The sequence below is a fragment of the Mixophyes fleayi genome, chromosome 2 (genome assembly GCF_038048845.1).
Source record: "Mixophyes fleayi isolate aMixFle1 chromosome 2, aMixFle1.hap1, whole genome shotgun sequence".
In the NCBI taxonomy this organism is placed as follows: domain Eukaryota; kingdom Metazoa; phylum Chordata; class Amphibia; order Anura; family Limnodynastidae; genus Mixophyes; species Mixophyes fleayi.
In genome coordinates, this window is record NC_134403.1 from 168,572,229 (window position 1) to 168,794,728 (window position 222,500).

Genomic DNA, 222,500 nt, shown 5'->3' on the forward strand with positions numbered 1-222,500 from the left:
TGAATTGTATGCTACTTCATGCTCTGCGTGGGCTCAAAATAGGAGTGAGGAGCCAAGAGCGGAATGGGTAGGCGTTATCTCCTATGTAGGCTGAGAAGAAAGACAGTGACCAAACATTAGTCCAGACTTCAAACACATAAAAAAAAAACAAGAACTATGCTAACATCATATGATGCGGTGGTAGTCAGCATATCGATGCTGACTACCATGACAATACTTACCCCAATGCGGCGACCCCGAACGGCTACTTCACAACCTGGCTCCAGGACGACTGCTATGACCGCCGCCGACTGACAGGGATCACGACCAATGAAAAATTCGGCCACTCTGCATGACGTCACTGCCGATCGCGACGCTCTTCTCCTTGCTGTTAAGGTGGAAATGTAAGTATGCGGCTATAGACAATGTACTTTGCTTAGCGTTGTACATTGTCTATGGCCTCATACTTACATTTTCACCAAAATAATAGAAAACAAAACATTTTCACATCTGTACAAAATTATAACCACATTGAGTCAGTGCACTTTTTTTTATTACATTGTTTTTGGCCAATTGCTTACTTTCATTACTGAATCCAGCCTTAAGTGCAGATTTGTTTAAAAAGTTCATAACAATATTTAGGTTACTTGCACCTTTGTTTAAGCATGTGGCCTTGGAGAGGTAAAAACCTTTAAAATGTGTATAAATATTGTTATTTTGGATGTACCATGTCACAGACCATGTCAGTTTGTAATTTAGTAAACATGCTAGACTGACATGAGTCTTGTTATTTTGTAAGCAAACCAGAACAACAAACCATCTCTTGCATTGTAACATGCACTAAATGAAAGAATGGTGAGATCTAGCATCCGCGAAAAAAAATTATATTTCTGACTACAGTGTATATGAAGGTAATGAATTACAACAAAAAGTTATTAATACATAATGAGAAAATGGAATGTAAATTACCAAGCAGCCACGCATCTCCATGGGGCCTTGCACCACCTTGCCTCTCTTCTTATTTGCGCTATGTCTCTGAGTGCCTGAAAGCGAAGGAGTTATGGGTACTCACCACGCATACGGCAATCAGGTCACGAATCAGGAGGGACGGGTTACATGTAGCCTGGACATTTATCGAGTGGAAATGCTCCCTATTCAAATAGATGAAGCATTCCCACCGACGGGACCTAGGCTACAGGTGTCCCATCCATTGCCTCTATGACGTGCGGAAAGCCAGCTATGGTGGAAAACTGCCGCTTTATGCGCACAAGGGACTCCTCATCGAGTTACGAGCCACGACAGGAACACACTCAGTACAACCTCCAGTGCTTGACTGAAGGTGGCTTGGGACATCCCTGCCACCACTCCCGCTGTGGTCTGGAAAAGCCCGTGGCGCAAAAGTGCAGTACTGTTAACACTTCGGTCAACGGCGGTACAGCTGTCAGAATAATGTGCATTGTCTCTTGGTCACTCCACACAATACACAGGGTGTCCATAATGACATGAGGAGTGAGCTGATAGCGATGGACCACCTCAGTATCTAACATTCCGAAGAGGCTGACATGTGGCCTTAAGATACACTCCCTGGGTTGACACTGTTGGATCAGTTGCTGGTTTTGGAGGGATGGACTCCTCTTGACCTCCTGAGGTGCAGCCACTTCCTGCTCAAAAAGTAGTTCCTCCACCTCAAGGATTGGCTATATGTTAGAAAGTAGGACGTATGTTGAAAATATTAAAATTACCTCATACCTTCCAACCTTTGTAGTTGGCATGTAGACTAAAAGAGTAAAAACATACTTACAAAACTTCTGCCATCATAATTCTCATTCTGGAAAATGTTGGAAGGGGGGGTGAGAGAACAAAAAAAATAAGTTACCTGCCACAGTGACAAGAGACACATAAGAAGATCTTACCAACAACTGGCAGAAAGAGAACTACAAAACAGACACAAGAGTATGGAGTACAGGAAACAGCAACATACCTCGCAAAACACAAATGACGGAGGTATCCCAAAAATAGAACTGAAATCATGGACTTGTTCCCAAAAAAAACAACTAATGCAGAAAACTGAAAGATTGAGGTGAGAAAATAAAATAAATATTAAGTTACCTGCCACAGTAATAAGAGATACATAAGAAGCATCTTACCAAAAATTAATTTTAAAAAGTTTAAAAAAGAAAAAAACATCCCTCTCCCTCCTATCCTTATTACATTACAGAAAAATAGACCTCGCACTTGGATATATCATTCTGTCACAGGCAGAGCACATGATCGCAGGGGGAATGAATCCTCCACCCGTGCGATCGGATCCTGGTGCCTGGCTATCACGGTGACAGCCAGGCTGAAGACAGAATAGCGGAGACTAGCGGCGGGCCCCAGGTAAGTCTGTGCTAAGCTGTTCTACCCGGGCCCCCTGGTGAGCTCGGGCCCGGTACAACAGTACCCCCCGTACCCCCCTGATGGCGGCCCTGTGTGCATTAACTAAGTTTTCTAATGGTTTGAAATGAGAGAAGTTTATGCAGGTGTATGGTTGGCTATAACATCAGATAATGAGAATGGCAGCTGTGCCTATGCAATGCTGCCAATATTGCCGTGGACTTACACATGACCCCGAGCTGGTGAAAGTGTTACGTTGTGTATTACTTACATTGTTGCATTCAGCAGAGTAATAATCAGATGCACCCAGAGGTTAAATGCCTACTTTGAGTATGTCCCAGTGGTGTCCACCCATCAGACGCCCCTTTTATTCCCAAAGACGTAGGGGGTCATAATTGTCCTTGCGATCGTATGCGCAAGTACTTTGCTTGCTTGTGCATACGTTTCTCACTGTTTTTCGTATGTAAGTCTCTTTTCTGGCATGCGCAGTATGGTTTTGCACACGATACGCAGCAAATTTGCAGATACGCCCGCTAACGAATCAGGCCCACTATGTACAACAAACTTATTAATTCTCTCTGTCTCCCCTATGTCTCTCTTCTCTCTGTCTCTCTCCTTTCTCTCTCTCCTCTGTCTCCCCATCTCTCTCCTCTGTTTTTCTCTCCCTCTTCTTCTCTCTCTCTTCACTCTCTCAACTGAGTCACTTGAGTACAGACAACTAAGTGAAAGTGCATCTGGCAATGGGGTCAATCATTTTGTGGACTGAAACAATATTCATAAAAAGAGGGTATTTATAGCCCAGGATTTTTTAGGGACAGACAGGGGCAGGCTGGGCTGGGGGGCAGGGGGGCATCTGCCCCACGGGCCGGTGCTATAGTAGACCACCTTGGGATGGGTCACTGGGTCACTTGCATTATTTTCCATTTAAAATGTTCCTAATAGGCTGCTGAGTCAGATGATTAGTTACATTGGCGGGAAGAGAGTTGGAGTGATCCTGTAACCTCCCTGCAGCCTGCTGTAAACCTGGGTACCGCAACCGAGATTCCAACAGAGTTGCACCCAGGATTTGGCACTGGTTTCCCCAGTCCAGTTAACCCCCGATCGGTAGAGGAAATCTTTTCTCCAGATGCGCAGGAAGGAGGTGAGCACGGGCAGTGAGAAGCCCCTATGTACCCAAACTCTTGTACCAGATTATTTTGGATGCTTTGGGAAGGAGAACTCGGGCCCAGATCTTTTGGATGGAACCACTCAATGTTTTAACTTTAAACAGTGAACACTTGACTTTTGAGGGGGGAGAGCTGACTACAAGACTTTTAGGTCTGTTTACTCCTCTGCAGCCAGCTGTGACTTATTGGGTGGGAAGGGCCAGTGGAGAATGCTGTGCAGTAACCCTGTTTCGGCATATAGATTGACTGGGAGTTGCGAGTTCTGTGGACACAGACAAGTGGAGAAAGAAATGGGGCTTTTGGAGTTTGCCCCAGTGTTGCACAGTGACTGCACTGGCTGAGGCTTGTGTAGTGCCACCGGACATACTGACATCTACTGTTTCCCTTCCCACTTGTCCAATCAAGCAGGCCCTTCCATCATGGCACTTGTTTGTCCCAATTCCCTGGGACAACGGTGGGGAACTCAGAAACTATAGACTGCGGCCTACAATCCCCCCCGGACCCAGATGACATCCCAGCGAGTCAATTCAGTGGCTTAGGCCAGAGACTTTGGATTTGGGGGAGGAAGTTTGCTTAGGGCAAACCACAGCCAACTGGGAACCAGGGCTAAAAAGTGGGGAAGGAATGTGATGAAACGAGGTATTAATATCACCTCAAAAAGTCTGCGCCTCATTTCTCACGAACTGTGGATTATAAAAACATATACTTTTTCTAGCCCTCTGGTTCCCCATATTTGTCGGTCATATTTAAACTTGTATATATATTCTATTTGTAAGTAGTTAAAATGTAGGACAGCATGGTTTTCTTATTTTGCAGAATTGTCCATTGTTTCTGCCTAGGCAAAAGGATTATTGTCCACCAGTCCTGTATGAATGTACATCACACCAGGGGGTTAAGGTGTTAAGGTGGGGAAAGGGTCCACAGATACATTTGGATGTTTAATTACAGAGGACCGCATTGCGTATTTAAATGTAATATGTCTGGATTGTGACCTCACTTGTTTAAACAACTTCTACTGTATAGACACAGAACAATACCTGTCCCTAATTAAATTAAAAGTGTTTCATCTGCTATCCCATTGTCTGTATGTTTTCCTGTGAAAAGGTAAAAACAAAAAAGGAGGTTATTTTTGCCTTTAAAAACCAGCTCCAGAAACAGTAAAGAGGCATTCACTACCGAGCGATAGCTGTAGTCAGGCTGGCGTTGAGATGTAGATCTCTGACCCTGACAGAAAAGGGACAATCGGTCCATGGAGTGCTGACTTTGCCCTGATCTACTTCTCCAGATCTTGGGGACCTGTGTGTCCGCCACAAGCGAAGTGACAGTGACACGGGACCACTGCCTTACTGGTAACCTCAAAGGAGAGAGGGGGAGAAGATTGGATGGATAGACAGCAGTCCCTGAAAGTGATTAGGATACTGGTGAGGTCTTTTATACCCTGTATGTTGTCTGTGCCAGACTTTAGTGTTATTTCTTGCAAGTTATTATTTAAATATATTTATTGCTGTTTGGTGCTACCATTTTGTTAAATAAACTTATTTATTTTATTTGCCTGGGTGAATTTGAACCTTGGATAGGTACCAGGTAGGCCAGCTGTGCGACACAGAGGGTTACATTAAACCCGGTATCATCACAAATTGCAAAATTTAATTTTAATTTCAATCTACAGAAAGCTCTTTACAGATTTCAAGATCAAATAAATTTGACTTATTTATGAAACCAGCTGTCACATCTAATTACAGGTCATAAAATTATATATCGATCACACATTTGTCTTCACACTGAGGGCCTAATATAGAGACGGACACAAGGTCCGATTACAGCATAAGTGTAAATTGCATCCCATAAGTTACTTAGGATTCCAAAGCGCACGTAGATATGTATAGTTGTATGTATCTAAAGATATCTTTAGATATGTGCGAGTCTGAATAGTACGCACATTTCGTGAGATATGTTTAAAGCATATCCTACATTACTAGTGTCTGATATGCTTTAGGCATATCAATTGTAGCACCGTAAGGTAGATAAGTAAATAAAATACCAGAATGCCCCCACCCCAAAACATCTTAACCAGCCCTAGTGCTGGTACCAGCAAAATTGGGGGACAAGGTGAATGGGAACCCTCCGAATTTACTACCACGAGCACTAGGCTTTGCCAGGACAGGGCTGGTGGCACTATAGCAGGGAAACCCGCAGCATGGGGTCCTCCTGCCATAATTCCAAATCAAACTAGGCCAGTGAGCAGTCAGCATGGGGCTGGATTGCCTAGGGAGATTGGACCTGCAAAAAACAAGGACCCTGTATAGATATTACGGCCGATGCTAAAAAGCACTCGAGTGTATATTTACTAAACTGCAGGTTTGAAAAAGTGGTGATGTTGCCTATAGCAACCAATCAGATTCTAGCTATATATATATATATATATATATATATATATATATATATATATATATATAATATAAATGCCTAGTGGCGTGTGTTAGTCTGTCTGTGTGTGTGGAAAAAAAAACCAAGCTGCAGCGCCACCTGCTGGGCGAAGTTATACACTGACCTACTAAATTCTTAGTGTGTGTGGGGAAAAAAACTCAGAAAGGGCTGAAATTTGGTATACTAAGATGTTTTTAATTTGTTAATTTAATTTGTTAATTGTTAAAAGTGTTTATAAAGATTTTAAAAATATATATATATATTTCTTGAAGTAGAAGTGACAGTTGGGAGTGGTTGGTGGTTGCCGGGGGTGACAGTTGAGAGTGGTTGGTGGTTGCCAGGGGTGACAGTGGGGAGTGGTTGGTGGTTGCCGGGGGTGACAGAGCGAGAGGAGTGGGATACTCAGGACCGCTGAGAGAGATCCCTGTGTCTGGATAGACATCTGGATAGATGTGGCGATGAAAATGAAGGATGAGGTGATGGAGAAGAATGATGAGGCGGTGACATGTGGACAAAACCACGTTAAAAAAGGGCGCTTGTGTCGGGAAGTAACGCTCTTCCCCTGAGGAGGCCTGGGCTAGGCCCAAATGCATGACAAGAACCTTTTTAACACCTTAAGTAGCTTGATTTGACTAGAATGCATGAGTATCATGCACGGGTTAACATATATATATATATATATAGTGAATTGGACCATTGACTCAAAAGTTATTTCATGGACAGGAGTGGGCTATGCCTTCATTATTTCTTTCTCAATTAAGCAGATAAAAGGTCTGGAGCTGATTCCAAGAGTGGCAATTGCATTTGGAAGCTGTTGATGTGAACTCACCACTTACGGTCAAAGGAACTCTTAATGTAAGCGAAACAAGCTATCCTTAGACTGAAAAAACAAAATAAAATCCATAAGAGAGATAGTGGGAACCTTAGGAGTGGCGAAATCAACAGTTTGGTACATTCTGAGAAAAAAAGAACACACTGGTGAGCGTGGCAACTCAAAAAGGCCTGAACTTCCACGGAAGACAACAGTGGTGGATAATCGCAGGATCCTTTCCATGGTAAAGAAAAACCCCTTCACAACATCCAGCTAAGGGAAGAACACTCTCCAGGAGGAAGGCATATCATAATCCAAGTCTACCATAAAGAGAAGACTTCGCAAGAGCAAATACAAAGAGTTCACCAGAAGGGGTGCAAACCATTCATAAGCCTGAAGAATAGCAATGCCAGATTAGACTTTGTCAAATAACATCTAAAAAAAGTACCATTTCTGAAACAGTATTCTTTAGGCAGATGAATCTAAGATCAACCTCTACCAGATGGGAAGAAAAAAGTATGGAGAAAATTTGGAATAGCTTATGATCGGAAGCATAACACATCATCTGTAAAAGATGGGGGTGGCAGTGTTATGGTATGGAAGTCGTATAATTGGATGAACGAAAGTATATTGGTTTAATATTGTTTAGCCGTGCGTTTGCGATCCGTACGCCACGTAACACGTGGCGTGGTGCGATCGCACGGTAAAATACGCACGCACACACTCGCATTACAACATTTAGTTATTTATATAATTCCTATTCATATTGGTTTCGTTACACTGTAATTTATGAGCAGATAATATTTGGTTTATTAGTAGTATATATATAAATATATATATAATGATTATACGTACACTTCAGTGATATATATGGCTCAGGTTGTGGGAAATGTGGCATGTCTGGTATCATACTGAAACCCTATTCATCAGCAGCTGTCCGGTGCAGTCGGCGAAGAGACCGCACATTGCATACTTTAGTTATTGATATTAGGGAATAAACCTTTTGTATGATGCTGGCTATGAAAGGAGCAGACCCCCTGGAGAGACGACCCCCACCTTTGGATTCCTTAGATTGAATCAGCCTATGACCTGTTTACCCTGGACCCACCCAACGTCTGGACCTATAGAAACAATCTACGTCATCTCTATTGTTCACTGTGTAACACTGTACTGTATATAATCATAGCTGCACTCCCCTGGCACTCAGTCAACTCTGACACAGTATTCTAAACAGATATACTGTCCACCGGGTCCCGTGGTTTGCGCAGTGAGCGCATGCGATAGCATCGGTATGTATTTATCTTTTGGTATTGGCTGTACTGTACTGTATCATAATATAATAATATATTGATTTGTTAACTGTTTACATCTGCTAAAATAAATCACTTTGTGCTTTGGAAACACATACAATTGATTTGGCAATGCTTATTTGAAAACGATAAAATTACTTTAATAATTTTGGGGCTTGTGAGTTTAGGAGTTACGTTATCGGCAGGTATGCAACGCTCACGGTATTCGGTTCCTCAACAAAGGGTGGATTGACGAACGCGTCGCATACAGGAAAAAACGCAATGTGTTTAAGACCTGTGGTTCACTTTGTGTTGCGAAACCGAATGTCCGTTGTTGCATAGACTGAAGGAACGCTAATTTGAATCTAGGGACAAGAAAGAAAAGTGTTTCTTTTTATTGCCGTTTTGCGTTTTAAAAGGTACTGCATTGCCTAGTGTATGTGTACTTCCTGCCTTGCGTATGTGTACTTCCGGTAATATTGCCACGTGGTTAAACAATCGTTTTGATAGTTGTTATACATGCATAATATAATCAGTTGTTAACTCTGGAACATTATTACTATTGTTGGGAACTTTTTAATTTTCTGCGCAGAAAAGGTGTATGTCGTGTGATTTGTTGACTTTAAATACACTAAGGTTTTATCTATTGTAAAATAGAGTGTCAGTTGCTGTTTGACGAGGCAGGTGCCCAACTGGTGTACGGTATACAAGGCAGGTATACCGGGGGCGGAAACTGAATACGTTTTCGCGACGTGCACCCAAGGGTAATCGCATAGTTTACTGATAATCAGTATCTGTAAGCGGATATTTCTGGGACCCTATATTGTGGCAGGATATTGTTATATTCCTGGGACCCTATATGGTGGCAGAATAATGAAAGCCGTAATTGCGATTTGGGAGCAACGGGGAGGAATTACGTGGTAAGGCTGGTAATTGACTTTACCGGATGCTGCCGGGCGTAATAAACTCAACAGATTTTGTTGGAGAGTCAGGGGTAATCGAGGAGCTGATAACCCCTTAGCCCACATTGATATTTCTGTATTAGGGGTCCTTGTCTAAGACAAGAGGAAGCGAGTGGACGCGACTTGTAGCAAATACGTCCACAGGCCAGTAAAATATCTCTAGCGTAGATTGCGGGTGACAAAGTGTTGAGAGTAGTGGCAGGATATTATATTTCTGGAACCCTATTTTGTGGTAGGATATTGTGATATTTCTGGAACCCTATTTTGTGGCAGGATATTGTGATATTCCTGGAACCCTACTGTTCAACATGGGTGCTAAGCATACGCTAGAAATGGCCAATATACTGCCTAAAGAAGGCCTTATTGATTCAGCGAGATTTCTCATGTGTAAGAAATATGGTGCATACGCAACTGTGTATTGTGACACGTGGGTCAAGATGACCAAAGATTGTGATAGGCCTTTCCCAACAATAGGGAGTTTTAATGCAGAGGTACTAAATAACATAAAAGATAAAGTACAGTTGATTAAGTCAACGAAAGTGAGAAATGCACATAATGATTGTTTAAAGTCGTGGCAAATGGAAGGTAACACGTGGCAGAGCAGCGAATGCACAGCGGAAGTAAGTGTGGCGAAAAGCACGCGCACAACGGAAGTAAGCGTACCCGAAACAAGCATTCCGGAAGTGTGCGTTGCAAAGCGTGGCGAACTGAGCGCAAACACGCCCCCGATAAATTCATTCGGGGCGGGAAGTACAGCCAATACCAAAAATGTGAAAACTGTAACTAGTAACTTGTATGTTGTTTTAAGTAGTGTTAAAAGTAATGTTTCAGGACAAGGAAAGGGAACGGTTCCACCAGAAGGGGCAGTGGCTGAAAGTGGTGAGAATAATGTAAAGGTTATCACAGGGGGAGACATCCAATGTACCGCAGCAGCAATTTCAGCAACTAGTTATAGTGATTTGGTAGACTTACATCCTGTCTGCACAACAGCAGTTCCCAATGGGAAAGCGGACAGAGATGGTGATGTTCCCTTAAAACATGTAGCAACGTATGATTCATGCACTAGGTCTGAAACATTTTAAATTTTGTCTGATTTCCCTGATCCTAGGAAAGATTTGACCAAATGTCAGAAGTTTATTAGATATTATGGTAATGTGTACGAGCCAACTAATAATGATTGGCGAATATTATTGAAGACCTGTCTTCCTCTTAATACTGATATACAAACGTTCATTAAGGATTGTATGTTGGAGGAGGATGAATCCTTAACCGAGGATGATAATCAGGACAATATTAGACATATAATCACACAGTTGGCCATATATTTTCCAGTGATAGTGGACTGGAGTAAAATTTTTACTATCAAGCAAGAGGATAGTGAAAATGCAACAGACTATTTTTGCAGAGCTCTAATAGCAATGGGCAAATATACTGGGGTACCAGACATAAAAGATAATGTACACTACAGAGAGGTTGCTGTTAAAGTTCTAATGGATGGCCTCAGGAAAAACTTGAAAAGAAGGGTGCCAACTTTATTACCAAACTGGAAAGGAATCACTGTAAGTGCTCTCAGGGAGTCAGTTATAGGACATGATAAAAGTATAAATAAACAGAAAGAGACACTAAGTGATAGGGTAATGATGGTAAGTATCCCAGCACTAGAGGGACTGCACACACGACCACCAACATACAACCCACATAACAGGAAACCCAGAATAGTGAGATGTTACAATTGCAGAGAAGAAGGACACATTAGGAGAGATTGTAAAAAGGAAGAGAAACAACATGAGTTGAGGAAGTGTTTTCAATGCAATAAAATAGGACACCTAGCAAAATATTGTGCAGATATGACAGGGACGTGTTTCTACTGCCGTAAGAAGGAAGACATGAGTAGGAACTGTGTAGAGAGAAGAATGGATACCTGGGTTGGAAATCACATAGACATCCACAAAGGAGGCGTACACTTCTCTCAGAGGTTCCCCTACAATTGATTGCACACTCTGTAACAACTGATACTTTGGGGGAGAATTATAGCCAACTCTAGAGTACAGGTCAGACCTGTAATCCTACAACTAGACAAGGTAAAGGTTAAAACTGTGGTAAGTATTAATGTGCAAAGTGTAGAAAGAAACTGATTTTGAAAGGTAATCTTTATTGATTTTGTTTGTTTGTTTTATGTCGTCAAATGCTTGTTTTCCTAATCGCTGGCCGATGGTAAAGAATGGAAATGTTTGTTTTGTTTGCTGTTTTGAGATAACTATCTTGTTTCCCTCTTACAGATAAAGGGTACACGAAAGAAATATAGACTTAGTGTTTACAAGGGTAGGATAGAGAAATAGAAAAAGTCACTCTTGCAAGACAAATTAACAATAGACAATTGGAACACTCTATGTTTTAGGCTGCAGTGACTCATGATAATTAGTTTGGCTGAGAATCATTATCCGAAAATGAAGTCTATACATACTTTGCTCCAAAATATCGTTTTATGTATCTCAGATGAGTCATCAACAGTTAATATTTACATTTCTCTATCATAAGTTAGGAAAGTCCGTTGAAAAGGTAAGTAGTCAATGTGATACCGAGTTCTTAATGAACAAATGATGGACGGCACTGGATTGCACGGTTAAGACCCCTAGTCAAGTATGGGGAGGGGTCATAGTTAGCAAATAGCTAAGGGGAGCAGTGGAATGAATTCAGCCATTTCCCCATAGAGTCCAATCCAGCTGTCAGTATTGCTGTAAAATCTCCCTTTCTACATGTATGTTTGTATTCAAATCTTTGTATTCCCATTATTCAGTGCTTTCTTATTTCTAATTTTTTACAGAAATGCTAGTACCCCCTATCTTTCTTTCTCTCTCACTCTCTCTCTCTTTCTCTCTCTCTTTCCCTCTCTCTCTCTCTTCTCTCTCTCTCTCACTCTCTGCTCTGGTAGAGATAAAATCAGACACAGTCTCATCAATGGGGCTAAGACATATTTTTATTTTTTTACATAAGTCAAATTTAGGGATACACACACTAGATTGACATGAGTTACAGAAACAGTCAGGGGTTTTGTTTTCATGCGTATAGAAACTGCTGATTTTAAGCAGAAAGGTTCTGTTGTGGAAATACGATTCATGTTTTATAGATTGCATATCTGTTTTGTTTTGTTTTTTTTATGATTCGTGCCTCCTGTACAAAAATGTGCCTTTATATGGATGCACAAAGGGTGGATAGGAGATTGCTGGAGGTTAGGCATACAGATATGCATTTCTGTATGGAACATTGGAGTAGGATTTTACCACAAGATACGACATAATGTGAAACCCTAGAAAATGTAGAATTTTCATGTTTTATATTTTTTCACTGTTAGACAGACATGTACTGGATACTGTTATATTTGAAGAAAGTGTTAAAGAAATAGACCCCTGTGTCCTTCTCACTTAATCAAGTAGCTAAATGTGAGGTACTGAGAATGACATGTGAGTTGGCAGAAGGAAAATCGATTGATATACATTGGTCTTCAGCATTTTTCTAGTCTAGGGGGCGACGTTGAGTTGACTGAAAAATCGTTTTATAGCAAAACCAGCACATGAGTAGGACACTACATAAGAGGACTTTATACAGTGACAAAGTTACCAACTGAAGTAGCTGCTAGTAAAGCCCACACTTACACACACAACCATACATGGCTGTCACACAAGGGTGAACACAGCTGTCAAATAGACAGCAGGGTTTTATGTGACAGCTAACAAATCTATGTTTTGTTTTGTTTTTTGTTGTATTGTTTTAGTTTAAAATGTGAACACACACACATGCACGCATACACATATTGGTTAATATAGGAAGATTTGTGTTACCTGAGGAATAAACTGTCTGGAAGGTGAAGAGATGTGTTGAGGAGTCTGGTGGACTCTGGAAAGATGGACAAGGTAGACCAATAGAGCCATCCCATATCCCTCCTGCTGATGGGTTTTCCTCCAGGTAAAACAAATACACGTCATCCAATTACCACCATACAGAATCCTCAAGTATACACTGGTGTACCAATGAAATATGTCTGGGTAAAGGTATATTGAAATGTGTCTAATGTATTACTGTGTCATACTTAAAGCTTTTGTTATTCAATGTGATAGTCCTAGAGTTATAATAGATGATAGGGGTATTCATGTTATTAATAACAGATGTATAATGTATGAGTAGTGGTAACAAATCACATACTTTCAATTAGCCATAAACCAGTGTGAACATAAAATTAACGGTACTCGCTAGAACGAATTGAATAGAATAAGAGTTGGAACTTGATTGAAGTGACTGATAGCTTCGGCCACTAGTCCTGTCCCTCTATCAAAAGATCACTCCTGGGCAGACTCTTAACCTGTCAGTTTTTGAAATGTTCTTGACCCCTCGTGAGATGAGATTGTAACTGGGAGGCTAGGTTAGACCTTGAGAGAAGGTAAATAGTGAGACAGCAACCGAGAACGTCCAAAACACTGTTTCCTGAAAAGTCACACTAACTGTCAGGATGTTGGATCGGGAGAGTAAGTTGTGGAGCAATAATTTCTTAGGCACAGGTTCTTTGACAGACAGGTACCATGTGTAGGCTACAAGCATCACGGCTTCAAGGGTAGCAGAGACACACTGGTGCCCATTCCACCCACTGCAGAGGGGCCAACACTCAGAGAAGGGTCCAAGGGCACTCATGAGTCTGTTCTGGAAGGCCTCGAATGCAGTTAGTAGCACCTGAGCCAAAGGCTAAGACTGTTGTCCAGCATGAAGTTGTAGTTTTTCCTGTTTTGTGTTCTCTCATTTCATTCTCTTCTCAGGACGGTTAATTCTTTTGATTATTAGCAGGTGTCAGAGACTGGTTCAGGTAATGATAAGGAGGTATTGGGGAGGAAGGAGAAGTTAGCAGCATAATCGGTCCAGCCAATTACTCTATTCAATTCAGGGGTAAAGGAAAATTTGGAAACCTCGGAGCTTGGAGAAAGTGCGAGGGGCTATTGTCTGAGTAGCATTACGTCCGTAAGTACGGTGACCCCATAGTTAAAAAAAGAGGTACACCCAGCGATGCCAGTCCAGTAATATTCGTGCTCTCACATACCTCAGTGATTATATCAAGTAGGACTAGTTCTCTTCCCACTAAATATTCTTGAGGTACCCGAACTATGGGTGGAAGGTCACTAGGGAAAAAAGTACGACACCTAGGTCCCTTAGTCTGAAGTCTCCCAATGCTTTGCAAGCCGATCACTGTTAAATCTGAGTATCGGGGGACTGAGAAGAATGAACAGACAGTAGCCCACCCACAAGTGTTGATGAAAAGAACTGATGACATTATTAGAAGTGTGTATATTAACGCAAGCTGAAGGAGATTGTATATGACATTATTGATAGACATAGGATGATGCTATTGATGAACATGAAGTGTTTAAATGTATTCTGAGCTTAAAGACATGTGTTGGACAGACAAACCTGTTAAACTTGAAGAACTGTAGTAGAGTATTCTGTATAGCTGATACATGTTCTATTGTACCTTGTACCTTTCCAAATAATGTATTAAGTGTTTTATTGCACCCTTGAAGGGCACACAAAAGGTTATCTCCAAGCTTCAGAAGTGTACGGTTTATAGTAAAAGAAGAAGTCGTTTAGAGGATTAAGACTCTCTCTTATGAGAACTTGTTCAGATCTACAAACAGCGTTGTCATACACCAAGGGGGACTTGTATTACATAACAACAAAACGTGGTACTGAGATCCTGCATATAACATCTTTAAGGTGATAGTTTATTATACTATCAAAGGGTGGACTGTCGAAGTCGTGTAATTGGATGAACGAAAGTATATTGGTTTAATATTGTTTAGCCGTGCGTTTGCGATCCGTACGCCACGTAACACGTGGCGTGGTGCGATCGCATGGTAAAATACGCACGCACACACTCGCATTACAACATTTAGTTATTTATATAATTCATATTCATATTGGTTTCATTACACTGTAATTTATGAGCAGATAATATTTGGTTTATTAATAGTATATATATAAATATATATATATAATGATTATACGTACACTTCAGTGATATATATGGCTCAGGTTGTGGGAAATGTGGCATGTCTGGTATCATACTGAAACCCTATTCATCAGCAGCTGTCCGGTGCAGTCGGCGAAGAGACCGCACATTGCATACTTTAGTTATTGATATTAGGGAATAAACCTTTTGTATGATGCTGGCTATGAAAGGAGCAGACCCCCTGGAGAGACGACCCCCACCTTTGGATTCCTTAGATTGAATCAGCCTATGACCTGTTTACCCTGGACCCACCCAACGTCTGGACCTATAGAAACAATCTACGTCATCTCTATTGTTCACTGTGTAACACTGTACTGTATATAATCATAGCTGCACTCCCCTGGCCCTCAGTCAACTCTGACACAGTATTCTAAACAGATATACTGTCCACCGGGTCCTGTGGTTTGCGCAGCGAGCGCATGCGATAGCATCGGTATGTATTTATCTTTTGGTATTGGCTGTACTGTACTGTATCATAATATAATAATGTATTGAATTGTTAACTGTTTACATCTGCTAAAATAAATCACTTTGTGCTTTGGAAACACATACAATTGATTTGGCAATGCTTATTTGAAAACGATAAAATTACTTTAATAATTTGGGGGCTCGTGAGTTTAGGAGTTACGTTATCGGCAGGTATGCAACGCTCACGGAATTCGGTTCCTCAACAAAGGGTGGATTGACGAACGCGTCGCATACAGGAAAAAACGCAATGTGTTTAAGACCTGTGGTTCACTTTGTGTTGCGAAACCGAATGTCCGTTGTTGCATAGACTGAAGGAACGCTAATTTGAATCTAGGGACAAGAAAGAAAAGTGTTTCTTTTTATTGTCGTTTTGCGTTTTAAAAGGTACTGCATTGCCTAGTGTATGTGTACTTCCTGCCTTGCGTATGTGTACTTCCGGTAATATTGCCACGTGGTTAAACAATCGTTTTGATAGTTGTTATACATGCATAATATAATCAGTTGTTAACTCTGGAACATTATTACTATTGTTGGGAACTTTTTAATTTTCTGCGCAGAAAAGGTGTATGTCGTGTGATTTGTTGACTTTAAATACACTAAGGTTTTATCTATTGTGAAATAGAGTGTCAGTTGCTGTTTGACGAGGCAGGTGCCTGGTGTACGGTATACAAGGCAGGTATACCGGGGGCGGAAACTGAATACGTTTTCGCGACGTGCACCCAAGGGTAATCGCATCGTTTACTGATAATCAGTATCTGTAAGCATTGCGATTGCACCGCACGGCACGGATATTTCTGGGACCCTATATTGTGGCAGGATATTGTTATATTCCTGGGACCCTATATGGTGGCAGAATAATGAAAGCCGTAATTGCGACTTGGGAGCAACGGGGAGGAATTACGTGGTAAGGCTGGTAATTGACTTTACCGGATGCTGCCGGGCGTAATAAACTCAATAGATTTTGTTGGAGAGTCAGGGGTAATCGAGGAGCTGATAACCCCTTAGCCCACATTGATATTTCTGTATTAGGGGTCCTTGTCTAAGACAAGAGGAAGCGAGTGGACGCGACTTGTAGCAAATACGTCCACAGGCCAGTAAAATATCTCTAGCGGTAGATTGCGGGTGACAAAGTGTTGAGAGTAGTGGCAGGATATTATATTTCTGCAACCCTATTTTGTGGTAGGATATTGTGATATTTCTGGAACCCTATTTTGTGGCAGGATATTGTGATATTCCTGGAACCCTACTGTTCAACATGGGTGCTAAGCATACGCTAGAGATGGCTAATATACTGCCTAAAGAAGGCCTTATTGATTCAGTGAGATTTCTCATGTGTAAGAAATATGGTGCATACGCAACTGTGTATTGTGACACGTGGGTCAAGATGATCAAAGACGGATATTTCTGGGACCCTATATTGTGGCAGGATATTGTTATATTCCTGGGACCCTATATGGTGGCAGAATAATGAAAGCCATAATTGCGACTTGGGAGCAACGGGGAGGAATTATGTGGTAAGGCTGGTAATTGACTTTACCGGATGCTGCTGGGCGTAATAAACTCAACAGATTTTGTTGGAGAGTCAGGGGTAATCGAGCAGCTGATAACCCCTTAGCTCACATTGATATTTCTGTATTAGGGGTCCTTGTCTACACATATAATTGATTGGGCAATGCTTATTTGAAAACAATAAAATTACTTTAATAATGGCATGGGCATTCATGGCTTCCAATGGTACTGGGTCACCAGTGTTTATTGATGATGTGACAGAAGACAGAAGCAGATAGATGAATTTTGACGTGTATAAGTATATACTGTCTGCTCAGATTCACCCACATTCAGCAAAGTTAATTTTATATAGATATTTTAGTATCGATCAGTGTTGGCTAACCTGTGACACTCGAGGTGTTGTGAAACTACAAGTCCCAGCATGCTTTCCCAATATATAGCAGCTTATTGCTGGAAGGGTATGCTGGGACTTGTAGTTTCACAACACCTAGAGTGTCACAGGTTAGCCAACACTGGTATAGATGTACAATGACCCAAAACACACTGTGAAGGTAACCCAGGAGTTTTTAAGGCAAAGTAGTGGAATATTCTGCAATGCCCGAGTCTATCACTTTATCTCAATCCAATCATGCATGCATTTCACTTGCTGAAGTGAAAACTAAAGGCAGAAAACCGACGAACAAACAACAACTGAAGACAGCTGCAGTAAAGGCCTGGCAAAGTATAACAAAGGAGGAAACCTGCCATCTGGAGATGTCCATGGATTTTAGACAACAGGCATTGCCTGCATAGGATTTGCAAAAAAGTATTAAAAATTAACATATTATTTATGATTATGTTAATTTGTACAATTGCATTTGAGCCCCTGAAAATAGGGGACAGTGTATAAAAATGGTGGCAATTTATAAACGTTTTATACAATAATTTTGTTCAACCCCTTGAATTAATGCTGAAAGTCTGCACTTCAATTGCATCTCCATTGTTTAATTTCAAATCCATTGTGGTGGCATTTAGAACAAAAATTATGAAAATTGAGGCCTTCTCTGTTGTATAAGTGATTTAGTAAATAAGATTCAAGTAAATATTGGGATTGCTGTGCTTGGAACTTACTTGATTCCTTTCAATTGTTCTTAAGTTTCTAGCATTGCATTTACATGCCCTTATATTTCATGATGCTTTTTATTTTCACATGTTGTATAATCTACATAATAGGTACCGTCCAGGGGCAGGCTGGGCAGGGGGGCATCTGCATTTTTTCTTTTAAAATGTTCCTAATAGGCTGCTGAGTTGAGTCTTGCCCCCCAGGCGAAATTTTGCCAGCCCTCCCCTGGTATTGTCTACTATTTCAAATTGATCTTTCATGCTTCGGATCAAAGTGTGCAACCCCCTTATTGTCTGTCCTCCATTTTCCACTTATTATCTAATGGGGAGAGGAGCTGGGCAGCATCTGCTCTTCTTGGGAGTGTGTCAGCATTGCAATCCCAGCCCATTACCAATATCAAGAGCAGCAGTCATCAGCTTCACAGGTAAACATAAAGACACTGAATGAGCAAAATTATGTCACTCAGTCATTGTTAATGGTGTCTCCTAGTTTTGCTTAGTGGTAGCACCAGCCCTGTTCACGCAGTGTCTGTAGTGTCTGTACTGCTTTTCAGATACCTATTTGCTGTAGATTCTTTCCTGATATTAATCAGCAGCGTGACCTCCACTTGTAAGATGCTTTACTTTATCCCACTTTTCTTTACATTGAAGCATTTCCATTTGCTGATAATTACCATTGATCAGCTTTGCAATGCCTAATATAACCTTCAGACTGACATCATTCTACACACTTCTTTCTGTCTCTCCAAATTATTAACCAATTCAAATTACAATAATGCCTTCAATCTGGGTGTGTCCCTAGAAATGTCCCTGTATTTTATTATTGACCAACTGCAAATTACATTTTTCTGCAGAAACAATTCTTATAATTTTCCCTTATTTTCTGGGATTTATAATTGATTATTTATTGAAAAGGACTATTTTAAATACAAATAATTATGTTACATATCCAGTAAAGATGACAAGATGAGGGCTGTAGTGCCTCAAGTCTGCAGAGACAGAATTGCAGAAAAGTTTCCCTGGGAACTAATATAAAACTGTGTTGTACCTGTACAGATTTATTTAGCTATAACTCTGTATGTACCTTATTTACTGCCTATTTCTATGAAAGTATATCTCTGACTGACACAGAAAAACAGTGTATAGACGTTGGGAACATTAAGAAGGGGAGAGCTCTCCCAGCTACCATTGTCCTGCTTTGCCTATAAGAGGTTTAAGAGAAGAGAATTTCCAGTAAAGCAGAAAATTGAGCATTGACAATGGGAGATTCTGACAGGAAAAAGTGGGTCAGTGTTATATGTTTAAATGCAGGGCTGGCTGCAGTTTGTATAACCTTGTTTTTGTTTTCATTAGACCCCTCCTTCTGTTTTTATGGTTTTCTTCTAAACTTTATTATGGATAGTTCAGCTAGTTATGTTACAGGAAGTCACAGTAGGTGAAAAGTGGCATTCCTCTCATCAGAAGATCCAGGGTTTTGAGAATTAAAGGTGTTTAATGTTCATGGTGGATATTGGCTATGTACCTTTAAACCTACAAGCCCTATGCAAATGGTTCTGGAGTGGGTTGCGAACAGCAGAGTACCCACTTCCTGTGTGTTAAGCAGTATTTGCAGGGTAGGGGGTGAGTGTAGGATTCTGCAACATTTTTAGTTTTTGATATAAACTTGAGACAATACCTCCCAACTGTCCCACTTCAGGTGTGACAGTCCTGATCTGAGGGCTCTATCCTGACAGTAATGTACTTTTGCCCAACTTCTGAAATTGTTCAGTCACAGCATATTCAGAGGGACATCACTGCCAGTTGGTCAAAGCCAAGAGTTGGGATTTATGTTGTGACTTCCACATATGTTTGCCAGCAAAATTGAGTTGTTTGGAAGGGTATTCATTTGGATTACAGTTTTTTAGTAAATGACCTCCAAAGTTTTCAATATTTAAGAAAAAATATACTTTTATATAAAAATGATTGCTCATACATGTGAATTTTTCTGTTATTTTTTAAATGGTCCATATCGCCATTATTGAAAGGTGCACTATGCATAGAGGTAGCATTAAACTGCATTGAGCAGCATTTGTCACATTAATATGTCATTTTTTACTTTTTTATGTTAAATATGTCATACATGTCTTTATGATACTATCATGAATAAAGAATCAGGACCTTAATGCAAAAAAATGTGAAAAGACCAGAAGTGGATGCATATACCTTTAATACCTTTAACAACAGTCAGTTAGTCCAGCCCAGGTTATTAAAATTAGGAAAGTGGGATGGGGAGGGGGGGTATTAAGGGTTGATTTCACAATTGATTTAAATTAATCAACATTGAAATGAAATATTGCATTGAAATTAATAGGAAAAGCATTGTCTATGGAGATTTTTTTACTAGCAGTGTGACTCCTTACAAATCATTGATTATAATTATTATAATTCTAGCCAAACTGGTTAGCTAGAGAATAATATAGTCTTATCTTTTTTGTATTTCCATGTGCCTAGAGTACCCAGCAGCGTTTATTGGCTTTTTATCACATCAGTAGAGATTCAGAAGTCTTTGAGTGGTTAGTTTATTTGTTAACACTGTATGGTTATGCTGAATACAGAAAGCGTTCCCTGCAATCATATTAATGAAACAGTAGTGAGCTTTCAATATCGAGCATATTCAAAGTGTTAACAAATGAATTAATCACTTAAATAAAGTCTTCCTAATCTCTAGTGATGTGGGAAAAAACAAAGCTTTTGGGGAGATCCATAGTCATGAATATATGAAGAGTGTCCATATGTCAAACTATGCTATAACTAGTCCATTTAGCTAGTGTCGGGGAAACTCCATTGATAGTTTATTTATTTCAATGGGAGTTATTAGTGTACCTGTAGAAATGATCAAATAAATGGGTCCATACATGTCACGGCTTGCACATGTATAAAAGTGTTTCCTCCTTTTCTTCTCTCTGCTTTTGTACTTCTCGCTGAGTGAAATCAGTAAAAACATTTTTGTAATTTCCAAGACGTATTTACTAAATCAATCTTTTACAGGTGTATTTATCACTGAGAAATCAGTGATCTCAGTGATTGTACAATGTTGTACAATGTCTTCTACAATTTTTTCCCCCAGAGGTTTGGAATGCAGAGGATCTATAGGTCGATTTGCCTTTAATATATTTAGTGATTAGGAAATGGACCATATAATTAAGAAAAGGGACTGCGCTGTGGAAAGTGAATACAACATGCGTTCTTATAATCAAATAGCCACCATATAAATGTTGCAAAAAGATGGTAATCAAGAATAAAAACAATACATTTAATTGTATACATAAAAAATACAAACAAATACATATAGAAATATAATAATGAATCGGAATGGTATCTTTAGAAGTCAGTCCAACCCCATGGAAATAGTGTGACCCATCATAAACTATATGACTCTTAATTCCTCTATGCGGATAGTATGGTCGATGTTGTGACCCTGAATAACAGCCAAACCTAGCTCAATAATGTTATGATAAAGCAAATGATCGATATAGACCAACTGGCAACGAATTCCAATTTCAACTGTTCAATGCTCCATTGTGTTGGTAAACATAGGGCTCCGCTTGATAGCTCCAGCCAGATAGAAAACAAACAAAAGTCTTACCGGTACCAATAAACAGATGTAGAACCCTCCGGAGGGACTCATATTATTGAAGATGATTCCTGGTAACGTATAGTGTGCATGCCACAACACTGAATAGAGTATCCTGCACTCGCAGGAGATGTGCGTCTTCAGAAGTTGTTTCTCTGGCAGCTGAATAGATGGAAACAAACGTTCATAATCAAAGGGTCCGCTTAAGAATATCCAGATGAAGCCACAGCTCAGAAGCATCTCATGCTGTAATACAAATGCTGACCCCTGACGCGTTCCTGTGGATTACAACACTTTCTCAAAGCTTAATGGTCAGTCCCGATAGAGCCTCTATTTAAGCTCATCTAATTTGGCAGACACAGGTGTTTTGGTTTTTACTCATCCAGTAAATGCATACTCCACACATGTCTTACAAAGAGCAAAAATATGAATTAATCATACATTAGATAATAATAGAAACTTCTATAAGCAAAAATAAAACAAAATCAATGAATTAGTGCCGGATTAGCTCCCAAGGTTTTTTTTTCTAGGAAATGGACCTGTAAATCATTAAAAATAAGAATGATTTTTATTACTGCTTCTACAAATAAACCCTTAGTAGATGATTCTCCCATGAATTATTATTACACTGCGAACAGTAGTGATTTGCAACTATGAGGTGGTTTAGGTGCACCATTAAAGGCTCTTCTGAAAACTTTTGTTTCAGCCATGCAATGCTAAATGCAGTACTATTTATGTTACAGCAGGTTGTGGTGCCTTTTACCCCCAAACTATAACAAACATTTGACTACAAATAACATATATATATATATATATATATATATATATATATATATATATATATATATATAAAGCAAAAATATTGTGATTTTATTGTTGGGAGTAACAACAAAGCTTTTACTGCACGATCTGTCGCTCTTGCTCTGCCCACTCTTGTAAAAGTAGGCTGAGAGCTGGGCAGGGTTTCATTGATACCGTTAAAAGGAATCCAGGATTTAGTGCAAGCCCTGGACCATCTCTCCCGAGTACAGAGCAGGAGATCGACACTACAGTCCTCCATCTCATCATGTCTTGCGGACCCATCCACAACCCTGTGAGTACCATCACCCACCCCTGTCTGTAGGCATCACCCCAAGTACCAGGAAACTGCTTACTTCTACTGATGGGTCCCTGCTGGGTGTCCAATTTTTTTCTGCAAATCTTAAATGATTCAATGTTTTGCCAATATTGTGCACCAAACAAAGCTGTGCACCATTTTAGCAAATAGTACAATACTGTTATGTTACTGTGTGGTGACGTTTACATGAATATATGCCTATAGTGTTACAGCTCGTTACTTCAGATGGGCACTTTGCCAATTTCTATGTGAAATACTGGTTTAGTTAAAGTCGTGATAATAAATATGCTAAGATTTTTTCCCAGTTGTTGGCAGCACAGTATTGTGTGTAAATGCTCAGTACTGTTTTAACAATGCCCCAACCAGTCTGTTGGGAAATCTGCAATGTTTAATATTGCTAAGCTATGTTTGTATTTGGCAAAAACCTTTCGAAATAGATTGAAACAGCCAGAACAGGAAGTGTTGCATTCACCTGCTAGTCATGTGAATCTATGTATATATGTATACAGGACGTTACTTTCCTTTTATAAATATAACAATTTTAAACATGTTAAATGAAAATTGAATATAGAACGTGTAAGTTATTCTATTCCATTTAGAAGAACAAGATATTGCAATGGAGAGATCTTTAAAACATGAGGCTGTTCCATAGATATTGGGCACAATTGGGGAGAACCTACTAAAGGTTGATATACCTGTCTTACGTTGATCAAAATCTCTAGGAAACGGCCAAAAAATGTGAATGTATTGGCCAAACTCTTTAATCTGTTAAGCAGTAATTTTCTTTCAAATGTATGCAATTTCCGCAAATTTATAAAAAAGTGAATTGGCCCATTCAAATAAATGGTTAACATCCAGCAATAGATATATAAAAAATCAGGCAGCTTGCCCCCCCCCCCCCCCCAATTCCTCAACCAGCCCCAGCAGCAGACAACTGGTGGATAGGTTCCACTGTAACAAAGAGAACATGAGGGTGGGATCCCACTGCCGTAATGAAACCCAGCTCCAACCTGGTCAGACTGCTGGTACCTCTATGCAACAAAATAGCGTGGAGCCTTAGTACTTTTCTATTCAATGTTTGTAGTCTCTGCAGGTAAAGGGGGTTCAATCAGTCCTTCATAGATTCCTCCTGTTGCCTATATAACACTGACCAATCAATTATTGTTTTGCAATATCTGACATTTTTATTTTATTTTTTGCGAAGTTTGGAAAACTGGTGTTTAATAGGTTGATTAGCCTTTAATAGATTTGGTGAATAGCAAATTGATCTGTAAATCACTAAAAATATAGAGTATTTTTTTTAGATCCTGTCCCCATACACATATTGGGCCTGATTCATTAAGGAGAGTAAAGCTAAAAAAAAGGTGTAACTTTTCCACCTTGGCAAACCATGCTGCATTGGATGGGGAGGGGGGGGGGGCGGTACATTTAAAATGTGTTGCCAGATTTATAGTTAGGATAGGGCATGGCCTAGGTCAACTTTGAATTTCAGTGTAAAAATAAAGCTATCAAGTATTTGTGTGCTACATGACAAAGCAGCCAGTATTCATCTTATGCGCAAGATAATAAACTTATTTGCACCCCTTGCATTGCAACATGGTTTGTCCAGGAGAAAATGTACTTCTTTTTTGCCTTACTTTCCTTAATGACTCAGGCCCATTAGCTTTTACATCTCTCACAATGTCACCCTTGTCTTCCAGCCTGTTCCATTCAGCACCCATTTACACAGTGGCATCAGGGATGGCACATTGGTTGTAATCAATGGCACTGTCCTGCCATCAGGCGATAGGTATGTACTTAGTTTTAATAGTCATACGAGTAATGATAAATATGTGGCTTTAAATGACTAACTGGCAGAAATGTGTTTTATATCCAGGTGTTTTATGTAAAGCGGTTATATTTTTTAAACATGGAGCACATCAACATTCTAACACTATATAGAACCAGTGCTATATATTAACCAAAAATGTGATTCAAAGATTGCACATGGAAAGTGTTCATAAATCATCCTTTTGGGGGATGTTCATTGGCAAATTAAAGATGGAGCACAATGTTCCTAGGGCGGTTCCCCTTCCTCAGCTATTAACATTTGTCAGTAATAATTTCCTATTTAAATATGGACACAGTGATGTCAAGAATATACTATACATAATACAAATGCAAAGACAAATAAATATAGCAAGACAGTTGGATTGAGTTACAGTGGAACAATGTTGATTGAAAGATTTAAACAATGATATATTCACAGTTTTATAATCAAACAAGTAAACAATTACAATTATCTGGACTTAATTGAACCAATTCTATATTTGGCTAAGGAAGAGAATCTCATAAGTGAACTTGAAAATAATTTGAAATGTAACAATCTGTGTAATGTATAACTAATAATTTTAGCAATAAAATATTGTATTTATGCAGCAAAGTATTGTTTCGATTTTAATTTTTTTTCCAGAACTGTAAAGGATAACTTGTATCATGATAAAACATGTTTGCAGAGCAGAACATATTAAAGACAGAATTTCATTTTTGAATGAAATCCTCAATGAACGAATTTTAGCATTCATACGATAAACAGTACATAGGAAAATAATCTCATATTATCTGTGATGCTATGATGATGAAAGGCTGCTGATTAACGAGCTGTCGGAGCATAGACATAAACCTGTAATGAGCTAGAGACCGCAGGTTAAAGCTTGCGGGCACTTGAGGGCCACGGACCGCCTGTTACACATCAGTGAGACAATAACAGGCTATCACTGTAAATACAAAGCAAAAAAAGTTGATGTTGATAGAGGAACATACATACAGTATTGCAAACGAAAAGCTGATAGTTACATGAAATGGTGTTGGACTTGTATCAGTGAGAGAATGCCATATAATAAATTTATTTTACACTGACACATAAACATGCAGCTCACCGATTGTTTGGTCGCTTATGGTGACTTTGGCACAAATAGCAGCTTAAAGATGATGGATTGTTCTGCCTTGACTCAAATACATTCAATGAAAGAAAAAAACAGAAAAAAATCACAAGACAGAACTGAAAGATTTGTGTAAAGATTAAAAACAATTCTAGCAGCAACTGGGAGGTAACAATAAAGATTACGGATTCATTTTATTTGAACTATTTGTAAGTGAATTGATCTTTAGTTTGATATACATCGCCTTTATGCTTTCTGATATTTTCTGCAGTTAATTGTGTGTTATCAATTTGTAGATTTGCTGTGAACTTCCAGTGTGGTACTTCAGGAAAGGATGATATTGCTTTCCACTTAAATCCACGTTTTGATGGTGGTGTTGTTGTCTGCAACACCAAGGAACACCAGAACTGGGGGAAGGAAGAAATCAAACGCGAGTTGCCTTTTCATAGAGGACAGCCTTTCGAAATCCGGATCCTTGTTTCAAGCCATGACTACAAAGTAGGTGATCCTTGCAAGCAAAGTACATTGGCTATTCATTAATTTTGTCTGTTTGATTTTTCAAAAGTACATAATTTAAATTAAGAAACACTGCATTTGTAAATCACCGGGGCGATGTGTCTCAGTTGACGTTCTGAAGAAACATCGCACTGGATTGACTCTCCCCCGAAGTGTTCTGTGTGTAGCTATATATATATATATATATATATATCTAAAAGACAAAAAGAGAGAAAAGCGCCACGCATAGTGTATTAAATGACCAACAGGTAATATTCTCAGTGCAACAACAAGTGAATTGGCCTCGTACCAAAAAACGAATAATAAACAGCTTATCTGTAATTAGATTCCCGACATCCTATATAGTAAAGATCCTCGATGTCCAGTCCTTATGGCTCCAAATATTCAGATCGCTATGGACTCAGAACAAAACTATTATGGTGCAGTATGCCAAATAAGGCTACCAACAATTCCTCAAATGTGGGTACCAACATAAACTCATAACAGAGTCAATCCATTAAAAATTTATTACAAAGATAAAATTTTATAATATGCGCCCGTACATAATATATAACATATATAGGCTTATCTGCAATCTTTCAAGATGGTAGTCACGGATCTCTCCAGATGGTAGTCACGGATCTCTTAAAAGCCTTTTAAGGCGTCTTCTGGCTCTTTCCTTTGGATTACCATACCCACCTTGGCCAGGTGGTTTTGAGAGATCCGTGACTACCACATCCAGCCATCTGGATGAGGTTGAGACTGTGAAGTCATTGGTGTTGCACATGTTTTAATATTCTCCAGAAGTGGGATACTCCATGACATCTGGTACGCTGATTTAGAGATCTTTTATTGCACTTATATGGGTGTCATCTAATGTATAACCTTGGGATACCAATCCCACACACCCCATAGGATTTTGGGGATATTGCCCTCACTATAATAATACAGAGTTATGCTATGGTTGTTTTTTCTACATTTTGGTACTGATCGGTGGAGATCTGGAGGACTACAAGTACAGCAAAGACTACTCCACTATCTCCTACAAGACACATCATTGTTTACCTCACGGTACGCATTGTATTGCTCTATTCCACGTTGTATATTTGATATATCACTGAGAGGCGCCCTGCTTGTTTTTCTGTTGCAGTAATATATATATATATATATATATATATATATATATATTTATATTTGTAAATGTTATTAGTAGCTGCTTTATATATAATAACTTTAAAAAGTTGCTTTTCACATGATAAAGCCAATGAATGTCTGTTTTGCTGTAGCACAAATTTACAAGTTATGAAAGAAGGAGAACTACAATGTACATGCAGGGCTGCCAAGAGGAATTCAGGGCCCCGGTACAACAAATTCATGGGGCCCCCCGGAAGTGTGGTCATGCATTTGGGGGCGTGGCAAATGCGCCTTTGGGGCGTGGCTAACACATCAAAATCACTAGGCTCTCAATTCGCCCAAGCGTCACATATGTCCAAGGACTCCTGACTTTCAGGACATCAAGCACCACAGTGTAGTATAGAAAGAATGCAGTGTGTACACAAAGAGTTCAGTCTTGGCCTGCACCTTACATTGGGCACAACACTCACCAAAAATTGACATTGTCCCTACTAGAATCACAACATTTCACATACTGTCCTGCTCTCTCCTACCTGTTCTTCTCACTTTCACCACCTGTGGCTGCACGTTTCTTTAGTTGCCGGGGGCCCTATTTGGAAAAAATAGCTACATTTAGATAATTCCAAACAACCCTGGCGTTAAATCAATACCATCCACGATTAATAATTAGGCCTTCCTCCAGCTCCAATATTACAATAATGTGCCCCTTCATCATCGCCATCACACTGCGCCCTCCATGCTGCTTTTGCCCCCTTCACCTGGCTCCCCTTCATCACACTATACTATGCTGCCCCCTCCCTTTTTCAATCCCACTGTGCCATGCCTCCCCCCCTTTTTACCCCTACTGTGCCATGCTACCCACCATTTTTTAACCCCACTGTGCCATGCTGACCCCTGTTTTTTAACCCCACTGTGCCATGCTGCCCCATTTTTAACCCCTCTGTGCCCCCCATTTTTTAACCCCTATGTCATGCTGCCCCCCATTTTTTAACCCCTCTGTGCCCCCCTCATTTTTAACCCCTATGTCATGCTTCCTCCCCGTTGTACCCCCATCATTTTTTAACCCCTCTGTCATGCTGCCCCCCCGTTTTTTAACCCTTCTGTGCCCCCCCTCATTTTTTAACCCCTCTGTCATGCTGCCCCCCCCCCCCCGTTTTTAACCCCTCTGTGCCCACCCTTGTTTTTTAACCCCTATGTCATGCTGCCCATTTTTTAAACCCTCTGTGCCCCCCCCTCATTTTTAACCCCTATGTCATGCTGCCTTCCCGTTTTTTAATCCCTCTGTGCCCCCCCTCGTTTTCCTCCCTTCACTCACCTTTTCTCCTCTCTGCTTTCTTGGTCTTCTCTGTAGTGATGGGTAGTTCACGAATGATTAGTTCAAATGAACTAATCTTCAAAGTGAACTAAATCATTTAGTTCACAGCTCTGCCAAAGATTAGTTCACCAGGAACTAAAACAAGTGGGAGGAGTTAGAGATAAAGCCGAGCAGCTCCAGCAGCCTCACTCACTGTCTCATTCACACTGGCTCTTTTGTCTCTATTCAGCTCTCATTTAATACTCATGAGTCAGTACCTCTAAACTGCCAAAGGTGGCACTGCTGTGCTCAGACATTGTGTGAGACTCTGTAACTGATCACTGAGCTATGAGTCATGAGTCATTCTCCTCACTCAGGAGTTCAATAGTTCATCTAGTTCATTTCACTCTTCGAATCTTTCAAATCATTTCACTCAGTAACTCATATGAGTCTTCAAATCTTTTCACTCTTCAAATCTTTTCAATCATTTAGATCATTTAGCTCATGAGTCAGAGGATACATTTCCTTCCCTGTCAGCTCCAGACACACTGCACTGCTGAGTGCTGCATGCTATATACTGTAGTTCTGTTTACTGCACCATATATACAGGGGAGATGTATTAAACCTTCAAGAGAGATAAAGTGGAAACGTTGCCCATAGCAACCAATCATTTTCTGCCATTTTATAGACTCTGCTAGATAAATGACAGATGCTGATTAGTCATAATTGCCAACATTATGTTGGTTACATCTGGGAGTTCCTGGAGCGGGGTATGGGCGTAGGGGGCGGGGCTTCATGAATTGTGCCATTTTGGCCCTGCCCCACAGTGACGTGATGCCTATTTGTTTGTTTTTTACAGCTGTAAAAATTCACCCCTAAGATTTGATACATCTCCCCTATATCCTGATTACACTGATCTCAATTTTATAGGGGTGATGCATTAAACTTTCGAAAGGGGATAGATAAAGGAGTTACTCTCAGCAACCAATCCACTTCTGCATATCATTTTATAGAATGTACTTCATAAGTTATAGATAGAAGCTTATTGGTTGCTATGGGCAACTTCTCCAACTATCCTCTTTAAAAATGTTTAATGTGCTTCCACCTTGCTTTTGCAGTGACATATTATTATACTTTCTCTCACCAAATAGATTACTTGCTGGACTGTCATTTGTACCTAGTAGTGATTTAGACAACTATGAGTCATTAAGGAGAGCAATGTAAACAAAGCAGTAAATTAGAACCTTGGCAAAACCATGTTACATTAGAGGGGGATTTATATTTAAAATATGTGGACAGTTTTCTAGTTGCGGTAGGGCATGCCCTAGTTAAACTTTCAACTTCATTGTAAAAAGAAAGCTATCAAGTATTTGTGTGTTAGATGAAAAAAACAGCCAGTATTTATCTTATGGGCAAAATAATAAACACATTTGCACTCCTGCATTATAACATGGTTTATCCAGAATCAGAAAACTCTATTTTTTATCTTTGCTCTCCATAATGCCTCAGACCCTATAAGACCCTCAGACCCTTTTTCATTTGCATATTATGGAAGTAAAAAATAATAATGAAAATGTAATTAACTTTGCAGAGCTCAACGTGTCACTACTAGTTTTTGTATAAGTGATTGCCCTTTTTAAAATATTAAAAATGATCTGACATATTAAACTTATCTGATCATTTTAACAGGACTATAACTCATCTAATGAGGTATTAGATATGCCTGCAGTATGTGTAATATACTAGATCTATGTCTCCAATCACTTCTCTAAGCAGTGTTCCAGAGCCAGTGATCTAACTGAACTAACCCCTCTGAACTAAATGAACTACTGAGTGAAAAGAACTACTGAGTGAAATGAGTGAAATGAAATGAGGGAAAAGAACTACTGAGTCAAATGAGTTAAATGAACTACTGAGTGAAATGAACTAATCTTTTGAATCTTTTGAACTAATCTTTTGTGTGAACTAGATCAGAATGAACTAATCTTCCAAATGTACTAGATTTCCCATCACTACTTCTCTGCTGCTCTGTGCTCCATTGCTCCAGACCGACTGAATGCTGGGCATGACATGATGACATCACACCCGGCATTCAGACAGTCTGAATGGAGCACAGAGCAGCAGAGAGGAGGGATGCCGGCTCCGCGACCACGTGAGTATGTTTTTTTTGTTTATTTTTTTCAACTACCCTGCTCCCCCCACCAACGACCGAGCCCACCCTGCCGCAAAAAAAAAAAAAAAGAAAGAAAGAATTTATTTTTTTAAATAAACCGGCAGCGCAAGGGCCCGGGCCGGGCCCCCTGACATGCCCGGGCCTGGGTAATTAGTACCCGCTTCCCCCCCTCTCAGCGGCCCTGTGTACATGCACCGCCTTCCAACTTCACATTAAGCATAACATTAACAAGATAGCTTCAAGATACAATTATATCACAAAACAACATTTATTACATCACTTAAACAAGGCTCAACTAAAAATGTGGTAGAATTAATTATAACATTAAAATATTTGAGATAACAGGAGCCCTTCAGTTGCTACCATTTAGAGAACTGTCAAATAGATGCTTGCAAAAATAAAATAAAAATAAACATTACTATGCAACTTATACCAATGCACTGTTAATCACTATACACATTTGCTATAGACCCTACAAGTTTTGATACATTTTCTGGAATGCACTGAAACACAGGCAGTAATTTAATATGTTAATAAATCACTTTGAACAGGTTTCATACTGTAATTGCAATCAACACTATATACTGCTTGCTTATTATTATTACTACTATTAATAACAATAAACATTGTTTATCAGATTTTAACATGGTAAAAAAAACATATGCAAACTACATAGGTGGGTAAAGACGCTTCGGACAAAGAGACAACTGTACTAACAGAGCCTGTTATGTTACCACTTTATTCTTATAATGGAATGTGTATCTGTTTTGTTAATGTATCAATAGCGGGTCCCTTAATTAATGGTTGATTACATGAGAATAATTGGGAGTGGTTGTCTTCGCACTAGCTAATGTTCACTATTTTCTAATTTGGCTATCATTAAGAATTAATGTCCACATATGCAGTTTACTTACCCTTTAGCTTAACAGAGAATAATCGACAATCTAGGTGCAGCATCCCTTATTTTCTTCTAACTGCCCTGATCTATGCTGAACAAGATACATTTGGGGGCGTTTATGAAAGCTAGTGAAGAAGGGATTAGAGAACCAGTGTTATAGTGTGTGCACCTCCCATTACAGTATATTATGGTGGGAACCTTACAATACAATATACTATATACTACAGTGATCCACTTTAATATTTAACAATACTAACAAACATCTTGGCTGTTGTCTCTGTTTAAAATGTATTTTTCATTTCAGGTTTCTGTGAATAGAAAACACTTTTTGGAATATCATCGCAGAATTCCTATCAATCGAGTCAACACTTTAGAAATAAATGGCTGCATTAGACTTGCATGTATTGATATACAATCTCAAGGGGTAAGCATTACTGTATGTATGTATATTTAAATTTAGGTAGCCCATTAAAAATTCTGTTTTAGTTATTCCTACGGTATATCATAGTTTCTTCTCTAGACTTATGCTTCAAATGTTTCTTTAGAACAAATAAGTGATTATTTTATGATTGTTGATACTATAAAACTTTTGTATTTTATGGATGCTTTCCCCCTCAGCCTTTTGGTGCTGCATAAATGCACAATGTAAATATTTGCCAACCAATCAGATTGATCATACAATTTAAACTCGTTTTGTGCAAAGCTTGTAAACTTTCTAGAGCTGTTCAGAATGAGATTATGTCGTCCTGTGTGCCGCTTCAGTATAAAAGTGTTTTGTTTTTTGTACAAGCTGCATTACCCCCTAAGTGCTACCTTTTACTCGCCTGCTCTTTCCACCCATGTAGCTGTTTTTCCCTCCAGCTCCTCAGTCTCTGTAATATAGGGTGGGCAAATCTTTTAAGTTCACCACCTTAAAATGGCCACATACAGCCTTGTTTTTTGGCTGGGACTGAAGAACCATGAAAAAATGGCTGCATGGAGCAGTCCCCAGGGCTCCAGATAGCGGGAGGAGCAGGTGAGTAAAATGTAGGTGATTAAGCAGCTCAATATTAAATATATTGGTTTATCCTAGGGAAACCCCGTTAATGTCTTTGCACATCAGGCAATAAAAACTATCCTGTCTGCAGTGTGCTACCGTCAAGTTTTGCATTCTAATGGTGCTATAAATTAAATGAAACTAAGGGACAGATGTGTTTTCAAAGATAAAAAGGATTACATGTTTGGACACTCTTCTGACTTTTTTAAAGTAACACAATCATTTATGTTTTTAATGCAGTAGTAATAAAAAAAATATATATCTATATCTATATATAGGTATATTTCATTTTCAATTTCACCAAAGCTAACAGACTTATAGATTTATTTTAATTGCAGCACAACCAGTTTCCTGCAGCAAATTATGTGAGTACATGTATTTTTCCTTTTGGTATTTTTAATTTACAGTACCTTTAGCACAGGAAGTTGTGTGAGAGTGAGCTTTGCCTTTCTTTAATACTATTCCACATGTTTTGCTTGTGCTGTTAACATATTCAACAAGTAACCCTGAACAACATTATTTGAATCATTTAAATATGGGTCTAGTTTTGTGTCTTCCCTAGATATATGTAAGGCTTTCACTTTTGTAGTATAATTGGGAATTAGATGCACTTACTGGAGGTGCTACTTAGAATTGGGATTGGGACTAATTTTATTACGTAGATTGGCCCCTTTATAGCAGCCACCGGGCTAGAAAATCTTCAGTGTTGCCTCTAAACCTTCTGGGCTATATTAATATGTTTCCAATAATAATAATCCTACCTGCACTAACTTATATCTTTCATAACTCCCTACATCTATGTTTAGCCCTTTGCTTTTTTTTCTCTACTATGGGAAAGAAAAAGTTCCAGGATCAGTAGACCATCTCCAGTCGCCAGAGACCAGGGGGAGTTAGGTCTCTTAAACTTCCAACTCCTATAATACCATCTAGGATGGAGAAAGTCTCCATTCTAAATGGTATTCTTTAACTGCTGGTTAAAGAGAGGTGTTTGTAAGAGTGGGAAACAGAAGCCATCACTACCACTTTATGTTACCCTATTTATAGGGAGTAGTGTCTGGTGTCACCCTCTGCTAGCCTACACTGGTGGTTCTTTCATTTGATAATATAATAGAATATATTTCTATCTGAGGACCTTCATATAGGGAAGCATGATTAAAAATAAGAACTACCGTTCCATGATTGTTTCCTAAGCTAGTTTTAGTCTATTAATGCAGCCACAAATATAAGTATACTAAATGTGTACTTTGTATAAGATCTGATACAACTGTAGGTGTCAGAAACAATGGTTTAGATTTTAGTTGTATACGCTAAGATATATATATATATAGAGAGAGATAGATAGATAGATAGATAGATAGATATAAATATATATATATAGATATACATAGATATACAGAGATATATATAGATAGATAGATAGATAGAGTGACAGGAGTAGCCTTTTGGTCAGTGACTAGTGTTTAGGTGCACAACATGGGTTCTCACCAGGTAATTTAGAGTTTGAAACACATGTTAGCATTAATTGTCATCAACTGTAAAGCACAATAACACTAGCTTAAAACAACAAACTTATTTGCCCCCATAGGGAGTGCTAACTCACATCATCACAACGCTCTATAAAGTGGGTAGCTAGGCTCTTACCACCTTCGCTGTAGTGGCTTAGCGAAATGAAAGCTAGTCCTTCACTGCTAAGGCTCCTTGCTCAGCTAGTTACAGTGGCCACTTTTCATGGTTCCAGCTATTCAGGGATAGGGACTCTCACCAACTAGTTACTGTTACAGACATGGATCTCTCTCTCTCAAACAAAAGACTCTTCTGAGCTTCTGTGTGGCGGAATTCAGATCTAAAGAGACAGGATAGTGTCATGTCTACAGCTGGTCTTATTTCTGGGCCTGCAACTTATCTCTCTGTAGTCCAGGACACTCCTGAGCTCCTGTCTGGCGGAATCTAGCTCCCACTAAATAGGTCTCTTGATTGTCAATAAGTGTTACAGATGGGTGGGATCACACACCTTGGCATAAAAAAAGTTGCAAACTAACGCCACCTAGCTAGTAAATATTACTATATATATTTTAATTATTTTTAGATTTGTTTTCTATGGAGGTGGCAAGTCAGAGGAGAAGTGCCTGTTTTGTGAACTCCCCCTGCATCTTCGTAGTAATAGATCTAGGGGTAAATGTATAAACATTCGGGGGTAAATGTATGAACATGCGGGTTCTTCAACACCCGCGTGTTCGGCAATTAAATTTCAAGCGGCGCTGCATTGTAAAGGGAAGTTTCCCTTTACAATGCAGCGCCGCTTGAAATTTAATCGCTGAACACGCTGAACACGCGGGTGTTGAAGAACCCGCATGTTCATACATTTACCCCCGAATGTTAGCTGAGATGCCATCTAGCAATAGATCATTATTATCAGTGAAATATGAATTCAGAGCTAGAGGGGAATGCTGTATAAGCTCTCCCATGCCATGTAATGGAGCCCTATGGCCTGGTATCAGCAATATTAGAGAGATTTTCCTGCCTTTTATTAACTGGAGCTCTGGCTTCATTCAGAGATTCCATTTACATATGGTTAGCAGGGGCGTACGGAGGATTGTCTCAAAAGATTGTAGAACATTAGGGCCCCTTGGTTTGACTCTCAGGAGATATGCTACAGTTTAGGCTCTGAGGTTTGACTTGCATTGTGAACATATTGCCAAAGTCTGTCTTGTATGGTTGAGTATAAATTGTATTTTTCTATGTTTTCTCTTTGTTTCAGTTCATGAAAATGCATAAATAAAATTTATTTTTTTAAGTGTAATTTCACCAAGAAACACAACTTTTGTGTCTGTAGGTGATCCCATACCAGACTAACATCCATGGAGGCCTATCTCCTTCCAAGGTGATTGTCATCAGAGGAACTGTTTCTGGACACCCTAAGAGGTAAAGACAGTGTAAATTCTTGACAGAAGTTACAAATATGTATTCTGTATAATAATTGGCTTTCAGAGACATGGGCCCTACATTGTTTTTTGAAAGTCCACTAGACAAATGACATGGACTCCCAACTTTTAGGTGACAGTAAATTTTAACAACCCCCCCCCCCCCCCTTCACTTTCTCCATGTCTTTTTTTGTTCTATTTTTTTCCTAGCTTACCATAAGCCTGTGGCAAGGATTTGACGGTTGCTATGCACTCCTGTGCATTATGCAGGAGGGGGTGCTGTTGTGTTTTCTCGGAATATTGTTCATAGAGCTGAATGAGGATTAGAGGGCTGGTAAAGGATGCTCACTTTGAGCCTGATGCTAAGTTAGGAGCAAAGCAATTAAAGGAGCAGATTTGCATCCTGGTAAAGCCATGTTGCATTGGAGGGGGAGGTAATTTTAAAATGTTGGGACAGATGAAAATGTGGGATAGGGCATGTCCTAGATCATCTTAAATTTCAGTGTAAAAATAAAAACTATTAGTATTTATGTGCCCCATGAAAAAGCAGCCAGTATTTTCCTTGCATGCGATAAAATAAATTTATTTGCACCCCTTGCATTCTAACATGGTTTGTCCAGGAGTAAAATTTGACTCCTTTTCTTTGCTTTGCTCCTAACTCAGCATCAGGTCCTTTGTCAGCTGTAGGTATGCACAAATCAGCACTGGAGCTCCCTGCACAGGCAGGCCCGGCGCTCCCATTAGGCAAGGTTAGGCACTTGCCTAGGGCGCCGGGCTCTGGAGGGCGCCACAGTATTCTAAAATACTTTAAAACTGTGCGGCGACCGCTGACCATACCTGTCACGGCCGCCGCACAGCATTCAGATGGACGGGGAGGGGGGGAAGAGGCTATTTTGTCACCACTGCCGCCTCTCTCCTCCGTCTCCTCTTACTAGTGTCAGTGAGTGGAGGGGAGGAGACGGAGCAGAGAGGCGGCGGTGGTGAGACAAGGTAAGGAGAGGAGGGAGGAGGGAGGGGGGCGGCGATTTTTGCGGGCGGGGGGGTAGGAGCGGCGATTTTTTAAAAATGCCTAGGGCGCCGTGGACCCTAGCACCGGCCCTGTGCACAGGTCAAACCAATCGTCTTCACACCGTAAAATAAAGTTAAGTATTTGAACTTTCTTTAAGTTTTGCAAACAGTAAAATACTCAGTATGTTGCTGGGGCTGGTAATCTGTTTTGAGCCGATATTGCAGAACGTTTGGATATTTTACTATGTGCCAGCTATTATTATATAAATGATTTTTACAAGACTCAATAATGTTACTGGGCCAAGTCTTTAATAAACAGCTGATTCCCTATAGTTCTATGTTTCTCCTCATTTTATGCAGATGACATAATAACCATAAAAGTTAAATATGATTGATTGTAGGCAGCTGTCAAGATGTAAAGCAGTCAAGACATAACTAATAAGAGCACTTTGATTTATATATGTCAATATTAAACTTCAATGGAGATTTTGAATTTAGTTTCTTGTAATTTTAAAAAAAAAAAAAGTTACCAGGTTTTGATACCTATATTAAAACCAGAACAGAATTTATATTAACCTCTCCCCACATCAGAATCTGAAATGCTCAATACATAGGGGGACTTCATATTTGATTCAATATAGACTGTTTGTTTCCAAATAACACTGTGAAGGGAATTCAACTCTGATTAAACCAGCGTTAAAGAGTACCGTATTAACGGTAATAATGCACACTATTACCGTAATATCGGTAATAGTGCTCAGGCCGTGTTACTTTCGGCAGTAGTGAGGCCAATGGAATTCCCCCCTGTAACACACATTTGTAAATATTCTTGTTTCCTTCCCATGTAAGTCTATAGCGAGAATATTTACACCATGCTCTAAGTTATTTTCCTATAAGGGCGCTTATCTGGATGTACATTAAATGCGTTTTCACATCTCTTCACTGTTAATGCACCTGGACAAACTAACAGCTAATGCCTTAAAACAGCACTACAAATAGGAAAAATTGTGTTTTATGGGTTCGTTCATTCCCACCAATGTATTGTAAAATATTAATGCTACATTTAAAATATTCAAATGTGGCATGAACTATTTCCCACACATAAATGAATGTTACCAGTACAACAGATTATATGGGTAAAAGTGCAACACATGGAAAATTCATTAAAAATTAATCTCTAAAATTCATCTAAAGTGCACATTAGTTCTAGTTTACCAGTTATGCTGGTGCATATGTATGAACTGGTCCTAATAGCTTCATGTATAAAGATTTACTATGTAAGGTTCATTCTGTTTACCTAGGATATTAGATTTTTTTTGTCTTTATTTCAAAATCCTCTAAGCTAAATGTAGTAGTTTGATAACCTAAGGGTAAATGTATCAAGCTGAGAGTTTTCCGGCAGGATTGAAAAAACAATCAGACTCTAGCTGTCATTTATTTAGTACATTCTACAAAATGATAGTTAGAATCTGATTGGTTGCTATAAGCAACATCTCCACTTTTCAAACCGGATAAATCTCAGCTTGATACATTTACCCCCTAGAGTTCTGTGCTTCACTTTTACAAATAGATATTTGAATATCCTAAACTTACATACAATTCCAAAACATGTTTACAGATTTCACGTGAACCTGAAATTCAGTGGTGGAACTGCATTACATTTTAATCCAAGATTTGATGAGCGCGCTATTGTACGAAACAGTTTTCTGAACAACAGCTGGGGTAAAGAAGAGCGCCAATTGCCCAGCTCTGGAATGTGTTTTGCACCGGGGCAAAGCTTTGTGGTAAGTCCAGTGACTGAGTGCTAGTCTAAATGTAATCTCCAGAGATTTTATATTACACTAATTACAATGTTGAAGTATACTTCAGGACATATTTTAATAACTTACATCCATTTGTTAATTCCCCCATTTAATTACAAATGCACAATGATAGACTAAACTGCATTTATAGTACATGTACCACACATTACTCAAAACACATAGATATCTGTGTGCAGTTTCATCTGTTGATGATTTATTTAATCTACTGAATGAATAGAAAAACACGTACGTTTTGGAGAAATGAAAGCAGCACGCTGCCTTTTGGACAGCTCAGAGCAACACGTTAGTATCGACACAGAGATCTAGATGGTGCATTTTAAATCATGATGCTTTTATTTATTTTAATTTTTTTTGATACATTAAAAGTACATAAAATTGTAGTGAATGTGAAGATCTGATCAGTGCCGTAACTAGACATTTTAGTGCCCTGGGAGAGACAGGGCACCGGCGCCCCCCATGTAAGTGGGAGTGACATATGCCAAGTGGGTGTGGCCAACCTAATGTGGGGATGTGGCTAGCACTTTACTGAAATAATTATGTTACATGTCTGCGTATACCAAACATGAGCACAAAAGCATGGAGGAGAAGAAGAAGCCCCTTTGTAAGGTGAGGTACAAGGGGTCTCACAGGCAACCACCGCCTCATTCACCTCCAGCTATTATCTGCTGTCAGTATCACTGATTTACATCTCTTCACTGGGGAAATCTCAGATAATATGTAAACTTGTCTTATCCATCCCTGATATTAGTTATTGCTGCCACTACCTGAACTTTTAGTTTATTTTCCCTCTCAATTTATTTAATTTGTTTGTTTGTTTTTTCTTGGAGAGTGAGAGAGATTTTGCCTATGATGCATGCAATGTCTGTGGAGGGGTTCCAGTGGTCACAGAAGCTGCAGCACCAGGTCTTGACATTAGGGCTCTCCACTGTCTTAGTCACCTGTCAGCAGATAACCAGCATGCCTGTTGGTGGGAGAGCAAAGGATTCTCCTAGATGATGACTGAAGTGAGGGGAGCACTGGCAGAGCGGGGTGCCACCGTTTGGGATGGAGTGCATGGGGTGAAGGTTTTGGAGAGGCTGTATGATATATATAGTGTGATATAGTTTTGGAGTGGCTTCTGTGTAATATATGAGGTGACACAGTTCTGGAGGGACTGCTGTATAATATTGTATTGCGGATATTGTATTGTGCAATGCATGGGTTAAAGCATGTTTTCAAAGAGCTACCGTGTAATATATAAGGTGACAGTTTTGGAGGAGCTCCTGGGTAATATGAGGCGGGTGACACATTTCTGGAGGCGCGACGTGGGATTTTTTACATAAGTACCCCTACAAAAGGGTCAAAAGCTTATACTTCCAATCCATGATAAGTTGATTGTAGCGACATGGACAGAATACTACTCACCAAAAACATTGTATAAAAAAATACCAAATTGAAAAATTAGTGCATGTAAAAAGCGAGGAGAGCGCACTGAGGGTATAGTTCAATAACAGCGTAGTTTCCGTTTCTCTGGTACAAAGATGTATTTTATTACTTTAAGGATAATAAGCACCTGTAGCGGAAGCCCTTTACTTTCGCAGTGAAACGCATGTGCGTTCCACTAACAGGAAGTTCGGCATTTGGAATGCAAGTTTGCGTTCCAAATGCCGAACTTTCAGTCAGTGGAACGCACATGCATTCCACTATGAAAGTTAAGGGCTGAAGGTACAGAGGCAGGTAGCGGGCGGCTGCTGCGCCCCCTTGGGCTTGCACCCTGGGCGACGGCACCGCCCGCACCTGCCTAGTTACGGCTGTGGACCTGATATAATCATTAAATTCACTAACTAGTGCTGTCAACTTGTAAGCCAATGTACCTTTTCAAATTAAGATTTTACCAATCACATTTTGTATATTGGCCACATAGCTGAAGCAATTTGGAACTGTGAGATTGTCCATACTTTTTGTTTCTTCCTTTGGTCTAGCTGCTGCTGTAACTGCAATTAACTTCCAGATTGTCTAGGTTTGTAATATTTAGTTCTGTCAGGTTCAAACTAGTTTGTGACCCTTAGCACTTAGCATGTGTCCTAAATGGCACTCATACCACATTCCTTAACAATTGGGAAGCCTAGATTAGATATGTGTTCTCAATGTCCCAGATATTTTTCCTCGCTTCATACCTAGGGAAGCTGAGTATAGGAAGGATTATTCTTTTTATGTATGGTTGAGGGGTGGGATTCCCCATTTGGACAACCTCCAGTTTTCTCTTTCATATCCATTTGCTTTTGTTTCTTATCTCTCATGGTTTCTCTACCTTCAGGTTGTGTGAGGAGGGATTTCTCCTCACTTCAGAATCTGATTGTGCTCAATACACGGAAGAACTTCATATTTGATTCAATATAGACAGTTTTTTTTTCGAATAACACTGTGCCACATATTTGTCAATGTTCTTGTTTCCTTCCTGTGTATATCTAAAACCGTTAGTAAGAAAAAAGAAATGTAATTGCAGTTGCAGCAGTAGATTGATACTTTGATGTTTAGACCATTATGTTACGAAATTTGCACTTTGGATATCGATTCAGATACTTGTTCAGAGTTCAACTGTCATAATTACGTCTGTGTATAAAACAGAAAGAATTTACAAGAATTCACCATATTTGCTTTCCCTTCAGTCCTCGGTACAGTGAGGATTTCATGGCTCACAGCTATTTTATACAACTAATGTGCTTTATCAAGTCGTAGCCCTAATTCTGAGACCCCTGGACTCTCCAGCTCAATTCCTTGTGGATGTTTAGAAGATGTTCTGTGTTTATCATGCATATTTAGCAAAGACTGGACTTTTTATACTGCTGTCAAAGCATCCACAATGAACTGTTTTACATTTTATGTGGTATTTGTAATAGATGTGCCTAGTATAATGTATGCTCCTATTAAACTCGATATATCAAAATGTTACACTCCTATTAGAAGTACAGTAGTATTTGAAGATATATATATATATATATATATATATATATATATATATATATATATACACACACACTGTATAGTGCTATATTGTTCTGTTTTTGCAGGTTTTAATTTTGTTTTATCAGAGTAAGAATGCAATCCAGCAGCTTTTCATAGATTAAGCCATGTAAATGATTAATTTGCACTCAATCTGAAAAACAAACACTTTTTACTGACTATGCTTCATCAAAATGGTCTTCTCTCCAGTTAAAGTTATTTCATAAATCCTAAATATTCAACATAATGGTGGATTAAGTATTGTGCCTGTGAAACCTAAAAAAAAGGTTTTATTCTTTGTCTCTGCTATGTCTCTTCTCTTTCACAGCTTGAAATTATTTGTGAACCCCACCATTTCAAAGTGAATGCGAATGGGAACCACGTGTGCAATTTCAATCACCGTGTGCCGAATCTCAAGCACATAGACACCCTGCAGATAGAGGGCGACGTTGTACTGCAGCATGTCCAAGTTTAGCTAGTGGTGTGCTCCTTATTATTACTGCTTTACTTGCTTAATAATATGTTGGTATTTTGTATACATTGCATAATAAAGGAAAACAGCTGATATATAAGTTAGTTTTATATGATTGAATATACACATAATTAAAAGGGTCAAAATTGTTGGTAACATGAATGAATTAAAAATGAACTGCATGCCATTTTTGTGTACTGTTTCTTTTGGGAAACAAATTGTGGACTTGTTTAAAGAGAAAAGAGGTTTGTTTCTACAATTAAAATAACGATTCATGTTAGAAATTCCAAACCACTGACACCAGGGAGGTGGTGGGGCTGCCCATATGCAGTCATCTGAACATAGGGGTATGCTTCGAAAGGTACCTTCTAGATACAGCCTGATAGAACCTTTTGGGTCTATTATACAATTTCCTGCCCAAAAAAAATGCAATCTATAAAGACACAATTATTTTAAATAAAAAGTGTATCGATCATGTAGATAAAATGCACAGTGTGGAAGTTCTTAGTGTTTACCATAATACCATAAGGAAAACCAATAAAGACACGGACACCAGAATAACGTTGGAATGTAATATTATTTATTAAATAACTAATATTAAAGCTAAAGGGGCTGAAAGGCGGACGAGAGCAGGGCAGTAAGCAAACACAAAACCAATAACGGTGGAAAGGTCAGACCATTGTACCACCAACCCAGGATCATACCTTATCTATTGGCCGGTGCGAAATATCTGTCCAACGGCAAGACTACACCCCCCCTTATAACCGCCAGTAAAATATTCAACATACTGGCCCAGAGTCCCATTCACTGGACCCAACACACGTGATGACAACACAATCCAAAGGGGGAGTAGTGACCTATGACGAGATAACACAAGCACCATATGCAAACTTACCGACTGCACTGCTCTCCCACCTAGAAGAACCACAGATACAAAAACCTAAAAAATTGCCGGGTGGGCGGGAGGAATCCGGAAGCAGAGAGGGGGAAATGCAGGAGAACTTCTCCTATATAAAACTAGACCACCCCCTCCTCTGCCTTATTGGTTAACAAATAGAAGCAGCCCATAGGCTAAACAACTAATCACTCACCCACGTGATTTTAACTTCGTTTAGGCTGAAGGCCACACTTCCCTTACCTCTATTGTTAGAAAATGTAGTAGCATGGCATAGTGCAGTCATATCCCACAATCCTCAGCCGTTTAGCAGGGTGACCGATAGCACCAGGTAATTAATATTCTAACTACATCTATAATCTACATCCTAGATTTAGTTCTTGATGTAATGGTCTTTTTAAGTTGATTGGTTTGTTTCATTTTTCCCAGTCATAAAAACTTGTACACATTGTATCAGGGCCGTAAGGCTGCTTAATACATTACTGGGTCCAGGTCACATTACACAGCTTTATGCCTTTGCTACATACAAGGTGTAAAATGCAGCTGTATCACAAAGCTGGAATGTACCAAATTTCTCACCTTGTGTGGCAACAACAGCAGAAAAAAGTATAACGAACTTTCAGAATTAAACTTTGAGAAATCTTTTTGGAACTATCATTTTTACTTAAATGATAAGAACACTGATATGTTTTATTAAAGGCCAACTATATATTAACTTTTAAATGTTGGAGTCTAAGATATAAAGACAAAATATAGTATTCAGCTTTACCTTGACTTTTCACTGTATTTTTCCCCCCTCCCTGTCCATCACAAAAAGCTATAGTCATGCCACAACAATTTTTAGATACTATATAAAAAAGTACCACCACTTTAGCAATATTTGCTCTCTCCGAAGGATATGACAGCAAGCTGGTCAAATTTACCATATTGGTTGTTTTAAGTATATTATTTAGTCCAGTAATACACAGAATGGTTGCTTTTTAATCATATACCATACTTGCCAACTCTCCCGGAATGTCCGGGAGACTAGCGAAATTCGGATAGGTCTCCCAGACTCCCGGGAGAGCGGGCAAGTATCCTGCATATGGAACTCACTCATCAAAATGATGGGGTTCGCGGTGAATCGCGTAATTTTGGGCCGCCCGCGACAAAAACGTCATTTGTCATGGGGGCGGGGCCAAAATGACGTGATTGAAGCGTCCCACCACCTCCCGCCCACCAACCACGCCCCTGACCGGGAACTCACGGAATTGCCTTTTCAAAGGTTGGCAAGCATGTCATATACAGTAAACAATAATTCCTTGCATGTCATTTATATAGATGTTCTTCAGGTGCACAAAGCTTATGAGAAAGTTTAATGTGCAAAAATGATATCTGTTCAAATTATTTGGTTCTGATAACTAAATTGTTCAGAGCTGGCTTGAAGCTGCATGGGCCCCACCCAGAGCTGGATTAAGGTTCTGGGGGGCCCGGGGCACTTAAGAAAGGGGAGCTCCCTATTGTGTAATATGACTATAATTTTAGATAAATAAACAGGCAATACTGTGTGCACTACTGTTAGGTGCACGCAGCTCTGTCTTCACGAACAATACAGTGTAAGCAGGACATATCTCCCAACTGTCCTTGCAGTCAGACCAAATCCTGACTAAGTGAGACAGTCACCCAAATTCAGGACTGTACCACCAGATTCAGGACAGATGACTATCCTGCTCTCTCCTACCTATTCTTGCTGCTTTCACTACGTGCAGCTGCTGGTGTCTTAAGCTGAGTTGCTGCTTGTGTAGATCCTGGAATATCAGGGCCTTATGTGGAAAAAAGACAGGTACATAAAATTTAGGAATCCCCAAACAGCCCCAGGATTAAATCAAGAGCACCCCCCTTTATTAATTAGGCCTAACTCCTTGCAACTAGCCCCAAATATGAAATTAATAAAATTTAATAGTATTTACATTTAATAATAGAACTATTTTCCCTAACCAGCACCGACATTAAATTAATAGTGTACATATTTAATAATTAAACTCATTTCCCTCCCCACCAAACAGCCCGGCAATAAATTAATAGCATTTACATGTAATAAATAGACCCTTTTCCCAAAACCATTGTCGACATTAAATAATTAATATTCACGTTTAATAAATAGCCCTCCTTATCCTCAAACACAGGCCCCACATTAAATTAAATATCCCACCATAACCCCACAAATAAATTAATAGCACCCACCATTAACTAATTAGCACCCACCCAAACTCCACCATTAAATTAATAGCCCACCCGGAGAAAACACACACAAACACAGGGAGAACATACAAACTCCGCACAGATAAGGCCATATTGGGAATTGAACTCATGACCCCAGTGCTGTAAGACACGAGTGCTAACCACTAAACCACCATGCTGCCCATATGGCTGTGTTATAAGCCTGGTCGTGGCAGCGTGTACTGTTAGAGGAGCTGAGGGAGCAAATCAGAAGTAGTGAGTTCTCTAGTTATATAGCTTATAGGTTGAGTGTTATATTATTTTTTGCCAAAGCTCAAACTGGAAGTAATCTTAATTTCACATATTACAAGGCCTCCTGTAATATGTCTTCCTCACCTGTCAATGATTCTGACATTATTTGCAATTAATAAACATTAGACTGTAATAATGATATTTCTAAATCCCTATGTCACATAAGCCAAATACATCCATTGTCCAAGGCCATCTGTAAGTGGTGTGTGTGTTTTTTTATTTTTTTATTTTTAAGAGACTCATTTTTCTCTGTCTGTAAATGCATATTTCACAATGTAACGTCACATATTCTGGCTATATGTAGGTAAGTGTGAAACAGAGAATATTTTTAAAATATGTTATGTGTCATATTTATTCCAACAGACCTTTTGAACCGGGACCGTAGCAGATGGGAGGAGGAGCCCATGGAGAAGGGCCATGATGAGGAGAGGGAGGAGGAATAGGAGGCCAGGGAGGATGAGGAGGCCAGGGAGGAAGAGGCTGTAGTGTTTTAGGAGGAGGCCAGAGTGGAAGAGGCCGGAGTGTTGGAAGAGGCTGGCGTGTTGGAGGAGGAGGCTAGGGAGGAAGAGACCAGAGTGGAGGAGGAGCGCCAGGTGGAAGCGTTGGGAGAATATAAGTATTTTCATAAAACATATTGCAACATTCTATTGATTTTAGAGGCCCATTGTAGTCATCAGAAAGCCTTGATTTCCCACATGGCATTTACCCTATCCATTCAACAGGTTTCCACCATGATGGGGCTAATAAGTGTTTGGTGGAAAACAAATCCCCCCCTTGCCAATATACAAATGTGTATATATATATTTATATATATATATATATATATATATATATATATATATATATATATATATATATATATATATATATATATATATATATATATATATACACAGTGTCGGACTGGGACATGAAGGGCCCACCGGGGGATACAATGGTAGGGGCCCACCAGAGGGGGTGTGGCCAACCACTAGAGAAGTGTAACCAAACTACTAGAGGGGGTGTAAAGAACGCCAAACAAAGGACAGCTAGCACCGTAGTGTAGTATATAAAGAATGTAGTGTGTATATAAAGAGTTCACAGTCTTGGCCTGCCCCTTAGATTGGGCAGAACAGTCACCAAAAATCGGGATTGTCCCACTAGAATCAGAACAGACTGTTCTGCTCTCTACCTGTTCTTGTCACTTTCACCACCTGTGGCTGCTGGTTTCTTTAGTTGCGGCTTGTCTGGATCCTGGAATGTTGGGTGCCCTATTTGGAAAAAAAATGGGCATATTTAGAAAATGTCAACCACCCGTGGCGTTAAATCAATAGCACCCATGATTAATAGTTAGGCCTTCCTCCAGCCCAAACATTAAAGTAATAGTATTCCCATTTTATAAATAAACCAATTTCCCTCCCTCCAAACAGCCCCAGCTATAAGTTAATAGTATTTACATTTAATAAATATACCTGTTTACCGCAACCATTGCTTGCCATTAAATAATTCATATTCACATTTAATAAATAGATCTCAATCTCCCCAAAGTCACCCCCACATTTAATTAATAGACCCAAACCACACCATCTTAAATTAATAATCCCCACTACAAAGTTTAATTGTCCCACCATCACCCCACAAACAAATGAGCAACCATTAATTAGCTACCACCTACCACACACACACACGCTACATGGCAACAAGCCCCATGTGCCATCACACACATTACATTGCCACAAGCCCCCTGTGCCATCACACACACATATTCTTGTGCCCCTTCATCATCACCACGCTTTGCCTCCTTATGATCACACTGTGCCCCCTTATGATCACCATGCTGTGCCCTCTTATGATCACACTGCGCCCTCCATGCTGCTTTTCCCCCTTTCTCCTGGCCCCCTTCATCACACTGTGCAATGCTGCTCTCCCCCCCTTCATCACACTGTGCAATGCTGCTCTCCCCCCCTTCATCACTCTGTGTCATGCTGCTTCCCCCTTTCATCACTCTGCGTCATGCTGCTCCCCCCATCTTCACCACTCTGTGTCTTTCTGCCCCGCCTTCTTCATCACTCTCTGCCTCTTCCCTTCTTCATCACTCTGTGCCTTTCTGCCACCCCCCTATCCCCTATTAATCACTATGTGCCATGCTGCTTTCCTTTCCTCTTCATCACTCTGTGCCTTTCTGCCCCCACTTTCTTCCTCACTCTGTGCATTTTTGTCCTCCCCCTTCTTCATCACTCTGTGCTTTTCTGGCCCCCCTTCTTCATTACTATGTGCTTTTCTGGCCCCCCTTCTTCATTACTATGTGCTTTCCTGGCCCCCCTTCTTCATTACTATGTGTCATATTGCTCTCCTCCCCTCTTCATCACTCTGTGACTTTCTGCTCCCCCCTTCATCACTATGTGCCATGCTGCTTTCCTCCCCTCTTCATCACTATGTGCCTTTCTGCCCCCGCCTCTTTTCTTTATCACTCTGTCCCTTTCTGCTTTCATCCCCTTGCCTCCGTTCCTTTACTTACCTTCCTATTGGCTTCTTTGATCTCTTTTCTTCTCCTCTTCTTGTCTTCTGACTTCTTTCTTGCATGCTGGCTCCTCTCTGCGCCGTTCCTCACTGAATATCGGGTATGATGTGATGACGTCACGCCTGACATTTAATGCGAACGTAACAGGGAGGCGGAAAGAGGGGCGCTGGGGCTGCGATGAGGTAAGTATATATATATATATATATATATATATATATATATATATATAATTTTTTTTAAAGTACCTGCCCTCGCCACCACCACCAATGAAGGGGGCAGAGCCGTCAGACGTCGATGCCTACCGGGTATTGCCCCTGCTCCCCGGAAGGCCAGTCCGACACTGTATATACATCTGCAACCCAAAAATTGGAGTCCTCTGGCTACTACTGTGTTTAGCATCCCATTAACCTTTGCCGACAGTTTCAAGTTATGCAACACTTCACGCTTTGCTGATCCCGGCAAAATGCACACAGAGAACCAATTTATGTTTTAAAATTTACCTAAGCATATTAAATAGTTTTTACACCCCCACTGTAGCGGGAAACCCACCTTCGGTGCCCAAAATTTTCGAGAAAATTAAAAAATATGAAAAAAAAATAATACATTTCAAAACAATTACAAAATGCCAAAACAAAATACAAAAACTTCAGAAAAAATACAAAAATATTATGGCAGCTATAAATAATTTTATTGTTCATAAAAAGTGTTTAATTATGTTTATTTTTATTCTGTAGATTTTTATATCTAGAGCAGTAAAAAATTTAAAAACAAAAAATTGTGTGTGTGTCTTTTTTAATGTAATTCTTAAACATATTCATGTGTATTTTTGAAATAATGATTGGACATTTACAACATACATTATTTTTTTCTACATTGATCCTTTCTTACTACATCATCATTTCATCATTTATTTATGTATATAGCACCGGTAATACCGCAGCGCTGTACAGAGAACGTAGTCCCTGGTCCAATAGACTAAATTCACTAACACACACAGACTGACCATGGTCAGTTTGATAGCAGCTAATTAAATTAATAGTATGTTTTGGGATTGTTGGGGGTAATCAGAGTGCACGGAGGTAACACCTTCACACCTTGGCAAAACCATGTTTCATTGGAGGGGAGGTAAATTTAAAATGTGAGGACAGATTTATAACTGGGGTAGAGCATGCAGGGCTGCCAAGAGGAATTCAGGGCCCGGTACAACAAATTCATAGGGCCCCCCTAGTTGAGTATGACTGACGGCGGCGCAAAATTTTTCTGAGGTGTGGTCATGCATTTGGGGGCGTGGAAAATGTGCCATTGGGGCATGGCTAACACATCACTAGGCTCTCAATTCGCCCGAGCGTCACATATGTCCAAGCACTCCTCACTTTCAGGACATCCTGCACCACAGTGTAGTATAGAAAATATGCAGTGTGTACACAAAGAGTTCAGTCTTGGCCTGCACCTTACATTGGGCACAACACTCATCAAAAATTTACATTGTCCCTACTAGAATCAAAACATTTCACATACTGTCCTGCTCTCTCCTACCTGTTCTTCACACTTTCACCACCTGTGGCTGCATGTTTCTTTAATTGCGGCTTGTCTGGGTCCTGGAATGCTGGGGGCCCTATTTGGAAAAAAATAGCTACATTTAGATAATTCCAAACAACCCTGGCGTTAAATCAATACCATCCACGATTAATAATTAGGCCTTCCTCCAGCTCCAATACTACAATAATGTGCCCCTTCATCATCGCCATGCCTTATGATCACACTGCGCCCTCCATGCTGCTTTTGTCCCCTTCACCTGGCTCCCCTTCATCACACTATACTATGCTGCTCCCCCCCCTTTTTTAACCCCACTGTGCCATGCCTCCCCCCTTTTTAACCCCACTGTGCCATGCTGCCCCCCATTTTTTAACCCCACTGTGCCATGCTGACCCCTGTTTTTTAACCCCACTGTGCCATGCTGCCCTGTTTTTTAACCCCTCTGTGGCCCCCCTCATTTTTTAACCCCTCTGTCATGCTGCCCCCCCCGTTTTTAACCCCTCTGTGCCCCCTCATTTTTTAACCCCTCTGTCATGCTGCCCCGTTTTTTAACCCCTCTGTGCCCCCCCTCATTTTTTAACCCCTGTCATGCTGCCCCCCCCCCGTTTTTAACCCCTCTGTGCCCCCCCCTCATTTTTTAACCCCTATGTCATGTTGCCCCCCGTTTTTCAACCCCTCTGTGCACCCCCTCATTTTTTAACCCCTCTGTCATGCTGCCTCCCCGTTTTTTAACCCCTCTGTGCCCCCCTCGTGTTCCTCCCTTCACTTACCTTTTCTCCTCTCTGCTTTCTTGGTCTTCTCTGCCGCTCTGTGCTCCATTGCTTCAGACTGACTGAATGCTGGACATGATGATGTCACACCCGGCATTCAGACAGTCTGAATGGAGCACAGAGCAGCAGAGAGGAGGGATGCCGGCTCCGCGATCAAGTGAGTATGTTTTGGTTTTTTTTTAACTACCCTGCTCCCCCCACCAACGACCGAGCCTCCCCCCCCCCGCAAAAAAAAAAAAAAAGAAGAAAAATCGTTTTGAAAAAAAAAAATTAGTACCCGCCCCCCCCCTTTCTCGGCGGCCCTAAGAGCATGACTTTGATCAAATTGTCAGTGTAAAAATAAGCTATAAAGTATTTGTGTGCTACATGAAAAAACATGTGCAATTTAAAAAAATAATTTGCACCCCTTGCATTGCAACATGGTTTGGGCATAGTTCAAAGTTCTGCATTTGTTTGCTTTACTTTCCTTAATGAATCAGGCCCACAAACTCCGCACAGATAAGGCCATGGTTGGGAATTTGAACCCATTACTGTGAGGAGGACATTCTGATATTAACTCCCTTAAATTTAATTTCATAAGAAAGCTTGTGAAGAGGGTAGCAGGTATCTCCAAACTTGTACATCCTCCCCTATGACTGTGCAACGCCTGCGGGGAACAGTACAGACGCACACAGATAAACTTACCTTACAAACGATGGTCACCTCCCGTCTGCTTCCGATGCACCCCAACCGCTGTCCTATCCCAGCAGATCAGCAACTGACCCTCTGTCACCTCCAACCACTTCCCTCTACGGAAGAAACAGGAATTATGGCTGTGTCTACCAGGAAAGGGCTGTCCGAGACCACGGCAATGAGCGAAGACACGCTAGTCAAGCTTGCTTGCCGCCACCTCGTTTTTCTCTTGCCAAGGTGTGGGACTACGAGCACTTGAGACCAGGAACAGTCCCGCCTCAAATACACCACTCACCTCTCGGTGAGTGCCTAACCAAAAGAGGGAATTGAGCGTTTGTCAGGATTTCCCAGGTATGACCACGGAGAGGAGATAAGTGGTTATAATGAGTTTATTAATAAACAGAGATGACAAGGTAACTCATGAGACAGTTCAAAGTGCAGATGAGAAACAGGTAACTGCAATAGTAGATTTCAACAGGCAGCGTAGAACTACAAGTACCAGGTATAATGGTTAAAGATGCAGGAGTCCAGGACACAGGTAACACAAATAGTAGATTTCAACAGGCAGCGTAAAACTACAAGTACCAGGTATAATGGTTGAAGATGCAGGAGTCCAGGACACAGGTAACAGCAAATAGTGGATTTCAACAGGCAGCGTAGAACTACAAGTACCAGGTATAATGTTTGAAGATGCAGGAGTCCAGGACACAGGTAACAGCAAATAGTAGATTTCAACGAAGAAATATGCAGGAGTCCAGATAGCAGATAGAAGCTGAGCACAGGGAATGCTCCTCGGAATGACCTGATGATCTGGCCCAGACTATTTGAAGCAGGCAGGTATAAATAGGCCTCATGCAGCTGAAACCACTCCCAGTGATCAAGGAGAATAATCAAGTAGCACAGTGGCCCCTTTGGTGGGCAGTGGTACTACAAGTGGAAAGCATACCAAATCCAATAGAGTCACTGCAGACAGCAGCTGCAGAGTGCAAATCGTGACAGCGTTATACTGACCGGGCACTCCAACTTCTAGTCCCTGCTTTCCTGCTCCTCCCTGACACTTGTGGGTGACAGATAACACACAGCCTCCCTCTACTCTACCAGTGAGGCCAAGATGTACACCCACAAAACTACTTACTACAACAGGCGACCCAACCCTAACAACTACTAATGGCCGGTAACGCAACTCAACTATATAACAATAACTCTGAGTGTATTGTACTAACGGGACCTACTCACTGTACTTTATGGGGAACACCAGCCGGTGTTCACGGTCTATTCCAGAGGGCTGTTCCCTAACACCCTCACCCAGGTCGTACCAAGAAGACTGTCTTCTTGCAATGGGGTCACCCACGGAATCCTAAGGACTGGCTGCACAAGGCCCGAAAGAGGCTCACTGGAACAGCACACCACCGGAATGTCGACTGCCACATGGAACCACCGATCGTCACCGCCGGAACTCGTAACGACTGCCTCCACTCAAGCGGAACACGTATCCCACTACAGAACCGCCAGAGAACCTGCCGGAACTGAGGACGGGACACTCAACCAGAACCACGGGCCGCCCCTGGAACTCAATTGAGCTGTGAGTGAGATACTCAATCACCCCCTCTGGAAACCAGCGTAACCCCAGGGACCTACGGAACGGGAAAACTACTATGTGTTCTTTCCCTGGCTATGTGTAAGCTTTTAACTAAACCTTGTCTCCACAGTACAGGTTAATGCAGGAAAACAATCAGGAAACAAGAGTCTACTTTTAATGGGGGCCTGACGTCTTGCACCTGGAAAGAAAGACAGCACAGCCCCAAACACAGTACACAAGGCAATATTCGCCGCACAGACGGAATAATACTCTGTAACCATATATGGCAGGCTGACCATGCAAGTACACAGTTGCTATCTAACCAGCCGGTTAATACAGCACTAACAGGAGACTTCTGCTCTACAGTTGTCTTCCACCTAGTGTACTCACCACACACACGGAACCGCGCCCTACTCTACTCAGGGCTCTCATGCCACTGACCACAAGCAGGGCCTTATGCCCTACACAATGGGCCTCTCTGCCCAGCTGACTACAGAGCCTTGTGCTCTCATCATCATCATCATTGATTTATATAGCGCCACTGATTCCGCAGCGCTGTACAGAGAACTCACTCACATCAGTCCCTGCTCCATTGGGGTTTACAGTCTAAATTCCCTAATATACACACACACACAGACAGAAACTAAGGTCAATTTGATAGCAGCCAATTAACCTACTAGTATGTTTTTTTTTGGAGTGTGGGAGGAAACCGGAGCACTCGGAGGAAACCCACGCAAACACAGGGAGAACATACAAACTCCTCACAGATAAGGCCATGGTCAGGAATTGAACTCATGACCCCAGTGCTGTAAGGCAGAAGTGCTAACCACTGAGCCACCGTACTCTGACTATGGGCCTTAGCCCCCTCTCTACCTTGGGCTCTGAGCCCACTAACTATGGCCTTGCGCCCTGTCACACTTATGGGCTTGCAGCCCCTAACTAGGGCCTTGTGCCCTGTCACCTAGGGCCACTAGCTATGGGCACTAGCCCACTACCTAACTACAAGGGCCTTGTGCCCTTTATACAGCTTTGGGCTTTAAGCCCACTAACTTCCTTTATAGGGCCTTATGCCCAGTTCCATGGGCCTTGTGCCCCTACCAAGTGCCACGGGCCTAGCGCCCAACTATGGCCACGGGCCTTGTGCCCAAATTAATGCTGAATATACTCACCTGCTCTGCGCAGGATACTCAGCTTGCCCAGAAGCCTTCTTCCTCCGGGTCTTCCAGACCCTCCAGCCGGCAGTCTTTTGGGCGGGGGCGCTTTCAGCCCTTACAAGTGCTCCCCGCTGACGTCTCCGGCAGTGATAGACATTGGCAGGGTAGCTCCTTGCCCTGACAAGGGCATCCTGCCACTTTTGGCGTCTTCCGCTTGATCTGCCGCTCTGGACATCCCACGATGTCCTCTTCTCACTGCTCCGATGAACTTCTGCAGTAATGGCGCCGCTCGTCGGCTTATGTAACTGCCGGCGTGACGTAATCACTGGGCGCCACTGCGAGCGCTCATTGGCTCGCTGTTGCGCCAATCTTTCGAACGGTCGGAGGTGAGCCGTGATTGGCTCACTCATCCGGCCGCCGATTGGCCAGCGTAGAAAGGCAATCCCTGATTGGCTCATCCTCCCTCCGCTGCCAAGACCTGTGGAAAGAAGGAAATACTCACCAACGCTGGATTGCTGGAACGGTAAGTAAATCTCCTCTTCTTTCTTCGCCCTCTACATGGGCACAGCAGCCAGGGCCATCTTCAGCCTCTTCTGGGGCACAGCGGCAGCCTCCATCTTCGCCCTCTTCACAGGCACGGGAACCGGAGCCAGGGGGCACATCTTTACAACTGTGATGAATGAGGTAACTATCTTTCAACACACATTAACTAGGGAGATGTGGTCTCCCTCACCCCCCTTAGGGATACCCACGCCTGTGGTGAAAGCACTATATAGGCCTTCCCTGACAGTTGTGTGTGTGCAAATAATACTACCAATAAGACTTGAAAGTGATTTGTCTCTGGTGCACTACAGGTCCCAGGATGGCCAGGTTGCCATTAACCAATTAAGTATCAGTATTAGTAAAAACACAAGCATACTCCATGACTGCAAAGCCATGGTGGGACCTGTAATGTCACCAAGATACATTTAAATTCAACACAGACACAAGTGTAAACATTGTTTTTAAGGACAAAAATAATACACTCATTATTGGTCACCTAACATGATAGTGTGATCTGAATAGAAACGAAACCCAGGTAGATGATGCAAAATCATCTGCCCTGCAAAGTAAACTTTTTAAATATTTTAAAAATATTTTTTACAGATAGATATTAATTAACTTTTAAAGATAAAAAATAAACTGTGCACTAGATTTGTGTGACATAATAAAATGCATTTATATATATATATATATATATATATATATATATACAAGTTAACCCGTGCATGATACTCATGCATTCTAGTCAAATCAAGATACTTAAGGTCTTAAAAAGGTTCTTGTCATGCATTTGGGCCTAGCCCAGGCCTCCTCAGGGGAAGATCGTTACTTCCCAACGCAAGCGCCCTTTTTAATGTGTGTTCATGAGGTAAAATAACCTCACGAAAATGAGTTTGACCCCTCAACTCGTAAATTTAGCCTTTACTACCCCTCCCACGGGGGGAAGGGGGGATGATGGAAGTTAACTGACTTGACTATTCTAATTTTTTTGTCAAATAATGTCAGTATACCAAATTTCAGGTCAATTTGATGAGCCCTTTCTGAGAAAATAGTTTTTTCCACACACACACACTAACGCACGCCTCTACACATGTGTGTTCATGAGGTAAAATTACCTCACGAAAATGAGTTTGAGCCCTACCAAATTTCAGCCCTTTTTGAATTTTTTTCCCCACACACACTAAGAATTTAGTAGGTCAGTGTATAACTCTGCCCAGCAGGTGGCGCTGCAATTTGGGTTTTTTTTCCCACACACACACAGACAGACAGACGCCACTAAGCATTTATATATTAGATTTGTATATAGTGACACAGTCACTGGGATAAGGCTAAATGGCAGAGGTATGTGTCACAGGCTTCCTGCATTGTGTTTGTAAAAAACACCAGGGAGAATGGGTCAGTGTGTGGAAAAACTTCCCACAGAGTGTTTCCATGTGGTAACAAAACTTGGTAAGGGTCCCTGGTGTTATGTATGGAGAAATAGAAGGGTGGGCTCCATACATAAGGCCCTGTCCGGGTCTTCTGGTCTGCCAGTCTCTAAACAGAATGATCAGGAGATGCACCTGTGAGGTGCATGTGAAAAGGCAGCTAGGATGTGCAATCATTGTCTCAGACCTGGGGAGGAGGCAACGCACCACTCTGTTACTTAGCTTTTTACGTTGAGTAAACGACTTGCGACCCGATTCATCTTGGTACCTATTTAGAGATCCGTTGCTTGTTGAATCAGGGCGTACCTTTCTTGCACTTATTTGAGTGTAATATGTTACGGAAGTTGCGCACAGTATACGTCCCTTAATGAATCAGGCCCAATGAGTTTAAGTGACTTTATCCATAAAGTTGACAAATCATAGACTACTGGAGGCAAACCTTCCTGTCTACTAACAAGTTATAAAACAGCACACCGGATACGTTTTATAGTCATGCTATTTTTCTGCACTTCAGTCTACAGTTAAATAACATTAGTAATTAGTGGCTTCATAGGAAGATGACTTTTTTGCAAAGTGATTTATCATTGACTTTGGCACAGATTTGTGAATGACACAATGATTCTCTGTCCATCCAGTTCATCTCTAGTCCCACAAAAAAATTCACACCAAATAGACTAGATTTACACAAGTCCTTATACTTGTATATTGGCTTCAGACATCCTAGACAATTATTTCCAGTCCATTGACAGTAGCAGGTCTGTCAAACTAGGAAAACTCTACCAATTCCTTGGTGAGCCACAGGAAAGTTCTGTTGTGGCTGAACTGTATTAAGCCAATGATTCTTTGATCTACCATCATGAACGTAAATTTATTACATACAGGTATAAACCTGAACAGCACTGGACAGTGTTTGTTTTTTATATGTGGCACAGTCCTCTTTTATACAAGAAAAAAGACAACAGTTCAGCATTAACCTTTTATGTATTGAAAGTTCCCTCAATGCTAATGGTTTATTGGCTTTTCAGTTGTGTAGTTTACTTTGTTACATCAGACAAACACATTTGTGCATTGACTTAAAAGCTACTAGCTGCTTCTTTTAGCGCTATAGAGAGAAAGGGTGTGTGTGTGTGTTTATATAAGAAGGTGAAGGTCTTTAAATTCTTTTTCAAACCCTTTTGCTTGTTTTTCAAACCCTTTTGTTTGATTTTTTTCTCCAACCAAAAAGTACCCTTTTTATACATCACATGAACCCACTCTGTTGGCTTTTTCTTTTTCAAGCTATTTCTAAAACCTAGTGTTTTTCTTGATTTTTCCAAAAAGAAATGTGTGCTGCAAATGACTCTTTACATTGTTATGGTACTTCTTTGATAGCTAAACAGGGTTCTAGTTTCCATATGCAATCCTGCCTACCTGCCTTATCTCAGTTCTCAGTATTAAATGCTTGTACTCTGAGTGTGATCTGACTGCAAGAAAGTGTACCATTCACAAATAAATAAAAAAAAACAATGTCCCCGGTAGGCACTGACATTTGTGTGTTATTAAACATAGCAGAAAAACCTTTGTCATAGATCATGAAACACAATTAAACATTACTATGATAGATCATAAACTTGCTTCAGGGTACATTAAATTAGAGATGCTCACTGACACCCGTGAACTCTTTTTGGTTTTGGTTTTGGATCTGGATTACCTTTGTGTTTTGGTTTTGGCAAAAATGCCCTCATGTGTTTTGGGTTTTTTTTTTGGATCTGTATTATTTAGAAAAATTTCTAAAATATGCTAAAATGACATAATTTTGCTCTTGTTTTTGTTCCTACATTATTATTAACCTCAATAACACTAATTTCCTGGATAGGGGAGGAGTCATCATGCTAATGCAAGATAACTCCTCCCCTATCCAAGACTCCTCAGAAGAATCCTTGTGCGTTAGGCCCACTGCTGCTGCTCCTTCTGCTGGGGGTGTATCTTCAACCCAGAAGCAGACCAAGAAGAAGACTACTAGTAGTTTACAACAATTGACTGTTAATCTTATTATTATTATTTATCTTATTATTAATACTTATCTTATTATTAAACAAGTATTATTATTATTATTATTATTATTATCGTAGATTTGTAAGACACCACAGTGCTCCCCAGCGCTGTACAGTAGGGAAGACAAGGACATACATAAAACAAGACATACGTAAAACAAGCACAGACAGGGCAGACAAAATGAATGGGGACATGTATTTGTATGGAGTATTTGTATTTCAGCAATTACAATTAGCAATGGAGCAATGGAGCTCTCCTCTTTGTATGTTACATATATAACACTGTACATTATGGGACTGCAGATATAGAAGAGCAAGCCTGCCCTATTAATTCTATTTCAGCAATGACAATTAGCAATGGAGCTCCTCTGAATGTCACTGTAGACTTTGAAAAACTGCTATTCCCTCCTCTTTCTATTCTACCTATGTTGCTGCCCAACTGCTCTACAGACTGTGCTACCCCTTCTGTGTCCCTCTGTGAAATGGCGCTGGATCGCCGTGGAGGGCTGTACTTATATAATCCAAAACTCACGAGATCCGACGACGTAATAATGACGTTTTGCCTTGTTTACAATTCCGAAAAAGCGCGAAAGCACCGAGCCGAGCCATCTCGGTACTCGGATATGCTAAGCTCGGGTATGTTCGGTTCTCGGGGAACCGTGCCTGAGCATCTCTACATTAAATACAATTTGACATACCTGAAAAGATGGTAAACTAATTGGTAATTAAAGCAGTAAAGATAAATTCAAGTGTGTGAAAATCTTGTAGGAAAGCAATACAAAAGGCAGCAGCTGTAAGCCATTAGGGCATGGGAGAATTTGTCTTTACATTTGAGAGAATGCAAGGGATTATAGGTATGCCCTCAATCATTTAACAGCAGAGTACCCAACACTGACAATAAAACATATAAGTTTATATTCTTGTGATTTTGATGATGAGTTTTATCTGTTTGGTTTTATGCACTAGTGTCTTGATTTTATATTTTATATATATATATTTTGTTTTATGTATTTATTTTTTCTTTATAAGTATGTTTGTTTTGGTTTTGTTTTTATTTTAAAGACCACTAAGTTAAATGTGACTGTTTTAGTAATATTTCTTGTGGTGTAAGTGAGTGAACTGTAAAATATGCATCGACTTGTAAATGTGGACAATGCTGTACAATATTGCTCTACTGGCTAAGACTTCAGTGCTATATGTAAATCATACTTACCAACTTTTTAAAGTTGGTGTCCGGGAGACTCTCTGCAGCAGGTGGGCGTGCGGTGGGGGCGCCGAAATCGCGTCATTTTGGCCCCGCGACGTAATGACGCAAATCGCGATTTGACAGCGGGGGGTGGGGCTAAATGCCGCGATTCACCGGGAATCGCGGTGTTTGGGATCTAATTCTGCACTTCTGGGGCACTTCCTAGTGAAGTGGGCAGAATTCGGGAGATTGCCACACTCGCCCGGGAGTCCGGGAGACTCTCGCAAAATGCGGGAGTGTCCCGGACATTCCGGGAGAGTTGGCAAGTATGATGTAAATGGAATCTGTACTATGGTGTAATGGACATGTATCTTTTTGAATATGATGTAAAATTTTGCACAGTAAAATTTTTATATTTTCTATCAACTGAGTTTGTCTTCCAGAATGGCTATTAATTTAATTAAACAGTTAGTATTAACAAAGGTTCTGTATTAGTTATGCAACCCAGCAGAAGTGCACTCCTATGCTGTTGAAATTCTGGATATTTAGGATTCTATAAAGTAAATAAATTCATGCTCTGAAAAAAAGTAAATTGTGTCTTGTTTTTCATTGGTTATTACTTGTAGTTGTGGGAACTTGAAGGAAAAAAGGACATACCAAAATAGCTTAATTCGTTATAGGAAAGTGTGCTAAGTATTTATACTATATACACATATATAGTATGATTGTGATCTTTTTTTTGTTGGAATATAGAATTTAGTTTGCTTTACCTTTTTTATGCCTAAATGTTCCATATTTTATTAGTCCACAAAGGATTATTGCAACAGACATTTTAATCTGGCATCTTTGTCTAATTCAGATAAATAGACAATGTTGTTTTGGAGACGCATAGTTTTCTCTATGGGAGTCACTCTTGTGGATTGATGAACACTTTTATTAAACAATGCAAGAAAGGCCTGCAGAGCTTTGGTCACTGCCGCTCATCCTTGTTACCTGTCCTTGTTAAACAGCTGCCACACTTTCCCTCTTTATAATACCTAATGTTAACAACTATATAACATTTCTGGGTCTTGTACCACTTAAGGCATTCAGCGTTGAGCAATTGTGCGTCATTGCTGTATAAGTGATCTCTTTTCTAGAAGCATAGATGTACTGGACATCTATTGGTCACTATATTCCAATATGGTCTGTTAAGGGGCCCATTATTTTTTATAGTTTATTTTGCCTGCCGGATGTAAATAAGGATGAAAAATCTGTACTCTGAGAACCATATAAAACAACACAATACACCTCTGAAAAAAATATCTATGTCTGGGTATTGCCTATCTGAGAATAACAATCTGAAATAAAATTCCCTGAATTCAAATGCATCCATGAAAAGAATACACCAATCGGTGTATGTATCAACAGACTTCATCAGGAGAAAATATCAATTTTTTCTCCTGATGAAGTCTGTTGATACAGACGAAGCGCGTTGAGCCTTATTGCTGTTCCCCTAATTGTATTGGGATCTCTGGTCGTATACAGATAGGACTGCTATCTGCTACTAGATATGTAAGTGGCTACTATTCATTTAATAAATTTGTATTATTGAGATATTACATCTGTGGTCCCTTGTTTACTTCATCTCCTAAGGCAATCAGCTGTGTATCCTGTTATGGAGGAAGTGTGACCTGTACACAACAGTCTTTGGGACATCTTTACAGATAAGCTGAAAAGTTTTGGTTTCTGGTACGCATATATCTACACTAGCGTGACCTGGGTGACCTTTATTTTACATGGTGCTCCATGGATTACACTGAGTGATCTGTGATTCTGTGTGACAACTTTACAGATAAGCTTAAAAGCTTTTATTTTTGGTACGCATATATCTACACCAGTGTACCTGGGTGATATTTCTATTGCGCTCTCTGGTTCACTCTACCTTGGTGATAAGGTTTCTATCTTGGATTCCTGTGTGGTCCCATTATATTACTGACCTACACTATTGTGCGCCCCTTCCTTTATTCTGTTTCATATATATATATATATATATATATATATATATATATATATATATATATCTCTAATATATAAATGCTTAGTGGCGTCTGTCTGTCTGTGTGTGTGTGAAAAAAAACCAAAACAAGTTGCAGCGCCACCTGCTGGGCAGAGTTATACACTGACCTACTAAATTCTTAGTGTGTGTGGGAAAAAAAATTCAAAAAGGGCTGAAATTTGGTAGGGTTCAAACTCATTTTCGTGAGGTAATTTTACCTCATGAACACACATGTGTAGAGGCGTGCGTTAGTGTGTGTGTGTGTGTGGAAAAAACTATTTTCTCAGAAAGGGCTCATCAAATTGACCTGAAATTTGGTATACTGACATTATTTGACAAAAAAATTAGAATAGTCAAGTCAGTTAACTTCCATCATCCCCCCTTCCCCCCGTGGGAGGGGTAGTAAAGGCTAAATTTACGAGTTGAGGGGTCAAACTCATTTTCATGAGGTAATTTTACCTCATGAACACACATTAAAAAGGGCGCTTGCGTCGGGAAGTAACGATCTTCCCCTGAGGCCTGGGCTAGGCCCAAATGCATGACAAGAACCTTTTTAAGACCTTAAGTATCTTGATTTGACTAGAATGCATGAGTATCATGCACGGGTTAACTTGTGTATATATATATATATATATATATATATATATATATATATGTATACACATACATATATATATATTTATATACATACATATATATCCATAGAGGACATTTATAAAACATGCCATCAGTTCCCACTATGAAGAAGCGGTTAGAACTGGATTAGAATTTAAAAAAAGCAGGTGTTCAGGAGCTACAGCCATAATGCACAGAGTCAAGAGGAGGAGGATGACAATTCAGAGAAATCGAGTGTCACGAGTCACAGGGACTGAAGGTCACTTGCTGATATTTGCGCTGCTAAGCTAGGAGGCGCGGAGTCTAAACACGCCCCCGTTTTTCGCCAGGGACTCCCGCAAGGGAGTTTAGCGTTTGCTGCAAGGGTCTGTTATGAGCGTTTTGTCGCTATCCAATAACGATTGTTGAATCTCAATTTGTGTTTCCAACGCACAATTATTTATTCTCAAAAAGTAGCAGAATAATTCAAGCGAAATAATAGTAAGTACAGCCGTTACTTATCGCAGGCGCTCTGGATCCAGTGAACAGTCATTCAGTCCTGAAGTCTGTGGTCAAGGTGACTGAACACTACATGAGAGCTACTGCTTATATGCAAAGAGAGATACAGTGAAACAATGCAGATGGTATAGCTTGCTTCTATTGGTCCAGGCATCAGGAGGGTCCAGGGGGTTACACATCATAGGCTGATTCAATCTAAGGAATCCAAATGTGGGGGTCTCTCCAGGGGGTGAGCTCTGTTCTTCCCGCCAAACTGCTCTGTTCTTCCCGCCACACTCCAATTACAATCAGTCCATTAGCATTTGACAGTTAATATCATATTAAAGGTTTATTCCCTAACATCAATAACTAGAGTATGCAATGTGCGATCTCTTTGCCGAATGCACCGAACAGCTGCTGATGTAAAGGGGATTAATATGATATTAGACATGACACATTTCTTTGAACCTGAACCATATGTATCACTAATATGCATATAACTTATAATATTACACATAAACACTACTATATTTCGACATAAATAACTATGTGTTGCAACTGCGATTAACTATTTTAAAAATGTGCGTGTTTGTGCGAATGTATGAAAAAGCGTAAATGCTGTTGTTGCCACGTGTAGCGGCTGGGTACGCCCTTCCACGCCGTAGCATGCTCTACACATCTTTTCAGACAAAGACAACCAAGTTTGCTCGATTTTAATTGAAATGACTTTATCCAATTTGCTGACTTCGACAGCTCCACCCTTTGATAGTGTAATAAACTATCACCTAATCACCATTTCAAGTTCAGGATTATACAATACATCTTCACAGACCATGATCTCGGTATCTCTCACCACCCTTTCAGTCTCTTTCTCAGTGTTACTCCCAGAAGACTGTTTTCCACACTTCAACACAGTAGGAACACATTTGACACATAAACCAATTGCTAAGATGACACCCAGTATAAGGAGAAGGAGCTTACCTACACTAGCAACCATTTCCTGTAATCACTCCCCCAGACCAGAAAACCATTTAACAGGGTTCAACCACGAGAACCAACCTGCCACCTTTTCCCCGACCTCATATAACGAAGAATTATGGTTCTTTCGAAATTCCCATTTCAGTTGAAGAATTTCATCCATCTTCCGGTCTATAACCTCCTTAGGGTCATCCGTATTATTGGTGATGTACGTGCAACATTTGACACCGAACTGGGTGGCCAGTGTCACACAGTACCCACCAGTAATAGAGGTGAGATAATTTAGTACCAGTCTATGTTGCACCAACTCCTTTTTGTACGCTTGTAGCTCCCTTCCAGTATACCTGAAAGTGTCATCATACATCTCGGTGATATTGTCTATTAATTTAGCTAGGTCTTGGATATATTTAAAGTTTAACGTTCCCTGAGCGGTCCTGGTGAGATCTAGAGCAACCATAACTTGAAACCCAGCGGTTTCACTAATCAATTTTGTAGCTATGGTTCCTCCCCAGGAATCATATTTCTCTTGCCACGGTGTTCATACTGTGTGTGTATGTATGGTGGTGATGTAGTCTTGTGAATACCAACCATTTCCTCATGAGTAATAGTCATGATTTCAGGAACCAGTTTAGCTAAGAAACACAAACCCTTGGAACTCGGAGTCACCCAGGAATAAACTTTTCTCCCACAAACAAAGTACACATCATCAGGGAGAACATAAGGAACAGTATGCCCATTAATTATATCACACAGAGTTTTGATAAAACTACCAAAGCCTAGTGTCTCCATTTGCTCAAGACACATGTCAGCATGGATGACATTCTTACAATTATCTATAGAGACTTTTCCAATGGATACTTTATTATGTTTGGTTATACGCCCTAATTTGTGACTTCCATCAACATTCCTGCCTATTGGTGATCTTGTAAGTCTCCCTCTAAAATGAGCGTGGCGAGCCATTGTCTGATCTGATGGGTCAGCTTCCCAATTCTCCAGACGTTTTGCATGAGAGATATTTAGGCACAGCAAAGATCTGTCTACAGAGTATTGTCGAAGCGTTAGACTAGGGACCTAGTGTTATTGTACCTCCCCTCTATGGGCCTCCCACCCCTCAATTCGAGTACTTCGGAGATGTTTAAAGGGAATGGCACTAGTCCTATGTTATGCTGCCCCTACGGCACGTGAGAGCACACCCAGCACTCGGTTTGGTTTAGGACCTTACCCACCAAGGAGTGATAATCCTCCAGAGCATGCCTGCCCACATTCAGATTACCGGTGGACTGGCATCGCTGGATGCATCTCTCTTCAACTAGGGAGTCACAGAACTTGCAGATACAATACTCATCAAACAATAGCCCCTCACACTGTCTCCGAGTTCCTGAGCTAGCAGACCTTTTCATAACCCCCGGACCAAGCTTGACACTGGGCTGCTCTGAGTATTCTAATAACTTTTCCTCTGCCTCCATCTCATCCGCATCACTACCCAAACCCTCCTCCATCCTCCATCCCCCTTCACAAAAATAGAATGTCCTAGAAAAAGTAAAAACAAGGAAAATCCTGGAACAAAAGAAAAACAAAAACCGCCACTCCATCGCTGGAAAGATAGTTCTGAGGCAACGTCTCTGGTTCAGGTGTCTTGACTGCAGGCTTTAGGTCTCCCGGAACAGATTTACGAGTGACAGATCTGTGTCGTCGGTCTCAGTTTTATCTCGCACCTTCTCCGGCAGGGGCCGATTGGGAACTTAAAGTGGCCCTGGAAAAGAGTCTGAAAGTGGCCTCATGTGGGCGGGGCCAAATAAATGGTAGGCGGGGCCCATTATGTGTGTGTACCCACTGTGTCTGCGCTCACTGTGTCTGTGCACCCACTGTATGTACCCGAGTATGTGTGTCCTGTTCTTGTCGCTTTCTCTACCTGTGAAAGCTCAGTTGCTGCTTATCTGGTTCCTTGAATGCTATGAGTCCTATCTGGATAAAAAATGGGTACACGAAATTAAGAAAACTCCAACAAGCCCCGGCGTTAAATCAATCGCACACACGTTTAATAATTAGCCCTACCTCCAGCCCCATTAAAATAATAGTATTCACATTTGATAAATAGAGATATTTCCCTCCAACCAACCCCATCATTAAATTAATAGTATTCCCATTTAATAAATTAACTTATTTCCCTACCTCCAAACAGGCCCAGAAATAAATAGGATTTAAGTTTAATAAATATAACCATTTCCCAAAACCATCCCTTGTCATTAAATTATTCAAATTCACATTTAATAAATAGCCCTCCGCCCAAATCTTAGCCTCACATTCAATTAAAGTCCTGCCTCCTCATCTTAAATTAATAGGCCCCACTATTAAACTAAATTGCCCCACCATCACCCATTAGTCACCACCTACCTCACATCCACATTTCATTGCCCTAAGCCCCTCTGCCCTCACCCCCATTTCATTGCACTAAGCCCCCCTGCCCTCACACCCATTTCATTGCCATATGCCCTTCTGCCCTCACCCCCGTATAATTGCCATATGACCCCTGCCCGCACCCCCATTACAGTGACAAGCCCCCGACACACACTACATTAACACACACTACATTGTCATAAGCTCCCCTGTCCTCACCCTCATTACATTGCCATAACACTGACACCTGCTACATAGCAAATCAACATTTGCATTTATTTTGTAAACCAAAGAAAAAAAAAAGACTGATCATTTTGGTCAACATCTCCTTCCACTAGTTACCTGTGGAACAGTTAAAAGCTGTTTAGTTGGTGTGACGAATGTGCATGCACAGCAGAGGAATATTTTTCAACAGTAAGCGGATTGGTAGAGGCCCATATGAATGCTATCCCTCCTGCTCTGGTCAGTTCTGTCTGAGCTACATTCACTAATTGGCAAATGCATCTTAACTGGCACTGCAGGTTAACATAGTGCCAACAGTACACAAGCAGAGTGATCACTGGATGGAACATGACACAAGACAACAAAATAAACTGCATTTACTTCAGTCCAGTTTTCATACTGAACAATCATGCATATTTTCAGCACTTCCTCCATAGGGTTCATTAAACCTCATCTGAAATGCTGGGTAATCTGCATTCACCAAATAGTGTGCCATTGGGAGCAAACTGAGTCTAAAGAACACAAAGATGAACCACAATAGAATACAGAAGAGGGAGAGAGAGACACAAATACAGCAAACAGGGTGCTCAATACTGAAATGTGATCACGACCTACAATAAATAATTACAAGATACATGCCATCAAGCGAATGATAGCAGAGATCTCTCTTTGAAAGAGTAGATTTGATTCTATAAATTCTGAAAGAAAAGCATGTCAGTCTCACAAGAACACAGACACCTTATGGGCAGCAGCTTATGATAAGGGGTCATTTAGAGACATCACCCTGGATCAGCTATCTCTGACCTGTGTCAGTAATAATGGCAGCGGACAATGAGCAACATGTGCACCGCGACTAATAGCAGGCAACATGGCGGCGCCGGGTATACTCACGGGCTGCTGCGGTCGCTGTACTCATTCGCCACAGTCTCGATCCTCCGGCTCTGGCTACCACGACGTAGCAACTCTGGAAGCCCAGACCAATTCCCACCACCAACATGATTGCAGACGGAGACACTGACAGCTCACCGCACGGGGGATCCGGAGAGTGGCCACACTACGCCCCTCCACCGAGAGATGAATGCCTCTGTTTATTATTGGATAAGACGATGATGGCGCCAGGTTTAAGATAAGTTCCACGGCCACAAGCTGCAAGGACCAGCCACAGCGATGCTCCCCCACTGACACCCCTGATCCGCTGCCCCCCTCCCCCCCAATTCGTCCCCACGTTAGGCTGGCCCTGATTGTCGACGAACACCCAATGTTAAAAAAAAAAAAAAGAGTGAAAAAAGATGTAAAAAAAAAAAAATCAAGCAGCGTGCAGTCGGCCTCATTACGTCCCCGGCCTACCGGTAAAATTCCCGGTAAGCCTTATGGCCAATCCGCCCCTGTTCTCCGGGTTACTGACTCTCCTGCAGTGGGTGGAATGGACCCAAGTATCTCTCTCTGCAACCTTCAGTGATGTGGTACTGGTCAGCAGCACTTGGTACGGGCCTTCCCAACGATCTGTTAAACAACCTGAACGTAAGAAATTGCGGATCATAACATAGTCCCCAGGTTCAACATCATGACAGTTCGTTTCTGGCATACCAGGTGACAGCATTTTGAGTTTTTGTTGTTGTTGTTTCAGCTGTCTGCTCATTTTTATAAGATATTGCACAGTCACTTCATTATTACACTTTAAGTCATTTTGCGGACTCACGATCAAATGAGGTTGTCGGCCGAACAGTATCTCAAAGGGGGACAGATTAAGAGGAGGTCTAGGAGTGGTTCGGATGCTATGGAGGACTAGTGGCAAAGCTTCAGGCCACGCCAAGCCAGTTTCAGCCATTACCTTACCAAGCTAGTTCTTAATAGTACCATTTACTCTTTCCACCGTACCACTGGCTTGTGGTCGGTAAGGGGTGTGAAGTCTGCTACTGATTCCCATGAGTTTACAGATATTTTGGAAGATATCGCAAGTAAAGTGGGTACCCCTATCACTTTCAATGATTCTAGGGATACCGAACCTACACACAAAATCTTGTACAATTTTCTTTGCAGTGAACACAGCAGTATTAGTGGCTGCCGGATATGCTTCTACCCAACCGGGAAAACACATCAATACATACTAACACATACTTTAGATTCCTGCACGGTGGTAATTGGATATAGTCAATTTGTATTACCTGAAAAGGTCCGTCTGTAGGAGGGATGTGGGATGGCTCAGTTGGAATAGTTTTCCCGACATTTTTCCTCAAACAAGTAAGACATGACTTTGCTTTCTTACCAGCTTGAGAGGAAAATCCAGGAGCACACCAGTATGCTCTCACCAGTTTGCACATACCTTCTTTACCCAGGTGAGTCAGACCGTGTGCTGCTTCAGCCAGGCTTGGATAATATGTTTGAGGAGCTACAGGCTTACCTTGTCCATCCCTCCAGAGTCCTGAGGACTCTTGACCACATCCCTTCGCCTTCCAGACCGCCTTTTCCTGCAAGGAACACAAATCTTGCATTTCAATTAATTTCTGCATGTCTAATGTCTGAAAAACCATCATAGTTTCGGTCGATACAGTCATAGGTTGCCCTGCTGCCCTGTTGTTGCCCAATGACACTGGGTCTTCTTCAAAGGTATGGGCTTTGCACTTTATGACGGCTACTGTTCTAGGTAACTGTATCGCTGTCAGAAGTCCTTTTATGTGTTGTGAGTGTGCCACTGGCATACCTACTGCTGTCGTAAAGTTTCTAAGACGCCAAAGGGCCCCAAAATCGTGCACTACCCGAAGGCGTACCTAGAGTCAGTATATATATTAGCTGAGTTACCCTTTGCCAACTCAAACGCTCTCCTTAACGCTACTAGTTTGGCCACTTGGGCTGAGTGAGGTGGGCCAAGGGGTCCAGCTTCTACAACATCCTGATCGTCTACAACAGCATAACCAGTACATAGTTCTCCCGTCTCTGTCTGTCTATGACAACTCCCGTCTGTATAAAACGTAAAATCTACATTTTCTAAGGGGGTGTCACCTGGTTCAGATATTCCATACAATCATGCGTGTCAGTATTCTTGCAAAACTCATCACCTACCTCCCACCCTTTGTGTCTCTCGAGACACATATGGAAGGTATGTAGCTGGATTTAAGGTGCTACATCGTTTGATGGTGATGTTTGAGGATGCCATCAGAGCTAGTTCCCACTTTGTGAATCTAGCTGAAGAAACATGTCTGGTTTGAGCTGAATTTAACAGAGCTGATACAGCATGGGGTGTATAGACAGTTGAATCATGTCCTAATACTACATCCTCGCTCTTACTTACCAGAAGAGCTGTTGCTGCTACACTTCTGAGACATGTTGGGAGTGATCTTGCCACAGTGTCCAATTGTGCACTGTAGTATGCTACCGGTCTGCTAGCGTAACCATGTTTCTGTGTGAGGACACCTGCTGCACAACCATCAGCTTCCATACAGTACAGCTCAAAAGGCTTTTCATAATCAGGCATTCCCAATGCAGGTGTTCTAGTCAGACTATCTTTTAGATTAAAGAACGCTTACTCTGACTCTTCTGTGTGTACAACACGTTCTGGTTTTGAGGAAGAGACTAGTTCCTGCAATGGTAATGCCAGAATAGAAAAACCTGGGATCCAGGATCTACAGTATCCACACATCCCCAGGAAGGTACGAATCTGCTTCTGGCTCTGTGGCAGAGTCATGTGTTGTATAGCCTCAATCCTGTCGGTTGTCAGGTGTCTTAGCCCCTTGGTGAGGCAGTGTCCTAAGTATTTGACCTTAGTCTGACATGGCTGTAATTTATCCTTTGCCACCTTGTGCCCTGTTTGTGAGAGATGGAGCAACAACAATTTAGTATCATGCAAACATGACATAAAAGAATCAGAGCACAGCAACAAATCGTCCACATATTGAATTAGAACAGACCCATTGCGGGGTTGAAAGGATTGCAAACAGTCATTTAAGGCTTGGTAGAAAATACTGGGGCTGTCAATGAACCCCTGGGGAAGTCTGGTCCATGTGTATTGCACTCCCCGGTAGGAGAATGCAAAAAGGTATTGGCATTCAGGGTGAAGAGGGACTGAGAAGAAAGCAGAACATAGGTCAATGACAGTAAAATGACTAGCAGACGGTGGAATCTGCATGAGGATGACAGCTGGATTCGGCACTACGGGGAATTGGCTCTCAACAACTTTATTAATTACCCTTAAGTCCTGGACTAATCTATAGCCCCTCCCCCCACTCTTCTTCACAGGGAAAATGGGACTATTTGCTGTGCTGGATGTACGAAGTAAAATCCCTTGTTGCAACAGCCTCTCAATAACAGGATATACCCCCAATTCCACCTCCGGTTTTAATGGATACTGTGGGATTTTTGGAGCTATCCTACCACTTTTTAGATTTACCATGACAGGGGCTACGTTTGCCATTAGTCCAGTGTCCTGTCCATCTCTGGTCCATAGTGAACCTGGTATTTCCAGCAACATCCCCTTTACTTGAGATGGACTTTGTTCTATAACAGTAGAGTGTAACATTAACCTTTGAGGGGTGTCCAATATATCCTGTACTTCATGCGCGACCTTCTCTGGTTTGTCTAAGAACACACCATCTGAAGTACAGTATATGACACATCCCATTTTACATAACAAGTCTCTCCCTAGCAAGTTAGTAGGAGCCGCTGCAGCTAAGAGAAACGAATGCTTAGTATGCAGGGGCCCAATAGTAACTTCAGCGGGTTTAGTTAGAGGATAATGTAACACTCCTCCCGTTACCCCCATAGCTGGAATAGTTTTACTGGTCACCTGTAGATTAAAAGGAGAGGTTATCACAGATCTGGCCGCCCCTGTATCTACAAGAAAAGTTTACTTCCTACCAGCTATGTCAACTATCATTGTTGGTTCTTCTCTCAGACTCTCAGTTAACCTCACTGGCTGTAGACTACAGGTATGACCTGACCCCTAGCGCTGACAATTGCTTTCCCGCGCAGCATTTGCTGCTGTAATATGCGCGGGCAGGTGTGAGTCTTCTAGTCTATGTGAATCCCTCCTTGGAGGATATCTATGCGACCCTTCATTAGGATTATATCTTCCCTTAGTACAATCTTTCCTCATAGGTCCTTCTTCCTTGCAATTATAACATCTCAACATTCTGCGTTTCCTGTTATGTGGGTTATAGGCTGGTGGTCGTGTATGCATTCCCTCTAATGCTGGTATACTCACCGTCATCAACTGGTCACTCTTTTCTTCCTTTTTCCTAAAGATATTTTTATCATGCTCCACAGCAGACTCCCTAAGGGAATCTACCGTGATGCCTCTCCAATTAGGTAATGAGGTTTGTACTCTGGTTTTTACATTTTCCCTAAGACCATCCATTGGTACTCCTACAGCTACTTCCCTGTGATGTGGGTCCTCACCTATGTTTGATATCCCAGTGAACCGTGTTATCGCTGCTATAGCTCTACTAAAGTAATCTGATGCTGTTTCACTATCTTTTTTTTTTTATGGTGAAAATCTTACTCTAATTCGCTACTACTGGAAAATAGATGGCTAAATGTTTGACAATCTGTTCTATATTCTCTTGATTAATCTCATCTGTCAAGGTGTCGTCTTCCTCCAACAAACAATCTTTAATAAATTATTTTACGTTAGTATTGGGAGGAAGACACGCCCTCAACACTACACGCCAATCCTTATCGGTTGGTTCGTGTGCATTTCCCAAGTCTTTAACAAACTTCTGACACTTAGCCAATTCTTTTCTAGGATCTGGGAATTCAGTCATAATGGAACGTAATTCTGATCTAGTCCAGGGACAGTGCATTGTAACATTTCTTAAAGGAACTACACCATCCTTATCCGCCTTCCCATTGGGAACTGATATTGTGCGGACTGGATACGTACCCACCGGTTCACTATCTTCAGGGTTAGCTACTTCAGTACTTTGAACATTATCTCTCCTAGTGGTCACACTACTCTCACCTATCTCAGCCATTGCCCCCTTTCCATACTTACGCTGAACCTCTAACATATTAACAGCATGGGCAATGGCTGAAATTACAGTGGGTTCATCCTCTTCTTCAGAAACACTTGCTTTAAACTGACTTAAAACAGGATATAACTTAGCAATTTCCTTTTTTTTTATTTTTAATAACGGCTGTACTTACCCCCCCGCCACATAGGGTGGCAGGGGCGAGCTTGCGCTGAGTTCTCCACGCTTCTCAACGGCTACTTCCGCCGTGCGCGCGCTTTTTGCAACGCCTACTTCCGTTGTGCATTCGCTGCTCTGCCACGTGCTACCTTCCATTTGCCACAATTTCAAACAATCATTATGTTTATTCCTCACTTTCGTTGACTTAATCAAACATACTTTATCCTTTACAGTATTTAGTACCTCTGCATTAAAACTCCCTATTGTTGGGAAAGGCCTAACACAATCTTTGGTCATCTTGACCCACGTGTCGCAATACGCAGTTGCGTATGCACCATATTTCTTACACATGAGAAATCTCGCTGAACCAATAGGCCCTTCCTTAGGCAGTACCTCGGCCATCTCTAGCATCTGCTTAGCACCCATGTTGAACAATAGGGTCCCAGTAATATCACAATATCCTGCCACAAAAATAGGGTTCCAGAAATATCACAATATCCTGCCACTAATTTCAACACTCTGCTACCCGCAATCTACCGCTAGAGATATTTTACTGGCCCGTGAACGTATTTGCTACAAGCCGCGTCCACTCGCTTCCTCTCGTATTGAACGAGAACCCCTGAAACAGAAATATCAATGCGGACTAAAGGGTTATCAGCTCCTCGATTACCCCTGACTCTCCAACAAAATCTGTTGAGTTTATTACGCCTGGCAGCATCCGGTAAAGTCAATTACCAGCCTTACCAATGTAATTCCTCCCCGTTACACCCAAGTCGCAATCACGTCTTTCCTTGCCGTGCGGTGCAATCGCAACGCTTAAAGCTTATCAGTAAGCGATTCGATTACCCTTGGGTGCACGTCGCGAAAACTTTCTTAGTTTCCACCCCCGGTATACCTGCCTTGTATACCGTACACCAGTTGGGCACCTGCCTCGTCAGACAGCAACTGACACTCTATTTAACAATAGATCAAACCTTAGTGTATTTAAAGTCAACAAATCACACGACATACACCTTTTCTGCGCAGAAAATCAACGTTCCCAACAATAGTAATAATGTCCCAGAGGTTTTAACAAGTAATTATACTATGCATGTATAACAACTATCAAAACGATTGTTTAACCACGTGGCAAATCTTACCGGAAGTTCACATATGCTAAGCAGGAATTACACATACGCTATGCAATATAATATATCAAAACGCAATATGACAGAAAAAGAAACAGTTTTCTCTTTTGTCCTTAGATTCTAGTTAGCGCACCTTCAGATTATGCAAAACGGACATTCGGTTTCACAACACAGAGTAAAATTCAGGTTTTGAACACATTGCGTTCTTACCCATATATGACGCGTCTCCACCCTTTGTTGAGGAACCGAAATCCGTTGGTCTTGCGTATCGTCCGGCAACGAAACCTCTGCTGCGAGCCCCCAAATTGTTATGAGCGTTTTGTCGCTATCCAATAACGATTGTCGAATCTCAATTTGTGTTTCCAACGCACAATTATTTATTCTCAAAAAGTAGCAGAATAATTCATGTGAAATAATAGTAAATACAGCCGTTACTTATCGCAGGCGCTCTGGATCCAGTGAACAGTCATTCAGTCCTGAAGTCTGTGGTCAAGGTGACTGAACACTACATGAGAGCTACTGCTTATATGCAAAGAGAGATACAGTGAAACAATGCAGATGGTATAGCTTGCTTCTATTGGTCCAGGCATCAGGAGGGTCCAGGGGGTTACACATCATAGGCTGATTCAATCTAAGGAATCCAAATGTGGGGGTCTCTCCAGGGGATGAGCTCTGTTCTTTCCGTCAAACTGCTCTCTTCGTGCAGGCAGAGGTTGTACTGGCTAGCATGGTATCAAGGGGTAATGCAATTTGAAGTCAGCAAGCCAAAGGTCAGATACAGCGGGAGCAATCAGGCCGAAGGGAGATGCAGAAGCAGAACCAGAGATAGCCGAGTCGGTACATAGGAGATCAGTCAGAGAGCAGGGAGACAGGCTGGAATGCTGGAGCATAGGAAGACCTGGATACTTTGGTGTCTACCTAGTGTCTGTTGAAGTCGTATAATTGGATGAACGATATTATATTGGTTTAATATTGGTTTGCCGTGCGTATTGCGAAGCGTACGCCACGTGTTACGTGATGTGGTGCATTCGCACGGTAAAATACGCACGCACACACTCGCATTACAACAGTTAGTTATTTATATCATTTCATATTGGTTCTGTTACACTGTAATTCAGGAGCAGATAGTATTCGGTTTATTATTAGTCTATATATATATATATATATATATATATAGATATATATATATATATATAGTGATTATATGTACATTGTAGTGTTATTAAAGGTTTAGGTAATAGGAAAGGTGTCATGCCTGATATCATATTGAAGCCCTAATCATCAGCAGCTGTCCGGTGCAATCGGCGAAGAGATCGCACATTGCATACTTTAGTTATTGATATTAGAGAGTAAAACCTTTGTATGATACTGGCTATGAAAAGGAGCAGACCCCCTGGAGAGAAGACCCCCACCTTTGGATTCCTTAGATTGAATCAACCTATTACCTGTCTGGCCTGGACCCACCCAACGTCTGGACCTATAGAAACAATCTACGTCATCTCTATTGTTCACAATGAAACACTGACTGTATATATATTAGCTGCATCTCACTGGGGCTCAGTCAACTCTGACACAATATTCTATACAGAATATTGTCCATCGGGTCCCGTGGGTGCGCAAGCGAGCGCAAGCGATTGCATTGGTATGTACTTATCTTTTGGTATTGGCTGTGCTGTACTGTACTTTATCATGATATAATAATGTATTGAATTATTGACTATTTACATCTGTTAAAAATAAATCACTTTGTGCTTTGGACACACATTCATTTGATTGGGCAATGCTTATTTTAAAACGATAGAAATACTTTAATAATATGGGGGCTCGTGAGCTTTGGAGGTTTCGTTGCCGATGATACGCAAGACCAACGGATTTCGGTTCCTCAACAAAGGGTGGAGACGCGTCATAAACGGGTAAGAACACATTGTGTTCAAAACCTGAATTTTACTCTGTGTTGTGAAACCGAATGTCCGTTTTGCATTATCTAGGGCACGCTAACTAGAACCTAGGGACAAAAGAGAAAACTGTTTCTTTTTTCTGTCATTGTGCGTTTTAACTGTATTGCATTGCTTAGCGTATGTGTATTTCCTGCTGTGCATACGCGAACTTCCGGTAGACTTGCCACGTGGTTAAACAATCGTTTTGATAGTTATTGTACGTGTATAGTATAATTACTTGTGAAAGCCTCTGAGGTATTATTACTGTTGTTGGGAACTTTTGATTTTCTGCGCAGAAAAGGTGTATAGTGTGTGATGTTGTAACGTAGATACACTGTTTTATTGTTGAGGTGCTCAGTTGCTGTCTGACGAGGCGGATTGCCCAACTGAAGGACGGTATACAGGGCAGGTATACCGAATGCGAAAACGAAGTTTTCGCAAAAGCGCTACCAATAGATCGCAAGGTTTGCTAATAATTAGTATTGGTAGGCAGTGCGATCCGGTCGCACCGTTAGTGCGAATTGGTGAAGCAGCTAGGAGGAATTATACTGGAAAGGCAGGTTGATTGTATCGACTTTGCGCTCCCAGCGATAATAAACTCAGCAGATTTTTGTGGTTTAGCCAGGGTATCGAGGAGCTGATAGCCCTTGGGGCCCACAGTGATATTTCTGTATTAGGGACCCTCGCCAAGGGCGAGAAAAGCGAGTGAACGCGGCTAACAGGAAATACGTTCACCGAGGATTATAGATCTCTAGCGGTGAGTATAGCAACAGAGTTGAAATTATTTGGTGGAAAGAACAGAGCATTGCGGTGTGTCTGTGTTTCACATTTGGCCGGAAGGAACAGAGCATTGCGGTGTGTCTGTGTTCCGGGTAGAAAGTATATTGTGCAACATGGGTGCTAGGCATACGCTAGAGATTGCCAGTTTACTGCCTAAGGAAGGTCTTATTGAGTCAGCGAGGTTTCTCATGTGTGCAAAATATGGTGCATACGCAACTGTGTATTGTGACACGTGGGTCGAAATGACCAAAGAATGTGATAGGCCTTTCCCAACAACAGGGAGTTTTAATGCAGAGGTGCTAAATACCGTAAAAGATAAAGTACGGTTGATTAAGTCAACGAAAGTGAGAAATGCACATAATCATTGTTTAAAATCGTGGCAAATGGAAGGTAACACGTGGCAGAGCAGCGAACGCACAGCGGAAGTGAGTGTAAGGAAAAACACGTGTTCAGCGGAAGTAAGCGTACCGGAAACAAGCATTCCGGAAGTGTGCGTTGCAAAGCGTAGCGAACTGAGCGCAAACACGCCCCCGATAAATTCGGTCGGGGCGGGAAGTACAGCCAATACCAAAAATGTAAAAACTGTAACTAGTAACTTGTATGTTGTTTTAAGTAACGTTAAAAGTAATGTTTCAGGACAAAGAAGAGGAACGGTCCCACCAGCAGGGGCAGCTGCTGAAAGTGGTGAGAGTAATGAAAAGGTTAACACAGGGGGAGACATCCATTTTACTGCAGCAGCAATTTCAGCAACTAGTTTCAGTGATTTGGTAGACTTACATCCTGTCTGCACAGCAGCAGTTCCCAATGGGAAAGCAGACAGGAATAGTGATGTTCCCTTAAAACATGTAGCAAAGCATGATCCATGCACTAGGTCTGAAACATTTTCAATTTTGTCTGATTTCCCTGATCCTAGGAAAGATTTGACCAAATGTCAGCAGTTTATTAGATATTATGGTAATGTGTATGAGCCAACTAATAAAGATTGGCGAGTATTATTGAAGGCCTGTCTTCCTCTCAATACTGATATACAAAAGTTCATTAATGATTGTATGTTGGAGGAGGATGAATCCTTAACCGAGGATGATAATCAGGACAATATTAGAAATATAATCACACAGTTGGCCATATATTTCCCAGTGATAGTGGACTGGAGTAAAATTTTTAGTATCCAGCAAAAAGATAGTGAAAATGCAACAGACTACTTTTGCAGGGCTCTGATGGAGATGGTCAAATATACTGGGGTACCAGACATAAAAGATAATGAAGATTACAGAGAGGTTGCTGTTCACGTTCTAATGGATGGACTCAGGGTAAACTTGAAAAAAAGGGTGCAAACTTCATTACCATACTGGAGAGGAAGTACTGTAAGTGTTCTCAGGGAGTCAGCTATAGAACATGATAGAAGTATGAATAAACAGAAAGAGACACTAAGTGATAGGGTAATGATTGTAAGTATCCCAGCACTAGAGGGACTGCACACACGACCACCAGCATACAACCCACATAATAAGAAACATAGAAAAATCAGGTGTTTTAAGTGTAACGAAGAAGGCCATTTCGCAAGAGATTGTAAAAAAGAAGAGAAACAACATGAGTTGAGAAAGTGTTTTAGATGCACTAAAATAGGACACCAAGCACAGGACTGTACAATGACAAGAGCGGAAGCAAAGGGACTTGGCCCATCTAAGGGGGAATCACATAGACACCCACAGAGACGGCGCACACAAGTCTCGGAGACTTCTCAACAGTTTCCTGTGCACCTCATAGCAGTCAATTCCTGGGGGAGAAATATAGCCGACTCTAGAGTTAATCTGTGGTAAGCATTAAGGTGCAAAATGTAGAAAGAAACTTATTTTTTAAAAGTAATCTTTGTTGATTTTGTTTGTTTGTTTTATGTTGTCACATGTTTGTTTTCCTAAATCGCTAGCCGACGGCAAAGAATAGAAATGTTTGTTTTGTTTGCTGTTTTAAGATAACTATCTTGTTTTTCTTTTCACAGATAAAAGGGACACAAAAGAAGTATAGACAAGTGTTTAAAAGGGGTGAGATAGAGAAATAGAAGAATTACTCTTGAAAGACTAATTAACAATAGACAATTGGAACACTCTTTTGTTTTAGGCTGCAGTGACTCATGATAATTTGTTTGGCTGAGAATCATTATCCAACAATGAAGTATGTACATACTTTGCTCCAAAATATCGTTTTATGTATTTCAGAGAAAATATGAGTCACTAAGAGTACATTTTCACATTTCTCTATTATAAGTTAGAAAAGTCCGTTGAAAAGGTATGTAGTCAATGAGATACCGAGTTCTTAATGAACAAATGACGGACGACACTGGATTGCACTGTTAAGAACCCCTAGTCAAGTATGGGGAGGGGTCATAGTTAGCAAATAGCTAAGGGGAACAGTGGAATGAATACAGTCATTTCCCCATAGAGTCAGAGTCTAATCCAGCTGTCATTTTGTTGAAAAAAAAAAAAAATCTCCCTTTCTACATGTATGTTTGTATTCAAACCTTTGTATTCCCATCATTCATTGCTTTCCTATTTCTCATTCTTTACACAAACGCTAGTCTCTCTCCCTCCCTCTCTCTCTCTCTCCCTCTCTCTCTCTCTCTCTCTCTCCCCCTCTCTCTCCCGCTCCCTCTCTACCTCTCTCCCTCTCTACCTCTCTCTCTCTCTACCCCTCTCTCTCTCTCTCTCTCTCTCTCTACCCTCTCTCTCTCTCTCTCTCTCTACTCTCTCTCTCTCTCTCTCTCTCTGCTCTGGTAGAGATAAAATCTGACAGTCTCAACAATGGGGCTAAAACATATTTTTATGTTTTTACATAAGACAAATTCAGAGATACACACACTAGATTGATATGAGTTACAGAAACAGTCAGGGGTTTTGTTTTCATGTGTATAGAAACTGCTGATTTTAAGCAGAAAGGTTCTGTTGTGGAAATACGATTCATGTGTTATAGATTGCATATCTGTTTTGTTTTTTTTTGTTTTGGCTCGTGCCTCCTGTACAAAAATGTGCCTTTTTATGGATGCACAAAGGGTGGAGACAGGAGATTGCTAGAGGATAGGCATACAGATATGCATCTCTGTGTAGAACATTGGAGTAGGATTTTTACCACAAGATACGACATAATGTGAAACCCTAGAAAATGTAGAATTTTCATGTTTTATAATTTTCACTGTTAGACAGGCATGTACTGGATACTGTTATATTTGAAGAAAGTGTTATAGAAAGAGACCCCTTTGCCTTTTCCCACTTAGTCAAGTAGCTGAATATGAGGTACTGAGAATGACATGTGAGTTGGCAGAGGGAAAATCGATTGATATACATTGGTCTTTAGCATTTTTTTCTAGTCTAGAGGGCGATGTTGAGGTGACTAAGAAATCGTTTTATAGCAATACCAGCACATGATTAGGACACTACATAGAGGACTTTATACAGTGACACAGTTACCAACTGAAGTAGCTGCTAGTAAGGTCCACACTTACACACACAACCATACAGGGCTGTCACACCAGGGAGAACATAGCTGTCAAAAAGACAACAGGGTTTTATGTGACAGCTAACAAATCTATGTTTTGTTTGTTTTTCGTTGTATTGTTTTAGTTTTAAAAAGGTGAACACACATGCACGCATACACATATTGGTTAATATAGGAAGATTTGTGTTACCCGAGGGATAAACTGTCTGGAAGGTGAAGAGATGTGGTGAGGAGTCTGGTGGACTCTGGAGAGATGGACAAGGTAGACCAATAGAGCCATCCCATATCCCTCCTGCTGATGGGTTTTCCTCCAGGTAAAACAAATACACGTCATCCAATTACCACCATGCAGGATCCTCAAGTATACACAGGTGTACCAATGAAATATGTCTAGGTAGAGGTGTATTGAAATGTGTCTAATGTATTACTGTTTCATACTCAAAGCTTTTGTTATTTAATGTGATAGTCCTAGAGTTATAATAGATGATAGGGGTATTCATGTTATTGATAATAGATGTATAATGTATGAGTAGTGGTAACAAATCACATACTTTCAGTTAGCCATAAACCAGTGTGAACATAAAGTAGTGGTACTCGGTAGAATGAATTGAATAGAATAAGAGTTGGAACTTGATTGAAGTGCCACTAGTCCTTTCCCGCTACTAAAAGATCACCCCTGGGCAGACTCCTAACCTGTCGGTTTTTGAAATGTTCTTGACCCCTCGTGAGATGAGATTGTAACTGGGAGGCTAGGTTAGACCTTGAGAGAAGGTAAATAGTGAGACAGCAACCGAGAACGTCCAAAACACTGTTTCCTGAAAGGTCACACTAACTGTCAGGATGTTGGATCAGGAGAGTAAGTTGTGGAGCAGTAATTTCTTAAGCTTAGGTTATTTGCCAGACAGGTACCAGGTGTAGGCTACCAGCCTCACGGCTTCAAGGGTAGCAGAGACACACTGGTGCCCATACCACCCACTGCAGAGGGGCCAACACTCAGAGAAGGGTCCAAGGGCACTCATGAGTCTGTACTGAAAGGCCTCGAATGCAGTTAGTAGCACCTGAGCCAAAGGCTAAGACTGTTGTCCAGCATGAAGTTGTAGTTTATCCTCTTTTGTGTTCTCCCATTTCACTCTCTTCTCAGGACGGTTAATTCTTTTGATTATTAGCAGGTGACAGAAACTGGTTCAGGTAATGATAAGGAGGTGTTGGGGAGGAAGAAGTTAGTAGCATAATCAGTCCGGCCAATTACTCTATTCAATTCAGGGGTAAAGGAAAATTTGGAAACCTTGGAGCTTGGAGAAAGTGCGAGGGGCTATTGTCTGAGTAGCATTACGTCCGTAAGTACGGCGACCCCATGGTTAGAAAAGAGACACACCCAGCGATGCCAGTCCAGTAATATTCGGACTTGAGCAGGCATCCTTGAGAATGATTATCATTCTTGGGAGGGTAAGGTTTTAGACCAAACAAAGTGCTGGGCGTGCTCACACGTGCCTCAGTGATTATATCAAGTAGGATTAGTTCTCTTTCCACTAAATATTCTTGAGGTACCTGAACTATGGGTGGGAGGTCACTAAGGGAAAAAGTAGGACACCTAGGTCCCTTAGTCTGAAGTCTCCCAATGCTTTGCAAGCCGATCACTGTTAAATCTGAGCATTGAGAGACTGGGAAGAACGAACAGACAATAGCCCGCCCACAAGGGTTGATGAAAAGAACTGGTGACATTATTAGATGTGTGTATATTAACGCAAGCTGAAGGAGATTGCATATGACATTATTGATAGACATAGGATGATGCTATTGATGAACATGAAGTGTTTAAATGTATTCTGAGCTTAAAGACATGCGTTGGACAGAAGAACCTGTTAAACTTGAATTGCTGTAGTAGAGAATTCTGTATAGCTGATACACGTTCTACTGTACCATGTACCTTTCCAAATAATGTATTAAGTGTTTTATTGCACCCTTGAAGGGCATACAAAAAGTTATCTCCAAGCTCCAAAGGTGTACGGTTTATAGTAAAAGAAGAAGTCGTTTAGAGGATTAAGACTCTCTCTTATGATAACTTGTTTAGATCTACAAACAGTGTGGACATACACCAAAGGGGATTTGTATTACATAACAATGAAACGTGGTACTGAGATCCTGCTTATAACATCTTTAAGGTGATAGTTTATTGTACTATCAAAGGGTGGACTGTTGAAGTCGTATAATTGGATGAACGATATTATATTGGTTTAATATTGGTTTGCCGTGCGTATTGCGAAGCGTACGCCACGTGTTACGTGATGTGGTGCATTCGCACGGTAAAATACGCACGCACACACTCGCATTACAACAGTTAGTTATTTATATCATTTCATATTGGTTCTGTTACACTGTAATTCAGGAGCAGATAGTATTCGGTTTATTATTAGTCTATATATATATATATATATATATATATATATATATAGATATATATATATATATATAGTGATTATATGTACATTGTAGTGTTATTAAAGGTTTAGGTAATAGGAAAGGTGTCATGCCTGATATTATATTGAAGCCCTAATCATCAGCAGCTGTCCGGTGCAATCGGCGAAGAGATCGCACATTGCATACTTTAGTTATTGATATTAGAGAGTAAAACCTTTGTATGATACTGGCTATGAAAAGGAGCAGACCCCCTGGAGAGAAGACCCCCACCTTTGGATTCCTTAGATTGAATCAACCTATTACCTGTCTGGCCTGGACCCACCCAACGTCTGGACCTATAGAAACAATCTACGTCATCTCTATTGTTCACAATGAAACACTGACTGTATATATATTAGCTGCATCTCACTGGGGCTCAGTCAACTCTGACACAATATTCTATACAGAATATTGTCCATCGGGTCCCGTGGGTGCGCAAGCGAGCGCAAGCGATTGCATTGGTATGTACTTATCTTTTGGTATTGGCTGTGCTGTACTGTACTTTATCATGATATAATAATGTATTGAATTATTGACTATTTACATCTGTTAAAAATAAATCACTTTGTGCTTTGGACACACATTCATTTGATTGGGCAATGCTTATTTTAAAACGATAGAAATACTTTAATATGTCGGAGGCAGGTTTAAATAGAGTTACCCTATCCCTGATTGGTGGCATTGGAGGAGGCGGTCCGAACAGCTAACTGCAGACAGAAAGTAGAGAGAAGAGTCCCTTTGCTAGGAAACAGGGACTCGAGACAAACACACATGCACACGGCAATCCTGAGGAGAGAGAACAGAGTCCAGCTGCCTAGCAATGGACCGTGCTGCCGACAGAGGAAGGCGTCCCTCCCTGGCACTGATGGTGAGTGCAGGGATGGCACCTGACATCGAGTTTAAATAGTTTTCAGACCTGTGTAGTTTATATTTTGAGGAACACCAGGAAGACCATATGTTTGCATATTTGTGTCTTGCATGTCTTTCCGTATACATATACCTTTCATGATTCATGGTGTCATTTACAGGAGCTTTCCATTTCTGTAAATCAGGAGCATCCGTTACCATCCACGTGCGGGCTATAAAAACCTTGGCTAGAGTTGTAAGGGTAAAGATATATTGACAATGTGTTTTAGAGAAATTACCAAATAAATATATATTTGGTGAAAGAGGAGGAACCCCATGCACCGTATTACAAACACATGTCTATACCTTGGTCCAGAAATCATTTACATTTGGGTATTTCCATAGCAAGTGCCAGAAGTTGCAATCCGTTGATCCACACTGTGGGCAGTCAGAGTCATGTTTTCTCCCAATTTCAACCAGTGAACATGGAGTACGATAAACACTATGTAATATGTATAAATTAATTTGTTGATAGTGAATACAAGACAAGGCTTTTTTCAAACTTTTTAGGATATGGGACCATTCTTCCTCTGACAACACCCCTACATTAAGTTTCCATTTTGCTTTAAGGGGCAGTACAATATCAGATGCGTAATGATAATTTAGTTCTGTATATTCAGTGGATAATTCTAAGCCCACCCATATTTTGTAACAAAGTTCTAATGGGTGGAATATGAAGAGTGGGGGGAGAGCCATCAAATTGCGAATGAATAGCATGTCTGAGCTGTAAGTAATGGTAAAATGCAGTGTGTGGTAAACCAAAGACTTGCCTGAATTGAGCAAAAGATTAAAATACCCCACATTCATAGAGGTGACCTATTGCAGATACCCCATATTTGCTTAAAAAATATATTATCATTTAGTTTATTCAGTTCCAATAGCATAGTATTGTGCCAAATCGTAGTGTCTGGATCCAGGCCCTGTCCCCCATTAACCTGTGAGCCATATTCCATACCCTAATTGCCTGAGACACAAGGGGAGGGGCAGACCTAATGGATTTACCTATCAGATGCACCTGGAGTGGGGAAAGTAAAGGGCCTGCTCGTTCACCAAGAAAACCAACTAAAGTGCTATCCTCTGTGGCATATAACCAGTCTTGGAAATGTGATAATTGAGCTGCCGTATAATAAAATTTAAGATTGGGTAACGCTAGGCCACCTTCCCCTTTAAATTTACAAAGAGTATTCAAATTAATTCTGTGCCGCTTATTACTCCAGATGAATGAGGAGAGTAAAGAATTCATTAATTGAAATATATAATATATAATTTGGGATATATATTGGTGAGTGTTGTAAAGCATAAAGATATTTGGGTTGCATAATCATTTTAAATAGATTGATTTTTCCTGTCACAGTCAACGGGAGTCGCTTCCAAGTGTGAGACCTGTGCTTAAAGTGATTCGTGATGGGATCAATATTTAATTTAATATAATCTTTTGAGTTAGAGGTAATCCAGATACCGAGGTACTTGAAAAGCAGCGTCCATTCAAGAGAGATCCCAGGTGGAAGCACAGATGGGAGGACCTCCACCCGTCGAGGGTAGGATCAAGGACATTATTAAATTCGCCCATACATACAACTGGTGGTGTATTAGGAGATTGAGCCATGAAGGTCGCTGCTTTTCCAAGCACCTCGGCATTATATGGGGTGGAATGTAGACAGCAAGAATTATAATTGGGGAGTACTCGATCACAGCCCACAAAAATACAAATCTACCATAAGGGTCTAAGTGTAAGTAATCTAATGTGAAGCGTAAGTGTTTTTAATGAGAAGAGAAACTCCTCTTGAATGAGGAGAGTGTACGGAGTGATAGGCCCACATCACCCATGGTCTCTTCAGTGCCATAAATTTGCTACCATGTAGATGAGTTTCCACCAAACAAATAATATCTGGAGAATATTTCCGGAGATGGGACAGTACCAGGGAATGTTTGACCTTATCATACAGATCCCTGACATTCCAGGTGAGTAAGCGGAGCCCACCCATAACAGGATTACTTACTGCCACAACGATTCAGGAGGAAATTGTTGACATTAGGATGAGACAGTGTTTGAGAAATACTTATTTGAGGATAGTACTCCTTTAAACCATTCCATTCTTGACAGAAAGAAAAATACCACATTAGTATTATGAGAACAAAAATTAACCCATATTTAATTTACTAATACGCATCTAGTGGATTCCTCATTATAAATGTATCTGAAAAACCCAAAATTTAACATTGAAGCAAACCTGTTCTGTTGAATTATCCAATACATCAGATAATAATGTAGAACAAAAAGCTGTACGGCCAAAAATTGTACATAAATATGAAAAACAATAAAACTTCCCAACCCATACGACATTCCCTTTAAATTAACTAGAGTATGTTTGGATCCCTACAACACCAAGAAAAATTACCCCATGACTATATTAACTAATAACTAATAGGCCAGGGAGGGTTGCTAGGCTTTTACTAGCTAAAACTCTCCCAAGTATATCTACCTAACCAACTTTGCCCTTAACATTTTGAGATAATATTAATACTGATATCAACATCAACACTAAGGGGGCACAATAAGTAACTTGTGTATTTAATAAACAACAGTTAACCAAAGGATCCGGAGATCATGTAACAAGAACTGAATAAGAAATTTAAGCATATCTCCTTCAAGGATTTGAAACTTTTGCAGATACTCTCTTGTAGAGCCAATCCACAACATCGCTGGGTGAAATGAAGAAATGTTGTTTTCCATCCGCTGACTGCCGCAATCTGGCTGGATATAACATGGAATAAACCAGTTCCAGATCTCTTTTTAACCTGGGTGAATGAAGCTCTACATTTTTGGACTTCCAAAGCAAAGTCAGGAAAGACAGAGATAACATGATTATTGTATTTAAGGGAGCCTTGTTGACATACCAGTCTTAAGACTGCTGTCATGAACATGCTCCCATCTGCCGTGACTTTGGGTGTTTCCTGTATGAGGTTACACACAATCCCAGCATTCAAGTCTTTCTCTACCTATCACACAGGTTATAGACCTGCTGAATTGCCCCACAACAGCGCTCTCACACCCCCCCCACACTTCAGTTTTGCCACCACCTATTGAATACAGGCAGTAGAACCCCAATATACTGTCCCACACTGGCACACAAGGCTTCTGGCTACCCAAAGGCTAACAAGGCTCACAACAGCACACAAAGGGTTACCTCTTCATATCTCCAGATTGTTACACAAATGTACATGCAAGCACACACTAAGTTTGTTAGTCAAATGTATCAACAAATCACACACCGGCATTCAAAGGTCTAACTTGGTCGAGCTATATTCTTCTTAACATACTAAAAGATTCGTTAAAGTATCAAGGATGCAACTTGCAAAATTTATAGATTTAATATACAAAGGTACAGGGCATTCATATATAAAAATAAATTAGTAACAACTGACATAACATACACAAGCAAAGCAGTTTAAAATAAAAGGGGTTACTTTCAGAGTATCACTGTCACGAACACCCCAGCCTGTCTCAGATACAGCAATCTGAACAGCTGGTCATGAGTGGTGTTACCTTAGTTAATTAACAATGAATACAACATTTCTGCCACCACAAAGAATTTATTATGGTGTCCTTACGTTCATCAGAACCACTTTTTAAAAGTTTCACACTTAAGTCACATACACGTGTTATTTACAAAATAACACGTGTATGTGACAGCTACATTTTACTGTACTATAGCTCGCTCAGAAACAGGAGAGGTGGCAGGGTTCAGTGCTATAGGTGAAAGTTTACTGTAGAAAAACATAAAATTGCCAAGATGCCGTTCTACCTAAAATATTATCAAGCATACCAGCATAAGGTAGCTCACTTCTTTTAGCTAGATTTCAGCACCTGCAATCTACACTGTCATCATATTCACCCTTTTCATTGTGTACATCTTCCTCAAAGAGTACTAATTCATCGCCGCTGGAATCCACCATCACAGAAGTCTGTGCACTTTGATATAATTGCCGATAATGGCCTTCCTCATGGAATTTGTAATTCATTTTATGGCAGAGCTCTCACGATTTTTGGGCAATTCTTTTAGACCAGCACAAATGTCAAAATGTTGTGCTGACTCATCTACATCACCACTGGGTGTCTTGGGAAAGCTTAGTTTTTTCCTAGAAGCAGTTGCTAGAGAAACTGAAGGAGGACACGTTGTTGTATCAGGTACCACTTGAGCTGTCAGCCTCCTGACCAGGAGCTCATTGCATCTCTTGTGATCTGGGACAGTGGGAAATAAAGACATAGCTCTTAAACCCAGAATCAAGCACATTTGGCAAAATGTAGTGATCCAATTTCAAAATGTTGATAACTCTTGGATACTGGCGAAGCAAATTAAATACTTAATCTACAATTACAATATAGTTAGTGGATTTGCTTTGTTTCATTTCCTCTTTCAATTTCTCTAGCTGCTTCTCAAAAAGTCTAATTAGGGCAATCACTTGACTCAAGCTAACTGTGTCTGTGCTCTCTTCACAGGTGACTACTTCACTGGACTAAAGTATATTTCCCTTCAAATTCTATTCTTCTTGCAGCTGCTGCATTCTCCTACATGCTGTTGCACAATCCCGAAAATGACCGTAAATATTTCGGGACACAGACAGCATCTCCTGCATGTCATTGTTATTTTTTAAAAAGTTCTGTACCACCAAGTTGATTGTGTGAGCAAAACAGGGAATGTGATGGAATTCCCACCGCTGTAATGCTGGTGGCGTTAGCAGAAATCTCATATCCTCAGGAGAGTCCAAGCAGGATAAGCCATGTTGCAATGACATCCCTTAGTTTTTCAAACAGGTTGTCAGCTGTATTACCTCTGACCTGCACATTGTCTCATCTCTGATAACCACCTCTCACTCCCGCCTTCAAGACTTCTCCCGTGCTGCTCCCCACTTATGGAATTTCCTACCATGTTTAATCAGACTTTCCCACAGCCTTCAAATCTTTAGATGTTCTTTGAAAACCAATCTTTTTTTTAGAGGTGACCTTATCCTCGATAACAGTATTCACACTAATTCACCCTCACTACTATCCCAATCTCCACTATGAGCCACACTCGCTCCTCTTGTTTCAGGTGTGCCCTCTTCCCTTTAGAATGTAAGCTCTCTAATGTGCAAGGTCCTCCATACCCTTTGTTGTCATGTCTTCATTCATTTTGTCTGCCTTGTCTGTGCTTGTTTTACGTATGTCTTGTTTTATGTATGTCCTTGTCTTCCTTACTGTACGGCACTGTGGAGCACTGTGGTGCCTTATAAATCTACGAAAATAATAATAATAATAATATTAATATGCCTCTTAGTGAAGCAGATGATACATAGAGTAGCCTGGCTCAGAAAAATGTGACATACTTCAGTACATGTTGCTGCTTTACTGCTGGTGAAGGCAAATCACCAACCCAGTGGGCTGTCACAGTCATATAATCTTTAGTTTGCCCAGTTCCGCTAGTCCACACATCTGTGCTTAAGTGTACAGTGGGTAGAATGGCATTTTGTAGCCCAATAATTACATTTTTATGAACCTTCTGGTAGAGGTGACAAATAGCTTTTCTAGTGAAATGGTGTTGTGATGGAATTTGGTAACGGGGACACAAAACCTCAAGTAATTGTCTAACACCAGCTGCATTAATAGTGGATATTGGACGCAGATCTAATACTAGCATAGTCGCCATGGCATCTGTGATCCGCTTTGCGACTGGGTGACAGCTTTCAATCTTGCTAAGGATTGTTTAACAGTCAATTATTGTAATCTACTAGTAGTCTTCTTCTTGCTCTGCTTCTGGGCTGAAGATCCACCTCAGCAGCAGGAGCAGCAGAAGTGGGCCTAACACACAAGGATTCTTCTGAGGAGTCCTGGATAGGGGAGGAGTCATCTCGCATTAGCAACTTGGATGCAGGACTAACTTCGATCACTTGGGAGGATACTGATGATGATGAAGGTGTTGGGGGTGTAGATTGCAGGTGCTGGGATCTAGATGAGAGAAGGAAGGTAGCTGATGCTGGACTGCTTGCTGCTATTTTTTTTAGCATAAGTTTCTTTTTTTCCCAAGAGCTTTCCATGAACTCGCTTCAAATGGCGTAACATGGATGAGGGTCCTAGAGGGTTAAGGTTCCTACCTCTACTGACTGTGGCTTTACAAACACTACAAATAGTTAGACAACTGTTGTCGAGATTTGGGTAAAAATAATTCCGTTCTAAAGAAGTGGATTTTTTGGTCTTATGCCCAGGCATGACAATGGCCTTCTTCTTATAACTGGCAAGAACTGCTTCAGTCTTTGTTAGAAAGTGTTAGAAAATAATATTGTGACCTGTGAGGTGGTCAAAATTGACTGCAAATGACTTGAAATTAGCATTATTGAGTTTAATAATAATGTAGGAACAAAAAAAAAAAGCAAAATATGTGAATTTAGCATATTTTAGCAATTTTGCTAAAAAAATACAGATCCAAAACCAAAGCCAAAACCAAAACCAAAACACAGAGCTTATCCAGATCCAAAACCAAAACCAGTTCATGGGGGTCAGTGAACATCTCTAGTTTTTATTATTATTTGATCTTTGATATTTGACCTCTCATTTATTCTGACAAATCATTATGTAAACATTGTATAAAATGACCTTCAATCCCTGTGTAACAAAGAAACATAAGTCAATACTTAATTATTTATTTGAATCACTTATTTTGGGTGGAACAAAAATACTTTTCACACGTAACTTAGTATCTTATACCTTGGCATACTTGAGGTAACAATTGCAAACTTGAATTTTATCAGCATTCTTTGGACAGATAAATCTAGGATCAACCTTTACCAGGCGGGAAGAAAAAAGTATGGGGAAGGCTTGGAATAGCTCATGATCCAAAGCATAGGACCATCTGTAAAAGATGGTGGAGGCAGTGTCATGGCATGGGCATGTATGGCTTCCAATAGTACTGGGTCACTAGTGTTTATTGATGATGTGACAGAGGACAGAAGCAGCAAGATGATTTCTGAAGTGTATAAGTATATACTGTCTGCTCAGGTTCAGCCAAATTCAGCAAATTTGATTGGATGGCGCTTTACAGTATAGATGGACAATGACCCAAAACATACTGCAAAAGCAGCCCAGGAATTTTTTTAGGCAAAGTAATGGAATATTCTCAATGGGTGAGTCTATCACCTGATCTTACCCTGATTGAGCATGCATTTCACTTGCTGAAGACAAAATTAAAGGCAGAAAGACCCATGATCAAACAACAACTGAAGACAGCTGCAGTACAGGCCTGGCAAAAGCATAACAAAGCAGGAAACCTACCATCTGGTGATGTCCATGTATTCCCGACATCAGGCATTGCCTGCAAAAGATTTGCAACAAAGTATTAAAAACTTAACATTTTATTTATGATTATTTTAATTTGTCCAATTGCATTTGAGCCCCTGAAAATAGGGCACAGTGTATAAAAATGGTTGCAAATCTTAAACGTTTACTACAATATTTTTATTCAACCCCTTGAATGAAAGCTGAAAGTCTGAACTTCAATTACATCTACATTGTTCAATTTCAAATCCATTGTGGTGGCAAAAAAAGCAAAAATTATGAAAAGTGGGACATTGTTCAAATATTTCCGGACCTTGCTGTATATATATGTACACCTGTTCTCTGTTGTTATTCAATGAATATAATTCAAGTATTATTGGGAATGCTGTGCTTGGACTGTATTTGATTCCTTTTAAATGTTCTGAAATTTCTAGCATTGTATTTACATATCTTACATTTCATGGTGCTTTTTTTTTCTTATGCTGTGTAATATAAATAGTAGGTACCGTCTACTATTTTAAACTGATCTTTCACGCTTAGGGCTGGAGTGTGCACCCCCCTTATGCTCTGCCCCCCATTTTCCACTTATTACCTAATGTGGAGGGGGGCTGGCCAGCATCTGCTCGTCTTGGGAGTGTGGTGTTGGACTATGGTATCATAGTTCAACGCTGCACTGCCAGCCCATTTCCAATTTGGAGAAGCAGCAGTCATCAGCTTCACAGGTAAACATAAAGACACCGAATGAGTGAAATTATGTCACTCAGTCATTGTTAATGGTGTCTCCTAGTTTCGCTTAGTGGTAGCACCAGCCCTGTTCACGCAGTGTCTGTAGTGTCTGTACTGCTTTCCAGATACCTATTTTCTGTAGATTTTTTCCTGATATTAATCAGTTGATTGTCATCCACAAGTAAGATGATTATTACTTTAACCTGTCTTTTCTTTTATCCCACTTTTCAGGTTTGCTTAACGGGCTCTCTGTGCTGCGCATTCTCCACAGGTCATCTTTACATTGAAGCATTTCCACTTGCTGATAATTACCATTGTTCAGCTAGGCAATGCCTGATTTAAATTTAAGAGTGACCGCCATTTAACCCACTTCCTTCTGTCTCTCCAAATTATTTACCAAATCAAATTACAATAATGGCTTCAATCTGGGTGTGTTCCTGTAAATGTCCCTATTTTTCATTATTGACCAACTGCACAAAAAAATTTAAATTTTTCTGCATGTTATAAACAATTCTTATCATCTATCCTTATTTTCTGGGTTTTATATTTGAGTATTTATTAAAAAGGACTATTTAAAATACAAATCATTATGTTACATATCCAGTCAAGATGACAAGATGGGGGTTGTAGTGCCTCAAGTCTGCAGAGACAGAATTATGCAAAGTTTCCCTGGAAACTAATGTAAAATGTTGGCAACTGTGTTGTCTCTGTACACAATTATTTATCTACAACTCTGTATGTACCTTATTTACTACCCAACCTTTTATCATCATCATCATTTATTTATATAGCGCCAACATATTCCGTAGCACTTTACGATTGGGGACAAACATAGTAAATAAACAAACTGGGTAAAAACAGACAAAAAGGTCAGAAGGCCCTGCTCGCAAGCTTACCATCTATTGGACAATGGGAGTTTGACACATGAGGTTAAGTCTACATTTGCAGTCGGCCCAGCCAGACTGCAAAGGTAAAAGTGACTCATAAGCTAAATGATCCTGTCACACAACAATGTTAGTCAAGGGGTAGTTGTATAACGGTGTGGTAATATGGTCATGTAGTGAAGTTAAGAGGGTGGTTGAGGAATATTATAAGCTTGTCTGAAGAGGTGGGTTTTCAGAGAATGCTTGAAAGCTTGTAGACAGAGGAGAGTCTTAATGTGCAAGGGAGAGAATTCCACAGAGTGGGTGCAGCCCGAAAAAAGTCCTGTAACCAGGAATGGGAGGATGTAATGAGTGTGGATGAGAGACGCAGATCTTGTGTAGAACGGAGTTGCCGAGTTGGGAGATATTTTGAGACAAGAGAGGAGATGTATGTTGGTGCAACTTTTATGAAAGTATATCTCTGACTGACACAGAAAAAACAGTGTATACACGTTGGGGAACATTAAGAAGGGGAGAGCTCTCCCAGCTGCCATTGTCCTACTTTGCCTATAAAAGGTTTAAGAGAAGAGATTTTCCAGTAAAGCAGAAAATGTAACATTGACAAATGGGAGATTCTGACAGGAAAAAGTGGGTCAGTGTTGTATGTTTAAATGCAGGGCTGGCTGCAGCTTGTATAACCTTGTTTTCTGTTTTCTTTTAGACCCCACCTTCCGTTTTTATGGTTTTCTTCTAGACTTTATTATGGATAGTTCAGCTAGTTATGTTACAGGAAGTCACAGTAGGTGAAAAGTGGCATTCCTCTCATCAGAAGATCCAGGGTTTTGAGAATTAAAGGTGTTTAAGGTTCATGGTGGATATTGGCTATGTACCTTTAAACCTACAGGCCCTATGCAAATAGTTCTAGAGTGGGTTGCAAACAGCAGGGTACCCACTTCCTGTGTGTTAAGCAGTGAAGGAGTTTGACATGTTTGCAGGGTAGGGGGTGAGTGTAGGATTCTGCAACATTTTTAGCTTTTGATATAAAGTTGAGATTGCTCATACATGTGAATTTCACTGTTTTTTTTTTTTAAATGGTCCATATAGTCATTACTAAAAAGTGCACTATGCATAGTTATAGCATTAAAACTGCGTTGAGCAGCATTTGTCAAATTAATATGGCATCACCTTTCCATTTGCAGTAAGAAGTCACAACTGGATCATTGTTACAGGTAAGGTTTAATTATTGCTCTGACTGATTTTTTTACTTTTGCATGATAAATATTTCCTTTTCATCTAACTGCTTTTGCACCTATCTATGGGGCATATTTAAGAAATCACGGTAGTGCACTATTGTGCACTTACCGTGGAATTAAAGTCCCGATGTGCCCTCCGCAAATTTATTAAAGGTGCATCGCAGCAGATATCATGGATATCTGCTGCTTTGCACTCCTGATCGTTTTTGCGAGCAGTCACCATTCAACAGAATGGTGACTGCTCCTGGCCGCAATCTAACAAGTGAACTTGTCTTGATATTGTACGAATTGAAGACATCCACTGCTGTCAGCTCTGCTCCGACGAGCAGAGCTGGACAGCGCATGTGTGGAAGGATCACATGATCCCTCCCTGTCACTCAGCGCGCTCTCTCTGCAACGATAGTTGCAGAGACAGAGTGGGGACTTTGTGCGCATGTGCACTGCACATGTAGTGCACATGCGCAATTGAACGAAGAAGAGGAGATCCCGAGACAGCGCGTCCGAAGAGGGAGGTAAGTGTGATTTTTTTCTATCACAGAAACAGCTGTTTTTCGGAACTGCTGTTTCTGTGTTCCCTTTTTAATAAATGTGAGAAATAGTTCAATCCTTATCCTTGCGATAAGGATTGATAACTATTTCTCACTTTTGCCGAATAATGATAAATGTGCCCCTATATTTACTAAATCAATATTTTACAGCTGTATTTATCATTGAGAAACCAGTGATCTCGGTGATTGTGTCTTGTGATGTTTTTTTCCCCAGAGATTTGAAATACGGAGGTATATAGGTCGATTTGCCCTTAATATATTTAATGATTAAGAAATAGACCTGTAAATCATTAAAAAAAAAAAAAAAGATTTTTATCACTGCTTCAAATAGACCTTTTAGTAGATGACCCTCCCACGGATTATTATTACACAGTAGTGATTTGCAACTACGTGAATGAGGTTCACTACTAAATGCTGTCATGCAAAACTTTTTTCAGTCATGCAATGCACCAATATTTATGTTACAACAGGTTGTGGGGTCTTTTACCCCCCAAACTACAACAAACATTTTACTATGAATAATATATATAAAAAGCAAATATATTGTGATTTTATTGTTGGGTGTAACAACAAAGCTTTTACAGCACGACCTGTAGCTCTTGCTCTGCCCACTCTTGTAGAAGTAGGCTGAGAGCTGGGCGGGATTTCATCGTTACCGTTAAAAGGAATCCAGGATTCAGTGCAAGTCCTGGACCCTCTCTCCCGAGTACAGAGCAGGAGATCGACACTACAGTCCTCCATCTCACCATCATGTCTTACGGACCCATCCACAACCCTGTGAGTACCATCACCCACCCCTGTCTGTAGGCATCACCCCGAGTACCCAGGAAACTGCTTACTTCTACTGATGGGTCTGCTGGGTGCCGATTGCTTGTTACTTTCCCAATCTCTTCCTGCAGATCTTAAATGATACAATGTTTTGCAAATATTGTGCACTAAACAAAGCAGTGCGATGTTTTAGCAAATAGTATAATGTAATACTGTTATGTTACTGCGTAGTGACGTTTGCACGAAGATATGCCTATAGTGTTACAGTTGTTTCACTTCAGATGGGCACTTTGCCAGTTTCTATGTGAAAAATCTGGTTTTAGTTAAAGTCATGTGATAATATGCTAAGATTTTTTTCCCAGTTGTTGGCCTCACAGTATTGTGTGTAAATGCTCAGTACTGTTTTAACAATCCTCCAACCAGTCTGTTGGGAAATCTGCAATGTGTAATATTGTTAAACTGTGTTTCTTTGTGGCAAACACCTTTCGAAATAGATTGAAACAGCCAGAGCAGGAAGTGTTGCAGTCACCTGCTAGTCATAATTTCCTTTTAGAAATAGAACATTTTTAAACATGTTAAATGAGAATGGAATATAGAAAGTGTAAGTTATTCTATTCCATTTAGAAGAATAAGATATTGCAATGGAGAGTTCTTTAAAACATGAGGCTGTTTCATGGATATTGGGCACAATTGAGGAGAACCTACTTAAGGTTGATTTTCTTGCCTTAAGTTGATCAAAATCTCCAGGAACCAGCCAAAATTAAATGTGAAGGTATTGTCCAAACTAATCTGTTAAGCAGTAATTTTCTTTCAAATGTTTGCGATTTTCACACATTTATATGAAAAAAAAAAAGTGAGTTGGCCCATAAAAAAAATCAGGCAGCACCCCCCCCCCCCCCCCCCCCCCCCCAATTCCTCAACCAGCCACAGCAGCAGACAACTGGTGGATAGGTTCCACTGTAACAAAGAGAACATGAGGGTGAGATCCAACTGCCGTAGTGAAACACAGCTCCAACCTGGTTAGACTGCTGGTACCTCTATGCAATGAAATAGCGTAGAGCCTTAGTACTTTTCTATTCCATGCTGGTAACCTCTGCAGGTAAGGGGGGGGGGGGGGGGGGGGATCAATCAGTCCTTCATAGATTCCTCCTGTTGTGCACATAACACTGACATATCAATTATTGTTTTGCAATGGCTGACACTTTTATTTCATTTTTTGCGATGTTTGAAAAACTGGTGTTTAATAGGTTGATTTGCCTTTAATAGGTTTGGTGAATAGCAGATCTGTAAATCACTAAAAATATAGGTTTTTATCAGCAACAAATAAACTTTTAGTGGATCCCATCGCCTAAGTATTTTATATATTAACTTTTACATCTGTCACAATGTCACCCTTGTCTTCCAGCCTGTTCCATTCAGCACCCATTTTCACAGTGGCATCTGTGATGGCACATTGGTTGTAATCAATGGCACTGTCCTGCCATCAGGCGATAGGTATGTACTTAGTTTTAATAGTCATACGAGTAATGATAAATATGTGGCTTTAAATGCCTAACTGGCAGAAATGTGTTTTATATCCAGGTGTTTTATGTGAAGCGGTTACATTTGTGAAATATGGAGCACATCAACATTCTAACACTATATAGAGCCAGTGCCAGTTATGAGCTAGACTCTTCTCCAAAGCCTCCAAATATATTAGCCAAAAATGTGGTTCAAAGATTGCACATGGAAAGTGTTCATAAATCATCCTCTTGGGGGATGTTTATTGGCAAATCAAAGATTGAGCACAATATTCCTAGAGCGGTTCCCCTTCCTCAGCTATTAACATTTGTCAGTAATAATTTCCTATTTAAATATGGACACAGTGATATCAAGAATATACTATATATAATACAATTGCAAAGACAAATGAATATAGCAAGACATTTGAATTTAGTTACAGTTTAACAATGTTGCATGAAAGATTTAAACATTGGTAACATCATCATCAACATTTATTTATATAGCGGCAGAAAATTCCGTAGCACTTTACAATTGGGAACAAACATTAATAAAACAATACCGGGTAATAAATACATACAGAGAGGTAAGAGGGCCCTGCTCGCAAGCTTACAATCTATGGGACAATGGGAGTTTGAAACATAAGGGCATGTGCTACATCATATTGCACATTGGACCAGCCAGAATGCAAAGTAAATAGTATTGAGTGGACTGTGTGATCAGTCACAGAGCCATGTTGGTCATAGAGTTGTTGTCTTGTGTTAGCGGTGTAGAGGATGGTAATAGGGTAACAATTGGGAGATTAAGATGGTGGTTGAGGAATATCATAACCTTGTCTGAAGAGGTGGGTTTTCAGAGAAGGCTTGAAGGTTTAAAGACTAGGGGAAAATCTTACTGTGCAAGGGAGGGAATTCTACAAAGTTGGTGCATCCCGAAAAAGTCCTGTAACCGAGAATGGGAGGATGTGATGAGAGTGGAAGAGAGATGCAGATCTTGTGCAGAACGGCAGTGTCGAGTTAGGAAATATAATGAGACAAATGAGGAGTATGTCAGTGCAATTTTGTTGATGGCCTTGTATGTTAGTAGAAGAATTTTATATTGGATTCATTGGAAAACAGGCAACCAATGTAGAGACTGACAGAGTGGCTCAGCAGAGGAAGAGCGGTTTCCAAGGAAAATCAATCTATCCGCTGCATGCAAAATTGATTGTATGGGTTCAAGTCTGATTTTGAAAAGACCAGTAAGGAGGGAATTGCAATAGTCAATGCGGGAGATGATGGGTGCATGAATTAAGGGTTTTGCAGTGTCTTGTGTGAGGTATGTGCATATTCTGGAAATGTTCTTTAGATGTATGTAACATGATTTAGATATAGATTCGATGTGGGGAACAAAGGATAGTTGTGATCAAGGATTACACCTAGGCAGCGAGGTTGCAGGTTGGGATTTATGGTCATGTTATCAACCAAAATAGAAATGTCAGGCAGGAAGCTTCTGTTTTTAGGTGGGAATATTATTAATTCCGTTTTTGAAAGTTTGAGTTGGCGAGAAGACATCCAAGATGAAATGGCAGAAAGACAGTCAGTAACGCGAGACAACACATATGGTAAGAAGTCAGTGGGTAATTGTATCAAGCTGCGAGTTTCCAGTGGGTTTGAAAAGTGGAGATGTTGCCTTTGGCAACCAATCAGATTCTAGCTTTCATTTTGTAGAATGTGCTAAATAAATGATAAATAGAATCTGATTGTATAGGCAACATCTCCACTTTTCAAACCCGACGCAAACTCACAGCTTGATACATTTACCTCCAGGAGAGGATAAATAGATTTGTGTATCATCTGCATAGAGATGATATTGAAATCCAAATGAGCTTATTAGTTTTCCAAGACAAGCGGTGTAGATAGAGAATAGCAGAGGACCTAGGACTGAGCCTTGTGGTACTCCAACTGATAAAGGAAGTGTAGCAGAGGTGGATCCAGAGAAATTAGAACTGGTATTTCTCTCACATCCCTTGGGGGACACAGGGACCTTGGGGTATAGGGTAGGACAGGCGAACGCTGGCACTTTAACTTTTAGTTAAAACTAAAGCTCTGGCTCCACCCCCTCTACACCACACCTCCTGCTAGAGGCCAGTCTAGTTCAAGTGCCCGGTGAAGCGGGCACTGCATGGGGCTGCTTAGCAGCCCTTTTTACTTTTTTTTATGGTTTTATTATTTTAATGAGTAGCGGAGACTGTGGTCTCTGAGTTCTGACAGCCGGCGGCTCGCTGAGCCGCGTAGTCGGCTGTCAGTCAGACTCTCCGCTGCAGGTTCATTCATTCTGCTCTCCCGCGGCTACGGCTGGCGGGGAGAGTGTGAGGCAGCGATGGGGGAGATCTGTGCTGTGCGCTGTCTGCGGGGGGGGGGGGGGGGGAGCGGAGGTGCCGTGTAGGTCCTCCTTGTCTGCCTGCTCCCTCTGCCGGTTATTTAACCCTCCATTGGAGCCAGACACAGTTGTTGGTGGCTGGGGTCTTTCCTCCATGTACAGAGAACATGCTGTCTGCACACACTGCGTCTGGAGAGTTGGCAGCAGGTAACTGAAACTCTCTCCCAGCATACTGCTGAGAGAGAGAGGGTAGAAATAGCAGTGTGTTCCCTGAGCTGGCTGTTTTTTTTACTAAAAGCAGTCTGTTTAATTGGGTAGAGATAAGGTTCTATTTTTAGCTCAGGGAAAAGGGTCAGACAAGGGTCACTGTCTCAGTGAGCCCTGCTAGGCTGTGGATGGGTTGAGTTGTTTGTCAGTCTTAGACATTAGTTAATTCAGAGCTGGGCCCTGAGGGGGGGGGGGGTGTTTTCCTCTTCGGTACTTCCCCCGTGGTAGTCTCTCACTCCTCGTGTGTAGACACCTGAATAGGCAGCCATTTCAAAAGCTGCTGCTTCTCCCCTTTTCTATCCTGTATACTGTAAGGTAAAGGGTTGGGGGTGGTGTGTTTAGCCTTTGTATTTTTTACACACTAAAAAGCTTTTGGCTGTATTTCAGGCTCACTTTCTCTTGTAGTTTGTGTGCTGCTTGTTATCTATTTTGTGTGTATTTCACTGTACTGTTTTGTCCCATCTTTGAACATGTCTGAGAGGGAAAAATCTACACGTGGCAGGGCTGGTGCTACTATGTTAAGTTTCACCTGTGCTATATGTCATGTTAAGTTACCGTCTGGGCAGCCAGGAACACAGGCTCTATGTGTGTCCTGTCGGCCCACGGAGACTACTCCTGGTGAAACAGTGGCTGTCTGTTCAAACACGGAGGAGCCTGCTTGGGCTCAGTCTCTATTTAATACAGTGGAACTGCTTGCTCAGAAGGTACAGTCTCAGGCTGCTCAATCGTATGATTCTGCTTCCTTAGTTCAGGCTTTGCCTGTTGCTGCCCTAGTGCAGTCTGTTGAACCAGCTTGGGTGCAGGGTCTTGCATCCTCAGTACAGGGTCTGGTAGCGGTCTCTTCCTCCTTGGAGAGGATGATGCAGTTGGCCACACCGTCTTCCTCACGTAAGCGGAGGCGGGTGGCCGCATCTTTTCTGGGACATGAATCTGATTCTGATTGTGGGTCCCAGGAAGAGGGTGAGTTACCGCTGGGCTCTGACATAGATGCGGTCTCTCTGGTGGAGGTTCCACCAGATCGTCAGAGTGTGGAAGAGTTAATTCAGGCTGTGCGTCAAGTACTTGATATTCCTGAGTAACAAGTCCCTGAGGCTTCTGGATCCTCTCTTTTTGAAAGATGCAAAAAGAGGGAGGTGGTTTTTCCGGCCTCTCCCCATTTGGAGGAGTTGCTGTTGAAATCTTGGACTTCCCCAGACAGGAAGTTTCAGGTGACTAAGCGACTGCAGTCATGTTATCCATTTCCCCCTGAGGTTCTCGCTAAGTGGGAGACGCTTCCTCAAGTAGATGCATCTGTGGTGAGGTTGGCAAAGGTAACTACTATTCCTCTGCCTAACCAGGCCACTCTTAAGGATGGTGCAGACCGGAAGGTTGAGACCGTTCTTAAGTCCAATTTTGTGGCAGCGGGTGCTTCTTTGAGGCCCGCTTTGGCATCAGCATAGGTTAACAAAGCTGTTGATCGCTGGTCGGAATAATTGTCAGAAGGTTTGTTGGCAGGCAGGCCATCCTCTGAACTGCTTCCTTTAGTGGAACAGATGCAGAGGGCAACGGATTATTTAGGAGAAGCTGCTATGGAAGCGGGGACGATGGGAGCGTGCATTTCTACCTTGGCAGTTGCAGCGCGTCAGACTCTCTGGCTAAAGTCCTGGGAGGCTGATGTAGAGTCTAAAAAGGCTCTTGAGTCCATTCCTTTTTCTGGAGTTGTTCTGTTTGGACCTCAGCTTGATTCCTTTATTAGTCAGGCATCAGGAGGGAAGAGCACTTTCCTCCCGGTAAGTGTTCCCAAGCAGAAGATGTCCAGATTTTGGGCCTTTCGTTCCGCAGGTAGGTCTCGAGGACAGTATTCCTCAAGACAATCCTCTAGAGGTCAGCAATCCACCCCTAGAGGTGGTTTGCAGCGGGGACATCAGGCCTGGTCTGCGCGACGTCCAGCTGCAAAGTCGGCAGACAAACAGTCTGCATGACGGGGTTTTTGCTCCTTCACTGTCGTCAGTGGTGGGAGGCCGTCTTCTGTGGTTCAGGGATCGGTGGTGTCAGTCCACTACCGATGTCTGGATTTGGGGAGTGGTGAGCCAGGGTTACAAGATCGATCTGCTCGGTTTTCCTCCTAGACGGTTCTTCACCACGTGGCTTCCGTCATGTCCAGGGAAGCGATTGGCTTTAACAGAGGCGATTCAATCCCTTCTGTCTTCCGGAGTGATTATACCGGTTCCTCATTCTCAAAGAGGTTTGGGGTTTTATTCCAATCTTTTTCTTGTGACAAAACCAGACGGTTCGTTCAGACCGATTCTCAATCTAAAGGCTTTGAACACTCAGGTCTGAGTGCCCTGCTTCAAGATGGAATCTTTACACTCGGTCATTCTTGGCATGGAACAGTGAGAATTTATGGTGGCTCTAGACATCAAGGATGCATATCTCGTTGTGCCTATTTGGAGGGGTCATCAGTCCCTGCTGAGGTTTGCGGTTCGGTCAGAGCACTTCCAATTTCAGGCTCTTCCGTTCGGTCTCGCCACAGCTCCACGAATCTTTACCAAGATCATGGCGGTTATGGCTGTTTTGCTAAGGGCCAAGGGGATTACAATCATCCCTTACCTAGACGATCTGCTTCTAAAGGCAGATTCTTATGGATACGTAACCACCACGGAGAATTACATCAAACAAACTATCACACCTCGCGGTTTGAGACCAAAACTCTTTCCCACATATGAGTTAGCTACTCAAGAATTAAATCAGAGTGGGAATTGGCCCTCCTAAAATGCTCTAAAGAGCTGATGCAGATTACCCTCAAACATGACAACCTCCTATTAGAGACATATTCATGAGATATTGAGCAACTTACTCTCAAACTAAAGGAATATGAAACTACTGAATTATTTCAGAAAACATGAAAAGTATAAACAAGAGTTGGATAGGCTTGAGGATAGTCTAATAGAAAGGAAAAGATCCAAATTCAATCGTGATCAGAGAGATTATGCAAATGGCCATATTTTCAAATGGAGACATTATCCTACCAGCAAAACAGGACGTAATACATCTATTAGTCCTGAATCATCAGAATTAGAATCCTCAGACAATGATATTGATGATCCCTTTTATTAGAGGTAGAGTACAATCTAAAAGTAGGAGGAATGCCAATAGAAATAATTTTTTAGGGGAAACCCAGAGACCCCTGGGAGAAGACACCAGTGGAATAAGCGCATTAGGAGGGGGAATAAGAAATCTACGAGATCGTTCTCAAATCCCGTGGAGGGGGAACTATCAATACAACAAGAAGTACCGGGGCAAATGAATAAATCTCTACAAATAATTAATTTATCAGATAGAATTTTGGATGAGTCTCATTTAAGACTACTTGGCTATGGTTTAACCTTCTCACCTACAAACAATTTTGATCGGTTTAGATGGGAAAAAGATCTCCACCTTTTTACGAGAAAACTTCGCCTGAATACATTTTTTAGTAAACATGAATCTACTAGTTCACAAGGAACCATTTCAGATACCCCATTACAAAAAAACAACATTAGGGGAGATGGTGATATACCCCCTTGTATCCTTACATCCTCCTCAACAGAACCCACTACCAATGAAATGGACATCAACTTGGTAACATCATCAATGGACATAGATCTGGAGGTAGAAGACAATTTGGCCTTATCTGCTTTAGAGTATCTTTTGGAGGAACAAACTGATAGGGAAACAAAAACAGTTAGACCCATTTGCAAGAGAAGATCCACCTTTTGCCCCAACGAAAATATCAGTCCGCAAATAAAAGTTTTCGAGAATATGGTATCACATGACTTGGATATTCTAAAATTGAAATCTATGAAGAATAGAAAATATAGGCAATTCGACAATTTGAGAAGAGATGAAAGACAAGCAATCCAAGAGATACAATCATGGCAGGATGTTGTTATCAAATCATCCGATAAGGGTGGGAACGTAGTAATATGGCCCACCTCCATGTATAAGGAAGAAATGTATAAACAACTAGGGGATAAAAAGTGTTACCGATTGCTCTTCTCCAACCCCTTAAATGATTATAAATTATTATATAATTCAATGATCAAACGAGCTTTTGATAACGGGGTGATCTCGAAGTCAGAATTTGAATTTTTACATACCGAAAATCCTAAGGTACCAACCATATACCTATTACCTAAAATCCACAAGAATGCTATAAAACCACCTGGAAGACCTATTCTTTCGGGAATCGGAGGTCTGACCGAACAAGCAAGCATTTTTGTGGATCAACATCTACGTGGCTATGTAACCTCATTGCCATCCTATGTCAAAGATACCTCAGACATCCTCAAACTTTTGGATGATCTGACTCTAGAGCAACATGTTTGGCTTGTAACTATGGATGTAGAATCACTCTATACTAGCATCCAACATGAAGTGGGTATAGAGGCTGTCGCCTTCTTCTTACAAGCCAGTGATAATCCTGATCTCAATCTTTTTCTGATAGAACTTTTGGAATTTATATTAAAAAGGAACTTCTTTGTCTTTGACAACAAATTCTACCTGCAGGTGCGAGGTACGGCAATGGGGGCGGCTTGTGCCCCCACTTTTGCCAACCTCTACCTGGGCAGATGGGAGAGGGAAACTGTTTTCTGTGAAAAATTAATTAAGTATACAGACAATATCATTATTTGGATGCTCTACATTGACGACATCCTTATAATGTGGAACGGTAGTCAAGAGAACTTTGTAGAGTTCGTGGAGATTTTAAATGATAATAAAAATAATTTACATCTGACGTATGAAATGAATCAGGAACACGTCAACTTCCTAGATTTAACCATCAATAAGACACAGGATGGTAGAGTAGTTACCGATTTATTCCGCAAAAAGACAGCTACCAATAATATACTTCACAGTGGAAGCTCCCACTTTCCGCCTGTAATAAATAATATCCCGAAAGGCGAATTCTTAAGATTGAGACGAAATTGTTCCAGTACATCTAATTATAAAAAAAGATCTGAAGAACTAAGCACGAGACTTGTACAATGAGGATATAGTAAGAGACTCATTAAAAGAGCCTACAATCAGGCATATATGAAAGATAAAAAATCAACTTATGTATGGTAAGGCCAGACCAACTAATGAAAATAAAATTAGAATGGTGGGGGATTTCTGCTATGAATGGAAAGAAATACAAAATATCATACAACGACATTGGCCTATCCTATTATCAGACATTGATCTATCGAAAAGTCTGAGTGTAAGACCGGACTTTAGCTGGCGCAGGTCACCCAATTTAGGTGACAAATTGGTGAGGAGCCATTTCTCTATGAAAGGCACAACTTTATCTGTGAAAGGATCCTATAAATGTGGTCATTGTAAGGCATGCTCATACATGACAAAGACTACAGACTTTCTTGACAAATATGGTAACAAACATCAGATTGAACAGTTTATCAATTGTACTACTAAATGTGTGATATATGTTCTGATATGCCCGTGTGGTAAGATCTATGTTGGCATGACCAGCAGAATGCTAAAAAATAGACTTTTGGAGCACATTGGTTCAATTAGAAATGCAGCCACAGATAAAAACAAGTTCAAACAACTAACATCAGTGGCACGACACTTTCTACATGAACATGGAGGAAATCCACAAAATATGAAGGCTTTTGGTATTGAACAGGTTAAGATGGGTATAAGAGGGGGCAATGTTATTAAACAGCTCCTACAAAGAGAGAGCAGGTGGATATTTCTCCTAAATTCCATAATACCATTTGGTCTCAATGAGAATACTAGCTATGCTAGCTTTTTGTAGGATGGTCTATTAAAATATCAGCTGATCTTCTGGACAAATATTATACATCTCAATGTCCTATAATATAAGAGATAACCTCAATACCGGAGAAGTAATGAGAATACTATTATCCATACCTCTCAAGACCTTTAATATATGATAAAGACTACTTTAGAGTAAAACAAAAATTTTTTTTTACTTACCCTAATAATTTGGTTTTTGAGTATCAATGCTATCATATTTGATAGATGAAGACTCATAGGACACCTACCATTATCAATCCCTTAATTAAGCTTAATATGACCCTGTTTAGCAACTTTGATCTACATTTATTTTATTTTAGCCTAATTTGGATAGACAATGTATATACACATATACAGATATTAACATAAGGACATTTCAGTCATATTCCCTCCATTTTATGGGTTAACTGGTAAATTTTTTTAGCTTCTATTGCTTTTCTTCCTTTTCACTCACCTTTCCAGACCAGTAAATGGTCCTTAATTAGTATATCTCTTTTCACATACACTTATTTTTTATTATATAATCACAGATACTTATCTGTGTCATGTTTGTTTCACGCAAATAGAACAGGCACATAAGAGATCTCTCTCTCTCTCTCTTCTTTCTCTTTTAATTTAAGGAGATCCCTATCTGATCACTTACTCAGTATATCCATGTACCACTACACACATCCCCTTTTTTTCGTTTTGTAATCACCTAATTCACAAAGAAGAGACTTAATAATAAACAAAAAATACACAAATTGGTTATTGTATATTTTTATTTTTGAAATATAAACATGTTAGTGAATAAATAACAATAATATAAAATATGAATTATTAAATTAATAAAATACAATTTATATATATAATAAATAAAATATAAAATATAAAAAATAAGAAAAAAATAAAAAAATAACTAAAAATTAAAAATTACAACAAAAAACACAAAACATATAATAATAAAATAAACAATAAATAAATAATAAAAAATAACAATACCAAAAATAAAGAGACATAATAATATATTATGAATAACATAATATATACAATTTAAATATGTATATATACTTTCTAACAAATTCAGGTTTATTTTGAAGCTTATGATATATTAAGATCACCAGACATCTCGGTTTCTATTAGTCTTTATAATATATAAGGTCACAGTCCATCTTGAGCAACCAGCAATGTACTTCATATATATATATATATATTTCTCCATGGATGCTCAAAATATAACTTATAACTATTTGGATCACTTGTAATTAGTAATGAGTATATACCGATACCTGGAATTTTTGGAATCCCTCATGAAAATGTAAGCGATGGCATCTGCCTTAGAATTTTATGTCACACAGTTTTTTAGTAGTTTCAATGGAGTCTAGAAGCATACGTCATGTATTTCCAAAACAATGATTGGTCAGAAGCGGTATAAAACCAACCCCTTGTTAGTAACCCAGTAATTCCATGACTAAGCTTCTAAGCGAAACGTACGTCGGACTAGCGTCACATTAGGTGACGTCAAACCCGGAAGTGGGCGGGGCCAATCACGGCGCTGTGCCGCTGTACCTAACCACCCACTGATAGGGGGAATCTCTCTGTTTTAAGCATAATAGAATCTAATGCGGCGGATTGTCGCTGAATAGAATCATTTATTAATAAAGTAAATCTTTTTTCTTACGAGTACACAACAATAGCAATTATGGCGTCTTAACGCTGCAAGGAATAATCTATTGTTAGAGTAAATATCTTTCTCTTTACAAGTGTATATCAAATCCTAGTGCGGCGTTTTGTCATTGTACTATACAATTTACTACTGGGAAAATCTCTTTGCCTACAAGTGTAAAATTAGATTTAATATGGCGCTTTGTCGCTGCACTATACAGTCTATTGGCAAAGCAATAACTTATGATGTATGAATGAGTGGTCTCCCTGTAACTATTACCATATGTTATAAGGGAATACATATACTTATTAATAAAGTAAATCTTTTTGCTTACAAGTACACAACAATATCAATCATGGCGTCTTAACGCTGCAAGGAATAATCTATTGTTAGAGTAAATATCTTTCTCTTTACAAGTGTATATCAAATTCTAGTGCGGCGTTTACTTACTACTGGGAAAATCACTTTGCCTACAAGTGTAAAATTAGATTTGTCACTGCACTATCTAGTCTATTGGCAAAGCAATAACATATGCTGTATGAATGAGTGGTCTCCCTGAAACCATTATCATATGTTGTAAGGGAATACATATATTCGATTAAATATAGGAGCTACAACATAGCTTCCAATTAAGTAAGGCCACGTCATACACGATTTGTTTGTCTGTGATTACCTAGTATTTGAGGCACCGTTTATGGTTATGATCTAGATACATTTATAACAGAGGGATACTCTCCAGTGGAACAACATTATAGGGAAGAATTACATGTTCTACTGCCATCTAGAGTCCACATAGACATAACAGGAATAGTGTTTTGGTGAAAGTAATATTGTTACCATACTATAGGATTTCATAACTTGGTTTATATTCCTTGACTATCTTTCATCTTACTTATCCTGTATATACATGTGAAAGGGACCTCTACTTGGCAGACCTTCCCTTATTATTAGTACTTTAATGATTGGCTCCACCATAGGGTTACACTAATTTTAATCTACTCTTTTCAACCCTATTATTTTTAATATTTCGCTTTTTTAACAAGTTGTATACCTATACATATACTTTTTAATGCATATCAATAAAATATTAGTATTAATTGACTATTTACTTTATACCTGGAGTGCTATATAGGTCAAGATTCTGTTCTCTCTTCATATCCATATGCTATATATATGACCTTAGCACCCCCTCACATAGTAAAGTTTATTTAGGAGTGAGCTTGGTTGTTGTCTAGTGCGGAGCGGTTTTTCCCTTTCCCCTATTTTCCCAGCTTTTCCTTATGGGATCAAAGGCAGATTCTTCTCAGAAGCTTTTGTTGCATATTCATGTAGTAATCCAGACACTGGAGTCGCACGGTTGGATTATCAACGTCAAAAAATCCAAGTTGATCCCATCCCAGCGGATGGTGTTTCTAGGTGTCCTATTCGATACCCCTCTGAGACAGGTATTCTTTCCTCAGGACAAGATTCTAGCTTTACAGAGGGTGATGAAATCTCTGTTGGTGGCAAGGAGACCTTCCATTCATTTTGCAATGAGGCTTCTGGGCAAGATGGTATCGTCATTCGAAGCGATTCAGTTTACTCAGTTCCATGCACGGCAGTTTCAGTCAACAATTTCTGTCGCAATGGAACAAATCTCATCACAATCTGGTGTTATGTGCGTTTTGTCGCTAACCAATAACGATTGTCGAACCTCAATTTGTGTTTCCAACGCACAAAGATTTATTCGCAAATAGTAGAATAATATGCTCAAGCGAAGTGATAATAAATACAGCCGTTACTTATCGCAGGCGCTCTGGATCCAGTGTGCAGTCATTCAATCCTGAAGTCTAGGGACAATATGTCTGAACACTAGATGTGAAGCTGCTGCTTATATACACACAGAAATACAGTAATACAATGAAGGTGGTATAGCTTGCATCTATTGGTCCAGGTCTCAGGAAGGTCCAAGGGGTTGTCAATCATTGGCTAGTTCATCCTAAGGAATCCAAAGGAGGGGGTCACCTCTCCAGGGGGTATGCTCGGCTCTTCCCACCAAGATTCCTTAGTCTTAAGTAGTTCATAATTCCCTATCATTCATAACTTGTGTATGCACTCTGCGATTCCTTCGCAGAGTGAACCAAACAGTAGGAAATGTAAAGAGGTTTATTATGATACCACTCATGTTATGATTCCTTCAACCTGTTCCGTATATTTCATTTATTATGCATGTAACTTTCATATAACCTATAAATACTACTATATTTCGACATAACTGACTATGTGTTGCAACTACCATTAATGTGTACTATTTTATAAGTATGCGTGTTTGTGCGAATGTATGGTAAAAGACCAATTACTGTTGCTGCCACGTGTAGTGGATGCGTACGCCCTTTCACGCCGTAGCGTGACCTTGTACGTCGTAGCGTACCGTACGCATCTTTTCAGACAAAGACAACCAAGTTTGCTCGACTTTAATTGAAATTACTTTATCCAATTTGCTGACTTCGACACTGGCGAGTCAGTCGCTGATCTGGTGGCTTCACAGGCAGACTCTCACCAGGGGCCGCTTGTTCTCAATTTGGAATTGGATTCTGATAACAACAGATGCCAGCTTTCGGGGTTGGGAGGCTGTATGTCTTCAGGCTCAGTTTCAGGGGCTTTGGACTCACAAGGAGTCCAAGCTTCCAATAAATGTCTTGGAACTGTGCGCAGTGTTTCACGCTCTAAGAAAGGGAAAGCCAGTAAAGATCCAATCGGACAATGTCACAGCATATCTCAATCATCAGGGCGGCACCAGGAGTCCGTTGGCCATGAGGGAGACTCACAGGATATTTCTGTGGGCCGAAGCTCACGTTTTGGCACTCGTTGCCGTATTCATTCCCGGAATAGAAAATTGGGAAGCAGACTTCCTAAGCAGGCAGACTCTGCATCCAGGGGAATGGTCTCTGCATCCGGAGGTGTTTCAACAGTTGGTGGTGAAATGGGGTCAACCAGATGTCGACATGATGGCATCTCGGTTGAATCACAAGGTTCCCCGCTACTGTTCCCGTGCAAGAGATCCTGGGGCAGTCGCAGTAGACGCATTGTCCGTCCCTTGGAAGTACCGCTTAGTGTATCTTTTTCCTCCGATAGCCATGCTTCCACGAGTACTGAAAAAGGTGAAGAGAGAGAGTGTTCCCGTGCTTCTAGTAGCGCCGGATTGGCCTCACAGAGCTTGGTACACCGACGTACTCTTCATGGCAGGAGGTCGGTCGTGGCGGTTGCCAATACGCCCAGATCTAATAATCCAGGGTCCCTTTTGTCATCAAGGTTTACATCGTCTGGCTTTAACGGCGTGGCTGTTGAAGTCAGGATCTTCAGAGCTAATGGGGTTTTCAAGTCGGGTGGTTCAGACCATGCTTCATGCTCTAATGCCGGCTTCAGCCAGAATATATCATCGAGTCTGGAGGACATATATTGGTTGGTGCGAAAAGAAGGGGTATCCTACATCTTCTTTTCCTCTGGCCAGGTTACTCAGGTTCTTGCAGGATGGCTTGGATGCTGGTTTGCGTCTTAGTTCTCTTAAGGGTCAGGTGTCAGCTCTTTCAATTTTCTTTCAAAGAAAACTTGCTGTTATACCTGATGTTCAAACTTTCATTCAGGGTGTTCTCCATGTTCAACCTCCTTATATTCTTCCGGTTCCGCCATGGGATTTGAATTTGGTGTTGAGGGCTTTACAGCATCCTCCATTTGAGCCTTTGAATGCTCTAGATTTCAAATCTCTTACTTTGAAAACGTTTTTTCTTTTGCCCATTTCTACGGCACGCAGAGTTTCAGAGCTTGCGACTTTGTCTTGCAAGCCTCCTCTGCTAGTTTTTCATGAGGATAGGGCAGTTCTTCGAACTAAGCCCTCCTTCCTTCCTAAGGTTGTCTCTAGGTTTCACTTGAATCAGGATATTGTCATCCCGGCTCTAACTGATTCCTCGTCTTCCGATAACGATGACTCTATTTGTTATCTTGATGTTGTTCGTGCCTTGCGAATTTATGTTAGAAGATCTCAGAAGTTATGTAAACTGGGGACCTTTTGATTCTTTACAATGCACACAAAAGAGGCTGGCCAGCTTCTAAGGTGACCATTGCAAGGTGGATTACGGCTGTTATCCGCCAGGCTTACAACGGGGCTGGGGAGCCTGTTCCAGATAATCTACGGGCGCATTCTACAAGATCTGTAAGTGCTTTTTGGGTGACCCACCATGGTACCTCCAGTGAACAATTGTGTAAAGCGGCCACGTAGTCTTCTGTACACACTTTCACAAAGTTTTACAGATTTAATGTGTTTGCCTCTAGGGATGCATGTTTTGGGAGAAAGGTGCTTCGGGCCGTTCCTTCTGAGCGTTCCCTCCCGTGGGACAGCTTTAGGATGTCCCCAAGGTCCCGGTGGCCCCCAAGGGATGTGAGAGAAAATGGGATTTTTATACTTACGTAAAATCAGTTTCTCTTAATCCGTTGGGGGACACCGGGCGCCCACCCTTAATGCTCTGGTTTTTCCTTCTGTTTGACATGTTGTTTGATTGTTAAGAGAATGTTGTGTGTTAAGTTTATTCTCTTTTCTTTGGTTCTCTCTATCTCCCTTTCTGCGGGCTTGGTTACACATAGATTGGCCTCTAGCAGGAGGTGGGGTATAGAGGGGATGGAGCCAGAGCTTTAGTTTTAACTAAAAGTTAAAGAGCCAGCATTCGCCTGTCCTACCCTATACCCCAAGGTCCCGGTGTCCCCAATGGATTAAGAGAAACATATTTTACGTAAGTATAAAAATCCCATTATTCATAGTTGCATAATCAAATAAGTGTATTTATTGCTAAGGAAGAGAATCTCATAGATGAACTAGAAATTAATTTGAAATATAACGATCTGTGTAATGTTCAGCTTACAATTGTATCAATAAAATATTTTATTTATGCAACAAAGTATCATTTCTTTTTTAATTAATGTTATTAAGTTTATCAGCACTGTAAAGGATAACTTGTATCATAATAAAACATGTTTGAAAAGCATAACACATTAAACACAGAATTTTAATTTTGAATGGAATCCTCAATTAACAAATTTTAGCATTCATACAATAAACAGTACATAGGAAAATAAATTCATATGATCAGTGATGATAGGCAGTTGATTAACGAGCAGTCGGAGCATGGACATAAACCAGTAAGGAGCTGGAGACTGCAGGTTAAAGCTTGTGGCCACTTGAGGGCCACGGACCGCCTGTTACACATAAGTGCTTTAGAGTGTTTATAGACATAGTAACAGGCTATCACTGTAAACCTAAATACAAAACAAAAACACTTGATAAAGGAACATAAATACAGTATTGCGAATGAAAAGTTGATCGTTTTTTGATTGAAAAAGTATATTTGTATAAAGCTACAATACATAAGATACATTATATTCAATTGTAGTGTGTCGCAGCGTAGCTGAAAGCATAATAGACTGTGAAACATAATCATTCATCATTTTTATACAATACAAGACATAATGTACAAGATATGACAGCCTACACTATACACAAGTACTGCACTAACCATGCAAAACTTAAACGGCATAACCGTTTCAAATAAGCAATGGTTGTGAGGGGACTGTATGTGAGAGGGTTAGGTGATGGGGATCACAGACCCGAAACTTTATAGAGAGACAGAGACATACATAGGGAATGGTGCATAAATTAAGGCAAGACATTCAACAAAACTTCAAACAGTGATGGGGGAATGGGTTGGAGGGGGGTAAGGGAGGGGGAGACACAAGCTTTATTGAAAAAACACACATGGGTGAGAAGGGGAGGAGGGAGATAACAATCAATCACCTTCCTCTTTCTCAGGACTGTCGAGGGTCAACATCAGCAGCAACTGGGAGGTTGTACGAACATTATAGATACTGGATTAATTTTATTTTAACGATTTGTAAGTGAATTGATCTTTAGTTTGTTATACATTGCCTTTAAGATTTCTGATATATTCTGCAGTTAATTTTATGTTATCAATTTGTAGATTTGCTGTGAACTTCCAGTGTGGTAGTTCAGGAAAGGATGATATTGCTTTCCACTTAAATCCACGTTTTGATGGTGGTGTTGTTGTCTGCAACACCAAGGAACACCAGAACTGGGGGAAGGAAGAAAACAAACACGAGTTGCCTTTTCATAGAGGACAGGCTTTCGAAATCCGGATCCTGGTTACAAGCCATGACTATAAAGTAGGTGATCCTTGCAAGCAAAGTACATTGGCTATTTATTACTTTTATTTGTTTGATTGTTCAAAAGTACATAATTTTAAAAAATAAACACACTGCATTTGTGAATTTGCCACAGAAATGTGCTACTTTGTTTATGTTCCCTTTAATTTAATAGAGAATAATCCACAATCTAGGTGCAGCATCCTTTATTTTTCTCCCTGCCCTGATCTATGCTGAACAAGATCCATTTGGGGACGTTTATGAAAGCTGGTGAAGAGGGGATTAGAGAGTATTATAGTGTGTGCACCTCCCATTACAATGTTTTATGGTGGGAACCTTACAATACGTTTGTCTAGATACTACGGTGAACCACTTTAATATTTAACAATCCTGGCCAGGCCCGGCGCTCCCATTAGGCAAGGTTAGGCACTTGCCTAGGGCGCCGGGCTCTGGAGGGCGCCTGGAGGGCGCCACAGAACTGGAAATTAATTTTAAAACTGTGCGGCGACTGCTGATCATACCTGTCACGGCCACCGCACAGCATTCAGATGCCTGGGGAGGGGGGGAAGAGGCTATTGCTCACCACCGCCGCCTCTCTGCTCCGTCTCCTCCCCTCCACTCATTAGTGTCAGTGAGTGGAGGGGAGGAGACGGAGCAGAGAGGCGGCGGTGGTGAGACAAGGTAAGAAAAGACGGGGTGAGGGGGGAGGAGGGCGCCGATTTTTGCGGGGGGGGGGGAGAGGGCGCCAATTTTGCCTAGGGCGCCATGGACCCTAGCACCGGCCCTGATCCTGGCAACATCTTGGGTGTTGTCTCTGTTTAAATGTATTTTGCTATAGACCCTACAAGTTTTGATACATTTTCTGGGATGCACTGAAACACAGGCTGTAATTTAATATGTTAATAAATCTCGTTGAACAGGTTTCATACTGTAATTGCAATCAACACTATATACTGCTTGCTTATTATTATTATTATTACTACTATTAATAATAATAATAATAAACATTGTTTATCAGGGTTTAACATGGTAAAAAAACATATACAAACTACATAGGTGGATAAAGCCGCTTCAGACAAAGAGACAACTGTACTAACAGAGCCTGTTATGTTACCACTTTATTCTTATAATGAAATGTGTATCTGTTATGTTAATGTGTCAATAGCGGGTGCCTTAATTAATGGTTGATTACATGAGGATAATTGGGAGTGGTTGTCTTCACACTAATGCTCACTATTTTTTAATTTGACTTTCATTAAGAATTAATGTCCACATATGCAGTTTACTTACCCTTTAGTTTAACAGAAAATAATCCACAATCTAGGTGCATTATATTTTCTTCTAATTGCCCTGATCTATGCTGAACAAGATACATTTGGGGGCATTTATGAAAGCTAGTGAAGAGGGGATTAGAGAACCAGTGTTATAGTTTGTGCACCTCCCATTACAATATATTATGGTGGGAACCTTACAATACTTTATAATATATACTACGGTGAACCACTTTAATATTTCACAATACTAACAAACATCTTGGGTGTTGTCTCTGTTTAAAATGTATTTTTCCTTTCAGGTTTCTGTGAATAGAAATCACTTTTTGGAATATCATCACAGAATTCCTATCCATCGAGTCAACACTTTAGAAATAAATGGCTGCATTACACTTGCATGTATTGATATACAATCTCAAGGGGTAAGCATTACTATATGTATGTATATTTAAATTTAGTTGGCCCATTAAGAATTCTATTTAGTGATTCCTGCGGTATATCATAGTATACTTTCAATTGTTTCTTTAGAACTAATAAGTGAATATTTATGTTTCTTGATACTATTAAACTTTTGTATTTTAGGGATTCTTCCCCCCTCAGCCTTTTGGTGCTGCATTTGGTGCTGCACAAATGCACAATGTAAGTATTTGCCTACCAATCAGTTTACTTCACAGTAGATTTTGTAATTGATCATACAATATAAATTCATTTTGTACAAAGCTTCTATGCTTTCTAGAGCTGTTCAAACTGAGATTATGTCGTCCTGTGTGCCACTCAGGGCTGGATTTACCGCTAGGCAACTGCCTAGGGCCTAGCGGTCCCCAGAGGGCCCCCCAGAGCTGACGGTGAGCGGGGTAGGCAAGGAGGAGGGGCACCCCCCTCCGCCTGGCACCCCTCTCTGTCCGCCGGCATAGTAAAAAAAAAATTGCGACCGAATTAATAAAGAAAAAAACAAGAAAAAAAAATATTTGCCTGATCGCGTGGGTGCTCCCGGCAGTTTCCTCTCCTCCTCACTCCCACTGAATGTTGGGCGTGACGTCATCACGCCCAACGTCATTTTCAGTGAGGCAAGGAGCAGCGGCAGCGCCACAAAGAAGAATACAAGACAAGAAGAACAGAAAAGAAGAGAAAAAGGCAATAGAAAGGTATGTAAAATTGTTATATTATGTACATATTGTGTTTGTGGGCAGGCATTGTATTTATATTATGTGTGTGTGTGAGGGGCAGCGTATTTGTATTGTGTGTGTGTGTATGGCCAGCGTATTTGTATTGTGTGTGTGTGTGTGTGTGTGGCCAGCGTATTTGTATTGTGTGTGTGTGTGTGTGTTTGAGGGGCCAGCGTATTTGTATTGTGTGTGTGTGTGTGTGTGTGTGTGTTTGAGGGGACAACGTATTTGTATTGTGTGTGTGTGTAAGGGGCCAGAGTATTTGTATTGTGTGTGTGTGTGTGTGGCCAGAGTATTTGTATTGTGTGTGTGTGTGTGTGTGTGTGTGTGTGTGTGTGTGTGTGTGTGTAAGGGGCCAGAGTATTTGTATTGTGTGTGTGTGTGTGTGGCCAGCGTATTTGTATTGTGTGTGTGTAAGGGGCCAGAGTATTTGTATTATGTGTTTGTGTGTGTGTGTGTGTGTGTGGGGGGGGCCAGCGTATTTGTATTGTGTGTGTGTGTAAGGGGCCAGCATATTTGTATTGTGTGTGTGTAAGGGGCCAGAGTATTTGTAGTGTGTGTGTGTGTGTAAGGGGCCAGCGTATTTGTATTGTGTGTGTAAGGGGCCAGAGTATTTGTAGTGTGTGTAAGGGGCCAGAGTATTTGTATTGTGTGTGTGTGTGTGTTTGAGGGGCCAGCGTATTTGTATTTTGTGTGTGTGTGTGTGTGTGTGTGTGTGAGGGGCCAGCGTATTTGTATTGTGTGTGTGTGTGTGTGTGTGTGTGAGGGGCCAGCGTATTTATATTGTGTGTGTGTGTTTGAGGGGCCAGCGTATTTATATTGTGTGTGTGTGTTTGAGGGGCCAGCGTATTTGTATTGTGTGTGTGTGTGTGTGTGTGTGTGTGAGGGGCCAGCGTATTTGTATTGTGTGTGTGTGAGGGTCTATGGATTTTTTCAGGGAGGGGGGGCCCAAACCAGTTTCTTGCCTAGGGCCCCATGAGGCCAAAATCCGGCTCTGGTGCTGCTCCAGTATAAAAGTGTTTTGTTTTTTTTTATATATAGATAAACTAGTTTAGTCAGCATAGCCACTTTTCAGTGTTAATATGTTGGGAGCATTAAAGTGTACTTGGTAAGTCTGTGTATGTTTTGCTGCATACATAGTATAGTGAGCTTGATTCAGTAAGGAAAGTAAGGCAAAAATTTGAGTAAGTTTTCTCCTGGACAAACCATGTTACAATGCAAGGGGTGCATATTAGTTTATTATTTTGCACAGTTAAATACTGCCTTTTTTTTCATGTAGCACACAAATACTTGATAGCTTATTTGTACACTGAAATTGAAGGTTGACCTAGGACATGCCCTACGGGAACTATAAATCTACCATTACATTTTAAATTTACCTCCCCCCTCCAATGCAACAGGGTTTTGCCAAGGTGAAAAGTTACAAATTTTCTTTTGCTTTCCTTTCCTTAATGAATCAGGCCCAGTGTGTCTATATAAAGCCGCATTACCCACTAAGTGCTACCTTTTACTGGCCTGCTCCTTTCTATCCATGCAGCTGTTTTTCCCTCTGTCTCTGTAATATAGAGTGGGCAAAACTATTAAGTTCACCACTTTAAAATCGCCACTGTTTTTTTTGGCTGGGGCTGAAGCACCATGGAAAAATGGCTGCATGGAGCAGCCCCCAGGGGCTCCAGATAGCAGAAGAAGCAGGTGAGTAAAATGTAGGTGGTTAAGCAGCTCAATATTAAATATATCGGCTTATCCTAGGAAAACCCTGTTAATGTCTTTGCACATCAGGTTGTGATGGTGATATTAATGAAATTAAATTAAGGGCAGATGTGCTTTCAAAGATAAAAAGGATTACATGTTTGGACACTCTTCTGACTTTTTTTTAAAGTAGCACAATCATTTATGTTTTTAATGCAGTAGCAATCCAGAAAAATATTTATATATTGGTATCTTTTATTTTCCATTTCACCAAAGTTTACAGACTTACAGATTTATTTTAATTGCAGCCAAACCAGTTTCCTTCTGCCCAATTTCAAGCACCAAATTATGTGAGTACATGTATTTTTCCTTTTGGTATTTTTAATTTACAGTAACTTTAACACAGGAAGTTGTGTGAGAGTGAGCTTTGCCTTTCTTTAATACTATTCCACAAGTTTTGCTTTTGTGCTGTTAACATATTCAACAAGTAACCCTGAACAGCATTATTTGAAAAAATTAAATATGGGTCTAGTTTTGTGGCTTCCCTAGATACATCTAAGGCTTTCACTTCCATAGTATAATTCAGATTTAGATGCACTTACTGGAGGTGCTACTAAGAATTAGGTTTGGGACTCATTTCATTACGTAGATTTGCCTCTTTATAGCAGGCCAGAAAATGTCCAGTGTTGCCTCTAAATCTTCTGGGCTAGGTTAATATGTTTCCAAGAGTAATCCTACCTACATTAACTTATATCTTTCATAACTCCCTTACATCTATATTCAAAGTGCGTAGGTACTTTTAGCCCTTTGCTTTTTTTTCTCTACTATGGGAAGGAAAAAGTTCCAGGATTAGTAGACCATATCCAGTTGCCAGAGACCAGGGGAAGTTGGCTCTCTTGCACCTCCAACTCGTATAATACCTAGGATGGAGATAGTCTCCATTCGAGATTATATTCTTTAACTGGCAATTAAAGAGAGATGTTTGTAAGAGTGGGAAACAGAAGCCACCACTACCACTTTATGTTGCCCTTCCTAACCCTTTATAGAGAGTAGTGTCTGGTGTCACCCTCTGCTTGCCCACTCTGGTGGTTCTTATCCCCAGATTGCCTGCAGTGTTTTCACACCTTCAAGACCACACAATTAGTATGATAGTATAATGGATTATACTTCTATGTGAGGACCTTCATATAGGGAAACATGGTCAGTTCAAAAATAAAAACTACTGTTCCACGGTTGTTTCCAACTATGTGGGGCCAGAAACAATAGTGTGTGTGTGTGTGTGTGTATATATATATATATATATATATATATATATATAAATATATATGAGGACACCAGGTTTGGAACCAAAGCTCACTAGATTCCCGGTCCTCTAGGTTCACAGGTCACACCGGTAAGGAGACAGGAAAGAGGTAATAATCCCTTTAATAATCCCTTTTATTAAACAAAGTGCACGCACTTAGTAAAATACCACAGTGCTCCCCAAGGAGAAACTTTTTCCCCCACCAAATATAACAAGTATCAGAAAATCACCAGTGCAAGTAAAAACTCCCCAACAAAGTCTCTAGCAGGTTACTTCCCAGCACACAGCAGGCCCAAACTCCTGGTAATAAAATCCACAGCTGACAATCCAAATGGGCTAGGGGTTCTGATTCCTAAGGTGGGTCTGTGTATCTTGCTGATCCCAGCCGCTCAGCCAACTCTCCACCAGTTTGGTGGGACCCTGGGTATTAGTCTCCCAACCGATGTATGCTCATCAATTCCCCAGACTGTGTTGAAGAGTTGCTGGAACAATAGTTAGCAAACAGGTAGAGTCCATCTCCTGATTTTAGATAAGGTCCTGACCCTCCTGTTTTTAACCCCTTACACTTTTTTTTTATATCACAGTGACCACACACACTTCCAATGAGCTGCCTCCCCACACACTTCCTATGAGCTGCCTCCCCTGTGTGTGTATATATATTTATATATATATATATATATATATATATATATATATATATATATATATGTGTGTGTATATATATGTATGTGTGTGTATATATATATATATGTGTATTAATTATTGTGACGGGAGAGTGTTTAGGCGCAAAACACGGGTCCCCACCAGGTAATTTAGAGCTTGAAACATATGTTAACATTAATTGTCATTGTCAGGATGAGAGCATAAATCTGATATGCTGAAATAGAATATTGAATGTCAGGATCCAAAATAAATCTTTGCATAAATACCTAAATAAACCTGATTGTCAACTCAGATAAATGTGTGACCAAATGAGCCCAGGAGCAGGTAATTGAGTTAGGCAAACCCTGTGTGAAGAGACCAGCTTTAGATATGCAGATTACAGACACCCATTGTATTTGATCATGTATTTCCCTAGCTAATTGACTTCCTTTCAATAGGGTTATAAACACAAGCTAGCCCCTAGGTGTAAATTGGAGAGCCAGATGCCTAGGTGCAAATCTTGGAGACTCTGGTATAAAAATCTACATGGTCTTTATGCAGGTATATAGAAATATGACCTTCAAAGGAAAATGTTGTCATAGTTCATATTTTGGGGAAATCTGGATGCCACTCCGTACTGAGGGGCAAAAACCACACAAGGGTCTTAAAACATAGATACCAACTACACCGGGAACAACCATAGTCACATGTATTCCAGGGTGAGATTGGATATTGTTGTAATCTCATCATATTTGGTATTTAAACGTGCGGGAGATTATGACCGGTTTATTGAGGGGGGTGTTATTTCTCTGAGATATACCTGTGAAGAATTACCAACAGCTCAAAACTTAGGAATAGTTTAAACAAACCTGAGGTAACACCCAAGGGACATTTCCGCCCCCACATTAGTATTCACGCTGCCCCTGTGAATGCCGTCCCATTTGAGTTTGCTTAAAAATCTGTGTTCTGAGGGAAAAAACTGTCAGACTTCTGGGGAAATCAAGTTACATTGATAAGCTGTCCATCTTCCTAGCCAAATTCCCCTTGGCCAGATGCAATTCATGTAAGTGCAAATCTGAATGTAATCCTTTTTATTTTAAACTGTTTTTGCTTATGTCAAATTTATTAATTGTTATTCATTATTTTTGTTATCTGTATGCCCTGTACTTTTTGTATATTAAATCTAAAATGTAATAAGTTGCGTCCTTGATACTCTAACGGATTCATTAGCCTGTTTAGAAGAGATTGCTCATCCAGGTAAACCCTTGGAATGCCAGTGTGTGATTTGTTGATACATTTGATTAACAAGCTGTGTGTGCTTGTATTTACATTTGTGTAACAGTCTGGAGGTGTGAATAGTTAAGCCTGCGTGTGCTGGTGTGGGTCTTGTTAGTTTGTGGATAACTAGAAGCCTGTATGCCAGCGTGGGACAGTATATTGGGGTCCTATTGCCCGTACCCAATAGGTGGTGGCTGAACCTTGAAGTGTCTGGGGGTGTGAGAGCGCTGTGTTTGGGGGCGATTCCGTAGGTCTAGAACCTGTGTGATAGGTGAGAGAGACTGCGGGCTGAAATCATGTATTGACCTCATATAGCAAACACCCCAAAGTCACGGCAGCTGGGAGCGTGTTCGTGACAGTCATCAACTGTAAAGCACAACAACACTAACTTAAAATAACAACAAACTCAAACATAAAACTTTTCTGAGCCTCTGTGTGGAGGAATTCAGCTCTAAAGAGACATGACAGTGTCATGTCTCCAGCTGGTCTTATTTCTGCGCCAGCAACTTATCTCTCCGTAGTACAGGACACTCCCTAGCTCCTGTCTGGCGGAATCTAACTCTCAGGGTATAGGTCTCCAATAAGTGCTACAGATGGGTGGGATTACACATTTTTTTAATCCTGTTGGAGAAGATTGCAAACACAGTGGATTAAAAAAATTGCAAACTAGCGCCACCTAGCTGGTAAAGATTACTACATATATTTTATTTATTTTTAGATTTTTTTCTGTGGAGATGGCAAGTCAGAGGAGAAGTGCCTGTTTCATGAACTCCCCCTGCATCTTTGTAGTAATATATCTAATGTTAGCTGAGATGCCATCTAGTTATAGATCATTATTATCAGTGAAATATGAAATGAGAGCTAGAGGGGAATGCTGTATAAACTCTTTCATGTCCTGTCATGGAGCCCTATGGCCTGGAACCAGAAATATTCAAGAGATTTCCCTGCCATTTTTTAACAGGTGCTCTGGCTTCATTCAGAGTTGCTGTTTATATATGGTTAGTAAACATAAAGAGATTAAGGTATGGATAAATGTGCTGTCATTGTACCCCTCTAACAGGCAGGCTTGTTTCCCAAATGCCCCATTCTGATGTAAGATTAATTGCTGAACTTACAACATTCACTGACTATCTACTAGGCTAAATCAGGGATAAAATATATTTATATTTATACCGGTATATACATATTTTAGGACTCCCTTTTTTTAAAGACTTATATGCTAAAGTTGCAGTTCCCACTTTCTCTTACATATTTATTTTATATCTAAATGTTTGACATAGCAGTCCACTTTTTACACGTCTTATCATAGCCCATCACAGTCTTATGCAAGTGAAGATTATAGCCTTTAGCTACACATGCTGGGAAGTTACTTCAGAACATTCTTCCACTTGGTTTGGACTTGGCCCTTTGCTACATAATGTCTAACTTAAGACTGTACACAATTGGGTTTTCCATTGCTTAACTCCTCTGAGTCATGTCATCTTGGAGAAAACACAGACAGTCACACACTTTCTTATACAGCTTAATTGTAATATGCCAGCAAATCCATTTATCTAGAGGGGAGATTTGCTGACCCCTATTCCCTTAGAGTAGTAAATCTGACATTACTGTACTGTTAGCTTACCTCTATGAGCAGGAATTGCCTCCAAAGATTCTAGAACATTAGGGCCCCTTGGTTTGACTCTCAGGAGATATGCTACAGTTTAGGCTCTGAGGTTTGACTTGCATTGTGAACATATTGCCAAAGTCTGTCTTGTATGGTTGAGTTTATATTGTATTTTTCTATGTTTTCTCTTTGTTTGTTTCAGTTCATGAGAATGCATAAATAAAATGTAATTTTTTTAAGTGTAATTTCACCAAGAAACACAACTTTTGTGTCTGTAGGTGATCCCATACCAGACTAACATCTATGGAGGCCTATTTCCTTCCAAGGTGATTGTCATCAGAGGAACTGTTTCTGGACACCCTAAGAGGTAAAGACAGTGAAAATTCTTGGCAGAAGTTAGAATTATGTATGCTGTATAGTAATTGGCTTTCAGAGACTTGGACCCTAAATTGCTTTTTGAAGTTCCACTAGACAAATGACATGGACTCCCAACTTTTAGGTAACAGTAAATTAAAAAGAAAAACCTTTACCTCCCGTTTCACTTTTCTCTGTGTCATTTTTTTCACATATTTTCCTAGCTTGCCATATTCCTGTGACAAGGACTTGACATTGTGTTTGCTATGCACAGGGATGCATCATCAATAAACAGATCATACATTGATCTCCTGCACTCCTCTCCATTAGGCAGGAGGTGGTGCTATTTTGCTATCTCGGAAGTGTGCTCATAAAGATGAATGACACAGAGAACACATTGTGTTTGGTAGGTGAGTAGAGAGGGAAGACGGACACACTGCAATCACTGAAGATTCCTAAGAATGGTGTTGAGTGGCATAGATAAACAACAACAACAACCAGTCAGAATGTAACTATTTGATATTATTCCCAGTAATGTAAAGTGTCACTATCTAAATTTGTACATATTGCAGGGATTTGTCCTTGTACACATAATAATTTCCTAGAAAGTTTACGAAACTCTGCTTTGTAATTGAAAGAAGGCTACTTAGTATACTTCCTTGTTTGCAGGACTACTGATCCGTATAACGAGTGTCAGTGACATAGTCTGGTGGACGGTGTTAACCTTTCTTTTTATCAATTGAATGGCTGTTCCAAAAATTGAACAATTGATCATTGTCTAGATGGACCATCTTGAAAATCATTATTCAGCATTTAAATTTGGCTACTACTATGGTGGGGGTGGATTTCAAGGCTGGAAAAGGATGTGCTCACTTTGGGCCTTAGGGTGACTTGGGAGCAAAGCAAAAAAAGGAGCAGATTTGAACCTTGGTAAAACCATGTTGTATTGAAGGGGTAGGTAATTTTAAAATGTGCGGACAGATTAAATGTTGGGATAGGGGATGTCTTAGATCATCTTAAATTTCAGTGTAGAAATAAACTATCAAGTATTTGTGAGCAACATGAAAAAGCAGTCAGTATTGTCCTTGCGTGCAATAAGATAAATTAATTTGCACCCCTTTCATTCTAACATGGTTTTCCAGGAGCAAATTTACTCCTTTTCTTTGCTTTTCTCCTAAGTCAGCATCGGGTCCTTTGTATGCACAAATCGGCACTGGAGCTCCCTGCACAGGTCAAACCAATCGTCTGCACACTGTAAAATAAATAGAGTTAAATAACCTATTTTTCCATATTTAAGTTTTGCAATACAGTAAAATATTCAATTTGTTACTGGGGCTGGTAATCTAATTTAAGGTAATATTGTATAACATTTGGATATTTTACAATGTGCCAGCCATTATTATATAAATGATTCTTGCAAGACTCAGCAATGTTACTGGGCAGAGTTCTTAATAAACAACAGACTCCCTATTTTTCCATGCCTCCCATGGGCGCACGCAGGATTGTAAGGGGGGTTTCCGGTTTCCCCCCACGCCCAAGAAAAAAGGATGCGAGCGCATGTGCAGTAGATCCGTTTCGGCAGCGTCCGTGACGGTGCTGTATAGTACAGTGCCGCTATGTGGGGCACTTCGTTAGCGGAGGGGAGTGGTTTCTGGAGACTCAGAAGCCCCCCCTGCGTGCGCCCCTGCTTCCGCTCTTTTTATGCAGATGACATAATAACCATAAAAGTTAGATATGAGTGTAGGCAGCAGTCAAGATGTAACTAATAAGACCACTTTGATTTATGATTTACATACTGTATGTCAATGTTAAGCTTCAATGGAGAAGATAACGTTACCAGGTTTTGAAACCTACAGTAAAACCGGAACAGAAATTACATTAACTTCTCACATCAGAATCTGATTTACAGTACTATCAATAGGATAAATGGTTGTCAGGACCAAATAGAGAGGAACACTATTGGCGCTACTGTGCAGATAGGCGCGGAGTCTAACGTACCCCTGGTTATCGCCAGGGACGCCCGCAAGGAGGTTTGGACTTCGCTGCACAGGGTACGCAGGTCGCGGTCCTATTAGTCGGTTGGCGGTGTAGTGAAAGAAGAGTCAGACGGTCCGGGTCAAGCCAATCGGTATGCGTGGTACAGAGGGAGAATCCAGGAGAATCGTCAAACAAGCCAAGGTCGCAGGAACACAGTGGGGCACACAGAATAGAGAATGGTCAGCAAGCCGGGTCACAACTGGGAGGCAGAAACTGGAGAATGGTCGAGGAAGCCGGGTCACAACGAGGAGCAAAACACTATGGGAGCTAGAGGCAGGAACCTGTTACTCTGGCACCCTAATAGCGCTAGAGCCAGGTTTAAATAATGACAGGTAGGCTGGGATTGGAGGGCTGAATCAGGCACGCCGAGTGCCGATAAAAGCGTCCAGTTGCCTAGCAACGGGACAGGCCAGTGCGCATGCGCCCGACAGGACTGGGGGGCGCGACTGTATTGTTGCCCGGCAACCATCCGGGCTGAGCAGCGGAGACAGGCGTCCGTCCCCGCCGAGTGGAAGAACGGCGGGGACGGTGCCTGACAATGGTGTTTTATGGGTTTGTTCCCACCATTGCATTGTAAAATGTTAATGCTACATTTAAAATGTTAAAATGTGCATGACCTATTCATATGTCAAATGTTTGTGAAGTGGTCCTAATAGCTTCATGTATAAAGATTTACTATGTAAGATTCATTCTGTTTGCCAAGGACATTAGAATTTGTTGTCTTTATTTAAAAATCCTGTAAACTAAATGCTGTAGTTTGGTTACCTAGAGTTGTGTGCTTCTCTTTTAGAAATATATGTGAATATCCTAAATTTACATACAATTCCAAAACATGTTTACAGATTTCACGTGAACCTGAAATTCAGTGGTGGAACTGCATTACATTTTAATCCAAGATTTGATGAGTGCACTATTGTACGAAACAGTTTTCTGAACAACAGTTGGGGTAAAGAAGAGCGCCAAATGCCCAGCTGTGGAATGTGTTTTGCATCGGGGCAAAGCTTTGTGGTAAGTCCAGTGACTGAGTGCTAGTCTAATGGTAATCGCCAGAGATTTTAAATTACACTAATTACAATGTTGACGTATACTTCAGGACATTTTTTAATAACTTGTATTACTGGTTAATTCCTCCATTTAATTACAAATGCACAATGATAGACTAAACTGCATTGATAATAAACATTACTCAAAACACATATAGATATCTGTGAGCAGTTTCATTTGCTGATGATTGATTTAATCTACTGAATGAATAGAAAAACACGCAAGTTTTGGAGAAATTAAAGCAGCACTCTGCCTTTTGGACAGCTCAATGCAACACATTAGTGTTGACGCAGAGATCTAAATGGTGCATTTTAAATCATTATGCTTTTATGTATTTAATTTGTTTTTGATACATTAAGGGGCAGATTCAGTTGGTTGCGATGTTCCTGATAACATCGTGGTTGTGCTTTATCACCTCTATGGGGCGCAAGCAAAAGTAAGCGTTACTTTCACTACAAAGAAATCACAGCGTAGTGTCTCGCGGACTTTCTGGGACATTATGAGTTGATTTTTTTTTTCCTAATTGAATCTTCCCCTAAAAGTACATAAAAATTGCAGTGAATGTGAAGATCTGATTTAATCATTTATTTCACTAACTAATGCTGCCAACTTGTAAGCAAACGACCTTTTTAAATTAAAATTTTACCAATCACATTCTGTACATTGGCCACATAGCTGCAGCAATCGGGAACTGTGAGATTGTCCATACTTTTTGTTTGTTCCTTTGGTCTAGCTGCTGCTGTAACTACAACTAACATGGAGATTGTCCAGGTTGGTCAGATTCAGTTCTGTCAGGTTCACAATTGTCTTACAGGATAAGAGAAAACAATAGCACAATATAGCAAATAGACAAGTAGGTGTAAAATATAAGCAGTTTATTATGTATCCATTGCTAAAAGGTATTTGCTTTGCGTTCAGTCCTCGGTACAGTGAGGATTTCATGGCTCTCGGCTATTTTGTACAACTAATGTGCTTTACCAAGGCTTAGCCCCAATTCTGAGATCCCTGCACTCTCCAGCTCAATTCCTTGTGGATGTTTAGAAGATGTTCTGCGTTTATCATGCATATTTAGTAAAGATTGAACTTTTAGCACTGCTGCCCCACCATAAACTGTTTTACTTTGTATGTTGTATTTGTAGTAGATGTGCCTAGTATAATGTATGATAAAACCTAAAATAAAAAAGTATTCTTTGTCTCTGCCATGTCTCTTCTCTTTCACAGCTTGAAATTATTTGTGAACCCCACCATTTCAAAGTGAATGTGAATGGGAACCACGTGTGCAATTTCAATCACCGTGTGCCAAATCTCCAGCACATAGACACCCTGCAGATAGAGGGCGACGTTGTACTGCAGCATGTCCAAGTTTAGCTAGTTGTGTGCTTCTTATTATTACTGCTTTACTTGCTTAATAATATACTGGTATATTTAATATACTTTGCATAATCATAATAAAGGAAAACAGCTGGTATATATAAGTTAGATTTATATCATTGAATATACACATAATTTAAAAGGGTCAAAATTGTTGGTAACATGAATAAATTAAAAATAAACTCCATGCCATTTTTGTATATTGTATTTTTTTCTGCAACATTCTGGTTTCTTTTATGTGAAATATTTCAAAATCAAAAAAAAGCCTTCACTTTTATTTTTTCACAAATTGTGGACTTACTTAAAGGGAAAAGAGGTTTGTTTCTACAATTAAAATAATGATTCAAGTTAATAATTCCAAACCACTGACACCAGGGAGGTGGTGGGGCTGCCCATATGCAGTCATCTGAACATAGGGCTATGCTTCACAGGGTACATATTAGATACAGCCTGATAGAACCTTTTGGGTCTATTATATAATTTCCTGCAAAAAAAAAAATACAACATATAAAGACACAATTATATTAAATTAAAAGTATATTATGTAGATTACCTCTATTGTTAGAAAATGGAGTAGCATGGCAAAGTGCAGTCATATCCCACAATCCTCAGCCTTTCAGCAGAGTGACTAATATTCTAACTACATCTATAATTTACATCCTAGATTTAGTTCTTGATGTAGTGGTCTTTTTATGTTGATTGGTTTGTTTCATTTTTCCCAGTCATAAAAACTTGTACATATTGCATCGGGGCCTTAAGGCTGCTTAATACATTACTGGGCCTGGTCAGAAATCATATTACACAGCTTTATGCCTTTGCTACATACAAGGTGTAAAATGCAGCGGTTTCACAAAGCTGGAATGTACCAAACTTCTCACCTCGTGTGGCAACAACAGCAGAAAAAGTATAACGAACTTTCAGGAATTAAACTTTTAGAAGTCTTTTTGGAACTATCATTTTTATTTAAATGAAAAGGACACTGATATGTTTTATTAAAGGTAAAACTATATATTAACTTTTAAATGTTGTAGTTTAAAATATAAAGATAAAATAAAGTATTCAGCTTTACCTGGGCTTTTTACTGTATTTGTTTCTTCCCTGTCCATCACATAAAGCTGTAGCCATGCCCACAACAATTTTTAGATGCTATATAAAAAGTACCACCACTTTAGAAATATTTGCTCTCTGTAAAGGATATGACAGCAAGCTGGGCAGATTTACCATATTGGTTGTTTTAAGTATATTATTTAGTCCAGTAATACACAGAATTGTTGCTTTTTAATAGAGATGGGCGGGCTCGGTTCCCCGAGATCCGAATCCATCCAAATTTCGCCTATCCGAGTACCGAGTCGAGCAGGCTCGGTACTCTCTCGCCCATTCGGAATCGAAATCGAGGCAAAACGTCATCGTGACGTATTCGTATTTCTGAGCTCGGTTCTCGCGAGATTTGAAAAGCATAAATACCCGCATCCACAGCAATCCATCGCCATTTGACAGAGGGAGAGAGCAGGTTTAGGTCAGAGGCTGTATTAGCGCAGGGACAGAGCAATAATTGTACACCTTATTCTTTCTATTATTCTTTCATTTCAAAACTATTCAATTCTATAATTAAATCAAATTCTGTTTGCAATTTGTTAAAGCAGCAAGACAGGAGATTAGAGGAGGCTTATTTTTCAATTTGTTTGCACTACAAGTGCTTTGGGGTCTCCCATATTCCACAGTGTTTTAGACTAATTTTTCTGGCTGTCAAAAGTGATATTTGTCAGCAGTATTTCTAGAATTTGTTTGCACTACAATTGATTTGGGGTGTGCAATATTCCCCAGTGTTTTACACCAATTTTTCTGGCTGTCCAAAAAAGTCATATTTGTCAGCAGTATCTATCTCATACAATATTTTGCACTAGAAGTGGTTTGGGTTCATTAAAGTGGATTCAAAGCAGTCCACATATGATCAGAATCAGCAAGCAGATGCTGGCACCAGTCCTGATGGTAGTGTTCCCAGTACGTCATCTGATAAAGCCCATGTAAAAGTACATAGTATTTTGAAATCAGGGGAAAAAAACACACACCAAAAAAAAAGGTACAGTATTGAATCGAAAAAGAAGTGTAACTGAAGAAAAGTTAACTGCCGATAAAAAATAAATAAATGCCAACATGCCATTCTACACACGCAGTGGCAAAGAAAGAATGAAGCCTTCACCTTTCTCTATTAGTGGCAGATCAAAAAATGTTACTGAGCCTTCTTGTATGGTCACTCGTGACCAAGCAAGACCAAGTAATTTGGAGTCCAAAAGTGGTGCACAACTACTGTTGCGTATGAAAGCTCAGCTGCAAGAAAAAAATGTATGCTCAGAATCAGAAATGACACCAATCCCTGTGGAGAGTCCATCCACCAGTGGTATGTCTAATCGTGAGCATTCTGATAATGTACCCATAAAGAAGGGCCCTTTCAGCAGTTCTGATGATGTGTGCCTGAACAGCCCGAGTGTAGCCGGTGACACACCAAGTGAGGATGACACTTTGGAATTAGAAGAGGATGAGGGGGAGATTTGGGTAGCCGACGAGGGCGCTGATGAGGATGCGGTTGATTGTGTAAGCCTTGCACCAGAGGCAGCAGTGTGGCACCAGTGGCAGCAGTTCTGGCACGTCAGGTTCTGGCACCAATTTGCACTTTCAAAACACAAGCAGGGATGACGTAGGTGGCAGACCACAACAGTTTGACATCTGGGCTGGTTTGAAGGATTTGACAAAAAAATGTGACCTTGCCCATAACTCCAACCAATCCTACTATTAACATGCAAAGGATGGTGGAGGGCCTAGCAGGGATTAAACTGTATTTTTCCTATTTTGCACTAATAAGGTTTGGGTGTAATATACACCCAAAGACGCGTGGTCAATTGCTAAGAGTCATTGATGAAGAGGAAAACAAGCAGGTTTGTCTGTAGAATTTGCAGATAAATTCTACTGCGTTATATAGGTAACACCCAAAGAGAAGAGCTACATTGATCCATTACTAATTGTAATTGCTGAAATAGAAATAATAGGGCTGACAGTCTTGGTCTAAATCTGCACTTACATTTTAATGTACCATAGCTCACTCAGAAACAGGAGAGGTGGCAGAGTTTAGTGATAATCTTCCTCAAACAATACTAATTCATCCCACCATCATAGAAGTCTGTGTACTATGATGTAATTGCCGATAATGGCCTTCCAAATGGAATTAGTAGTTCATTTTAGGGCAGAGCTGTCACGATTTTTGGGCAATTCTTTTACAGCAGAGCAAATATCAAAATGTTGTGCGGAATCATCTGCATCACCACTAGGTGTCTTGGGAAAGCAATTTTTTTGTACAACAAGCAGTTGCCAGAGAAACTGAAGGAGAATACATCCAAACAAGATGTTGATAGCTCTTGGATCCTTGTGAAGCAAATTAAGTATTTAAATTTACAATTAAAATATAGTTAGCACATTTACTTTGTTTTATTTCACTCGTTAAATTTCTGTAGCTCCTTGTCAAAATGTATTATTAAGGCAATCACTTGACTCAAGCTAACCATGTCTGCACTCTCTTCACAGGTGACTATTTCGCTGGACTAAAGTACATTCCCCTCAAATGCTAGTCTTCTTGCAGCTGCTGCATTCTCCTACATGCCGTTGCAGAAAAAAGAAATTGTCCCTAAATTTTTCCGGACACAAACAGCATCTCCTGCATGTCATTTTTTAAAAGCTCTGTAACACCAAGTTGATTGTGTGTGCAAAACAGGAAATGTGATGGAATTCAATCCCGCTGTAATGCTTGAACAATATTGGGGTCGTAATCAGAAATGACATATTCTCAGGAGAGTCCAAGCAGGATTAGCCATCTTTCAATGACATCCCTTACTTTTTGGAACAGATTGTCAGCTGTATGCCCTTAGTGAAGCTGCTGATACACAGAGTAGCCTACTTCTGAAAAATGTGACTTACTTGGGTACATGCTGCTGCTGTCCATGCTGGTGAAGGCGAATGACCAACCCAGTGGACTGTCTCAGTCATATAATCTTTACTTTGCCCAGTTCCGCTTGCCCACATATCTGTGGTTAAGTGTACAGTGGGTTGAATGGCATTTTGTAGCCCAATAATTACATTTTTATGAACTTTCTGGTAGAGGTGAGGAATAGCATTTCTAGTAAAATGGTGTTGTGATGGAATTTGGTAATAGGGACAGAAGTGACTGTCTAAAACTAGCTGCATTAATCATGGACATTGGACGCTGGTCTAATACTAGCATAGTTCTTATGGCGTCTGTGATCCGCTTTGCGACTGGGTGACAGATTTCATACTTGCTTCCTCTTGCAAATGATTGTTTAACTGTAAATTATTGGTTCTGGGGATATTGATGATGAAGGTGTTGGTGGGGGGGGGGGGGGGTAGATTGCAGGTGCTGGGATGTAGATGAGAGAAGGGAGGCAGATGATGCTGGACTGCTTGTTGTTATTTTTTTTTAACCTAATATTCTGATTTTCCCAACAGCTTTCCAAGAACTCGCTGAAAAATTACGTAACATGGATGAGGATCCCGGATGGTTAAGGTCCCTACCTCTACTGAGTGTCGCTTTAAAAATGCTACAAATGGCTAGACAACTGTTGTCAGAATTTGTGTAAAAATAACCCACACTTAAGAGGTGGATTTTTGGTCTTATGCCCAGGCATGACAATGGCCTTTTTCTTATCACTGGCAAGAACTGCAGCAATTTTTCTTTGAAAGTATATGAAAATCATATTGTGACCTAGGAGGTGGTCAAAATTGAATGGAAATTAGTGTTAGTGAGGTTAATAATAATGTAGGTACAAAATAATACCTAAATTATGTTATTTTATCCCAAAAAAATTTAATTTTTTTGAACAAATTGCAAAACAAAACCAAACAAAACCAAAACCAAAACATGCAAGGGCGGTTTGGCAAAACCAAAACCAAAACACGACGGTAATCCAGATCCAAAACCAAAACCAAAACACGGGGGTCAGTGAGCATCTCTACTTTTTAATCATATACAGTAAGCAATTATTCCTTGCAAGTCATTTATATAGATGTTCTTCAGGTGCCCAAAGCTTCTGAGAAAGTTTAATGTACAAAAATTATATTTGTTCAAATGGTTTGGTTCTGATAACTAAATGCTGCAAAGCTGGATTGAAGCTGCATGTTGTTGCAGAACTACATCCCCAGCATACCAGGCAGTCCACAACAATTGGGGGAAAGAGGTTGTATAATACTGGTCTGCTCCACCGCTAGTCTGAGGTTCCATCAACGTTGATTATTGATGCCAGCTCAGTTTACTGTGCAGCTGAGTGCAAGAATGTCAAAGGAATGTCTGATTGGAGGAATTCAACACATGTAGAAACAGGTATCAGGGTGGTACAGCCCATGGCTGTGTTGGTTGCCAGAATGCTGACAAAGCTTTGAGCAACATAAAAATAGCGATTAGTATAAGGCCAACAAACAGTAAATATAGACTTACCATATAACAGACATCCAGTATCCACACTTAATTGCCGTCAGATTTAAAATGCGACTTTGAGAAAACTTAGAAAGTTCTAATGGATAGAATGAGATGGTCGGTTTTAAAGCGCTAATGGTCGGACCCGCGCCTGTATAATGTAATCCAGGTGGCGGGACCGACCATTAGCGCTTTAAAACCTACAATCTCACTCTGGCCATTAGAACCAACATTATTTCTTGCTGGAGAGATTTCTCGAAGTCGTATTTTACATGTAAAGGCAATTAAGAGTGGATACTAGATGTCTGTTATAGGGTAAGTCTATATTTACTGCTTGTCGGCCTTATAATAATTGCTAATTTTACGTTGCTCTAACCTTTGTCGGCATTCTGGCAGCTGCAAAAACTTACTCCACTCGGCTGTGCATGGGCTATGTTGTATTCACTTTGTTGGAATTTATAGCCATTGGGGCAACTGCCTAAAATATAGTGGATACATCGCCAGTGGTTGACTAGACAAACATTACTCGATGCCCCATGAATCCAGACTCCACTAATAAAAATGGGGTTTGGACAGGGCCCCCTTCATTGGTGTGGGGAGCTGGGTATTTTTTTTTAAAAAAGACTAATATGATCGTGGTGCCAAAATCCTCTTCCTTCCTCTCTGCTCCATTCGCACTGAATGTCGGGCATGACGTCATCACGTCACATTCAGTGAGGAGCGGCGCAGAGAGGACCAAGACAGAAGACAGAAGAGATGAAAGAAGCTAATAAAAGGTAAGTAAAGGAATGGAGAGGCAAGGGGAGGAAAACAGCACCGAGTGATGAAGAAGGGGGAAGCCAAGAGAGAGAGAGAGTAAGGCACAGTGATGAAGAAGTGGGGGGGGGGGGAGAAGCACAGTGATGAAAGAGAGAGGGTGGGGGGAGAAAGGCACAGTGATGAAGGAGAGAGGGGGAGAGAGAAAGGGACAGTGATGTAGAAGAGATGGGGGGGAAAGGCACATTGATGAAGGAGAGGGGGGGAAAGGCACAGTGATGAAGGAGAGGGGGGGGAGAGAGAAGGCACAGTGATGGAGAGGGGGGGAGAGAGAAAGGCACAGCGATGAAGGAGAGGAAGAGGGAGAGAGGAAGGGGGGAGAGAGAAAGGCAAATGATGAAGGAGAGGGGGTAGAGAAAGGCACAGTGATAAAGGAGAGGAGGGGAGCACCATGGCACATTGATGAAGGAGAGGAGGGGTCAACATGGCACAGTGATGAAGGAGAGGGGGGAAGCACCATGGCACAGTGATGAAGGAGAGAGGGGTCACCATGGCACGGTGATGAAGGAGAGGGGAGGAGAGCCCCATGGCACTGTGATGAAAGAGAGGGGGAGAGCACCATGCCACAGTGATGAAGGACTGGGGGGAAGCACCGTTGCACAGTGATGAAGGAGGGGGGGGCACCAAAGCACAGTGATGAAGGAAAGGGGAGAAGGATGGCACAGTGATGAAGGAGAGGGGGGCAGCATGGCACAGTGATGAAGGAGAGGGGGAACAGCATGGCACATTGATGAAGGAGAGGGGTAAGTAGCATGGCACAGTGTGATGAAGGGGGGGCTGCATGGCACAGTGTGGTGAAGGGGGGCCAGGTGAAGGGGGTACAAGCAGCATGGAGGGTGCAGTGTGATCATAAGGGGACACAGAGTGGTGGTGATAAAAAGGTGGCGATGGCACAGGGGGCTTGTGGTAATGCGTGTGTGTGATGGCACAGGGGGCGTGACAACAATAGACTGGTTGTTCCTCCAAAAACACAGGTAGGCCAGGGCACAAAGGCAGTTCCCATGCATGTAGCACCCCCATCACAAACAGAACCTTGTGAAGTAGGACATAGTCCTCACTGAGAAAGAAAGTAACTCAAAATCAGGAATGTCCCAACAAAATCTGGACAATACGCAGACTGTCCTCCTCTCTCCTATAAAAGTCTCCAGTGACATTCTACTCTGCCACAGCTCACCCAGAAACAGGAGAGGCGGCATTGTTCAGTGCTGAAACAGCAATTCAAATAATAGGACTGCCAGTGTTCTTAAAAGCCTCTAGTCACATTCTACTGTGCCATAGCTCACCCAGAAACAGGAGAGTTGGCAGTGTACAGTGCTGAAACAGAAATTCAAATAATAGGGCTGGCAGTGTTCTTAATAGCCTCCAGTCACATTCTACTGTGCTATACCTCACCCAGAAACAGGAGAGATGGCAGTGTTGAGTGCTCAAACAGAAATTTAAATAATATGGCTGGCAGTGTTCTTAAATGTCTCCAGTCACATTCTACTGTGCCACAGCTCACCCAGAAACAGGAGAGGTGGCAGTGTTCATTGCTGAAACAGAAATTCAAATACCGTATATACTCGTGTATAAGCCGAGTTTTTCAGCATATTTTTTATGCTGAAAAAGCCCCACTCGGCTTATACACGAGTGAACTTACCTCTCCGGTCCCTCAGGTCTTAACTACCACAGTGGAAAGCATGTGCGTTCCACAGACAGGAAGTTCGGCATTTGGAACGCAAACTTGCGTTCCAAATGCCGAACTTCCTGTCTGTGGAACGCACATGCGTTCCACTGCGGAAGTGATAGTCTGAAGACCTCTCTCTCTTTCCTCGACTGTTGTATTGGCGGCTCTTATGTCTTGGGGGTGAGTTAGGAGCCAAACTCTGCTTCTTCTTTTTGGGGACACCCTGCTGATGATCGCTCCTTGTGTAGTGTCGTTTTAACGGACTTCAATACACCAGGGTAACCGGAATTTCCAGCTTGGTATGCCAACTGTTTAATCCCAGTAAGTACGGTAAGTAAAATCAATCTCTCTCTCAAAGAGATTTTGTGTACCTGTTCTCCAGTTGAGCCATGTTTCTACTTAATTTAAAGACATTTATACTAACACTCATCACATGTAAGAAACATCCATGAAAAACATATATCTGGCCATGCCAAGATTCAAAGGTCACAAGACAATTCATCAAGAATGACCCCTCTTTCTCCTCCACACCAGATTAACATTTACTGATAGTCTCTTATTAGTTTACAAACAGAGATTTAATAAAAAAATTGTGTATTAATCTAATGCATTGATGCCACCCCCCAATATTTTTATTTTCGAAATTTACCAGTAGCTGCTGCATTTCCCACCCTAGGCTTATACTCGAGTCAATACTTTTTCCCAGCTTTTTGTGGTAAAATTAGGTGCCTCGGCTTATATTCGGGTCGACTTATACTCGAGTATATACGGTAATAGGGCTGGCAGTGTTCTTAAAAGTCTCCAGTGACATTCTACTGTGCCATAGCTCACCCAGAAACAGGAGAGTTGGCAGTGTTCTTGCCGGTCTACAGTCTACGTGCCATTGCTAATTGTCAGTGCTGAAAGGGAAATAATAGGGCTGGCTGTGTTCTTAAAAGTCTACAGTCACATTGTACTGTGCCATAGCTTATACAGAAACAGGAGGATTGGCAGTGTCCTTGTCACTCTCCTGTCACATTGCTTTGTGCCATTGCTTATGCAGAAACAGGAGGAGTGGCAGTGTTCTTGTCCCTTTCCAGTCTCCAGTCACATTGTTCTTGTCACTCTCCAGTCTCAGTGCAGTTGGTCACACAGAAACAGGGGTAGCAGTGTTCTTGTCACTCTCCAGTCTTCAGTCACATTGTTCTTATCACTCTTCGGGCTCAGTGCCGTTGGTCACACAGAAACACTGGTAGCATTGTTCTTGTCACTCTCCAGTCTTCAGTCACATTGTCACCACTGCCGCAACTCCACCTGATCCTACAATCAACATCCAAAGAATGGTGGGGATTTTTTTTTTTTAATGGTATAAAGACAACAGTTTTATTAGCAAAGAACAACATTGCTTACAGAAGTAATGTAAGCATGGATGTCTAAATAGACATGTATATGTATTACTCAAACCTTCCACTTCGCTGTTGTTTCATCAGTATTGCACAAAGTCTTTGTAACCTGCATTTTAAGTCAAAGATACCTAGCTATATTTTAATTTATTTGGGACTGGGGCTGATTTGAAGCTCAGTGATGACCTTGATTTTTCTGTGAATGTCAATGGCTTTTTTAGTGCATATTCTGGAACAAGATTGGATATACTCATGTCAGAGTAATCACAGCCACTTTTTGGACACCTGGCGGATTTACCCTTCTGAAGTTTGTCTTCAATCATCCTTTCCATTGCTTCTCTCTTGTACATGTGACCACATACTTTGTTTTTTACTGGCTTCACCGTCTCCAACTATGTTATAGGAGTGCTCTGGGCGACGGCAATCTCCTCGTCTTCATCTTCCAAAGCTTTGTCTGCAGTTGCCAGTAACACAGCCATTTGTTTTCTCTGGTCTCTTAGCTGTTCTTTAAACTGGACATATATATCGTCCTGCCTCCGGGCCTTCTCAGTATTAATCTTCTGAAGCGCAGTGTATCTCTCAAGTACAAGCACTCTTAAATACGTGATCTCATCCGGTGGGTTACGTTTTAACTTAAGTACGGTCTCCTCAACTCCATCTATATATTGGTTTCAATTTCTGTCCAATGCAGCGTATTCCAACATGACGGATTACATGCTGCCCACATATTCCGTGTCACAGTCTGTCTGAAGAAGATCTAATGCCACTCCAGTTGTAATATCCATTCCTGTGTCTACATAAGTTTGGCAGTTCTTCAGGGATGAGAGGGATCCACAGAGGAGAAGGAGATTAAAGATGCAGCACGAGCAGACATGGTTTAATAATGTAGAGTTCATTGACAGAACTGTTGGGCTTAAGGCAGGCTAAGCTATTGGAAGCTTGTTTTGTGGAATCCTAAACAAACCAAGCACTTTAGCCAGAAAAGTGGCACTCCTTGTCACTGGAGTGCTTGGTTTGTTAAACTGTACATGTCCTTTTCAATATTTACATAAGGATGGGTGGGAGGGCCCAAGGACAATTCCATCTTGCACCACTTTTCTTTTCTGCCACTGCTGTGTGGTAATGTTTCCTAGATGTGCTATGAACTGCCGTGTGTTTGTGTGATTGGTCTGTCGCTTAGCATCCAACCAGCTCGCTGCAGTCTTTGTCCAAAAGTGTATGAAAATAATATTGTGACCTGTGAGGTGGTCAAAATTGACAGGAAATGACTGTAATTTAGTGTTATTGAGGTTAATAATAATGTAGGAACAAAAAAAGAACAAAATTATATGATTCTGGTGTATTTTAGCAATTTTTCTAAAAAATACAGCTCCAAATCCAAAACATGCAAGGGCAGTTTTGCCAAAACCAGAACACAAACTTAATCCAGATCCAAAACCAAATCCAAAACACGGGGGTCAGTGAACATCTCTAGTACTGTCACAATCTGCCTCCTGCAGTTGCTGTCTGCCAAGAGCTATGTTGGACTTTTGTCTTTATAGGAATCCAGCTTGCAGTACCACTGTTCCACCAAAGGGGCCACTGTGGTACTTGGACATTTTTCCTACCTGCCAAAGCTAAGTATCTCCTGTGTATCTGCAGACTATTGCATCCTGTGTGTCATCTCCACTGTCTAGTGGTAACGGTTTGCAGAACCATTGCATACTGTCTCCAGTATCTCCTGTGTAACGGTCCGCAAACTATTGCATCCTGTGTGTCATCTCCACTGTCTAGTGGTAATGCCTCGCAGACCATCGCATCCTGTTTCCAGTATCTCCTGTGTATCGATCCCCAGACGATTGTACCCTCTGTGTCATCTCTACTATCTTCGCAGACCACTACACTTTCTCAGCTTGCTGATCAGCTGATGCCAAGTTACCTGGATTTCTGCTACCTGTGATGCAACTCATGTTAAATAAAACCACTATGTTCCACTTGCATTCTCTCAGTGGTTTTTATATTGGGAATCCTGATACGTACAAAATATCAAAAATTAGCAATATGATGGATGAACTGCTTGTAAGTATGATTTTTGTCTTTATAGTCTGTGAGGACACCGGGATTGGAACCAAAGCTCACTAGATAACCGGTCCTTTTAGGTTCACAGGTCACATAGGAAAGGAGATAGGAAAGAGATAATAATCCCTTTTATTAAACAATGTGCACACACTTAGTAAAAATAAGAACCACTGTTCTATGATTTTATATATATATATATATATATATATAAACAGTGCTCCCCAAGGAGAAACTTGTTCCCCCACCGAATATAACAAGTGTCAGAAAATCTCCAGTGCAAGTAAAAACTCCCCAGCAGATTACCTCCAAGTACAGAGTCCTTGCAAGCCCACACTCCTGGTAATAAATTCCACAGCTGACAATCCAAGTGGGCCAGGGGTTCTGATCCGTAAGGTGGGTCATTGTATCTTGCTGATCTCAGATGCTCAGCCAACTATCCACCAGCTTGGTGGGACCCTGGGTATTAGTCTTCCTACCGATGTAGACTCACCAATTCCCTAGAATCTGTGAGTGTTTCCCGATGGAGTGGTGACAGAATCAGTCTTAGAGGTACACTGTCTGATCTCAAAGGCTAATCATAAAATAAATAATATATTGAATCATGAAAAATGGTCACGAATCACCATAGAAATATTTAATGATATCATAAAAAACATACTGTATAACAATATAATAATAAAATGGATGTTGATACACCTAAAATAGGCTAAAACACAAAATCCAACATGAATATAATAAAACACAATTGAGTGGATAAACACCATTGAAGGGACATAATAGTGGCACAGTGCACTGTGGTCAATATTGGCAAATAGAATAGAACATACACAAAATAGAACATACACAAACCCCCTCTTATCGCTACAATATAAAGTCCAAAGTAGACAGCTGTCACAAAAAGTAGCAAGAGAATTTGGCCAATGGTGAAAAGGATGGTAAAGAGCTCCACCTATATGAACTGTAACAAATCCGATCCAGTGTCCACAAAATATAATTGGTATAGATGTTAATGACTTTAAAAAATGTGTATGGCTGTTAATTATACAATGACAGCGATCAGTCTAATCCTCCTTGGACAGATAAACATGTCTCAGATAAACATATATGCGCTTATAATAAAACTCGTTATATTCTCAATAATACTGTCGCAATGGCTCTGTATCCTTAGTAGCTTGGCACTCCTTAGCTGTAGATATAGCAAAGAGCAGGTGCCTATACAGCTCACATGTTTCTGAATTGGATGACAACCAAGCTCACCCGACCCTGCTGCCGCCGCAGTGTGTATCACAAAAGCAGTGGGAGTGAGTGTCAGGATAAAGCATAGATCTGATATGCTGAAATAGAATATTGGATGTCAGGACCCAAATAAATCTTTGCATGAATACCTAAATTTACCTGATGTTCAATTCAGATAAAGGTGTGACCAAATGAGCCCAGGAGGAGGTAATTGAGACCAGCTTAAGATATGCAGATCACAGACATCCATTGTATTTTATCATGTATTTCCCTAGCTTATTTACTTCCTTTCAATAGGTAGTGTAAACACAAACTAACACCTGGGTGTAAATTGGAGAACCATATGCCTCGGTGAGATCTTTGTAGACAAAGATAGCTTTTAAAGACTGTTTATAAAGATATATGGAAATATGGGTTTCAAAGGAAAATGGCTAAATCGTTAATATTTTGGAGAAATCTAGATGCCACTCTGTGCTGAGGGGCAGGGAACACAAAGGGGTCTTGAAAGATAGATACCAACTACATAGGGAACAGCCATAGACACATGTATTTCAGGATGAGATTGGATATTGTTGTAATTCCATTATGTTTGATATGTAAACGTGCGGGAGATTATGACCGGGTTATTGAGGAGGGTGTTATTTCTCTGAGATATATCTGTGAAGAATTACTAACAGGTCAAAACTTAAGAATAGTTTGACCAGACCTGAGGTAACACCCAGGAGACATTTCCGCCCCCACATTAGCATTCACGCTGCCCCTGTGAATGCCGTCCCATTTGAGGTTGCTTAAAAATCTGTGTTCTGAGGGAACAAATTGTCAGACTTTTGGGGATCTGTCCATCATTTCTGCCTGCCCCAGGCATACAGATTATTATATGTAAGTAATGCTCTGTAGGTTATCTCTTTTATTTTAAACTGTTTTTGCTTGTTATATCAAATTTATTATTTGTTTATTCATTATTTTTCTTTTTTATCTGTATGCCCTGTACCTTTTGTATATTAACTCTAAAATTTAATAAATTGCGTCCTTGATACTCTAAATAATCCATAGCCTTTGTAGAGGAGATTGCTCGTCCAGGTAAACCCTTGGAATGCCAGTGTGTGATTTGTTGATACATTTGATTAACAAGCTGTGTGTGCTTGTATGTACATTTGTGTAACAGTCTGGAGGTGTGAAGAGTTAACCCTGTGTGTGCTGGTGTGAGTCTTGCTAGTTTGTGGAACTAGAAGCCTGTGTGCCAGTGTGGGACAGTATATTGGGGTCCTATTGCCCGTACCCAATAGGTGGTGGCTGTACCTGAAGTGTCTGGGGGTGTGAGAGTGCTGTGTTTGGGGGCAATTCCGTAGGTCTAAGAACCTGTGTGATAGGTGAGAGAGACTGCGGGCTAAAATCGTGTGTGACCTCATACAGCAAACACCCCAAAGTCACGGCAGCTGGGAGCGCGTTCGTGACAGTGAGTATTTAACTTCCGAGCATTAGAGCAGTACCGCCGGCTTTCCAGAGATCCACAGGCTGACAACAATAATATCTCTCCTATGATTGTCCAGGGGAAGTGTAGTTTTGATGAGGCTGTGATGAGGCTGTGATGAAACAATGCACCAATGCACAGTTTGGTCAATGGCAGTACAGCCATTGACCAAACTGTTGGCGTTACTGCACTTTCGCGCCACTGGCCCCTTCCAAACAACAGTGGGAGTCGCGGCAGGGATGTCCCAGGCCACCTTCAGTCGAGTATTGAAGGTTGTGCTGAGGGCGTCCCTGTCGCGGATCACACAATTTATCCATCTGCCATTCGATGAGGAGCCCCTTGTGTGGCTAAAGCGGCAGTTTACCACCATAGCAGGCTTTCCGATCCTCATAGGGGCAGTAGATAGTACATATGTAGCCTTGGTCCCGTCGGTTGGGAATGCTTCCGTTTATTTGAATAGATAGCATTTCCACTCAATAAATGTCCAGGCTATATGTGACCTGTCTCTCCTCATTCGTGACCTGGTTGCTGAATGGCGGGGGAGTAACCTTGACTCCTTTACTTTTAGGCAATCAGGGACATGGCTCAGATTACAAGAGAGGCAAGGGGGTGCAAGGCCACATGAAGACATGTGGCTGATTGGTAATTTTACTAAATGTTTTACTATATGTCTTAATAACCTTTTGTTGTCATTCATGACCTTCCTATACACTGTAGTCAGAAATAGAAGTTTGTCCTCGGATAATAGATCTTACCATTGGGTTACTTTGTCCTGTTACAAATCAAGGGGTGTTTTTTTAAATGTGTTTTCATTACAAACTAACAAGATTCATACTAATTTTCCATGTTTTATAACTAAGAAACTGACATGGTCTGTGACATGATCATATCAAAATATCAATATATAGACACATTTTAAAGGTTGTTAACTGTCAAAGCCCACATGCCTAAGCAAAGGAGGTGCAAACAAGGAAAAATTGTTAATTACTTAGGTTTTTTTAAAATAAAAATATAGGCTGGATGTAATAATGAAAGTAAACAATCAGTCCAAAATGCAATTAAATTTAAAAGATGCAGTGACTGCTAATTAGAGATGCTCACTGACCCCCGTGTTTTTGTTTTTGTTTTGGATCTGGATTACCGTCGTGTTTTGGTTTTTGTTTTGACAAACCGCCCTTGCGTGTTTTGGTTTTGGTTTTGGTTTTGTTTGGTTTTGTTTTGCAATTTTGTTTAAAAATCAATGTTTTTGGCCATAAAATAAACGAATTTAGTGCTCCACCTGTTTCTTGGATAAGTAATTTAATTGTAAAGCTATATAGTTATGAAAAAGTTTAATTCCTGGTATGCCATCATTAATTCTACACACAAACCAGATTGTCCTCCTCTCCATCTATGCATATTGGCAATGCAGCCATCGTCTTTGGGTGTATATTACACCCTACACTTATAGTTAAATATCTAAAGAAATGGACAAAGGCAGTTTGGTTTCTGCCTCTCTAGGCCCCTCTCCGCTTGTAGAAAATACTAAAACAATTCAGCTGTTATAGACTGTATAATATAAATTGAAATGGACAAAGCCAGCTTGGTTTCTGTCTCTCTAGGCCCCCCTCCACTTGTAGAAAATACTAAAAAAATTCAGCCGTTATAGACTGTACAATATAAATTGAAATGGACAAAGCCAGTTTGGTATCTGTCTCTATAGGCCCCCCTCCACTTGCAGAAAATACCAAAAAATTCAGCAGTTATATCATCTAGAATATAAATAGAAATTGAGAAAGGCAATTTGGTATCTGTCTGCATCATAATCATCAACATCATCATTAGCGCCCTCGTCGCCTACACAAATCTCCCCCTCATCCTCTTCTAATTCCAAAGTGGCATCCTCAATTTGTGTATCACCGGCTGCACTCGGGCTGTTCAGGCACACATCAGCAGAACTGCTGAAAGGGCCCTTCTTTATAGGTACACTAACAGAATGCTCACGATTAGACATACCACTGGTGGATGGACTCTCCACAGGGATTGGTGTCATTTCTGATTCAGAGCATACATTATCCTCTAATGCCTTACTGTTTTCTTGCTGCTTGGTTTTCATGCGTAATAGTAGTTGTGCACCACTTTTAGACTCCAAATTAAATAAATGGTCAACCGAAAAGTAAGTATTCTGGCAAATACTGTGTTTTGCATAGCATGTTATGTAACACTTAACACCTTCATCCTGGAAAATGGGTATACAAAGTACACCCAGTCAAATAATATATGCATGCAAAAATATCTAATTTCTTTTGTTGTTTTTTTCATTTTTGGGAGACAGCTACAGAAGACAGACAGAATGGGATCCAGCATGACCTGCATTTCCACACCTCTAACCATGCCAAAAATCCACCATTCATGTCTTTGTTTTTGTTCTAATATGGCTTATTTTTTATTAATCACCAAAGGATTTGTTTCCCAAATTTGTGTTTATTTTTTTTTATTGAGTGCCCTATTTAAAAAAAGAAAAAAAAAGAATATTTATCTATAAATATTAAGCTTTAAATGTCTCCATATTCATTCTCATGGAACTTTCTGCTGCTTAGGACACTTTTGATCAACCTCTTCTCCTACACACCCTTAACCCAATTGACCTTCGTGACAGTTGTTTTCTGATTTACTTTCTACCCATCTTACCATTCCTTTATTGTTTATACCTCTGGCACATCCATCCCTCCACTTCCACTATCTATTGGGGTCCCACAATGCTTAGTTATCTGTCTTTTTTTAAACTCATTTTACACCTCTTATCTTGGGGTACTAATTAGCTCATACAGCTTCTAATATCACCTGTATGCTGATGACAGACAAATCTATATCTCTTCCCCTGACATCTCTCCTTCTGTATTATGTTGTGTAAACAACTGTCTTTCTGCTATCTCTACATGGATGTCACAAAGCTATCTAAAGCTGAAAATGTCCAAAACAGATGTAAATATTTTACCTCCTGCCAGAGTCACCACCTGGCCTCAAATCTCACTCACTATCAATGACAACACAGTTTCCACAGTCTACCAAGGCCGCTGCCTTGGTGTTACACTTGACTTCACTCTCTGCTTTATTCCTCACATCCAGACTCTCTCCCAGACCTGACGACTCTACCATAAATATATTGCCAAAATATGCCCTTTTATTAGTCCACATGTTTCCAAAACTCTTGTCCATTCTCTCATCATCTTACGTCTTGACTATTGCAACCTCCTGCTATCTGGCATTCCTGACATCCATATATCCACACTTTAATTTTTCATAAATGTAACTGCAAAACTGATCTTCCTCTCTCACCACTACAGATCTGCTGCACCACTTTGCAAATCCCTACACTGATTCACCATTTTCATCAGATTCAAAATCAGATTACTCACCCTTACCTATGAAGCCCTCAACAACACTACCCCTGCAGACATTTCAAATCTCATATCCAAATATTCTCCCTCTCAACCTCTTACATCTACCTCTGATCTGCGCCCTGTCTCTGGGAACCACCTCTCATTTGCACCTACAAGACTTCTCCCTTGCTGTTCCCCACTTATACAAACCACGCTCAGGCTTGCCCACAGCCTTCAACTCTTTAGACGCTCTTTGAAAATCCATCTCTTTTTTAGAAGTGACCTTATCCCCGATGACACTGTTCACACTAATGCACCCTCACAACTGTCCCAATCTCCACTCAGGACCACATTTGATTCTCTTGTTTCAGCTGCACCCTCTTCCTTCATACCATGTGTTTTCATGTCTGCATTTATTAGGTCTACCTTGTATGTCCCTTTTTTATTTATGTTCTGTTTTCCCTACTGTATGACGCTACAAAGTACAATGGTGCCTTACAAATCTACATTAATAATAATAAACATACATACATTTGTGTATGTATTTTCTTTAGTATTTTAAAAATTGTGTACGTGTTATATTTATGATTGATGACTGTACATTTTGATATTGAAATAATATTTCACTTACATTGGTCCCTTCCTACTAGATATAAACTACAATACTTTTTTAGGCATAATGATGTTTGTGATGAGGGTAGCAGGAAACAAATAACTTGAACATCAACCAACTATATGACTGTAATGAATGAGGTAATTGTTTCCTTTACACACATATTGGGCCAGAATCATTGAGGAAAGTAAGGCAGAAAAATTAGTCCCTTTCCTCCTGGACAAACCATGTTACAATGCAAGGGGTGCAAATTGGTTTATTAATTTGCATATAAGATAAAAAGTAAAAACTGCCTATTTTTTCATGTAGCACACAAATACTTTATAGCTTTATTTGTATACTGATTTTTAAAGTTGATCTAGAACATGCCTTACCCCAGCTTTAAATCTGCCACCACAATTTAAATTTGCCTATCCCTTCAATGTAACATGGTTTTGCCAAGGTGCAAAGTTATACTTTTTTTTGCTTTCCTTTCCTTAATGATTCAGGGCCATTATAGTCACACAGCCATAATGTCATTATCATATGTCATTTAGTCACAAGATTGGCCTAAACTGTAACATTTTGCAGACAAATATAAAATATAAATGTATAAAAAGCCCCTAGATAGCGTTAACAACTGATGAAATGAAGTAGGCAAAAACTTGAGGACAAACAGTTGAACAAATTGGTCGAGCACAAACTCATTATGCAGCACTTTGCTTTCCCTCCCACAGCAAAATGTTTTTCTGCCATAATGGCAACCAAGGCCAGAGTAGTCAGCACTGGACTGCATTCCCTAATGAGATATTTCACTTAGCCTCGCCACCACCTTCTCAGAGGTTTCCACCTCTGGGATGAAAGCACTATAGTCCTACCCTAGGCAGTGTGTGTGTTCCCCCTCAGCAAAGGACATACAACACAGCTGCAAGTTTAAAAATTAATTTCAGATCATAATTTTTAAAGTACACACACATTATTGTGCACCCACATGAAGCCATTGATATCTGTTATGTGTTGTTTTGGTTGGATGATGCACAATCCACTCCTAAGTAATTCTAGGCAAAAATAAAGTCAAGCAATCATAGTTATAACTATACCAATGCTTGTGTACTCTCATATGCGTGATCCATACCCGTGTTTTATGCTGTTTGGTAGAATAAAATAGAAAAAAAAAAACCTTCTAACTTTATTGTGTAACCACATTAACAATGTTTCTCTTTAGTCAAATGTGTGTGCCTGTTGAATAGTTTCTAACATAAATCATATTTGTTTTTTATTTTTGGGGTTTGGTAAGATGCGTGTGTATGCGTCTGTTGTAAAAACACCCCCACCCCCAAATAAAGAAAATTTACAACACGGGGGGTGTTGTAAATTCTCTTTATTTAAACAAATGTGGCTAATTGTTGTTACTTATTTCAAGGATGTTTTTCGATTAAAATTATTATTAATTTGAAAAATGCCAAATATGTTTGCTCTGTGTAGCTATTTGGAGTTGAATATTGCTAATCAATAGTTTTCACTATTGTAACTGTACTACATAAAAAATTGGCTTTCTGAATAACACATTTTTATAATAATTTTTAATTTAAACAAACCACTTTTTAAGTTTTTTGCATGCTGGTTGGGTATTTTTTTTAGACCTGGCTTTGGGTCACACTTGATGTGGAAGGCTTGGGAGAGGAAGCAGAGGTTATTGGTCTAAGAAGCGTGAGAAGAGGTTGAGCATATCTGTGAGGGTGGAACTAATTGTTTTAAGATTGGTGTCTAAATTGTGCTCAAGATGGGTGAGGGTAGTGGAGATCTCATGGGTATTGTCTCTAATTTCATAATTGGTATTGTGCAGGTGGTCGGATAAGTGAGCAAGTGTCTGGTGCCGAATGACCTGTGCAGGGCTGCCAAGAGAAATTCAGGGCCCCGATACAGCAACTTTATGGGGACCCCCTTATAGTTGAGCCTGGTAAAAAAAAAAATTGCAAAAGTGAGAGTGGTCATACAATTGGGGGTGTGGCTGTGCATCATTGGGGTGTGTCTAGCAGGTGAAAAGCGCTAGGCCACCCTCCTACAGAGAAAACCATGCATTGCTGTGTACACCATTGGCAGAATTGTGCAGTGCCCGCTAGTCGGAGCGTGACATATGTCCCAGCAGTCCTGACAGCGGGACAGTGACCTCATAGTGCCTCATAGTTGTGCCCTCATAGTAGAGGCCCAGTTAATACTGTGGTAAATAGTCCTGCCCACAATTCATAACATACCACATAGTAGACTCCCTAGTCCATATTATACCACAGTAATGCCCCCCTTCATTTTATGCAACACATAAGTGCCCCCAGTTCATGTTATGACACAGTAAAAAGACACACACACAAAACATTGTGTGTGTCTTTTTAATGTAATTCTTAAACATGTATTCATGTGTATTTTTGAAATAATGATTGGACATTTATAACATACATTTTTTTTTTTTTTTACATTGCTCCTTTCTTATTAGATCATCATTTCATCATTTATTTATGTATATAGCACCGGTATTCCGCAGCGCTGTACACAGAACGCAGTCCCTGGTCCAATAGAGTTTACAGTCTAAATTCACCAACACACACACACACAGACAGACTGAATATGGTCATTTTGATAGCAGCCAATTAACCTACTAGTATGTTTTGGGATTGTTGGGGGAAACCAGTGCGCATGGAGGAAACCAGTGTCGGACTGGAGCATGAAAGGCTCACCGGGGGACTGCAATGCTAGGGGCTCACTAGTGGGGGTGTGGCCAGCCATCAAAGAGGCGAGACTAGACCCTAGGCGGGGAGTGGTCAGCCCACGAAGGACAGCTAGCACTATAGTGTAGTATATAAAGAATGCAGTGTGTATATAAAGAGTACACAGTCTTGACCTGTCCCTTAGATTGGGCAGAACAGTCACCAAAAATCGGGATTGTCCCACTACACTCAGAACATTTGACAGACTGTCCAACCTGTTCTTGTCACTTTCACCACTTGTGGCTGCTGGTTTCTTTAGTTGCAGCTTTTCTGGATCCTGGAATGTTGGTGGCCCTATTTTGAAAAAAAAAATGGGTACATTTAGAAAATTCCAACCAGCCCCTGCATTAAATCAATAGAACCCACAATTAATACTTAAGCCTTCCTCCAGCCCCAACATTAACGTAATGCAACATTTAATAAATAAACCTATTTCCCTCCCTCCAGACAGCTCCAGCAATAAATTAATAGCATTTACGTATAATAAATATACCTATTTCCCGCAACCGTCACTGCCATTAAATAATTCATATTCACATTTAATATAGACCTCATGCTCCTCAAACTCAGCCCCACATTTAATTAATAGCCCCCAAACCAGCCCATCTTAAATTAATAGTCCCCACTATAAAATTAAATTGCCCTACAATCACCCCACAAACAAAATAGCACCTATTAGTTAGCCACCACCTACCACACACACATTACATGGCAACAAGCCCGCTGTGCCATCACACACACACACAATACTGTGCCCCTTCATCGCCATGCTGGGCCTCCTTATGCACACACTGCCCCTTCCATGCTGCTTTTGCTCCCCCCTTCTCCTGGCCCCCCTTCATCAGCCTGTGCCATGCTGCTTTTGCTCCCCCCTAATCCAGGCCCCCCTTCATCACCCTATGCCATGCTGATTTGGCCCCCCTTCACATTCTGCCATGCTGCTTTGGCCCCCCTTCACACTCTGCCATGCTGCTTTGGCCCCCCTTCACACTCTGCCATGCTGCCTTTGCCCCTTTTCACACTCTGCCATGCTCCCTTTGTCCCTTCTCACATTGTGCCATGCTGCCTTTGCCCCTTCTCACTCTATGCCATGCTGCCTTTGCCCCTTCTCACTCTCTGCCATGCTGTCTGTGCTTTACCTTGCTTATGTTCATGCACTTACCTTTTCTATCAGCTTCTTTCTTCTCTTCTTCTGTCTTCTGTCTTCTCTCTTCTTGCCGACTCCTCTCTGCGCCGCTCCTCACTAACGTCGGGCGTGATGACATCATCACGCCCGAAGTTACCCGCTCCCCCCACCAATGAAGAGGGGAGCAATCAGGGTCAGGGCCTACCGGGGGATAGGTGGCCTAGTCCGACAATGGAGGAAACCCACGGAAACATAGGGAGAACATACAGGGCCAGATTCATTAAGGAAAGCATAGCCAAAAAAATGAGTCAATCTACACCTTGGCAAAACCATGTTGCATTGGAGGTAAATTTAAAATATGAGGACAGATTTATAACTGGGGTAGAGCATGTAGAAGCACAGATGTACTGGACATCTATTGGTCACTATATTCCAATATGGTTTGTTAAGGTGTTCGTCATCATTGTCTGCTTCTTCCACCAACACCTGACCACTTACAAATAAAATGCACTTTTTCAGTAATATCTGCGACTATATCCCAGTCTCAATAACACCTCTTCAGGCGTAATTATTAAGTGCCAAAGAGTACAGTAAGTGAGAGTACACATAAGTATAGCACACTACTTGTGATAAAACCTAATGAGACTTGGATGCATCCCTTGATGACCGGCTAAACTATCAGGAGACGTATCTGTTTCAGGTATCAGAAGCCTGATTTAAATATACATGATGATGCCAGCAGAACTATGAAGCTTTTTCTTATTCGCTGTTTGCGTATTGGCCCTTCCAGCTGATAACACTTCTTTCATTCAACTTGCGCCTGTCTATTTGGTTTTCTTATTTGACGTATACCTGGCACAAATACCAGTGTTGTACTGTTGGATGCACTTTTTATTTCGTTAGGTTACATTGAACACAGATTATTTCCAAGACTGCAGTCGTTAAAATTGCAGAATCTGCTGAACACTAATTATTATCATAAAGCATTGTTTCATTTTTCATTTTATCTATAAAAAAATAATTGAAAAATATTTTTTACATGTTTAAAATATGGGAATGTTTGTTTAAAAATATTACATTTTTTAAAAAATGTGTAAGTAGTAAAAGTAAAAACTCTTATTTTTAGACAAGATAAACAAACTAAGTTGTAAAACATTCAATAACACCTATAAAAACTGAACTACATTAAACGGCTAATAAATTATTTTGACATTCTGCAAGACACCTAACAACTAACATTTTCCCCCGAAACTAGTACATTAATTGTAAATTAAAGTCTTCAATCATAATTTAAATGGGAAAAGTTTCTTTCCTTTATTTACGGGAGAATGTTATTCCAAATATTTGTAGTCTGATCTCTAGTGTCATATTATCATATCTTGTATTGGTTTTTGGAGAAATCTAGCCTCTTTGCTTCCTTTAAGATGTGGATAACATTCGATAACAGGAGAAAATTTAATGTTTCCATAGATCATCTCATTTGTTTTGTAGATAAATACTGATTTTTATTTTTTGTATCATACTCAGTTTAGATCATTTTTCAAAAACACAACTGTTTTATAGCTACAGTTTAGAAAAAATCTTGCTAATAATTTACAGAGCCGTAACTTAGAATTCTAGTGCCTGGGGCGAGAAAGAAAAATGCCGCCCCCCTAGCCCTCAATTTTAACCAAATTAACCTAAAATATTCCGAAATTGCACTCCCCTTCAGCGTTGCGCCCTGGGCGGTCGCCCCTGTTACACAGCCCTAGTTACGGCCCTGCTAATAAATACATGAAGTAACTAATCTGTTTACATATGGTTACCCACAAAATTACATATCAGATTTTCATATTTAAGTGCCGACTTTATTGATTGTTTAATACAAAATGACATCAAGAAGGTGGGGAGGATCACAGTCCTGCACACACCCATATCTCCTGTCACATGGCTGTCTGTTCCATTTGCTTCCTGACCCCTCTATGTGTACTACATTCAAAAATGAGTAGAAGGTCTAGTACTAAATTATCATCATCATCATCATCACCATTTATTTATATAGCGCCACTAATTCCGCAGCGCTGACATAAAATATAAGCTGCTCTTTATGCCAATTACTAGATAAAAAAATCATTAATAGCACAGATGTGAACTGCAATGTTGTGAACTAGTTGACCCTTTATCTAACTTCCCACACTGTTCCAAAGTACACTATTTTAATTAGACCCGCCTGATTGTTAGTCAGTTATGAGAAAGCAGACACAAGAATGTGACAGTGAGGCTTTCACAATGCACAGAATGATTCAGACCTGAAAGGGAACTGCAAAGGAGATCTGCTGACCAAACCACAAGATACAAGTCATATGATCAATGTGACTTGTACACTCAGGTTAAAGAAACCAAAGTAAAAAGAAACAAGTGACAAGATCTAGAATGTATATATTGTATGTATATATATATATATATATATATATATATATATACATATATATATATATATGTGTGTTGTTAAGATGGTAATTTAAGGATTCGCAGCCTGGACAATGCTGTTTACAAAGCCTACAGCAATGTCCAGGTGGTAGATCCTTAAATTACCACCTCAACAGCAGGATATCAGAGTGTGGCCCTTGAAAGTGATGTGATTGTAACACACCGGGAGGTTCATTCATCGTATATATGGTATTTATATAGGAGTGAAAAATGTTGTAGATTATCCCACATATTAATCCTTAAATGGGCCACACAAAATTATTAGCATCTTTTAGCATTAGTTAGAAATAAGTACATTTCAATCAGGTGATTTTCCTTCACTTTGGAAGTGAACTCACCTGTGGTGAATAGCAGGTGTCTGCAATATTAAAACCACTAATTAAATGAACTTAATTAGGGAAGAGGATACATTCTCATTTCTGTCATTGTGTGTACTGCATTGAGCATGGAGAAATGAAAGAAAGCCAGAGGCTTGTCTGAGGTGGTCAGACAGAAGATGCTAGCCAAGCATGGACAATCTGAAAGCTACAAATCAATCTCCAGAGACCTTGATGTTGCAGTTTCCACTGTACGTAGTGTTATTAGGAAGATTAGGGCCCATGGCACTGTAGCCAACTTCCCTTTAAAGGGAAAACTTGATTGAAGATTGCAGAACAGGATTGTTTGATGGAGAAAGCACCTCAATCAACTGCCAAACAAATTCAAGCTGACCTTCAGACACCAGGTACGATAGTTCCAAATCACATCATCTGTTGCTAACTCAAAGAAAGGGGGTTATATGATAGGAGGCCCAGGAGAATCCCACTGCTAAGAGACATGGGAGAGCCTGACTGGAGTTGGCCAAAACACACTAGAATAGACCTAATTCTTTCTTGGAGAATATAATGTGGACAGATGATCATCCCATATGTTTACAAAAATCAAGATTAAAAGAACTCCTTGCCTACAGTCAAATATAGAGGAAGCTCAGTGATATGTTGGGATGCTGTGCAAAACTGTGCCTTGAAAGTAGAGATGAGCGCACTCGGATTTCCTGAATCCGAGCCCACCCGAACATTGCCGATCCGAGTCGGATCCGAGACAGATCCGGGTATTGGCGTCAAATGAAAACTTGAAACCGAGGCTCGGAGTCATAATCCCACTGTCGGATCTCGCGATACTCGGAACCTATAAATTCCCCGCTAGTCGCCGCCATCTTCACTCGGGCATTGATCAGGGTAGAGGGAGGGTGTGTTAGGTGGTCATCTGTCCTGGTAGATCTCGTGCTGTGCTGTTTAGTTCTGTGCTGTGCTGTTTAGTTCTGTGCTGTGCTGTGCTGTGCTGTGTTGTGTTCTGCAGTATCAGTCCAGTGGTGCTGTGTGCTGTGCTCTGTCAATTTTGAGTTCAGTGGTGCAGCTGGGTCCTGTGCTGTGTCCTGTTCAGTCCAGTGGTCCTGTGTCCTGTGCTCTGTGCTTTTAAGGGCATAGTTCTTATTTCTCCAATATTCCCAAGTGTTTAACAAATTAAAAAAAAGTTATAAAAAAAAATACAAAAAACTAATTACATTTTTTTTTAAGTACAACAAAATTTGCAAAACCAATCCTGCAGTATAAGCCCATTGGTACTGCAATATTACCAAGTTCACTGATTCAGCAGTATAAGTCCAGTGGTACTGCTATTACAAAGTTCACTGATTCAGCAGTATAAGTCCAGTGGTACTGCTATTACAAAGTTCAGTGATTCAGCAGTATAAGTCCAGTGGTACTGCTATTACAAAGTTCACTGATTCAGCAGTATAAGTCCAGTAGTACTGCTATTACAAAGTTCACTGATTCAGCAGTATAAGTCCAGTGGTACTGCTATTACAAAGTTCACTGATTCAGCAGTGTATAAGTCCAGTGGTACTGCTATTACAAAGTTCACTGATTCAGCAGTATAAGTCCAGTGGTACTGCTATTACAAAGTTCACTGATTCAGCAGTGTATAAGTCCAGTGGTACTGCTATTACAAAGTTCACTGATTCAGCAGTATAAGTCCAGTGGTACTGCTATTACAAAGTTCACTGATTCAGCAGTATAAGTCCAGTGGTACTGCTATTACAAAGTTCACTGATTCAGCAGTATAAGTCCAGTGGTACTGATATATTACAAAGTTCACTGATTCAGCAGTATAAGTCCAGTGGTACTGCTATTACAAAGTTCACTGATTCAGCAGTATAAGTCCAGTGGTACTGCTATTACAAAGTTCACTAATTCAGCAGTATAAGTCCAATGGTACTCTCCTGTGCCACATATAATTTTTAAAGGCTTTGCTGAGTGTGTGTGGCTTAGGGGTACGCTCTCTTGTGCTACATATAATGGAAAACCAAAATTTGGAGTAAAAAAGTAGGGAAAGATCAAGACCCACTTCCTTCTAATGCTGAAGCTGCTGCCACTAGTCATGACATAGACGATGAAATGCCATCAACGTCGTCTGGCAAGCCCCATGCCCAATCTCCTAGTACAGGGCATGTAAAATCCAAAAAGCCCAAGTTCTCAAAAAATAGCAAAAAGAGAAACTTAAAATCATCTGAGGAGAAACGTAAAGTTGGCAATATGCCATTTACGACACGTAGTGGCAATGAACGGTTTAGGCCCTGGCCCGTGTTCATGACTAGTGGTCCAGCTTCACCCAAGGATCTAAGCCCTCCTCCTCCCCCCCCTGCAAAAAATTTAAGAGAGTTATGCTGTCAGCAACAACAACAAAACAGCAAAGAACTCTGCCTTCTAAACAGATGACATCACAAATCCCCAAGGCGAGTCCAAGGGTGTTGTTGGTTGTGAACCCTGACCTTCCCATCACTGTACGGGAAGAGGTGACTCCATCCAGCATTTGCAGCACGCCCTCTGCATATGCTGGAACCCACAGTCCAGTTACAGATTTGGCTAATGAAGGTGTGAATGTTGTACACTGGGAGGAGGATATTGATGTAGCTGGCGCTGAGGAGGATGTTGATGATTATGATGCAGACAGATACCAAATTGCCTTTCTCAATTTCTATTTATATTCTAGATTATATAACGGCTGAATAGTTTTCTATTTTACTCCTAGTGGAGAGGGGATCTGATGCAGACAGATACCAAACTGCCTTTGTCCATTTCTTTGTATATTTGAATTTCTAGTTCTACAGTCTATGCAGGCTGCTTTTTTTATATTCAACTACAAGTGTAGGGCGGGGGGGGGGGGGGGGCATAGATAGCCACCAAAGTAACGTGGTCCATTTAATTTCACTTTATAGCTCCACAGTCTGTGCAGCCTGCTTTTTTTATCTTCAAAGTATTTACAAGCCTTGCAATCTAAATTAACTAGAGGTAGTGACGTGGTAGAACTCCAAAAGGCAGTTTGGAAGCCCCTGTACAAACTGGCTCTATTTTACCTGAGTTGTCCCCCCTCCAGTGTGTACTCGGAAAGAGTTTTTAGTGCAGCGGGGAACCTGGTCAGTGAGCGGCGAAGGAGGTTGCTTCCTCACAACATTGAAAAAATGATGTTTATAAAAATAAATAATCAATTCCTCAATGAAGTACAGCACTGCCCTCCAGATAGTACAGAGGGACCTGTGGTTGTGGAGTCCAGCGGGGATGAATTGATAATGTGTGATGAGGAGGAAGTACACACTGTAGGGGGAGAGGAATCAGAGTTTGAGGATGAGGACGACATCTTTCCTCAGTAGAGCCTGTTTAGTTTGTACAAGGAGAGATGAATTGTTATTTTGGTGTGGGGGCCCAAACAAACCAATCATTTCAGCCACAGTTGTTTGGTAGGCCCTGTCGCTGAAATGATTGGGTTGTTAAAGTGTGCATGTCCTATTTCAACAACATAAGGGTGGATGGTAGGGCCCAAGGACAATTCCATCTTGCAACTATTTTTTTGGCATTATGTGACCATTCAACAGTTGTTTGCCATGTTCAAAAAGTAAAAGAAAATGTCAACAAATTAAAAAAATGTAATCAAAAGTTAAATGCCCTGTCATTATTTAAAACAAGAGGGTTTGACGTGCTAGAATTAGTGTAGTGTTAATATGTTATAAACATTACACTTGGAACTTGGAGGAGGTATTGTGGCCCCGATATCAAATTTAGTACCGGGGCCACCCCACTACTCAGTCCAGATACTTGTTTGGTGGAATTCTGACCAGTTGAGGGTGTAACTATTTATTATATTGTGGCCCCGATATCAAATTTAGTACCGGGGCCACCCCACTACGCAGTCCAGATACTTGTTTGGTGGAATTCTGACCAGTTGAGGGTGTAACTATTTATTATATTGTGGCCCCGGTATCAAATTTAGTACCGGGGCCATCCCACTACGCAGTCCAGATACTTGTTTGGTGGAATTCTGACCAGTTGAGGGTGTAACTATTTATTATATTGTGGCCCCGGTATCAAATTTAGTACCGGGGCCACCCCACTACACAGTCCAGAATTTTTTGGGGGGAAATTCAGAGCCGTGGAGGTTTTTTTATTAATTATATTGTGGTGACCACTCCTCTACGCAGTCCAAGTACATTTTTTGGCGCGATTCATACCAGTTGATGGTTTTCTTATTATATATATTGTGGTGACCACTCCTCTACGCAGTCCAGGTACATTTTTTGGTGCGATTCATACCAGTTGATGGTTTTCTTATTATATATATTGTGGTGACCACTCCTCTACGCAGTCCAGATACATTTATTGGTGCGATTCAGACCAGTTCAGGGTTTTTAATTTATATTGTGGTGAGTGACCACTCCTCTACGCAGTCCAGGTACATTTTCTGGTGCGATTCATACCAGTTGATGGTTTTCTTATTATATATATTGTGGTGACCACTCCTCTACGCAGTCCAGGTACATTTTCCGGTGCGATTCAGACCAGTTGATGGTTTTCTTATTATATTGTGGTGACCACTCCTCTACGCAGTCCAGATACATTTATTGGTGCGATTCATACAAGTTCAGGGTTTTTAATTTATATTGTGGTGAGGGACCACTTCTCTACGCAGTCCAGGTACATTTTTTGGTGCGATTCATACCAGTTGATGGTTTTCTTATTATATATATTGTGGTGACCACTCCTCTACGCAGTCCAGATACATTTATTGGTGCGATTCATACAAGTTCAGGGTTTTTAATTTATATTGTGGTGAGTGACCACTCCTCTATGCAGTCCAGGTAATTTTTTTGGTGCGATTCATACCAGTTGATGGTTTTCTTATTATATATATTGTGGTGACCACTCCTCTACGCAGTCCAGATATATTTATTGGTGCGAATCATACAAGTTCAGGGTTTTTAAATTATATTGTGGTGACCCACTCCTCTACGCAGTCCAGGTACATTTTTTGGTGCGATTCATACCAGTTGATGGTTTTCTTATTATATATATTGTGGTGACCACTCCTCTACGCAGTCCAGGTACATTATTCGGTGCGATTCAGACCAGTTGATGGTTTTCTTATTATATTGTGGTGACCACTCCTCTACGCAGTCCAGATACATTTATTGGTGCGATTCATACAAGTTCAGGGTTTTTAATTTATATTGTGGTGAGTGACCACTTCCCTACGCAGTCCAGGTACATTTTTTGGTGCGATTCATACCAGTTGATGGTTTTCTTATTATATATATTGTGGTGACCACTCCTCTACGCAGTCCAGATACATTTATTGGTGCGATTAATACAAGTTCAGGGTTTTTAATTTATATTGTGGTGAGTGACCACTCCTCTATGCAGTCCAGGTAAATTTTTTGGTGCGATTCATACCAGTTGATGGTTTTCTTATTATATATATTGTGGTGACCACTCTTCTACCCAGTCCAGATACATTTATTGGTGCGATTCAGACCAGTTCAGGGTTTTTAATTTATATTGTGGTGAGTGACCACTCCTCTACGCAGTCCAGGTACATTTTCTGGTGCGATTCATACCAGTTGATGGTTTTCTTATTATATATATTGTGGTGACCACTCCTCTACGCAGTCCAGGTACATTTTCCGGTGCGATTCAGACCAGTTGATGGTTTTCTTATTATATTGTGGTGACCACTCCTCTACGCAGTCCAGATACATTTATTGGTGCGATTCATACAAGTTCAGGGTTTTTAATTTATATTGTGGTGAGTGACCACTCCTCTATGCAGTCCAGGTAAATTTTTTGGTGCGATTCATACCAGTTGATGGTTTTCTTATTATATATATTGTGGTGACCACTCCTCTACGCAGTCTAGATATATTTATTGGTGCGAATCATACAAGTTCAGGGTTTTTAAATTATATTGTGGTGACCCACTCCTCTACGCAGTCCAGGTACATTTTTTGGTGCGATTCATACCAGTTGATGGTTTTCTTATTATATATATTGTGGTGACCACTCCTCTACGCAGTCCAGGTACATTATTCGGTGCGATTCAGACCAGTTGATGGTTTTCTTATTATATTGTGGTGACCACTCCTCTACGCAGTCCAGATACATTTATTGGTGCGATTCATACAAGTTCAGGGTTTTTAATTTATATTGTGGTGAGTGACCACTTCCCTACGCAGTCCAGGTACATTTTTTGGTGCGATTCATACCAGTTGATGGTTTTCTTATTATATATATTGTGGTGACCACTCCTCTACGCAGTCCAGATACATTTATTGGTGCGATTAATACAAGTTCAGGGTTTTTAATTTATATTGTGGTGAGTGACCACTCCTCTATGCAGTCCAGGTAATTTTTTTGGTGCGATTCATACCAGTTGATGGTTTTCTTATTATATATATTGTGGTGACCACTCCTCTACGCAGTCCAGATATATTTATTGGTGCGAATCATACAAGTTCAGGGTTTTTAAATTATATTGTGGTGACCCACTCCTCTACGCAGTCCAGGTACATTTTTTGGTGCGATTCATACCAGTTGATGGTTTTCTTATTATATATATTGTGGTGACCACTCCTCTACGCAGTCCAGGTACATTATTCGGTGCGATTCAGACCAGTTGATGGTTTTCTTATTATATTGTGGTGACCACTCCTCTACGCAGTCCAGATACATTTATTGGTGCGATTCATACAAGTTCAGGGTTTTTAATTTATATTGTGGTGAGTGACCACTTCCCTACGCAGTCCAGGTACATTTTTTGGTGCGATTCATACCAGTTGATGGTTTTCTTATTATATATATTGTGGTGACCACTCCTCTACGCAGTCCAGATACATTTATTGGTGCGATTAATACAAGTTCAGGGTTTTTAATTTATATTGTGGTGAGTGACCACTCCTCTATGCAGTCCAGGTAAATTTTTTGGTGCGATTCATACCAGTTGATGGTTTTCTTATTATATATATTGTGGTGACCACTCTTCTACCCAGTCCAGATACATTTATTGGTGCGAATCATACAAGTTCAGGGTTTTTAAATTATATTGTGGTGACCCACTCCTCTACACAGTCCAGGTACATTTTTTGGTGCGATTCATACCAGTTGATGGTTTTCTTATTATATATATTGTGGTGACCACTCCTCTACGCAGTCGAGGTACATTATTCGGTGCGATTCAGACCAGTTGATGGTTTTCTTATTATATATATTGTGGTGACCACTCCTCTACGCAGTCCAGGTACATTTTTTGGTGCTATTCATACCAGTTGATGGTTTTCTTATTATATATATTGTGGTGACCACTCCTCTACGCAGTCCAGATACATTTATTGGTGCGATTCAGACCAGTTCAGGGTTTTTAATTTATATTGTGGTGAGTGACCACTCCTCTACGCAGTCCAGGTACATTTTCTGGTGCGATTCATACCAGTTGATGGTTTTCTTATTATATATATTGTGGTGACCACTCCTCTACGCAGTCCAGGTACATTTTCCGGTGCGATTCAGACCAGTTGATGGTTTTCTTATTATATTGTGGTGACCACTCCTCTACGCAGTCCAGATACATTTATTGGTGCGATTCATACAAGTTCAGGGTTTTTAATTTATATTGTGGTGAGTGACCACTCCTCTATGCAGTCCAGGTAAATTTTTTGGTGCGATTCATACCAGTTGATGGTTTTCTTATTATATATATTGTGGTGACCACTCCTCTACGCAGTCTAGATATATTTATTGGTGCGAATCATACAAGTTCAGGGTTTTTAAATTATATTGTGGTGACCCACTCCTCTACGCAGTCCAAGTACATTTTTTGGTGCGATTCATACCAGTTGATGGTTTTCTTATTATATATATTGTGGTGACCACTCCTCTACGCAGTCCAGGTACATTATTCGGTGCGATTCAGACCAGTTGATGGTTTTCTTATTATATTGTGGTGACCACTCCTCTACGCAGTCCAGATACATTTATTGGTGCGATTCATACAAGTTCAGGGTTTTTAATTTATATTGTGGTGAGTGACCACTTCCCTACGCAGTCCAGGTACATTTTTTGGTGCGATTCATACCAGTTGATGGTTTTCTTATTATATATATTGTGGTGACCACTCCTCTACGCAGTCCAGATACATTTATTGGTGCGATTAATACAAGTTCAGGGTTTTTAATTTATATTGTGGTGAGTGACCACTCCACTATGCAGTCCAGGTAAATTTTTTGGTGCGATTCATACCAGTTGATGGTTTTCTTATTATATATATTGTGGTGACCACTCTTCTACCCAGTCCAGATACATTTATTGGTGCGAATCATACAAGTTCAGGGTTTTTAAATTATATTGTGGTGACCCACTCCTCTACGCAGTCCAGGTACATTTTTTGGTGCGATTCATACCAGTTGATGGTTTTCTTATTATATATATTGTGGTGACCACTCCTCTACGCAGTCCAGGTACATTATTCGGTGCGATTCAGACCATTTGATGGTTTTCTTATTATATTGTGGTGACCCACTCCTCTACGCAGTCCAGATACATTTATTGGTGCAAATCATACAAGTTCAGGGTTTTTAAATTATATTGTGGTGACCCACTCCTCTACGCAGTCCAGGTACATTTTTTGGTGCGATTCATACCAGTTGATGGTTTTCTTATTATATATATTGTGGTGACCACTCCTCTACGCAGTCCAGGTACATTATTCGGTGCGATTCAGACCATTTGATGGTTTTCTTATTATATTGTGGTGACCCACTCCTCTACGCAGTCCAGATACATTTATTGGTGCGAATCATACAAGTTCAGGGTTTTTAAATTATATTGTGGTGACCCACTCCTCTACGCAGTCCAGGTACATTTTTTGGTGCGATTAAGACCAGTTGATGGTTTTCTTAGTATATTGTGGTGACCCACTCCTCTACGCAGTCCAGGTACATTATTCGGTGCGATTCATACCAGTTGATGGTTTTCTTATTATATATATTGTGGTGACCACTCCTCTATGCAGTCCAGATACATTTATTGGTGCGAATCATACAAGTTCAGGGTTTTTAAATTATATTGTGGTGACCCACTCCTCTATGCAGTCCAGGTACATTTTTTGGTGCGATTAAGACCAGTTGATGGTTTTCTTATTATATTGTGGGGACCACTCCACTACGCAGTCCAGAAAGATACCTCGTTGCAACGTTTTGGACTAATAACTATATTGTGAGGTGTTCAGAATACACTGTAAATTAGTGAAAATGCTTGTTATTGAATGTTATTTAGCTTAATAATAGCGTAGGAGTGAAAATAAGCCCAAAAACTTGATTTTTGAACTTTTTATGATTTTTTCAAAAAAAATCCGAATCCAAAACCTTAAATCCGAACCAAAACCTTTCGGCAGGTGTTTTGCGGAACAAATCCGAACCCAAAACATCACGAAAATCCGAATCCAAAACACAAAACACGAGACACCAAAAGTCGCTGGTGCACATCCCTACTTGAAAGCCATTGCGGTTTTAAATTTGCCCTGCAAAGTCGCCCAATATTGGCAACCTGTAAAAACCACTGGTTAAAACATTTAGCCCCTGGTGTTTTGAACGTATGATTGGCTTTATGAAATCTGGAGATTACCAGGCCAGTGTCAGAAAGCTGAATCACTGTTGAAGGTCATGGGTTCAAGCAGGACAATGAATCCAAATACACTTCAAAAAGCTCCCAGGAATGGTTCAAGACAAGATGCATTACTGTTCTGAAGTGACAAGAAAGAAGTCCAGATCAAAATCACTTGTAAATCCTAATGATCCAGGAACCCCAACACATGATCTCCACTATTTACAAAATGTTGATTGCAAACTTGTATGTTTCAATTCTAAGCTATATCAAGTCTTGGGATCGTCAGTTGGGAAGATCAGAAAAAAGAAAATGAACAAATTTGGCCTAACATTTAGCAGTTCTTATGTTTTGTTCCTCTTCTGGTTTTGTTTTATGTTAAAAATGTGAGGATTATGTTATATACATTGCTAAAAGTCTTGTATATATGTCATGTGTTTCCGCAAAAAGAAAGATGAAAATAAATCTTATAGAGAGGTCTGAAAACAACAATTAGCACTGGTGTTAGTTTGCACAAGAAGAGTGGACCAAACAGCCAGTAGAGAAGTGCAGAAAGCTCATCCATGGTTATAGGAAGTGACTGATTGCAGTTATTTTGACCAAAGACTGTGCTACATAATATTACCGGTAAGTCTCAGGAGTCAAAACTTTTGTCAGTGCTATTTCTTTTCATTTTCTGATTTAAAAGCACATACAGTATTAAATTCACAAACAAAAACAAATGTTCTGTATATTAACAGAGAAATAATTGTGGAGAGGAAACACTTTGTAAATGTCACCTTATGTTTAAAGGAAATTATGAGTTATTTGACATTTGCATATGACAGAGCCATATTCAATCCCATGGCTGCCCTCTGGACCAGTTCATAAAAATGATCTTCAATGAGAAAATAATTACAAGTAACTACAATTATAACTAAATCATAAATGAAATCAACATTGTAAATCCGATAACTCAGAAGAAGTACCAAGACATCAGTAGATATCCTCTACTCCGCATTATGTAGGATGGAGTTGTAGAGGTTCTTGACATCCACAGTAATACAAATGAAATCTGAAAATGGTAAGTAAAAAATGGTAAGTAAATAGTCTTGGTCTTCACCAGAATATGCACGGTGTCCCTCAAATATGAATGCTGAATGACCACAAATGGTCTTCGAATGGCTTCACTAAAGAAGGTTAAGGTTAAGTTTGCAATAACATTGAGCCCACACCTGCTACAATTTGACTACCATATGGTCTATGGATATTCTTGTGTTTCCTAACAACCATATATAGATTGACCCCCTAATTTTTTACACCAAGTTTTTAATCAATTAAACCTTCAAGGAGTGCCTAAGAAACAATGATATATTTAGAAAGAGAATTCTTGATTGTAATGTTTATTCCTAATGACCAAGGTATCCCTCTCATCAGCCTGTTTTTACTATTATTTGATCTTTGATATTTGACCTCTCATTTATTCTGACAAATTATTATTTAAACATTGTATAAAATGACCTTCAATCCCTATGTAAAATATAAACACAAGTCAATACTAAAATATTTATTTGAATCATTTATATTGGGTGGGACAAAAATACTTTTCACACATAACTTAGTATCTCATACATATTGCATATTTGAGGTAACAATTGCAAAATTTAATTTTAATTTCAATCTACGGAAAAATTGTTATAAATATCAAGAACAAATAAATTTGGTTCATTTATGAGACCAGCTGTCACATCTAATTACAGTTCATAAAAGTATATATCGATCACATATTTGTCTTTACACTCAGGGAATAATGTAGAGTCGGACGTAATTTCTGCTTACAGCATAAGTGTAAATTTCATCCCGTAATGTACTTAGGATTCCGAGCAGCACATAGATAAGTATATTTTTATGTATCTAACGTTATCTTTAGATACGTGCAAGTCTGAATAGTAATCAAATTGCACACATTTCGTGAGATATGCTCAAAGCATATCCTACATTACTAACGTCTGATGTGCATCAAGCATATAAACTGTAGTGGCAGATAAATAAGTTAAATAAAAACCAGGATACCCCCCTGCCCCTCAAACATCTTAACCAGCCCTAGTGCTGGTACCATCAAAATTGGAGGGACAAAAAGCAGGGGGTGTCCCTGAATTTACCAGCACTAGGTTTTACCGGGCCAGGGTTGGTGGCACTATAGCAGGGAAATCCGCAGTGTGGGATACTCCTGCCATAATTTCAAGCCAACCTAGGCCAGTTAGCAGTCAGCATGGGGCTGGATGCCCTAGGGAAATTGGTCCAGCAGAAAAAACAAAAATGACACCCCTCTAGGTATTACGACTGATGTTAAAAAGCACTAGGGCTCTTCCCACACCCCTGGTGCATTGGATGTGGGATAATAGTATAAAAATAGATGTAAAAAACATTTTTTCCACAGTGCACTATGGATCCCAGCACACCCAGGCTGTCTGTTATTGTTTGGGCATCTTAGCATTTGTAGTACAAGCGCCAAAATATCCATAGCTGCCAGGGCATTCTGGCACTTGGGGAACCAAAACTGCCAGCATGCCCTAGCACCCACTGGGATCTGTAGTGCACCAGATAAAAACATAAATAAAACACAGACAAGGGGTTAAAAATGTAAAAATAAATGTATTTGGAAAAAACACCCTTACACAAACATTATTAACTATATATATATATATATATATATATATATATATATATATATATATATATATATCTCCTTCATTATTTATTAGGCAGGCAAAAGGTCTGGGGTTCATTCCAAGTGTGGCAATTGCATTTGGAAGCTGTTGTTGTGAACCCACAACATGCAGTCAAAGGAGCACTCAATGCAAGTGAAACAGGCTATCCTTAGGCTGCAAAAACAAAAACATCCATCAGAGAGATAGTGGGAACCTTAGGAGTGGCCAAATCAACAGTTTCTGAGAAAAAAAGAAATGCACTGGTGAGCGTGGCAACTCAAAAAGGTCTGGACATCCATGGAAGACAACAGTGTTGGATAATCGCACGATCCTTTCCAAGGTAAAGAAAAACCCCTTCACAATATCCAGCCAAGTGAAGTACAATCTCCAGAAGGTAGGCATATCATAATCCAAGTCTAGCATAAAGAGAAGACTTCACAAGAGCAAATACAGAGGGTTCACCACAAGGTGCAAACCATTCATAAGTCTCAAGAATAGAAAGGCCAGATTAGCCTTTGCCAAAAAACACCTAAATAAGTCATCCAATTTCTGGTACATTGTTTGGACAGATGAATCTAAGATCAGCCTGTATCAGATGAGGAGAAAAAAGTAAGAATGCTTGGAATAGATCATGATCCAAAGGATACCACATCATCTGTAAACCACAGTGCAGGCAGCGTCATGGCATTGACATGCATTGCTCCCAATGGTACTGGGTCACTAGTGTTTATTGATGATGTGACAGAAGACAGAAGCAGCCAGATGAATTCTGAAGTGTATAAGTATATACTGTCTGCTCAGATTCAGCCAAATTCACAAATTTGATTGGACGGCGCTTTACAGTATAGATGGACAATGACCGAAAACATACTACGAAAGAAACCCAGGAGTTTTAAAGGCAAAGTAGTGAAATATTCTGCAATGGGCAAGTCAATCACCTGATCTCAACCTGATTGGGCATGCAATTCACTTTCTGAAGACAAAATTATAGGCAGAAAGACCCATAAACAAACAACAACTGAAGACAGCTGCAGTAAATGCCTGGCAAAGTATACCAAAGGAGGAAACCTACCAACTGGTGATGTCCATGTGTTCCCGACGCCAGGCATTGCCTGCAAAAGATTCGCAACCAAGTATTAAAAAATTAACATTTTATTTATGATTATTTTAATTTGTGCAATTGCATTTCAGCCCAAGAAAGTAGGGGGTAGTGTATAAAAATGTTTGCAATTCTTAAATGTTTCATACAATATTTTTATTCAATCCCTTGAATTAAAGCTTAAAGTCTGAACTTCAATTGCATCCCCATTGTTTAATTTCAAATCCATTGTGGTGGTATATAGAGTAAAAATTATGAAAAGTGTGACATATATTTCACATATTTCTGGACCTAGCTGTATATATACACACCTGTTCTTTGTTGTATGAGTTATAATTCCAGTATGTATTGTGAGTCCGGTGCTTCGACCGTATTTGATTCCTTTCAAATGTTCTGAAATTTCTAGCATTTTAGCATTGTATTTACGTATCCTCACAATTTATGATGCATTTATTTTCATATGCTGTGAAATCTACATAGTAGGTACCGTCTACTATTTTAAATTGATCTTTCACGCTTAGGGCCAGAGTGTGTGTGACGGGTGCTAAGGGAGACAAAGCCACACAGCTACAATCCCATTACCTACACCCCAGTTACTCACCCGATCCCGAGGTAACACTATGGAACACCACCACACTGTCTGCAACCCCTTGAACCGAGGTCCACCTTGATCCTCTTTCTCCTGCACACCTACTGGTGCGGACACCTGAGGAAGAAACAAGGCGTGGAGATCCGCTATCTCCTGAAGGAGGGGGCAAAGTCCAAAGCGACATCTACGGGGCAGAGACACTCACTCTACCCCGGTCACCGACACCTCGTTTTGCTCTGGGCTACTACCCCGGCGCAGTGAATACGAGGGCCTAGGAACAATCCCGCCCAAGTACTCCACCCACCCGTAGGTGGGAGCCTGCTCAGAAGGGGACCTTAGTGCTATACTCACCGAGGGACTCCCGCTCCTAGCTTCTGCTCCCTTGTGTTCCTCCATCACCTGCAACGACAACAAACAGCCACCGCACCTACACTTAGCGTGGCACTATGATGTACCACCCACAAGATGCTTCTAGCGAATACTACAGGCGTCCTGACCCCACACCAATTAACGACCAGTAGCGCAACACTGCTAGACACTGGATGTGAAATACTGCCGAAACCCCCTCCCCTTTGTCCTCCTCTTGAGAAAGCACCAGCCGGTACTTACCCCCTGCCTAGTGGATTTATACTAAACCCCAAATCCCGGGCATTGCCAAGGAGACTGTCTCCTCTCTAGGGGGAAACGTACACAGTACCAAGGAACAGAGGCTCAGCCCCCTGGAGCAGCGCTCCACCTGACCAGACGCCTCCACCTGGAACCGTCAGTGGCCGCTGCCGGAACTCAGACCAGACACGGCCAACCCAGTGCTAACACCGCCTAAACTGGAACCATCAGGACCTGACGGAACTCAGCGTCAGGTACCCAAGTGGAATCGAAGGCGGGACCTGCTGAAACTCACAAGGGGTGTGCTGCGTGAACAATGGGGAACCCAAACACTGCCTCAACAACTCTGCGTGACCCCGGGGACCTATGAGCCAGGCAAGCTACTGTGTACTGTGTATCCTACACCTAACCGTATGTTTCTAATAATTCTACATTATTACAGATTAAAGTCTCTGGTTAGTGAATAAATCACCAATTTCGAACTTCTAAATACCCAGAAACACTGTCAAAGAAAGCTGTGTTGTTGGTTAAACAGCAAGGCACCACCACACGTGCACGGGGAAATCTTTCAAGATGGCATAGGTACGAACCATCAAATAAACTTACATAGATTTTTATAAATGAATCTGCGCCACAATAAAGCTTCTGTCCATGTGCCACTCATAACTTGATCAAAAGAAAAAAAAGAAAAAGGGAGAGGATATCTAGTGCATTACCTTGAGATTTATTCATAAAACATAAGTAGATAAAAACAATATATGAAACTATAAAATTAATCCTGTCATCAAACAGTTGTTGTACTCGTACCGGATAGGAGATATAAGCCAGCAGAAAGATGTTAAGTCCTGGGCACATTCAGCTGGGCAATCACTACTCCTCCGTATTTCGAGACGCTGCTGTGACAGGATACGCCGTGTTGTTCTGATGCGTTTCAACTCTGGAGTCTTTGTCAAAGTAAAATACTTTGACAAAGACTCCAGAGGCGGAGTCGAAATGCGTCAATAAACATGGCGTATCCTGTCACAGCAGCGTCTCGGAATACGGAGGAGTAGTGATTGCCCAGCTGAATGTGCCCAGGACACATTCAGCTGGAATCTGTCATGTTAGAATACGCTACATTGAACAGAGATTTAAACCAGTATATAGACGTGGAGATCCCGGATTTAAGGGAGCTTGTACACAAGAGATACACTTCGCTTCAGAAGAATAATACAGAGGAGGCTCTGAGGCAGGATGATTAATATGTCCAGTTTGAAGAACAGCTAAGAGACCTGAGAAAACAAATGGGTGTGCCACTGGCTCCTGCAGACTAAGCTTTGGAAGATCGCCGTCACCCTGAGCACATGACCGGTACAGTGAAACTGAGAATGAATTATGAAATGAGTTATGGTTCATTTGATTGCTCCACCTGTTCCTTGGATAATTGTGGTAATTCTACAGCTAATACATAACGATGAGCACTGACCCCCCTGGGATGCGTGCTTTTATCACACCAAGACCAATTCAGGGTGCCAGACAATGCACTAAAAGGAGCCATTGACATTCACAGCAAAAAGCAAATTCATCGCTGAGCTTCAAATCAGCCCCAATTCCCAAAACATTATAGTATAGTTAGGTATCTTTGACGTAAAGTGAAGATTACAAACACTTTGTGCAATACTGATGAAAGAGCAGCACAGTGGAAGGTTTGAGTAAGACATATACACGTCTATTTAGACATCCATGCATGCATTACTTCTGCAAGCAACGTTGTTCTTTGTTAATAACACTGTTGCCTTTATACTGTTCAAATTTTTTTTAAATAATCCTCCACCATTCTTTGGATGTTGATAGTTGATAGTAGGAACAGGTGGAGTTAGAGTAGAGGTGAATAGTTTTGGTAAATTCTTTTACAGTAGACAAGAGCAGATGTCAAAATGTTGTGCTGAGTCATCTGCATCATCCCTGGATCTCTTGGGAAAGCTACGTTTTTTCTTAGCAGAAGTTGACTGAGAAACTGAAGGAGGAGATGCCATCCTGTCACGTAACACTTGCGCTGTCATCTTGCTCACCAGGTGCTCCTTGCATCTCTTCAGATCTGGGTCAGTTGGAAACAAAGAGAAGACATAGCTCTTATACCTAGGATCGAGCACAGTCGCCAAAACGTAATGATCCGATTTCAAGATTTTGATAACTCTTGGATCCTGGTGAAGCGAATAAAGTACTTGATCTACAAGTCCGACATACTTGGCGTAATTGCTTTGTTTCAACTCCTCCTTCAGTTTCTCAATCTGCTTTTCCAAAAGTCTAATTAAGGGAATCACTTGGCTCAAGCTAGCAGTGTCTGAACCCACTTCACAGGTGACTACTTCGAATGGCTTCGGCACCTTGCACAACACGGAAAGAATTCTCCACTGCGCTTGAGTAAAATACGTCCCCCCCACCTTTCCCAATGTCATGGCTAGTAGAGTAAGTGTGGATTGCTTTTCTCTGTTCATCCATCCTCAGAAGCATATACAGGGTGAAATTCCACCTTGTTACCACCTCTTGCTTCAGTTGGTGACATGGCAAATTAAATTGCTATTGTAGCTGTTGCAATCTCATAGATGCTGTTTCCGAATGCCGGAAATGTCCAGATATTTTACGGGCCACAGACAGCATCTCTTGCACACGTCCCTGTCATTTTTTAAAATGCTCTGCACCACCAAGTTTATTGTGTGAGCAAAACAGGGAATGTGATGGAATTCACCCAGCTGTAATGCTCTCACAATATTGGTGAAGTTATCAGAAATGACATATCCTGAGGAGAATCCAAGCGGGATAAGCCATGTTGCAATAACATCCCTTAGATTTTGTAACAGATTGTCAGCTGCCTCTTAGTGAAGCCAGTGATACAAAGAGTAACCTGGCTCTGAAATATGTGACGTACTTGAGTACATGCTGCTGCTGTTCCTGTTGGTAAAGGCGAATCACCAACCCAGTAGGCTGTCAAAGTCATATAATCTTTAGTTTGCACAAATCCACTTGTCCACATATCTGTGGTTAAGTGTACAGTCGGTAGAATGGCATTTTGTAGCCCAATAATTACATTTTTATGAACCTTCTGGTAGAGTTGAGGAATAGCTTTTCTAGTAAAATGGTGTCGTGATGGAATTTGGTAACGGGGATACAAGACCTCAAGTAACGTCTTAAACCAGCTGCATTAATAGTGGATATTGGAAGCAGATCTAATACTAGCATAGTCGCCATGGCATCTGTGATCCGCTTTGCGACTGGGTGACAGCTTTCATACTTGCTTCCTCTTGCAAAGGATTGTTTAACAGTCAATTGTTGTAAACTACTAGTAGACTTCTTCTTGGTCTGCTTCTGGGATGAAGATCTACTGACAGCAGCAGCAGCAGTGGGACTAACGCTCAAGAATTCTTCTGAGAAATCCAGGATAGTGGAGTTATCTAGCCTTAGCAACTTGGATGCAGGACTAACTTTGATCGCTACTGAGGATATTGATGAGGACGGTGTTGTGGGTGTAGATTGCAGGTGATAGCTGAGAGAAAGGACCTAGCTGATGCTGGACTGCTTGTTGTTATTTTTTAGAATAAGTTTTCGATTTTCCAAACAGCTTGAAATGAACTCACTTCCAATGGCGTAACATGTATGAGGTTCCTAGATGGTTAAGGTCCCTACCTCTACAAACGGCTAGACAACTGTTGTCAGGATTTTGAAAAAAAATTTCCACATAGAAGAGGTGGATTTTTTTGGTCTTATGCCCAGGCATGACAATGGCCTTCTTCTTATGACGTGCAAAAACTGCTTCCACTGGTGCAGGACTTACACAAACATCATCATCCTCATCAACATCCTCATTAATGCCCTTGTCAGCTACACAAATATCCCCCTCATCCTGTTGCAATTCCAAGGTGGCATCCTCAATTTGTGTATCACTGGCTACACTTGGGCTGTTCATGCACACATCTGCAGAAATGCTGAAAGGGGCCTTCTTTATGGGTACACTATCAAAAAGTTCAGGCTAACACATAGCACTCGTGGAGAGACTCTCCTCAGGGATTTGTGTCATTTCTGAATCTGAACATACATTTTCCTCTAATGCCTTACTGTTTTCTTCCAGCTCGACTTTTACACGTAAAAACATTTGGGCACCACTTTTTGAGTCAGAATGACAAGGTCTTGCTTGGTCATGACTGACCTTACAAGAAGATGCCTCAGTGACAGTTGCAGAACTAGCACTAATAGAGACAGGCGAAGGCCTCATTCCTTCCTTGCCACTGCGTGTGTAGAATGGCATGTTGACAATTCTATTTTTTTCTGCAGATAACTTTGCCTGGATTACAGGTCTTTTATTCTTTACCAAGGTAAACTGTGCTTTTAACATTTTTGTTTCCCTGACTTAAAAACACTATAAACACTATGCACTTAAACATAGGCAGATCAATTACTATCATCATGACTGGTGCCAGCAGCTGCTTGGTGCTCCTGGTATCTGTGTACTGCAGTGAATTCATTTTGATAACACAGTACAATGTGACTGCAGATTAAGAACAACACTGCCAGCCCTATTATTTCTATTTCAGCAATGACAATTAGCAATGGAGCATTAGAGCTCTCCTGTTTGTGTGTGAGCTATATAACACAGTACAATTTAACTGCAGATTTAGACCAAGACTGCCAGCCCTATTATTTTTATTTCAGCAATGACAATTAGCAATGGAGCAATGGAGCTCTCCTGTTTGTGTGTGAGCTATATAACATAGTACAATTTGACTGTAGATTTATACCAAGAATTCCAGCCCTATTTTTTTTTTTAATCTTTTTTTCTTAAGCAAGGTAAAAGGTGTTTTTTAAAATTTTTGTTTCCCTGACTTAAAAACACTATTCACTTTAACATAAGCTTTTTCTAACCTATGACGCTGCCCAACTGCACTAGAGACGGGCAAGAACCGTGCTACCCCTTCTGTGTCCCTCTGTGGAATGGCGCTGGATCGCTGTGGAGGGCGATACTTATAGAATCCAAAACTCGCGAGATCTGCCGAGGTAACAATGACGTTTTGCCTCTTTTTCCATTCCGAGGGCATGCGAAAGTACGAGTCGGCTCGACTTGGTACGCGGATCTGGAAAGTTCGGGTGTGCTCAGTTCTTGGGGAACGGAGCCTTATCATCTCTAGTTTAAATGTAGGGCTGGCTGCAGTTTGTATAACCTTGTTTTTGTTTTCTTTAAACCCCTCCTTCTGTTTTTATAATTTTCTTCTAGACTTTATTATGGCTAGTCCAGCTAGCTATGTTACAGGAAGTCACAGTAGGTGAAAAGTTGCATTCCTCTCATTAGAAGATCCAGGGTTATGAGAATTAAAGGTGTTCGAGGTTCATGGTGGATATTGGCTATGTACCTTTAAATCTACAGGCCCTATGCAAACAGTTCTAGAGTGGGTTGCAAACAGCAGAGTACCCACTTTCTGTGTGTTAAGCAGTGAAGGAGTTTGACATGTTTGCAGGGTAGGGGGTGAGTGTAGGATTCTGCAACATTTTTAGCTTTTGATATAAACGGAGATAATACCTCCCAACTGTCCCGCTTCAGGTGGGACAGTCCTGATCTGAGGGCACTGTCCCGGCAGCCATGGACTTTTACTCCAACTGCTGAGATTGTCGGAATGTATGTCAAAATCATTACTTTTCCAACCATTTTTTTAAGGGTGGGTGGTTTGAGGTGGCTTTGCAAGTAATCCCCCCCCCTCCAGGGAGATGACATGCCCCCATTGTGGTTCAATCACAGCATATTCAGAAGGACATCACTACAAACAATCTGTCCCAATTGGACAAAGTCAAAAGTTAGGGGTTATGTTGGGGCTTCCACCTATATTTGGATTTGCAGTTTGTTAGTAAATGACCTCCAGAGCTTTCAATATTTAACAAAAAAATATACTCTTATATATTAACAAAATTATTGCTCATACATTGAATTTCACTATTATTTTTTAAATGGTCCATATAGCCATTACTAAAAAGTGAACTATGCATAGTAAAAGCATTAAACTGCATTTGTCAAATTAATATGGCATCCTTTTCAGTTGCCATAAGAAGTCACAACTGGATCATTGTTACAGGTAAGTTTTAATTATTGTTCTTGACTAATTTTTTACTTTTTATGTTAAATATGTCATACATGTCTTTATGATACTATCATGAATAAAGAATCAGGACCTTACTGCAAAAAGTGTGAAAAGATCCGAAGTGGATGCATATACCTTAAATACCTTTAACAACAGTCAGTTAGTCCAGCCCAGGTTATTAAAATTAGGAAAGTGGGATGGGGAGGAGGTAAGGCGGTATTAAGGACCGATTTCCCAACTGATTTAAATGAATCAAAATTTGATTTTACATTGATTTGGAAAAAGTAAATTTACCAGCAATGTTTAAAAACCTCAGAGCTTTACCCAATAATTTGGAAGGTGTTTCCAACCCATTGAAATGAAAGTTGTATTGAAATTAATGGATTTTTTTTTTATTAGCACTGTGACTCCTTCTAAGTCATCAATAATAATGATTATAACACTAGCCAAACTAGCTAGTTAGAGAATTTGTATTTCCATGTGCTAGAGTCCCCAGCAGCATTTATTGGCTTTTTATCACATCAATAGAAACTCAGAAATCTTTGAGTGGTTAGTTTATTTGTTAATACTGTGTGGTTATGCTGAATACTGAAAGCGTCCACTTCAATTATATTAATGAAACAGTAGTGAGCTTTCAATATTGAGCATATTCAAAGTGTTAAATTAATTAATCACTTACATAAAGTCTTCCTAATCTCTAGTGATGTGGGGAAAATCAAAGCTTTTGAGGAGGTCCATAGTCATGAATATATGTAGGACCATTTAGATTTCACCTGACAACTCCTGAATATATGTCCATATGTCAGACTATGCTATAATTAGCCCATTTGGCTAGTGTTTAAAAAACTCTATTGATAGTTTTCACATTATTTTTAAAGTGTTCATTTATTTCAATGGGAGTTAAAGTGTACCTGTAGAAATAATAAGGTGAATGGGTCCATTCATGGCAATGCTTGTACATCTATAAAAAAGTGTCTTCTCCTTTTCATCTCACTGCTATTGCACTTATCTCTGAGTGAAATCAGTAAAAACATTTTTGTAATGTCCAAGATGTATGTATTAAATACATTTTTACAGGTGCATTTATCACTGAGAAATCAGTGATCTCACTGATTGGACCATGTTTTGTGATTATTTTCACTAATGTTTGGAATGCAGACGATATATAATTTGACTTTAATATATTTAGTGATTAGGAAATGGACCTGTAATTCATTAAAAAAAAAGAATGATTTTTAGCACAGTTTCTACAAATAAACCTTTTTAGTAGATGACCCTCCCACGGATTATTAATACACTGTGAGCAGTCATGATTTGTAACTATGTGGATGAGATGCACCACTAAAGGCTCTCATGCATACTATGGATAATATGACATTTTATTGTCGGTTGTAACAACATAGCTTTTACTGCAGGACCTGTAGCTCTTGCTCTGCCCACTCTTGTAGAAGTAGGCTGAGAGCTGGGCGGGATTTCATCGTTACCGTTATAAAGAATCCAGGATTCAGTGCAAGTCCTGAACCCTCTCTCCCGAGTACAGAGCAGGAGATCGACACTACAGTCCTCCATCTCACCATCATGTCTTACGGACCCATCCACAACCCTGTGAGTACCATCACCCACCCCTGTCTGTAGGCATCACCCCGAGTACCCAGGAAACTGCTTACTTCTACTGATGGGTCTGCTGGGTGCCGATTGCTTGTTACTTTCCCAATATATTACTGCTAATCTTAAATGATTCAAAGTTTTACAAATATTGTGCACTAAACAAAGCTGTGTGACGTATACTGTTATGTTACAGATCTTTAGCTTTTGATGGGCACTTTGCCGGTTTCTATTGAAAAATCTGGTTTTAGTTAAAGTCATGTGATAATATGCTAAGATTTTCTTTTCCAGTTGTTGGCAGCACAGTATTGTGTGTAAATGCTCATTATTGCTTTAACCATCTCCCAACCAGTCTGTTGGGAAATCTGCAATGTTTAATATTGTTAAACTATGTTTCTGTGTGTCAAAAACTTTTCCAAATAGATTGAAAAAGCCAGAGCAGCAAGTGTTGCATTCACCTGCTAGTCATGTGAATCTATTTATGTATACATGACATTAAATTCTTCCCTTTTATAAGTATAACATTTTTAAACATGTTAATTGAAAATTTAATAGTGAACGTGAAAGTTATTATATTCCATTTAGAAGACCAAGATATTGCAATGGAGAGTTATTTAATACATGAGGCTGTTCCATAGATATTGGGCACAATTGAGGAGAACCTACTAAAGGTTGATTTTCCTGCCATAAGTTGATCAAAATCCCTACGAACCAGCTAAAAAATGTGAATGTATTGGCAAAACTCTTGAATCTGTTCAGCAGTAATTTTCTTTCAAATGTTTGCAACTTCCGCAGATTTATAAAAAAAAATTGAGTTGGCCCATTCAAATAAATGGGTAAAATCCAGGACTAAATATACAAAAATCAGGCAGCATTCCCCCCCCCCCCCCAATTCCTCAACCAGCCCCAGCAGCAGACAACTGGTGGATAGTTTCCACTGTAACAAAGAGAACATGAGGGTGGGATCCCACTGTCGTAGTGAAACCCAGCTCCAACCTGGTCAGACTGCTGATACCTCTATGTAATAAAATAGCGTGGAGCCTTAGCACTTTTCTGTTCAATGCTTGTAGTCTCTGCAGGTAAAGGGGGTTTCAATCAGTCACCATAGATTCCTCCTGTTGTGCACATAACACTGAAAAATCAATTATTGTTATGCAATGTTTGACATTTTTATTTTATTTTTTGCAAAGTTTGGAAAACTGGTGTCTAATAGGTTGATTTGCCTTTAATAGATTTGGTGAATAGCAAATTGACCTGTAAATCACTAAAAATATAGTTGTTTTTTTTAGATCCTGTCCCCACACACACATTGGGTCTGATTCATTAAGGAAAGTAAAGCTAAAAAAAGCAGTAACTTTCCACCTTGGCAAAACCATGTTGCATTGAAGGGGGAGCTAAATTTAAAATGTGATGGCAGATTTATAATTGGTAGTGCATATCCCAGATCAACTCTAAATTTCAGTGTAAAAATAAAGCTATCAAGTATTTGTGTGTTACATAAAAAAGCAGCCAGTGTTTATATTATGTGCAAGATAATAAACTAATTTGCACCTGTTGCATTTAAACATGGTTTGTCCAGGAGAAAACTTTTTTCTTTTTTTGCCTTACTTTCCTTAATGAATCAGGCACATTAACTTTTACATCTCTCACCCTTGTCTTCCAGCCTGTTCCATTCAGCACCTATTTTCAGAGTGGGATCTGTGATGGCACATTGGTTGTAATCAATGGCACTGTCCTGCCATCAGGCGATAGGTATGTACTTAGTTTTAATAGTCATACGAGTAATGATAAATATGTGGCTATAAATGCCTAACTGGCAGAAATGTGTTTTATATCCAGGTGTTTTATGTGAAGCGGTTACATTTTTGAAACATGGAGCACATCAACATTCTAACACTATATAGAACCAGTGCTATATATTAACAAAAAATGTGGTTCAAAGATTGCACATGGATAGTGTTCATAAATCATTCTTTTGGGGGATGTTTATTGGCAAATTAAAGATGGAGCACAATGTTCCTAGGGCGGTTCCCCTACCTCAGCTATAAACATTTGTCAGTAATAATTTCCTATTTAAATATGGACACAGTGATGTCAAGAATATACTATATATAATACAATTGCAAAGACAAATGAATATAGCAAGACAGTTGGATTGAGTTACAGTTGAACAATGTTGCATGAAAGATTTAAACAATGATATATTCATAGTTTTATAATCAAACAAGTGACCAATTACAAGTTGTATAATCAAACAAGTGACCAATTACAATTATTTGGACTTAATTGAAACAATTCTATATATTGCTAAAGAAGAGAATCTCATAATTGAACTACAAATTAATTTGAAATATAACGATCTGTAATGTATAGCTAATAATTTTATCAAATATTTTAATTTAAGCAACAAAGTATCATTTCTTTTTTAAATTGATGTTATTAATTTGATCAGCACTGTAAAGGATAACTTGTATCATAATAAAACATGTTTGCAGAGTATAACACAATAAAGACAGAATTTAATTTTTGAATAAAATCCTCAATGAACACATTTTAGAATTCATAGGATAAACAGTACATAGGAAAATTAATTCATATGATCAGTGATGATAGGCAGTTGATTACGACAGTAACAGGCTATCACTGTAAAAACAAAGCAAAAAATGTTGATAGAGGAACATACATACAGTATTGCAAAGGAAAAGTTGATAGTTACATGAAGTGATGTGGGATTTGTGAAAGTTATCAGCGAGAGAATGGCATATTATAAATAAATTTTACCATGATACATAAACGTGCAGCTCAACGATTGTTTGGTTGCTTATGGCGACTTTGGCACAAATAACTGTTTAAAGATGATGGATTTTTCTGCCTAGACTCAAATACATTGAATGCAAGAAAAAAAAACATGTATTGCCAGATAAAAATCACAAGACAGATCTGAAAATTGCGCAATAGAAAATAATTTGTTTATTTTTTTCCATGAAGGTTTCAAGCTTTTAGAATGTGTATTGTGACTAACACACGTGCTGTTAGTCATGTTTAACCAGATAGTCACTTCCTTTTTCTTATCACACATTATTGTTACCCATGAGTATACAGTAAAGTGTGTGGAAAAAAAAGTAATTTCATTCTATTTGTTGCTTTGTTTAAAGATTAAAAACAGTTTCAGCAGCAACTGGGAGGTAATAATAAAGATTCCGTATCCCAATTGTAAAGCGCTACGGAATTTGCTGGCGCTATATAAATAAATGTTGATGATGATGATTCATTTTATTTTAACGATTTGTAAGTAAACTGATCTTCAGTTTGATATACATTGTCTTTATGCTTTCTGATATTTTCTGCAGTTAATTTTAAGTTATCAATTTGTAGATTTGCTGTGAACTTCCAGTGTGGTACTTCAGAAAATGATGATATTGCTTTCCACTTAAATCCACGTTTTGATGGTGGTGTTGTTGTCTGCAACACCAAGGAACACCAGATCTGGGGGAAGCAAGAAGACAAACGCGAGTTGCCTTTTCATAGAGGACAGCCTTTCGAAATCCAGATCCTTGTTACAAGCAATGACTACAAAGTAGGTGATCCTTGCAAGCAAAGTACATTGGCTATTTATTACTTTTGTTTGTTTGATTTTTAAAAAATACATCATTTTAAAAAAGAAACACACTGCATTTGTGAATTTACCACAGAAATGCGCTACTTTGTGATTCGCAAATCATTTTGAAAATGATTTCAGTTAAAGGGCTGCCAAACCTAAAATACAAGTTACCCTACATAAACAAAAGCTAGTAATGTCTACAAATCTATATGTAAAAGTTTCACCCTGAATGAAGTTGAGATGTTTGATATACTATTATCATTTACTTTGCAGATGAGACCAAACCTTTGTTCTGTTACTAGTCAATTTTTGTAAAATGTATCTAAAAGAGGCTCACTGCTGTGTATTTCAAAGAAATTACTGACAGCAATGGGGAGATTAAATAGCTGGCACATGATGTCTGGCTACGCACATTGCCAGCCATTACGGTAGGATTCCCTGGTCATGTTTCTGCGCAACTCTATGAGGGGGGGGGGCAAGAAAAAATGAAGAGAAACATTGCGCTGAATTGTGCTGTGTGTACCAAAATATCTCCTCCCACAATCATATCTTTATCTCCAGTAACTTTAGTTCTGAGAAGTTCCTGGAACTTTATATATATATATATATATTGTAAATGTTATTAGTAGCTGTTTTATATGTAACAACTTGTATTTTAAGTTTGTTATACACTATAACAATGAAAGGTGCCACAAATGGTAAATGACTAAAATGTTCTCAATCAAAGACAACAGTCAAATGAAAAACAGTTCTTTTTGACACGATGAAGCCAATGCTCTCTGTCTGTGTCTGTCTGTCTGTGTATGTTAGGGAATTTAGACTGTAAGCCCCAATGGGGCAGGGACTGATGTGAGTGAGTTCTCTGTACAGCGCTGCGGAATCAGTGGCGCTATATAAATAAATGGTGATGATGATGATGATGCATGTCTGTTTTGCTGTAGTTATGATAGAAAGGAGAACTACAATGTACATGCACCGCCTTCCAGCTTCACATTTTGCATAGCTAAACAAGATAGCTTCAAGAAGCGATTATATCACAAAACAACATTTATTACATCACTTAAACTAGACTAAGCTGAAAATGTGGTAGAATTAATTATAACATTAGAATATTTGAGAAAACAGGGACCCTCCAGTTGCTGCCATCTAGAGAACTGTCAAATAGATGCTTGCAAAAATAAAATAAAAATAAATTCACACTGCTATGCAACTTACACCAGTGCACTTAATTACTATACACATATATACCCTAAATTTTCTTTAATACCCTGAAACACAGGCAGTTATTTAATGTGTTAACGACTCACTTTGAACAAGATTCATACTGCAATTGCAATCAGCACTATATACAGATTGTTTATTATTATTATTATTATTATTATTATTATTATTATTATTAAACATTGTTTATCAGGTTTTTAACGTGTGAAAAATATATACAAACTACATAGGTGGGTAGAGACCCCTAAGACAAAAAGTTACAAGTGTACAAACCTGTTATGTTAAGACTGCAGTGGCGCTATATAAATAAATGATGATGATGACTGCAGCTCTTTATTCTTATAATGGAATGTGTATCTGTTTTGTTAATGTATCAATAACAGGTCCCTTAATTAGTGGTTGATTACATGAGAATAATTGGGAGTGGTTGTCTTCACACTAGCTAATGCTCACTATTTTAATGTACACATATGCATCTTATGTTCCCTTTTTCTTAACAAAGAATAATCCACAATCTAGGTCCAGCATCTTCTCACTGCCCTAATCCATGATAAATAAGATACATTGGGGGGTGTTTATGAAAGCTGGTGAAGAGGGGATTAGAGAGTATTATAGTGTGTGCATCCCCCATTACAATGTTTTATGGTGGGAACCTTACAATACTTTTTTATACTATATATTTTGGCGAACCACTTTAATATTTAATAATACTAACAAACATCTTAGGTGTTTTCTCTGTTTAAAATGTATTTTTCCTTTCAGGTTTCGGTGAATAGAAATCACTTTTTGGAATATTATCACAGAATTCCTATCCATCGAGTCAACACTTTAGAAATTAATGGCTGCATTACAATTGCATGTATTGATATACAAACTCAAGGGGTAAGCATTACTGTATGTATGTATATTTAAATGTAGTTAGCCCATTAAAAATTCTATTTTAGTGATTCCTAGACTAATACGTTTACTTTCAAATGTTTCTTTAGAACTAATAAGTGATTATTTTATGTTTATTGATACTACAAAACTCTTGTGTTTTAGGGATTCTTTCCCCCTCAGCCTTTTGGTTCTGCACAAATGCAAGTTGTAAGTATTTGCAAACCAATCAGTTTACTTCACAGAAGATTTTGAAAGTGATCATACAACTTAAACTCGACTTGTGCAAAGCTTCTAAACTTTCTAGAGCTGTTCAGAATGAGATTATGTCATCCTGTGTGCCGCTCCAGTATAAAAGTGATTATATATATATTTTATATATATATATATATATATATATATATATATATATATATATATATATATATATATATATATTAGTTTAGTTAGCATAGCCATTTTTGAGTGTTACTGTGTTGGGAGCATTAAAGTGTACTTGTTATGTTTGTGTATGTTTTGCTGTACACAAAGTACAGTGTGTCTATATAAAGCCGCATTACCACCTAAGTGCTACCTTTTACTCGCTTGCTCCTTTCCATCCATGCAGCTGTTTTTCCCTCCAGCTCCTCTGTCTCTGTAATATAGGGTGGGCAAATCTTTTAAGTTCACCACTTTGAAATGGCCACATACAGCCTTGATTTTTGGCTGGGGCTGAAGAGCCATGGAAAATGGCTGCATGGAGCAGTCCCCGGGGCTCCAGATAGCGGGAGGAGCAGATGAGTAAAATGTAGGTGGTTAAGCAGCTCAATATTAAAAATATTGACTTATCCTAGGAAAACCCCGTTAATTTCTTGGCAAATCGGGCGATAAAAAATATCCTGTCTGCAGTGTGCTGCCGTCAAGTTTTGCATTGTGATGGTGCTATAAATGAAGTGAAATTAAGGGCAGATATGTTTTCAAAGATGAAGAAGGATTACATGTTTGGATACTCTTTTGACTTTTTTAAAGTAGCACAATCATTTATGTTTTTAATGCAGTAGTAATCCAGAAAATTATATATCTATACATAGGTATATTTTATTTTCCATTTCACTAAACTTTACAGACTTATATATTTATTTTAATTGCAGCCAAACCAGTTTCCTTCTGCCCCATGTCAAGCAGGAAATTATGTGAGTACATGTATTTTTTCTTTTGGTATTTTTAATTTACAGTAATTTTAGCACAAGAAGTTGTGTGAGAGTGAGCTTTGCCTTTCTTTAATACTTTTCCACAAGTTTTGCTTGTGCTGTTAACATATCCAACAAGTAACCCTGAACAGCATTATTTGAATCATTTAAATATAGGTCTAGTTTTGAGGTTTCCCTAGAACCATGTAAGGTTTTCACTTCCATAGTATACTTCAATATTCATCATCATCATCATCATCATCATTTATTTATATAGCGCCACTAATTCGGCAGCGCTGTACAGAGAACTCATTCACATCAGTATTAGATGTACCTACTAGAGGTGCTACTTAGAATTGTGTTTGGGACTAATTTCATTACGTATATTGGCCCCTTTATAACAACCAGCGGGCAAGGGTCAGGATAAATGGTCACATTACTGAGACTTTTCTGTTGGTTAGGGTAACTAGGCAGAGATGCCCCCATCTCTGCTCCCATTTAGCCTGGGTGTTGATAATTATTATACTTGAATATGCAGAAATGTCCAGTGATGCCTCTAAATCTTCTGCACTATGTTAATATGTTTTCAGTAGTAATCCTACCTACATTAACTTATATCTTTCATAGTTCTCTTATGTCTATATTTAAAAAGTGCATAAGTACTTTTAGCCCTTCACTTTTTTTCTCTAATTTAGGAAGGAAAGAGTTCCAGGATCAGTACCGTCAAGTTTTGCATTCTGATGGTGCTATAAATAAAATTAAATTAAGGGACAGATGTGTTTTCAAAGATGAAGAAGGATTACACATTTGGACACTCTTCTGACTTTTTTAAAGTAGCAAATTGTTTATGTTTTTAATGCAGTAGTAATCCAGAAAATTATATATCTATATATAGGTATATTTTATTTTCCATTTCACTAAACTTTACAGACTTATATATTTATTTTAATTGTAGCCAAACCAGTTTCCTTCTGCCCCATGCCAAGCAGGAAATTATGTGAGTACATGTATTTTTTTCTTTTGGTATTTTTAATTTACAGTAATTTTAGCACAAGAAGTTGTGTGAGAGTGAGCTTTGTCTTTCTTTAATACTTTTCCACAAGTTTTGCTTGTGTTGATAACATTTAAGTTAATAAGTAACCCTGAATAGCATTATTTGAATCATTTAAATATAGGTCTAGTTTTGTGGCTTCCCTAGATACATGTAAAGTTTTCTCTTCCATAATATACTTCAATATTAGATGTACTTACTGGAGGTGCTACTTAAAATTGGGTTTGGGACTAATTTCATTCTGTAGATTGACCCCTTTATAACAACCAGCGGGCAAGGGTCAGGATACATTGTCACATTACTGAGACTAGTGCTCCTGACCTCTTCGTAGGGATCAGGGTTACTGTGGATGGGTCCCGCCTGGCCTATCACACTGGCCAGAGCTGCTGGGTAGCGAGCAGAGCGTTGGTACTGGATGCTGGGTCGAAATCTTAGAAACAGCCAGGAACGGATAAGATTTTGGGTCTAATCTGTAGATCACATGGATAGAGAAGTTTCCAAGCAGGTCTTTGAAGCAAGTGATGTTTATTTGCTCTCCTGATTGAAGTTACCAGGGAGCAGGTCAGATGAAGCAAGAAGAACAACTTTCAATACAAGACAGTGCTTTTATACAGATTTGAACAGAGCCTCACAGGGTAAGCTAGCCCCCTGAGGTCTGAGCTATTTTTAGAATGAGGATGCAATTTGTTTACCCCAACATGGATTTACATGCAATGCAAAGCTAACAATATTTACACCTAAAACTTGCTGTGCTTTCCTGCATCTTGATTTAGATGCAGGAAATCTAGTAGCAAGTCTAATTAAACCTTTCTGTGCCTTCAGGTGCTGGACCCTCACACATCAAAAGGTCTAATTAACATGAGATTACCATGGGTTCTTTCTTCAGCCCGTTGCAGGATACACATTCCCAAAGAAAGTTACAAAACCCCAAACAAGTCATTTCCCTACTCCAAGATATGCAAATGACTTCCTCAACAAAGGCTTATTGTATGAGATATATACTTCAGAAATAATGCATTTCCTCTAGCAAAGTTAAAACAAACACATTTCTTCCCCATGTCTCAGAAATAAAGATATCTCCTTTACCAACAGACACACAATACCAAAAATAAGTACATTTGTAATTATATAAATAAGCGCCTTGCGCTATTTCCTTTAAATAAATTTATACCATAAGTTATTTATAAGTGATCCAGTTACAGGTATATTTTATTTTCAATTTCACCAAACTTTACAGACTTATAGATTTATTTTAATTGCAGCCAAACCAGTTTCCTTCTGCCCCAGGTCAAGCAGCAAATTATGTGAGTACATGTATTCTTTCTTTTTTAACCTCTGGCCTGTTGACTTCGCTTCGCCCACTGTTTGGTACCTCGCTTGCCCGCACGGTTTTGACCTCAGCCTGTACGACCACGATAGTTCACCGCCCACCTAGCAGGTAGCTTCCTGGGAGGTCCGCAACCTGCACGTTGTTTGCCGCAAAATCCAATCTCCCTTGCGGTGGTCCCTGGTGAAGACCAGTGGCGTGTTAGACTCCGCGCCTCCTTGTGTAGCAGTGCCAATTCCCGCAGGTGCTCTTCAGTCCTAAGTTATTCCTCCGTGACAATTACAGTTCTAGAACCCTTGATGGTCTGGTAACAGCTATATTAGGAGAGAGAGATTTCCCTGCCATTTATTAACAGGAGCTCTGGCTTCATTCAGAGTTGCTGTTTATATATAGTTAGTAAACAGAAAGAGGTTAAGGTATAGATAAATGAGCTGTCATTGTACCTCTCTAACGGGCAGGCTCTTTCCCCAAATGCCCCATTCTGATGTAAGATTAATTGCTGAACTTACAACATTCACTATCTACTAGGCTAAATCAGGGATAAAATATATTTATATTTATACCGCTATATACATCTTTCAGGACTCCACTTTTTAAATGGTAAAGTTGCAATTCACACTTTCCTCTTCTATATTTGTTAAATATCTAAATGTTTGACATAGCAGTCCACGTTTTTACACGTCTTATCATAGCCCATCACAGTCTTATGCAAGTGAAGATTATAGCCTTTAACTACACATGCTGGAAAGTTACTTCAGAACATTCTTCCACTTGGCTTGGACTTGGCCCTTCGCTACATAACTTCTAATTTAAGGCTTTACACATTTGGGTTTTCCATTGCTTAACTCCTCTGAGTCATGTCATCTTGGAGAAAACACAGACAGTCACACTCTTTCTTATACAGCTTAATTGTAATATGCCAGCAAATCCATTTATCTAGAGGGGAGAATTGCTGACCCCTATTCCCTTAGAGTAGTAAATCTGACATTACTGTACTGTTAGCTTACCTTAATGAGCAGGAATTGCTTTCAAAGATTCTAGAACACTAGGGCCCCTTGGTTTAACTCTCAGGAGATATGCTACAGTTTAGGCTCCCTGGGTTTGACTTGCATTGTGAAAAAGACCAAAAGGCCAAAGTCTGCCTTGTATGGTCGAGTTTATATTGTATTTTTCTATGTTTTCTCTTTGTTTCAGTTCATGAAAATGGATAAATAAAATGTATATTTTAAGTGTAATTTCACTAAGAAACACAACATTTGTGTCTGTAGGTGATCCCATACCAGACTAACATCTATGGAGGCCTATTTCCTTCCAAAGTGATTGTCATCAGAGGAACTGTTTCTGGACACCCTAAGAGGTAAAGACAGTGTAAATTCTTGGTAGAAGTTAGAATTATGTATTCTGTATAATAATTGGCTTTCAGAGACATGGACCCTAAATTGTATTTTGAAGTTCCACTAGACAAATGACATGGACTCCCAACATTTAGGTGACAGTAAATTTTAAAAAAAGTCTTTCCCTCCCCTTCACTTTTTCCATGTCTCTTTTTTTACACATTTTTTCCCAGCTTGCCATATTCCTGTGGCAAGGACTTGACATTGTGGTTGCTATACACAGGGATGTATCATCAATAAACAGATCATACATTGATCTCCTGCACTCCTCTCCATTATGCAGGTGGTGGTGCTGTTGTGCTTTCTTGGAAAAGTGCTCATAAAGCTGAATGGAGATTACAAGGCTGGAAAATGAAACTGAGTTAGGAGCAAAGCAAAAAACGAGCAGATTGGCACCCTGGTAAAACCATGTTGCATTTGAGGGGGAGCTAATATTAAAATGTTGGGACAGATGAAAATTTAGGTTAGGGCATGTCCTAGATCATCTTAAACTTCAATGTAAAAATAGAAGCTAATAAGTATTTGTATGCCCCATGAAAAAGCAGCCAGTATTTTGCGTACGATAAAATAAATTCATTTGCACCCCTTGCATTGTAACATGGTTTGTCCAGGACCAAATTCACTCCTTTTCTTTAGTTTGTTCAGCATCGGGCCCTTTGTCAGCTGTTACTTTGCACAAATCAGCACTGGAGCTCCCTGCACAGGTCAAACCAATCGTCTGCACACCGATAAATAGAGTTAAATATCTGAACTTTCCTTATTTAAGTTTTGCAATTCAATAAAATACTCAATTTGTTACTGGGGCTGCTAATCTGTTTTGAAGAGATACTGCATAACGTTTGGATATTTTACTATGTGCCAGCTATTATTATATAAATGATTCTTACAAGACTCCACAATGTTACTGGGCAGAGTTCTTAAAAAACATCATACTCCCTATTTTTCCATGTTTCCAGTTAGATATGATTGATTGTAGGCAGCAGTCAAGATGTAAATCAGTCAAGACATAACTAATAAGAGCACTTTGATTTTTGATTTACATATGTCAATGTTAAACTTCAAGAGAGAAGATAAAGTTACCAGGTTGTGAAACCTACAGTAAAACCGGAAGAGAAATCATATTAACTTCTCACATCAGAATTTGATTGACAGTACTACAAATAGGATACATGGGGGTAAATGTATGAACGTGCGGGTTCTTCAACACCCGCATGTTCAGCGTGTTCGGCGATTAAATTTCAAGCGGCGCTGCATTGTAAAGGGAAAATGCAGCGCCGCTTGAAATTTAATCGCCGAACACGCTGAACACGCGGGTGTTGAAGAACCCGCACGTTCATACATTTACCCCATGGTGTTTTATGGGTTCGTTCCCACTATTGCATTGTAAAATATTAATGCTACATTTAAAATATTGAAATGTGGCATGACCAATTTCCTATTCATAAATGAATGTTACCAGTACAATAAGATTGTATGGGTAAAAGTTCAACACATGATATATTCATATGCAGGGGCGGGCTGGGCCGGGGGGCAGGGAGGCATCGCCCCCCCCGGGCCGCTCACAATCAGGGCTGTTAGGGCCGGCCGCCCCCCCGGAAGTAATATAAATGTGATGCGGCCGCGTCATTGATGACGCGGCCGCATCACGTGTCATGTGATGCGGCCGTCTGTGCGGCGTGTGCCCCCCGGGCTGACGTCCGTCAGCCCGCGTCTGTTCATATGTCATATGTGTGAACTGGTCCTAACAGCTTCATGTATAAAGGTTTACTAGGTAAGGTTCATTCTGTTTGCCAAGTACATTAGAATGTTTTTGTCTTTTTTCAAAATCCTGTGATTTAACCTAGAGTTGTGTGCTTCTCTTTTACAAAGATATGTGAATAACCTAAACTTACATACAATTCCAAAACATGTTTACAGATTTCACGTGAACCTGAATTTCAGTGGTGGAACTGCTTTACAGTTTAATCCAAGATTTGATGAGTGCACTATTGTACGAAACACTTTGCTGAACAACAGCTGGGGTAAAGAAGAGCGCCAAATGCCCAGCTGTGGAATGTGTTTTGCACCGGGGCAAAGCTTTGTGGTAAGTCCAGTGACTGAGTAATAGTCTAATGGTAATCTGCAGAGATTCCAAATTACACTAATTACGATGTTGAAGTATACTTCAGGACATTTTTTAAATAACTTGTATCCACTTGTTAATTCCTCTATTTAATTACAAATGCACTATGATAGACTAAACTGCATTGATAATACATTTTTCAAACATTACTCAAAACACATATAGATATCTGTGTGCAGTTTCATTTGCTGATGATTGATTTAATCTACTGAATGAATAGAAAAATACATGCGTTTTGCAGAAATGAAAGCAGCACGCTGCCTTTTGGACAGCTCAGAGCAACACATTAGTGTCAACGCAGAGATCTAAATGGTGCATAAGTCAGGATGTTTTATGTATTTATTTAATTTGTTTTTACTACATTAAGGGGCAAATTCAATTGGCCGCGATGTTCTCTCGCGGTCGCGCTTTATTGCATCTATGGGGTGCGCGCAAAAGTAAACATTACTTTCACTAACAGAAAATCACTGCGTAGTGCCTCGCGGACGTTCTGGGACACTATGAGGCGATTTTTTCACTAAGCGAATCTGACAAATTGCAGTGAATGTGAAGATCTGATTTAGTCATTAAATTCACTAACTAATGCTGCCAACTTGTAAGCAAATTATCTTTTTAAATTAAAATTTTACAACCACATTCTGTACATTGGCCACATAGCTGCAGCAATCGGGAACTATGAGATTGTCCATACTTTTTGTTTGTTCCTTTGGTCTAGCTGCTGCTGTAACTGCAACTAACATGGAGATTGTCCAGGTTGGTCAGATTCAGTTCTGTCAAGTTCACAATGGGCTTACAGGATAAGAGAAAACAATATCACAATATAGTAAATAAACAAAAATGGTGTAAAATATAAGCAGTTTATTATGTATCCATTGCTAAAAGGTAGCACAAATTCACAGCATTAAAAACAACAAGGTATCATATGAAGACAGGTCAAGAGAAGGTACTGCATGGTCACAAAAGAGAGGACACAATTTGGGAATTTCTTAGTTCTTGAGCAAAATGGCTGTAATATATTTGCAGCCTGATAAAATGATCTTCTTACGTCAATTTATATACTTCTGTAGAATACTCTCAATGGAAGTCCATAGAGCTACCTTAAAGTGGACCTGTCTACCATATGCATGTAGTCTATCAATTCACAGTACCTCATGAATATCAATCAGACCTCATTAATATTAGCCGGTGCCTCAGTGGTGTCTCCGGTGCCTTGCAAATTGATTGTCAGCCTACAGGCAAGCTGTTGAATATCATATAGGACCCTACGCATGCTTGGTGAATAAGTATACTATGTCTGCATGCATATTTGAAAGCAAATTGGGTGTAATTTACGGGCCAAAACAAACACTCAAAAATAGCTTATTTTTTAGCCCATATGCTGAGGCGGACGCATATCAAGATGCCACCAGATCTGCCCCTGTAGAATTTCTGTCAGGTTTACAGCAGGCGTACCTACATACACATACACAGAACCAGCTCATATCTGCAATAATATATTGTACACATGTATTCTCATAGGAAAATACACAATTGCTGTTAGGCTTCTTATAGCACAGCAGATATAACCTTCCTTCTTCTTTACGTGTTCAGTAGTATTTTTTGAAGCTTCTCTAGGCTGGTTAGGTGAAGGCTAGAATAAACTGGTTTGTGGCCTGCTAGCACATAGCATGTGTCCTAAATGGCACTCACACCACATTTCTTTACAATTGGGATGCCTAGATTAGATATGTGTTCCCAATATTCTACATATTTTTCCTCGCTTCATACCTAGGGAAGCTGAGAATAGGAAGGATTATTCTTTCTACATATGGTTGAGGGGTGGGATTCCCCATCTGGACAACCTCCAGTTTTCTCTTTCATCTCCCTTTGCCTTTGATTCTTATCTCTCATGGTTTCCCTACCTTCAGGTTGTGTGAGGAGGGATTTCTCTTCACATCAGAATCTGATTATGCTCAATACATGGGAGAACTTCATATTTGATTCAATATAGACTGTTTTTTTTTCAAATAATACTGTGCCACATATTTGTCAATGTTCTTGTTTCCTTCCTGTGTATATCTAAAACTGTTAGTAACAAAACAAAGATATAGTTGCAGCAGTAGATTGATTCTTTGATGTTTAGACCATTATGTTACGAAATTTGCACTTTGAATATCGATTCAGATACTTGTTCGGAGCTGAACTGTCATAAATACGTCTGTGCATAAAACACTATTTATTTAAAATAATTAAACATATTTGCTTTCCATTCAGTCCTCTGTACAATGAGGATTTCATGGTTCACAGCTATTTTGTACAACAAATGTACTTTATCAAGTCGTAGCCCCAATTCTGAGACCCCTGGACTCTCCAGCTCAATTCCTTGTGGATGTTTAGAAGATGTTCTGCATTTATCATACATATTTAGTAAAGATTGGACTTTTAACACTGCTGTCCCACCATAAACTGTTATACTTTGTATGCTGTATTTGTAGTAGATGTACCTAGTATAATGTATGTTAAAACCTAACATAATGTTTTATTCTTTGTCTCTGCTATGTCTCTTCTCTTTCACAGCTTGAAATTATTTGTGAACCCCACCATTTCAAAGTCAATGTGAATGGGAACCACGTGTGCAATTTCAATCACCGTGTGCCGAATCTCCAGCACATAGACACCCTGCAGATAGAGGGCGACGTTGTATTGCAGCATGTCCAAGTTTAGCTAGTGGTGTGCTCCTTATTATTACTGCCTTACTTGCTTAATAATATTCTGGTATATTTATTATACTTTGCATAATAAAGGAAAACAGCTGGTATATATAAATTAGATTTCTATCATTGAATATCCACATAATTAAAAAGGGTCAAAATTGTTGGTAACGTGAAAAAATTAAAAATAAACTCCATGATATTTTTGTGTATTGTATTTTTCTGGCAACCTTCTGGTTACTTTTATGTGAAATATTTCAAAATCACAAAAAAAGCCTGCAATTTTATTTTTTTCAAGAGTCAAATTGTGGACTTATTAAAAGGGAAAAGAGGTTTGTTTCTACAATTAAAATAACTATTCATGATGGTAATTCCAAACCACTGACACCAGGGAGGTGGTGGGGCTGCCCATATGCAGTCATCTGAACATAGGGCTATGCTTCACAGGGTACATATTAGATACAGCCTGATAGAACCTTTTGGATCTACTATACAATTTCCTGCAAAAAAAATTCAACCTATAAAGACACAATTATTTTAAATAAAAGGTGTATCGATCATGTAGATTACCTCTATTGTTAGAATATGGAGTAGCAGGGCTAAGTGCAGTCATATCCCACAATCCTTGGCCGCTTAGCAGGCTGACCGATAGCACCAGGTAATTAATATTCTAACTACATCTATAATTTACATCCTAGATTTAGTTCTTGATGTAGTGGTCTTTTTATGTTGATTGGTTTGTTTCATTTTTCCCAGTCATAAAAACTTGTACATATTGTATCAGGGCCTTAAGGCTGCTTAATACATTACTGGGCCCAGGTCACATTACACAGCTTTATGCCTTTGCTACATACAAGGTGTAATATGCAGCTGCAACACAAAGCTGGAATGTACCATATTTCTCACCTCGTGTGGCAACAACCGCAGAAAAAGCATAAAGAAGTTCCAGGAATTAAACTTTTAGAAATCTTTTTGGAACTATTATTTTTATTTAAATGAAAAGAACACTGATATGTTTTATTAAAGGCCAACTATATATTAACACAGGGGCGGATCTAGGCAACTGCTCTACCCGGGGCGATTTTAGGGGGGGGCGATTTAGGCCCCGCCCTCTTTCTAATTTCTACGGCTGCTGACGGCTGCACAGTATGTGCAGGTCCGTTCAGCATTGGCAGTGTGCTGTCCCGCTGCTCTGATTGTGTTTAAAACACAATCAGAGCAGCCGGGCAGCACACTGTCACTGCTGAACGGACCTGCACAGTGTGCAGCCGTCAGCAGCAAGCCCCTGCTGGATCCGCCACTGTATTAACATTTAAGTGTGAACTGTGGATAATTTAAACCATTTAATTTGGTATCAAATAATCGAAAAACATCACATTAAGAACAACATCAATAAGATCATGTGTCTCAGAGAAAATATTTCTAAAAAAACCTTTGAAAATGCACTTAAAAATGCATAATATATCTGAGAAATTTGATCCCATTCTCAAAAGAGACAGAAATGCAGCCTTAGTTGATATACAGATATATCTGACTATTTAATAATAGATATATATGACCAGACAATAAGTCCGTTTTACTCCTTTAATAGTGTCCAGTCGACCTGAATGACTTTATCAGAAAGATGACCAATTATAAAGCAATATGAACAAAACACACTTTGTGTGCTACGTGGACAAAAAGCGTTAAATTGTGAACAGGTGTTAAACATCCAAGTATGGGATTATGAGGTTTATTTAATGAAGTTGTGAGAAGTCCAAATATTTGTTTGAGGAAATACGATGAAACACATCAGACTGGGCTTAATTTGATCATAATACTGAGTTTGATATTACCACTCTGGAATAAGAGTGTGGATATGCAGCAAAGTTTTTCCATTTGTGGTCAATCTGACTATATATAGTGACCTCTATCTATCTCTATCTACACGGACATAGTGCACGAGAGGACCTAAGGAATCTAGGTACTGTCACGGAATTGCAGCGATGGCCGCTAACCGGTATTGGCACAACTGAACAGGGAGGCGTGGAGTCTAACGTACCCCTCGATATTCACCAGGGACCCCCGCAAGGGAGTTTGGGCTTAGCTGCAGAGGGTACGCAGGTCACGGTTCTCCAAGACAGTCACCGGTGTAGTGACAGTGGTAGACAGGCATAGTCAGGCAGTCCAGGTCAAACCCAAATGAGTGGTGCGGTACACAGGGAGGATCCAGAGAGAAGTCAGGTCAAGCCAAAGAGTCAAACCAGCCGAGCAGTGAAGTACCAAAATGTAACACAGGATAATGGCAACAAGAAGCGGAGTCAGAACCAAAAAAACACAGGATCAGTAGTTCAGGAAGTGCTGGAGCGAACAAATACTCTGGCAACCTACAGGTGTCAGAGGGCGCTATATAAACCATAAGATGCACCCTGACTGGGTTATGGAGATTCGACAGTTAGACACGCTGACCGCCGACAGGTGAGCGGGGGTAGCAACGGTACGCAGCTTGACTGAGCATGCGCATGCTCAGCATGCAGAAGAACAAGAATCCTGCATCTCATTACCTAGCTGCCGAGAGGGTGTAGGCATCCCCCTCCTGCACCAAGTGCCAGTACAGAGACGGCGTCTGACAGGGGCTAAGTTTTGCGGTACCTATACCCGTGGGGATCTCAATCACTGCCATACTGCCAACATCTACGGAGGTGGCAATTACAGCTATACCGCTCCCCGCTGAAAGTTCCGATATGACTATTCCACACTGTCTGATAAGATGCCAGTGAGCCTCTCTTGTATAGTAAGGAGCAATAGAGGTCCGGTGCCAAAATTACATTTTATATGCTTGAGGACGGTTTTTGAGACAAATAAGTTGGGTTACTGGATAACTATTCCTTCACCTAGCACAAAAAGTGTGTTTTGTTCATATTGCTTTATAATTGGTCATCTTTCTGATAAAGTCATTCAGGTCGACTGGACACTGTTAAAGGAGTAAAACGGACTCATTGTCTAGTCATAAAAATGTATTATTAAATAGATATATCTGTACATCAACTAAGGCTGCATTTCTATCTCTTTTGAGAATAGGATCAAATCTCTCACATATATGATGTATTTTCAAGTATATTTTCAAATGTTTTTTAGAAATGTTTTCTATGAGACACATAATCTTATTGATGTTGTTTTCAATGTGATGTTTTGTGATTATTTGATTCCTAATGAAATGGTTTAAATCATCCACAGTTCACACTTATTTTGTAGCTATACAATCACTGTTGCATACTTGTTTTCTGGTATCATCATCATCATCATTCATTTATATAGCACAACTAATTCCGCAGCGCTGTACAGAGAACTCATTCACATCAGTCCCTGCCCCATTGGAGCTTACAGTCTAAATTCCCTAATATAGACACACACTCACACACAGACAGACAGAGAGGGAGACAGACAGAGAGGGAGAGACTAGGGTCAATTTTTGATAGTAGCCAATTAACCTACCAGTATGTTTTTGGAGTGTGGGATGAAACCGGAGCACCCGGAGGAAACCCACGCAAACACAGGGAGAACATACAAACTCCACACAGATAAGGCCATGGTCGGGAATAAAACTCATGATCCCAGTGCTGTGAGGCAGAAGTGCTAATCACTAGCACACTGTGCTGCCCTTATAATATGCCCTGGTATAATACTTTTAACGAGGGCTGCAGACCTCTTGCAACTAGTAGTATATAACTGCAGCCATATCAAGCGCCATAAAGGAATATTTTCTTTATATATTAACATTTAAATGCTGGAGTTTAAAATATAAAGATGAAATATAGTATTCAGCTTTACCTTGACTTTTCACTGTATTTGTTTCACTTCCTGTCCATCACAAAAAGCTATAGCCATGCCCACAACAATTTTTAGATACTATATAAAAAAAATACCACCACTTTAGCAATATTTGCTCTGGTTGATTTAATATATAATTTAGTCCAGTAATACACAGAATTGTTGCTTTTTAATCATATACAGTAAACAATTCCTTGCATGTCATTTATATAGATGTTCTTCAGGTGCACAAACTTATGAAAATATTTAATGTACAAGAATGATATTTGTTCAAATACTTTGGTTCTGAAAACTAAATGTTTCAGAGCTGGATTGAAGCTGCAGGCTTATTTGCCCCTCCCCCTCTGATCATCCCTTCCAAATTGCCAGTTTCTCCAAAGCAGACCAGTATTAGGCTGTTATTATCTGTTGCTCTCCAGTTGTTGTAGAACTACATCCCCCAGCATACCAGGCATTCTGGTTTGTAGGTCCACAACAACTTGGGGAAACCAGGTTGTATAATATTGGTCTACTCCACCGCTGGTTTGAGGTTCCACCAACGTTGATTATTGATTCCAGCTCAGTTTACTGTGCAAGAATTTCAAAAGAATGTCTGGAGAAATTCAACACATGTAGAAACAGTTATCAGGGTGGTACAACCCATGGCTGTTCATGGGCTATGTTGTATTCACTTTGTTGGAATAAATAGCCACTGGGGCACCTTCCTAAAATATAGCGGATACATCGCCAGTGGTTGACCATAAAAACATTACTAGATCCCAATTCAATCCAGACTCCACTAATAAAAATGGGTTTGGATAGTCCGGTGATGGGCAGTCCTTCTAGGGCCTAGGTCACCTAATTGGTAATATGGCCCTGCCACACCAACATGGTCTTTAGTCACCCACATGAATTTTTACATTTTCCATTGCACTAGCACAGGGTGGATAATGAATTGTCCAGTTTTGGACATAAGTTCTGGTCATATACAGCATATTTGCAACAGGGTCTTGTCTGAGTCTGCTACCTTACCCTTGTAAAATACTTAGCAGTATTTGCTTAAATTAGGTACTTTCATGGGAACTGGTTTCTTATGCAGAAGCCATTTGTAAAATTGAGACGAGCACTTTTGAAATAAATAGAGCTTCCTAAATCCTAGTTTCCTCGAGGGTTATAATGTAGAGGAGGGTTTTGAGAAGAATGACAGGAATCTGGACAGGAAAATATATTTTGTTGATTGGAGAGCTGTTAATTTTGCCCAGGGTGGCCTCTCCAGATCCATGTAGGCTATGGCGTTTTCCAGCAACAGGATACATTGTCTGACAAAATGGCCATTGATGGCACAGTATATATGCAGACCCAAGGACCATCTGCATGAGCATTCTTCAGAAGAGTGATTTATGAAAATGCAGAGCCATATTCTTATTGCAAATAGTAAGGAGTTTGTCAAGATATTCTGCAACATCTCAGCCTGTAAACTTATAATAGAATTTGCCACAAAGTCCCCGGTACAAGGTGACTACCAGAGCTTCACCTGAGTTCAGAAGCCAAAGTGAGAAATTATATAGCATGTTGACCTATGGTTGTGGGCATCCTATGCAGTTGCATGTTCTATGTTATGACTACTGATATGCCCTGTCCTTAAACAGTTGAATTTGGCACTGACTTTTGCTAAAGTATATTAAAAATGAGCTTATTTAACAGAACTTGTGAAGGAACCAATATTTAGTTCAGTGTTCATGACTCATCAGTAAACAGGTATCTAAGAAGATCCTGTAAAACAAGTTTACTGGTTATTGTAAAACATTGAAAATCATTTTAATTTTCACTTTAGATTCCTAAAGACACCCCCAAGAAATTAGATGCGTTATTCCCAGTCCTAAAGAAAACAAGATTTAAAAATGCATAGTTATAATTTAACAAACATGAATGTCTAGATTTGCTGTTGTAAGTGGGACTAAACTTTCCTACAAAAGTGCACATATATATAGAAACAAATTATAAACAGATTCTCATCCATCCAGACTAGCAACGATTTTGCTTTTTTCTTTCACCCCAGGGGGCAAACATATGATTTCTAGAGGGGGGGTTTCTAAGCAACACTGCCAACGTGGGCATAATCATCATGCAATTGGCATTCCTATCATTTTAGCAGGTGCTAGACTGCTCTCCAAACCCTTCCCATCCACTTTGATTACATGGGCAATGTTGCTTGCAATATTGTTAGATGTACCTGGGCAGGACTGCCAAGAGGAGTTTATGTCCTTGGTACTACTTGGGGCCCCTTCCATGGTCGCCAAAGGGGGCATGACCACAGTAGGCTGGTGGTTCCTCCAACTACACAGGTAGACCAGGGCTCACAAGGCAGCTCCCCTACATGTAACACCCCCTTCACAAGAAAAGCCATGAGAAGCTCAATGAGAAAGAAAATAACCCATAATCAGGAATATCCCAACAGAATCTGGGCAGTTAGCAAACTGTCCTCCTCTCCTACTTATTCTTGCAGCTTTCACTACTTGCGGCTGCTCGTGTTGCTTGTGTTGCTTCCTGAATCCCGGAATGTTATAGCCCAGGTTGGCAAAAGGATATATACATGAAATATGGAAAGCCATACAATGAGTGAACACTCTAGGCCCACCAACAAGGTCAAATGTTAAATCAGTAGCATGTAGCACCAAAGTTTAATAATTAGGCCTCCCGACCTGCAGGCAGCCTCAACATTAAATGAATAGCAGTGACATTTAATAAATAGACCTATTTCACCCCAACTTACCAAAATATTAAATTAAGATCATTTAATAAGTAGGCATATTCCCCTAACTTTCCCCTAAATTAAATTAAGAGAATTCATATTTAATAAATACACATATTTTCTCCTATACATTCTTAAATTAATAAGCAACACCATGACCCGCTATTACATTAAACACCCCCCATCATTAAATAAATAGACTTAACCATCATCCCACCAATAAATTAATAGTACCCACCATTAAATGATTAATCCCCATCCCTCCAGTAAACTAAATCAATCCCCACCTAAGTCCACACCTGGGGAAATAATGAAATACCCCCTGTAAACCGGCTCTTTTGCCATCTAACACTCACAGCACAGTTGGTATAACAAGTGTTGGCACAGGACTCAGATGTCACTGTGCACAACTCTGTATGTCCAATGAGTTTAAGGGAATTTATCCATAAAATTGCCAAATCATAGACTACTGGAGAAAAACCTTCCCAAGTGAATTATAATTTATTATAGAAGAGAGTTGTATATACACACAAGGACAGGTGCAGAAATACAACATCTGCTGACATTACATAGGCACACCTACAATCCCAGATATCTTATGCACATACTCAACTAAGCATTCCATAGACCACCTGGCAGATCAGTCATCTCAGGCATTGGATCTTTGACATCTAACCTTTCACAGTATATCGACCATTTCCTCCAACCGCTTGTGGTCAAACAAAGCAGTTACCTAAAAGATACTGCTGAAATGTTAAGTATTCTTAAAGGTCTAAAAAGGGATAATGAGTACACTCTCCTCACCTGCGACGTGGCATCCCTATACACAGTAACTAGCAACCACGAAGCAGGTTGTAAACATGTTAACGAAATACTCGTTGCACAGTCAGATATCCCCCTGAAACAAATTAATTTAATTATCAATGCTATTCGCTTCGTTCTAGAGCACAATTATTTTTGGTTTAGGGTTCAATTCTATAAACAGACCCAGGGAACTGCCATGGGTAGCAAATTCATGCCCAGTTAGGCCAACCTTTTTATGGCACACTGGGATTTGCATATCTGGGAGAACAATCCATTCACTGACCAACTATGTATCTGGAAAATATATATAGATGATATTCTATATATTTGGAAAGGTACAGATGAGGATTTAAGAGCTTTCATTTCTACATCAACAATAACCATCTTAACTTGATTTTACTGCTCATTCCAACAAAACCAGGGTTTAATTCCTAGATCTGAAAATTTATATTGAAAATAGGAAACTTAAGACAAAAACCATTGTGAAAAAAGTTGACCATACTTGGTTTAGAAACATTCTGAAAGGGCAGTTCATGAGGGTTAGTAGAAACTGTTCAGAGGTCAATGCTTTTAAACAACAGGCACTCTCACTCAAGGATAGGTTTCTGGGTGGAACTATGAAAGAGGAGTAGTAGAGGCAGCCTATCAGAACACACTTAAATTGGAAAGAGATCCCTTATTTGCCCAGAAAAAAAAGGTACAAACAGGAGCAGAGAATGTGTCCATTATTACTCAAATTAATGACCATTCAAAGCATTTTGAAAGAATTGTTAGGAAACATTGGCCCATACTCATGAAGGATGAGAGACTGATGCATATTTTACCTAATTTACCTAAATTTACATATAAGAAAGCCCCTAGCCTTAAAACAAATTGGTTTCCAGTTTTCTACCATGTGAAACCAACAGAAAACAAGGGACATGGTTAGAAGATAAAAAGGGATTTTATTACTGCAATGACTGTTGAGCCTGTAAGATTACAGGACAAAATGCAACCAAACCCATCAGGTTCTTCATATCCACTAATACCAAAAAAGAATTAATGATTAGGAAGAAGATCCCTTGTGACACAGCAGGAATGATCTACCTTCTTAAATGCCCATGTGGTCTACAGTTTGTGAGCTATCCTATACATTTTGGACCATTATTCTAAATATCATGAACACGACCCCAGTATGTCAAGGTTCATGGGCATCAGTAAGGTCCCTAAAAACTGGAGAGGTGGAGAATATTTAAAAGCAGTATCTAGGAAGAACCTAGATGGATCTTCGAACTGTATACTCTCTAAACCAGAGGCCTAAAGTTTGATTTGGGCACCGTCCTAGATATGGGGTGAACACTCCTCATGAGAAGAGTGTAAAACCTTGACAGTATGGAACTAAATACTTTAAAAACACAAGCATATAGGTGGTAATGTAATGACAGCTGATTCCAACAAGTACACCACATAATGGGGCAAGTGGAACACCCCCCTAAGTGCAAGCCTGCAGCCCCAGCTGTTTTAGGGGGTTTGGATGCGAGCATGTTTTTTCATATGCGGTGGCCAGCAAGTTCTTGGTCCATGGTATCTAACCACTTGCACTTAGCCCTAAAGGTACAATCAGTCTTCTCCTGGTTCATTATTATTAGAATTAAAACTTTAATAATTGACTGTCCCTTCATATTGTTGAAGAACAACCACATTTGTGTGGCTGGAATAGGTATTCCTTGTTGCTAATTGGAGAAAACCAACATTGGACATGCAGACTTACTCAAAAACAGAGTGAATTGGATCAATAGAATGGAGTGCTTAATATTTAGCATTAAAGTATAGCTGTTTTCACTAGAATGACTTCTCACAGCTGAGTTTTTACTTTCCAGTTACTCTGACTAATCTTTTTGAAAGAGGGTGAAATGTAACATACTTTTCTGTAACTTCAAATCACTTCTATTGTTTCTATCTTTTATAGTTTCCACCCACTCATCTCACATCTAATTAAATATATTTATGTCATTTATGACAAGTACATGGTGAGTTCATTTATTTTCTCCTTGTTTGTTTCATATTATATTATCTAATTATGTTCTCATCATTAGGTAATATTGTTTACTTAGATTCAGGTAGTATTTGGATACTGTCCAATATTTTGGCAATCTTTCAGCTCCCTGGAAGTCTCCCACAATTGTGATTTACAATGTTTGGTGATATTTGGTGCCATATAAATAAAACCATAATACATATATACTTTGTTTTCTAAATGTGAATACTATTTTGTCACTAAATACGATTTAAACAGACACATCATGCTTTATAAACATGGTCTTTCGTTAAAATCTTGATGCAAATTGGGGCACCTGGCACCTCCAAAGCTCTGGTTTTCAATGGAACCTAGCTATGTTCTCACTAATTCTGGTTATTTGTCTTATTATGAAACTAATCTCATTTGGCAGATACTGAAAGTAAAAGGAATTTATCTGTAGTTCTGGTAGCTGTCAGATTGTGCTATATATGTTTTTGTTCTTTTGATCTTTCGGAGTGTGGTTCTTGAAAATTCTGCTATGAAGCCTAATATAACTTTTTACGTATTCCATGTGTCAAATTTAACTTTGTAGAATTCTAATAATTCCAAGATAAAACTGTGGAAGTCAAATAATTGGATGAAGTCGGCTAAATTAATTAATATTGGTTTACCGTGCGATTGCAATTAGTTCACCACATGGAGTGACGAAATCGCAAGGATTAATAACACACACACTTGCATTCACATTTTCACTTGTAAATAGTACACATTTTCTAAAAGTTCCAATTCACACTCGATCATTTAATAAATTAATTAAAGGTTATTTATATAGATAATATTATAGTAAAGGTATTTATGGCTCAGGTCCTCTAAAATGTAAAGAGTTTGGTCTCATATTAAAGCTTATTTCACCAGCATTAACTCGGATTTGACAGAGTAGCATCTAGCGGTCGCAAGTTATGAGCAATATGAGATTAATAATCGAAAGCACTCTTCTTATGGGTCAGTTTAAACTAGTTCTTCATTGGGAAGACACGTATGCAACAGATGGAATGAGCAGCCCATCCTTTGTTAGAAGATCAAATGAACTGACCTATGACCAGCAGTCTACTGGAACATCATAAAGCCTGGACCGATGAAGACCTCTCTTAGGGTTATCTATGTATATTCTGTGACATCATCAGTGTTTTTTCTAAACTTAACAACATAAAAGCAGCCTCTGATCTAGGAACAGCTTCACTCTTTGCCAGCAGACATCAGGATTGACAGACTTTTTCTGGATCCAGGGCCGCACAGCGTATATATCGGTTGTACTTTGTATTATCATTGTGTTCGGCTTAATTTTGCTATTAAATATCTTCTGTGCTTTGGAACCACATTAACTGCATCGGACAATATTTATTGATAGCCACAATACGAACATTACAAAACAGAAGACCTAGACGTAATAAATAATTGTTTTAGTGATTAACATTTTTACAATCTATAGCATAAACGCTACACTGAAAAAATGCCTGGTACTTAAATGTGAGATTCTTTCAATAATAGATGTTTAGCAAATATTTTAATCATTTTCATGAATACAATAATTATTAGCCAAGCTTATTGCAATGTGTAATAATGTCTAATAAAATGTGATTTGTTTGCATGTTTAATATAATGCCACATTTTAAAGACCAGAGTTGGCAGTCTTTGATGTCATCATAAAGGGTAAATCTGGAATCACTGATGTCACAAGCACTTTGTCCTTCATATTGGGGAAGATAAAACTCTTTCATCAGAAGATATCTTCTTCTTACATTTAGAAGACACTCAAAAGTAGATACATCGTAGAAGATATCAGTGAAATACAAGTTGTCATTTGAAATTGGACAAGATAAATCCACAATATATCAGATGGAATCCTGGGCTGCTTGCTGATACTGTGTATTCAAGATTTCTTGTAGTGGAACATTCATATGTTCTGTAAGCCATTCTGAAAGCCAGGTTGATTTTCAGATTCTTATTCAGGTTTCATGAAACTTGAAAACCAAACATAGGAACATGATACAGTGCTGGATGAAAAACGATGATCTAGTATTACTGTGTAATTAAATACTACTCTGTTTGCTATTTAATGCCTTTTGTCATGTGGTGTTTAAGATCCAATGCCCTCTCACAAATGGCAGATATATGCTGTTTCGTGAACACAATTTGTTGTAAAAGATGTATGGCAATCGGCTTCATAGATAAAATCATTTCCAAGTAGCAATAGCTTATTAGTCTTGCTAGATGATGAAGGAAACAGTAACACACAAAGTATATTATTCAGTTTACAGAATTGTCAGATTTCCACATCATCATAGTCACTATCATCAGCAATCACCTCAACATATTCCAAGGTTTTAGTATAATCTGCAATCAAAAGAAAAATGGTAGGTTATATAAAATGTATACATTTACACTTTCAGCATACAATTATTTAATATCCTATGCAGGTGATTAGTATGTACCCTATAAAGTATAATGTTAGTCTACACTTGATCAATATGGAAGCATGTTAAGAATGCAGAAGATGAATCCAGATATTACACTGGAGAAACACATTAGGAAGAGAAGAAAGACTGACAAAATACACTTGGATCCATGACTTGTGAGACTATATTGGGACCCCAATAATAGGAGAGGCATAGCAATCTGGTAGCTGCAGAAGAAACACAGTGTTAAACAGCATCCCCATCCAAGCTGAAGGAATGGCAATTGGTTTAAGAGTGGTGATCTTTCTTCATGTATGACAGTAGTGAGATTATCTAAATATCCGGTCTCAATTGGTCTCGTTATAAAATTCTGGCCTCATAATGATTGACTCAATTTTACATTTTACCGACTTACATTTACACTGAACATTACTAATAATTAAATAAACGGACCAGCTAAATTCAGCTTATTTAAAGACACCAGAAGATCACTCTGGGCTATATTAGGGTCCCTAAATTATCTCTGTGTTATCAAGTGATTAAGTGATGGTTTAATACTTTCTATGATCTGAATTATTTGGAAGGTTCTGGCCGTTCTCTTATATGTTATATATTTACAGATTCATTGTAAGAATTGCTTGAATGTGAATTAATAAATGTGATTTTATATATTTTATATATTTGAGAATGTTATTTCTATTTTTAATTTGAACACAGGTTACAGTTTATTAGCCCTATTATCATATACATTTTTTATGGTCCAAGCAGTTTCCCCTGATAAATCAGTAGTGGCCACCTGTTAATCTGGTTGGTGTTATATTAATTATATTTTGTACGCCTGACTTTTGTATATTTTTTATTGTGATATCAATCCACATGTCACTGCTAAGGACAGATTAAAATCTAGCGTCTTAATAGCATGTGTGTGTACCATGAAAGGCCATGATATCCTGTCAAATGATTTCTCAATATCAAAGACCAGGAATAGGGAGTGCAATTTATGTTTATTTATGTAATGAATGAGATCACTCATCCTCTGGGGGATTTACATCCCCGGTGATTCAGAATGATCCCAACCTGGATATTGGCCAAAAACTTTTGCAAGGTGTTTCCGGTCAATATACAAGAGAGAAATGGGACAACATTATGTGGCATCCTTACTATGTTTGAGAATCATTAGAATTGTAGTTCTAGTGTCTGAGTAGAAATGTCAGAAGGTATTTAAATAGTTGTACGATGTGGGGATTCAGGGTAGAAGTAAAAGTTTTGAAATATGACTGTGAAGATACCAGGTTTTCTGGCCCAATTCTACCCACTTCACTCTGCCTGGCCACCCACAGGTGCCTTCAAAAGACAGGGAAGCCTACCCAGTTCCTTCTAAGGTTCTTATTAGTCACTCAGGCAACTGTAGTTAGAAAAGTACAACAGTACATTTATAGTAATAAAACTACACTAGAATATAATGTACACAGAGTAAATAAATGCCAGGCAGGTTTACCGCATTATCTGTCCCTTACACCACTACTTTAAGGAGTTAGTCACCTGGGTGTCTGGATTTGACGACCCGTGGATCTGCCGATGTATTCCACTGATAGAGAACGGCAACTCTAAAACCAGTCACCCTGCAGCTTCCAGTCCCAGAATGAATATCTCCTCCCCCCCCTGGAGTGGCTCCTTATATCTAGAGTTAAATTTCCACAGTTCTTTCCTCTCCCACGGCAAACCCCTGGGTCTATCCTGCTCAACCATTGGTGGGTGCTGTATTAGGGGGTTGGAGGGGGAGTGGAGATGAGCTGTACTTCCACAGAAGGTCCCCTGACAATATGTCTGAAATAGTCATGTTGAGAACAATGGATACTAATTGGCCTTCCCCCTCACCTGTATCCTGCAACCTGATCCTTACCCATAACCCCTCGGGCTTCACTTTACAAAAAATGAATAACAACCTCATTGCCACATCATCAATATACAATACACAATATACATATTTACAATTAGCTACAATGTCCCCTTATCCACATGTAATTAGACACTGCAGTGGTATTCTGTTGAGCTGGGGAACAAAAGCAAGGGCTATAAAAAGTACATGCTATAATCCACATTTTGTGAGAAACGAGGGACAGACTGGTTAGGGTGTTATCAAACTCATTTCATCACAATGACACTAAGAAACCATCTGCTCATGTTGCTTTTGATTTTTCTGTGATTTAATAGCTTCATCTCCTCATTTATTTTTTGGGATATTTAAGCCTGATTGCTGTAATTGTAATTGGTATGAGATTTTGCAAAATGCAAATAAGGCTTTGATATGATCTGATGAAGGTTCTAACACCAATCCGCATGTTAAGAAGTGTTTTATAATAATTTTCAAAAATGAACCTAGGGTCAAAATATTTCATTCCTTTTTTGTCTTTCATGGAATGTATGGTTTGTGATGCTGAACTTATTGGGCAACAGTGAAAAGAAAAAAGGAAAGTTGGGTTCCCCTTTAGTTGTGTTTAGACTGATGGGATCTGATAAACCTCAAGACATGCTGTAGAAACAAGTGAGGGGTGTTTGTGTAGAAATGCCTCTCTTGGAGTAATATGATGCAGAGTTGGACTTACTCCAGTTTGCAATGAAAAACCTGCAAATTGGTTCTGTGTATGCCAACAAGACAGATTAGTCCAACTTTTTTAGTAAAAATATAGACGCAAAATCATTAATACTAAGTAGCAGGCCCATAATGTCTCTATTTAGTTTCTAGATTTCTTATGCGGTCTGTTCATTCATTTCACATTCATAGAGATGAATTTCACTGGCATGATGAAATGATAGAGCCCTGAGACAGAAAAAAGGGAGATAAAGAAATTAGGCATTGAGGTGGGCGGAGAAGGGATTAAGGGCCGATTGTGACTAAGTTTGAGAACAATATATCTAAAAGTCTCTAAAGTGGGGTGGTGTCGGACAAATTAAAAGCTCGCTGAAGGATCACAGAGGGTGAATAAGAGTGCTTGAGTACAGAATTATAGGTGGGACAGGAGTTATAGAGGAACTTGTAGGCAAGACTGAGGATAAACTTTATTGTAAGCCAATTAAGAGACTGGAAGAAAGAGAAGAATCCTGCAACAGCATTCATTATTGAGGAGAGGATAGTCTTCTCATTGACAGGACAGACAGTGGGTGACATTACTGGTAACATCCCAATACTGATGAACCCACAATAGGTAACATTATTGATGATATATCAATGTACTGTATGTCTTCTTAAGGGACTGATGGCCTCAAAATTGAAAACATCACAGTAGGTGAATAGACAACTGCACAGTATTTTTTCCAAAGTTTGGCTGCCTACATGGCATCCTGAAAAAAGAAAAAGACGAAAACATTGCGCACCACACTGTCCCTTTATACTTTGCTCTTAAAAATACAATAACTCCCTTCTTGGGAGTGATTTTTCTCTCTTTGCCTGGTCACTGGGGCTGGATTAATGCCTAGCCCAGCGGTTCCCAAAGTGTGCGCCGCGGCTCCCTGGTATGCCATGGCGCTGTCACAGGGGTGCCATGATCACCCTCGAAAAAAAAGAAGAATAAACAACAACAAAAACCTACCAATCCAGCACCGGATCCTCCTCTTCACTGTTCTCACTGACTGCCGGGCGTGACGTCATCATGTCCAACAGTGTCAGTGAGGAGCAGCAGCAGAGGACATCAGGAAAGAAGACAGCAGAAAATGAGGAAAGAAGGCAAGTAAAGGAATGGAGAGTGAAGGGGGACAGAGTGTGAGATGCTCAAGACGGGGGACAGAGAGATGCTGAAGGGGGGCAGAGAGAGACGCTGAAGGGGGGGACAGAAAGAGATGCTGAAGGGAGGGACAGAGTGAGAGCTGATGAAGAGGGGGACAGAGTGAGAGCTGATATAGAGGGGGACAGAGTGAGAGCTGATGAAGAGGGGAACAGATTGTGAGATAGCGAAGAGGGGGACACAGAATGTAAGATGGCGAAGAGGGGGACACAGAGTGTGAGAAGGCGAAGAGGGGGACACAGATTGTGAGATGGCGAAGAGGGGGACACAGAGTGTGAGATGGCGAAGGGGATACAGAGTGATATGGTGAAAGGGCGCAGTGATATGATAAAGGGGCACAATGTGATGGTGAAGAGGCCTAAATACATCTTACGTCATTTTGACCCAACTACTTAAAAAACGGAACTACCCAGTAATTATTTTAGCTTAGGGGTGCCTTGGAAAAAATATGGTGACCCTACGGGTGCCTTGAAGTGAGAAGGTTTGGGAGCCACTGGCCTAGCCCCAGACCTTACAATTGGTTTACAATTTTAGGATGGCACACACTGATAAACTCTAAGAGAAGAAGCCTTCATTGATTCAACATCAGATTGCTATGACAAAAAGTTCAAAACATTCCTTCTAGTTCCTATTTTGTGTAGCTGAGAAATTTAGTAGATCAAACACATGGGAATTATTGTAAAATATGTTGACTTTTTTCTAGCATTTGCTCATTGCAGCACACCACAGTTTAAGCTTTCCACTGATCACTCAGCACTTGCTGCTTAGTAAGGTACACCTGTGAGGAGCAGTTATTATAAGTAATTTACTATAGCTTCTCATTAGTAGGACGAGATCTGAACTGTGCTACCAGCATTTGCAGCAGAAACGTTATTATGGTAAACATCTTTGTATTGCTCACCTTCTGTAGCTTCATTTATGTAATCGATGTTTGTAATACGTCCTATGGAATCATAAGACGCATTTGAATATCTGTCATTTATACTGGATTTGTTTAACTCTAAATTATACTTCTTGCCGCCATTTTTAGAAGCTGTAATGAAAACAAACACATTAAGTTCCTGGCCTCAGATAAATTGTATTCCACTAATAAGTATAGTTCATTGTCAGCTATATTTGTTATATATTTCAAGTCACATGGCTGAATCAATCATGTTGTCATTTTTATTGAAAAGATAATAAACCCTGTTTGGACACGAGAAGCTCATATTACATATCATATACAGTGAGTCAACTTTCTGCGACATGGATTGCCCCACTCCTCCAGGAAGTTTTACAGTCTCACACACAGGGCTGGAAGGTATCCGTTTCCCACACTGAAGCTCATGGACATACAAGCATTATGGATTTTGTAATGGAGTATGAGGCATCAAAGTGTTACAGAATTTGTGTCCATGCATGGGGGTATATTTACTAAACTGCGGGTTTGAAAAAGTGATTCTAGCTATCATTTATTTAGTAGATTCTACAAAATGACATCTAGAATCTGATTGGTTGCTATAGGCAACATCCCCAGTTTTTAAAACCCGCAGTTTAGTAAATATACCTCATGGTTGAGATTACAGTTGACAAGATGGCTAGAATATGAAATTGGATTTCATTGTGTGTTCTATGTTATTTTGAATGGAAGGTACTTTGTGGTGTGGAACTGTTCTTTTGGTAATGAAATTTGGTCAGTTTATATTAAAGTACGTTAGATTATATTAGAGTATGGCTGAAATTCCAAAGTTCGCATTAATTATAATGTGAAAGTGTTTGTTTATGTGAAAGTGTTTGCTAGTGCTGAAGAACTGGAGTTCATGGGATGAAAGATAGTATTGCAGCAATGTGATGTATAATGTGTTTAGTGGAGGCTGTGTTTATATAATCAAGGTTGATTTAATCCTACTATGTTTTTAATATGACTGCCATTGCAAGTTAATATGACCACCATGATTGCTGAAGGATCACAGAGGATGAATAAGAGTATTTATTATTGAGTTCAGAATTATAGGTGGGACAGGATTTATAGAGACTCTTGTAGGCAAGGATCAGGCTGCACCTTATTGGAAGCCAATTAAGAGACTGATATAGAGGGGCAGTAGATGAGGAAGAATGGGGCATGTAAATGAATCCTGCAACAGTATTCATGATTGAGGGGAGGACAGTCTTCTCAGTGGCAGGACAGAGAGTGGGTGACATTACTGGTACCATCCCAATGGGTGACAACACTGATGAACCCACAATGTGTAACATTATTGATGATATATCAGTGTACTGTATGCCTTCTTAAGGGACTGATGGCCTCAAAATGGAAAAGATCACAGTAGGTGAATAAGCAACTGCACAATATTTTTTCCAAAGTTTAGCTCCCTACATGACATTTTGAAAAAAGGAAAGAGATGAAAACGTTGCGCACCACACTGTCCCTTTACACTTTACTTTTAAAAATACAACAGCCCCCTTCTTGAGAGTGATTTCTCTCCCTCGGCCTGGTCACTGGGGCTGGATTAATGCCTAGCCCCAGACCTTACCATTGGTTTACAATTTAGGAGACACAAACTGATAAACTCTAACAGAAAAAAGAGTTCATTGATTCAACATCAGATTGCTATGACAAACATTCAAAACATTCCTCCTAGTTCCTATTTTGTGTAGCTGAGAAATTTAGTAGACAAAACACACAGGAATTTTTGTAAAATATGATGACTTTTTTCCAGCCTCTGCTCATTGCAGCCACCACAGAGGTTAAACTTTCCACTGATCACTTGGCACCTGCTACTTAGTAAGGTACCTCTGTGAGGAGCACTTATTAGAAGCAATTTATTATAACTTCTCAATAGTGAGATGAGATCAGTATTGTGCTACCAGCATTTGCAGCAGAAACATTATTATTATTATTATCTTTGTATTGCTCACCTTCTGTAGCTTCATTTATGTAATCGAGGTTTGTGGTATGTCCTACGGAATCATAAGACGCATTTGAATATCTGTCATTTATACTGGATTTGTTTAACTCTAAATTATACTTCTTGCTGCCATTTTTAGAAGCTGTAACGAAAACAAACACATTAAGTTACTGACCTCAGAAAAATTGTATCCACTATTAAGTATAGTTCATTGTCAGCCATATTTGTTATATATTTCAAGTCACATGGCTGAATCATTCATGTTGTCATTTTTATTCAAAAGGTAATAAAACCTGTTTGGGCACGAGAAGCTCATATTACATATATACAGTGAGTCAACTTTCTGCGACATGGATTGCCCCACTCCTCCAGAAGGTTTTACAATCTCACACACAGGGCTGGAAGGTATCCTTTTCCCACACTGAAGCTCATGGACATACAAGCATTATGGATTTTGTAATGGAGTGTGAGGCATCAAAGTGTTGCTGAATTTGTGTCTATGCATGGGGGTATATTTGCTAAACTGCGGGTTTGAAAAAAAGTGGTTCTATTTAACATTTATTTAGTACATTCTACAAAATGATAGGTAGAATCTGATTGGTTGCTATAGGCAACTTCTCCACTTTTTCAAACCCGCAGTTTAATAAATATACCCCATGGTTGAGATTACAGAGTTTACAAGATGGCTAGAATATGAAACTGGATTTCATTGTGTGTCTATGTTATTTTGAGTGGAAGGTACTTTGTGGAGTGGAACTGTTTATTTGGTAATGGAATTTGGTCAGTTTATGTTAAAGTACGTTAGATTATATTAGAGTATGGCTGAGATTCCAAAATTTGCATTAATTAGAATGTGAAAGTGTTTGTTCATGTGAAAGTGTTTGCTAGTGCTGAAGAAATGGAGTTCATGGGATGAAAGATAGTATTGCAGCAATGTGATATAATATGTATTTAATGGAGGCTGTGTTTATATAATCAAGGTTGATTTAATCCTACTATGTTTTTAATATGACTGCCATTGCAAGTTAATATGACCACCATGATTGCTGAAGGATCACAGAGGATGAATAAGAGTATTTATTATTGAGTTCAGAATTATAGGTGGGACAGGATTTATAGAGGAACTTGTAGGCAAGGATCAGGCTGCACCTTATTGGAAGCCAATTAAGAGACTGATATAGAGGGGCAGTAGATGAGGAAGAATGGGGCATGTAAATGAATCCTGCAACAGTATTCATGATTGAGGGGAGGACAGTCTTCTCATTGGCAGGACAGACAGTGGGTGACATTACTGGTACCATCCCAATGGGTGACAACACTGATGAACCCACAATGGGTAACATTATTGATGATATATCAGTGTACTGTATGTCTTCTTAAGGGACTGATGGCCTCAAAATGGAAAAGATCACCGTAGGTGAATAGACAACTGCACAATATTTTTTCCAAAGTTTAGCTCCCTACATGGCATCCTGAAAAAGGAAAGAGATGAACACGTTTCACACCACACTGTCCCTGTTCACTTTGCTTTTAAAAATACAATAACCCCCTTATTGGGAGTGATTTCTCTCCCTCGGCCTGGTCACTGGGGCTGGATTAATGCCTAGCCCCAGACCTTACTATTGATTTACAATTTAGGAGACACACACTGATAAACTCTAACAGAAAAAAGCTTCCATAGATTCAACATCAGATTGCTATGACAAACATTCAAAACATTTCTCCTAGTTCCTATTTTGTGTAGCTGAGAAATTTAGTAGATAAAACACACGGGAATTATTGTAAAATATGTTGACTTTTTTCCAGCCTCTGCTCATTGCAGCCACCACAGAGGTTAAACTTTCCACTGATCACTTGGCACCTGCTACTTAGTAAGGTACCTCTGAGAGGAGCACTTATTAGAAGCAATTTACTATAACTTCTCAATAGTGAGATGAGATCAGTATTGTGTTATCAGCATTTGCAGCAGAAACATTATTATTGTGAACATCTTTGTATTTCTCACCTTCATTTATGTAATCAATGTTTGTGGTATGTCCTACGGAATCATAAGACGCATTTGAATATCTGTCATTTATACTGGATTTGTTTAACTCTAAATTATACTTCTTGCCGTCATTTTTAGAAGCTGTAACGAAAACAAACACATTAAATTACTGGCCTCAGAAAAGTTGTATCCACTGATAAGTATAGTTCATTGTCAGACATATTTTTTTTATATATTTCAAGTCACATGGCTGAATCAATCATGCTGTAATTTTTATTCAAAAGGTAATAAAACCTGTTTGGACACAAGAAGCTCATATTACATAGAGCCAACTTTCTGCGACATGGATTGCCCCACTCCTCAAGAAAGTTTTACAGTCTCACACGCAGGGCTGGAAGGTATCCGTTTCCCACACTGAAGCTCATGGACATACAAGCATTATCGATTTTGTAATGGATTGTGAGGCATCAAAGTGTTGCAGAATTTGTGTATATGCATGGGGGTATATTTACTAAACTGCGGGTTTGAAAAAAAGTGGTTCTATTTAACATTTATTTAGTACATTCTACAAAATGATAGCTAGAATGTGATTGGTTGCTATAGGCAACTTCTCCACCTTTTCAAACCCGCAGTTTAGTAAATATACCCCATGGTTGAGATTACAGAGTTTACAAGATGGCTAGAATATGAAACTAGATTTCATTGTGTGTTCTATGGTATTTTGAGTGGAACGTACTTTGTGATATTGAACTGTATATTTTCTAATGGAATTTGGTCAGTTTATGTTAAAGTATGTTAGATTAGATTAGAGTATGGCTGAGATTCCAAAGTTTGTATTACCGGTAATTATAATGTGAAACTGTTTGTTTATGTGAAAGTGTTTGCTAGTGCTGAACAAATGGAGTTCATGGGATGAAAGGTAGTATTTCAACAATATGATATTGTGATGATTCCTAGTGAATTTAGGATGCGACAATAGCAGTAGAAACACCAAGGGCTAGATTTACTAAGCTACGGGTTTGAAAAAGTGGGGATGTTGCCTGTAGCAACCAATCATATTCTGGCTGTCATTTTGTAGACAGTACTATATAAATGAAAGCTAGAATCCAAGTGGTTGCTATAGACACCATCCCCACTTTTTGGGGAATATACCCCCAAGTGTCTTTATTTAGGTAAAATATGTGAACAAAGATTCAGTTCATGGAATATGCTGAATTCAGGTAGCAGAATTAACAGGTATACTCCAATACACAAGTATGAGAAGGGGTGATGAATGACAAGAATAGTTCCAAGTAATGTTTCAAATGGCAAATACAGTTCAAAATGCAGGAACAAGTAGATTAAGTTACTCAACTGCCAGGATGCATAAGGCACCAGATTAGGGAGGCCAGGATCAGTATTCCAGGTAGCCAGAGGCACGAGGCAGTCCAGGGAAGCTGGACTAGCTGAGTCCAGTGAGGTCAGGGCAACAAGCGTACAAACAGAGTCCAGTAGCTAGGCTGAGGTCAAGGTCACAAGCAAACAAGCATAATTCGGTAAACAGGCAGAGGTCAGGGGAACAGGCAAACAAGCAGAGTCCGGTATTCAGGCAGAGGGTCACAACAAGAGATGAGACAGTAATGAAGCCAACTGGAACAGGGTATAAACAGGAGACAAGCAGCTGCCAGGTATAAACGATGAACTGCACAGTGTCACGTAAATTAGGAAACTGGAGGGTTGCTTGCTGATTTTGACACTACTAAGCAGAGAGGTGCAGAGTCTAACGTTTCTCTGGTCTTCACCAGGGACCCCCGCAAGGAAGTTTGGGCTTAGCTGCGGGAGACATGCAGGTCGCAGTCCTCAAAGAGAGATGGAAGAGGTGTCAGGAAATTTCGGTCAGAACCACACAGGCAGAGAAGGTACCGAGGAAGTATCACAAACGTAGTCAGGAAATCCGGGGTCAAACACAGGAATCAGAATATCACCAAAACCAGGAGGGAAACCAGGAGCGAGTCTGGATAAATATCCAAGGTCAAAATACAGGAGTCAATCAGAATAGCTAGGCTCAGGAAGCTCTGGAGTAAGGAGATGGTGAAGTGTAATACCGCCACCGGGACTCGGAATACTATCCCATTGCACAGCAACAGGACGCTCATGCGCCGAACAGCCCGGCGATTCCCTGGAGGTAGTGTGTCTGGTTGCCGAGCAAGAAGACGCGAGGACGTCACAGGAAGCAGGCGCCCGTCCCTGTGCTTCCTCTTCTACACACACACAACACAGATAGAGAGAAGTATATGAAGCCAAGAAACAGGTGTGGCACTAATTAGGTAGGGAGATTAACTCCTACAGGAGAGGTGCAAACTTCAGTGACAAACAGCAGCACCACTGGTGGAATTGAGGTGCTGCAGCCACATACAAAATACAGGTAGAATCCTAACAGATATACAATGTGTTTAGTGGAGGCTGTATTTATGTAATAGAGGCTGATTTAATCCTTCCATGTTTTCAATATGACTGCCATTGTAAGTTAATATGACCACCATGATTGGTGTATACATAATATCTTTGTTGTAGTGTGAAGTTTCCAAGTGAAATAGGTGAAATGAAATATTATGAGAATCAATTGTACAAGTTTCTATATGAGATAGCTGGAGTTTATGTGAGAAAGTTGGCGTTTGATTGAGATGGAATTAAATAATGTGATAATATATGGCTTTGGTTCATGTATAATGAATGTTAGTTTTCTGCTATATAAATGGTATTTGAGATGTATTGTGTTGAGTTTGTATACAGCTCTCCTTCATATACACTCTCCCCTTCCCCAACACAATTATTGAACATACAGTACTCTTGTATTGTACTCTTGTATTGTATTGCACATTGCAGATAAAACTGCTTCACACCCTCACACCACACAATACAAACTGACATATACACACCCTTAAGCAGAATAGCTGACACCCAGACACCTACATAATAATTTTATACTGTATATTTATAAAACTGGCAATTAATGTAATGTATTGTATTAACATCTATGCTTTACCATCTATGCTAATAGAGTAAATGAAACTTGTTGATGTTATACAATAAACTTTGTTTAATTTACTGTTTTACATTATGTATACCATTGTTACAAGCAGAATTATAATTAGAATACAAAACATTTTAAATGAAGCTACATCTTGTGTAAAAGTCTTTCTTAATAATATAAGCATAATCTTATGATATAAATATTGGTCACGTGGATTCAGAGCAGAATAGGAATTGCATTCCTTGAGATTAAACTCGAACTGACTGTGGGAGGAGTTTTGTTTAATGGTATTAGTCATTAATATGTTATTAAATGGTCATTAACAAATTTGCCAGACTATTAGGTCCCCTTATCTTTAACATCCACCAAAAACCAGGCCATAATACTCACTTAGGCCTAGTTGCTGAGATGGTGCTGGTCTCTTTTGTGCAGTAGCATACATAACGCGGCGCAGGTCTTGAGTTGAATTTTCTGGAATGGAATCTGGTAATAAAAATGAAAAAGTAATGAACACAGGGCCTTCATGTAGGTTCTCAAAACTGCCAATCTGTCTCTACCACGTGAAGCTTATAGGTGAGCATACAAAACATGAGTATATTTTACTGTTTTGAAAAGAAGCACACAAAAATACTTGTGGAAAATAGGACCTACATAAAACAAGGACATCCAAGGTAGATAAAATAAATGCAGACATGAAAACGAAAGCTAGTGAGTGCTTGGCTCAGGAGAGAAAGCTTACAGTCTAATAGGAAAAAGGCATATCTGACAAAAGGAGCAAACATGGCTCAGGTTGGACACTGGGACAGTTGTGAGAGTGTACCATTGTGAGTAGTATATGTTGGATATGGGTAAGCTCTAATAAGAGATTAGTTTTCAGAGAGTTTTTAAAGATTTTAAGGCTTTGGAATAGGCTGATTGGACTTCACAGCGAATTCCATAAGTGGTTAGTGCAGTGTTTCTGAAATCCAGTCCTCAGGACCCACTAACAGTGCAAGATTGCCAAGTGACCAGTGAAATAATTATACCACCTGCTACACTGTGTCAGTCAGTAATGAATACACCTGTGCTCCAGCAAGGAGATATGGAAAACATGTACTGCTAGGGGGTCCTGAGGACTGGATTTGAGAAACACTGGGTTAGTGGCACAGGAAAAGTCTTGTAGGTAGGAGTAAGAGGCGGTTATCAGAGATGAGGAGAGGTGTAGGCCACAGGTGGATCTAAGAGAGCATGGGGGAAAATATTTTGAGATAGGATTTGTGATATTTGAAAGGTGTGTTGTTGAGGGCTCTGTAGGTAAGGGTAAGTAATTTGAATTGGATTCTGGAGGACATGTGGAGCCAATGTAGGGATTTGCAGAGTGGAGTGGCGAGAGAGGAAGATTAGTAAATCCTAAATGCCAGGTATGAAGTTGCTATAGTAGATGAGCCAGGAAATCATGAGAGAATAGATAAGAGTTTAAGTTACATCTTGAGTAAGAAAAGGGTGTGTTGTTGCAATATGTTAAAGGTGGAGATGAATAAAGCAGAGGGTGGAGTCAGGCATGACATCAAGGGCAGTGAGCTTGGCAGACAAATTTTATCCACCAAATATACTATATTACACACTTAGGCCAAATTGCTGAAATGGTGCTGGTTTCTTATTTGCAGTAGCATACGTAATGTGGCAGGGACCTGAAGCTGAATTTTCTGGAATGGAATCTAAAGAGAAAAATGAAAAGTAAGAGTTACATTACATTTATATACTCAATTCACTATACAAATAATGCCCATAATGAAAATAAAACAATATATAAATACATGATTGCAGCAACATCCTATAAGGATTCCCACAAAAAAACCTGAACTTTATATATAATATCCACCAAATATAATATTTAATTTTTATCTTTAATCACTTACATATCTGACACCAGGAACAATAATGCACCTTATATGTACCATAGTGATGACCAAAAACCAAAGAGAAACATTAAAGAAACATATGAAAAGTTTAATTTATTATTTAGCTCAGCAGATCCCCTTGATTAATTCTGACAGATTATAAGGAAATCTGAAATCCAATTGAATCATCATCATCAGCAGCAGCAGCTATTTATATAGCACTACTAATTAGGCAGCGCTGTACAGAGAACTCACTCACATCAGTCCCTGCCCCATTGGAGCTTACAGTCTAAATTCCCTGACATACATGCACACAGATAGACAGACAGCGACTAGGGTCAATTTGATAGCAGCCAATTAATCTACCAGTATGTTTTTTTGAGTGTGGGAGGAAACCGGAGCACCCGGAGGAATCCCAGGCAAACACTGGTAGAACATACAAACTCCACACAGATAAGGCCATGGTCGGGAATCGAACACATGACCCCAGTGCTGTGAGGCAGAAGTGCTAGCCACCGTGCTGCCCACATTGAATAAAAAAGGTAGCACTTCCCCAAAAAATTGGACACCCAAAGGTTAGGAAGGATGAATAAATCCATTTCTATCATCAATATCCTCTCAAATAACCTGTAATTCAGGGATTAAGAAAAGATTTATCCTAAGTAACAGAATGTTGGCACCCTCCCAGAGGTGGATCAGACAACTGCAGATATGATGTGGAGGTTAAGGATCAACCTTTTTATTGAATACATCAATGCTATCCATATCACGTGAAGACAAACAGGTTTGAGGAAGGAAAAGTCAGATTTGGTAGTATAATAAGTAGCCAAATTGGAGAAGGATATCTGCAAGAAGTGTGAAAATAAGAATCAAAAGATATCTCTCCCATGCTCCAACTCATGGAGGAATCATGGTATCTTAGGCAGGATATTCCCAGGAATGAGTGCAAAGAAGGAATACATTGTATGCTTTCTATGAAGCAAAATAAAATTAAATACAAACAGGTTGTCTCTTGGAGATACAGGGAAGCTTCCAGAGATTAACAAAACAATTATCCAAAACTTTTCCCCAGCAACAAAAAGTAAAAAAAGATCTATGAGAGCTTCAAATACCCAGATCAAGAACAGGAAACATCAGTAAAGCAGACTTGGTCCATTATGGACTATTGATGATATTAAAGTACAGAACTATAGCACTGTATCACCGTATCATTTTTAAATTCAAGATTTAAAATATTTTGAAGGGTTCAAACGAATTACCTCTTCCTTCAACATGGATGTGAATATGAACATTGCAGCTATGATTTTTACAGTTTACTAAGTTTCTATGAAAAACATTTTTATTTACATTTGTCCTTCAACCTGCATAATACAAATTGCCATACAGAGATAAAAGTTGTTTAGTTGTTGCCTTCATCATATTTTCTGCGCAAAAAGCACTCTATCTTTTAACATATAGTTTTAACACGGTATTTGATTCGGCTACAATTATTGATATATCAATGTTCAGACACATAATAAGACAAGGAGCACATTATTTGCTGTTTACATACGGTTGTAGTTAATGAGAGATACCTTGAAAACTCTTGCAACCTAAATAGTGACAGAGGGCCTGATTCATTAAGGATATTAAATGAAGAGGATTCTTATTTCAGTCTCCTGGACAAAACCATGTTACATTGCAAGGGGTGCAAATGAGTGTTCTGTTTTGCACATAAGTTAAATACTGCCAGTTTTTTCAGGGCTGCAATCAAAATGCAAGGCTGCAGTAAATTGTGGCTCCCGGACAACAACCTGAGATTCATAATAGGCATTGGCTGTGTGGACTGCTTGCTTCAGAATATCACTCTCTGTTTCATGCATCTCAGAGCGATTTTGCAAAGCATCAAACTGCAAATCTACCCCAGAGTGGTCCATGTTTGGCAAGAACAAAATGTTACAGTGCTGGCAACTCCCAGGACTTGGCTGGGATAGCTGTCAGTGACATACCACATCTGGACAAGTCACTGGTCGTAAGAGGAGTGATATTGAGGTACAAGCTCAAGTCAAAGGATTGTAGAAGTCAGTACAGTGACAGAAGAAGCGAAAGTCAATGGATTGGAAAAGGTGGAATAGTGGGGGGTCGAAGTTGAGGTCAAAGGATTGGAGAAGGTAGAATCGTGATGTACAGTCCAACAAAACAAGTCATCTTCAAAGCAAAAGCAGTACTTTGGCAAGGAGTGGTAGGAACATAAAGTAAATATAGCTCAGAATGGGCAAGGTGTTACATCCTGATAGTTACAGTTATATTATGCAGATAACTGGAATGTGATGGAGGGAATATAGTTTTATTCTGTTTAACTTTATAAGCCTTTGAGATGTCCATGGGCAGTAGACTGAAAGACAGTTTGAGATGTTGACTAATGCAGAGAGAACCAGATTAGGGGTGAAAAAGGTCGCCCTTGGAACAATTCATAAACAAATTTTCAACACAACTGACATCACCATGAGGCATGGAACTAATTATGAAATAATGGAAGGCATGAAAATCGATTACACAACTGATGGGTGAAACAAATGATGACATCACAATATATGACACAACTGATGAAATCACAAAGACTTACATCACTCATAGCATCCTAATGGGCTATATCACAGTTGTTGTCACCATGAATGACATCACAATGTGCTGATGGTATGGAATTGTGTAACATCACTTATGATAAACAAAAAAATAGATGACATCACAATAGGAGACTTCTCTGATGACATTACAATAAACAAACAACATCCCTAACATAAGAATCTGTTACATCTCTGTTGACATCACAGTTACATGAAAAGCAATGATTTAACTGATGACATCAAAATAGATGCCACTACAATGTTTATGATACTGATATGATACTGTGTTCGGAAGAACACAGATCTGAAGGTAAATCGTGTCAGTGTGTATGCATGAATCGCCAGACTGATTGGACCTTCAGCCGTAGGTACAATCGTTTGAGATAACACGTGGGTCGGAAAATTCTTCAGTGTGTACCTAGCCTTGCACAGGATATTTAATGAGATGATATTCTATGGGTTGTGCTCTACCTTTTTATTGTAGTTACTTTGGATATTTCCCCTGACCAGCAGCTACACCCTTTTTTTTTGTTTCAGCCATTATCAGTGACATTAATGTTGACATCACAGGTGATACCAATTAGGACATTAAGTGAATCACTGACAGCAAACTAGGTACGGTGGTTATCAATTTTTAGGCAACACTAATGTCGACACAAGTTACAGCAATGCGACAATTCTGATCCATATAAAAGTGACAAGGAGTAAATATAGATTTACTAGATAATAGACATACCACAATGTCCACAGACTTTCTGGGCGGCACATGTAGATTTCGACTGTGTGAAATTTCTCCAATAATAACAATGTCACTTCTAATGGACAGAGTAAGATTGACAGTTTTAAGGCAACAATGGAGGCGGGTCCGACTATTGCCGCCTTAAAAACAGCACTGGGGTCATAAGTTTGATTCCCAGCCATGCCTTATCTGTGTTTAGTTTGTATGTTCTCCCCGTGTTTGCGTGAGATTCTTCCGGATGCTCCGGTTTATTCCCACAATCCAAAAACATGCTAGTAGTTTAATTGGCAGCTATTAAATTCACCATAGTCTCTCTCTCTCAGTCTTTGTAGGATGAAGATGATTAAACTCATCTCTGGAAACATAAAGGGGACAAATTGCTCCTGAAAACTGAGATTGAGAGACTCCATGATGCATATACAACAAAATGTCCTAATTGGAATACTTTAAGTGGACGGCAGGATAATACATTGAATGGGATATTCCTAATAACCATGAGTGAATCATGAGTTTTATCCTGAATTCAAGCCATACTATGAAATAAAACTGTGGGGAATTAATGACTAAAATATTGAGATGAAAGTCCATTTATTTAATGTTCAAATATAATTGAACTAAGGGAGATTAGAGCCTTTCATTGAAGGGTTTTCATTTTGCAGTACTTGTGTTGGTTGCTCTCAGAAAAATTTCAATGCGGATATGTATATGGAAATATGGTTTTAACTTTTTTATTAAATCTGTTTTACAAATACAAAATATTGTAATTTTATATAAAATGTCTTATTTCACCTGCTTCAACTAAGAGCTATAATGTCATCCCTCTTGTAGAATTAGTAGTATTGTTTTTCTTTTTTGAAAAATTATTTTGCTCAAGTGGGTTCAGCATCTATCCTAACTAAACAGCTTCACTGCTAAGTAAGAGGTGATAGAATTGATTTATTTGAGATCCACCACTTGTGGATTTGTTTTTATCCACATCACTGACGGCCTCAAAAATGGACAACATCTCATTTGTGATATCTGAAAAGACAACTGTACCTTAACACATCTCCAGTATTTCTGTCAAAGTTCAGCTGCATTGTGGGGACATGGCATCTTGAAAAGGAAATGAGGCCTAAAATTTTGCATAGTCCTTTCTCACTTTGCTTTTAAAATGGGGAAGGGGATTCAATTAGAAAGCTTTGAGCCCAAAGCACACAATGTCAGATTATATTCCTGCATTGGTGGCAGCACCTGATGCAGTGGGAGGCCAGGATATAATAAAATAACCTCCTACTTCTGAGGGTTTCTCCTCTCCCCATCTTGTCACTGAGGAGCTGAAGCAATAACTATACACCTACTTGCAGTGGTGACAGGTGGGAGAATTGTAATAAACACAAACACATTAATTTTCTGGCCTCAGACAAATGTTATCCATCAAACACCAGGTTATAATACTCACTTAGGCCAAGTTGCTGAGAAGGTGGGGGTCTCTTTTGTGCAGTAGCATACATAATGCGGCACAGGTCTGGAGTTGAATTTCCTGGAATGGTATCTAATGATAAAATTGAATGAGAAATGAATAGACCAGTTATTTAGGATCTCAAAACTGCCAAACTGTCTCTACCCAAAAAAACACCAAAAAATCACAATACAATATATAACTACCACATTTTGAAATAGGAACATTTTCCCTTCACTACTGAACTCAGTTTGGGTGAAGCATTTTAGTAAAATTCCAGTGTAGAGTTTGGCATTTATAAACCTGAGTTTGCAATAAACCAATGCCAGTTACTGTTCTCCATGTGAGAGTCTCTGCTCATATGTGCAAATCTGCACTAAAACCATAGCAACCAATCAGATATTTGCTTTCATTGTCTAACTTTGGACTTTCGTCCTGATTCTAGTCAGGCTGCTAAAATGCTCTATTTATCATACATAATTCCATATAAATAAAAAATGTGTAGTAGAAAAAATGCTCATTGGTGTACTTGCATAGATGATTTCTTTTTCATTTTAAAGTTCCAGCATTTCCTTTTTTCGGAATGTATAGCAGCTGTCAATAAGTCATGTGGTCTGTCTTTATAATAGTAAGTCTATATTTTATATAATTCAAAATTACTACCATCAGCATTATTTTGTTGTTATACCGGTTGTCAGAATTCCAACCACTTAGATTAGATAGTAAATAAAAAAGAAAAGAGAACCAAAAGGCCACTTAATCCAAAACATTATATATATATTATTATAAGGTGGATTTATTAGCTACAAAACAACTGGGGTACAAATCCAGAAAAAGGCATTCAAATAAGTGAAATGGATCTATAGCACTTAAAATTATAATCTATACATATACAATCATAATTAAATGATTTATTGGTAAAATTAAAAAATGTATAGCACAAATATTATCAAATAACAAATATTATCATATATAGTTTAAAATACAATGGGGCTGATGCAGACTTGGACACATTTGGGTCCAAATTCACAGAAACAAAATGCATCCACTAAAATAACCACAATTGCATTGTGAAGTTGGATGATTTGCAAAATGCTTACTCCTCTGCATTCATAGCATATGTGCCTTGTTTATATCAGGCATACGTGAAATACACTTCCTCCCCTTCTCATAAATGAATACAAAAGAAAAGAGACAAGAAATCCAAAAAGCATGAAGATCCAGGAAAATTATTAAAGGAACCAGGAGTAGATACATGGGGCATCTTCAATGCCGCAAGACCCTATCAGATGCACATATCTATCTCTCTTCTACAAAAAGGTTTGAAATTCGCACCATGGAACAAACTAAACAAATTTCAAACATTTATAGATGTGCAGAAATTCATACAGAATTGGACTTTAAAGAAATATTTTATGAATGATTCAAAAATATCTAAAAAATTAGAAGATTCTGGTGAATTAAATTTTAAGCACACGGACCTCCAACCGTCCTCATTCATCTATCCAACATTTATGAAGTGCAGTTATATTACAACATTCCAGAGCGTGGTGGAAGAGGAAAAATCATCATTTGATGCACCAAAAAAAAAACTAGGAAACAACCTAACCCGTAAGGAGAGAATGGCACTGAAGGATCTAATAGAAGACAGCTCCATTGTGATTAAACCAGCAGACAAGGGAGGGGGGCTGGTTGTGCTTAATAGAGATGACTAAATTCTGGAAACTAACAACTTCCCTTTTGACATGAACACATATCGGCGACTACCTGGTAATCCTTTGAAAGACTACTAAAAAGAAATGTACATACATCTAAAATCTGGTTGAGATTTAGGGATATTAGCTCAGGATGAATATAAAGTTTCTGAAAGTGGATCACTTAAAGTTACCTGTGTTTTACTACCACCCAAATGTGCACAAGGATCCAATTAATACACCTGGTTGCCCCATTGTATCAGGTATTGACTCATTGAATTTGCCGTTATCACAATATATTGACACATATCTTCAAGAAATGGTGAAGAAGCAATCCTAATACATTACGGATACAACACAGATATTGAATATACTCAACAAAAGTAAAATTGGAAGAACACTAGCACTGTAAGTGCATTATACACCTACATAATCACAACCAAGGGATGGAAAGTGTGAGGGACTTCATGGACAAGGAGCAAGATGTACCAAAGAAACAAATAAACTTTGTTATCAAGAGCATTGAACTCATCCTGACTCAACCATTTTGGTTTGTGGGTCTACATTATGTGCAGGCGAAAGGTACAGCAATGGGGACCAAGTTGGCACCAAGTTATGCAAATCTATTTATGAGCAGATGGGAGGAAGAAACTATCTGGTCCAATCCCACCTTGGATGCATACTTGGTCCTCTGGGGAAGATTTATTGATAACTTTATATTAATCTGGAAAAAGGACGGAAGTTCCTTATCTGAATTCATCTGCCCTGAACCTTGTGGGGGAGTCCCAAATGTGGGTGACTGTCTTGTATAATCAGGATTAGGTATGACTGCAAGGCCAGTTGGGAGATATGTCCTGTTTCACACTGTACTGCTCGTGAAGGTACAGCTGCGTGCACCTAATAATATTGTACTCAGTTTTGCCTGAGTATTTGTCTAAAATGTATTTAAAATGATAACTCCCTGTTTTAAGTGCCCCAGCCCCCCAGAGCCTAATTTCAGCTCTGGTGATACTTTAGTGGTGCTTGCATTGATTACATTGCCTGCCTTCTACATTGTACTGGTCCCATTCTCAGATCACTTTGTTGAAAATATGGCCAGCCCCCATTGCACTAACAATATAATTAATCTTGCATCCTTTGCACTTAGTATATCACCAGCAAACACTTAGAATTGCTCTCCTCTTCACTTATGTCATTGTCTGCCAACCCACCCTGCACTATTAATAATTCAAACCACAACTAATCACTGGGCAAATTTAGGGCTCATAGACAACTGTTACAAAATAAGTAATAAAGATTATTTTTAATGCTATTTTTGAAATGCACAGTACACATTTTTATATAATAAAGAGAGAGATTTGACTGGTAGTTTGCATCACATGACATCAGGGGAAAAAGCAACAGTGCAGTTAAGTGCCCATATGCTGCTCTGGCAGATTGATCAAATACAATTGTGCCAATATGTTTCATAATAGTTAAACGTATTCAAAAAATTCAGATATGTGTCTATGAAGGGAATATTGGAAGTATATGTGTTAGTAGGCAACTAAACAAGTTTGAGCACAGAGGAATAAACCAGCCGCAGATCTTGCAAAAGGATTCATGTATTTTTATAATACAGGACTGGCAGCTTTTTCTCTGCATTGCTTTAGAAATGACTCAATGTGTATTAAGTCATCACAACTAGGTTTTTTATAAATGTTACTTCAACCCAATTCCAATAATTCTAAATCCCGCCTACCTATGTGTTGGCCCCGCCATATATACGTGTGACCACTTTGCTGGGCATGTGCAGAGCCATTCTCCCTATTTTAAGCTACACAAGTCCAACTCAGCATCAGGACCAATTTTATCATATTTATGGATATATATTACACACACATATATATATATATATATATATATATATATATATATATATATATATATAGAGAGAGAGGGAGAGAGAGAGAGAGAGAGAGAGAGAGCAAAAAATCATTATTACCTAATAGGAGAACCTGCAATAAATTGTGTTCAACTGGCCTCTGTCCAAGGAAGGCAGATAGCTGCATTGTGCTAAGGGTCTTTGTATTTATTGTGCTAGTACAGAACATTTCTTGCTAGAAGACCCTATGCAAACAAGCAGGGCCGGATTTCCCACTAGGCAACCTAGGCAACTGCCTAGGGCCTAGCGGTCCCCAGAGGGCCCAGTCAGGACTGGCGGTGAGCGGGGTAGGCAAGGCGGAGAAGTGCTCCCCTCCGCCTGCCATCCCTCTCTGTCCGCCGACATAGTAAAAGAGACTGCGGACGCAAACAGACTTAAAAAAAAAAACAGTCACGTGATCGCATGATAGGTCCCGGCAGTCTCTCCTCCTCATTCAGGGGAAACAGAGAGGAGGAGAGACTGCTGGGACCTGTCATGCGATCACGTGACTGTTTTTTTTTTTTTAAAAAAAAGTCTGTTTCCGGCCACTGTGTGAGGACTAACCGAGGAGCTGCGTGGTGGAGAAAAAAGAAGACAGGAAGACAAGAAGACCAGAAGACAGAAAAGTGAAATACAAAAGAGAAAAAGACAGGTAAGTAAAACGGAGGCACTTAGTGTGAGGTGATAATGAAGGGGCACAGAGGTGACACAGTAAAGTGGCACAGAGGTGACACAGTGAAGGGGCACAGAGGTGACACAGTGAAGGGACACAGAGGTGACACAGTGAAGGGACACAGAGGTGACACAGTGAGAGGGCACAGAGGTGACACAGTGAAGGGGCACAGAGGTGACACAGTGAGAGGGCACAGAGGTGACACAGTGAGGGGGCACAGAGGTGACAGTGA

The 222,500-nt window shown here is 39.9% G+C and overlaps 3 protein-coding genes and 2 long non-coding RNA genes across 5 annotated transcripts in view; 2 read left to right on the forward strand and 3 right to left on the reverse strand.

Annotated features, from left to right (window-relative positions):
* The first annotated feature begins 22,707 nt into the window (after nucleotides 1–22,707).
* Nucleotides 22,708–42,224, forward strand: LOC142138338 (galectin-9-like). The gene is made up of 8 exons (XM_075194954.1): nucleotides 22,708–22,843; nucleotides 24,568–24,656; nucleotides 26,085–26,286; nucleotides 32,087–32,206; nucleotides 33,157–33,183; nucleotides 35,652–35,740; nucleotides 38,366–38,531; nucleotides 41,881–42,224. Exons 1-8 carry the CDS (start codon nucleotides 22,817–22,819, stop codon nucleotides 42,025–42,027), a joined length of 867 nt encoding a protein of 288 aa, XP_075051055.1. The 5' UTR covers nucleotides 22,708–22,816; the 3' UTR covers nucleotides 42,028–42,224.
* On the reverse strand, nucleotides 25,500–89,722 carry LOC142138340 (uncharacterized). The gene is made up of 3 exons (XR_012688012.1): nucleotides 89,682–89,722; nucleotides 25,786–25,851; nucleotides 25,500–25,623 (listed from the first exon to the last, which is right to left on the reverse strand). It is a non-coding gene; the product is annotated as an uncharacterized LOC142138340 (long non-coding RNA).
* A 3,962-nt stretch (nucleotides 89,723–93,684) lies between these two features.
* Nucleotides 93,685–188,062, forward strand: LOC142139866 (uncharacterized). Its single transcript, XM_075197727.1, has 21 exons — nucleotides 93,685–93,851; nucleotides 95,248–95,336; nucleotides 111,402–111,603; nucleotides 113,156–113,275; nucleotides 113,436–113,492; nucleotides 116,017–116,058; nucleotides 120,816–120,904; nucleotides 123,771–123,936; nucleotides 125,194–125,339; nucleotides 170,765–170,800; nucleotides 172,201–172,411; nucleotides 174,075–174,163; nucleotides 175,787–175,988; nucleotides 177,996–178,115; nucleotides 178,275–178,319; nucleotides 179,240–179,281; nucleotides 180,234–180,275; nucleotides 181,592–181,633; nucleotides 182,925–183,013; nucleotides 184,968–185,133; nucleotides 187,729–188,062. Exons 1-21 carry the CDS (start codon nucleotides 93,825–93,827, stop codon nucleotides 187,873–187,875), a joined length of 2,169 nt encoding a protein of 722 aa, XP_075053828.1. The 5' UTR covers nucleotides 93,685–93,824; the 3' UTR covers nucleotides 187,876–188,062.
* Nucleotides 188,063–198,292: 10,230 nt separating this feature from the next.
* LOC142138341 (uncharacterized) lies at nucleotides 198,293–206,721 on the reverse strand. Its single transcript, XR_012688013.1, has 3 exons — nucleotides 206,343–206,721; nucleotides 204,346–204,477; nucleotides 198,293–199,600 (listed from the first exon to the last, which is right to left on the reverse strand). It is a non-coding gene; the product is annotated as an uncharacterized LOC142138341 (long non-coding RNA).
* A 1,533-nt stretch (nucleotides 206,722–208,254) lies between these two features.
* SCIMP (SLP adaptor and CSK interacting membrane protein) overlaps nucleotides 208,255–222,500 on the reverse strand; it is a 31,289-nt gene continuing 17,043 nt past the window's right edge. Inside the window, exons 5-8 of the mRNA XM_075197728.1 lie at nucleotides 217,999–218,091; nucleotides 212,937–213,029; nucleotides 211,723–211,815; nucleotides 208,255–208,460 (exon numbers count right to left, since the gene is read on the reverse strand). Coding sequence (XP_075053829.1) covers nucleotides 208,255–208,460; nucleotides 211,723–211,815; nucleotides 212,937–213,029; nucleotides 217,999–218,091 — 485 coding nt within the window. The remainder of the gene's footprint in view (nucleotides 208,461–211,722; nucleotides 211,816–212,936; nucleotides 213,030–217,998; nucleotides 218,092–222,500) is intronic.

What these genes read in the sequence shown, in the direction of transcription:
- LOC142138338 (XM_075194954.1), top strand. Translation starts at nt 22,817, where the DNA reads ATGTCTTGCGGACCCATCCACAACCCT. An exon ending in GCGGACCCATCCACAACCCT is followed by an intron (nt 22,844 to 24,567) that starts GTGAGTACCATC and finishes CTTGTCTTCCAG; the next exon opens with CCTGTTCCATTCAGCACCCA. An exon ending in TTTCAAGCCATGACTACAAA is followed by an intron (nt 26,287 to 32,086) that starts GTAGGTGATCCT and finishes TTTTCATTTCAG; the next exon opens with GTTTCTGTGAATAGAAAACA.
- LOC142139866 (XM_075197727.1), top strand. Translation starts at nt 93,825, where the DNA reads ATGTCTTACGGACCCATCCACAACCCT. An exon ending in CAACTGGATCATTGTTACAG is followed by an intron (nt 170,801 to 172,200) that starts GTAAGTTTTAAT and finishes TTGTCGGTTGTA; the next exon opens with ACAACATAGCTTTTACTGCA. An exon ending in CACCGGGGCAAAGCTTTGTG is followed by an intron (nt 185,134 to 187,728) that starts GTAAGTCCAGTG and finishes TCTCTTTCACAG; the next exon opens with CTTGAAATTATTTGTGAACC.